The sequence below is a fragment of the Mus caroli genome, unplaced genomic scaffold (genome assembly GCF_978045245.1).
Source record: "Mus caroli unplaced genomic scaffold, Mus_caroli_1 scaffold_3, whole genome shotgun sequence".
Taxonomy (NCBI): domain Eukaryota; kingdom Metazoa; phylum Chordata; class Mammalia; order Rodentia; family Muridae; genus Mus; species Mus caroli.
In genome coordinates, this window is record NW_028227258.1 from 134,047,367 (window position 1) to 134,314,893 (window position 267,527).

The 267,527-nt window shown below is 43.1% G+C and overlaps 2 protein-coding genes across 4 annotated transcripts; one reads left to right on the forward strand and one right to left on the reverse strand.

Annotated features, from left to right (window-relative positions):
- Nucleotides 1-29,328: 29,328 nt before the first annotated feature.
- Pld1 (phospholipase D1) lies at nt 29,329-221,277 on the reverse strand. 3 transcript variants are annotated; one of them, XM_029475235.2, is made up of 28 exons: nt 221,182-221,277; nt 207,565-207,714; nt 130,859-131,049; nt 129,900-130,027; nt 126,568-126,713; nt 126,020-126,125; nt 123,783-123,848; nt 115,181-115,239; nt 113,744-113,836; nt 109,730-109,882; nt 107,155-107,304; nt 106,031-106,114; nt 98,716-98,797; nt 91,078-91,188; nt 85,753-85,953; nt 83,976-84,189; nt 83,094-83,207; nt 76,201-76,329; nt 74,832-74,950; nt 73,353-73,466; nt 66,148-66,258; nt 62,346-62,434; nt 51,905-52,018; nt 49,500-49,549; nt 44,221-44,355; nt 38,374-38,527; nt 32,569-32,686; nt 29,329-31,094 (listed from the first exon to the last, which is right to left on the reverse strand). In XM_029475235.2, exons 3-28 carry the CDS (start codon nt 131,016-131,018, stop codon nt 30,870-30,872), a joined length of 3,225 nt encoding a protein of 1,074 aa, XP_029331095.1. In that variant the 5' UTR covers nt 131,019-131,049; nt 207,565-207,714; nt 221,182-221,277; the 3' UTR covers nt 29,329-30,869. The 3 variants fall into 3 exon arrangements, with proteins under 3 accessions (XP_029331095.1, XP_021013134.1, XP_029331096.1); XM_021157475.3 differs by lacking the exons at nt 207,565-207,714; nt 221,182-221,277 and adding an exon at nt 169,196-169,354; XM_029475236.2 differs by lacking the exons at nt 83,094-83,207; nt 207,565-207,714; nt 221,182-221,277 and adding an exon at nt 169,196-169,354.
- Nucleotides 191,035-191,721, forward strand: LOC110290758 (fatty acid-binding protein 5). The gene has a single exon (XM_085835352.1). It carries the CDS (start codon nt 191,099-191,101, stop codon nt 191,504-191,506), a length of 408 nt encoding a protein of 135 aa, XP_085691478.1. The 5' UTR covers nt 191,035-191,098; the 3' UTR covers nt 191,507-191,721.
- Nucleotides 221,278-267,527: the final 46,250 nt, after the last annotated feature.

A 267,527-nucleotide genomic window follows, 5' to 3' on the forward strand; every position in this document is an offset into this window, starting at 1 on the left:
CTATCTTGCCAAAAGCAATCTACAGATTCAATGGAATCCCCATCAAAATTCCAACTCAATTCTTCAAAGAATTAGAAAGGGCAATCTGCAAATTCATCTGGAACAACAAAAAATCTAGGATAGCAAAAACTCTTCTCAAGGTTAAAAGAACCTCTGGTGGAATCACCATGCCTGACCTAAAGCTTTACTACAGAGCAATTGTGATAAAAAAAAAAAAAAAACCAAAAACAAAAACTGCATGGTACTGGTATAGCGACAGACAAGTAGACCAATGGAATAGAATTGAAGACCCAGAAATGAACCCACACACCTATGGTCACTTGATCTTTGACAGGGAGCAAAAACCATCCAGTGGAAAAAAGACAGCATTTTCAACAAATGGTGCTGGCACAACTGGCGGTTAACATGCAGAAGAATGCTAATTGATCTATTCCTATCTCCTTGTACTAAGGTCAAATCTAAGTGGATCAAGGAACTCCATATAAAACCATAGACAGTGAAACTTATAGAGGAGAAAGTGGGGAAAAGCCTGGAAGATACGGGCACAGGGGAAAAATTCCTGAATAGAACAGCAATGGCTTGTGCTGTAAGATCAACAATTGACAAATGGGACCTCATAAAATTGCAAAGCTTCTGTAAGGCAAAAAAACACCGTCAATAAGACAAAAAGGCCACCAACAGATGGGGAAAGGATCTTTACCTATCCTAAATCAGATAGAGGACTAATATCCAATATATATAAAAAACTCAAGAAGGTGGACTCCAGAAAATCAAATAACCCCATTAAAAAATGGGGCTCAGAGCTAAACAAAGAATTCTCACCTGAGGAATACCGAGTGGCTGAAAAGCACCTGAAAAAATGTTCAACATCCTTAATCATCAGGGAAATGCAAATCAAACCAACCCTGAGATTCCACCTCACGCCAGTCAGAATGGTTAAGATCAAAAATTCAGGTGACAGCAGATGCTGGCGAGGATGTGGAGAAAGAGGAACACTCCTCCATTTTTGGTGGGATTGCAAGCTTGTACAACCACTCTGGAAATCAGTCTGGCGGTTCCTCAGAAAATTGGACATTATACTACCAGAAGGATCCCGCAATACCTCTCCTGGACATATATCCAGATGTCCCAACTGGTAAGAAAGATACATGCTCCACTATGTTTATAGCAGCCTTATTTATAATAGCTAGAAGCTGGAAAGAATCCAGATGTCCCTCAACAGAGGAATGGATACAGAAAATGTGCTACATTTACACAATGGAGTACTACACAGCTATTAAAAAGAATTAATTTATGAAATTCCTAGGCAAATGGATGGACCTGGAGGGCATCATCCTGAGTGAGGTAACCCAATCCCAAAAGAACTCAAATGATATGTACTCACTGATAAGTAGATATTAGCCCAGATACTTAGAATAGCCAAGATATAAGATACAATTTATGAAACTCAAGAAGAATGAAGACCAAAGTGTGGACACTGTGCCCCTTCTTAGAATTGGAAACAAAACACCCATGTAAGGAGTTATAGAGACAAAGTTTGGAGCTGAAATGAAAGGACGGACCATCTAGAGACTGCCATATCCGGGGATCCATCCCATAATCAGCCTCCAAACGCTGACACCATTGCATACACTAGCAAGATTTTGCTGAAAGGACCCTGATATAGCTGTCTCTTATGAGCCTATGCCGGGGCCTAGCAAACACAGAAGTGGATACTCACAGTCAGCTATTGGATGGATCACAGAGCCCCTAATGGAGGAGCTAGAGAAAGTACCCAAGGAGCTAAAGGGATCTGCAACACTATAGGTGGAACAACAATATGAACTAACCAGTACCCCCCGGAGCTCGTGTCTCTAGATGCATAAGTATCAGAAGATAGCCGAGTTGGCAATCAGTGGAAATTGAGGCCCATTGGTCATGCAAACTTTATATGCCTCAGTATAGGGAAAAGCCAGGGCCAAGAAGTGTGAGTGGGTGGGTAGGGGAGTGGGGTGGGAGGGTATGGGGGACTTTTGGGATAGCACTAGAAATGTAAATGAAGAAAATACCTAATTAAAAAATATTATAAAAAAAAGAGACAAAAAATGTAAGAACCAAAAAAAAGAGGAAAAAGAAAAGTAAAAACAGAGGGAAAACATATGCTTATTCAAAGAACTTGCAGGGGGATCTTCATGTCACTGTTTATAACCCTTAGTTAAAGGTGCTCCACTAAAATGGCCAGTGTCTTTCTTTCTTCATTTCTATTGCTCGAAATTCAACCAGTAACAACAGAACCAGCAAGAGATTTGTTGCAATAAATGAATGATATGCTGAAGATTTGTTTAAACAACTGTAGGGTTATTGTGGGAAAACATCTTATCTCACTTTTTATATTATATGTATGTATTGATTTGCACAAGGACAGGGTACACACATACCACAGCACCTTGTTGGTGTCAGAGGAACACATGTGGGACTACTTTAGCTCTTTTTTCCATGTGGGAATAAAGAACATGTCATCATGCTTGTTCACAAGCACCTTTAATCACTAAGCCCTTTTAAATTTTTATATAATTAATTAATTTGCAGAAAGTCTTGTGCAAGCCAGCCTCAAACTTGCTATGCACTCAAGCCTTGAACTTTTGATTCTCCTGCCTCTTCCTCCTAACTAGTAGGATTCCAGGCATGGCCAGTTTATATAGGACTGGTGATGAAACCAGGGTTCTATGCATATTGATGACTCTTATCCATTGGCAAGAATGCCTTTTCTCCAGGGAAGCTTCAGTTCTGAATTTGAAGGCTCTTGAGTGATTGAACTTGGCTCACTCAGATCTTCTGGGTTGTTCTTTCCTCCTGAAAATCAATTGAGGATGACCTTTCTTACATTTCCAAATATCTTCTTGGGGGCCCCAGAAGAGTGTTGATTGAAGGATGAAACTACCGCCTAGTTATGTAGACACTTCAACCTGACCATCCCAGCTCCCCTCTAATTCCCCTGAAGACACATCTTATGGACACCAAGATCATCTCTCTTCAAGTGACCAAGCCTCTCTGTGGCTTTCTTTTTTCCATCTGAAATGGGAAAGAGCCTTGCTGTGCCTGGTGGTGGATTGCTTGATAAAGCTTTCTTTCCTGTTTTATTTCTCCCTATGTTGTTCCCTGTTGCTTGGGACCATTTCCCAAACAAATTGCTTATACCAAGTCTATTATTCAGGATCTGATCTTGAGAACATGTCAACTATGATAACCCAGAGTCCTGGCCAACTCCATTCCAAGCCTTTTTGCACTCTACTAGCTACTGTGATTTTGTTTGATAATAATACTAACACCTACTCCATCTATGAGCTGCTGGACTGGAGGGGGATTCGGTGCTGCAAAACCAGATCTGGGAGCACGTCATCACTCATTACCACCAAAGATGAAAATCTGGAGCATGGCTGTGATCTGAGAAGACTTGGGGATGGTCATATATTTATGATTCTTCTGAGACCAGAGCCTTGAGACAGACCAGTGACTGTGGCAATGAGGGTTTTCATGTCGAGCTGCATGGGCAAAGTATCTAGGGAGTGGCGTGCTGCCATTTCCAATGCCACTGTGACAAATTAACTTATGTTGGAGGGGTAGGAAAGATGGAGGAAGAGAACAGGGTTATACAGTGTGGCGAGAGGCTGAACCACCTCAATGTCTGAGGCCCGAGCTACCACAGGAAGCCATGCCAATGGCCTATACTGCTGACTGAGATCATGTTGATGTCTGTGGCTCATGTTGCCACCAGGAGCCATGTCTCTGTTGGTGGTCCTGCTGTGGTCTGTGGCCCATGTGGCCTGTGTTACCACTGAAGGCCATGCAAATATCTGTACTGTTGGTGGTTGTAGTCCATACTGACACCTGAAATCATGCTGTGATCTGTGGCATGTGCAGACACAGGAAGCCAGATGGATGTCTGGGGTTTATACTGTTATGAGATACCATGTGAGACTGCAGCCTGAAAGGGACAAGGAAATTTCTTTTGAAGTGGAGTCAGTGACTGAAGATTCACTCCAGAAATAGAGACATAGAAGGCTTCTGTGATAACGCCTACCCCCACTCCACCCCTCAAAAGTAACAACTTTGAAGAAACCATTGAAGAGTATTCTTAAATATTGTGATAAGGATGCTGCAGCATAGCGCTCCACAATAGATGACTACTAGCTGGTGGGAGCGGGGAAGGACTCACATTTCTTTAAGAGGCTGGCCACTTGGAGTTTAACCATGCTCCAGTGACTATATGGACAACAGATTTTGTTTTGTTTTGATTTTGGCAGGGGCCAGCACAAGGATGGTGAGGCAGATTGTGCAGCCATCCAGCCACCCAGCCATCGATCCATCCATCTATCCAGCCATCCATCTACCCATTCATCCATACATACACTCAACTATCTATCTATCCATCCATCCATCTACTCAACCATCCACTCACCCACCCATTCATCTATCCACCCACCCAGTCATTTATCCACCCATCCATACACTCAACTTACCTTCCATCCATGCAACCATCCACCCATCCATCCATCCATCCATCCATCCATCCATCCATCCATCCATCCATCCATCATATCGCTTCTAGTTCTCTAGTGAACCCTGGCTAGTTCCTATAGTAAAATAAACCCCCAGCTTAGTGATTGCATAGCTTCTCAGAAAATGCCCAGCCACAAACTAACAGCACTGAGATTTTACTTCAGGATTCACTCTCTTGACTGTTAAACAATATGACATTGTCTAAAACTGTCTTGGCAAAACAATTTCTGTTTTTTCAAAATTACATTTATCTATGTATTTTGGGGGCAAGAGTAGAACACAAACCCATGATGGGAAGTTTGGGAGATGGAGAGGAGAAAGTCAGGAAAGAGCAGGGGAGCATTTAAATCTGGGCTGTAGCTCCTGCTATTTGAGTCTGCTAGCACAGGCTGTAGTAGCTCAGCTCTCTCCCTCAGTCTTGTAGGACCCAGGGTTTCCTCCATGGGCTCTAAGCTCTGCAAAGATTCAAAGATACTTTTCCAAGACCTGCTCATGTCACACCATGTAAGTTCTTTATTCTCTGCTCTATGAAATGTGGAGAAAAACACTACTTGGACCTATATGAGAGGCTATTCTGAAGCCAACTTGGAAGTGTTTGAAACTCTTTGGAGAAAAGTTGTTAATTGGATGGTATGACATCAGTCTACTGTAGGCTTGCTTGGCCAATGACTATGGTGTGTCCCTGAAAAGCTCCCAGGAATGAAGACCCTGCATAAGTGACTGAAAAGCACCCTTGTGTGTGGAGTACACACCCACTTTGCACCACCATCACCACATGCCATGTGAAGCCTGAACTTTCTTGGACCCAATTGTTTGCTGTTACACAGAGGAATAAATAAAAGGAATAAAAGGAAATTCAGGATGATTGTCACCTGAACTTGCACCATCTAAGACAGTAAGTCTGAGGTCTTTCTGAAACTGTTCTGACATTTGGCATAGGTTTTGTTATAGTTTAAATCTAGACTGTTCCTCAGTGGATCATGTGATAAATAAAAGCTTAATCTCCCATTGGCACAATTGAAACATCATAAAAAGTTTAGGATATTATTAGAGGCAAACTCTTGATAGGAATTAGATGACAATGGCCCCCTCTCTTCCTCTTGCTTTGCTTCCTGATTGCTGTGAAGCAAGCAGCTTGCTACACTATGTTTGTCTGCTGTGATTCATTGCCTCAAAAGTAATGGAGCCAATAGATCATGAATGGAAACGGCCACAACTGTGAGTCTAATTTTTGTTTTAGCTCAGATCTTTGTTGTGGTGACAAAAAAGCAGCTTACATTAACTCCTATAATTTTCCTAGCACTTTGACCACTTGATTGATCTATTCCTAACCAAGAGTCCTTGCCTCAGATCCTTCAACAATACAATCAGAAGCTTCATCTGTAATGAAAATCAGTCAGGTGTTTACTTTATTCATGTTTCCAAACCCAACTACAAATCAAGCAAAACACACACACACACACACACACACACACACACACACACACACACACACACTGTGTAGTACAGATTAAGGCTAACTGACTGTGGTGCTATTCATGGACAGTATAAACTGGTGGTCTCTGGGCTCCTGTCTCTCTGCTCACATCAAGTGCAGGTTAAGTAGTGTGGAGTACGCCTACCTGGAGGCGGGACTTCTTAGGGAGTCGCTAATGGTCTCTAGGTTGCTTATTTCAGCACAGGACTAAGCATCCTTTGAAGGCCTCAATGCACTGGGCATGCGGAAATAAGAGAACATGTGTAGCCAAGTTTAAAAAAAAAACAAAACTATGCTGCAATAATTGACTTCTGGACTAAAGGATTCATGTGGTCACTATATAAACTTAGCTGATAGTCTCAGTTCATTTGTCTCTGACTAACATCATGGAAGAAACACTTGATATTATGGGTGAATCTTACTTTCCCTCAGCCTCTGAATGTTGCATCATTTATTTCAAACTACTCAAATCCCTGTGGCCAGTGTCTGTGGGTGTGTGTTCCTTGTCACCCACTAAAATGCTCTGGATTCTCAAATGAAACACACACACACACACACACACACAGAGCCATATTTTTAATATGCCCCAAGCATATCAATGAATGAGTCACTGCCAAACTCTATGTTGCTAATGCCTCTTCTCTGATACTCCAGAATTATTACTTATTAAAATCTATATTCCATCTTTGCTACCCCAGACCCAACCAGGGGAAGGGGGTCCCTGGTGCTGCTTCTCCCAGTCTCTTACATGGCCATACACTTTCTCTCCTACAGCTCTCAAGCCTGATTTTCCTGCTTCCCCGGGATGGGGATTCTAAATCCCTTTTCTCCTCTGAGTTCCCCCTGCCTGGGATGTCTAAAATCCCACCTCTGTCTCATTGCCCACCTATTGGCTGCTGGCAACTGTATTTACCAATTAGAACAAACTGGGAGCAAGGACCCTTGGTGTCCTACACACAGATGTGTGAATTCTCTCATGCAATTTGGGAACTCAATTAACGTAATATAAGCAATATATCAGATCCATAACATCTAAATACTCACATGTGTCCCTGCTCTGGATGGTGATAGCCACATCTGTGCTGAATGGCAGTTTCACTTCAACAAATTAAAAAGTAACAGCCATAAATTCACGCACCTTATTTTTCCTAGTAGTAACGTCGATATTTAGCTCTCCATGACATCATTGCTATTTCTGACCAGCATTTTTCTGTGTACCCCAGTATCTCAAACTTTGAAAACTCCAGAAGCTTCAAATTAGCAGAAACAAAAAGAGCACATGATGTTTTAATGTTTCTGTACAATGCTGTGTCTATTTGTAGTAAAGCATTGCTTTCAATTGGCAAGTCTTCTCTGTGGCCTCCTTGACCTGTAAATGTCAAGACAGATGCTTCCTCCCACCAACCTCCACTCTCTTTTTTGATGTCTAACAAAAGGCCACATAGTTTATTAACATATATGCTATTCAAATGTGCTTAATTTTTTGAGACAGGTTCTTTCAATATTGCCCGAACTCACCTAGAATTCACTATACCTAGCAGGACCAGCTCGAACTTAGAGCCGTTTGACCATTCTTGTAAAAGAGCTCAGTGGGAGTATGAACACTCTCTAAGGCTGGAGAGTTTTTAAACATGGAAAAACAGTGCACACTGAGGAAGAGGAATACTCCCAAGAAATAATCAACTCATAAAGGCAACAGAAAAGACATGCACATACTTGAAAGGGCACGTGCTCTAGTGTGGAAGGGAGATCGCAGGGATGTAGGCAGCTACATTCGTTCAGATTCTCGCGCTGCCTCCTCCTCGTGCTCCCTCCTCCTGCAGTTCATACATTCTGCTATCTTGCTGACTAGTATAACATGCAAACTGCCATGCTCATAGTATTTTGTGACTTCCCAGACTAGATTAGGAAAGACATATGGCGTCTGCTTCTCACTCGCTATGGATCACTCATTCTTGCAGAGGCTGGCTACCATGTCATGAGATCACTCAAGCAGCCCCAGCCTATGAAGAGCTTCAGGAAGTATGTTTCTGATGGTGTGTAGTTGGAGGTAACCCGGGCGTCAAGTTTTGAGAAATTGCTGAGTAGAATTGCATGACACCAAACCCAGTGACTTAATGTGAAAGGATGAACTGCCTATCTGGAGGAGCTGAAACTTGGTACAGGTCTGTGTTGCAGATATAAGGTGATAAATGTGTTTGTGTAGACAAAGTGTACAAACTAGTATATATTTTGAAAGAACATATTAAAGTGAGAAGATAAACATAAAATACATTTCAATGCTCCTGTGGCAGGGGGGGAATACTGTGGTACCAAGCTAAAACAAAATCAAGTAAGAAACAGAATCTTAATAGACCCTGAGTGGTTAGACTATGATTAATTGAATCCTTTGCAGTGGGGATTTTTTTTATTACATATTTTCCTCAATTACATTTCCAATACTATCCCAAAAGTCCCCCATAGCGCCCCCCACTTCCCTACCCACCCATTCCCATTCTTTTGGCCCTGGCATTCTCCTATATTGGGGCATATAAAGTTTGCAAGTCCAATGGGCCTCTCTTTCCATTGATGGCCGACTAGGCCATCTTTCGATACATATGCAGCTAGAGACAAGAGCTCCAGGGTTCTGGTTAGTACATCATGTTGTTCCAACAATAGGGTTGCAGATCCCTTTAGCTCCTTGGGTACTTTCTCTAGCTTCTCCATTGGGAGCCCTGTGATACATCCAATAGCTGACTGTGAACATCCACTCCTGTGTTTGCTAGGCCCCGGCATCGTCTCACAAGAGACAGCTATATTTGGGTCCTTTCAGCAAAATCTTGCTAGTGTATGCAATGGTGTCAGCGTTTAGAAGCTGATTATGGGACGGATCCCTGGATACAGCAGTCTCTAAATGGTCCATCCTTTCATCACAGCTACGAACTTTGTCTCTGTAACTCCTTCCCTGGGTGTTTTGTTCCCAATTCTAAGAAGGTGCACAGTGTCCACACTTTGGTCTTCATTCTTCTTGAGTTTCATGCGTTTATCAAATTGTATCTTATATCTTGGGTATCCTAAGTTTTGGGCTAATATCCACTTATCAATGAATACATATTGTGTGAGTTCTTTTGTGATTGTGTTACTTCACTCAAGATGATGCCCTCCAGGTCCATCCATTTGGCTAGGAATTTCATAAATTCATTCTTTTTAATAGCTGAGTAGTACTCCATTGTGTAAATGTACCATAATTTCTGTATCCATTCCTCTGTTGAGGGACATCTGGGTTCTTTCCAGCTTCTGGCTATTATAAATAGGGCTGCTATGAACATAGTGGAGCATGTGTCCTTTTTACCGGTTGGGACATCTTCTGGATATATGCCCAGGAGAGGTATTGCTGGATCCTCCGGTAGTACTATGTCCAATTTTCTGAGGAACCGCCAGACTGATTTCCAGAGTGGTTGTACAAGCTTGCAATCCGACCAACAATGGAGGAGTGTTCCTCTTTCTCCACATCCTCGCCAGCATCTGCTGTCACCTGAATTTTTGATCTTAGCCATTCTGACTGGTGTGAGGTGGAATCTCAGAGTTGTTTTGATTTGCATTTCCCTGATGATTAAGGATGTTGAACATTTTTTCAGGTGCTTCTCTGCCATTCGGTATTCCTCAGGTGAGAATTCTTTGTTCAGTTCTGAGCCCCATTTTTTAATGGGGTTATTTGACTTTCTGGAGTCCACCTTCTTGAGTTCTTTATATATATTGGATATTAGTCCCTTATCTGATTTAGGATAGGTGAAGATCCTTTCCCAATCTGTTGGTGGTTTTTTTGTCTTATTGATGGTGTCTTTAGCCTTGCAGAAGCTTTGTAGTTTCATGAGGTCCCACTTGTCAATTCTCGATCTTACAGCACAAGCCATTACTGTTCTATTCAGGAATTTTTCCCCTGTGCCCATATCTTCAAGGCTTTTCTCCACTTTCTCCTCTATAAGTTTCAGTGTCTCTGGTTTTATGTGAAGTTCCTTGATCCACTTAGACTTGACCTTAGTACAAGGAGATAGGAATGGATCGATTCGCATTCTTCTACATGTTAACAACCAGTTGTGCCAGCACCATTTGTTGAAAATGCTGTCTTTCTTCCACTGGATGTTTTTAGCTCCCTTGTCGAAGATCAAGTGACCATAGGTGTGTGGGTTCATTTCTGGGTCTTCAATTCTATTCCATTGGTCTATTTGTCTGTCACTATACCAGTACCATGCAGTTTTTATCACAATTGCTCTGTAATAGAGCTTTAGGTCCGGCATGGTGATTCCACCAGAGGTTCTTTTATCCTTGAGAAGAGTTTTTGCTATCCTAGGTTTTTTGTTATTCCAGATGAATTTGCAGATTGCACTTTCTAATTCGTTGAAGAATTGATTTGGAATTTTGATGGGGATTGCATTGAATCTGTAGATTGCTTTTGGCAAGATAGCCATTTTTACAATGTTGATCCTGCCAATCCATGAGCATGGGAGATCTTTCCATCTTCTGAGATCTTCTATAATTTCTTTCTTCAGAGACTTGAAGTTTTTATTATACAGATCTTTCACTTCCTTAGTTAGAGACACGCCAAGATATTTTATATTATTTGTGACTATTGAGAAGGGTGTTGTTTCCCTAATTTCTTTCTCAGCCTGTTTATTCTTTGTGTAGAGAAAGGCCATTGATTTGTTTGAGTTAATTTTATATCCAGCTACTTCACCGAAGCTGTTTATCAGGCTTAGGAGTTCTCTGGTGGAATTTTTAGGGTCACTTATATATACTATCATATCATCTGCAAAGAGTGATATTTTGACTTCATCTTTTCCAATTTGTATCCCTTTGATCTCCTTTTGTTGTCGAGTTGCTCTGGCTAGGACTTCAAGTACAATGTTGAATAGGTATGGAGAAAGTGGACAGCCTTGTCTAGTCCCTGATTTTAGAGGGATTGCTTCAAGCTTCTCACCATTTACTTTGATGTTGGCTACTGGTTTGCTGTAGATTGCTTTTATCATGTTTAGGTATGGGCCTTGAATTCCTGATCTTTCCAAGACTTTTATCATGAATGGGTGTTGGATCTTGTCAAATGCTTTTTCCGCATCTAACGAGATGACCATGTGGTTTTTGTCTTTGAGTTTGTTTATATACTGGATTACGTTGATGGATTTCCGTATATTGAACCATCCCTGCATCCCTGGGATGAAACCTACTTGGTCAGGATGGATGATTGTTTTGATGTGTTCTTGGATTCGGTTAGCAAGAACTTTATTGAGGATTTTTGCATCAATATTCATAAGGGATATTGGTCTGAAGTTTTCTATCTTTGTTGGGTCTTTTTGTGGTTTAGGTATCAGAGTAATTGTGGCTTCATAGAATGAGCTGGGTAGAGTACCTTCTGTTTCTATTTTGTGGAATAGTTTGTGAAGAACTGGGATTAGATCTTCTTTGAAGGTCTGATAGAACTCTGCACTAAACCCATCTGGTCCTGGGCTTTTTTTAGTTGGGAGACTATTAATGACTGCTTCTATTTCTTTGGGGGATATAGGGCTGTTTAGATCATTAACCTGATCTTGATTCAACTTTGGTACCTGGTATCTGTCTAGGAACTTCTCCATTTCATCCAGGTTCTCCAGTTTTGTTGAGTATAGCCTTTGGTAGAAGGATCTGATGGTGTTTTGGATGTCTTCAGGATCTGTTGTTATGTCTCCTTTTTCATTTCTGATTTTGTTAATTAGGATGCTTTCCCTGTGCCCTCTAGTGAGTCTGGCTAAGGGTTTATCTATCTTGTTGATTTTCTCAAAGAACCAGCTCCTTGATTGGTTGATTCTTTGAATAGTTTTTCTTGTTTCCAGTTGGTTGATTTCACCCCTGAGTTTGATTATTTCCTGCCGTCTACTCCTCTTGGGTGAATTTGCTTCCTTTTGTTCTAGTGCTTTTAGGTGTGTTGTCAAGCTGCTAATGTGTGCTCTCTCTAGTTTCCTTTTGGAGGCACTCAGAGCTATGAGTTTTCCTCTTAGAAATGCTTTCATTGCGTCCCATAAGTTTGGGTATGTTGTGGCTTCATTTTCATTGAACTCTAAAAAGTCCTTAATTTCTTTCTTTATTCCTTCCTTGACCAAGGTATCATTGAGAAGAGTGTTGTTCAGTTTCCACGTGAAGGTTGGCTTTCTATTATTTATTTTGTTATTGAAGATCAGCCTTAGTCCATGGTGATCTGATAGGATGCATGGGACAATTTCAATATTTTTATATCTGTTGAGGCCTGCTTTGTGGTCAATTTTGGAGAAGGTACCATGAGGTGCTGAGAAGAAGGTATATCCTTTTGTTTTAGGATAGAATGTTCTGTAGATATCTGCCAGATCCATTTGATTCATAATTTCTCTTAGTATCACTGTGTCCCTGTTTAGTTTCTGTTTCCATGATCTGTCCATTGGTGAAAGTGGTGTGTTGAAGTCTCCCACTATTATTGTATGAGGTGCAATGTGTGCTTTGAGCTTTACTAAAGTTTCTTTAATGAATGTGGCTGCCTTTGTATTTGGAGCATAGATATTCAGGATTGATAGTTCCTCTTGGAGGATTTTACCTTTGATGAGTATGAAGTGTCCCTCCCTGTCTTTTTTAATGACTTTGGGTTGGAAGTCAATCTTATCAGATATTAGAATGGCTACTCCAGCTTGTTTCTTCATGCCATTTGCTTGGAAAATTGTTTTCCAGCCTTTCATTCTGAGGTAGTGTCTATCCTTTTCTCTGAGATGAGTTTCCTGTAAGCAGCAAAATGTTGGGTCTTGTTTGTGTAGCCAGTTTGTTAGTCTATGTCTTTTTATTGGGGAGTTGAGTCCATTGATATTAAGAGATATTAAGGAAAAGTAATTGTTGTTTCCTGTTATTTTTGTTGTTAAAGTTGGCATTTTGTTCTTGTGGCTGTCTTCTTTTAGGTTTGTTGAGGGATTACCTTCTTGTTGTTTCTAGGGCGTGGTTCCTGTCCTTGTATTGGTTTTTTTCTGTTATTATCCTTTGAAGGGCTGGATTCATGGAGAGATAATGTGTGAATTTGGTTTTGTCGTGGAATACTTTGGTTTCTCCATCTATGTTAATTGAGAGTTTGGCTGGGTATAGTAGCCTGGGCTGGAATTTGTGTTCTTTTAGTGTCTGTATAACATCCGTCCAGGATCTTCTGGCTTTCATAGTCTCTGGTGAAAAATCTGGTGTAATTCTGATAGGCTTGCCTTTATATGTTACTTGGCCTTTTTCTCTTACTGCTTTTAGTATTCTATCTTTATTTAGAGCATTTGTTGCTCTGATTATTATGTGTCGGGAGGTATTTCTTTTCTGGTCCAGTCTATTTGGAGTTCTGTAGGCTTCTTGTATGTTCATGGGCATCTCTTTCTTTAGATTTGGGAAGTTTTCTTCTATAATTTTGTTGAAGATGTTTGCTGGTCCTTTGAGTTGAAAATCTTCATTCTCATCCACTCCTATTATCCGTAGGTTTGGTCTTCTCATTGCGTCCTGTATTTCTTGGATGTTTTGAGTTAGGATATTTTTGCATTTTACATTTTCCTTGATTGTTGTGCCGATGTTCTCTATGGAATCTTCTGCACCTGAGATTCTCTCTTCCATCTCTTGTATTCTGTTGCTGATGCTCGTATCTATGGTTCCAGATTTCTTTCCTAGGGTTTCTATCTCCAGTGTTGCCTCATTTTGGGTTTTCTTTATTGTGTCTACTTCCCTTTTTAGGTCTAGTATGGTTTTGTTCATTTCCATCATCTGTTTGGATGTGTTTTCCTGTTTTTCTGTAAGGACTTCTACCTGTTTGATTATGTTATCGTGTTTTTCTTTAAGGATTTGTAACTCTTTAGCAGTGTTCTCCTGCAATTCTTTAAGGGATTTTTGTGCTTTCTCTTTATTGTCTTCTGCCTGTTTAGCAGTGTTCTCCTGCATTTCTTTAAGTGTGTTATTAAAGTCCTTCTTGAAGTTCTCTATCATCATCAGGAGATATGCTTTTAAATCCGTGTCTAGCTTTTCCGGTGTGTTGGGGTGCCCTGGACTGGGCGAAGTGGGGGTGCTATGTTCTGATGATGGTGAGTGGTCTTGGTTTCTGTTAGTAAGATTATTACGTTTACCTTTCGCCATCTGGTAATCTCTGGGGTTAGTTGTTATCGTTGTCACTGTTTAAAGATTGGAGCAGAAGCTGTGTTCCATTCACCAGCAGTCTCTAAATCCTGCGGCGGGGGTCGTGGGTAGCTGATGGTACCCCGGTGCTGGTCCAGCCGGAAGAGGCCTGTGGTCCTACACAGGCCGTTTTTCTGCTTCCCTAACTAATGCAGTCTCTGGTCCTGCGTGCAATTGGATTGGAGCAGAAGCTGTGTTCCACTCTCCAGAAGTCTTAAGATCCTGTGGTGGGTGTTGTGGGTAGCTGGTGAGTGTCAGCCGACCCTGCGCCCCAGCTGCCCTGGTGCTTTTCTGACCGGAAGAGGGTTGTGGCCCTATGTAGGCCGGATTTCTCTCTCCCCAACCAGAGCAGTCTCAGGTCCCGCGTGATTGGACTGGAACTGAAGCTGTGTTCCACTCACCAGCAGTCCCAAAATCCTGTGGCGGGGGTCGTGGGTAGCTGGCGGGTGTCAGCTCCCGCTACCCCCGGCGCTGATCCGGCCGGATGAGGCCTGTGGCCCTACTCAGGCCGGTTTCTGCTTCCCTAAGTAATGCAGTCTCAGGTCCCGTGCAATTGGATTCGCAGTGGGGATTTTACCTCACTGTGAGAAGCTTACCCAAAGATAAAGAAAGAAGGCTGGAAAATAACTTTAGATATTGAAAATCCAGGCACATGAAAATGATAGAAGATAAGAACATCACTAAGTAACATCCCAGACCAATCCAAAAACAGAGAGAGGCCTGTGTACAGAGCTGGGCCTTTGTTCTGAGCAGAACAGTGGGTAATTAGAGAAGGAGAGAGACAAAGATCCAAGGTGCCTCATTTGGGCTTGCATGGTGGGTCTCTGAAAACCTGCCTTGAGAACTCAATGATAACTTTCTTGTGAATGAGAAAACATTTTCCAAAGAGAGGCTCAGGAAATAACAAGTCTGGATTTGCAAGGACTTCTTCTGTTGCTTCTCCTAAGTCACCAATCATTTGCCTGACAGTTTTCTAGAGCAAATCTAAGTCAGCCTTTCTGCCTGTTGTCTGGAAAGTGGATAGCCAAATACCATGGGGAAACTGTCTCATTTTAATTTTTCATAATCTTTTAAATGAGATTTTTGACCTGACATTTAATTCCATTATCATAATGTTAACAACATTTTACATTTTAAAAATAACAACTGAGGCTTTTTAAATACCAAAGAAAGATTTAGAAAATCCACTTCTTATTGCATTACTCTATTATAAAAATAGCTCCTATTCCTTTTGATTCTGCTCCAAGCTTTATGGATGGGTCTAATGAGCCCCACATATCATTAGCTCAGGGAAGAGAGGGAAAAGATGGTAACCTTTCAGTACAGTTTATACATCCTCAGAACAACAGGCACAGCATTCTAGTACATTGAAAATCAGTAGGAAAAGGAAGATAGCACCTACAGGGAAACAAGCCACTTCTAGATGGAAAAGAATTACTACATTATAACATCCTCCCCCAGCAGACTTCTTAGGAAAGGTGACAAACAAAAGCTGTGTATATTGGGGCTGGAGAGATGGCTCAGTAGTTAAGCCCCCTTGATGTTCATGCAGAGTATTGGTTCCCAGCGCTCATATGGTGGTTCCAGGGGACCTGACACCTTCATCTGGCCTCTGTAGGCACCAGGCACTGGAGTCCTGGAGAGTGGCTGATCTTCAATCTACATTGAAATCCTGAATAAGTCGTAACTTAATATTGACAGTAGCAACAGGATAGATAAACTTGCCAAAAAGAGTGAGGGCAGTCAGGCAAAAAGCAGAAGACTCCTTCTTCTATGGCCTTTTAGCTGGAAAAGGCCTCTGGAAAGTGCTGCCCAGATTTGGGGTAGGTTTTCTGCTTTAAGTAATCCATGTAAGAAAATCCCTTAGAGGAGTGTCCAGCAGCTTGGGTTTTAGTTAATTGCAGAGGCAGTTGAGTTGACAGTCAAGACCATTGTAGACACTTAGGTCGGTTCCGTATGCTAGCATTCCTGATTCCATATCCTACCCTTCGTGAACAGCACTGAGGTAAACTCAAACACGGACACCGCTTGCGTGAGCTGCCTTAGTTACGTTCTTATCGCTGTGATAAAATATCTTGACAAGCACCACAGAGGAGGACACTGTGAATTTTGGCTATTGTTCCAGAGGGACAAAGTCTGTAAAGACTGGGAAAGGCCCGGCACAGGAGTGGGAAGTTGAATAGTCACATTTTCCTGCACACACAGGAAGCCAAGACAGAGAACAGGAAATGGAACAAAGGTATCATCTGTCTGATACTGCCTTCTGTGGTATACTTCCTCCAGCAAGACTCTGCCTTCTAAAGGTTCCATAGCCTCCCCCAAGCAGCCTCACCAACTGGGAACCAAGTGTTCAAATACGTGAGTCTATGGAGAAGATTTCTCATTTAAACCACAATCCAGACTGTTCTCACTTTCTTTAGATAAACAGTGTCTCAAAAGAATGGGATTTCTGGGTTGTAGGCAGTTTTATGCTTAATTCTTTGATGAAGCCATGCATTGCTCATAATGGCTATATTAACTATCACGAGAAGGTAGATAGATTTACATCCTACCTGATGCTATTGATGCCAGACTGCATAAGCCCTCAGCCCACCTCTGGTTGCTTGAAGCCATGCAGGGCAGATATTCTCATGTTGAAAGCATCACCCCCTGGCAAGTGTCTTCCTCCTCCTCCTCCACACCTCTCTCTGACTCATGGCAGCTGGCTGAGCTTGAGTGAGGGGACGTTCCAAAGGAACAGTGTTTGACTTTTTCTAAGTTATCTACCTCTATCTCCTCAAGGTAGAAAAGCAATGACAGCTCAAAGAAAAAGCTTCACCCATGTCTTACTTGTGAACGAACAAGTTTAATTGGGATTGTTTAGAGGGGCCAGTTATCACCACCTTGACATTTGGTCTCACCTCCCACAGAATGGCCATCAAGGATCTCTGAGTGCAAGGAGTGGATCTGACAGGTGAGGTGGTTGTGAATTCGGGCAAGCAAAAAGCACTTGCTTTCCTTGTTTTATTTTTCTTCCTTCTTTCTTCCTCCATGTTTCTTTTCTCCTTCCTTTTTCATTTTCTTCCTTCCTTCCTGTCTCATTCTCTTTATTTTTTCTTACATCCTCTCTTATTTTGGATTCTAATAATGTATGTTCGTTAAATTTGTGAAAATCCATCAAGTTGTACGTTTATGATATATTCATTTGTTATAAGTATGTTATACAAGAACAAAAAGTTTAAAAATTATGTGGGTTAGTCCAGGAAATGGGACTGGAAGCTGAATAACATGAGGTCACAGAGAAATTAAAATGTGCAAAAGGAAAAACAGAATGCTCTAATGAAATTTGTCTCTATCCATGACCTACTGTGGTGTCACAAACTACTAAGGCAATGCCAATTTTACTTGTTCCTAGTTCTATGACTCAGTTTGGGCTGGGTTTCACTAAGAAATCCTTTGGCTGGATTCCTAGGCAGTTTGGCAGATCTGTATGACCTCGCATGGCCTCCTCACTGCATCTGGCAATGGATGCTGGCTGTCATCCCAATCTCACTCTCTACGTGGCCTCTTGCTCTCACAGTGACATTGCCCTAAGACACTAGGATAGGATGCTGTGGTTCTCTGGGAGTCTGGGTAGAAATGTATGGACCATCTCAGCACCAATTTACATCTGCCAAAGGCAGTCCCAAGCCTAGCACCCAAAGGGTGATGGGAAGCACTCTGGTGACCTGGACAGTACATAGCCACGTAAAAGCAAGAACTCTGCATCTCTTGTGGGAATCAAGACTTTGGTAACTAATTCTCAATATTATACAACATTGCATGATTTAGTTAAACATGTCTATGACCTAGGTGTAGTCTGTGAATCTTGCTTACAATTTTTTACTAGGTAACATAATGTAAAATAATAGGAATCCCTGTTCTCAGAATAAATGTATAAAGGTGGTCTGGCAATGTACCTCATAGCAATGAACTTGCTTGCATCTGTGAGTCCCTAGGCTCCATCCCCAGACACTTAAAAAAAGTAGAGAAGAATTTCAGAAGTTCTCTCTGTCTCTCTCTGTCTCTCTGTCTCTCTGTCTCTCTGTCTCTCTCTCTGTCTCTCTCTCTGTCTGTCTGTCTCTCTCTCTGTCTCTCTCTCTCCTCTCTGTCTCTCTCTCTGTCTCTCTGTGTCTCTCTGTGTCTCTCTGTGTCTCTCCTCTCTCTCTCTCTCTCTCTCTCTCTCTCTCTCTCTCTCTCTCTCTCTCTCTCTCTCTCTCTCTGGTGAAACATCAGTTTGGACTTCTTTCCTACCATTACCAATGGCTGCAAAATAAACGTAGACAGAAATGTCTAGTATTTTCTTACCTCAATCACCTGTGTCTGCCTTCCTTCCAGTTTAGAGTCTCCACTTGGAGATGACTGACATTTGATTGATACCTTATTCTACTCTCTGCTAGCTAGAAACAGAGGGCAATTCATAAATAATACAAATCAATGCCCACAGTATTGGAGCTGAGGAGGTTCTGGAGCACATGTCAACATCTGGCCAGAGTGTGCTACCTTAGGACATGGCAGCTAGGCATGAGCTCAGTCAAGGCAGAATATGTTGACTTAATGACTCTGTTCTTGTTGGTGACCTGCTTTTTGGTAATGGCATCAATTCATTCATGTCAGAGTTCTGATGGCTTAACAACCTCTTCAGTAAGGTTCCATCTCTTCATGTTGGTTCAATGTAAGCTTGGAGGGAACCTTCTTGTACCTCTATGTATAAGGGAGCTGAAAGGGGAGCAAAGGGTAGATTACAAGGACTGTAGCACAGTTGAATGAATAACCGTGTGACATGCTGAGATGAGGCTATAGCCCAGAAAGCCCCTAATGTGCATTGACACCACTGGAGTGGTGATTGTGTCTTTGCCTGGTATCCTCAGAGAATCTCACTCCTCACAGTCCAATCTTGGATATTCTCTCCATATGCATGCAGTTGCCTCTTATTCTGGGCACTGTTATTGAGAATGGAAATTATTTCACACTTATTTGCTAAGCTAAGCACAGGGAAGTGGATACCCTGGTCTGGCTCATTCACTGGAGTACCCACAGCACCATGATGGCATATTGATCAATGTCTTCATTCAACGTCATATTCATCTGTGGTGGTTTGAATATGCTTGGCCCAAGGAGTGGCACTATTAGGAGGTGTGACCTTGTTGGGCTAGGTATGGCCTTGTTGGAGTAGGTGTGGCCTTGTTGGAGAAAGTGTGTCACTGTGGGGGTGGGCTTTGAGACTTTTCTCCTAGCAGCCTATAAGGCAGTCTTCTCCTGACTTCCTTCACATCAAGATGTAGAACTCTCAGCTCCTCCAGCACCATGTCTTCCTGGACACTGCCCTGCTTCCTGCCATGATGATAATGGACTGAACCTTTAACCTGTGAGTCAGCCTTAATTAAATGTTGTCCTTTATAAGACTTGCCTTGGTCATGGTGCCTCTTCACAGCAATGGAAACCTTAACTAAGACATCATCTTTAAAGATTTATTTTAAAAGGGTTAGGATTAGGGTTAGTTAATATGTCATGGTACAACCCACGGAAGAAGCCTGTAGTTATTGAGAATGCTGCGATTCTGAGCTTGGCTTTTCCTTGGGGGTCTTAACTCAACAGTATAGGAGGAAGTCAGAGTTACACACTCCCATCTCTATCTCAAACCTATTGACTCTTGTTCTAGAAACCCCTAAACAGAATGAGGGATAAGTTATAAACAGACATTGCTGACATCACAATTTTAATTGTATAATAAATGCATATTTGCATACTAAAACAAACCAACCAACCTAGCCAAGGTACCATGTACAGAAAGCACTGGTCCAGAGCAATGCCATAAACAAGTGTCATCTGCAGACAGACAGCATGCTCAGGGACACAGACATGCTCATGGACACAGACGTCCCTGATTTCGGTTCTCAGAAGACAAGCTCAAGTCATGCAATGCTCCAGCTGCACACATGCCCAGCCACAACTTACAAGAGCTCAGCTGGAGAAGCATCCTTCAGCCAAGTGCATCTCCTTCCAGATCCCAAACCATGTGAGTCTTGTTCCCACAAGGATGTGGCTACATTCCTAAGACAAACACATTGTAAAATTCTGGGCCCTGGAACAGGGAGGCTGAACAATTGGAATGATGGAGAAAATGAAAAATCCACTGAATCTGTTGGTCAAGGTGGTCAGTTTGCATCTTTTGTAGAAGGACCAGAAAGCCTTTCTCTAGAAACAAAACATTTATTGTTTATGGTATGTCATGGAGGCACTAAAGCTCTGTGTGGGGTATTCTTCAAATAAAAATTAATTATCAAAATGAGGAGATCAGTCTTGATTGACAAACCTTCAAGCAGAGGCCTAGCAACCACTTGGAATTTGCTGTTGTTATTGTGGCATGTGCATTCCAGCTGCAGGACATCAGCATTACATTTAAAACACTGGTAGGTTAGTGTCTGGGGCCCATTCCATTTCACGTGACTAATTTAGATCGAATAGTCAGGAGGAGAACATGATGTTCAGCTTCCCCGAACCCAGTTGGACTAGGACAATACACAGAGAAGTTAATTTATCTAGAATTAAGTGAAAATGGCTGTTGCTTAGAGACAGAGGGCAATCAAATCCATGGTTGCGTTGGACTGCAATCCAACCTCACTTTAAAACTTGAAATTTAAAATGACTGCTGCAACAAATTTCCCTTTATACAGTACTTGATTGCTTTTCTAATTAATAGTCATAAATGGTAAAAAGGAAAGATAAAATAAATCTAAATTAATCCATGAATATTTGATGCTTTTAGGCTTTTGTTGTTCTATTGGCATCCATGCCTGCAACTCAGCATGTTAGTGTTTCAACTGTTGTCACTGTGAGTGACAGAGAATCTGTCATGTGTCCTCAGCCCCCTCTACCGTCTCTTCCATGAAATGAGGGGGAGGGGGGAAAAGGACCTGATCCTAGGTAGCCCTGGCTGGCCTTGACCTCACTATATAGTAGGATGACCCTTCTATATCCACCTGCCAAGTGTTGGAGTTACAGGCACTTTGCCTGGTTATAGTGAATTCTTCCAATCTCAAGTGAAAAGCAGGAATAGTTCATATATGAATTAAATTATCATCACATTGTGGATTCTTGCCCTTCTCACTCAAATCAAGGCTAAGAAGATGGCTCAGTAGGTAGAGTGCTTACTTGGAGGAAACTTGGAGGGCCTGCGCGCAGATGCCCAGAACCCATCTAAAAGCTAGGTGTCGGTGCACAAGCAGAGACAGGTGGATCTTTGGGGTTTGCTAACCAGTCGTTCTAGTCAAAATGGCAAGCTCCAGTTTCAGAGAGACCCTGCCTAAAAACAAACAAATAAATGAAAAACAGTGGAAGGTAATAGAAGAAGACATCCGACATGCTTACACATGGGTTAGTGAGTACACCTGAACACACATGCACACACTGATTTTATCGAGTTTTATTCCATAACAGACCTCCTGAGCACCTTTCCAGATTTGAGTTTCTAAAGCTGAGGCCTGGGTCAGCTCACTCCAAATATAAAACCTTTCAAGAGTAACTGACCTCAGAGAGACTTTCAAGGAAATTAATGTATACTCATGAACTCACTTAAAATCCCCTTCCCTTCATTTCATGGAAGAGAGCATGGGGGCCCAAGGAGACATGGCAGAGCCTTTCCACCCATCACTCAGAGTGACAGTAATTCAACACTAGCATGCCAAGTCTGAGGCAGGGATGACAACAGAACAATGGTGGGGTTAAAATAGAGATTGTCAAGGACTTGTAAGTTTAACAGGACTGATTTCAGAACTTTGTTCGACACTTACTGCTTGTACCCCAGAACCATTTGCTGAACCCCCAACCTCCATTGTGCCCAGAGATGGGACTCAAGAGTGTCATTAGAAGTCATGAGGGTGTATCCCTTGGGATGGGATTGTGCTTGACAAGAAGCAGCAGTGTCCCCCTCCCTCCTCCCCTCCTCTCTTTCCTTCCATCTCTCCTGACTACAGTCCCTTACTTAACAAGAAGAGACCACATATTGACAAGGTGTCCTTTGGCAGGCCTGGAAGTTAGCACTGACTAGAACCTGACTGTGCTAGAACTCTGATCTTAGACTTCTGACATCTAAGCCAAGTAGATAAACTCCAGCCTGATTTCTGTTTTCCCCCAAACTTTCTTGTCATCTAAAATGTTTTTAATGTAGGAAAGAAGCAGCTCACACTCACCTGTAACTTCTACTCCTGAGGACCCAATGCCTCCTTCTGGCCTCCACAGGTGTACACACATGACACATGTTAAAAGACACATACATATAAGTAAAACAAATTTTTTTTTAAAAAGATGAGGCATGGCTATATGGAAAACTTCAGAATTTTAAGGGAAGAAATAGAGGGCAATAAAATGCTGGGAAGGGAGAGAAAAAGGGCAGTGGGCGAGGGGAACAAATAAGAACTAAGAATAATAACACCTATGTATAAAAATGTTATTATAAAATCTATAGCTCTGTATACTGACCTAAAAATAACTTAAAAGCAAAGTAGATTTTGTGTACGTGCACAAGAATATGTTTGTATGTGTGTAATGAGTATATGTATGTATGTGTAAACACACATGTGTACATCTGGAATTGCAGAAGTTAACACTGAAGTATCTTTCTTTCTTTTTGTTCTCCTGTAGAAGTTAGTCCCAGTTCTTCCTCTCAAGCCCATGCTCCCAGAAATAAAATGGGTTATCTTTAGTTATGATCTAGTCAGAGAAGAGCCTAGCTATATGGCCAAAGTATTTGTAAATATATTTTAAATCTGAGTCTTGAAATATTTTAGGTACCATGCCACAGTCTCATTATATCTTCCTGGCAAGTTTCTCTGCATCTGGCTCTATCTCAGAATCCTTTCTGCCTCCTGGATGTACACATCTATTTCCTGCCTAAGCCATAGGCCATAGGCCTTTCAATTTACTGGTGATGCATCCACACAATACTCAAGATATTCTCTATACAATTCCCCCCTTTTAGTTCAACAAAAGGTTCTTTTTCTTTAAAATATAAATTGAACATAATTATAATAAAATGTCCAGTCCATAGTACTTGGCAACTTTAGAAAATATCTTATTTTCTATCCTATTTTGGTATGTTTAAAGTTTTGTACTTAACTCCATCTCTATCTTAATTTGTGTTACCATCCTAAAAGCATCTTCTTAGACCAAGAACATCTTCTTAAATCCTAAAAACTTCTGGGCGGTGGTGGTGCACACCTTTAATCCCAGCATTTGGGAGGCTGAGGCAGGCAGATTTCTGAGTTCGAGGCCAGCCTGGTCTACAAAGTGAATTCCAGGACAGTCAGGGCTACACAGAGAAACCCTGTCTCGAAAAACAAAAAACAAACAAACAAAAAATCCTCAAAACTAAGCTTAGTTGTGAGACCATAACGATTTAGTCTTCAATACCATCAGAGACCTAAAAAGGAATAAATATGAACTGAATATGCAGAAAGTAGAAGGATGCAGCTTCTAAAATATAAGAAATGAGAAAGATAAGCTGCTTGTCTGGATAGTCCTCAATATGGCCTTTATAATGTTGGAGCTGCTCTCTTCAGCCTTTAGGCCCAGAATATCAGACAGCCTTTTTGTGAAGCAGGACTAATGCAGGACGTGCTTACCTAGTCTTGGCAGAGCATGGTAGTTGACTTTTCTGTATCTGTTTGTCCTTTCTCGACAGCATTTTGTCTGCAGATGAAATGAGGGTGTTTTCTCTGCCCAGTGGCTAGCACATCACATATGGAGGTTATTGATGTGAATGGGGCTACTTTCAGGAGAAAACTTGTCTAATAGTCAAAAGATCATTTAATAATGAAATAATTTTAAATGACATTCTGTGGATCTCTGAGGTTTTTGAAAATCAGCTATCTGCAGTATATATACATTGTCAAACCTTGTTTATTCTTAGGTATTTACTATCTTTTTTTTTTTTTTTTTTTTTTGGTTTTTTTCGAGACAGGGTTTCTCTATGTAGCCCTGGCTGTCCTGGCGCTCACTCTGTAGACCAGGCTGGCCTCGAACTCAGAAATCCACCTGCCTCTGCCTCCCGAGTGCTGGGATTAAAGGCGTGCGCCACCAACGCCCAGCGGTATTTACTATCTTAATAACCTTGAAAACATTTTATTGTAATTAACTAGAGTAGTATCTAATATGACCATGAGTTTGACTATATGACTATTAACTTGTATTACTTAATTATTTTTAAACAGTTTGTAATAGTAGCTACTGAAAGGACTGGGACTAAACCTCATATTAGTAAATGACTTGCATAGGCATAATACCTATACAAGTGTTGAAACATACCTCTATTGTGTTGTAACAAAATTAATCTTAAATTTTGTATCTATATATAAAAATTTATACCAATGAACATGTTAAACCTGTATCAATTTACAAAATTTCCTATGAATGTAAGAAAATATAACCTCAATTCTACATCAAAATGTAAGGATCTTGATCAATGTAAGATTATGGTTATAATTTTTTTTGTTTAAGAGAAGATTCTATAATCTACACCTATTTATTTTTCAAATGTCCTATAATATTGCTGTTTTTCTTTTTAACCCCCTACTCTTCATCTAAGAAAGAAAGGATAGAAAAGAAGAAAGATAGAAATCCCTAAGTATAAGCTTTTTATTTCATTTCCTCCCTGTCCAATAAAATCATTATCCATAATTACCTCCTAAAATGATAACATATCTATAAGTCATAAAATGACCAAACCATCAACCCATATTAAGGGGCTAGGACAGCAGTCTTCTCAAAACTGCTTTTTAATGAAGTGGGGTGAGGAATTCTGTTGGGGGAGGGGCACAAGGAAATTGGAAAAAATTGTTTTGTCAAAAGAAGGCTAGCTGGCATCATTTGTTGTCTATTCTCTATGTAGTAAGTAAGTTCAGGGCTTAGCTGAAGTCTTGACTGTAACAGTATGAAAGGCTAGATGTGCAAGCAGGCAGTTCTAAAAATGCCCTGGAAACAAGTCTTTAGAGGAAACAGCTATGGTGTAGTTGAGGTAGAATCAAGCAAGGAGCTGGAACAGCAAGTCCCAGCAACTCACCATCCCCAGTGATGAATCTTGTCAGGGCTACATTCTTGGTTGTTTTCTCTGCAAACAAAGTGTTTACAGGTAATATGTATCTCTATACTAACATAATGGATGGAATGTGAAAATGTGTACAAATTACTTAAAGATGATTTCCTGCTCTTTGTTTGAGCAGGTAAAAGATAACTTTCTTCAGAAGTTGGTCTGATCATAATCAAATTGCAACATAAATTTCCATTCATGTCACATGTGATGATGGTACGTAACAATACATATGAGAAATTTGGAGCCAACAAGATTTACTGGCCAGGTAAGCTGAAGTTCTGGCTGGACACACACACACACACACACACACACACACACACACACACACACACCCCAGTCAGTTTCAGAGCTGTTTCAATAGAGGGTTTAGCAATATGCATTACCAGTACATTTGGTCATCTTGACTTTCTTCTGTCTGCAGCTGAGATCTTCAGGGGGACTCCCTCTATCAATTCTGATCTTTATTACTTTGATTACTTTGGAAGGAGTCCAAAGCCTTTTCTTCTTTCCTGTTAACACAAATCTAGACCCTCTCTCTTCTTTCTACAAAGTGCTTAACACAAATATAGAGCTTCTCTTCCAACATGACATGGCCTTGGTCCAGCAGTTTGAAGTTATTAAAAGTATAGACTGATTCAATTTAGCAGTCCCTGTCTTATTTAGATCTGCTCTAGTTTGACCTCTCTCATGGAGGATTTGTAATGCCATCACAACCATAGAATTTATGGCCATCTTCATTTTGGTAATTTAAAACTATTATTGTTGTTATTTATTGGCATAGGGTTCTTCTGTGTAGCCCATGCTGAATTGGATGTGCTCTGTAGATTAGGCTGGCCTCGAACTCACCAGAAACTCACCAGAACTCACCAGAAAGTCCCTGCCTTTGTCTCCAAAGTACTGAGATCAAAGGCCTGGATTTATTTATTTATTATCTATGTACCCTTGAAAACATTCATATCAATTCCCATTTCTTTTTCCCTTCTTTGAAGGTTAATATTTATTAATAGGTGGATAAATATACCTATATTCACCTTTGTCTTTATATAAATTTAAGACTGATGTGTATTTATTTTTTTAATTACTAAGAACGCTCCTAATTATTATTCATTTAAAAACCTATATAGTACATTTAAGGAAAAAAGTATGTCATTTTGTATTTTAGACTGTTGTTTGCAAGTGGCTTTATCTTATTAGCTGAGGCTGCCACCTGACTTTAAGACCAGGCTGGTCTAGAATTCACAGAGATCTGCCTGTCTCTGTCTATGTCTGTTATTTCTTAGTTCAGATGCTATATTGTGCCCGGCCATGCCCCTGTCCCTTTATTTACAGGGAAAGTCATTCAGACCTTCATCCTACCTCTGGCCGCAGCAGCCAACTTAGGGCTTCATTTCTTTCTTTCTTTCTTTTTTTTTTTTTTGGTGGTTTTTCGAGACAGGGTTTCTCTGTGTAGCTCTGGCTGTCCTGGAACTCACTTTGTAGACCAGGCTGGCCTCGAACTCAGAAATCCGCCTGCCTCTGCCTCCCGAGTGCTGGGATTAAAGGCGTGCGCCACCACGCCCGGCTAGGGCTTCATTTCTGAATGCCATGAGGTAGAGCATTAATTCCTATAAGGACAGGATTGGGTCGACCTGCCGTGCCAAGTTTGGGAGAACCGGAAGTGGCTTATCCCACAGCTGTGGTCTCCAGAAAGTCTTCATGGATTCTGCCTGCCATCCACTCCCTGTGTGTAACTCAGAACTGGTTTCTTGCCCTAGGCCGCAGCTGTGTTCTGCCCTTGGAAGAAGCCCCAACTTCTATGTTTTTTAAAAACTTACTAGGGAGTTTTTCTAAAAGCCACCTTCCATACTATCTCTATAGGTTCCTCAGCTGGGAATTTTTCCCAGCCATCCATCTAGTGCGGTTCTGGGAAGTTTTGGCTTTGGTCTGATTGTTTGTTTGCTTGTTTGTCTGATTGTTTGTTTGCTTGTTTGTACGAGGCCCCTTGTCCAGCTATCCTAACTTTTCCCACTTTTTTCTTAGGCCTTGCTAGGCTGTAATCTTGGGTTCTAATTGCCATACATTGAGCGCCATTTTGTAGAAGTTAGGTCCAGATTCTTCCTCCCAGATACATGCTCCCAGAAATAAGACTCAGACTCAAAATATACTTAAAATACCTTAGCCCTATAGCTAGGCTCTTCTTTAACTAGACCATAGCTAAAGATAACTCCTTTATTTTAACCTACATTCTGCCATGTGGTTGGTTTCCTGTGCTCAGGTACCATGCCTCTGTCTCCTTCCCAGCAAATCTCTCTGCACCTGGCTCTATCCCAGAATCCTTTCTGCCTCCTGGATGCTCCACCTCTATTTCCTGCCTAAGCCATAGGTCATAGACTTCTTAATTGATAGGTGATGCATCCATATAATACACAAGATATTCCCTCTATAGTCTACATCTTGTTTGAAACAGGGTCTCCCACTGAATCCAGAGCTTATGGAATGACTAGACTGGCTGGCCAACAATGCTGGACTTCCCTTGTCTCCTCCCCATTAATGTTACGATCACAGATGCAGGCCACCCTGCCCACCGTTTTACACAGGTTCCAGGAGTCTGTAAGCAAGGCCTCATCTGTATACAGCAGGTACTTTACCAACCACCCCAAACACACACACACACACATATTGATGAGAAAATCAATTTTCCAACTCAGCCTGGAAAATGACTTCCCAGCTTCTTGTGTTAATTTATGATATATTAATTTGTACAAGTTCTTATATAAATTAACTGTCCATAATTTGACTACCTACAAACTCATCTTTGAAAAGCACCTTAAAAACAGGTATTTTCATTTTGCAATAAAGTCACACAATCAGTCCCCTAAGCTACTCTGTGCTACTGTAGCTCAGGGTTAAGAGCATCTCACTTCAGAGACCTGGGATTTGGAGGGGATTGTTGCATGGTGCTTGCCACCACAAGCACTGAGCTGGCCATGTCCACAGCATCCCCCTCGGGCCATGGCCCTTTTCTACTCTTCACATCTTGTAACAATAGGTTTTTTTTTTTTTTGCTTTATGAAAACAAAGATTGTTACTGAGCTTGGCGGAACATCAGGTAAGTATTGATGGCCATTTCAGAAGACTGCTCAATCTGAAATGCTATACAGATCTGAAGTAGCTTTTCAGGGCATAAAGTTCCCATTTTAAAGTCTTTATCAGATATGGTGATGTAATTTCTAGAAGGCAGTAGTGGTGTCAATGAATGGCAGGCAATCAGCACGTGGTACAGCTCATGCTCATGTCCCATGCAGCTTGGTAGACTGTTAAATTCCGTAAACAGTTACCACAGGTATTCATTGTTGAATTTTCCACAAGACCCCTCCGAGTAAATATCTTAGCACTGTACATTTGAGAAGATGCAGAGGGAAAACTTGGCGCAGAAACCAGCAGTGGGACTCGTGTCCTAAAACTTAGTGTGGCAGCTCATCAGCTCCCTCTCCTATATAGTATTTTCACTCCACAAACATTTACCCACATGTCCTTTGTACTAGGCACTGTTTCAGAGTCTGAAGACAAACTAAACAACCTATGAAGTCTCTGCCACGTTCAGGTACCATTCTAGTAGTGGAGACAAAGAAACACTGACTACAGGATTTGAAAGAGCAGAAGACGCCCTGTATGAAACCTCCATGTCCTTGATCTGGGGTAATGATGAAGTGAGGAGAGACTAACACTGGGTGCAGCAGTCTGTTGCACATCTGATGGGCAGGCCTACGTCATTACTTCCTCCAATGTATGTCTGTTTCCTCTGCTGTAACATGGGGAGGGTTAGAGTAAATGATTATCGGTCTGTGCCAGACCTTTATGGTCTAATGAGAACATTTTGCACAAAATCAAGAACCAATTTTTTTTTTTTTACTGCTTTAAGGTTTTCTTTTTTTTTAAATTTAAATAAAACACAGTAAGCCTTCAGGTACTCCACATACACTGAATATTTTAAATATAATCAGATCTTTATCTGCATAAAGTGTCTTATTCACTAAAACTACAAAATGAAATGATTTTACCACCCTTGGCCATATAAGAAATAAGTTATTTATTCATAAAAACATGTTAATTTCCATTGTTGATTACAAATCCTACCTCATTTGTACAATGTTCCTTAGGGATGACACATCTTCCCTTGGATATAACTGTCACTTTGTTACTAACCTATATCACTGGCTTTGTGGTCCTGTGTCATCACACCAGCATATTTATCCATGAAAGCATGGGTTGGGAGTTGCTTTGAAGAGCACCTCAAAGGAAATTTTACTCCAGCAATCCCTTTTGTTTACAATCACATAGGTACCTCACATGCACAAGTCCCAGGCTTCCAGGAACCCATAGACACTCCCAGGATGCAAGAGGAGCTCTGAAATTTGGTCTACAAAGGGCACAATACCAGCTGAGAGGGAAAGTGGATATCCACATTTCAGATCGGAACAATGTGAGTTATTATTTCAGCTTCTTTGGAAGCTATGTTGGAATGATACAATATAGTTAACAGTTCAAGCAAAGTAGAGATCTTGTATGATCAATTGCTTTTTCCCCTAAAGAAGGTATAGTGGAAAACTGAAGGTAAATAAGGTTAGACTCATGCTTCTTAGGTGAAGGACATTACAAAGCCTTTGATTCATTTGAAAGACAAATTACATTCACTGGCCTTACAATGGAGAAAATCAACATTTTTTTCCTATCAATCCAGTGGTCAAGGAGGACAGGGATTCTTCAGACAGTCAGGAATCTTGTCCTTTTTCTGAACTGGATTCCCACTGACATCTTGGAGGTCCCATCTGTGCGTATCTGGTTACAATGTTTTGACATATGCTGCACATATTGACAAATGTTATCAGATGACAAGGACACAGCTGGACAGTATCTTGGGAACAGAGAGAAATCCTTCTTCGGTATTAGGATTTAATGCCTTCCTGTTACTAAGATACAGTAACGATGTCCTCAGAAGTGCCTAGTGTATGGAGTTAGGTAGGCAAAGCCTGTTCTGTCTCTACAGTGACTGAAAAAGAACAGAGAACAATGTCTTGGCTTGGTAGATATGCTCACATCAGGATCAGGTTGGGTACAGGCACCATATAGATCCTTGAGGACCATCAAAGCAGCTCTCCAACATCTTTCATTAATAAGCAATCTCTTAAACAATGTTGTATGGATAACAAGGTAGGCCCCAGCTGCATAAATGAACATAAGAACAAGAGCGTTCAGGCAACTTTTGGCAACTTGTATGGATCACAGTCACAGGCAGAGTCTTATTAGCAAAGGAAATGTGTTTTAAAATACATGATGTAATTTGTGTCTGTGTTTGGTATTATTTGAGCATATGCTAACAATAAGAACATAGCTGCTTTTCTCAAGGACAAGTAGGGGGAATGATGAAGATCTGCTTATGTCCAGCGTCCTTACATCAGGGTGACCACTGTCACACCCAGCCACTCTGAAAGAGTCCAGTGGGTTGGTGACAGGAGGCATCAGGCCCAACTCTGGCTGTGAAGTCCTTAGAAGTGAACATATATGAGCTGTGGTCTTCCTGTTGGAAGACCCTCAGTTGCAAACGGTTTAAGTCCAAACCTCCATAGGCACAATGGCTTCTTTGGTTCCAACGGAAGGCAGCAGGTTTTCCTCTGATAAGAAATAGAGAGGGAACTGCACCAAGAACCCTCGGATCTTCCTCAGTTCTTCCTCGGCTCGAAGGCGATCTTCTTTTGCTAATATGGGCTTGTTTATAAAGTCCCGCAACTGGATTAAATTGTGTACTTCATCATTGGGAAGGCACCGGAAGACCTGTTAAGATACAAATTGGAAGCTGAGCCACTTGCTTAAGAGCAAGCCCAGGTTCTTTATAGAAGATAATCATTCCAACAGGCAAAATCTTTGTTTTGTGAAACAGTCATTTTATGTCAAAGCACAAGCCGAATGGGTTACTGTTTACAGCTGGGTGAAGTGACACATGCCTGTAATCCTGCACATGGGAGCTGAAGCAGGAGAATTACAAGTGTAAGACGAGCTTGAGCTATGTAGTAAGTCCTGGTTTCAACCAACCCAACCAACCTTAGTTGGACATTTTCTTTGCTAAAACACTGTTCATCTGTTTCCATTTTAAAAGGCCACGCCCACATTCTTATCCCAGTGCTATTATCCACAGAATAAAGTCAAGATAGCAGTAAGGAACACTTGCTTAAAAGGAAATTTTAAAACAATAGCCCTACTCAAATTTCACTGGAGATTCTTGTCAAAGGGGAAAACTGCAAGTTCTGTTTTCTCTAACTTTTCACTTTGAAAGACACATATGGCAACTCGTTTAGTGTTTGTATGTATAACCCTTTGCTAGCTGACATATGGTTCAGACATCAGAGCACTTAACCCTTGGGAATCTCAGTAGGTGTTGCATCAAAACAGGGACAGGTACCTACAGAATCAACATCATCCCTGTGTCTAAGACACAAAATTCCACAGTGTCATGGCCAGCTTGATCCCATTATGACCAAAATGTTTTCAGTTTCTCTCCAATTTCAGGGGCTGAACAGGGTGTATATTTGTAATTCGCTGTTGGCACATGACCTGCTTGACCATAACCTAAAGGAGACTCCTACAGGAGTCTACAGGATGAATATAAAGAAATGTGTATAACTGTCCTGTCTTACCAAGGAGACCACACATCTGTACAGAAAGAGGGCTCTGGGAGACACAAAGGAGGACACGTTCTTCCACAGATGGCCAACAAACCTAGCTTATTCCTGAGGTAACCTATTCCACCATCAAATACTTAACTCTTTAATAACCACAGGATGAAGGGAAGGCTCAGACAGCCACAGCACACTGGTATACCACTGATCACCAACTCAGATGGGTTGGGCACAGGTGTGCTTTCTTTGGATCCGGTCTATTTTGTAAATGCCTTCTCAGACTGGTTGGTCATATGCCCCTGATGTGTTTGATGAGAGCTCTGCATCCTATAGAGGACAGGGTATCACTAATGCCTCTTCTAAATGATAAGCCTTATAAAACTTTTGGTCTTTTATTTGGGGGCGGGGGGTCAGTGCTGGGGACTGAACCCAGGGCCTTGCGCATGCTAGGCACATGCCCGGCCACTGAGCTATGTCCCTAGCCCTTTGTTCTTTGTTTTTCAATGTCTACAGAGAGATGGTTTTACAACACAGAGATATATTGATTCTTTTATACTAATAATATTCTATCTGTATCAATAAAACTATCATGAGCATAAAGAAAGGCAGGAGGAGGGGTAAGAATGTCTCACCTTATCATATATGGTAGCGTTTCGAGCTGCTGTTGAAACCCAAATCTCCTTAAAGAATTTGTCACTCACAGGATCCTGAAGGTCCTCACTTGGGTCAGAAAGATAACCCAGGACAAGTCTGAAACACAAGAACCCTCGAACTGAATGATTGAGGTCAGAATTTTCCAGCAGTAACAGCAAGGCAGCTCAATAACAAGGACAGAGATCTTTTGCAAAGGAAGAAAGGGAAGCCATTAAACCCATTAAAACTTCAGGATTTTTTTTCTAAAAGCATCCTTGTAGTATGGCCTATGATGGCCAGACCCTTGACCATGAAGGTTACACCCAAACACTGGCCTGAGAACGAGTTCACTAAAGGTACAGAACTCTATGGAAAGGCAATTGTAATTATGCCCATTTCACAGATAAAGGAATTTAAGTGGGAGAGATTATAAAAATCTGTTCCAGTTCATACAGTCGGTAAGAGATAACACTGGTACTCCAACCATGCCCTAGGGACTCCAGGGGACTTCTGGAGTGTCCTTTCTTTTCCCTCTCTGCTTAATCTCTCCCCAAGCTCCCCACCTCCTTCTGATCTTACTCTTCCCTTTCATCTTCCTTCCCATCTCGTGGGGCAAGCCCCATGCTCAACTCTTGGATACAGAAACGAGTAAGAAAACCATGGCAATCCTTCAATGTTGGAAAGACTGAAAATGAAGAGATGGTCAGCCCTAGCAGAAGAATGAGTTATGGTTGTCACAAACAGAGCATGTGTTGGGAGGGAGAGATGGCTATGGCCAGGGAGCTTTTCCCTTCTATCCCTTGGTTACCAACTCCAGATGTGACTTTAAAAAGTTGGTATTATTCATTTTATTGGAAATAGATTGTTTTCTCATACAATATATTCTGACTATAGTTTCCCTCCTTCTACTCTTCCCAGTCCCGCCCCTCCTCCCCTCCCCTCTGGATCCAGTCCTTTTCTGACTCTCATTAGACAAGAACAGGGTTCTAAGAGAGAACAACCAAACATGACAAAATAAAATACAATAAGATAAAGTAAGCACTATTACATGGAAGCTGGACAAGGCAGCTGCAATGCTTTATGATTCAGAACAAGATCAAACTTTTCATAGTTCCCGTCTCTGATCCTGCAGGTGAGCCTGGGCAGCCTAGGACTGTCTCACTCCTGCAGGTGAGAGTGCAGGACCTAAGACTGTCCCACTACTGCAGGTGAGGCTGTAGAGCCTAGGACTGTCCCACCATTTCCCTCTGACCACTTGTACTCTGTTTTTATTGTGGCACCTGCAATAATTTTCATTTCAAAAGGTCCATTTGTTACTAAAGAAGGCAGATTATTTGAGAGAAAATTAACCAAAACACTGACCACTTGATTTAAAATGTTGACATCATTCAGTTGTCCTCTCTGTATTCAAGCAAATGTAGACTTACATCATTTTTAATGGTTGCTTAAATTCCCAGCATGTACAGTTTCTGTAACCAATTATTTTATGATGGCCATTTGTGTGGTGTCCCATTTCTTATGATGATGAGCAATAGCACAACGGATGTAATTTAGACATAATATGTAATAGTTGGTGATTTTTTTTAACTATCATTAGGAGGAATTCCAGAATGCAAATTCCTGAGTTAAAGAATATTTGGAATTATTCTGAGAGAGGCTGTGCTACACCACACACTCTCTATGTGCCTTCACCCACAACTTGCAAAAGTTCAGTCTATTTCAGGGGAATTAAAGGCAACTCGTTTCTATCTCAGGTTGCACTTGTTTTGCAACACAAAATCTCTTTAAAACAGGTGGAATGGCACCATAAATCCACAGCAATTCTTGAGAGCCATAATCTCAAATTCTATTGCTACTTCAAATAATGTTTCCTGTAGCTTACATGAGAAAAACTTTAAAAAGAGGACCCAAGCAAGGATGTTTGCATACCCCAGCAGGCTACTGAGAATTCAAGCAAAACTTTACTGTGCCAAATCTGAAGGGCAGAAAGCCTATGACAATGAATTAGTTAGAATTAATTACTGAGAATTAATAGTACCATTTGCTTAGGACACATATAAGGAGCTGGAGACTAAGTGTAGGTTATTTCCATGAGTTTATTCTTAAAATAAGAGGTGAAGCAATGTATCTAATAATTTATCAGTTAAGGGCTTGTTTGTAGGAAAACTAGTTAGAAAGTCTCTATCAGCACTAATTTGTTCTAGAATATTTCTCCTGTCAGTGTTGAACTGCATGAAAATGAATAACAAAAATATCTAAAAAAGTTTGGGTGACCTTTTGAGGACAAGATTTAAAGAAAATGACTTTGATTTCATGCCTCTGTATATCTAATATTTAGCCACAAAATGTAGGAGGGCAGAAACACTGCCCCCAAAAATGTTATTTCTGTTCTTTTTATTCCACACACCTAGCATCTTAGCTCTTTCTGAGCTCACGTGTGTAGCTGATGGCTTCTGGTAAGTGATGGTTGTATCTGTAAAGTTGGGATACTTAATGGACTGTTTGGCTCACAGTTGTGACAGTCAGTACAGAACCCTGATGGCTGATTCTGTCTCCAGAATTGATTTCACATTGAAATGTGTCTGTTAGTTTCTATTCAAAAATAGCCCAGATTGGACAATGGATTAAAGTTGCATGTTAAAGAGAGAAAATGACTGTGCTCTAGGCTTCAATATTATCTCTGGGAACACTTCTAATAAAGGGAAGAAAATTGACATGATTTTTTGTGGTGATTTTAAATATATTAATATATTATCTGTTTTTGCCATTGGAGTAAAGTTAAAATAATTGTTCAAGAACAACCGCCTTGATCCAAAGCTGCAGGATCTTGATGATATAGGGCAACAACAGAATATCCTAGAGGCATTCCAGTAAGGCCCCAGTATTGATGGTGTAGCCGAAGCCAGAGCCCTCGAGCCAGGCCAATAACTCATTGCAATGAACATTTCCAAGTAAAGATGTGTGGACAGAGGGATATACCACAGCTTCCATGGCGAGGTGGTTTTAATGTTGTTGTTTGTTTTAGTTTCTGTGGTGGGAGGGGGTTTGCAAGGGTGGAGGGTTGATATGAAGGGATGGGGGACTGAGTAGAATTGGGGTGCATGATGTGAAATTCATAGAGAATCAATAAAAAGTTGTTTTTTTTTTTAAAAAAAAGGACAGCTGCTTTTTAAGCCAGTGTGAAAATTGTCAGAAAAATAACAACACACCAAGGAGTTAACAGGAAAATGAAGTTTTACCAAAGATTAATCCTCCTGTTATGAAATCTTAAATTTTCAGTAAAGAATATGAGCTGGGCACAGGGAGATGGCTCAGCTGGTTACAGGCTTGCGTTGAAGCATGAGGACGTGAATTCAATCCCCCAAACCCACAGTGGTGTGTGCTGTTACTCCAGTGCTGGAAAGGAGGCGACAGGGAGATTGCAGGGGGCTAATATCCAATATATATAAAGAAGTCAAGAAGTTAGACTCCAGAAAACCAAACAACCCTATTAAAAATGGGGTACAGAGCTAAACAAAGAATTCTTAACTGAGGAATACCAAATGGCTGAGAAGCACCTAAAAAAATTGATGTTTTTATATATGCCAAATTTCTACAAGAGAAAATGAGCTGAGAAGAAGAATCATGTCCCTCTATATTTAGTATACACCTGAAGATGTATAAAGAAGTTCACTACTTTAAAAAGAATACTGAAATTTACCCACAACTGAAAGGACAGGACATATTTTCAGTTTACAAAGTGAAATATTTCCTTGTGTATGCTGTAATAGGAAGCCAGTGGGTTGAATAGCAGGGTACTAATTTTAAATTCTCCCTGCTAAACAAAACAAATTAACAACAATCTTCTGAAATATCAGTGGTTTGAAAGAATTCCCACTGCACTAAACAGTTAGTAATAAAGTAATATAGCGATAAAAGCTGTTGAAAGGTACTGGAATATTTTGAGGCACGGCTCAGTTCTTCGAGCTGAGAACAAAGAATGAATGTGTCTGAATATGAATGTAGCCAGGTCTGGCGAGCTCAGTCTGCTAATACTGAAGAAAGGTGGCTGACATGTAGTCAAAGAGAGCTGTACCTAGTACATTCCCTCTCTGTGTGAGCCAGAGTCCATGTGCACCATTAAAGCATGAAGGATCAAAACAGTGGTTTTACAGGACATCTCTCCTGCAAGCAGCATAAAACACAACCTTCAACTATGTCAAAAGCACTTGCTATGTCTTACCATAAGGCCACTATTGGGAACACAGAGGTTCTTGCCATAGATACACACTGAAGAAACCAGAAATGCTAGACAGGACCATTTTTTCAATAGATATATGACCTGCGTTTTCACCCAGAAGGTTGGGAATGGAGATGGTTAATAACCTGGTGATTTACTGTATCTGTAGGGCTAAGCCATACCAAACACCCACAGGCAAGATGTGAAGTGGCTAATAGTCTAGGTAACCTTTGTGTTATCTGTAAGGTCAGAGCTTAAGAGATCAACCTCCCACAACCAGGACCAGAGGTGGCTAATAGCCCAAATGACCTCTGTGCTATCTATATGATCAAGACCACACCAGACCCTCCTATAGGGCCTTAAGATAGATAATACATATAGCTTAGGTCTAGAATCAGTCTTCATGGAGGCAGTGACATGTCCTTTGAAAACAGTTGTGATGCAATTATGCCTCTTTGTGCACAGGGCATTATGTTATATCAGGAAACATTTTTTTTCCCAAATTGTGTTATATTTAAAGATGCTTACGATAAACTACTTAGGGTCGGAAAGCAGAAGTCTGAACCAATAATGGCTAACTAAATCATGTTGAATCAGACTTCCTTCTTGTCTCACTCTGCCAGTCCTGATGGTCACAGAGATCCCTCACAGGTCTCAAGTGAAATCACATCACAGCTGGAACAATTCTAGAATCATAAACTATAGACCTCCTGCCAAGGTCTACAGATGGGAGAGAGGTCAAGGTGTTGGCAGACCATGTAGGGTTAATGTATGTGAAAGGGTTTTACCTGTTCTTTGTTTAGTTCTGAGGGAAGGAGCCAGACAGCAGTGAGCAATGGAGGAACGAAGTACCATGACTGAACAGAGTGAAAGAAGAGCACGTGATAACAAACTGAAGGAGTTAGAACCTCACCAGGGCCAGCAACAGCTCTTAATCCCTTAGGGTCACACAGTCTCGCTTCATAGCAGTCAGTATTCTGTCTATCTTGTGGAAAACCAGAGAAGTCCTTTCAAACCAGGGAAGTGTACTGCTCACACTTAAATCTGAGACCAGCAACCACGGGAGTTCTTTGGGTAATACCTAATATATTCTTGTAATTCATCTGCAGATATTCATGTCACAGTGCCTGTGCAGGTCAGGAAACCTTGTGGGAGTCACTTCTCTCCTTCCACGTGTGACAGCCTGAAGATTCTCTCTCTCCACCTTGTGAGCTGAGGGGATTGACTAAGACCTTCAGACTTTCTGGGAGGAGTGTTTTCACAGGCTAGATCACCTTGTATATTCTGATTTTTTAAAAAGTGAAATTACTTTTAAAATCTTACACAAATCCTACCTATATAGTTTGACCTGGTCTGTAATAAACCAATTACATTTAAAAGGGGAATTCATGCTATTGTACAAAAAAAGATAATAGACTATTAAAATACATGTATGTATGTTTAAAGCCATATATATATCCTCCACTCTGAGGACATGTTGTAAATGAAAAAAGAACCTAGCATGGTAGAGGAGCCAAGGGTGAAGGTAACCCTGAGCCCCTGCTCTGTGGAACTAATAATATAGCCACGGCTCTGCAGGGCTGACCTGAAGCACTCCAGGCGAAGGTCTCGGGCAAAGCGACCAGCTTGATATTCTTTTCCATCCATCACCGATGGGACCGTCTCTGTGTCCTGCACTATGACAGCCATTTCGCTGTCTCGCTTCCCCAGCATGCTCCGGTCATTGATGTTGGCAGAACCTAAAAGGAGAATCCATAGACGAACTCAAGCTTCCTCTCGTGACAGCCACCGACCATACGTTCCCACTCCATGCTTTGTGGCTCACAAAACCCCAACTCTGCATAAGTCATCTAGGGAAGAGGCAGTTTAGGGATGTGGGGGCCTCCTCAGGATGAGCCCAAGTATGAACTATAATATTCTAGGCCAGCCATTGAAATGCCATCATCTTTGTCAGTGATTAGCTTAGGGGATGGCACCCGGCATGGTTCTGGACCAAGTGAGGACATGGAGGACCAAGGGAGAACATGGAAGAGCAAAAAATGCCATGGAAGAGAAAAGGGCTATGTGGAGGAGCAAGGTGATTGGCACCAGGACCAACTGAGAGAGTAAAGGAGCAAATGGCTGTGCAGCACACACCGCTGAGGGAACTCCTCAGAGGCAGCTTTACTGAAATACGGGTGGAGCAGGTAGCTCGCTTCGAGGGCAGCTGAAGGAGGTGCGCTGCCGGAACAAGGGGCTCTGTTCTACTTTCAGCTGAAGGACCTCTTCAGAAGTGACTTAAAGAAGATGGTTTGTGAACAAGTTAAAAATGTCAAATTTCCTTATCCTAACGAAGAGCCACGACCTGGTGCCTCGAAGGAGCCATGGACTTAAAGGTAAGTCCCTCTAACTGAAAAAGACTGCGTTCGATTGTGAGGGAGAGCTGCCTCTGCATGCCTGTGCATCTGCAGACAGCTCCCAGATGCGTGTCCAGCCTCGAACATGTCCCTGCTCTCAGTTCCCAGAATGCACTGGTGAACAAACTGAGGTTTCGGCATAAATGAGCTCTGCAAACAAACCATCAGAAACTGACCATGCTTTAACACAAATGACGGCGATTCGTGTGATAGCCAGAAAATAATAGTAACAAACCAGGGAGTAGCTACAGTTGAAGAGAAAGGACAGGCCTGTCAGAGCTGCAAATGGTAAATATATAAACAACAACAGCAAAAAGGGGAGCTAGAAATTATGTAATACATGTGAGCTGAGATATAAGAAACAAAACGCATTACTTTACTATTTCAGAGAAACAAATACCAAGAGTAAAATGCAACCACACCGCATGTCAGCAGGTAGAGACTCTAGAGCTACATAAAAGAATTCTAAGCTATTTCTTTTCTCTCTTTTTTTTAATAATGACTGTTTCAGACTTCTGTGCATGTATGCATTTTTCTGTATTTTTCTTTTATTGAGAATAGATTCTTCTCATACACATATTGTGATTATGGTTCCCCCCTGCACCTTCTTCCAGCCTCCACCCACTTCCCCTCTCATCCAAATCCACACCCTGTCTATCATTTGAAAATAGACAGGCATATAATACCTAATAATATAAAATAAGATAAAACAAAATCAAACAAACTAGAATAGAACAAAGACAAGAAACCAAAGAAACACATGATAGAGACAGACACAGAGTTTTCACACACAGCAATCCCTTAAAATCACAAAACCAAAAAATGTAATTTATATTCAAAGGACCTGAAAGGTTAAAAAAACAAAACAAAACAGTCCAGGCAAAGCATTATGAGACAAAGAACACCCTACCTCCACCACCAATGCTACTGAATTCAGTTTTTCTGTTGGCCACCTACTGGGCATAGGGCCCAGTGAAACTGTTGAAAGAAGCTAACCTTCCCTTTGTGAGCAGTTCTCAGTGGCAGAGAGTCTGGGTTAGGGATGGGGTCTAGTGTCCACTTCCCCCTCTCATCTGGCTTAGACCTATGTATGCCCATGGACACTGGCACAGTCTCTGTAAGGTTAGATGCGTCAGTCCTGTTGTCTAGTAATGTTGGTTTCCTTTGTGTCTTCCATCCCCACTGGCTCTTAACAATCATTCCACTTCCTTCTTCTGTGGGTTTCTCTGAGCCCTGAGGGAAAGGATTTGATGGGGACACCCCATTTAGGACTGAGTATTCTAAAGACTCCCACTCTCGGCTTATTGTCAAGTTGCAGGAGAAGCTTCTCTGATGATGGCTGAGCAAGGCATTGATCTAGGACTATAGCTGAATGTCATTAGGTGTCATTTTGTGCCAAGGTCCTTTATGAGAATAGTAATAGTTGCTCTCCCCTAGATACCTGGCCTACATAGTGTCAGGTTCTTGGCCACCCAAGCAGTGCTGGATATGGGTTCCATCTCATGGAATGGCCTTAACTCCAATCAGACATTGGTTTGTCACTCTCCCAAGCTCTGTACTACCTGTATCACAGGTGGGTCCTACCACTGTAGATAGAAGGATGTGTAGCTGGGTTGGTGTTGACCTGTCTCCTTTGGTAGCATGCAGGGTACCTTCCAGCACCATTAGGAAGGCACCACCTCAACTTCTCCATGTTCAATGAATTGTGCAGTTGTCATCAGTAACAGGGCCTACTCTCAGTTTTGTGGAGAACCAAGAGCCTTGGCAGTAACATGGGTTCCCATGTGGCTCTTTTGGCCAAAACCTCATTCCTGGATGATGAGAGCTACCCAGCTGGAGCTTCATAGTCCCCATTATTTGGCAATTTGATCCTCCCATTCTATCCCCCCCACACACACACCTTATTTGTCCATAATTATATTATTTCCCTTTCCTAGGGAGATGCATCCCTGCCCTCCAGCCCCTACTCTATCGCTAACTTCCATGGTTATATGGGTTGTAGCCTGATTATTGAAGACTTAACCGCTAACATCACATGGAAGTGAATACATTCCATATCTGTACTTCACTAAGGATGATTTTCCCCATAGCGCCATGCATTTACCTGTGAGTTTTATTATTTAACTTTTCAGCAGCTGAGTAACATTCCATTGTGTTAATGTAACAAAACATTTTCTTTAACTATTCATCCATTATGAATGAATTGATTTCCATTATCTAGACTGTTTCTGATTTCTGGCTACTATAAATGAATGGACATCATTGAGCGGGTGTCACTGTACTAGGACAAAATGTCCTTTGGGTGTATGCTCAAGATAGCTGAATCTTGAGGTGGACTGATTCCCAGCTTCCTGCAGAGCCACCACACTGATTTCCATAGTGGCTGTACAAGTCTTCACTCCCATCAGCAATGGAGGACTGGTCCCCTTGCTCGCATCCTTGCCAGCACGAGCTGACATTTATTGATTTTGGCCATCCTGATTGGTATACAATGAAATCTCAAACTAGTTTAAATTATTTGAATTTCCCTGATGACTAAGGATGTTAAACACTTCTTTAAGTGCTACGTGGCCATTTGTGTTTCCTCTTTTGAGAATTAAAACCTATTAAAATCTGTAGCCCATTTTAAAAATTGGGTTTTCTTGACATCCAGTTTTTTGAGTTCTTTTTATATTATAGATACCAACCCACTATCAGATGAATATTGCGAAAGCTTTTCTCCTATTCTGTAGCTCAGTGTGTTTGGAGGACATCGTCCTCTGCTGTACAGCAGCTTTTTGGTTTCATGAGGTCTCATTTACTAATTGTTCTTAGTACCTGTGCCGACGGTGTTCTGTTTAGAAAGTCTTTTCCTGTGCCAGTGAGTTCAAGGCTAGTCCTCATTTCTCTTCTTTCAGGTTCAGTGTACCTGGTTTTTTGTTGAGCTCTTTGATCCATTTGAAATTGACTTATCAACTATAGGTGGTAAGTCCCCATGGAGCAGTGGTTCTCAACTTTCTTAATGCTGTGAACCTTTAATACAGTTTCTTGTGTAGTTGTGAACTCCAACCATAGAATTATTTCTGTTACTCCTTCCTTGGTACTGTTATGGATGGTCTTAGACAACCCCATGTGATGGGGATGTTTGCGTCCCAAAGGTTCATGACGCACAGGTTCAGAAGCAACGAGTGCTTCTTAGAAACTACTCTGCATAAATAGTTGAAAGAATCTATCTCTCCAGTCTTTCTAATTATATATAAATGCATATATAGAGATATTCAAGCCATGTTTACAGAAATATACATACATGTACGCACCTATATACACTGAGATATGTACCTTTTCTTGGTTCAGAATTACATTTTTCCAAAATTAGATTCCAGATAAAACATTTCACTACTGTTAGATATGATAATTTTTTTCTTATCTCCGTGGAGGCTAGAGATGAAAAAGGCATAGAACTGCCAAAAACTGTCAAAACACTTCATGACATTTAGTTTCTTAAAGACTAGGGAATTGTCTTAATCTAGCCGAGAAGCTACATTTTATTTAAAACAGATGAGCAGGACTCACAGAAGTGCCATCCACTATTCTCTCAACAGCACACTTTCAGACAGGTAACATGCTGGCTAGTTTTATGACAAGCTTGAGTCATCTAAAAGAAGGAACCTCAATTGATAAAATGCCTCAATAAGACCTGAATGTAAGCCATTTTCTTAATTAGAGATTGGTGGGGAGGGGCCAGCCCATTGTGGGTTGGTTCTATGCCTGGGCTGATGGCCTCGGTTTCTATAAGAAAGCAGGCTGAGCAAGCCATAAAGAGCAAACCAGTAAGCAGCATCCCTCCATAGCCTCTGCATCACCTACTGCCTCCACATGCCTACCCTGTCTGGATATTTGTCCTGGCTTCCTTCAGTGATGGACTACGGTGTTGAAGTGTAAGCCAAACTTGCTTTTCGTTTCATTGCAGCAATTCAAACACTAAGTAGGAAAGGTTATTAATTTTCTGCATCCTATTCACCTTTCTAGTGTTCATTCATGTAACATAATATTAAATGAGAAATAATCCTGTAATGGGAACACAGGATGTCCAGTGTATATAAACCTAGAAGGAGGCTGAGTATACACCCTCTGACCCAGAAGATCCAATCCAGAATGTGCATGCCTCTCTCTGGAGCCAGAAAGAGGAACAGGAAGAGTGCTCTATAGACATACATCTTTATCCTTAATCAGAGAAGGATACTGATCTTATAATAGGGCTATGTCATTTCACTGAAACATCCTTCTCTCTCCAACTCCACAGATCTCAGCAAAGCTCATGGTTCAACATCTTGATTGAGGGTCTCCAAAACACAGGCATTAGAAAGAGTATTGGGAAGTACACAGACAACAATAATACTTTAACACTTTTCTGACCTTGACGGTTACCCAACTCTGGATCTGTAGGAAAGGTCAAATGGATGTGAAATCAACACAAGACACCCACAAGACTCTCTTGTTGGAAATACTTTCCTTGCTGATTTTCTCTCCCTCCAACCCCAGAAATCTACTTACATGGATTCAAAATAAAAGTAAGGAAATAATGAAAAATTAATAAGATCAGGTAGTGATATGGCTCAGCAGGTAAAGACACTTGCTGCCAAGCCAAGCCTGATGATTGGAGTTCAATTCCTAGGACCCTCCACACAAAAATGCACAGTACACACAAAATCAAATCAATCAATCAATCAATCAATCAAACAAACAAACAAACAAGCAAACGTTTTGAGAGTACCAATGAGATCAGGCATATGGATAAATGAATGGTTTAAGCCCCAGCTTGTAGTACTGTAATATGTCCAAAGTCCCTTTCATTGCTCTGATTTCTAATACTTTATAGATTAAAAACAAAAACACACAAAATGGTTTAGGAAGAATTCAACAGAAGAGAACTGTCTCTGAAACAGTCCAGTGTTATATGGCAGTGTCTCTGCTGCCGAGGAAGTATGGGGAAGCAAGGGCAACTGAGGCAGACGGCTGTCAGTGACAAAAAGCATAGCCACAGGCCACACACTTACCAATAATAACTGTGTTGTCATCAGCAATTAACAACTTGCTGTGGACGTAGATGAGCTCGGTGACTAGGTTTCCTTCCAGCTCTGCATGTGTTCTCAGACCACAAAACGATATGTAATTTATCCACTTATTACCAACTGGGAATCAAAAGAAAAATGCTAAAATCAATATCACCATGCCCAACTAAGGTACCTCAATTTTTTTGTTTTCCCAGATATATATGCCACTTAAGCAGGTTACTTAGAATACAGGTATACAATATGGTAATGTGTACACACACACACACACACACACACACACACACACACACACATTTCTTTTGCAAATTTTAACCAGGAAAGTACAAGAGAATTTATATTAATAACTTGGATGAGTATCTCAGCTTCATTCTGTTGCTGTAACAAAACTCTGTAGGCAAAAGCATCTTAGGAGAGGAAAGGCTTTGCCTTTTTCTTCCAGATCCCAGTCCATCACTGAGCGAAGTCAGGGCGGGAGCTCCAGGCAAGAGCATAAGCAGGATCCAGAAGAGCGATGCTTGCTACCTCACTCTCTGGCTTGTTCCCTGGCTCATGCTTAGCTCTTTTCTCATCCATCCCAAGACCACCTTCCAAGGGTTGGTGCAGTTCACAGTAGACAATCCCTTACAGATACGTCCACAGGCGAATCTGAGATAAGCAATCCCTCCTTTGAGATTCCCTTCTGAGATGACTCTATGCTATGTCATTAAAGCTAGTGAGGACAATGACTACATTTTTTTAAAAATCATACTGTAATGTCTTTTTTCTTTGGCTGATGCAATCTGGAAATATACCCCAATTTGAACTTTTTAACGAGTTCGTGGGTTAACTACTGAGGAGAGAAGTCAGAAAAGACAACACAAGATTTCAGTGATTCAAGAGGACAAGTTCATGTCAGAACCATAAAATATATGTAGCACATTCAGCGCCCAAAGCATTTTAGACTGTTTACTACGGCTACAGAGAAATGTTGCCAATTAAAGAATCTTCCCCTGGGAGAGGGAGGAGTGCTGTGAACTGCTGTCTTAAATGCATGGCCACCGTTCTTAGGAACTCACAGCAGCTCTGACTACCATTACAAGATGGGGACCCAGCAACATTACATCATGGGTGGGGGCGGGGCCTATGAGGTTCCAACCCTCCCTGAAGAGCTATTGGCACTTGGTGACTGGGGAAAGAGGGACCATTTTCTTCAGTGGTGTAGCTACGGAAAAGTTGTCTACACTTCTGAAGACAATGTTAATTACTCTCAGTGAGTCACTGGAAAACTAAACAATATGAAAGCAGGACTGGGATTGGTTGGGAAGGAGGAGATGAGAGAGGGCAGCAAGAGGTAAAAATGAAAACACATTGTAGGCATGTATGCAACTGTCAACGAATTCTCCCTTTTAAATCATTAATGATAGGTAAGAGGGAGATTTTGTTTAGAGTGAACAGTTCTAGGCTTGCACTGTGACTAGCAGCTCACTCAACTAACAGACTCACTCATCATGTGACAAGACTTGCAATTCACACCCGACTATAGTCACCACCACCGTTTGAGTGTTGTCTTAAGGTCTTATGGTTCCCTCCCTCAAGCTGTTGTTCTGCACAAAGTCCGAGCCCCAGAACAAATGAGAGGACCCAAGCCAAATCACATTCCGTATCATATCTTTTTCTTTAGGAGATTATGAACACAGTAATAGACCAAGTGGAAACTCATGGTCTGTTTGCTGTGCCTCCCATTTCTTATGCAGGCTTTCTACTTTGCCACGGATGCTATAGTAATTCAGGTATCTTGGAAAGAAACTCATTCTTAGGTTCACAAGGGGAGTCTGGCAGTGACAGATCATCCTTCATCTATGTGTGTGGACGATCTCAGAGCACGGACAAAAAGAGCTGATTTGATGTTGCTTCACATTATACCATTCTACATACAGGAAAACAAAAGTCCTACATACATGAAATATTCACAATCCCTCCATGTTAACACATGTTACATTAGAACAGCATTTAAGTTCCAGGTGCGTTTCAACTTCAGCAGCAGGTTAAATGAGATCTAGGACAGCCATGAGAAGGCCCACCACAAGCTAACAAAAACAAACCGGGCAACATCCTCACTTGAATAAAGCGGGTTTCTTTAGCTTCAGACCCTTCATCTGGCCTTTGCCAGGTTTGTTTTTGTTAACGTACAGGAGAGTCAGGGATCAAAGCAAGCTGCTGCTTAACTTTCTCAACCTGGCAACTCAATCTTTTGCTTCAGAAGAGGGCACTCTGTAATTAATCTTCTCTCTCCACGTTTAGAACACGAATCTTTCCCCCACAGAGAGGCCTTATTGTGACTTGTTCTCAGGGTGCTTAGAAACTTTCCCTCAAGCAGGCTTACCACTGAAATTGTTTCTTAAGTTAAAATCCAATTTCTTTCCCCTGAATGACAAAGGCGAGATGAAGGGTCTGGAGCTAAAGAAAACCGCTTTATTCAAGTGCAGGATGAGAAAGAAAAGCAGCCACTGGCTTTGATTCCTGACTCTCCTGTACCCTCACCGGCTCCTTACAAGCATTAGCAGTATGGGTGCCTTCCTACACTGTTATTTCAGTATGTCTTTTATATAAACTGATTCATCAACCCATAGAGACCAAGGTGACACTCTGGGACATCTGCTCTCTCCTGGGTACAGTTAGGCAATGTGCATAACTGTGTCTGAACACACCATAAGTAAAAATTTCCTAAACTTTCCAACACTGATAGACATGTGTGTGCATATATGATAGCGGAAATTCAAGTCTATTTATTTATTTACTCACTTACTTATTTTGAGGGACAGAGTCTCACTATGCCTGTCCTAGAACTCACTATGTAGACTGGGCTGGTCTTGAACTCACGGAGTTCTGCCTCTGCCTCTTCATTGCTGAGTGCTGAGAGTAAAGGCACACACTATCACACTCAGTGGGGTCCTATAGTTTTTAAAGCTAACAAATCCTCTAAAAACTTAAAAAAATTATAAATATTTCCTAAAGTTCCTTAGCATGAAATTTCCCACTTTTAGTTGTACAATTCAGGCCTGGGACTAAGGTTCAGTGGCAGAGTGCCCACTTTGTGTGTACAAGGCTTTCTATCCAATCTCAGAAGTGCAAATAAATAAAGACTATGGTTCAGTAGATGGATTTTTTTTGATGGTTTTGTTTATTTTGTTATTTTGGTTATTTGTTTGAGAAAAGGTCTCACTATGTAGACCAGGCTACCTTCCAATTCTATGAGATCCATCTCCCTCTGCCTCCCAAGTGCTGACTCAAAGTCAAGTACTGCCACATACCACAGATTTTTTTGTTTGTTTGTTTGAGGCAGATTTTTTTTGAGATTTATTTTTCATATATCCCAAGTTGTCCTTGCACATGCTGTATATCTAAGGATGACCTTGGATGACCTTGAGTGGGGATGACCTGTCTATCTAAGGATGACCTTGGATGACCTTGAGTGGGGGTGACCTGTCTAAGGATGACCTTCCTCCCCCTCTTCTGAATGCTTGGATTACAGATGTGCACCACTGTACTAGGTCTGTGTTCTGAATGTCTGGATTTTTAAGAAGTATATTCACAGCGCTATGTAGCCATCACCATGACCTAATTTTAAGACATTTCTTTTCTCTCCCCATGCCCACCTACTTGGCATCCAATTCTACCTACTCTCCTCAGACCTTAGCAATCACCATAAAACTTTCTTTCTGTTGCTATGGATTCACCGAGTAAAGATATTTCATAAAAATGCAACCGTATAACATGTGGCCTCTTGTGCCTGACTTCCTTCAGTTAGGCCAGTACCTACATGATTCATCCATATTGTAGCACATACTGTTTCATTGCTTTTTATAGTTTATCAGTACTAGCCCATCACTATGATTGACAGAGAATGGCAGACCAGGATATCTGATGTGCTTTTCTGGCCTTCATGTATGCACACACAAGCTCATATAATGATCATATAATTGATCAGTTATTGGACATTGTATGGTTTCTGGCTATTTTGACTATGACCACTCACTCATATGCAAATTTTGAATAGATGCAGTGTATATGTATGTATGTATATATATTAGAGAAAATTTCTGGCTTATTTGGAACTCTAGTTCTGAGGAACTACCGAACTGTTTTCAAATGACACTGTACCAATTTGAATTCCCAACAGCAATGTATGAGGATCCCACTGTTCATACGTCCTTGACAATACCTGATGTCATTTTAGCCATCCTAGAGGAGGTTAAGGCATCTCAAGGTGAGTTTCACTTGTTTTTTCCCAGTGGCAAGTGATATTAAACATCTTTCATGTATTTACTAATTATCTCTGCATCTCTTTGAAATTAAATGTCTATTTAGGTATTTTATTTATTTTAAAAATGAGCTAATTTTCTCTTTAACTATGAGTTATAAGATTTGTTTTACATGGTCTGGATACTGGTCCCATATATATATGTGTGTGTGTGTGTGTATGTATATATATATATATGTATATATATGTATGTATATGTATATATATATATGGAGCAAACATTTTTCTCTCATTCTTTCCTTCTTTTTTTTCTCATACCCACTTGAGTGTATGTGTAGGAAGAGCTGCAGCAGTGTTTCCTTCCTCATCTATAGTTGTCTCAAAGATCACAAAGATGGTTATGTCATGGGCTGTTTTCACTAAGTATAAGAAAGTGCTATGAGAATCCCTGGACTTCTGCATAAACAGATGCAATAGGCAACCACTGGCCTGCCTCATAGAAGTGTTTTGCTCATCCTTAAGACAGAGATGACCCATACAGGACTGTGCTGGAGGCAAGTGGAGAATGCACACAGACAGTCCTTGTGAGACTGCTCAGCAATTGTTGATATTATAAAAGTTAATCAATCAATAAAAGTTGCAGAGTATTTCTAGTGTTTCTTACTCACATACCTCATGCATGGGTGTTTTCCTTTGAACACTGTTTTGGGCAATTTAATGAGAAAAGATGGTTTACCTCTGTTGAGCATTTCGTGAGGTGGCTTACATGTAAAGACACTATGTGACATTCACATTTGCCAGGATAGTTTTTTGTTTATCCATTTGAGATGTGTGCATGACGGGCTTTCTAGATTGGTTAAGTAGGAAGGCCTACTCCTACTAGTGTGAGCACCATTCCATAAGCAGGTTCCAGATGGAACAAAAAGGACAAAGGGTATGTCAGCATCCTCTCCACCTCTAATCCTGCTAACTCCTGATGTTCCCTTGAAACAATTGCAGAAGAAAAAAAAGCACGACTTACGCTCTGGCTTTAACTGTTCAAGGATGGAGCTCTCCCCTCTGCACATGGTTCTGAAAACATGGAAAGAGACAGTTACAGACGTCCCCACATGTGTAAAAGCACAGTTGTGGAGGTTCCCCACACATGTAAAGGCACAGTTACAGAGGTCCCCACACCTGTAAAGGCACAGTTATGGAGATGCCCAATAACCAAGTCTGACATCAGTACCTGTGGACATGATCCTAACCCAAGCAGAAACAGGACATGCACTTTCATGAGAAAGTGCTATGCCCATTTTCAAAAGTTACAACTGTAACAGCATTTTTTGTTTTTTGTAATGTTACTGAAAAAAACCAAGGTAGTTATTTTGAGGTGAGCTGATGGAAGGGTTATAAGACTGATCCAGGTTTTAGGGAGAGAGATGGGCTCTGCATGAACTTTCCCTTAGAAAACCTTGTGACGGGAACGATAAGTTTGGGAGTCTTCCCAGATAAGAGCACTTATACAGTCATCCTGCTTTCGGGGGTGAAAAGGGCAAACTCTTGGCAGAGCACCAGGGACAGAGCAAACTATTTTACTGGGCTATTTCCATCGAGTCAGCAAAAACCTGGACATGAGAAAAATCAAGGTTTAAATAACTGGCTCTGCTGAGGAATTTTGGTCTCTCAAACTGTTAAATATTGATGACTCTAACAGACAAGCAAGGGGCACCAGCCATCCTGAGGTTCTATCATGTCACAGGGGGCATTTTCTTCAGTGGCATGCCACCAGGATGCTCACGCCACCACAAATCACCTCTCATGAATGCACCCGCAAACAACACTAAAGGAATTCACAGGTTCACAGAAGAAAGAGGAAGGGGAAAGCAAAGCAAAAAAGAGGTCGGGTGGCCTGAGTGACAGAGGACAAAAGTGGGGGGTAGATAAGATCAAATTATTAGATGCTTGTAAGAAAATGTTATAGCAAACACAGTATTATTTACAATTAGTATGTGCTCATAAACATTTTAAAATTAAAATTGAAAATACTTGATTTGGATGATAATAAAAATTATATAAAAAGGAAAGAAAACAAAAATTCTTCGTTCCATCTGCCTGTTGTATAAAAGTAATTAATACAGCATGCCTGGGAAGGCTGATAGCCTTCAAATAGATATGTTTTTCATAACGAAAGGTTATAGTTTGGGTTGCTGAACAGCAGCCAAGTGTGTATATCATTCAGCTGGTTCAAAAATATCAAGAAACAGTCATAGGAAATAATCACAGCGGACAATATTCCAAAAGGAATATTTGAATTGCCAAGAAAGCAGACAGAGTGCAGTTAAACATCACCAATGTGACAGGGCTATGCCCCACATCAGACAACAGCAGAGATGAACCCATCTTCAGCCCAAATGTGTAGACCAAAGGCTGTCATTGTAGCCAGGTGGATTCACCCCTGGGAACCAGCATCAGCACTAATCATTCACTTAAAATCCTGGCAGGTGAACAGGCACGAGGTGGCAGTCAGTGGGAGAACAAAACCAACTACTAGGCAGGAAGGAAGACCTGGGTCGTCCCCAGCACTGCAAACCAGGCACGGTGGCACACAGATATAATCCATCACACATGCATACTCACAGCACTTGGAAAGTAAATGCAAGAAGATCACAAGTTCAGAGTCAGCCTCAGCTACACAGGGAGTTTCAGGACATCCTGGGCCATCAAACACCACCACAATCCCACCCAAAGGCACCTCAAACTGTCAGAAGCAACTGGGGTCCTTTGAAGCCAAGCAAGGTGCATGTCACCTTCCACCCAAGTGTGCCCAAGGCTTTGAACCCGTCTCTGTTTGGTCCACTATAAAGTCTCATTCTTCCCCCTCATAACCCCTAAAAGGATGATTAGAAAAGTGTAAAACATAAAGAAAATATTCAGGTTGTCCTCTCTGCTCTAACTGAAGGTGCTCAAACTGTACCTGCATTGTGTTAGCACTTACTTCTCCTGTTTTATTTTTCTCTACTTCCTGGAAACAATAAAGGGATTAGTGCATAGATATTTTTCATTAATATGATGTATTCAAATGAATACAAAAGAGGCACTAGCTGGGCATTCTGGAGGCAGAGGCAGGAGTAGCTCTGAAATTCAAGGCCAGCCTGGTCTACATAGCAAGTTCCAGGCAGCACATAGTGAGATGGAGAGGGGGAAGGAAAGGAGAAGAGGGGAGGGGAGGGGACGGGAGGGAAGGAAAAGAGACAGAGACACAGACAGAGACAGAAAGAGACATACACAGAATGACTAGTATTTTGGTGCTGTTACACTTGACAGAGCCACCATGGATAACTGCGACATCTGAATTTCATTACCCTGTAAAGACTAAGGTTTAAAAGCGCATTACTGAGCAAATAAGTAGAAACACTGTAGCTCCCTCCTTGGCCTTCAGGGTACCTGTAGTTGAAGTGCATTATTGCCTGTAGAGCGTTCCCCCCGCCTGTGGAAATGTCTCCCTCGAATCCTGGCAGCAGCGGTATCACAATGTACACCCGATATCTCTGGCCTTCCCTGCAAAAGAAAAATAAAGAAATAAAACCAAGTAGCAGCTACATCACCATCCAAGCAGACCACAGGGCTTTAGGGACAAAGAAAATGCCTCCACACAGCCTTCTTCACTCAGCTTGGATGACTCTTGGATCCCAGCTATCACTATGGGATCTGAGTGCTATGCTGTATGATAAACTTAATTTGGGAGTAAAGGGGGAATTGTGTCAGATTCCTCTTCTACATTCATCATACTTTGCAGGACAGAAGGCAGTTTAAAATAAATCTTGCTGATCTCATGAAAGAGGGTGTAGGAAGTGACTTATACCAAAGTTTAGAAAAGGGTGTTACTATAATGAGACTATATAATTTTAAATCGGATTTTATTTAAATATGTGTATCCATATGTGCAGACATAGATACATAGACATATATAGAGATAATTACTATTAAGTTATGCAGTCCACAGCTTGGCAAATTGTGGGCATTTGATTCATAACTGTGGGGGTACCGGTGCCTATGTCTTAGAAGCAAATATACACATAGGATTCAGTGTGTTTTTCAAAACAGAGTCATCGGTATTTAGGAATGCTGAGGTTCCAGCCCCAGAATGTTACTGGGAATTCTTCAAGAATTCTGAGTGACTAGTTGTTATTTTTTATTTTATTTTTAAAACATTTATGCACAGGTGTGTGTGTGTGTGTGTGTGTGTGTGTGAGAGAGAGAGAGAGAGAGAGAGAGAGAGAGAGAGAGAGAGTGTATGAAAACAACTTGTGAGACTCACTTGTCTCTTTCTACCATGTGAATCCTGGAGATTGAATTCAGAGATTGGTCTGGGCAGCAAGCATCTTTACCGTTTGGGCTATCTCAATGGCCCATACTTTATTTAAAAAGGACTATTATTGTGTATATGGGGCATAGGCACACACGCTACAGCCCATGTGAGGAGTTCAGAGAACAACTTTATGGAGCTGGTTCTCGCCTCCCACTGTTCTTTCACATGGACTCTTGAGACCGAACTTAAGTCAGCAGACATGTGTGACAACCACCTTTACCCACTGAGCAAGTCCCAGCCAGTGTTCATTTTCAAATCCCCAGCTTATAGAACACAGTATCTTCAGGCCACCTTTTAAAGGAAACCGAAGCTTCTTAATGACAGCTAGAACAATAGAAGAAAATGCAGCTCTTTCTTTTGATGTGTATTCAGAAGCCCAGAACACTATGCTCTGATAGACATATCAAGCCTTTTGACACCAAGGCAGGACATTGTCATCGACTAAGGTTATGCTGGGGAATGGTAAAATGGAGTTAGTGAAAACCCTCTCATAATGGTTTGTGTGAGTTTAACATTTTGCATCAGGCTGACTTTATAGCTATCCTTGACCACAGGCTAGATAGTCCACTAGGCAACATGTACAGCGAGAGTCCCAAACTCTTAACGCTTCTGGCTTTGCTTATGAATACACAGGAAAAAGAGAAAGCTTGAGGGGGATGCTGGATACCTCACAGTGCACAAATACAGTTTGCTTGAGCACATTCTCTCTGCTGGCTAATTCTCAAGGGTCATCCTGCTTAAACTGTTTATTATACCTAATGGTCATAGCTCGTCTTCTTGTGAACAGAGGAAGAGACCCTTCTTGTGAGAATTTTCTCTGTTCTAATGGTCAGACCTAACAGCTGGGTCTAAATGTCCATATATTCATGACAACACAGGGCAGAAGTGACCATCAAAGGGACCATAGTATGAAAAGTCTGGCTGAGAAATGAGGCATTTGAGGGAAACTGCTGCAATGTCAGGGATTACTCACTAGATGGCAAACATAGTTTGAGTTGGCAAGAATACAGAGAAGATGTGAACAGCCCTGGTTACTGCCTTGGTTAGGCAAGAAGGCACAGTCTTTAAATGGTAAACAGGACACAGGAGAAGAACAGGAAGCCCTGAGCTACTTTCCCACAGTCCACATTTAAAAGACCGCATGAACCCAAGTGGACACTTAACAAAAGTATATTCCTGTGAGACGTCCCATAGTCATTCCAGTGATGTCCACAGTACCCCACCCACGTGCTAATAAAGCAAGTCAGCTTAGCTCCTAGCCAGGATGGAAGCACTTCTAGGTCACCTTGTTCATTGGAGCTGCCTGGCTCTGCAGTCAGAACCGGGTCACATCTGCCACTTCTTTCCCAGACCGTGGCCAGGAAGTGACCCATAAGCTCTGTGTCTTGCTCATTCATGACAAGCTCATGGCCTGTGCTGAGGGCTGACCTGTTCCAACACACAGGGTGGAGGTTCACATAGCTTTCTATTTGGGGCAGCCTTCAGTAGAGAACCCATGCTTTCAGTGTGCTCTGTTGGCTGGGAGGATGGGGGTGGAGTCAGATTCAAAGAACATTTCAGCAAAAAGTAGGTCAAACTATACTTGATATTTTTCTTAATTATATTTCATTTGAATTTTCATTATGGTAAATATATAAAATATAAAATTGGGCATTCTGTCCACTGTAAGAGTCTTCATCATTAATTGTGGCCCTAATTTTACATGATGCCTTCCCTATTCAAAGCTTTTCATCATCATCACAGATAGAAGTCCCTTCATTCCTACTCCCCAGCTTTCATCCCCCACCTCCCACCCCCTAGAGTCCCTGGCTATCTCTAGTTTACTCTACCTGGATTTTTGCATATATGAGGAATCACATGAGGCTTGTCCACTTTGGTCTAACTTGTTTTCCTTAATACACTACCCTCAAGGTTCACCCAAACTGTGGCATGCTTCAGAGCTCCTTCAGCTTTGTGGTTGAATATTCTTCTGTATTGTGTGTACACATTCATCTGCTAGTGGACTGTTGGGTTGCTTTGCCTTGTGGATGTTGGGAATAAAGCTGCTATCAGTATTGCATTATTAGCCCTCTGAGTTCGAGGCCAGCTTGGTCTACAGGGGGAGTTTCAGGATAACTTGGGCTACACAGATAAACCCTGTCTCAGAAAATAAACAAACACAGTTTTTTTTTTTTTAATTAAAAATAAAAAAATGAGTGAGCTAGTGAAAATTGTTTTTTCATTCTAAGCAGGATTCTACAGGAACTAGAACAAGCCCCAGCCCACTTCCTTTCTATTTATTTTATATGATTTCTAAAATATATTTATTTGTGTGTGTGTGTTAAGATTTTGTGCATGTGTGTGAACGCACATGTATGTGCCTACATATGTGTATGGAAGCCAGAGGCCAAGCTCATGTGTCCCCTTCAGCACCTGTCCACATGGTCTTTAAGACAGAGTCTCGGGCTGGTGAGATGGCTCAGTGGGTAAGAGCACCCGACTACTCTTCCGAAGGTCCAGAGTTCAAATCCCAGCAACCACATGGTGGCTCACAACCATCCGTAACGAGATCTGGCGCCCTCTTCTGGTGTGTCTGAAGACAGCTACAGTGTACTTACATATAATCAATAAATCTTAAATAATTAAAAAAAAAAAAAAAAAAGACAGAGTCTCATTGACTTTGAACTTCCCAGTTGGAGGAGGCCAGCCAATGATCCCAGGGATTCAGCTGTTCGAGGCCCCAGCACAGGGATCACAAGTTTATACTGCCATGGCCAGCCTTTATATATAGATTGTGGGGATTAAACTCAGTCTTCATGCTGGTCTAGCTCCAGCTTTATTGACTAACTTCTCTCCACCCTATGGATGTAGGCTTTTGGAAAAGAATACTTTAAGGCCTTTGGTTGTCCTAAAGCTGCACCTTTCAAAGAAGAGTAGCCGCTCCCTCCGGGTAGGTGAAGGCCTCTCCATCCCCTCCTGCCCTTCTTTAGGAAATCCTCTTCTTCTTTTTTTTTTTTTTTTTTTTTTTTGGTTTTTCGAGACAGGGTTTCTCTGTATAGCCCTGGCTGTCCTGGAACTCACTTTGTAGACCAGGCTGTCCTGGAACTCAGAAATCCTCCTGCCTCTGCCTCCCGAGTGCTGGGATTAAAGGCGTGCGCCACCACGCCCGGCGTAATCCTCTTCTTCTTAATGCCTCTTCCCTCATGCCCGAGCTCTCTGCTGCATGGAGGGCAGGCCGGAGAAATAGCATCAGCTCAAGGTTGGGTCTCAGGACCTGAAGGAACCCCAGAGAAGCTTCTGTAGCAATGAGCAGTCATTGCATCAATGAACAGTCAGGGTAGGAGGCTCAGCACCCTGAATGGGGAGGCACTGAGGAAACAGACAGGGCAGCAATGATGAATGCTGTCAGAAAGAGAGAAGTCGCATGTGGGACTCCTTGGCACATTTTAGACTGTGGTGGGATGGGTTCTGCTGGACTCAGATCTGAAGTCTCTCGGGACATACCCCTTTTCATTTTGTGTTTAGAGAATCTTCAAAGATGCAATGCATCTCTCTGCCCTGTCCTGTTCTTATGTATAGATGAGGGCCTTGGCTGAAATCTACTGGTATGCTAGAAATGTCCACTCAACTCAACCCTGATATTTACCTACTATACAAAAGGCCATGTGGGCTATGACAGACTGTGTTGTACCCAAACACATAGAAGTCTGTTCATTACTTGTCTTTTGAAAATGGCAGGCTTTGACATGTAAGAGGGTTGGGTTAGCCCAGCACATCTGACTTCAACCTTACCCCAGGCTTGATAACCTCTGCCAAGACATAACCCCAAATGAGACCCTATAAACCATTTATTAAGGCAACTGTTCTCTTCCAACCCCAGATAGGACACAAACTCAGGCTCAAAATGTTTGCTGGCCCCAGCCTTATGCTCCTTTTTATACCCAGAGGCTGAGAGGACCATTTATAAGATTGTTTTGGAATAAAATAAAAGCAATAAAATGATCTCAAACAAAGCCTCCCCTGCCAGGATTTGTAGTCATCTGTGTCCTGATGTAACCTCTTCTCCAAACCTTGTCTGAAGCTGGGAAGATGATAGCCCACAGGAAAAAGCAGAGCCTGAACTTGTCATACCAAACATGTGCTCCCTTCTTTGTCTGATAACTGCAGCTCGAACCCTTCAGCACACCGCTACACCAAGCCAGGCATGCCTTCCCACAGCACAAAATTATAGGATATGAAAATTACAGGATGGAGATCTCCTCCAACCAAAAGAAATTTTATCCACCAAGTAATTACTTTAAGAAACATAATATTTGTGTGTGTGTGTGTGTGTGTGTGTGTGTGTTTTAAATGAAGTACCTCTCTTAGCTTTTTTGAAAGCTTATCAAAAGTGTGTACTTCCTTAGACACAAGGGAAGCTTCGAACTCGGTGATGAAGAGCAGAGGCTAAAGTCCCAGTGACTTAGTTACGTTTCTTGTTGCTGGACCAAACACCTAAGAAAAGGCTTCTTAAGGGAATGACTTATTTTTGCTGACAGTAATGAGGGCCCATAGTCCATCATGAGTGGGGAGGGCATGGTGGCAGGAATCTAAGGCTGTTAGCCACATTGTCTCCTTTGTCAGAAAACAGAATGGGCAAGACACAAGGCCAGGCTATAAAACTCCATGGTCTGTGTTGGAGATTAGCTCACATGACAGAGTGCTTACCTAGTATGCACAAAGCCCTGGGTTCGATTCTCATCACTGCATAATTCAGCCCTGGAATCACATGACTGTAATCCCCAGGCTTGAGGGATGGCGAGAAGAGGATCAGAAATTCAAGATCATTCTTGGCTATAAGTGATATCAAGGTTAACCGTGACTACAAGAAACTCTGTCTCAAGCAAATAGCACCATCACATTAGCTCCTACAAGCAATGGCCCACTTCCTCCAGTGAGGTTCTGCTGCCTAAAGGACGTACAACCCCGAACAACACCAATGGTAGGGGGTCCACGTGTTCAGACCTATGAGCCTATGGGAGACATTTCACAGTACTCAGAGACAGGGTTTGAGACCTAGTTCCCCTATTAATGGTCTTGTGTGGCTCACTTAGTCTCAGCTGCATCCTCTCTAGGGTGAGAGGCTTTATGTCCAGCCCCACAAGGTTGAAGATTGAATGAAGTCATTCACAAAAATAAAAAAAAGACTCAAAAATGACTCTCTAGCATTTTAATTCAATTAAAATGAAATGTAAAGCTTTCTTATCACCCCAGAGTGACAGGGCAGACAGCAGCATAGCCCAGGACAAAGCAAACCTGAACTGACAGGGCAGTTTCATGATGCTTTGAGGTGTGTCATCTCAAGCAAGATGGTGCAGTGGATAAAGGTGATTGATAACCCACGTGGACCCTGAGAGCCACGTGGTGAAAAGAGAACCAACCCCAACAAGTTGTCCTCTGATCACTACTCATGTCCTGTGGCATGTGTGTGACTTCACACACATACACACATACACACATGCACACACACACATGCAATAAAACTGTTTTAAAAGGGAATATAAAAGTCCAGCAGAAAGAGGAATTCACTACAGTCCTAGCTGGTCACCCAGAGGCAGAGGAAGTCAGTTAGGAGCCAGTGCCTGGGAGCAAAAGGAAAGATTTTTTTTAATTAAAAAGATTTTTTTTTTGTTTTTTGGTTTTTTTTTTTTTTTTTTTTTTTTCGAGACAGGATTTCTCTGTGTAGCCCTGGCTGTCCTGGAACTCACTCTGTAGACCAGGCTGGCCTCGAACTCAGAAATCTGCCTGCCTCTGCCTCCCAAGTGCTGGGATTAAAGGCGGGCACCACCACACCCAGCTAATTTTCTTTTTTTAAAGCAAGTTTTATTCTACATTTTGTACCTAACAATTTAAAATACAGATCATTAAACTTTTTTTCTAGGAGTCTCTGTTTCTAGCACAAATAAGAATTTGATTTAGCAGTTATGACTCTATACTCTTGCCTTAGAGTGTGTAGTCTGTTTACAGATGATGGACGGCCCAGGAATTCTATAATAATGTCACATTAACTAGCGCTTTATCACCTAACTGCTATCATAGCCATCATTCTTATTTTTGTTTCTGAAGAAACAACACTAGGAAAACAAACTGACAGACTGGAGGCCTGTGTCTGTGGATAACAGGGCAGGAGAGTGCCCAAGGTCCCCAGGGACAGAACACAGTTAGCTTCTGTCCATAGCAGGCATTGACCGGAACCCCCGCCCCCAAGAGTTGTAAGAGCCATCATGAAAGGTTAAACAGCTTTTAAAGCTGCATGTTTTAAAGGTGGCTTAGTAGACTAGTTTTCAATGCAGTTCAGTATTAGCAGACACATGAAGTCAACTGCCCATTTTCACTGTATATCAAGTTTCTGGTAATAGTCATGTGAGAGGCACACTCCTCTCACCTGGCTTTCTTCCAAAGCAGGGATGTCAAAATAGGCGGAGACCTGAGATAGTCCCCAGATACCATTAATTTATGACCCACAGTGCTTTAAAATATTTCTTTTTCCACCAGAAGGGGATTATCCTATCCCTTGGGTTACTCAGCAAAGGTATAAAAGAGATAGCTTGAGTCAGAGGGTCATGATTTATTCTGCCTACCCTAGACACATTTGAATTGTCAAGGGCATGTTTCAAGTGGGTTGGGAGCTGGTTTCAATTCTGAGACTGGTTCATGGATTAGAGCAAGCATGTTCTCTGCAGCAACTCCCCAGGCTTCTCTTCCATCACAGTGGACTGAGTATAGGCTTGAGACTCAAGGTCATGGGTGACATCACAGAGACCTAGCAGGATCCCATTTCTGTGAAGAAGGATGACTACAGTAAAGGAGGTGAGTGGCTCTGAGGGACTGGGGTGAGGCTTCATTCCAATGCTGGAATAAAACTGAGGCCGCCTAGCAGAGGGGCAGCATGGGGACTCGGAACCACCAGAGGTGGGAAGGACCTGGCTGAGGGCCTATGGTCTTTGGTCAGACCTGGCAGTCTACTGACACTTCCCAGCTGCTTTGTGCTCTAGGCTAGCCCATGTCCAAACACTAAACCAGGGTAGTTGCTAAGGATGGGTCTTTGGCAAAGGAAATCTACAGAGAAAGACAAAGGCTCAGCCCTCATGCCTCTACCCCCTGCAGGAGCCTGAAAGACTCAAGTTCTGTCGTGGCCAGGCCCAAGAAAACCAGCCCACAGACTTCAAGTTATCTGGTGAACAGAAGGTATAATAGCCAGAGATGGCACTGCCCTTCCATGCTCTTATGACTCTCTTACCTTGAGACTCAGCTCACAGGACTACTGGGAAATGTGTAATCAGAACACACTGGAGTTCCTTCCTGCTCAAAAGTGCTAGAATTTTAGGAATATTTCAACATTTTAGATGCAAATTGAAATGGTAGAGAAAAATGTTCTAGGGCTGAGGTGACAGCTCAGTCAGCAAGGTACTTGTGCTGTAGGCATGATGGCCTGGCCTGAGTTCATCCCCAGAGGCCACATGCTTCAAAAACTATAGAATGTTCAGCCTGGTGCTGGGAGCACAGAAGCATCTGACTGGGCACACAGTGTAGATAGATAGATAGATAGATAGATAGATAGATAGATAGATAGATAGATAGAAGAAATCCTTGGGGTTTTTTTTTCTGTTTTTTTTGGGGGGGGGGTTGAGACAGGTCTCTTTGCATAGCCCTTGCTATCCTAGAACTCACTATGTAGACCAGGCTGGCCATGAACTCTGCTTACATGGTGGGATTAAGAGCGTTTACCACAATGCCTGGCTTATAATCATTTTATTTAAACATCAGTCTTGAATTTTTTTTAAGTTCAATCTTTCTCTTGGACATACCTTTTTTGACTGAGGAAGTCCTTTGCCTTCCTACTCTGTCTGACATACTAACAACATTCTAAAGCATGTCTGTCTCCCCAAGCATCTGTGGATTGTATTTACATGCTATCAGGAAATGGTTAGTTCATCAGAATTCCAGAGACGAGAGCTCAAAACCATTTGTTGCCTATTGCTGACAAGTAGCCTGGACAAGTGTGAGGGTTAATAGCGACTGAAATTTGATAAGGTCTAGAATCTCCTAAGAGTCTGATTGCTGGGGTCTCAGGGGGGAGAGTTACAAGATTAGCTCAATTAACATGAAGATACTGCTCTAAATGAAGGCAGCACCATCCCATGGCCCTGGGGCCCTGGGCTGAGTTAGAACAAGGGAAGCAAAGGAGCTGAACATTAGCATTCAGGCAGGCCTCCTGACTACAGATGTAACTCAGCCAACCAGCCAGCTCCCACCCTGCTGTGCTCTCCCCACTGTGATGGATGGTACCATCAAGCTCTGAGATACAGCAACCTCTCCTCCTCTGGTGCTTCTGTCAGGGATTCTGTCACAGCAACAAGGACAGGAAGTAATAGCATGCGATCTATTGATTATCTGCAGCTGTAAGACCCTTTCACAAGGAGTTATGAAGAAGAGATAGGATATTGATAGCTACCATTAAGATGTCATTCAGTATAAAATCCCCACATATGATATGAAAAAAGGAAAAATGGTTTCATCTCCAAATGTATATAAACATGATATTTTTCACTGCATGGATTCAAAGTCTTTAATGGTGAGGTGTGACTCTGTTCGCTTTGTGACATTTACATAGAGCTCAAATTAGCCACAAAAACAAAAAAAACAAAAAAAAAAAAAACAACAAAAAAAAAATTACTCCCAGAGGCCAAAACAATTCAGCTAGGGAAGGAAAGTCTCTTCACACCACACTGGATGCATTCACAGTGGTATGGCCACAGAGAAGTGAGTCCTCGTCAATCTATGGTGCTGGGGAAAATCTATAGTTACAACCACACCAGGAAGGTGGACTGCTAACTCACACAAATGCAGAAATAGCTCGAAGTGATTAAGAGACACAAATATTTAGAGATAAGACTAAAAGACAAAACCAAAACCAAACCAAACCAAAACAAAACCTCAAAACATTAGAACAGCAAGATAGCTTGGTAGGCATGTGTGTGCCTCTACACACACACAGAAACACAAACACACAAAATAATATTGTTATTATTAAAATAAACATAACAAAACAAGTCAAGTGATAGTTACTCTGTAAGTACATACACTAAGCTGTTGAACTGTTGGTTTTTTTGGGTGGGTTGCATACTCTATGGTTATGACCAAAATAAAACTGTCATAATTCCATGAGCCAAAGAGATATGGCACAGGGAAACAAGCATTTAAATATAACTATGGCAAATTTTTCTGTCTGCTTTGCTTTGTTTGTTCAGGCATAGTTCACTATCTGCCATTAAATAAATCAGACACGAACCTCGTGTGTGGGGAAAGGGCAGGCCAGGGAGCTGACTATCCTAGAAACTCCACATTCCCACCAAGATAGACTGGACATTTCTCAGACTGTCACAAGACACCCAGGACGAGGCCACTTTCCACACAAGCTTTCGGGAACCACATCTACAGGGAAGCCAGAGCAGCTACAGTCGTTTAGCTCAAACTCTGTTCAAAGGCCAACCTTACCTGTGGGCTTTCAGGATTCTCTGGGCGATAGCATCTCCCACCTTGTTGAACACAACTTTATCATCAGCACAGCTTATGAAAAATTGGTTCTGTGAAAAAAAGTAGGACACTTGTGTAAGGTCTTGGTTTCTCTGATAGATACCCTACAGCATATGGGGACAGGGGGGACAAACACTATAGTGAGTATTTAAAAATGGCTCACATGGGGATGTCCAGGCCACTGAACCTTTCAAAGAAACAAAATGGCTCAGAATATGGGAAGTGCCATCGGGCCCCAGGTCTCATGTGCATTATTACATCATCCAGTGCTTCTCACATCGTTCTCAAGTGGAGGGCTATGTGACTTTCCTAACGCAGATGTTGAAACTACATTCTTAGAAGGCTGAGGACATTTCCCAATTAGGTTTCCTTCTGACTTACACTGTGAACACGCGTATGATTAGAAGGTCTGCACTGGCAAGCGTCCTGTTTTGGGCTGTTATTTTTCCTTTTCTTTTTCTTTCTTTTTTTAAAAAAAGATTTATTTATTATTATATGTAAGTACACTATAGCTATCTTCAGACACCCCAGAAGAGGGCATCAGATCTCATTACGAATGGTTGTGAGCCACCATGTGATTGCTGGGATTTGAACTCGGGACCTGCGGAAGAGCAGTCAATGCTCTTAACCACTGAGCCATCTCTCCAGCCCCTGTTATTTTTTACTATGGGGCCTGGCCAGGGTCCTGTTCATTTTGTCCAGGTTCTCTGCAATGTTTCCTAGCACTTACTTTCACCTTGTCTCCTGTCTCTGAACTATTATTTTAAGCAGTTTCAAATCTCTTCCAAAGACTTTTTTCCCTGTGGGATATATGTCTATGTGTGGTCTATGCACAAGCATACATGGTATGGGTACATGCATTCGGGCTGGCGAGGGTGCCCATGCGTGCTTGGGGAGGTTCCAGGCTGAGCTCAGGAGTCTCCCTTCATCTCTCTCCATCTTATTAACTAAGGCAAGGGCTCCCAGCTGAGTCCAGAACTGCCCACGTGACGAGTCCAGCTAGCCAGTGTCTATAGGGATTTCCTGTTTCCACTTTCCAAGTGATAGCAGGCTTCTGTGTTCATCTAGCATATTGTGGCTGCTAGATCTGAACTCTCGTCCTTCAAGCTTATATGGGGAGGACTTCTCCCAGGGAGTCATGTCCCCAGCTCTCAAATCTCTTTTGAATATATATATATATAAGTAAACCAATTTGGTAGAAAGAAAAAAAGTTTTCATTTTAAGTACTTCTGTAATTCATAGATCTATAAGACATTCTTCAACACTATTGTTAGAAAATGGCCACACTATTATCCTAATGATACAAAAGGTCTTATTGCTGCATAAAGGAATGTTGAAAACAACAAATAAATATTATGCATACTGCCAATTGGAATAGAATCCAGATTGTTGCAATACAACTGTAATATCTAACAAAATCCTTCTTCAAGAAATAATATTTTCTAATCATCTCAAGTAATAACTTGAAGTTAATTTGCATCCTTTGACAGCCGTACCCTGTGTATGAGTGCACACGCTTTTATGTAGCAGGGCACAGAGAGGCACAATGCCTCCAGAAGACAAAATGGAAGAAGGCAAGTGCAGAGCCTCATTTGAGAATATGATGCAAACAAATGCTACAAAGAAGGCTAGCATGCATTGGTAGGTTAGCATGCATTGGCAGGTTAGCATGCACTGGCAGGTTAGCATGCACTGGCAGGTTAGCATGCATTGGCAGGGTAGCATGCATTGGCAGGGTAGCATGCATCAGCATCTGTAAGAACAGTCTGACAAACTGCCACAAGCCCTTCTTCACTCCCTCCCCTTCCCTCCCTTCCCTTCCCTTCCCTCCCCTTCCCTTCCCTTCCTTCCTCTCCTCCTTCCTTCCTTCTTTTCCTCCTGATTAAGGTAAATGATGACTGTTTACCCTGATGAATATCATCCAGAAAACGGTCAACAGCCATGTACGCCTACACAGCATTGCTGACCTTACTCAATCCTATGCTAGCCTGAGAAAGAAAAGCAGCTTGTAATAGGCATGATGGTGAACTTGATGGAATTTAGAATCACCAAGGAAACAAATCCATGGGCTTGTTTGTGAGTGTGCATCTAGACTAGGTTAACTGAAGTGGGAGGACCTACCCTAAATGTGTACAGCATCATTTTGTACACTGGGGTCCCAGACTGATGAAACAGAAGGAGAGTTGAGCACCTGTATCCATCACCCTGCTTCCCAGCTGTGTGCCGCTCCTGCTGCCTTGGTGCCCCGGCTATGATGGACTGTACCCTTCAGAACTGTAAGCCAAAGTAAACCCTTTCTACATTAATTGCTTTTGCCAGTTATTTTACCACAGCAGCAAGAAGCATAACTAATGTACTGGTGTTGGTGCTTTTTTGCAACCACAGTTTCATCCCTGCAGTTGATAACAAATGTCTTACTAAACTCCAGAGCAGACTGAACTGATGTTCCCACTCATGCCTTTTATCTGTCACGGCATCCCATGTGAGAGGCTGCACAGCAGCCTGCAATGTTTTTAATGAGCTTTGTCTTTCTCCAGGTCTGAGAAATAAGTAAAGCACGATTGTTTGCTGATGGGCCTTAATCAACTGCCACTCTCAGGAAGGGAAGAAGAGCAGGGCTCCAGGGGAGGGAAAACGGGGCTCAGATGTTTTTCCAACAATTAACTTTTGGCTAAACACTCTATTTTTATTCAGTGTGAAAAAGAAAACCAGGCTAAAGGAGGGAGCTTTGGGTTTGGTTTACGTGTCTCCCATTATTGGGAATTTTTCCATGTTCCAAGGGCTTTTTACTATTTCCGTATCTACTTTGAAGTTCAGTTAAAGTTCCCACACTAAACTTGATGTTCTCAGATTTTCTCATGGACTCTGAACAGTCTGGAGTCTGAAAACACTTGACCATGAGTAGCATCCCTCAGCTCTAACATCCTCCCGTTTCCCATTCCCATGTCATTCCCCTGCCTTCCCCCACTCCAAGATCCCACAGCAGGGGTGCCTGGTCTACTGCGTGATTATCTTTGTGTGCAAAGGTGCACTCTCCTGAAACAGCACATGCCTCATCATAGACACCCTAACCATAGCCAATGAAGACTCTCACATACAAGCTAGGGCTATACTGAAGAGTATAGGGTATACTTAAGCTGGCATATGTTAGTGCAAGGGTTTGTAAGGCTCCATTAGAGTCTTGAGTTAGGTCATACAAAGTGAATTCAGTCATGCTGGGAGATCACCTCAATTAGTACTTCTCTGGAACCCATCATAACTCAATTCATGCTTATTAGTACAGAATCCTGAACTGGGGCCCCTACAGTCTTATATAATACTTGGTATTCTGACTAGTGTTTTGACAACGTGACACAAACTAAAGTTATCTGGAAAGAGGAGCCCAGATTGAGAACTGCCTCCATTAGATTACCCATCAGCTAGCAAATCAATCCTTGGAACATTTTCTTGATTCATGATTGATATGGGAGGGCCCCGCCCATTAGGAGCATTGCCACATTGCATCCCTAGGTGGATAGTCCTGAGTGGTGTAAGAACGCACGCTGAGCCAGCCATGGGAAGTAAGCCAGTAAGCAGCGTTTCTCCATGGGCTCGACTTCATTTCCTGAATTCCCTCAATGAGAAACTGTGACATGGAAATGTAAGCCAAATAAAGTCTTCCCTTGCTCCAAATTACTTTGGGTTATGGTATTTATCATAACAGTAGGAACTACGGCACGTGAGAAGGCAGGTTCCTCTGTAATTGATCCACTGACATACTTACTTCAATATAAATGTAGTGCTTGCTGTTCTCTATTACATGGATGTAGGCAGCGTGGATAGATTCCTCATGGTGCTTTATACCAGCAGACCAATCAGCAGCAGATCGGAGCAACTACAAGACAGCGATCAGCAAGAAGCGTACATCAGACACAGAGATGATACTATCTGTACTGATGCAATGAAGTCACTCCTTCTAAACCAAGGACTGTAGAGGTTTGAGTCCCATGTGGTCCAAGGAAGAGTTAGAGCACATCCAGAAAGCACCCTAGTGATGGCTAACCTTGTCAGCTGTTCACATCTGGGAAGAATGAACTTCAATTGAAAACTACCTCCATCAGATTGCCCTGTTGAGCATTTTCATGATTTCTAATTGATGTACAAGGGCCCGCCTTAATGTAAGCAGTCTCATACCTAGGTCTCATACCTAGGCCAGTGGGCCTGAGCTGTATTAAAAAGGCATGAATGTGAGCCAGGAAGTAAGCAAGCAATGTTTTTCCATGGTTCCTGCTTCAGTTCTTGTTTAGGCTTCCCTGGATAATAAACAGATTCCCCCTTCCCCCACTTTTTTTGTAAGCCGCGTAATTTATCATAGTAACAGAAGAGCAAACAAAAACATCAGTCCTCCATCCAGCCTTGCTTTCATTCAAAATGTGAAGACTTACCTTGTGGTTCCTACAGTGGATATTTCGAAGACTTATTTAGGCCACTGCAATTAACATGACATTGTCCTCTTTTTCTATGAAGTCCTTCAACTGTATATGCATTCAGGTCAATGCCCTTGATACAGGGCAGAGACTAATGACTGTGAAATGTGTATCAACAAGCCTCAAGCCTAATAAACAGTATGTAATGTAACTGTTTACTAATGATGCCAGCATTAGAGGGTGCATTTGAGCCATGGCAGATCAAATCAGAGATGATGCAGAGCAGACTGTGGCTGTGTACAGCAGGGTTGGGACAGGGACAGTGGAGACATCTCGAAGCTTTCTCAACACTGAATGACCTTCGTTTGCCCTTCCTTCCAGTATTTTCAACTATGACATTTACATATAGTAAGCCCTTAGTGCATATACCTTGGTTCTTCATAAACAACTGCATATCCTCACAGAAGAATCGGGCAATCAACTCTCTTACAGGGATCCCATACTAGATATCCTATGTATCATATATTTACATTAAGATTCATAACAGTAGCAAAATTACAGTTATAACATAATAATGAAAATGATCTTATGGTGGTGGGGGGGGGTCACCACAACTTGAACTGTATCAAAGGGTCACAGCATGCACTCACCGCACTAGAGGAATTATCAAAGTGCAGACACTGGTGGAACACAGAGGAGCCTTTTCCAGTTGCCACAACTGGATTTGAACTCATTATGTGGAAAAGGCTGACTCTGAACTTCTGTTCCTTCTGCTTCTACTTCCCCAGTGCTAGGATTATTGCAGTGAACCACCAGGCTGTTTGCTTAATTGGTGGAGAATTTCCTATATGCAGATAATATGATTTGATCAAGTCCACCCCTCATTCCCTCCCTCCAGTCCCTCCCCTATCCTCACTTCCCTTCTAGTTTCATGTGGGTGTTTTTATTTTTGTTTGAGACCTACTATGTCCACTTAGTGCTGCTAGTCTATTTGTGAGTGAGAGCCATATGCTGGACTGTTGAGTGCTAGGTCCTAAACAGAACATCTGTGTCTTTCTCACACCAAAGAGCAGCTGCAGATATGAATTCACACTGTCTGTGATAACATGCACAAGACCAAGGCCAAACAACGTCCTACATGGTGGTGGTGGTGGTAGGGTATTACCACTCACAAAGCTGAGGTGATATTGGCAGATATCTCTCCTGGGAGAGAGGAAGTCGGTTTTCTTTAGGGATTATGTGGTTGTCTGGATAAAACCCAGACCTCAATGAGTGCTAGGTCAGCACTGTGTCCATGGAACTATACAGAGCCTCCTGGCCTTTTTAGTGCTTTGCATGAATTAGCGTCTCTACCCATCGCTGTCCATTACTGGCTCCGTGGAGTGGGTAGACAGTATTATTAGCTCTGATTTATAAAAGGAGAAAATGTGTGCAGAGAGGTGAAGCAGTTTCCTCAAGGTTGACAGCTAGTATGCAGCAGGGCTTGACCGGAGAACCGACCTCTTCGTAGTTGATATCATAATGCTTATTTACAAGTAAGAAGAGGCCTCTCTGCTATGTTATTAAATACACTGTGCTCTAAAACCTCACTTAAGAGTGCTGATACCATAACTCAGTCAGTAATGATTGCCTGCTGTGCAGAGCCCTGGGCTCTGTCCCCAGAACCACATAAACTGGTAGTAACAGCACACCCCTGAAATCTCAGCACTCTGGAGGTAGGGGATGGAGGGTCAGAAACTCAAAGTCATCTTGGCTTTCTATGGCAGAGGAGAGGGTGGGAGTTCTGAAAACATAACACTGAATTCTTTGAAGACAAACTAGTGAATACAACGGCCAGGCAGCTGCTGCTTTGTCCCCCTTTGGGTCCCCTGGAAAATGAGAGGTGATAGAGCTATTGTCTCCCATGTCCAAGGACCTCGGTTCAATCCCTAGTGTTTCGAGGAATGAGACAAGCAAATGGAAAAATCAGAACTGGCCTAGATCCCTGCTTTCAGCCTTTAAGCAATAAACAGCCACGGTTCTGGGAAAAGATTTAGAGATGAATGTTTATCGAAAATAAACAAGAGGTGAAGGGTGGAGTAACACGGGTGGGAACGGAAGGACAGAAATGAAGCAAAGGGAGATTTCTGAAGTGTCTGCTTATCTAGACTGTCTATTCTCCAGTACTACAGTTATGGAAGCTGAAAACCTGAACAACTCCAGATTTCTCAAGGCCTTGGGCTTTTTTAGTTAGGCAAAGAGCGCTAAAAGAAAAATAACACAAAAATTACAAAATGAAATATATGACTTTTTGAGAAAGGGTCTTGTATATCCCAGGCTAGCCTTTAGCTTCCTATGTAGCCAAGGATAACCTTACATTTCCTATCTTCCTGTCTCCCACACCTGACTTCGGAGATTACAGCTTGTCCTGACACGTTGGGTTTATGGGATGCTGAGAAGCAAACCCAGAGCTTCAGACACACTGGGCATAGCCCTAGATCTGGGCACAAGTGTTGAGAAAGGATGAGCAGTGAGTTGTCCTAACCCAAAGGCAGGGTCCAGAGCTGACACTGAATATAGGCTCTTTACACGAGATAGTTCATTCTCTCTCCTCATGGGATTAACTTCAGATAGCCAGGAAGTAATCCTCACTCCAGGGACTGAGAGGATGAAAAATTAACTATAAAAATACTAGGTTTGAGGATTAGAAGGTTAAAAGAAACTATTATCCTGGAGTTAAAGAGTTCGTGAATAATGCATTTTCTGCTTTGGTGTCCTTGTGACTCCAGTAGCTACTCTCTGACAGCTACCCATGCACCCAGCTGTACCTATAATGTTGACTCATTTTCATATTTTTATTTGCTCTCTGAGATCCACCAAAATGAGCTTAATTATCACGTCACGAATTCTAGCAATGGCTGCTATTTAGTAATCAGTATAACTACTTTAAAAGTCAGGGTTTGTAGGCCTTTGAGCTTTATGAGGGCTCTGAGCTACATCAGGTAGAGTTGAAAAAAAGATGATTAATATAATACTACACCCTTCATTTATTAAGGACGCTGAGTGAAAGATTCTCTTTAGGATCTGAAGGGAGCTAAGATCTGGTTCACATGCATCTTAAGGGTTTCCGGGAAGGAAAGAGGTCCCAGGGTAGCTGGGATGATCTGCTGAGCCTTCAACACTGTGGCTGATGCTTCACCACCCTGTGTTTTCCTGTCTGATGAGCTGGCCCTACTTGGCTGACAATTGCCCTGCGCTCAGAAAGTGCTGCTTAACAAACTTTTTCACCCCTTTATCACGGCCGCTCTCAGATACATTTTGTGTCACACAGAACAGACACACCAAGGAGCTGTGGAGCATTCCTCGGGGGTGACCTCAGCTCACAGACTGGCCTACCAAGCATGGCACACTCACACTCCTTTGTAGAGAGGACATCAATGATATTTAACTAATGATCTTTCATTTTAGTTGCCTGCCCCTCATTTCCAGTGAGCCTATGTCTTCCTTGATATTGTATATGTCTCTTCATTTCATTCCTAGCTCAACCCCAAAGTGGTATTAGTACTTTTGGAGACCTTCGTTGTCCTGGCTTTCACTAGAGAGCTCTTCATTTATCTGTGTGAGCCTCAAGCTCCAAAGCATCTATTCAGACAGAAACAGATGAGAATAAAGTGAGAAATCTTCTGTGGGATACACTTTGGAGATGCCCCCAAGGCAGGCAGGTCCTTCAGTGGCTCCAGAGCACGTTAGCATAAGAAAGGCACCTCTAGTCCATTTGAACTCCTTACCAGCATTCCACAGGGAAAAGCCCTTTTAGGACACACTGCTGTGGGTTAATCTTGGTAAAAGGCATATGCGCAGAGGTGATGGGCAAGTTCAAGGTTTCTGGGCTTCCAGGGCCTTCAGAACCGTCTGCTAGCCTCACACCAGCTACATTACCTGCTCTAAGGGCTGTGGTATGCAGCAGGTGGCCTCATTCCTCAGGGAAGAGACCCAGCTCTGCCCCTTCTTGTTAGCAAACTTTTAGTGCATCCCAGTGAGTTGCCAAGAGAATTTTCCAAACTCACTGCTTTCTCCTCCCAGCAAACTATGTCTCCAGAGACAGCAAAAGCTGTTTGTTTGTTTGTTGTTCATTTGTTTGTATTTTGTCCTCCTTTCTCAGGATGCAAATGTTGACTTACAGTGTAAACAGATGGTGTTTAAACATATGCTTATATAAATATATGGTCCTTAAACAGTTGTTTAGTCAGTGAATGAATGATTTGAATGAGCCTTGCTATAGACTAAAATACCTCAGCAGTATATAGATTTTTAAATTTTCATATATGTTTGTAGCGGCTTGTGTTCTCATGCTAATTATGTTACCCAAAAACCTGTTTGCAGTGTCCTAGACCTAGGACTAAAGGAACTGTCCCCAGTTGGTTGACTGGTCAACAAAGTTACTGGTGGCCAATGGACAGACAGGGAGATGGGACCTTTAGGATTCTTGGGAAGGGACCAAGGAGGAGGAAGAGGGTATTCCACCATGATGAGGGAGTAGGAGACAGACCGTGCTGGCAAAGTCCAGGAAGGTAAGACAGTCAGCATGTAGGTACAGGGGCAAGGTGGCCCCAGGAGGGCTGCCCAGCAGGGTCCAAGGGCAGCAAAGATAAAATAGATTTAATCTGTATGAACTCAGGACTATAAGAGAGGAATGTGTGTTAGCCATGTGGGGTTAGAGAGTGGCCCAACCACTGAGCTGTTTAAGGTATTTAAAATATAAAGCTCTGTGTGTGTGTGTGTGTGTGTGTGTGTGTGTGTGTGTGTGTGTGTGTGTCTTTCTTTCGGGAATCCAGAGCATTTGGGCAGGTGTAGAGGAGACACATCCACCCACTGGGAAGTGTAGAGCAGATTAATATATACCTCAACATATATTTACTTCTCTGTGTATATGTGTGGGCACACACTTGCCACAGGGAAGTGTGAAGGACAGAGGACAACCTGCAGGGCCCTTTTTCTACCATGTGAGTGCAGTATATCAAATTCAAAGTCATCAGACTTGGCAGCACGCCCTCCCCACCCCACCCCATCTCACCAGCCCATCAAGAGTACATGTCTGACCAATACTCAACAGAAGCTAGATTTGCTAAGATGACGGCCGCACCAATTCTAATGCAAGTCCAAATCTTAAATCTTGGGGCTTTCTTTCCTTAATGCCAATATCCTAATTCCATCTCCCAGAATGAGTAAATTCTCCTTATCCATGTATAACAAGTGAAATAGGCTCAAAACTATTCATCAACGTATATGCAAATGCATAGCTTGCTGTGCCTCCAAGTAAAGTATCTGTGTCTTTTTAAACTGGAATGACTACATAATCTACCACAGGCACTTTTCTCAAGTGGTTTGTCATTTTTCACTTTCTTCATGTGTTTGCCTGCATGTGGATGTTCAGGTGAATTGCCCTTGTGTGGGTGGGTACCCATGCACAGATGTTTGATTCCTGTGGAGGCCACAGAACAAGCCTGAGTATTTATTGTTGCTCTAGAGCCATCTACCTACAAGGATCTCTATTGCCCTGGAGCTCACCAGGTTGGCTGGCCAGTGAGTCCCCAGGATCCTTATGTCTCCATCTCCCCAGCGTAAGGATTATAAGCATGCACCACCATGCCTAAATCCTTTACATGGGTTCTAAGGCTCAAACTTGTATCCTCCTTATCCACCATTACCAAGTGAGCTATCTCCTCGACTGGCTTGTTCATTCTATCGTATTATTTTGTCTCTGGTGTAATATGTTATTTCTGCCAGGCCCACACCTGTGCTTGCACATAGTGCAAAGTTAACAGATTCAGACCCTTCATTTTAAAGGCATATTCACTAGAATCCCTGTTCGAATGAGGTCAGGCCACACTGATGATATGAACAGCAGACAGGATGATGGGTATCTGCCTTTAAAAGTGCTTTTGGTGGTACAGAGGCAATGACACAGGTGGTCCATCTGCATTCGGTCTGCATACCTTCAAGACATACAAGAAGCCACTGATAAAGAGAGGCAACAGAGTGCCATTTGCCAGAGCTTCAAACCACCCCGCAGTAATGGGTGGCCCTGGACAACCCTCAGAGTCCCACTGAGTACGGGTTTTCTTGTTTGTGATTTGAGATGGTTGAAATGGAGGCTGTAAAATGTTGTGACTCCATTAAACAACTGCCTATTCTTTTTAAAGAGCCTCTAAAAGGTACTTGGTTAATTAAGCACTAAAATTCAATTGAATGAGAACTCCCTTCCCAGACTCCAAGTTCTGCCTCATTCCTGGTGATTAAGCAGCCCCAGTCCATGGTTCGCTGTGTACACCTGGCTGGCGTCATCCCGCAAGGAATCACGGGAACAGCTATGCCCCGCACTGTGGCCTTTATGAGGACATACATTCGTTAGACACACACAGGGGTTCAGGAAAGATAGCGAACTGAACCCATTAAGAGTAAATGCAACACCGAACTTTCACAGATCCGTTAAGGCTACGGGAAAATGCTTTGGGGTAAACCTGAAGTGAAGGCTGCAGGAAGCTGGCCCAGTCACAGTGATGTCACCCAGCTTGTTGCTCACCTGCACTTTGGCGGGGACGGCCCCTGGCACCTGATACCTCAACTCGTGCGCTGTCGCTTGAGACTTTGGTAGCAGGAAGGGATAAGAAAGGGAGCGGTATTTTGGCTTCATAATCTGGAACAGAAAAGGCAAATTCAAGAATGACCAGAATGAGAAAAGAGGCCCATTAGTCCCAACTTTGAAGCGCGAACCAGAAAAACTGTTAATAGACATTTGTAAGTTAAAAGCTGAAAGTTGTTCTTGTTTTCTGTGTCCAAATTCCCTTCTTTTACCACTGTGCTCATAATGTAAAGGAGAATTCAGTGCAATCCACAGTTATGAAGACATATAATTGGGAAAATGAAATTCTTATTTTGTGGACATGTTGTAACTGTCTAGCCACTGTAATTAGGCATGGTTTCATTTTAAACAACTCCATAGTAAAATAGGATAAAGACTCATTCGATTTATATTACCCAGGAATTCAGGGGATCATCTGTCACCCTGAATCTGGCCCAGACTGACCTACACAGTAAGACCCTGTCTCAAAAACATTGTCTTTAGTACTATTAATTAGCATCTTAACTAATTCTTGCTGTACTTGAACAATTAGGAGTGATTCGGAAATACTTTCTCTGGGAAAAGATTTTATATCTAAAACTATTTTTGAGTGTTGTGTTCATTTATCCACTCAGGAGCAGAGCATGGGAGTAAAAAAACAAAAAAAAAAGCTGACTGTGAATATTAGCAGTGTTTTTGTTTTTGACAGTACAGTAGATTAAAAGCAATATTGCTTTGCTTACTCACTTATCTTCCTCCAAATTTGTATTTAAAAAACTCTACCAATTTTATTGTAACTTTCACATGAATGATAAGTAAATTGATAGACTAAGTTGTTCACAGAAATAACTCAACTAACTCTCTTTTCCAGATTATCAGAGGAGACAGACATCATTACTTCAGGTAACGCTGTGGTCCCTTAACAGCACCAATGACTTGACTGGATTTCTGCACGTTCCGGTCTTGCTGTTATAAGCAACGGCGGCTTGTAAGTGGGTTCCATGTAGAGAAAGGGGATAACTCTGCTTCATCCTGCTTGTCTTGCTCAGAGCCTGTTCCACACTCCTGTGCCCTCACAAGGCCAGGCAGCCCAGGACTGGAAGGGACTTTACAGTTGGAGCCCCTCATTTAAACAAACACCAATACCCTATAATAGATGTCTACTGGTCTGATCTCTACAAATAATTAACATGTATGTCTACCAGGTTCAAAGGCTTAAATTCTATCCCTCTGCATCCAAAGCTATCTATCATAATACCCCCAAACTGTTTTCCTTTTCTATGAAATTCTGAAGCCCAGCACTATAAGAATGACAGCCTCAACAATAGATGGTGTCAGAGACATGGCCACAGCGCCCTTTCCTGCCAACCCTCTGAGCTTCTCCTTGGCCAGGAGAAACCACACTTCTTCGTGTAGGCCAAGGCATAAAAACATCAGTACCTTAGTGAAGTTCCAGCGCTGGATGAAGTGTCGAGCCACATCCCGAGCTGCCTTTCCATGGACCACAGAGCCAATATCATGCCAAGGCATCCGGGGGGTAGAGTACCTGTCGATGAAATCTGCCCGGCAAGCACGCCAAGCAAAGACCCATCTTTAAGTTTGGTGACAGGGACAGAAACACTCTGATTTCAACTAGGAGATCATGGTATTCATGATCAAGTGAAAACAGATCTTCAATGATGCCTCTACCTCTCTACTGACCCTAATACATGCTTCCAATTTGCTCAATATTAATCTGGAGACAAGGCAAGATGTGAATTGGTACAAGCCTGCCTGCTTAATAGGATGTTCTTTTGGGTCTATGGAAATAACAGCAGGTTATCTATACTGTACTATACTATACTATACTGACCCCCTTTTAGACATCTGAGCACAATCATTATCGAAGATACATGTCTCTAGTGAAGGAAGATGAAGAGATTGAATACAAAAGAAAATGATCAAAAGACTACCCTCTCATGGAGAATGTTGGTTTATTACCCTAAAATATGCCTTTGGGAAATTTAGAGGTTAAAAATGTTTGGTTGTTTTTTTTTTTTTTTAATCAACACAATAAAAGACTCATATGGGTATGACAAAATCCGATCTCCAAAAAATTTTTTTAAGATTTATTTATTATTATATCTAAGTACACTGTAGCTGTCAGATGTACCAGAAGAGGGCATCAGATCTTATTATGGATGGTTGTGAGCCACCATGTGGTTGCTGCGATTTGAACTCAGGACCTTCGGAAGAGCAGTCGGTGCTTTTAACCACTGAGCCATCTCTCCTGCCCCAGATCTCCAAAATTTAACCAATATTTCAAAGACAAAAATAAAACAATAATGAGACTCCGAGACCCTTACTGAAGATCTGTAGGTAATCAATGACCAGGGAGGGAAAGACTCTGAGGCACTTATTGATAATCTTTAGGTAGTCAATGGCCAGGGAGGGAAAGTTATTTCTTCAGTGGTATAGACATTTGTAAGTCGCCTGTGTTCCTATGAGTAACTCCTTATCCATGCTCTTGTAAGCAAACCTAATTAAACTCACTTGACCATCAAAAGACAAAGTAGAAAGGTTTCTTGTTGGAAGAGAAAGGGAAAGGGGAAAGAGGGTAATAGATGGGGGTGGGTATAATCAAAGTACTTTATATACATGTATGAAAATATCATAATGGAGCATTACTGTATATAATAAATACATGCAAATAAAAATTTAAATAAACAAAACAGACAGCCTTTAGCTCATGCATATGCACACTTCTGAGATGCCCCAAAGTGAAAAATAGAATAGAAGCTGCAGCCACCACCACCACCCCTATACTCACCAGCAAAAGGTTTGTCCAGCTGAACCCAGTCCTTGAAGACAAAGTTGCAGTAATCCTTCCCATGCCAAAACCTAGTCTCCCCATGGAGTTCTCCCACTCCGGTCTGCACGCTGCGGATGGAGCCAGTGTCTGTGAACATGCAACATTGGCTCAGACACTGAGAGCTGCGTAGGTCCAGAGAGGGACCTTCTGATTCCTTATCAGACTCTTAAAACACACTCACTTTTCTTCCTGAACCCTCACTAGGACAGCCTGCGTCGGTTGTAGGGATTGTAGGCTGATGTTGTATGCCAACCCTCACAAGAGACATTGTAGGTAGCAATGACGGCCCTAACCAGAGTCATCATCATACCATGGAATTTAACATTCTTGGCAGCTGAGCAGCTTCCCCTCAAAGCCTACCAGGTCAGGGAAATGGCCCATAGAGTAAATTATAAAGAGAGAACTCCCCAGGTGGGGCTCCAGGAAAACACTACAGCCAGGTGAGGATGGACTACCCCAAACAGAGGCAACAGGACCCAGGCTCACTCTTCCCTTACCAATACAGTGGATGCCCCAGGCCTTCCCATCTCAAAAGCACGAGTCTAAGGTCTATAGGCAGCCCATGTTCCAGCCCCACAGTTAGCTAGGTACATGACACCAAGCTTCAACTTTTAGGGTCATAACGCCTTCTGTGAAGAGAATGGCTTGGCCTAGATGACGACTAAGAACTTGCAGTCTTTAGCATTCTATATCCCTAAAATCACACACATCATTCATAAAAATATAACAGTGGGCAAAAGCTTGCAGTCGAGGCACTAAAGCAGCAGTTTGCAGTAGCATTCCACAGAATACCGAATGGAATGCTCGACTTCAGAACATATCCCTCAAGTTAAACAGTTTGAAAGCTTCAGGGACGTGTCAGTCATGAAGACAACAAGGCAGGGAAGGAAGAGCAGAACTGAAATCACAGACAGTGCTTGGCACAGAGGTGTTAGCGACGCAGGTGTGTGCGGGGTGGGGGGCAAGAACGATTGTTAAAGGAACGATAGAACCACTTAAAGCAGCTAAGGGGAGGCTACCACATTATACCACTGCACATCACTGCCTAAATGCTAAGTTGTTTAAAAACCGCTCTAGAATCACCTACTGTCTAGGGTGGTTCCGTGCTGAGGAGAAGTTGCTTCCCAAGCTGACAGCCATTTGTCTTTTAATTCCTTGCTTTCCCTTTGCTTAGCCCCAGGCTTCCCATGCCTTATTTTTTCATTGCATTCTAACAGGCCGATCTGCCTTACCTCTATGCAGTTTGCACATTACCCATTCTGCATAGAATATTCTTCCCTCCCTTTGGCCTGATCTCTGAGTCATTCCTCATGAGCCATATCAGCCTGGCCTCAAAAGACAGAGCAGATCCTTGCAGGGAGTGGCTTCATTGGCACTAGCAGTGTCCCGTCCGAAAATGCCCACCTAAGGTCTCTGGCCCAGGACATGTAATTGCATAAAAGTGTGAATGGATATCCCTTCTCCAATAGCCGATAAAATCAAGAGGCGCTGTATCTCTTCAACCCCTGCTGGAGTTCCCAGCATGCAGGAAGTAATTAAAAGATGTTTGCAGAAGAAATATTATTGTGCAGTTACCACACACAACTAATACTCAATCTCAAAATTAATTAACTTTCCAAAGGTTGTTGGAATATTGGAAACAAATGCTTTAAATTGTAAATGTCAACAGAACCAACTAATGTTAGAAACAGACTTCTATTATCTTCACCCAGCCATTGGCTTTCCTGCTGTGTATGCCTAAAGGAAAAAGCACAGGTGACCTGTGGTGGCCCTGCAGGCTTTTCATAGTAAACATGATATATGTTGGGGAGGGGGTATTAGGAGAGGGGGGTTGGGAAGGAGGGGCAGAGAGAGAGTGAGAATATGAAATAAATGATAAGTCAACTCCAAATTTACAAAACATAGACACAGAGAGATGATTCAATCAGTAGATAAAGGTACGTGAGGCTATGAGTCAATCCAAGAGACTTACATGGTAAAAAGAAAGAACCGACTCTCCCAAAATGTTCTCTGATCTCCACAGGTCTCCTGTGCCCTGCACACACATGTGCACCCCTCCCAACACCCCCACATACTTAATAAAAAAATAAGAAACACAAACACATAATTATTAAGTTTGAGATATAATATTAGTTGTGTGTGGTGATTACAAATATGTACATATATAATTTATTTTCATCAATTTGAGAAATGAAACCAAGGTTTTAACATATACACGCATTGAAATATGACGGCCAGCTATCACTTGGAAAACAAAATGAGAGTAAATTTCTAGTCTGAGAAAACAGCCCTGGTAGTAACTGAATTCAGATGCCCACAATTCAGATATGCTTTTGTTACTCGGCAAGGCTCAGTCATTCCAAGCAGACCTCTGAAGAGCACATGGAGACAGCCAGGCATACACGGACCTCTATGAACTGGCCCTGCAGCACCATATCTGCCTCCCAAATGACATCATCACAATTGCATCTCTCCCGCCTGGATATCTCGTGCCAGTTTTCTGCACCCCTGTCTGTCAGCAGCTAATGTTTGCAGCAGGGCTATCTTCCCATTTTTTCCAGAACTCACCTGACCTTGCTGTCACACCTAAGAGAATAATTACCAGCATCCTCTAGCATTAATGGTCCCTCCTAGGATGACTCAGTTCTAGCCTCCGAAGTACCAGTGTTTCTCTCCTCTTCTCTGCCCCACTGTCTGCCTCATGATCTTCCCACCACCACTTCCCAAACCATAATGGCATTCTAATAATCTTTCTGGAAATTTCCATCTACTTCAGTCTTGAATACTTTGGCACAATCTATTGGATCCCTTTACATTTGAGTATATTCTTCATGCATGTTTACCTTTAACCAGTCCCCACCACGGTGTTCTCCAGCATTTTGGGGATTAGCCTATTTTAGCCTGTCCCTAAGGCTAGATAGAGTCTTCCAGCCCAGTTCACATAAATTAATCCTTAACCATAACCCCTAAGTTCCACACTCTATAAACTCAATGGGGTCTTCATAGAGCATGTGTCACCAGAAACTGAGCTGTTCTGACACTCCTGGCTCCACTGGTCCACTCACGCTATACCTACACAAAGAGCTCACTGACATTCCCTGTGTTGCTGAGGCCTGATGGAAATGCCACATGACACAGGGTCTATACACGGGGAGTAGACAGTATTTTACCTCCTAAACCCTAGCACATTCCAGTTTCTGAAGCACATCTAAGACCAGGGCTTCTCATAGAAGTCTGTGGGTTTGTCCCACTGAATGCTAAGGACTGAGAAGTGAAAATAAATACTTTTGGTATTTGCCAAATCTGTGCCCTGTGATAGATAAAACAGTATCCTGAAACCACTTCTCTCTCTTTTCTTAGTCTCTAACTTCCAAGTATTTTGTAGTGTTAGGGCTTGAACCCAGGGCCTCATGCATGTGAGGTAAGCATTTCTCTGAGCAACATCCCCAACACCTTACTTTTCAATCTATATTCATATTTAAGGGCGGTTCCAACCCACATCCTGAATGAGTTGTGTTTTAGAAACTATTCAGTCTTCAAACTTTGTAGGTTTGCAATGGTGTATGATGAGGGTTTGAGGCCTTACTGTGGATCTGGTAAGATGGTTTCACTTGTAGCAAGAGTGCTGAGCAATGGTGTTACCACTGTCCTAAGCGGTAAAGTATTTTAAACTATTTTCACTATCACCTAGCAGACAATACACCTTTTTTGTTCTTTAGGGTCATTGTTGTTGTCTTGTTTTGTTTTGACACAAGGGCCATTTGCCCTAGCAGGCTTTAAACTCACTATGTAAGAAAGACTGACCTTGAATTTGTTACAGTCCTCTGTCTCTGCCTCCCAAATGCTAAGATTGCAGATACATGCCATGATGTCTGCCATAGCTAAGCGTCTTAAGGGACCTCGAAGAGTCTTACACATCCTGTGCACTGCAGCCCAGACAAGAACCTTGAGAAGTCTTAGCTTACAGTCTATCCCCCTGATCAATGCAAAATCTGATACAAAGTAAAGAGCAGTGGACGCTTCCCAAACGGAAAAGGAATCAAAGTTTGTATTTAACATTTTGTCAAGCAAAGCAATATCAACCTGGAGTTCTTCTTACAACGTAAGTTGGAAAAGAATAAAAAATTCCTTGAGAAAAGCTGAGTGATTGCTGAATTAAAAGACATGTTACAAAACCTACGATAGTCACTGACCTCATAAAGAGGGATTAAATTTAGTGTAGTCTCTCTGATTAAACTCTGCAGTGGTCTCACCTGTATTCTGCATATTGGTCTCTGTATGGCAAGACATTCTGGGAAACCGTTCTATGTGGCTTCAATGTGTACACTGTTTAATACTATCTGCTGACTTCCCCAGAGCTGAAGTTCTTATAGTAGCCTACAAAGCTCCCACCCAGCCACCATCTTTCTTGTTTTTCTAAGACTCCCATCCTCACAGGAACATTTCTAGAATATCCAAATCCTCCCCCTGCCTTAGACTCTTTGAATTTGCTATTGATTCTGCTTGAGACAGTTTCATCTTCTCCTCCTCTTCCTCTTGATCTCCAGTTGAAACTCAACCCACAAGGGTTCTTTCATCAGGTTACATAAAACTGTTAATTCATCCCTCCGTTCTCACCCCACTGGTCTCCATAATAATTAGTTGCAACAATCTATCTGTGTATGTAGCCTTATTGCTCAGCTTGCTAAGTGCATTTCATCTGTTACAGTCATTTCATCCACAGTACTTAGGGCAGTGGTTGGCATGTCATAGGAGCTCAGCATGTATTTATTCAATTAAGTACATAAGGAAGCTGGAGAGATGGCTCAGCGGTTAGCAGTACATACCGTTATTTCAGGAGACCCACGTTTGGGTCTCCCCCCACCCCCCCACACACACACACTTCCTTATCATCCCCAGAGTCTGGAATCTTTGCTGTTTACTTCCTCCTTTTCTTTTAAACTTGTCTCCAGTCGATGAGTGGAGGAGACAGTGAATGCCTGCCTCTTTCCATCAGCACTGTGTCCTCAGAGCATCACGTGGGTCTCACGCCCTCAACCAGGGCTTGTCCTAATGTGCCAGATACCTTTCTGCCTCCGTCCCGCTTGCTCCTTGTGCACACCACCAATTGTCAAAGGAAAGACCCCCCCTCTTTCACACTTCTGCAACCTTATTCTTCCATCTCATTTTGAACCTCAATTGTAAACCATCAAACACGCACACCAGAAGAGACACTTTCCAGATCTGCTCTTAATTTTTCTTTACAGCTACAGGTATCCTGCCTTGGTTCCCTCGGTTTCCCAGAAGCTTCCAGCCCTCAGAACCTGGAGGCTCACACAGGTACAGACAGACATAGTGCAAGTTGTTCCTAAACTCATAAGTCAATCAAGAATTAGCCTTGTGTTAAATTGTTAAGCCATATAATATATTCCCATGTAATATTTTCCATTTTAAATTGTGTATCAATATTGTTAGATTTACAAAACTACCAGTTATACTGAGCTTCAGTTTATTACATATAGTTTATGCCCTTTAAATATCGCTAGGTCTGGGTCCACGTGACAGCTCAGTAGATAAACGTGCTCACCACCAAGCCTAGAGACCTAAGTTCAATCTCTTTGACTTTCATAGAAGAAAGAGAAAACAGCTCCTGCAAGATGTTCTCTGACCTCCACACAGACACCATGGTCTATGCATATACACATAAGCACAGGAAAATAAACACATTTAATTAAAAATAAGCTAATAACTGGGTTCCTGAAGAATGTTTGGACTACTTCAAGTTCCAGCCTCATTGGTCAGGTGCCTGCAGATTCATCCAGGCCTCTCAGCTGGACTCCAACTTCCTAATCTAGCAGAACAGAATTGTAGCCTTGGAGTGGAGCCAAAGGACAAGATGTTGTTGGTGTTTGCATTTCTGCCTAGTTAGACATGTGGATGCTAAGCATGAGGATGCTGAGAAACTGGACCACACTGGGCAAATCCCTTGCCATCCCAGTCAAGGGCTCTATGAAAAGGAGATGCTATCGCTACTATCTCTGTCAAGTATCCCAGGCATTCAAGGCAGTGCTAGGCCATCTGCACTCTTGCTGGTGACTTACTGTAGTGATTCCCCATCCTGAGATCGGGGAAGAGATTGCCAAAACCTTCCTCATTCTCTCCTCCATGGTTTAGGCCCTGATTAATTCACTCTTCAGGAATCTGATTCTTCCCATAGAAGGTATCAGATAACATTTTTTAACCATCCCCATGTAAAACATTCTAGTTCTAGTCAAAAACCCTCAACATTTTCCCAACAAATGAAGTTGCATTTTCCTTGCTTTGTCTGGGACTCTGCCTCAGTGCACCCTTTCAACACCAGTCACATGCCTTAGTTGTAAGGGTCATTTCCTAGTAACAGGTAAGAAGTTGGTCTTTTCCACCCACGTGCTTTGGCAGGGTTCATTTCCTTCACCTGTAACACCTTTCTGTTCTCACCTAACCTCTCCAGGTACTATCAGATCCAAGGACAGGCTCCCTCCTCAAAACATTTCCCTAGGTCAGCAAGAGGAAGTCCTTCTGCCTCACACAGAGGGGTGTGTGTGTGTGTGTGTGTGTGTGTGTGTGTGAGTGTCCACGCTATGACACTATTATAGACCTTGTGCTAGGGGACTGTTCTGTGTGTTGCTGTCTCTCTCTTCCCTGCTGGGGAATAGATCCTCAGGTGTACAGAGCTTGCACCTGTGCACTTGCATGGAACAGGTCTAACCTAGCATATGGGACGAGAAGACTGAGCAGAGAGACAACACGAACACACACTCACTGTGGTCGGGAAGCAAAGGAAGCAACAAAAGCTGAAGCCCATGGGGTTCTGACACTAGCCAGTCACTTACCAGTGCTGTGCCTAGTGAGCCCCTGCTCAGACTCACTGGAAGGGTGAAAGAGTTTCAAGTGGGGCTTTAACCCATGGATTAAATTCTGATGACTTCTACAGTGGCTAAAATAACCTGGAGAAAGTTGAGAGTTCTTTTTTGTTTTACAAAGAAATATATTTACATATCTATGTCTATGTATCAAATTTTATAAACTTAAAAGCACACTTAATCATTTTTAGAATAAGCAGGTCTATAAACTCAGCCAAAAGTTCTAGTGTGATAGAAAAACCACAGCACTTTAAGTAAAGGAACGTAAACTCATACAATATAGAATATCTAATGTCTGCTGATACAAGCTTGATATATTTCTGGATGAAAAAATAAATAAATGTATTCTATGAAGGTTTATAAAGGACACCTAATGCTCCTCTTCTCTTTATAACTTGTCATATTTTAGAAAGCTCTAGTCATTTTATAGCCATCAAAAGTATCAACAGTGGCTATGATTACATTGTATTAATAATAAATATGTTTTTTAAATGAGACAAAGGAGACAGGGCATGGAGCCCAATAGGTAGAGTGCTTGCTTATATGCACAGAACCTGTTTAAGTCCCAGAACCTTATAAAACAGGCATGGTGGTGCACGCCTGTGATCCCAACATGGGAGAGACAAGAGCCTATGATCAGTCTCTATCACACAGTGAGTTTGAAACCAGTCTGGGCTACATGAGACCCTGTCTCAAAACACAGTGTCCCAGTGCCATGATGTCACACAGGATGCATGGCAGTTGTTGCGCATTGTCCACTGAATGCCACCACGGAACTTTGTAAAGCAAATAGGCAAGGGCTACAAGGCCCACAGTGCAGCCAAGGAAAGTTCTAGCAAAGGCGGGACTCACTGGAGGTGCTGTCGATGCTGCTGATGCTGTCCGCGTTGTGCAGGTGGTGACGGTGCAGCTGGCGATAGAGACTAAATTTGGAGAATTTCCTGGACTTTCCTATCCCTTTCAGCTTCATGTCGGTCTCATCAACAATCTTTGAGATGGGCTCCTTTTTATGAAATTCATGTTTATCCTTGAGGCTTAAGGATTCCATAGACTCTACTGATGCTGCCTGAGAAAGTTATTAAAAAAAAAAAAAAGACCACGCATAAAGTATACTACAACAGGCTTTCAGTTAATTAGAGCTAAGTGGTAGTTTACAAATGGTAGGGACCCCAGAAGAAATTCTCCACAGAATCTCAGGGAAGCCACAGGGTGGTGGTGAGTTCTTCAGCCACATGAGCCCTGCTGTGGCTCCTTCTTCAGCAGGCCAAATTCTTTTGTTTGCTTCTTTTTGTTTTCATTGTTTGTTTGTTTTATGAGATAGTCTCTCTCTCTCTCTCTCTTTCTCTCTCTCTCTCTCTTTCTACCTGGCTTTCCTGGGACCTGTCATGTAAAACCAGTTGATCTCAAACTCGAGATCCATCGGCCTCTGCCCCTCAAATGCTGGGATTAAAAATACATGCCACAGTGCCTAAATAAAACTTGAATTTCATTTCATTAGCCCCTTTATCTCCTACTAATTACACTATTTAAATTCATTGTTAAACTACCCAACCTCTCTGACTTCCTCTGTCAATCATGTTCTTTGTCCCCCACAGTTGCGGTTTGAATGAGAAATGTCCCCCACAGGCTGTTCAAACACTTAGTCCCCAGCTGGTGGCACTGTTTTGAAAGGCATTGGGGGTGGAACCTTGCTGGGGGGAGGGGAATCACTGTGGGTGGGCTTTGAAGTTTGATTGCTTGTCTTCTCTGTACTTCCTAACTGCAGATGTAATGGGACAAGCAAGGGACAGGTTGCACCCCTTCCCCAGGGTACTGCGCTGTACCCCCTAACCTGTGGGCCAAAACTAATCCTACCTCCCTAGCTGATTCTTGTCAAGTACTTGGTGCCAGCAATGAGTAGAGGTAACGGATACACTAGTCAGTCCATTGCTCTGTCTTTCATCCCCAGAAAAGCCACCGATATACCCATCCATAAATAAGAAGAACCCATCAAATTTCTGAATAAATATATTGCATTTTGACACAAAGGTGCATATGCAAATGAAGAGATTTTGGTAGCTCTTGATTGGCAGGTATTTTCAGAAGTTCTTAGTGAGGTTCCTGCTCCAATTCCCTCTAAATGACCCCAGAAAAATCTACTGATTTTTGTGTCCATAGCTAGGAAAATGCTAAAAAGCACTCACCGTAGCAGAGCACACACTATAAGTGATCAAATGTCACTGCAGCAGTGACCTCTAATGGGCTTCTTATTCTGATTTAACCTAAGTAGCAATTGTCACACATTTTTGTTAACGAACATCTTTTTTTCTTAAATAAAAAATTAAATCCTTGGTTTGAATGGAAAACCAGGAAGCTGATTCAGATTACATACTCCACACCAAACTTGCTTTCCCTTCTTACAGAAGAGAAGCCGAAAGAGGCTGGGTTCTGGGTTAGACAGGTGGTGTAGGCTACTACAGAAAAGCAGGTACGTCCACCATGCCTCTCAGGAAAAGCCAGCTCTGCATCACTGGGTCAGCATTGCTACTTACATGACAAGTCTGTCAGTTTTCAGTTAAGCTACATACATTTATGGGTTTAGACAATCCTGCCGGTTTTGTGCTGTCCCACAAGGGGAACAGGTACTTACCGTGAGGGAGCCCAGAGACAGTCCTGAGGTGACCCGCTTGACACTGCCCACGTCTGTGAGTCTGTGCTCATTGTCATCCCACCTTCCGTAGGCCAGGTCAATCCCACCCACAAAAGCCACTGATTGGTCAATAATGACAAGCTTCTCATGGTGAGCCCACAGGTACACGCTGGAGGACACGTGGTCCGGGTGTCTCATCACCTGGAGACAGGAGAAACCCACAGAGAATGCACTTTATAACTAAGAAGGTAGGGCTGCTCTCTCCTTGAAAAAATGTTCTTAAAAGTAATTCAGGGACAAAAACATGTTTTATACATGCCAAAGAGTTTCTTAAACTTCAAATTTTAGTCTGAGTACTAGCAGAGAAAGATTTGCATCTATTATTTTTTCTTTTTAAGGATTACCCTGGCTGGTCTTGAGCTTGAGATCTCTTGTCTCTGCTTCCTAAATGCTGGGATTCCAGGCACAGGCCCTTACATGTGCCCTCTTATGGTTTAAGTTTTCAGCCAGATGAGATATTTTGAAGAAATTGTCATTTGACTTGAAAGACAACCATTAAAGCTATGTCAATTTAATAGCTATGGGTTCTCTTTCCACCCCCTCCAAGGGTAACCCTCGGTATAAAATAATAAATAAGTAAATAAATAAAGTACTCCGCCAACATGCATTTGTGGAGAGACATTTATATTTGTGCTGGGTGTAATGGTGCATGGTTTTTTTTTTTGTTGTTGTTGTTGGTTTTTTTTTTTTGGTTTTTCAAGACAGGGTTTCTCTGTATAGCCCTGGCTGTCCTGGAACTCACTTTGTAGACCAGGCTGGCCTCGAACTCAGAAATCCACCTGCCTCTGCCTCCCAAGTGCTGGGATTAAAAACGTGCACCACCACGCCCAGCTTGATGGTGCATGTTTTTAATCCCAGCACTTGAGAGGCAGAGGCAAGTAGATCTCTGTGAGGCCAGCCTGGTCTACAAAGCAAGTTCCAGGGCATCCAGGGTGGTTATACAGAGAAACCCTGTCTCAAAAAAAAAAAAACAAACAAACAAACAAACACAATAAACAAACAAAAACAACATAAAAGAAGAAATTATATTTGCATCCCGATGATTCAAGCACACAGATACCTGGAAGGCTCCTTATATGAAGGTACTTGGAAAAGCTGATAAAGCGCTTCAGGATGGTTCCCTATATGATCCTATAGTTTTGCAATTAGGATGGCCCCCAAAATATTGGCTAATGCTTTCATTTATTGCGGTAAAATACATAAAACATGAAGTTTACCACATTACTGGTATTGGAGTACATCACTCAGCTTTATCAGTCATCGGCTAGCCAGCCTTCCTTTATGGTCACTGAATATATTTGAGAAGGACTGTGATGTAGGCCTTCTTTAACTGTTGGGCAGAGCCCATCAGTGAAACCATCAATGGGACCTAGCGCTTTTCCCTGGGGAGAGATGTTTAACTATTGATCGATCTCCTGGCTGGCTAGGTCTATCCAGATCCCTCTTCCTGAGTTAGCCTGGGCAGGCTTTGTCCCATTCGCCCGGTTACTGGCTGTGCTTGTGTTCACTGAATCTCTGGAATCCTTCCCACTCCTGTGGTTTCTTCCATGTGGTCCCTCTTTCATGTCTTGCCTTCAGAAACTAGAGTCTTCTCCTTTCTCCTCCTCCTTCCACATAAAGGTTTTTTGAACTGGTCGATCCTTCTAAGAACCAACTCTTGCTTCCACTGTTTTTTTTCCCTGTTCTGCCTGTGGTGTGTCTGAGCACTATTTGTGAGTTCCTTCCTTCTGGTATCTTTAGGTTTGCTTTGGTCTCCTTTGTCTGAATCCTTAAGTTTTAAATATAAACTGACATTTTGAGACCTTATCTCTTTTCTAATGAAGGATTTATAGCTATAAACATCTCCCCTTTGTACTGTTTTTGCTAATTCTTATCAATTTTGATATGTTCTTTTATTTTGACTTTTCTCCTCCTCTTCCTCCAACAGGACCTCACTATGTAGCCCTGGTTAATCTGGAGCTCACTTTACAGACTAGTCTGTCCTCAAATAGAGACATCCTCCTGCCTCTGCCTCCTTAGTGGTGAGATTAAAGGTAGGAGCCATCATACCACCCTGAATTCTTCCTTTAAAAACACTTTAAATTTCATTTTAAGCGAGCATGCAGAATGATAGCTTTCATTATACATGACATCATCAGACTTCCTTCTCATTCTCTCTCCCTTCTCTTGCTGATCACCCTCCTGATGCCAAACAGAGACCAGGCTACTTTCACATAACATACATTTCTCTCTCTCTCTCTCTCTCTCTCTCTCTCTCTCTCTCTCTCTCTCTCTCACTCACACACACACACACACACACACACACACACACACATACACACACACCACAGGGTCCTCCTATGTAGCTGTGGCTGACCTAGAATTTACTTCCTAACCTTGTTGTGGATGGGCCTGGTGCTGTTTGTAGGTTGATGCTAATTCTGCTCTCCGGGGAGGGGCTGAGGACAAGGAGTGAATCATACTCAGGTGACTTCTTGTGAACCAATCCCCAGTTGGAGAGGGGACAAGAGGAAGCAGGAGAGAGTTAGGTCCTCTTTTGGATGAGGATAGCGTAAAGACAAAATGTAATTACTAGTGTCTCCCGTTTTCAGTGGTGGATCCATCAGGATTTACCATTGGAGATTTAGATTAATAAGGCCTACAAGATTAGGATTTTAGTTATTTTACCCAGCACAATTGACAATTGAGTTACCACTGTTTCTGAACTAAGTCTGTGTGGCATTTTCCTTCACGTGGTAGTTCGACTGGGGTCAAAAGAGAAAGGTATGGCAGCAAAGTGTGGGTTTGCTAGAGTGTACCACAAAGGTTGTGGGGGATTTGAAGCATGGTGCTGGCATGGAAGCAACCTGCCAGTGTGAACTTAGTGAGCTGGGTTGAGATGTTTTGGCCGGAGAGAGTCTCCACGAGATAAAAACAGGTCGGCCATTGCCCACTAGTGCATGGCTGGCCAAGCTGCTAGGGCAGAGGCACAAGCGCAGGAACGTGCTTGTTTGTTTTGTTTGTTTGTTTTGTTTTGTTTTGTTTTCAATATCTCCTGCAATACAACCTAGACTGGTCTTGTGCTTACGACAGTTCTCTTTCTGTCTCCCAAGTGCTGAGATCACAGGTGTAGGCTGCTGCACCCAATATACCAGCTTCTTTAGTGTAGTGTTTTAGAAGCTATTCCCTTCTTTTTTATATAAGTTTGTACACAGTTCTATGTTTTCAGTTCTTTTGGGTGTAGACCTATAGGTGGAATTGCTAAATTACATGGCAACTGTATCCTTAACTCCCTGAAGAACAAGCAGATTGCTTTTCAAAGTGGTTGTACTGTTATTTACCCATCAACATGTATGAGGGCTCTGTATTCTCAGCAACATGGACAAAGGTTCTATATTCTCTGAAATACAAGACACCACCATTGATTATAGCTCGCCTAGTAGGTGTAAGGTAGCGCCTCACTGGAGTCTTCGTTTTCCTGATTACCAATAATGTTTGATGTCATCTGGTGTGGCTTGGCTTTTGGAATCTTCTGAAGGGTCCTTTCAGAGCCTTGCTCATTAAAAATCTTTTAATGGTCAATTTGTTCAAGGACTCTATACAGACTGTAAATACAGCCCTTTTTGGGTCTAGGATTTGTGAATATCTCCTCCTCTTTTGTGGCTTGTCTTTTTACATCCTCACTGACATCCTTCCTGTACTCTTACATCTGATGAATGAGCACTGAGATGCTACAATGTGACTTATTCTCTGGGCTGATTTTCAACCAAGTGCATCATATAACTTACAACTTTAAGCCTGCTAGAGCGTTAGTTTTGTGTCTTGGTGGTTGGATGACATTTATCACTAGGTTTTAGGTCTAGTGGGATGTCAAAGTGGTTCTCCAACTGTTTGTTATTTCAGTTACTTTACCCATATCTCACCCTAGACACCGGTGATCTTAAAACCTACAGCATGTCACGTCCTAGAACAAGGCTCTTCATTGCTCTCAGCAATCAGAGACCTCTGTGGTGAACTTCTACCCAAAGGCTTCTGGGTTTATCTTAGTGGTGATGTGGACAGGAGACAGAGCTCCTGATTCTAGCAGTGCAAGAAACATAATCTTGGCTCCACTTTCATCCTTCGTTATCAAGGTCAGAGTTGAAAAATGTGAGATCAACTCACACCCATCAACAGAGGGAATATGAGGAAGTAGTTTAGCTGAACAGGTAAGTCTCGAAAGAAAGATATTTTAAAAAGCATTCAACATCCTTAGTTTTAAGATTCCAACTTGGCTGGTCAGAAGAGCTATCTTCAGGAAAACAAACAGTAGATGCTGGAGAGCATGTGGAGAAAGAGGAAGCTTTGTTTCATGTTGGTGGAATAAACTGGTACAGCCACTGCGGGAATCAGTATGCAGGTCTCTAGGAAACTAAGCCTGGATGGGTAGCACATCCTTTGCAGAACCTGGGAAGCAGGAGGGCAGAAGGAGCTCTGTGAGCTAAAGGCCAGCCTAGTCTACACGGCAAGTTCCAAGCCAACCAGGCTAACATAGTAAGATCATGTTCCCAAGGAAAAAAGAAAAGAAAAGAAAGAGAAGGAAACTGAAATTAAACTACGATAGGGCTCAGCTGTACTCTTGGCTAGGCAAAGAGCTCTGTTCCACCACACTGATCCTTGCACATCCGCATGCATTTCTGCTCTGTTTGCAAGGACAAGCACGTGGAACTGACCAGATGCCCATTGACAGATGAATATGTACATGTCTACAAAACAGAATTTTATTTAGTAATCATGAATGAAGTAATGACATTTGCAGGAAAATGGATGAAAAGGGAAATTATTATATTAAGTAAAGTAACCCAGACCTAGAAAGGCAAATACCATATGTTTTCTCTCATGTGTGCATCCTAGATTTAAACATGTATTTGTGTGTATACCTGTGGGGTATGAGTACAGAAACTGAAAAAGAGGATTATGGGAGAGGAAGAAGAGTCTTATGGGAATGGGGAATGAGAAAGAGGGCATGAAAATATACGGGCCACGGATGCAAAATAAAGGCTACTATGGCGAGGGGTGTAGGGGAGCAGGAGGCTGGGTGAAGGGGATGGGGAAGGGGTTCAATAGCAACACAGCATGTATGTGTGAAATACCCATGCCTTTGTATGCTAATTTTGGAAAGCAACACAAGAAAGTGCAATACTGTCTGCATTTCTGAAGATTTGATGCTGTTCGTTCAAAATGAGCATTAAGGGAATCTATACAGAAATGGCCCCTGTGGGATAGTAATCGTTGGTTCCAGGATACCTTTATGTTGGGGTGCAGCCGCATCAACGTCCGCTTGCTGTACTCGCTGTTGATCCCGAGGGCTAGCTCCACCTCTTTGTAAAGCATTATGAAGATCCGCACACCTTGTTGCTGTCATGAGAAAGCAGGAATGAGCTCTTAGACAATTATGACGTCCTTTCCTTCTCCTTTTCCCTGTGTTAGATGTCCTTTATTCTGGAAACTGGTATAAAAACAGTTAGCAAGCAGGCACAGAATGACACACATGATAGCAAGATGCAAATAGAAAACATAAAACTTAGGTATGGTGGCAAATACTGGTCATTGGAGCACTTGGGAGGTGGAGTCAGGAGAAACTGGAGTTCTAGGCTAAGCTCAGCTTCAGAGAGAGTTCAAGGCCAGCTTGGGCTATATATGATGTTATCTCAAAAGATAACTACTCCCTCCACCTTCATATATGTTCAAGCACAAAAGTGTTGGTAGTGTACTAATAATAAATCCAGAATGCAGAGACCAATGCCTGAAAGTGTACAGTAGCTATACCTTTTTGAACACTACCAAGCACTTGTCACCCAGGAAAACTGTGCCCTGAGTTTTCGAAGCAACATCTAGTGCCAAATGTGGCCTAAATGTCTCAGGGCAGAGTTCATATAGAATTTTTCTTTCCTGAAAAAAATATTAACATGGAGAAAACATTTCTAAATCCTCAAAGATGAATGTGCTAGCTCTTACCTCACACTTAGATACTGAATGACTGTGTCACTAGCAAAAGGAATTCTCTGTACCAGAAGCTAAGCGTAACATAGACACAAATTAACACAGATCTGTCCCTAGATGGTGGGCCAAAAGAACACAGCCGGAGCTGTTGGGACCCATTTCACTGTCCTAAACCAGAAAGTATCTGGTAAACTCCTACTGACCTGTGCATTCTGACCAACAAAAGCCATGTGTTTTCACAACACTACAACTTCAAACACCATGAGAGTCCATGCCTTTAGGTGGTAGGTAAAAGGAAGAAATATAGTTTCCCACTGTTATTCAGTCAACATGATATAGTACGTGAATTTTGTATAAGACTACATCATGTCGCTGGTTAGTTACAACTGAAATGAGTCTATGGTTTTGGAAGAACAGTAGATTTACAATCAGGAGTTCATTAGGTCTATTAGAAAATACACCCCCCTTTTTCTGGAAAGATAACAACAGCAAACAAAACCTCAAAGTAAAAATTAATCTATATGGCACACCCATTTGCACGTGCATGCATATACACATATGAAATTCTGCTTCTGTAGTTGGCACCTGGATTTGGGAACTTTTTTATTGCTCCCTGTATCTATTCAATTACTATTACAATCAATGAGAAAGTACAAGCTGACTTGGCAGATAAAGATGCCTGCCACCAGGCCTGATGAGCTCAGTTTGATCCCTAGAGCCCATGTGATACACACAAATACATGTCTACTTTAAAGAACAATGTGTTAGAGAGATCGCTCAGCAGTTAAGAGTATGTTGCACTGGAGGGAGAGAATTTCCCTCCCACAACCCTGACCAGACAGCTTACAACCTGAGTTGCAGGGAATCTGACACGCATCTCGGGCCTCCACAAGCACCATGTGCATGCACACATGTTCACACAAATAAGCATAATTAAAAATTAGAAATATCTTTCTATTGAATAAAGAAATAAGCACATAAAAATATAGGGAAGAAGGGAACAACTTGATTTCTGATGGTCTGGCCAGGCAGGGCTCTGTAATAAAACACTGGTTGAGGGGTCAAAAGGACAGTCAGATTGTATTATTTTTCTGTCAGCAGCCTGTCTCTCTTGAACATTTTCAACTTTAGCAGTGAACTATGGCCAGTGCTAAGAAGAGGACACTAGGGGGAAGTACACTTGAGTTTAGCTCTTGAGTAAGCAATGTATGGTTATACCTGATGTCATTCCTCATAGTTCATTTAGTTCAAGTGGATGAAATCCTGCTTTTGCTTTTAGGGAATGTTTCTCTAATTCTATTGTGTGTAGCGGTGCAGGTGGTATATGTGCAGCACTCGGGCATCCCCACGCACAGGAGACCCTCTGTGTGAACAACAGAGAAAGGCTCTGTGTGCCTTCCTCTATCCCTCTCTTCCTTATTCCTTTGAGGCAGGTCTCTCCCTAAAACTGGAACTCACTGTTTGGTGAGGCTGGCAAGCTCTGAAAGCCCAGCCATCTTCCTTTTTCTGCTCCACACCACGGGGGTGATGGAGACACACTAAACTGCACCCACCTAGTTCCGTGTGGACATGGATCTGAAATCAAGTCCTCACAAGGTTGCAGCAAACATTTTTAACCACTGAGACATCTCTCCAGGCCTCCAAATTCTGCTTCTTGAGTTTAAAACATAGCATTCAGGAAGGTCTATATTTGCAAATGAAATACTTGGCCTAAATCCTGCAGTTTCCTACTTACCTGAATAACTGATAGATTTTTACATAATGAAGATGTTAACTCTAATAGATTGCACTAATACCTTCCAATTATTACACCTGGCATTTTCTTTCATCCTATGTCTTTTCTCACTTGATTAAAGTGACTCTAAAGGAAATACAATACAAAGTCTGCCTGCTTTTATCTTAAATACCAATGACTAACAGGAAGTAATTACACAAATGTGATTTTTAGTGGGCTTATCTTACATCCTTATGCTTATACCTACAATAAATGGTTAATTCATGGCAGATTCCCATGATAATAAGGCAATGATTTCTTTTCTTTTACAAGCTGTATTACAACACAGTCACAAACTATAAATGGTGAAGGAAAATCATTCCTTTATGGTAAATGCATTTGCTTTGTTGTAATTGAGCAGGCTTATAAAACTATAGAGTGTATTTCAGTAAGCCAAAAGCCCAATCTACAAAACACAGATGCTAAGTCTGTAATTTAAAAAAGGAGTTTGAAGTAGCCTTCCTGTAGGCAAACAATGGATGTACTGAGACCATAAATCATTAAAACAAACCCATTCATAAAAGATTAAAAGAAAAGAATTACCTCAGAATAAACCTAACCATATAAATCAGTCTTTTACAATGAACACTAAGCAATTAATTACAGACAACACACTAAAGGTGTGGCTTAGTTGGTGGAGTGCTCGATTCCATTCCAGTGTGCATAAGCCAGGCGTGGTCGTGCTTGAAGCAGGGGGGATCGGAAGTTCAAGGTCAGTTGTATAATGAGTTAAGTATCAGCCTGGGATCTGTAAGACTGTGTGGACTATCAGAAGGAACTGAAAAGGTGGAAAGATCTCCTATGTTCCAGGATTGGCAGAATTAATTTTGTGAAAATGGCTGTGTTCCCCAAGATTGCCTACAGGTTCAGTATGATCACTACAGAAACTCTAAGGACATTCTTCACAAGATATTAAAAAAAAAAAAAAAAAAAAAAAAAAAAAAAAAAAACCACACACCTAAAATTCATAAAATTCACAGATGCCGAAAAGACCTCAATAAGCAGACAAGGCTGAACAAGAGACCAATGCTGAAGGTATCACCGTGCCTGACTTCAGGTTATACTACAGAGCCACCGAAGGAACAAAACCAGCATGGCACTGGCCCAAAATCAACACACAGATCAATGGACTAGAAGAATAGACCCAATGCTACATGGTATAGCTCCCTGCTGTTTGACAAAAGGTAAAAAGCAAAACAAACAACAACAACAACAAAAAACCCCAATGTATTAGAGAAAAGAGATCCACTTCAGCAAATGGCCTGGGGAGTGGGGTCTCAACATGTAGCGGAATGAAACTACACACTGACCTTCCTCATCCTGCACCAAGGTCACCTCCAGACCAGTCACGTGAGGCAAGCCTATAGTCCCAGCAGCTGGGAGGCACATGAAAATGGATCTCTGTGGGTTCAAGGCCAGCCTGGTCTACACCACAAGTTCCAGACTTTTCAAGACTATATAATAAGACCCTTTCTCAAACCACACATACATGTACCCACAGCCACAAACACATAAATACACACATATACACACAAGGGACCTTTGTGAAATAACATTTTTTTTTAATCTTTGATGAACTTAAAGCAAACAGAAAGTTCTAGAGAATAGCCTTCCTGAAAGGTGAGTTTTGGTAAATGTGTATTTGGGTCTCCTTCCTAATTAATTTTTCATCAGATACAGTGGCACAACATGACAAACACAGGATTTTTAGGGGCTTTGGATACACAAAATACACATGAAGACAATGAAAAGAAAAATAGAATGAAAATCCAAAAAGACCCCTCTCATAGCCACTATCTTCTCTGATTATTCAAAACAGCATGGCTCAAATATTTCCAAAGCACCACCAACTTGGCCCACTGTCTGCCATTACTTTATACAACCCCACCCTAGAGAAATAATTCATTGCCAAGAACTTCTGGGGGAAGGGGGTCCAATATGGTAGGAAAATGGAAAACTAACCATGAAAGAAAAAAAATTAAAGAAAAAAAAAGCAGAAATCATATCCTCATGATTTAAATATAAGGAACAGTGGACCACCACAGCACAAATGCCTATGTATTTTTAACCAGTTTTGTTTTGTCCTGGGAGTTATCCATACAACCCATCCCAGCCTTCAGCTTAGGATCCCACTGGTTCTCTGGGTAGAGGAGTAGGAATCTATCTCCCTTCCCTGGTGTGGACTTCTTTCCCATTGACAGCTGACTATAGCTCCAGGAGTCTTGTGTCTTATGGTGCAGAAGAAGAAAAAAAAAAAAGTCAAATTGATAACAAACTCAATGTGAAGGCAAAACCTTTATCTGATTGTTGTCAGCTTCTTGCTCTGAAAAATTCCTTTGATGTCAGTCTCATATTCCTAAGACTGGAACCTGCAGTGGCAACCACAGTAGCGACAGATTTGCTCTTTTAGGCAAGGACCTAAGAAAATTCATTTTAGGAAAGATTCCTGCTATTATTATGCTTTTCCTGTTATCATTAAACATATATATAATCTTTCCATCCTCCACAGGATCATTCGCAGGGCTTGATCCCTAGTGCAGAAATAAAGTGGAAGGGAGAGACAGAAAGAGGAAAGAAGGAAGAAAATCAGAGGAAAAAGGGGAAGGGGAATGAAAAAGGGGAGGAAGGAGAGAAGGATGAAGGGAGGAAAAAAGAGTTGAAGTTCCTAAATCCAAGTATCCAGCACCAATGCCACATCTGCAATGAGACTCCCACATCGAAGGCTCGGGGTCAATCATGGAGGAAGTGTTAGAAAGATTGTAGAAGCCAGAGGACCAGGATGTCTGCTGAGAGACTATGAGGAATCACAGCATTCATTTATCACATACTCCCTTATGATCAGCCATGCTCCTAAACATGGGGAGGTGTACTGGTTGGTTTTGGGTGTCAACTTGACACAGGCTGGAGTTATCACAGAGAAAGGAGCTTCAGTTGGGGAGATGCCTCCACGAGATCCAGCTGTAAGGCATTTTCTCAGTGCTCTGGGCTGGTTCTATAAGAGAGCAGGCTGAGCAAGCCAGTGGAAGCAAACCAGTAAAGAACATCCCTCCATGGCCTCTGCATCAGCTCCTGCTCCCTGACCTGCTTGAGTTCCAGTCCTGACTTCTTTCAGTGAACAGCAATGTGGAAATGTAAAACCCTTTCCTCCCCAACTGCTTCTTGGTCATGATGTTTGCGCAGGACCAGAAACCCTGACTAAGACAGGAGGCATTCAACAAACTCATGTGACTGAAACCTAAAATAAGTGAATTCCCAGACAAACACCTTAGGCAGGGTCTCCCAGTGTGAGTGAAGGTTCCTGGTCAAGCCCTGAAAACTTTGCAGACATAGGTTCTTAAGGGGGATTAGGAAAGGGGCTGCTTTATAGAGAAAAATTGGGAGAATTCCAAATCCTTTCATGAGTAGGAAGTTGGTTGGTAAGGCTAGGCATGAGCCTAGGATCCAACAGTAAGAGCTGGGATGGGCTGAAAAGACATCCACTGTAGGCTCTGTGGTGACTGTGCCTTACACAGATACACTGAGCAAGCTATTTAAGGACTATGTGAATAGAACTTCTCCGGCTCAGAGTTTCCTGTTTTATGAATGCAATAGATGATTCTGCCCACAAAGCCATGCTGGATGAATAGCTGGGTGAATAGCTGGGTGGGTAGAAGAAAAGTCCACCTTCCCTTAGTATCGGTGATGAGGTCTGTGTAGTGATGCCTGTGGAAACTTTTTTGGAAGGTATGGGGAAGGACAATGGAAAGAGGGAGGAAAAAATGGGGGGAACAGGAGGTAAAGAGTTAGTGAGAGAAAGGAGATAGGAAGGAGAAGGGTGTGCAGACCACTAAAAGGAGAAATGTGGGCCCGAGTGACTTAAGACATCTGCTAGAACATGCTTCAGAAAAGGGGAGAGGGGACAAAACAGATTCAAGGCAGAGGGAAAGGTTTAGCACTCTCTAATTAAAGGATTAATAATAAACCCAGGCTTATTCTAATTTAATCACATAAGCAGAATTCATTAGCAATATAAATGTAGCTACACTGCTTCAGCTGTTTACTTTATATAACAATCACAACACACTCAGCGTTCACTCAGAATCTATAGGCTAGTTTCACTGTAAACTGTCCTCAGACTGAAACCAAACCCCATACTTCTTAGCATCTTCCCTGATATTGTGTGTGTCTGTGTATATGTAATGGGGAGTGTGATATGTGTGTGTGGGGTGGGAGGACTGTTGATGTGTGTCAGTGTACATGTGTGTAGAGACTGGGGAAAGATAACCATGTCCCCTTTCTGTCACTTTCTACATTATTCCTCTGAGACAGGATCTCTTTTTTAACCCAGAGCCAGGCTGGCGGCCGACAAAAGCCAGCAATGTCCCATCTCTATTTCAGACAATGCTAAGGTTACGGGTGCACATGAGCATACCTGACTTTTTATAAGGTACTGGAGATTCAAACTCAGGTCTACACTGAGCAGCAGAAGCTCTTACATGCTGAGCCATCTTCCTACTCCACCCCCACTTTTACTCTATATTATTCTCTTTCAAATGAATGGGGAAAGAGGAAGTCCCCCGATCAAGTGTGAGCCGCGAATTCTGTTTGTGTGTGTGTGTGTGTGTGTGTGTTTGCACATGTGCATATGCTGGTGTTCAAGCTTTAAAGCAGTAGTTTTCAACCTGTGTGTCATGATCCCTTTGAACAACCTTTTCATAGGGATCACCTAAGGTCATCAGGAAAAAGAATTATGTATATATGTGTGTGTATATATATACATACACACATATATATTTACATTATAATCCATAACCCATAACAGTTGCAAAATTACTTATGAAGTAGCAATTAAATTAACTTTGTAGTTGGGGATCACCACAACACAAGGAACTGTATTAAAAGGTTGCAGAATTAGGAATGTTGATAACCACTAAAGTAAAAAGCTATCAGTACATTACCCAGGCTAGTCCTGACATTGCCTTACTGCCTAGGCTAGCCTAGGCTAATCCTCCCTCTACCTCCTAAGCATTGTCATTAGAGGTGTGTGCCACCACAGTTGGTTTTATGTGCCTTGGGATAAAACCCAGCCAGTGCCTCGTGTAAGCTAAGTGATCCACCAACTAAACCCCATCCCACGCCTCCATGATGGATGGTAAAACAACTGTGTGAGCCCATCTAGAAATACTCACTGCTTTCCGTTTGAGGATGCAGTCCAGCCTCCAGCGGTTGCCTTCCACCACTGGGCGCTTCAGGAAGATTTCTGGACTTAACCTGAAGTCACAAAACCAAAAGGAAAGGGATTGAAACAAAAGAAAAAGGTTCTCTGTCACAGAGACCAGTGTTAGTCATGGGCCACTAAGTCTACTGCGGGGGGGGTGGGGGGGGATGTCTCTAGGCTGCAAGGCTATGAGTAATTTCATAGAGGAAACTTTGTCCAATTAAATTCAAGAAACACACCCATAATCTCAGCGTTTGGGAGATGGAGGCAGGAGGGCCGCAAGCTGGACACTGCCCTTGGACTACGCAGAGAGCTTGAGACCTGTACCAAAATAAAATGTCATACACACACACTTACATATGCACACGCACATGCACACACATCAGAAAAAACGACCTGCCCATGCTTGCAGCTGTAAGATGGATGCTGTATAGGGATACTTACTAAATTCTAAGGGGATAACCAGAACCTTGAAATCTCTAGGCCACTTTCCTAATCTTAGGATTGCTCAACTCTGGGTATCTCATTAAAAGAGACAACCTTCTCTGTAAGTGGGTATTCAACTATAGCAAGCTGACACATTTGTGCACATACTGACTTCCAGTTACAAGGAATTTCTTGGTTCCATGGGGACCTGGAGCTTGCTGTGGACACTGATGCTACTAACTTCTGTAAAGGTCAAAGTTATCCCTTGGACACTTCTGCCATGGTAAGTCCAGCCACAAGGCAGCTAAGAATACCAACTGAGTCACACTCCCCACACTCCCCATTGCTAGGGTCTAAAGGCAACTCAAGTTCAGCCTACATTTGATGTAACTCCTCTGAAATGAGAAACAATAAGAAAAACATCTCCTCTCCCCAGAAATGGGAGGCCTGGTGGAGCAGGAGACTGCAGAGGATTAATCTCATGGAGTTCTGTATGGGAACATGGGCCTCCAAGAGGACCTCTGCTTAAGGAAAACCAGCAGGATTTGTGAGAGACAAAGACTAGAAGAAATCATTTGTATGCTCCATTTTATCCATTAAAAACAAAAACAAAACCAGCTTCAGGAGGCAGGAAGAGCCAGAAGAACTGGTGTGAAATGCTGTTTTCTGGACAGAATGGGACCACTACACTGATGAATTCACAGCAGTGGTATCTGTGGTGGTGGGTGGTGATTGACTGGGGGCAATCAAATCCCAGTAGGGGGTCAAGGTTGGGGGTATCAGGAACAAATGCTGACTACCAGCTGCCAGCTGCTATGTGGAGAGATTTTAGGGACGGCTTCTATTAGTTTGACAAGAATTTGACATTGGGCTAGGACAAGGAAGTAGGCTCAAGATGATTAGAGCTGAGTAATGTGTTCTTTGTATCTCCTTGAGTCTTGGTGAGACCCTGAATACAGTATCATGGGACCTTTGTTTATGCTTTGTTTGTTCCTTAACTACTTTGTCTTTGACCAGAACTGGCCCTATTCCTTGCATGTACCTAGAAAGGTATAAAAGCAGACTAAAGAAAAAAAAAAACAAAAAACCTACTTCAGCTTCAGAACTGGCTGGGGTCAGTCTTGTTCCAGTGTTGTCTAGTTGTCTTTTTCTTTTCAATCCTCACTCCCTCCCTGGAAACCCAGTTGACTGACTGAGCTGGCTTGGTCACTGCTGGCTGCTGGGGTGTGGTCCTTGGAAAGCTGGCAAAGCTCCAGAGGCTAGTCCTACATCCCACATCCACACATCCCACATCCATACACATTCTCACAGACAACAGCAACTGGACGCAGCGAGTTGAAAGCAAAGGACTTGAAGTTGGGAGGGGGACATGAGGACAGGTTGAGATGAATTGGAGTGGGAAATATAATAAAAATACATTGTCTACATGTATAAAATTCTCAAAAGAAAATATATGTTAGAAAATAAAACCTTCATATTTTATAAAAGAATAAAAAAACTTTCTACCTAAAAGTTAAAAGAAAGTTATTCCTAAAATTTGAAAAGCAAAGTACTTAATATTAATTGAAAAAAGGAGGAAAAAATAAAACTGGAACAAAACATGCAGAGAGCATTAACTGAATTCAATATTCACTCACAATCAAAATTCAATATCTACTCATAGTCAAAATTCAATATCTACTCACAATCAAAATTATTTTCTTATAATTTTTTTAATTTCACGTGCCTTGGTATGTTGTATATATGTATGTATGCATGTATGTATGTATGTATGTATGTCTGTGTAAGGGTGTCAGATCCTCTGGAAGAGGAGTTATAAGTATTGTGAGCTGCCATGTGGATTGAACCTGGGTCCCTTGCAAGTGCAATCATTGCTCTTAACCATTGAGCCATCTCTCCCCTCCACAATCAACATTCGTAACAAGGTACAAATAGAAATGAGCTACTGACTGGAGAGATGGCTTAGAGGTTGACACCACTTCCTGTTCTTGCAGAGGACCTGAGTTCAGATCCCAGCACCCACACTGGAGGGCTCATAACTGTCTGTTACTCCATCTCCAGGCCATGCAATACCTTTGTCTGGTCTCTGTGAACTCCTTCCTTATGGCATATATGTGCACATACACATAAATAACTGTTAATAAAAAATGAAATGAACTTGCTCAATAAAGAGCATGTGTTCAAAATGTACCCCAGTGTCATATTACTATGGGGGAAAAGAAAGACATGGAGAGCAATACTACCATGACAACTCATTTTATGATGGTTCTAGCCGATGCAATAAGGCAAGAGACTAAAATATAAAGCAAAGCAATTTGAGAGGCAGCAATTAAGTCATCTTCATTTATAAGTCATGTCATGGAAGGAGAAAAATCTTCAAGAATCAACAGAAAGGTTGCTAGCAGTGAGTGAACTTAGACCTGTCACAAGATATGAAGTGCATGCACAAAAGCCTACAGTTACAATAACATTAAACATTTGAAGTGCTTATTAATGCAATTATCAAATTGTACTTATAGGAGCCCTGTAGAGGTTGATGAGATGGCTCAGTGAGTAATAGCACTTGCTGCTAAGCCTCAAAACCCGAGTTCAATCCCAAGGACCATGCAAGTTGTCCCCTTTCCTCCATGCGGATGTCGGGCATATGCATGCCCAAAATGTTATTTTATAAAGAGCCCTATGCAGATCAACACAAAACTCCACTAAGAAAATTTAAATGAATTCCAAGTAATGAGAATCAGGCAATACTCATTAACTGAAAAGTTCAGTGAAGGGTACAAAAAACAATTTGAAGCAGTGTGGAATCAGTACTATGTTTATTGGTTATTTAGACTGGAAGGAAAACCTGGAAATGGGATTAGCACAAATTGCTCCAGAGAACTCTAGTTCCAGCTTGGGGAGGCTAGGGCAACAGGAGAGAGTATACCGGAGATTCCAGCTGGAGCAGAACTGATCCTGAGAACAAGATGTAAGTCCCCAATGGCTCAGCTCCTTACCTCACAAGGTTTCAGAGTCACATGTCAGAGGAGCGTGGGTGAAGACTCCCACTTCCAGCTAGGGTACTAAAAGGGGAAGCTGGAAGAAATTTGAAAACTGTTGGGTGACCATGAAGAGTGGCGGGGAGTGGGGCTCAGGAAAAGCTGCTTATGATCTGCTGGCTCATTCACAAGCTGTCCCTGTGGGGATTTGATCAGCAGCAAAGGAGTTTGAGGAACTGAACTTATAGAGCGCAGTCATACCCGAGAAAGACCATGCCACAGGTAGACCACCAGGTAGTGTAAATATATAAACCAGACAACAGCAGAGCTCTGGGAATACAACTGGCATTAAAATCCCACCCCTGGACAGATGGCTGTGAGCCACCTTGTAGTTGCTGGGAATTGAACTCAAGACCTCTGGAAGAGCAGCCAGTGCTCTTAACCACTGAGCCATTTCTCAGTGTACATATATACATAAAACAAACAAACAAACAAACAAATAAAACCCACCCCAAAAGTAAGTACGTAAATAAGTAAGTAAATAAGTAAATAAGAAAAGATCCTAGGGGTTGGCAAGAAGGCCTGCAGTTGAGCAGATTTGTTGCTCTAGCCGTGGACCCAGGTTCACTCCCAGGCAGTCAAACTCTAGTTCCAGATCTGACACCTCTGACCTCTGCCAGCACACGGTGCATATACATACAGGCAGGTCAGCACTCATATACACAAAAATGAAATAAATAAATCTAAAATGAATTTCTAAATACCCCAAAGGCTGCTTTGAACTTTTTACCAAATCCAAATGAGGCAAGCACATGCCAGGAAGCAGCCGCCACATATTGAAATAAGACTGAAAGTATTATATCATGTTAATTTTCTAGAATACATTTTAAAAACATACTTGTTTCCCAGCCAAAAAAAAAAAAAAATCAACTTGCAAGAAATAAATACCAGCAGGAATTGCAGATGCTGAGATTATCATTATTTACTTTATATGTATTTTAAAACTCTATCTACTGTCTGTCTGTCTGTCTGTCTACCTCTCTCTGTCTCTGTCTCTCTCTCTCTCTCTCTGTGTGTGTGTGTGTGTGTGTGTGTGTGTGTGTGTGTGTGTGTGTGTGTAAACACAGTGCACATTTGAGGACAGACGACAATTTGTAGGAGTCAGTTTTCTCCTTCCACCATTGTAGGTTCCAGGACTGACTCTTGGGTTATCAGGCATAGGGTAACAGTGCCTTTACCCACTGAGTTATCTCAATAAGTTTAATCCCTTATCCAATATGAAAAAAAGCATTATAATATATAAAGATGAATAGAAGGAGGGAAACCTCAAAGGAACCCACGATACCAAGAATCAGAAAGTTCTAAAATGAAAGACACAATCACCACAAAAACAGAAAAACAAAAGGTACCAAACCTCACTTCATAGGCTCAATACCAGAATGAAGGTTATGGAACAATGAATCAGTAAGTTTGAAGGTGACTAAAGCACAGGGGCAGGCAAGACGGCCCAATGGGTAGTGCTTGCCACCAAGCCTGCTGACATGAATTTGAGGCCTGGGACCCACATGGTAAAGGAAGAACTGGCTCCTGCAGGTTGTCCTCTGACCTCCACATGGAGCAGCTGTGGCAAATGCATGTACACACACAAACCTATATGTGCACACCAAACAATTAAATAAATGTAAACTTAGAGAAAAAAAAGAAACTATGCAATATAACAACCAAGGAGGAAAACATTTAAAGATATGAAGACAGCCTTGGATACTGTGAGACTGTGAGACAGCATGGAAAGGAGAAATCACTGAGTTATTGGAAGCTTCAAAGAGAAAAACCTCGCGCACACAGCACATGCACACATGCACACATACACACACACACACACATACACACACACACACACACATATTGAGAGGTCCAAAAACCTTGGGGAATAAAATTTCCAACTTCCCAGGGAGCATACTGGGCTCCTCAGAAGGAGCCACTAACAACGGGCCTTCAGTCAATGACAGCCCTGACTAAGGAAGGATAAGATGTCTGGTCCTGCCGGGTGTGGTGGCGCATGCCTTTAATCCCAGCACTTGGGAGGCAGAGGCAGGTGGATTTCTGAGTTCGAGGCCAGCCTGGTCTACAAAGTGAGTTCCAGGACAGCCAGGGCTACTCAGAGAAACCCTGTCTCAAAAAACAAACAAACAAACAAACAAACAAAGATGTCTGGTCCTGAGCAGCTCTATGGACACCTAGTCATGGGAGATAACAAAGCCAGAACTGAGCTGGCTTCCAAAACTCTTCAGGGTCTCACCAAATATAAGGGAACTAACTTAGCAACCAATCAAAACTGTACTGATGCCACTGCTTTGCCCCTACCAATCACATTAGAGGTTACCTAGCCCTTCTGGAAAATTCCCCTAGCGCTGTGTAACAGGGAGCCTATGAGCCTCTCTGGTGGCCACCAATTTATATTCTGAAGAAACAATAGTAAAATTTTCTCAATTTTGGCTAGATATATAGACAATAAATTCAAGAGCCTTGGAGTAGCACATAAGAGAAACCCACAAATCATAACCAAACTGCTGAAAATCGAATAGTCAGAAAATTTTGAAAGCACTTAAGACAAAAAAAAAAAAAAATAGTATATTGCTGAAATTTTTTTCTCAGAAGTGCTGGAGGCCGCCAGACTGAAAAGGATAGTTTACCTAGAATGAATAAAGATCCCAGGCAATGAACACAGATGAATTCAGAAGGAATTCTCCAGGGCTGTGGAAAAGAGAAAAGGACAATGGGAGAGGGGAAAGGGGAGAAGGGAAGGGAGAGAGGGGGGAGGGAAAAAGGAGGAAGGGGAGAGGGGAAAGGAAGGGGCTCTAAAATGGTCCACAAGTATCCTAAAAGCACCCAAGAACATGCTCACTGTTTAAAGGAACCACTGATTTAAAAAAACAAAGACAAAAAAAAAAAAAAACCCCACCCATAAGATGCTGCTACCAGCTCTCTGCAGTAGTGCCCAAACACTGAGGATTTTCTTTCTCAGAAAGGGAAGTTACTGTGGGGGTTTCATTTCAAAATGTGTATTGTCATAAGATGTGGGCCCAGGGCCTTTGTAGGAAACAACAGCACCTCATTCACTCTCCTGCTGAAAGTCGGGGAGAAATCACATAGGTTCCAGATCCTTAGGTGTTTCAACGGGAGTCTGAATTTTACTGTCCGCCTTCAAGAGAGACATTACTTTCTTCCACAAAAATATGGCTTCATCCAAACAAAACTCTCTTCATTCACTCATGTCCTTGCTAAAGTTGTAGGGATATTTTTATGAATATAGTGGGACATTGAACTTTGGACTTACTTTCATGAGCACTTAGAAAGTATTCAATATTTGGCAATGACTAAAGATGTCATATTGGGGGTCTGCTATCGGCAGCTGGTCGGTGAAAGCCACAAATATCACAGGACAGCCCTCCACAACAAAGAACATCTGTCCCCAGCTGTTGCTAACACCAAATAGGAAGGAGGCCCTAGAACTAACTTCAGGTTTCCTTATAACTGAAGTGAAGCAGAAGATGGGTTCACACCACTGTTGCTCTCCCCATCCCCCAATCTAGGACTAAAAGAAAAAAATTCAGGATGATATTCTCAAGCTTAATATATGAGTAGTATTTGGAAAGAAGAAAGCTATAAACCAAAGCAAAATTTCAGAGCCAGGCATGGTGGCTCAAGTTGGTAATCCTAGCATTTAGGATGCTGAGGCAGGAGGACTGCTGTGAGTTAAAGGCTATCCTGGACCACATAGTGAATTTCAGTCTACCAGGTTTACAAAGCAAAACTTTATCTTCAATAATACATTTCTAAGCGTAGCCGCATAAAGACAGCATTCTCACGACAAATACTAACCACCAGTCTGTGATAAAAATCTCTTCCGAAGCCTCTTCCATCGCATTTGCGATGTCTTCAAAGTAACCTTTGGCGTTCACATACCTGGAAGATAAAGAGTTGGTTCCTTTGTTGGTTTCTTTGTTTTGATTTTTTTTAAAATAAAACAAGTCAAAAACCAAAATAACAAAACAGAAAAAAAAAAAAAACCCAAAAGCAGACAAAACAGCAACAACAAAAACACACACCTAGATACAGAGGGCTCTGCCTGGTCTTCATTACCACCATACCTGGAAACAAGACTGAAAACACAATCTCTCCTCCCTCTATCACCTAGGAAGGGCAGTTAGGAGACAGACCAGCAGTCTGCTTACGTCAATCCATCTTACAGAACCTCCTTACCACATGGTGTTAAGGAGTGAGTCAAACAGACTAGCTCAAGTGCATGAGTAGCAAACACATAAATAATTTAATCAAACTTCCATTTGTACCTTTAAGAGATATGTGAAGCTACATTCTGCTTTTCTTTTTAGAACTGGGCCTCAGGTAGCTTAGACAGGCCTCTGGATGGAACCATGACCTTCACCTAAGCATCTGCCTGCCTCCACTTCCCATTGCTGGGATTACAGCTCTGTGCCACCATCGCTGGTTTTATAGGGCGCTGGGGATCCAGCCATGGATTCGTGCATGCTAGATGAACACCGTAAATGGGCTATGTACCTAGTTCTTAAGTTGATTTTTAAAATCCAAGCACAGTGGGGCAGGCTTGCAATCCCAGCGCTTGGGAGGTAAGGCAGGAAGATCTGGAGTTCGAGGTCATCTTTGTCTACATTGCAAGTTCACCGCCAGACTGTGTTTCAAAAGATCCTATCTCACAAAACAAATCAAAGTTCCAAACCTAAGGGCAGGTATGCTCCTCATACAAAAATAAAAATAAAAAATAAAAATAAATAAATAAATAAATAAAACCCTTCAAAAGCCAAAATTAAAAAAAAAACTAACCTGTGCTCCTACAACAGCCTAGAAAAGGGGAGACCTTGGGAGATCACTGAGTAATTTCTGGTTTAGTTTCCAAGCTGATCCCAGGTCAATTTAAACCATTAGAATATGAAATGAACACCAGAAGGCGACAGACAGTGCCTCACCACTTAGCTAACATGTTCTCATGAAGAGCAGCGTAGGACCCGAAGCGATGTTCTTTGAGGAAGTCAGCGCCATGCTTCTGGATAAACTCCTCGATGGCGCCTCCCCACCACCGGGCGTGTCTGTAGCTGTTACATTTTAAAATCAGTGTCCTTCAAAGAGAAGCAAAAGTGGGTGTTGGACGTTTGCTCCAAGTTCTATCTCTTAAAGGAGAGTTAAAGACTAAACATGCCACGGCAGACACAAATTGGAATTTCTAGTCAATGAGCATTTAAAAAGTGAGCTTCTAAAACATCTTAGTAGAATTCCTCAAAACGTTCACTGGGTGAAAGCTTACTCAGCAGGCTCCTCACTCGCTCGCTCATGCAGGCAGGCACACAGGAGGGTGTTTAGTGCAGACCTTGAACTGTGTGGGGAAACCAGGAGGGTTGTGGAAAAGATATAAAGGATATAAAGATATAAACGGACAAAAGCTAGTCCCACCCCATGAGAGTAGGTCTGAGGACACAGCAGCTATCTTGCCAGCAGAAGGGGACTCATCTGATGATATGGGAGATCACAGATGCCAAAGCTAAGCAAACTTAGGAAAATGTGTCTTCATGGCATAGTTTATCTTAAAACTACATCACCTGACATGGCTGATTAAGTTGCTCTGGAATCAGACAGTTTGCATTGGGATTTTTGATCACATAAACAAGCTACCTTAATTTCTTACAGGATTAAAACTATTGAGAATTCTGGCAGAATACAGAAAAAAAAATAATTGTCAGTTGTCAGAATGAATGACTAGGACCAAGAGATGGAAATAAGTTACCTAAAACTGAAGTTCAGAGGACAGCCAGGTCTGGCTTTAGCTGCTGTACACCATGCTGATCATATAGGACTGAGTTAGAAGGCAGAGCTTTGCTTCTGATTAATTATTGAGGGGGAGGGATGCAACAGTTCTCATAGAAAGCATGGAAAGGGCCATATGCACAGGCTCTACAATTAATTATTTATAAAACTCAGGGATGTCTAGACAGCTTCTCTCAATGCTTCACAGATGGATGCTGGCCTTAGAAAGCTACTGCCCAACAGAAGGGCTGATGCTGGTGAGGCATGGGGGGATGAAGGTGAGATGGCGGGGGGTGGGAGAGATGCTTCCTCAACAGGTGTAGCACTGGAGTCATGCAGGAGCAAGAGGGCTCAGAAGATGCCTGGGGTCCTCTTCCCTTTTGGTCAAACCTGTTCTGGGAAGATGGTTGCATGGAAGAGATGCGTAGCAGGCCTAGGGGTCCAGGGGAGGAAACTATTCTGAGCATAGAAATAGAATGAAGATGAGCCAGATGGCTCAGCAGACAAAAGGGTTGCAGGACAAGCCTGACAACCCAAATTCCATCCACGAAACCATCATAACGGACTTCATGGAGTTCTCCTGTGACTTCCACATGTGTGGTGTCACACACATACACTTCTCTCTCTCTCTCTCTCTCTCTCTCTCTCTCTCTCTCTCTCTCTCTCTCTCTCTCTCTCTCATACACACACGTTAAAAAAAAAAAAAGGAAAGAAAAGCCAGCGAGATAGCTCAGTGGATACAAGCTCAATGACCTGAGTTCAATCCCCCAGACCTGCATGGTGGGAGGAACGGACTGACTCACACATATACACAAATGAATGGATGAATAAATAAAAGAAGGAACAAGGGGAGGAGGCAAAAATAATAAATAATGTGAGCAGGGATTGTTAAGAGCACTGGCACAGAGCCAAAAGGCTGAGGCAGGGGCATTTAAAATAAGACAGAGAAAGGAGCCCTAAGTAAATGGAGATGCTGGGCTTGTTGGCTAAAATGACAGGGGACACTTGTGGTTGGAAGGAGACTGGAGAACCCTGGATTGAAACAGGTTCATTTGGTGTGGGGCGTGGAGGTAAGGAAGCTAAGAAAGAAGACATTTCGGTAATGTTCTGAATGTTCCCATTAGGACAGAAGCAGGAAACTCTGTGTTGTTTTACACCCAGTACCGCCCTACACACATGCACACATACAAGCATACATGAAGGCACACATGGCATGCACAAACACGTATTTGGAGGGATGTACATGTCTGTTGCAACCGTGCAAAAAGAAGTTATGAATATTCATATGCATGAGATTGATCTCACACATGCATATGCACACACACACACACATACATGCTCACCCACATATGTACACACACATACAAACACATGTACACACATGCTTTTTCAAGGTATGACTACAATCTGCCAGAAAGAAACCTACATCACCACATATGTACTCACTAATAAAATTTGCAAATTCCAAATAGATTCATTTGGCAACTTAGTAGATGGGGTAGCAAATTTTGTTCTCCCGCCCCCTGGGATCCAGTGTCCCCCTCTCGCCTCTGCAGGCATCTGTATTCGTCCACATGCACACACACCCCCATACTACACCACCATCCAAAATAAAATGAATCTTTAATTAAAAAACGCATACAACAGCAAAGGTAAGTTCTGTTACTTCTAATCAAAGATGAGCTGCAAGCAACAACTAAGAGACTTGGAAAAAAATACGTTTTAAACATTAACAAATTCTACCTTGAAAGATTATTGATCCGAAGTCCATATTTCGTTTCTGTCTCTTTCCTTCCCACTTTGATGCTGAATTCTTTATCTACAAGGAGGACGAAGGCAATAGCCCCGCTATCTGGTTTCATATACAGCAGGAAAGAGTCCTTCACTATCAACCACCTGGAAGGAGACAATAGGAGGCTTCAAAGCCAAGTAGCTAAGCACGAGGATCAGTTATTACTTGCATCTTGACGATACACTCTGGCCAACTATGGATACAATGTCATGCCTCACCTAGGGGATTTGTGCCTTTTAAAGATCACCATGAAACAAGAGCTAGGGAGGTAGCTCCTTGGCACAGGTCTCACCTAGCGTGCCTGAGGTACTCCTAGCAGGGAGAGTAATTACTACAAAACCAGCCTTTCTGCTGTCTGAGTGTGAAGTTTCACAGTACGGAAGTAGCTCTCAGAAGTACTCATTCCACTCAGTACTCAGGAGCTTCAGGATGGAGGAATGGAATAGCAAACCAGGAGTTACCGTAAAAGTAGCACAAAAATAAAGCAGACAAAGGTGTGTTCCCAAAGGTGTCTCTGGTGGGAGAAGCCAGGGTCCTTCCTGGATAAGTGTGCCGGCACTTGAAGGGAAGAGGACTAATGGATGCAGGAAGAGGGGGTCCTTGGTCCTAGCAGCAAAGAGCTGGTATGTGAGCAAGGATAGGAAGGATCTCAACCTGTGGAACAGGGTCAAGGCCATCCTGTTACAGTAGAGACAGCAATGAGAATGCAGTATAGGCACACTGCAAGTGCTGGGAGAGTGCGCATGCAGGGAAAGCCAGACATGAGCTGAGGTGACTGACAGTGAGGGTCTGAAGGCTGAAGAGCACACATTCCCCCTGAAAATAAGCAGATCAATGTAAAGTCATCTAGAACAACTCTTTACTTATTCTTCTAGCTGAGGTGCACTCCAATGTGCAGAGCCATAGTGTAGACAAATCTGCAGTGACTTCTTAGTCTTGTCGGCATTTGGGTATTCATATAGGCTGTCTCTTTTCTGGTTGGTAGAGGAGATGGGGCAGGTAGTGTACAGGAAAGGAAGTATGTGACCCAGCTACTTAAGTAGACATCATCAAGGTCACAGCAAGCCACACCTAACCACAAAGGTCAGTGCGCCTGGAGAGATGGCACACCAAAATGGAACTGGTCCGCCCGGGTTTTCTGGTGGGGAGGGAGGGAGGGAGGGAGGGAGGGAGGGAGGGAGGGAGAGAGAGAGAGAGAGAGAGAGAGAGAGAGAGAGAGAGAGAGAGAGAGAGAGAGAGAGAGAGAGAGAGAGAGAGAGAGAGAGAATATCTTGGCAGGGTATGGTACCTGGTATCTATAATCCCAACACTTGGGAGGCCAATGCAGGAGGATTGCTGTGAGTTCCAATCCAACCTGGGTTACAGAGGGAGACTTTGAAAAATAGGGGTGGGGGTTTTATCCCCACTTAAAACTTTTCTCTCTGTTTTGAGCTGTCCTTGAAACAAGGCCATCAGGAGACATGATTGGAGGTTCATCTTCCCCCATCTGCCCTATTTCAATTTGTCCATCCAGAACAAATACATGATTTAGAATGCTTCTGATAGTTTACAAAAATAAAATTTAATTTAAAAAATGGCAGGGTCTCATATAGATCAGGCTCACCTCAAATTCAGAGATCCACCTTTCTCTGCTTTTTTTTTTTTTTTTTTTTTTTTTTGGTTTTTCAAGACAGGGTTTCTCTTTATAGCTCTGGCTGTTCTGGAGCTCACTTTGTAGACCAGCTAGCCTAGAACTCAGAAATCCGCCTGCCTCTGCCTCCCGAGTGCTGGGATTAAAGGCGTGCGCCACCACGCCCTGCTCTTTCTCTGCCTTTTTGAGTGTTAGAATTAAAGGCAAAAATTGAAAAGTACACATTATGAGTGAATGTCACCATTAGAAGTAACTCCCATTATTACTACTAGATAGCAGTCATCAGCCTGTATGGAAACCTTCATCACTGACACTGCCCTCTGAACTCCATCATCTATCAGTGATGTCTGCTATTTTAATTCCTCAGATGTGACTCGGGACATGCAAACGTGGAGATGAGGCTGTAGTCTGCACCCAAATATTTGCCAAATTTAAAACAACAAAATTTCCTTCCAGGAAGAATCATAGTGTTTTGTAACTGAAACATAATTCCTTCCAAAGTTTGTATCAATAACAAAATCTTCTCCTGCTGTCTGTTGTTGGCCCTCTGAGGGCGTCAGAGCTCAGAACTGGTCTTTGAGGACCTTTGACTGGGCTCCTAGGGCCATGCCCAATGCTGCACCCCCGACTCCCGAACCCCTTGTCATCACAGCACCTGGGGCTTCCCATAAGACTTCTCATGACAATTCAGACGGCCAGCACTTCCGCTGTTCCTCAGCTCTCACGTGACCTCATTCTCCTCAGAGCTCCGTGAACCCAACCAAGGGCTCACTTCCACAGTGGCCAGCAGCTTCAGTAAGGATTCATTCGTGGGCTTATCTTACATGTTGAATTCCCCTTCTATGTATACCTATTATTTGTGTGCAGTGTGTGGGGTTGGAATCACCTAGAGTGATTTTACTGTGGTAGGTGACAGCACTGTCACATGGCTCAGTCGTTGACTGATTCATTCAATAAATAATCATTGGCATGTCTGAATCATATAATGAGGTGGTGCTGGCCAGAGTCAGGAGCCACTGTGCGTTGACCAGAGGTGCTAGCCAAAGTCAGGGGTCCCCACCAGCTCCAATGAGTAACCCAGTCTGGTCTGGTAGCCGAGAGTCTCTGGGGAGGAAAAAGTATTCACTGGGTTTGTAAAGCTTGGGTGTAGAAAGTTGTGACTGACTCTTAGCAAATGTCCTGGGCAAAAAGATAGGAATGAACATCAGGACCACATGGATCTGGAACAACCACCTCCAGGGGATGCCACAGTTGGAGATGCCAAGGCCTGTAACTCCATCCTCTTCCTGCATGCATGGTGAGTTTGTGTTACTCATGACCCTCTGGGGATCCCATCTCTGTCCTTTCTAGCTATCTTCCCCAGCTAATGCTTCCTGAGAACTTCTCTGTAACTAGCTCCCTCATAACCTGATATCCTTAGGTCAGCCTCTCCCCAAGGTTTTGTACAATTTAGGGTAAGAAGAAAGCTCAAGTGTGAGTCTCTAGCTTTCGTATACCACTGCTTATGTTCTAAGCAGATGCAGCAAGATCGAGTGTGATGTTGGGGGTTGGTCTTTTTCTCTGTATTCAGATGCTGATTTCTGTGCCTGAGATCTAGTTATAGTCTGGACACACGCACTGTAAAAAACATTGAAGAATCTGCTGTATCAGTGTGGTGTGAAGAATGCTCCCCAGTTATCTCTGATTCGTTAGTAAAAGGCTGAACAGCCAATGACTGGGCAGAGGAGATAGAAGAGCTGGACTTCCAATCCCAGCCAGGTGCCTGAGAAAGAGGCAGGGAGAAAGAGTCAGCCACAGGGCAAGTGAAGGTCCAGTAAAGAAGTGCCATGAGATGGAGCAAGAGGAAGAAGGTTAACATGAGGTTGGGCATGTGGAGGAACCACCAAGGGAGTTTGTCCCACTCACGGGACACACATGGAACAGAACAAGCCAGGGCAATTCAAACTGCAAAAAACTTGGGGCATATGGATGGGAAAGTAGCTAGATAGTATAGAGTATTAGGATAGCTGCTCAGTTAGTGTGCTTAAAGCTTATTAAAGAAGTCAAAAGGTCTTGTCTCAATCATTTGGGAGCTAGCCGAGTTAGAAAAAAACTGTCACTTTAAAATTTCATCCTAGAGTCTGGGAACTGCGCATGGTGGTGAACATCTGCTATGCCTCGCTTGGCAAGCAGAGAAAGGAGCACCAGGAAGTTCAAGGTTCATCTAGAACACATAATGGCTGAGTCCAGACTGGGCTACATCTCAAAACAATTGGTCAAGGCTAGGATTCAAACCCCCAAATACTCCGTTTATTCAACCAGACACACAAAACCAACCCCCAAGTTCCAGTCCTACCTCTTTGACCACCGGTAGCAGGCTCGTCCATGGCCACAGCAATTCACACCTGGTATCCTGTGTCCCCCAGACCTTTTCATGATCATGCCTTCCCTGAAGGAGACATCACAGTGGGCCGTCATGCTCACACTTACAGTTCACACTTGGCTCAATCAGCCTCACAGCCTGTGACCATATACACCATCCATGGACTCTCACATAACTTCCTCTCTCCCCTCCTGATCTGCACTGCTCTTTGTCAGCCTGGGCACGCCAGCAGAGGCTCTTACAGGCCCTCTGTCAAATGTAGCCCTTTCTGCATTTGTGGACCAGGGATTTGTCAATACAGTAGGAGGTTTGCACCCTGGTTCCTGACCTTAATGCTATGTCCTGCCTGCGGCCCCTGTGACTGCAGCAGAGAACTAGAGTGGGCCCCACCCCCACCCTGAGTCCAGCACATTTTCACATGGCTTCACGCACATCTCTATCAACCAAACCACATGAAGAAAGCAGACCAGAGCTAAGGGCTATGGAAGTGGTGACAATTTTAGCTTGGCATGGTAGCATATGCCTAGCATCCCAGAATTTGGGTGGTAGAGATAGGAAAATCAATTATTTAAGGTTGATCTCAGCTACATAAAAGAATTCCAGGCAAACCTGGGCTACATGAGACCCTATCTCAAAACAACGCCTAGTATCTTGATTTCAAAAGATGTACAATAACAATAATTTAAGAAAAGAAAAGTAATTTTAAAACAACCACTAGCATTACTCTTAGCTAAAATTAAAAGTGTGAGTAAGCTCTGGGGCTGGAGCAACAGCTCAGAGGGTAAGAAAACTTTTGCACTGGGAGAAAAGCCACATTGGTCAGCTCACAGCATCTATGAGTCCAACTCCAGGGATCAGACAGACACCCTCTTCTGACCTCTGCAGAGGCACCTGCATGCATACGGTATGCATGCACAAACATGCATATATACATAGTTAATATTAATTTTTAAAATCATTAAAAAGGCAAGCTCCTTATATGAGCAAGCCCTATTATTGTGAAGGAAAAATAGCCACTGAGTACATTTCCTGTGTATTTATTTATACATTTCACAAGGTATTATTTTTAAGTAACTATCAAGAAGAAATGCAAACAGATTGAAGAAGTGATTGGGAGAAGGCGTCTTGTGTACTTGACCCCTCACTTCTGCGAGGATACTGACTGTGTATATTGAACATTACCCCTGGTTGGTTACAATGGGTCAGCACACCAGAAAAAAGGGCTAGCTGCAGCCACTGTTTCCTGCAGGGGGCGCTCTGTTTCACACGAGCACCTCACTGTAGTTGTTTGAAGTCTGGTGGGAGAACCCCAGGAAGGCCTGGCTCCCACTCGAGTCACCAGCTGCTGCATCAGGCATTCAAACCCACAAGCTCCTTTACACTTGCTTGTAACCCAGTCCTGGAACTTACAGGCCCTTTGGTCCCAGATCATGGATGAAAGACAGCTGGCTTACATCAAGGAACTCTGTCTAAACAAAACAAAACAAAAGAACAAAAACACTTTAAAAAACAAAATAGACCAGAAGGAAAGAAAGGGATCACAGAGGGAAGAAAAAGAAGACATTCATGGGTTACAAAAGCCATGTATTAAATGCCACCAGGCATAAATGTGTTTGTTCCCTCCACAGACTAGGTAGGTCTTTAGCAGTAGCATTGCACAGAGGAAGTGCTAAGTACAAGCATAGGGCCCAGCCTGGTACTGTGTACCTGACATACAGCACCTGGGAGATGGACAGAGGATGATCAGGTTGAGCTTATTACACAGTGACCTGAGTTCAAGGTCAGCCTGCGCTACATGAGACTTTGTTTCTGATTTAAAAAAAAAAAAAAAAAAAAGGAGGAGGAGGAGGAAGAAGAGGAGGATGTGTATAATTAAAACACAATCGAGAAAGTGTTGTGTATCCTGGGATGGAGAGAACATTCTGGAGGCTGTGGAGGGGGACTTTATTCACAACCCTTTTCATTTGTTATTAGAGGAAAGGGTTTCATGGCACAATGTATACAAAACAAAGCCTGCAAGGAGGATGGGGTGGGGGGGCGTCTAGAAGATGAGCTATGCAAAAGTGAAGGGGGTGGAAAAGATAGCTGCAGAGAGAAGGAGCAAGGGGTGTTGCTTTTCAACAAAATCTCAACCATTTTTTCCCAAGACGACTTGGGACCCAGATGCTGGGGTGAAAGCCTGCTAGCTCAGAGAGGCAGAGGAAGCACCCAGCTGACCTTCTTCCTCATCTGATGTCCCAGAAGCAATCCCTTCTCTCATGCCTTCTCCAAACCCTCCTTCAAACTGAATGCCCCTCCCTTCTACTTCCTGTGTGTCTCTATCTGTCCTCCAGACTCTCTCTCACTCTCTAAGGTTTTTTTCTTAATAATACTATGTTCACTTCCGGTCAACTGGTTGCTTGCTCTGCCTCTTGACCTATGGTTGACTTTTTCTAATCCTGAAATAATCAAGAAAGTTCTTGAATTAAAGGGCTGAGCCACACCACAACTAACAGGTTATTCCAGTAAACAACACAATCTTGGGGTTCACAGTGTGACCAACTATTCCACAACAAAAGGGAGGATGAAAATCACATGGCCTACAAGACTGCAGAGACTCAGGAGGATCGGGTGCAGCAGAATTTTCCCCGGCACCAGAGCTTGAATCTACATCTCCACACACACACACCAGGCAGGGTCTCTACCGCTGTGTCCTCAAGCCTCTTCCCTTTGAGACAGGGTTTCACTTGCTTGTCTATGGGGCATGTATAACTATCAGAGGAACTGACTGGAACTGGCAAGGTGCAGCATGTTCAAACCTTGGAAATCTCAAAATTTGAGATTTAAATCTCATCCCAGGACCTGCAGGAGTGGAACTAACTCCTTTCCCATTTCCGCGCCTGCCTCACAGCACAAAACCTGGTGACCACCAACAGAGCCTAGTACCTGGAATTCTTCCCCATGCAAATTAGAGCATTGTGCCCTTCCCCCAGCCTGGAGTAGGCTAAATAGACCTAAGTGCTTGCCACAGTTGGAACTTAATGACCCAGGTGGAGTCTTCCCCTTGCTGCACCTGCAGTTTCCTACAGGAGTAGACTGCAGGCTGACCTTGCTTTGCAACATTATCCAGCTGAAACAAAGGATGGGTCTGTGGGCTCTCCCTATGTAAACACAGTGCTGAATGTTAAACTTTGAGCCATGATCACAATCTTTGCCTTGGCTTATCCTTTTCTCACACCCATCCTTTTCCATTTCCAGCTGCCCTTTCTGGTAACCCAGTTCATCCTTTGCCTCTGGACAGCTACAGAGAGAGCATCCCCCTCATCTTAACCACACAGCCAATAGAATGCATTTATCCCCCAAATCCCATCCCACTCCCAAAGGTTCATATAGTACCTGTCCACATGGAGTAAAGAACTCAAGCTATTTATGAAGGGCTGTTTTCACTGACTTGTAACACTTAGGGGAAGGCTCTCCACACCAAAGCATCCATCATTGGATCTTTGGACCCACCTGCCTGGCAAGGCTCCCATGACTTACAACAGAGGCTCACATGAGAGCTCAGGGCCCCAACATTGCCACCTCTACTGCAAATGGCTCGAGACCAGGACAGAAACATCTGAGCCCCTGCCAGCAGCCTAAACCTCTTGACTCCTCTTCCAAGAGCTGTGACACTATTCCATCATTCATGGACAGACGGTTCTGCCCACTCGATTCCATCTGGACTCCAGGCCTGGAGGGAGAAGCAGATCAGAGACCCCACCCATTCCTCCGGACTTTGTCCAGACACCCCCAGAGGAGAGGTAGAACTCTGAAGCATATACTTGTCCAGGCTGGACTTGGAGTCACTCTATAGCCCAGGCCTCCACCTTCCCTTCCTCGGCTTCTGGAGTAGCTGAGATCACAGGTCTGAGCGCCCAGCCTCACTGGGAGAATCACTTTCAATGAATTGCGAAGAAGGAGGAGGACGACTCTCACGGAAACCATTTACTAAGGCTTTTTTTTTTTTTTTACATGCTCACACATCATTAAGTGGCTCCTCGGGTATCATCTTAAATGCCACTTGATAGTACGATTTCCCCAACACAAAAGGAGCCAGAGCTTCTTTATAACAAAACCAGACACAACTAGAGAAATCTCAGAGGGAGAGGCACCTGGCTTCTAAGGAGGATTAACAAAGAGAAACTGCAGTTTTCCTTAAAATGTTTACATGGGTTTTAAAAATATCTAATATAAGTCTTGAAAGAAAAACAAATCTGTCCAGACTTTTGAGGTCCAAGTCTTGTGTGCCTTGAAGAAAATAGACTTTTCAAATTTAAAAGGATTTAAGCAACTTAAAATTTCCCCACTGACTATATCTACACACAGCACTTTTAAAAAGAAAGGTTCTAAGAGTCCAGGTCTCTGGCTTGCATTTCTCATTTAAAACATGATGACTCCGCTCTACACATTTTTCTATCTGATTTGTGAAAAAAAAATTCAACTGGAAAATGTAGTTACTTAGAAATAACAAATTATCAGTGTGAGACCTAGGGAATCGTAAACCGCAGCTTCTCAGTTTATCTCCAAGGAGCAGACAGATAGATACGCTCTATGCTGGTTTGCCTCTGAACACACAGTTACAAAGGCACAGCTAGTAAGAGCACTAGGGGGCAGAAGAAAAAGAAGTGGGAGCACTGATCCAGGAAAGCAAGATCAGCATGGGGTACACACATCTGTAACCCCAACATTCAGGAAGCTACAGGTCAGTCTGGACTTCACAGCAAGCCCTTATCCAAGCCCAGAAACAACAAAAATAAAGAAACAACAGTGTGCAGGAGTGGTACTGCATGCCTCCAGTTCCAGACTTTAATCTCAGCCAAATTCATCCAATATTTCATAACAAGCATGGGGGTAGCCTGGGCTACATGAGATACTGTCTCAAACAAACAATCAGAAAATCAAGGGAACCACATGGCCACCAATACATGGATATTTTCTTTTTACTAGTTACTTTTGTTTATTTGAGAGATGTGTGTGTGTGTGTGTGTGTGTGTGTGTGTGTGTGTGTGAGTGTGAGTGTGTGTGTGTGTCTATCCTCGATTGCCATGGTCCCTAAAGTGTTGTCTAGATTTCAACTTTTTCCTTCTACTGTGCATGAGTCTTGAAGCTGAGGCTTGGTAGCAAGTACTCTTGACCCGCTGAGCATTTGCATGTTAATTTAAAATTTAGAATTTTCTTCAGGAAACTGAGGTAAGAGGATTGCTACAAGTTTATGGTCAACTTGGTTAATACAGTAAACTCCAGAGGAGCCAAGGCTACACAGTGAGACCCTATTTTGAAAAGCCCACTCAAGGGCTAGCAGGGTGGCTCAATGGGTGAAGGTACCTGCTGCACTGGTCCTGAGTTTAACCCCCACGCCCCCACCCACAGCAGAAGGAAAGAACAGACACCTGACCTCCATGGATGTGTGGTGGGACACATGTGCCCAAACTTACACATACACACCTAAAAATTAAATAAATAAAAAGCTGCATACCAAGAAGAAAAAATAAGAATGTTCTTAATAGCTTTCAAGCGTTTTGAGAAAAGAGATCTCAAGGAAGAGCCAGCAAGGAAGAGAAGGAAGAGGAATATCTCCTGTCATAAGCATTCTAATATAGATTTATCATATTGAAAGCACATGTGGCAAGGTTAAATGGGAGACGAAACTAATTAGCAAAGCATAAACTATTTTTAATAGGTTACCTTGTTCAACCTTCTTAGTGTTTGTTTCTTCAGTGCTAAGAATTCGACCCTCTACTGAGACAGGTGCCTCTCACAACTAAGCCTTAAAAACAATGTATCCGAACAGAACAGTATTCCCCAGGGCAATCTTACTCCCTAACGCACCAATCAATACTTCCTTGGTTTCTTGTTAGAAGAGGCAGTTGCAAATCAATGCAAGTAAAAATGTTCTTGGCATTGGGTAGAAAATGGTCTCTGGCACAAAATGCCAGATATCAGATACTTAAAAAGCTAGACTACAAGGTTTCCATGCCAACCAGCAAGCAACAACCCCTCAGGGTAACAGCCTGACCCCTGTGGAGGTTATTTGTCCATCGAGTGCACATTGTCTTTTTTGGCCATTCTGGTGTTAAAAAGGAGAGCTCCCTTTCATGCCTCAAGTAGAAATACTGAAAGAATGGCCAACCAGGAAGCTCTAAGACACAACAAGGACGATCAGAGCTTCCTGCAGGACGACATGCAGGTAGAGACAGGGAGAGGCAGGCCCAGGTATTCCAAGTGTAAACCAGCCTACACAGCTACAGGCGACTAAGGCATCCAATCTATGCAGAGAAGAAAGAGGCTGGACAATGGCTTATGGTCCCTCCAGGATCTAAGGTTCAATCATGAAAAACAGCACACACCCACCACTTCATTAGAAAATGCAGCCTTTCAAGTTGGCCCAGCTTCTCTCTGTTGCCATGGAAACTGTGCCTCTGTATTCCTTACCTATTCCCCTCCTTGAGTTAATTTTACTTGCCCTACAATGGGAGGGAGAGGTGAACTCAGAATTATTGATCTCAGGGCGGGGAGGGAGTTATGGTGTTTTATCTAAGATTTCCAGCTAATCTCCACCCTGGAGAGAAGGCATCTCAGTAGAGAGGGGATGACCAACACTGAGGGCCACCTGCCATGGGCTCCCATCACTTCATGGCCTTTTCTTAGAAACTGGGTATTCAAAAAAAAAAAAAAAAAAGCTTGGTGTGGTGGCGCACGCCTTTAATCCCAGCACTTGGGAGGCAGAGGCAGGCAGATTTCTGAGTTCAAGGCCAGCCTGGTCTACAAAGTGAGTTCCAAGACAGCCAGGGCTACACAGAGAAACCCTGTCTCCAACTCCCCCCCACCCCCACCCCCAAAAAAAAAGAAACTGGGCATTGTGTTCTATGTCCAGATTTTAATCTTAAGGGGAAAAAAACACATTTACTGTTACTTATCTGGCTTCCTCTAATTCCCTGGGAGAAAAACATTTTCCAGTCAGCACCTAAAATGCCCAAATTATGTCAAGGGAAATGAAACCCACTGTGATAGTTCTCAAAAGGAGGATGGAAAGAGGGGGAAGCTGCCCTTGCATTAAGGATTCTGCAAGGTAGAGTAACTAATTATGGAGAGATACAGTATTGCAGACCAGGACCAAATTTTCTTGGACAGTTTAGTGTACCTTTGTCATCGCTGCGCCTGACCTAACTTCCTTGTGACTATCAAAACTTTAATGTGCAATCTTTGCAACCCACAGGTCCAAAGGTTAAGAAACTCATCAAACATTACCTAAACCTATATCAGACTTGTCTCTGCTTTGTGGCCACCAGCCTACATGCCGTCCCCACCAATGTATCTGATAAACCTCTCCTTCCCTCTGAGGAGAACTGAAGGAGGCAGTCTCCTGGGGAAGCCTAGGAGTCCCTTTAAATGCTAGGCTACTCGGTCAGAGCTGCAAGGAAGAAATAAATACAAAGCAATCTTCCTGATCCTGGATGAAACTATAGTTCTCCGCACATGAAAAGTCAACAAAGGGCCGTTCAAAAGGAAGAGGAAAGACCAGACATGGTTGGCTTCCAAAGCCTTTGAGCCAACTAAAGCCCAGTGCATTGAAGCCCTGCCTAGCTCCCTCTGGCTTAGTCCTCTCTCACCAATACTATCACAGCACATCTTTCCTGGTTCTTTCAAGTCCTTTATCTGTGCCAAAGTGTGCCATAGCATGGTAATTTACGTGCCAAATCCTCCTGATGAGAATCATCCAAACTTCTGGGAAAAAAAAAACCCAAAAAACAAAAAAACAGGCTCTGGAGACAGTATGCTTTTTGTTTGTTTCTTGACGTGGAGTCTCATCTTTGTGAAGTCAGCCCATGCTGACCTCAAACCATGTAGTTGGCTTATGATTTCCTTGTTCCCTTCTATCTCTGGAGTACTGGGATTATAGGCACACACCACTGTAGCTGGTTTGTGCAGTTCTTGGGACTCCAGAAGAGGTTCAGGGCTGAGGAGAAGGCTCAGTGGGTAAAGTACTGACCATGTAAACTGGAGAACCTGGCCCCAGCATCTATAGAAAATGCTGGCTATGGCAGCCAAGGCCTTTGATCCCAGACCTGGGAGAAGGGAGCTCAATGGATGCCCAGCCTTGCTAATGGATGATATGCGGGTTTAGGGGGAGATATTGTCTCAAAAGCTCAGGCAGAGATGGATGGAGGAAGCCCTAGGATGTTAACGCCTGGCTTCTATACATGTACATATGTGACCCCTACAAATACATGCATATACCATGCAAAAAAGAAAAAGACTTGAGTTAACTTCAAACAGGCTTGCTTTATAAAGTATAAGCATGCTATATCTGTAAAATAAATAAATAAATAGAAAATGCCCTTTGTAGTTGGGACTTACTTAATATTTCTCAGTTATTACAGGAAATACATAGATAGTAACCTAATTTTTCAAAATGACATATGGCCTATGTATCTAGTCTTGAGACTGGGTGAAATTTACCATGAAGGAAAATATCAGTGAATCATGGCAGATTCAAATTTGAAGGGCGTATCTGGCCAACCATCAGATACAAGCAGGAAGGAAACATTCATCAGGTTGTAAGATGGTTTTTCTCCTCCCAAAGCAGTGCTTATAAGGTGCCCTGGGGTTTATAAACATAATGTGGCTTCAAATTAAGATTTTTATGGCTGAAAAAGAAATTAAATATAAATATACCCAATTCCTTGTTCAATATCAACAATCTAAAATGTAATAAGGCAGCCAGAATGAGAGAAGACTGAACTCAACACGTGCTGCTCTTAAGTCCAGAGAAATGGTGTAGGTCAAGCCATGGGCAGAAAAACAAGGGAGAGAAGGTGCTGCGTATGGGAGTTAGGTCAACTTTGCAAGACTCTGCATCAAGAGGAAAACATATCCGAGCTCAGAGAGCACAGCTAAGTGCTGCATTTCTCCTAAAATCAGCATGGGGTTAGCCATTACGTGATTTTGCCACCACAAGGGGATAAGACCCCTCTCATCAGCCTCCTCTTGAGAGTCTCAGGTGAGACTCAAATGGCTAAGATTCCTTAGTCTCCGGGCTTACAAAGCCTTGAAAGGCTTCTCAAGTCCATGGGCAACGAACTGCAGGCCACCGCTCTGTGTGTGTGTGTGTGTGTGTGTGTGTGTGTGTGCAGGGAGACCTGCAGACAGCAGTAGGGAAGCTCCCGCACAGGAAACAGCAGAGACAGGCACTCTCACTTCCTCTCCCTTCCTCAGTTCATGTCCACCACTCTCTAAGCTGGAGGCCAAGTAGCACCTGTGTGAATTTCATACATGTTACGTGCAACACTTCGGTGTGGACAACCTCACAGCAACTGTCTGTGCTGCCAGAGAGAAATATTAAAATCCAGATAGTCACCGTTGTTCAGACCTCAGCAGAACTGAAAGCTAATCTTTGAAAAACACCCCACTCCCCATTCAAGGGCCTCTTCAAACGCAAAGCTCTCTGTTTGCTGACACTGCAAAGCCTGCTTCCTCCTGCTGGCTGGCTGCAGCCCTCCCAGACTCAGTCTTTGTGGCTCCAAAGCCTACCAACCTTCTCTCTGTTCTTTCTGCAAGAGGTCTTTCTCTCCCTGGTTTCCCACGATTCTCACTGTCAGAAGAATACATGAGCCAATCGGGTGGCAATCAAATTACGCTGTCTAATCTGGGGTACGCAACTCTGCTTGACAGTCTGCACGGAAATGCTTTTTGGTTTCATTCTAAAAACCTGTAGAGAGAAAAGGGCTGATTGCTAGATTTCTAGCCCACAGTAGCATTTCAACTTCATTTGAATCTGTTACTATAGACATTATCAAGATCTACTCAGTATTTTAAAAATATCAAGGTCATCATTATAAATTGGATCTAGACTCTCAAAGCAATTTTGTATTCATTAATTCAGTGTAACTCAGGAACTCAAAGCATTTATGATCATGGAATTACCCAAAAGTGAGCTACCCTTTAGGGTCTTCTAGGTCCCGGCAAGACCACTCCACCAAAGGCTACTTACCGTGGCGTGATAATTTCTGTACATGGGCATTTTTAGTATTTTTGTCAAGTAATCTTCCAGTTGCTTCTACAATAAAAAATAGTTTGGATACGGTTGAACATAATCATGTCTGTAGAAATTATCAGCAGTGACAATGATGACATCAGGTCTCACTTTAACATATGTTAGTCGTTTTATTATGCTCTATCGTTAAGTAGTATGCACACTACCCACTGTTCTCTTGGAGTGCTAGCTAAACGTCTTCTTGCTCTTAATATTTAACTTTCACTATGCTTAGGTCTTTGTAGTTGTTTTTGTCATTGTTGTGACACAATACCTGATGAGAACGAGTCTATTCTGACCTCTAGTTTGAAGAGACGCAGTCCACCGTGGCGCAAGCATGGGAGCTGCCTGGTCACACTGCACTCACAGTCTAGAGGCAGCATGGTGGATGCTGGCATTCAGCTCACTCATTTTATTCAGTCCAGAACCCTAGCCTACAAATGGGGGCTGGCCATGGTTAAGGTGGTTCTTCCCCCCTCAATGGACCTAATCTAGCAAACTCCTCTCAGGCATGGGCCTAGGCTTGTTCCCTAGGCCAAGGTGGCAGGTTAATCTTAGTGCTGACAAGACCAGAGCTGAGGTTTTTTTTTGTTTGTTTGTTTTTTCGAGACAGGGTTTCTCTGTATAACCCTGGCTGTCCTGGAACTCACTTTGTAGACCAGGCTGGCCTCCAGCTCAGAAATCCGCCTGCCTCTGCCTCCCGAGTGCTGGGATTAAAGGCGTGCGCCACCACGCCCGGCCAGAGCTGAGTTTTTAATCCTCCATACTTATCAGAACACGATTATTCCTAATAAGTAAGTTTTGTTTCTTTGTTTAAAACAATGTTCCATATAGACAAGGCTGACTTCAACTTTGTTATGTAGCCAAGGATAGTCTTATACTTCTAACCTTCCAGAGCTGGGATTACAGGCATGTCAAATAACCTGGCTTATGTGAGACTCGGAACTGAACACAGGACTTGGGTGTTCTAGGCAAGCCCTCTACCAACTGAGCCACACACAGCCTTAGCAACTCCAGAATTGGTTACTTTACATCTTTTCTTTTTAACCCAAACCTGTATTTTGTTTTTAATTTTGCATTTAATTAATTCAAAGATATACTACAACTTAAATTTTTTTTCAAGAAAAGGAAGGAAGATTTGTTAAAAGAAAATGAAAAAGACTTCTTAGTAAAATGTATCCTGTCTGGTTCAAACATGTCAAGATGTGTATGTGTGTATGAGATGTGGGCTACAGGCTTAGGGTAATGAGGCAACACATGCCAATCAACACATGTCAATCACACTCTTACATTAAATCACGAGACTCAAATACATGCATACAGTCACACCAAACTGAACAGTATCATTTTATGCCAACCCATCTCAAAAAGCATTTAGTACACAACTCTATAAAGATTTCAAACAAGATGACAATTCTAAATGAAAAGTCAGACATTCTCTGCACATTTCAGACTCTAAGACAAAACTGATAAAAAATGAAAAAAATTACTAATAAGCTAATATAAATCTAGCACTAATATGCTAATATAAATATTATTAGCAGCAGTCATTGAAGCAGTGTGGGCAGAAATGCCCCTTGACCTGTCTCCTGTGTTTGTGCTTCATTTTACTGATTTCAAACCATAATTGTGCCTTCTAAGAAGCAGGAATATGATTTTATATATATTTAAAATGAGCTATTAGAAATCAAAACGAATAGGTGGAGATGTGTGCTTTTCAAGAGAGAGTCTCAGAACCTCCCAGAATATTCAGGTTAGAGTCTTCCTTTCCCCTCAAGCCCAGGGAAGTTCTACTTGGGAAGATGGCTGTCTCCGCAGGTAGCCACAAACAAACACTCTGCCACTTCCTTGGCTTTGTAGCCCAGAAGATATCTAACTGCAGAGCCACCAGGGCAGCCACCAATCAGTGGAGGAAAGAAGAGGCAAACAATAGAGCCAGAGAGAGGGCTCAGCAGGTAAAAGTGCTTCCCACACAAGCCTGAAAACTTGGGTTTGATCTTGGGAAGCTATAAAAATATGGAAGGAAAAACCTGATTCCACAAAGTTGTCTTCTGATCACTACGCGTGCACATACACACATACACACACACACACACACACACACACACACACACACACACACACGCACACGCACGCACGCGCACAGAGGAATAAGTGCAGTTAAACTTTCACAAAGCAGCAGAATAAAGACTCACCCTCCTGCCAAAGAACTGCTCCTCCTGGATTGCGTTTTCTGATGAACGGGGCAGACTGGGCATCTCTCGGGGTTCTTCTTTGACATTTTGTCTTCTAAATGTATGTCTAAAATACACACACACACACACAATACAAAAAGTGATTAGACTATTCTTAAAGTATTTTGTATTATCTTTCATGCCATGGCTTAGTATTGATATTTTAGTATTAATTATTTTATTTTTACATTATTCAGTATTATTTCAGTATTATAATTGATATTAGTAGTATATCCTATCAATGTTTAAAATATTCTCATGTAGCCCAGGCTAGCCTCCAGCTCAATATAGTCAAGACTAGCCTTGAACTCCTGATTCTCTTGTCACCTTCTCTCAAGCGCTGGGGAATCACAGTTTGCTGTACACAGCAGCTGAGGTGGCTTACTTTGAAAAGAGCTATGCAATTGAAAATAGCTACCAAAAATGGAATTGGTAGCCTGTGAAACAAATAAAACGTGTCGTCCGTCCACGTCACCAAGGTTAAGTTTATGTCAGTTCTGCCGTGTCACCTTTTGGTGGGGATGGGGATCCGGATGAAGGCTTTGTACTTGAGCAGCTCTCTGTGAAACTCTTGGAAGTGCTTGAATTTCCTCTTAACTTGCCACGTGAATTCCCCGTGCGTTAACTCGATCGTGTACAGGTTGATACTTGGCACCTACGGTGACAGATGTTTAAAAAGAAAAGGTTTTATCTCAGATGGGGGAAGTTCTGAAATTTCCCCATAGCAAACATCAGCTAATTAATTGCTAAGTAACATTCGAGTACTATCAGTCTATTTATTTTGTGTTGGTGTATGGCATTTTAAAGATACGCTATCTTTATTCATTTGCTTAGAACTTCACTGTGTTGTGATCAGATTCATCCTTGCCCCTCCCCCTCATTCCTCTTAAAACCAATTCCTACCCCACACCTCCCCTCTTCTCCCTTACTCATTTTTAAAAATAACCTACCCAGTCCAATTTGTGCTACCCATATACTCAAGTGACAGGGCACCCACAGGAGCATGGTGGATAGACCAGGGGCTACCCACTCAAAGGACGTTAGCTCTCTCTATCCCAGTACCCATTCACTGAAAGAAGCGTCTCTGCTAGGGAGCTGGCACTTGTGAACCATTGTAGGTAACACTTTTTTTTTTTAAAGCAACCAAATATAGAGGTATTGCCTTAAATGTTCACATAATAAATTACATGGAATAAACTTTGTATCATACAAACAAACTCCTGTAAATCCTTTTTCTCTATGCATATACATGCCCACACGCAGTTGCACACTAGAAATGAAGGAAGCAGTTAGTAAGACCCTGACAAGCACTGAGAGCCCTGGTCACACATGGACAGCAAAGTTACATTGCAGATGGAGAGGAGGCAGGAACAAGGGCCTATGGGACCACCTTCTTAGCCCTTTTTACCTAAACAAATGGCACAGAGCATGATATCATCCCTTCTTTAAAAAAAAAAAAGGAAGAAAAGAAAATCCAAGGTCTAGCCTTGTCTACACAAGCCCCTGCATGAGGCACCTGCCAGTGCCCGGTTGAGTATAGGGTGTATAACAGGATCGTGATCTTGTCAGTACTAATGCAAAGCACTCTTAGACCCAGTGTTTGAGGGTACAGAAACCAAGAGGTTCAGTTACCTGTTCAAGATTTCAAAGCAAGGACACAAACTCAGCCCTGCAGTTCAGCTCCAGAGTCTGTGCATTTAAGCCCTATGTAGGATACCTTGCCCTCTAAAAGATGCCAGGCAGAATAAGGGGCAAAGGGACATCTTAGAGACGTGGCTCATCACAGAAGTGTGAGCCTAACACTGTAGGGAAAGCCTACAGCTGAGCTCAAGCAACCGAAAGCTCTGCAGTGAATAAACCCCATGTGGAGACATGGGTTTATAATCTCAGCACTCCTGAGGTGGAGTTCAAGGTCAGCCTCAGCTACATAGCAATAATATGTCCAAAATGTAAGGGCTAACTGGGGCTACATGAGACCATCTCTGAAAAGGGGAAGGGCAGGGGAGACAGAGACAGGGTGGGGATGGAAAGAAAAGAGTCCGGAGCACAGGCAGACAGGCAGACACCAGTGTGGACACCAGGGTTGTGTAAACTAGGCACAGCAAAATCGAAACCACAGCTGCCCGGCAGCCTCCAAGATACTGGGGGTGGGGGATGGGAGGCGGGGGGGGGGTGACCAAAGGTTATGATTCTGGGTGTGTGTGGAGGCAGAGGCCAATGGTAGCCTACTCAGTCCTGACTAGTTCTTAACCTGAAGGACAAAGGTCACCATTCTCCAACTACTAGACCTGACTTGTATGAAATCCAAGCAGCAATAAGCAAACAACTACCCAGGCTGTTTTCTGATCCAATGTGTTTCTGGGGGACCAGCTTCGCTCTGCAGAGATCGTTTATGCTAATTCTTTTTTTCTCTTTTTTTCTTTTCTTTTTTTTTCTTACTATTCAAAAAGAACAGATAGGGTGAAGTCTCAGAGGCCGGGGTGGAACTTCAGGGACTGAAGGTAACACCCAGAGGACTGAAGATAGGCTGCAGGGGGCTGGAGAGTGGGGTCTCAAGAACAAATCAGAGATAAAATTTGCCAGCAGAATTTTCTCTCAGCAGTGCACCTGAATATAGATCGCACGTACTTATAAATCACAATGTTGGGACATTTGTTTCCTTTTAAGTGATAAGTACTATTCATATTTTCTTGCTGAAGATGCCTTAGGAAAAGTATGGCTTCTCTTGACTTATACATGGCCTTCAGTTAGAATGGATGTGGAATGAAAAACAAATAAGCAAAAGAAATAAAAAGGAAGGGCATGACCACTCCTTGGTATGGTGAAGGGAAGGCTTGTTGTAGACATGGGGGAGAGCAGAGTCAAAGGCAGGAGCCTCTGGGAGAGCACAGAGTGAAGCTGATCTTCATGTGGGCCATGTGAAGAGAAGAGGAGGTCAGGAGAGCCAGGAGAGTAAAGGGGAGGGTAACCAAATGGCTGGATTATATAGGGAAGGGCTCTAGAGAAAGGAAGCAGAGCCTTGGGCTGGAGACGCTAGGATGGGGGTGAGAGGGATGGGCAGTATGCCAATCATACCCTATAACAGGTAGGGACTGAGGGATGCTGGGAGACCCTGGCAGCCAGGTCCACCTTGATGTGTTAAATCGGCACCTCAGCCATTTGTCCTGGGTTTGAGACCTAACAGACAGATGCAAGTCAAAAGCCCAAGTGAAAGGGCTACGGGAGAGTTATAAATTAATAGATTGCCTCGAATGATCTTTCTTGTGTGTTTCTTTCCATGTATTGACCTATTTTGTGCCTGTGTGTCTATGGGCACGTGTCACAGCACTCAGGTGGAGCTCAGAGGAAAGTTGTCAGGAGTCAGTTCTCCCCCCCATCCCCCAGACCTGGCTTCAGAGATCAAACTAAGGTTCTCAGCCCTGGCAGCACCTACCGAACCACCTCACCAGCCCTTGAATGCTGTCCAACATAAAACTAAAGAAGCATCGCAGCAGCGTAGCTGCTCACACCTATTTCCTCAACCCTGGGGAGGCAGAGGAAGGAGGGTCAAGAGCTGAAGGCCAGGCTTGGCTATGGAGACCTCATCTCACAGCAATAAGGGGCACAGTTCTCACAAGTGGCGGGTCTGGGAGTGGGGGCGGGGATGAATAGAGTGTGTGAGAAGAAAGCAAATTCCTGAGGTGTGAAGAGAACTTGGAAGTGGTAACCAATGCCCAACCACAGCATCACAGCTGAGAGAACGGAGCCTGGTCAGGGGGTCAGGGGGTCAGCAGGTCAGCATGGTTTGTTGACACTTCGTGGAAAAAAAATGGAAACAAAAATGAACCCAAATGGCCCTGACCCTTGAGGTCGATGTGAAGCGCTCCACTTCCAGTACTTGTGCTTTTACAGGACAGCCAGAGAGGTAGGTCTGGATGTTGGGCTCTTTAAATCCTTGAGTGTTGTAAATAGAAGAGAATGGGATGCACTCTGAAAAAGACAAAGGCAAAAGTGAGAGAGAGGAGCAGCATCGCACCGTGTAGAGTCATAGCTGTTAAGATGGGGCTGATGGGGCCCAGTGATGATGATGATTTCACCCAGGAGACTCACATAACTGTTTTAGGAAAGGAGTTGACATAAAACTGCTCAGCCCCAGGAATGAGCTTTCTTAGGAGAGAGGGTCTCTGGACCAAGGGAGCCATGACTGAACCTTGAGGTAGGACAGTGTTAAGGGACACTGAATTATGTCAGAGACAACACGATGGGGCCTTAAAGAGAGAAGAGAGGCTTCCTTTTAAAGTCTGAAAAGGCACTGTACCAAGAGGTCTCCCATAAAGGAAGAAGAGTGGGGGACATCTGATGGGGTGACAGGAAGCCCAGAGAAGGGCATGCAGAGAAATCCCCCAGACAGAGGAAAATAAAGGATGTCTGTATCCTTTCTAGGGACTGGGGGACGTTTTAAACCTTGTGATTCAGTCTGGGATAGCCTACACAACAAGAAAATAGAGGAGCCAGGTACTGGGCAGAACCATAAATTAGGGGCTTGAAGCTATCAGAGAACATGGCCTAACTATGTCCCAGAGCTGCAGAGGGACATGGGATCTGGTCGTTACTCAGAGTGGCCATTCTCTTAATGAGACAGAGCCATGATCTATTAGAACAATAAAAACAAAAATAAATCATAAATTAAGTAAGTTTTGGGAAGCCTTCACTTCGCAAACACTGAATCTCCAAGGAAGGAGGTCGCTCTCTGATTATTTATCACTGTGTTCTGCCAGCCAGCCCTGAGGAAGTCTTGACCTCTCCATGGTCTGTCCTTACCTTCCTGAGCCTTGGGGTCTCCTGGAGATGTGTCATATTCCACCTCCTCTCCCTCAAAATGAAGCTCCCGGGTGTCGAGATTTTCTATGAGGTTGCTCATATCTGTGGCGATTTTCTGCAGTGTAGACGTGTTCACCCTGGTCTTGCTTTTCAGTGACATGCTAACTTCTGACGGGGTGAAAAGAGAGGGGCTGGGAAAGAAGACAAGGTGTCACTCAGATACATTGAGATGTGGAAATCCCCAGCTCAGGATTTGAAATCAGGTGAAGATGAAACAAATGCAAGCAAACAAAGCAACTCTAGGTGAAGCGTGGATACGACAAAAAAATCATCCTGTTGATCTTCCTGCATTGCATCCAAACAATTCCCCCCGTGTAGGCTGACATGGAACAAAACCACTGTAGAGAATAAAATAATACAAGACTTCACGGAACAACATGCCAGCATTTCTCTCATTGTATTTTATGCACATGACTAAATGAGGAGAGACTAGAGAGACTGGGAATGCTTTAGCAGAGAAGATGTCCTTCCTTGTTTAATAAATAAGCTCAAATTCAGAATACAAAATACCCTGGCATGGCATGGTAGCCCATCACAGCTCCTTAGAGACTGAGGCAGGCACATCTCTTTGAGTTCAAGGCCAGCCTAGTCTACATAGTGAGTTCCAGGCTAGTCAAGACTACATTAGGAAAATCCTGTCTAAAACAGAAAGAAAGAAAAGTAGAAAGAGCGAGAGAGGGAGAGAGAAAGAGAGAGCGAGAGCGAGAGCGAGAGAGAGAGAGAGAAAGAGAGGGGGGGGAAAGCAAAATGGAAGAAGTAAGGAAAGAGAAAACGGAGGGTGAGAGAAAGGAAAGAAAAGAATAATGCAATCAATCAATCAATCAATCAATAAAAGTATAATATATGAAAAGTAAGTAACACTTTCTTAAAGAAAATCAAGGGAATTTCCCACATTCAAATAAATAGACTTAAACGTCATTGCTTATGCTTGATGAGACACCTGCCTCACAACCTGAGTTAGATCCTAGAACCCACGCTGCAAAGACAAGCCCTGACAGCCAGAAGGCCTCTGTGCCGCGTGCAAATGCAATAACGAAAAGGACAAAGTGTCTAGGGCGACACAACCTTTCTACACAGTGTCTGGGGCTGATTCCCTGGCAAGGTGCATGACCACTTAGAGATGTGAGGCTTTGGCCATGACCTTGCCTGAGTGGTGGAGTATGTGTCTCGAAAGGAAACAGATTCATATACCTGATCCTAAGGACACCAGAGGTGTTAGGATTGTCATTTCTCTCCCTCTTTTTAAGAAAGCTGGCTCTATTTCATCCTGACACCTAATAACATGAGTCATTGCACATCAGTGCTCAGGGAGAAGGCTTCAGATGGATTTTAGTTTTCGTTTAAAATATGGAGGGTTAAGCAGTGAGCACTGTCGTTAGAGCTGGATGAAAAATCCGTATTGCCCAAATCAGAAATCATCTCTGATCCAGTCAGGCCTAAGCTGAGAGTCTCACATGGCTAACTTTTCTGTGCATGCCCATTTCCTACTGTAGCTCACCAACCTTTAACTAGCACTCACTGTGTGTAAGAGAGAAGCAATAGCTAAAACTGTGAAGCCTGGCAGGCTGAGTTCAGCCTCTGGATCCATGATGGAAAGAGAGAACCAAGTCCCAGAAGCCATTCTCGGACCTCCACATGTGCCAGTGGCAAATGCACCCGTGCTCACATAGACACCTGCACACATAGACACTTGCACACGTACACATGTGCACATACACACAAACATACTCATGTGCACATACACATAGAAAATGTGGAGATAAGTTAAAGAACGCCTGCTGTGTGGCTTGGGGAAACAGCTACACATAATCCCTCGTTCATTCCAGGCTCCTCCAAGGGCTTGAACTTTCTGAGAAAAGGATACCGTGAGAGGAAGATTCCTGGCTGGGTTCTCTCCTACAGGTTCTGTGGAGAGGCTGGGTGAGCCATGAGGGGCCAACTTAGTCAGCTCTTGTAATAACAAGTCTCCAAAACCTAGACACTGCTGTGTCTGGTGGAGACCTTGTTTAGAAATGCAGAAGCAGGGTGGAGGAGGGAAGTTCGGGCTTGCCCTGTGTCTATGACTATACATCAGTGTTCCCTGTGAACTGGCTAACCTGTCTCTCAGCTTTCTTTCTCTCCATTGACTGTAAGGACATTTAAATCTGTTTTTACACCTTATCACTGTCAAATTACTGGGCTCTTGTTACCTGTATCTCTTCCTTTTAATTCTCTCTCTCCCACTCCCCCTCTCATTTCCAAATTATCTTTCTAAGTTTTGGAGATATGCAAATTTCCTTGCAAGTGGGAGTATTCCAATGTACCCGGAGGTGAGCCTTTGTAAAGGTTGACTATAAAGGCATGAACAGGAAATAACATTTTCCTACAATTCAGTGTCCACAGGACAAAGCCATTTCAGTAGCTTCCTCCTCTACAAATCTCATTCCCAAGGTTCTTTAACCATAAAACCTTAACTCTATATAAGAGATACCATGAAGCTGGTTAGCCTCCAAGATAATTTCACTAATTTAAGCATCTTCCTGTCTCCAGGAATTACTCCAAGTCATTTTGCATTTAAATAAGAGAGTGGGTGGTGGACCTCTTTTCAGCCTGCCTTACCTAATGAATGTTTGTTCAGCTTTCACTGGGGAGGTGCTGCCTTTGGGCCACAGCTAAAATATTTGTTTCCTCTTCTCCTAATCCAACAAAGAGTCACTTGTTAGATGCTAACCATGAGCCAAGTTTCCCATTATTTAAAAGGAAAGGTAATGAGAAGAGGAAAGGAGATAAGGAAAACCAAGTCGGAAATTACATCATAGTGTTATTTGTTAATTTTTAAATATTTTAGAGATTTTTATTGATCAAATGGACTTACAATTAACTTTCTCAGCATAGCCTCTCTCTTTTGGCAAAGTCCTAGAATATTTTTTTAATGTAATTATCATACAGAAACTAATCTAGATGTTGGGGTAAGTAGAAGAAAGGCATTGACTTGAGCCAAAATAAATATCTCCTTTCTGGCTGAGAGAAAAGAAACATGCTAACACATGGAAACTGAAGGAAAAATAAGGAAAGAGACCAAGAATCAAAGAAGAGAAGATTATTCAGTATAAAGCATCTATTGTATTGTGAGCATAATTTTAGCGTAATTTTGTTGATTTTCTTTAATTTTATGTGTCATTTACTTCAGAGGTATGATTATGCTACGAAACTGAGGTATTTGTCCAAGGTCACACAACTTGTGTCAAGGTCACCTTTTACATATTTTTTAAAGATTTATCTTTTGTTACTTATGTGTATGTATGCCCATATGTGAGTAATTAATTGCATGTGAGTGTTTAAAGAGTCTAGAAAGCGTCAAATCCCCTGGAGCTAGAATACCAGCCATTGTGAGGTAACCCATGTGGCTGCTGGGCACTGAACTCAGGTCTTATGCCAGAGTTGTACATGCTCTGTCTTGGTCAGTGTTCTATTGCTGTGAAGAGGTGCCATGACCATGGCAACTCTTGTAAAGAAGGCATTACAGCCTCAGAGGTTTAGTTCATTGTCATCATGGCAGGGAACATGGAGGCAGGCAAGAAGACATGGTGCTGGAGAAGTAGCTGAGAGTTCTACACTCAGATCCACAAGCAGCAGGAGAAGAGAGACACTGGATCTGGCTTGGGCTTTTGAAAGCTCTTTCAACAAATTCCAGAGACACACTTCCTCCAAGACCACCTCTCCCTGTCCCTCAGGTAGTGGTGCCGCTCCCTGATGACTAAGCATTCTGAGCCTATGGAAGCCATTCTTATTCAAATCACCACAAGCTCCTAACCAATGAATGACCTCTTCTGTGAAGGACTGACTTTTAAAAGCAGATGTGACTGGTTCTAATGTATTACAAACTTGGTTACTGAGGTTCACAAGCATTGGTTTTATTTTATGGATTGAATGACTGGATATTTAATCTTTTCTATGAAGGCTGTCTGCTCTGACAATAGGACATGTCCTCTAGTTTAAATACAACACCTTGAGGATCATCTGAACCCTCAGTCACTACAGTAATGGAAACATGTCAGGACAGCTTCCTTGATTCATAATATAAGACAATAAGAAATTTAGGGGACCTAAAGGGACTACCGATTTGCATATTAGATCATGAAGGTTTTTCCACCAACCGTAGGAAATCGAAGGCATGGTTTGAGCATCACTGTCTTTATTGGGTTCTTCATATTATGTCATGAATTACCCTACAATTCTACCATTGCTATTAGCTTTCAAAACCAAACAGTGAGCTCATGTTTATTCCTATGCTGTCAATTTTTCACTTATTAGTCAATGTGTTGTTTTAATTAAAGCAATTTATCTTGGAGGAGAGCAGCTGCCATGGTTACAGCCTGAGTTACCCAGCACTGGAACATGCCTGACCTTCAGTGTTCACATTTGAGATACATAATTCATTATCTTATCTCTATATAAGTCTAAACTGTGGCTGGCTGGCACGCGCTCTCTCTCTCTATCTCTATCTCTCTCTCTCTAGAAGAAGAGAGATGATGCCAGCAAACAGATGAGAGCAGCTAGGCTATGATTCTGTTATCGGGAGGTAAACAGGGTTCTTTTCCTTTTTTTTTTTTTTTTCTCATCATTCAGTGAAGGAAGCAGAGGAATAGGATTTTCTTTTAATCTTTCAACAGGATTGAGAACAAGAACAGGGATTTTTTTTTCCTTCTCACATAATAAATACATACTAGCTAAAATAACAGTAATACTGCCAGCTGTAGTCATTGATGTTAAGGTAAACATTAGTGTTAGTTAACATCTGCTAAGTATGTGCTACATGTCAGGCATTGTACATAGGTATCAATCCCATAACTATCTTGGGAGCTGGGTCCCACGAGCACCCATACCAGCTTAGAAAAGAGAGGCCACCTGCAGAAGGTCCCATGAACGCGTAGTGAGGAAGTCAAACTCTAACTCCAAAGTTCAACCAGCAAGTAAACTATCCATGGCTAGAGGTAGGAGAGGGAAGACCACCAAGAAACCCTCATAATATGACTGAAGTATATCAAACACATCATATAAAAAGTTAATAAACTAATACAAATATAATTTTAAAAGGAACAACAACAAAACCTCTAGCACTGCATTCTTTGAAAACAATTATATCGTGATTTCTGCTTCCTTTCTAAGTAATCATGCTGTCGCCATGTTTTCCTTGTGATATTTGTGCTTAGCAAGAGAAATAACCATAACAGATTTCAAAGCCAAAAAAAAAAAAACCCAAGTCATAACTATGTATGTGAATTATAGTCAAACCATTGAAGCGAACGTTAATGAATGGCTTCCCATAATTCATGATGACAGAACCATCCTCATCCCAGAGCTCTCTCTGATAACCCAGAAGTTACTATTATGGGATAGACTTGATGTTCCCTAAAGCATAGAAACTGACTTAAGTCTCTGGTAATGCTGTAAGACTTGAATAACTATTTTTTTGAGTTTAACTGACTTTAATTCAAGTATTGGGATATTTTACCTTCTAAACTATATATTGTGAGAAATTAAAACTTGGTGGGTTTTTTTCTTAAGCTTTTAATGTTTTCTTTGATCTTTGGTTTTTAAAAATATCACATCCACAAAGATCAATGGGAAACCTGTTATGTCTCTTCATCAAAAAATTTAAATGTCAGAGCCTGGAGAGATGGCTCAGTGGTTGCTCTTTTGAAGAACCTGGGAACAAATCCCAGTACCCACTTAGCAGCTCACAACCATCTATAACTCCGGTTCCAGTGGATCAGCCACCCTCTTCTGGCCTCCATAGGCATGTCAAGCATATGGTTCATATACGTACATTCAGGCAAAATGCCCACAAACAGGAAATAACAAAATAAAAACTTTAAATATTGAATTAAATGTCAGCAGTACAGGGTAAGATGAGATGACCATGAAGGTTCTGTCCTTGCTATCAGAGAGTGGCCAATTGTCAACTCCAGAGTGTCAGTGTCACCTCTGTGAGCCGCACTGCCACCCTTAGCTGAGGAAGCCATCGCAGGGAGGTGCACCTACAGGCAAAGGTGACGCTGGTTGCCAGTGTACCCTCTAGCTCAGTGAAAAGATCTGTAGAGGGAAGCTTGCTTAGTAGTGGAAGTCTTCAAGGCTGCCTTGCTAGGATGTGACCTGCCTTCTACCTCTTAGTTTCTCAAAGTAACAGGCCATCTTGCTTCTGTCCTTCTGGCTGGACCAGTCAGAGAATGGGATCTATTAGCCAAGTCTTCTGACTTTTGGAAGATAGCACACAAATGGTAAAGAAACCACTTAGATTTCCACTGTAAAACACAACTGTCGATGGAATTATACAGGAAGGCACCACCCATCATCCTCCCGGGCTCTCCTCACTACTCATTAAATTCTTCCTTGGTCCTGAAATGGAACTGCCTGTGTGTTTTCCATAACAGTGGCTCTTACTTGTTCCCTTGACAAGATCTAGAATTATCTGGGAGACAAGCCTCTGGACACTTGCTTGATAGGATTAACTGGAGTCTGAAGACCCACCCTAAATGTAAGTGGCAGTGTGGTGGTTTGAATGGAAATGGTCTGCATAGGCTCATAGGTAGTATGGGCTAAGCAGGGTGGAACTATTAGGAGGTGTGGCCTTGTTGGAATGGGTGTGGCCTTATTGAAGTAGGTGTGGCCTTATTGGGGGAAGTATATCACCGGGGAGCAGCTTTGAGGTTTCAGATGATCAAGCCAGGCCCAGTGACACTCTCTCTTCCTGCTGCCTATAGAACCAGATATAGAACTCTTAGCTACTACTCTAGCAACATGTCTGCCTGTGCACCACCATACTTCCCACTTGGATGATAATGGACTAAACCTCTGAACTGTACACAAGCCCCAATCAAATGTTTTCCTTAGGTGGTTCATTTTCTATTTTCTTTCCTTTGCGGTTTTAATTTTTATTTCATGTGTCAGTGTTTGCCTGAATGTATGTCTGTGGATTGTAAGTACACAGTGACCAGAGAGGCCAGAAAGGACTATCAGAGCCCTTGTGCCTGGAGTTACAGACGGTTGTGAACCACCGTGTGGGGGCTGGGAATTGAAATTGATCCCTCTTGAAGAGCAGCCAGTGCTCTTACCCAATGAGCCATCTCTCCAGTTCCTTGGTTAATTTCCCATTAGCAAATATCAAATAGTACTGTATCTCATTTACATACTAATGCTAATGATCCCTGACAACCATTGTCAACACTGACCCCAAGCAACCAGGGCAGCTTTACGACACAAAAGCAGCAATCAGTTCCCACACATACCATCGAACCCTAAAGGCAGGAAAAAACGATGCTTCTTGATTCATCCCCAAATTTCCCTAAATTCGTGGACCTCCCTGGGTGGTCTTCTGACCACCCATCTTGCCTGGCAAGAGCTTCCCTGTGCATTTCATCTGGGGCACTCTTGGCTCAGTATTTCCCTCCTTGTAGGAACTAGAAACTTCTAGTATGTCTCAGTTCTTTGCTTCCAGAGGTACGTCCAATTGTCATGGGAAAATGATATCTACATTCACTGAGGTCCTATTCTGTGCCAACCACGGAGATGTGAGCAACACGCATCAAACACATTCTTTATACTTTCAATGTCAGTCAAAAGTGGAAGGACGGACGGGAGCCTCAGCAATACACCAGAGCTTCACACTTGTGCATGAGTGGCCTCTGATGTCCTGTTTGCCTTCCGAACATCTGTTCATACAGACCCTGGTAGTTGGCCTTACGTTGTTATAAGTTCTCAGGTATCTTTAGCTGCCCCGTTGATGGAGGTTGGGCTTCCGTACTGTCTCCAAATACTCAACACAAGAGTTCTGCTGACCTACACAGACTCTCTGCAGTCCCTAGTTCTCAATTCCAGAGAATGACTACCTGGGAAGCATGGAGTCTTGTTTACTCTTCTTGTCTCTTGTCTCTTTTCCTTTTGTTTTGGCTGCTCTGGAGTTCCCATAAAACCCACTGTGCAACCTCCCCTCAGGCAGAAGGTATATGCCAGCTATGCCAGGGGAGAACCAGAATGTCCTTGCCCAATGGTTTCCCACTGAACCAACCTGACCCACACAGAAGCCCTTATGACCCACACAGACTCTCTGCAGTCCCTAGTTCTCAATTCCAGAGAATGACTACCTTATGACAGTGATAGGAAGAGGAGACTTTGCATCTGGCTGGTGCTGCCGCTAGCAGGGTCCCAGCACTCTGCAGGCCCGAGCTCAGTCTTCCCTGACAGTACACCTGACTCTGTTCCAAGACAAGGAAACTGGGGGGCAGAGACAAGGTAAGTGTCTCACTTGAGGTCACCACCACCTGAATCAATTGCCTAATTGGTTCTTCTTTGTGCCTTGACTAGTCTGGGCAAAGAGTTAGTGTTCAGCTTCCTTATCTGAAAACTGAAACAGTTGCCAACTATGGTGGTACAAGCCTGTGATCCAAGTACTAGGAAGGCTAAGGCAGGAGGATCACTGTGAGTTCAAAGTCAGTCTGGGCAACACCGTCAGACTCTGACTCTCTCTCTCTCTCTCTCTCTCTCTCTCTCTTTCTCTTCCTCTATCTTACACACACACACACACACACACACACACACACACACACACTGTCATATTGTAAGAAAAATTATGTTTCATACTTTGACACAGATGTGTGTGTAAAACTTTACAGAGGTATGTCTTAGCATCATTAAATGTTGGGGCCACAAACAGCACATTGGACAGCCCCATCCACAAGACACACACACACAGAGCACAAACACCAGGGCAATTTGGATAAGAATTCTAAGGCAACACCTTAAGGAGATTTACACCTACCCTCACTAACAACAATGCATACATGTAAACACTGTGTTTGGAGAGGCATGACCAGCCTTTCCTAATTTTAAAGCTTCTTAGTTAACTTTCTGTGTGGATGACACATTCTGTACTACAACCACAGGAATCCCAAAGAAAAGCCAAATATAATGGCATACTCCAAAAATCCTAGCACTCAGGAGGCTGAGGCAGGAAGATCAGGGACTCAGGGACGCCCTGGACTACATGGAAAGTTCGAGGTCAACCTGGGTTACATGTAGAAAGTATGATTCAAAGTGTGTGTGTGTGTGTGTGTGTGCATGTGAAAGCAATTGACAACAGAAAAACTACGTTCAAGCTTTAGAACACCAGGCCTCTCAACTCTAAATTGTCTTAGGTACTTTTTAGTTGCTATAACACCATGACCAAGGCAATTCATAAAAGAAAGTGTTTCATTTGGGGCTCATGCTTCCAGAGGGTGAGAGTCCATGATTATCATGATGGGGAGCTTGGTGGGAGCATGGCAGCAGGCAGGCCGGCATGACCCTGAAGCCATGGCTAAGACATGTGAATCTGAGACACAAACACAAGAAAACTAACTGGCTTGGGCTTGGGCTTTGGAAACATTGAAACCCACCCTCAGTGACACACATTCTCCAACAAGGCCACACCCACAAATCCTTCCCAAGCAGTTCTACCACCTGGGAACCAAGCATCCAAACATATGAGCATATGGTGGTCACTGTCACTCAGATGACCCAATAAATAAATACTCAACTTGTTATGGCTAAGAATCGAAGATTCACACCATGTGTTTCCAGAAAAGGTTGGTAACTGCACGTGAATTTATGGGGGAAAAAACCCACTTATTCTTGTGTAAAAAGTATACTAAGCAAGGTGATATGAACATGTCAACAAGGTAAACTGAGCTCACCAATGTTTTAAAATAAATACATACCCCAAGACACAAATAGCATTCACCAGTATTGAGATGACATGAAGAAATATTTCCTTTTAGTGATTCAGAAAACCCAAGAAAAGTGTTTTCATGACCATGGGGTTTCCTTTAGTAAAGCACACATGAGGAAGGATACAGCAAGGACAAGGATGGTGGTGACAATGGTCAAAGCAGCCAAAGTAGCTCTTGCCCCCTGCTATCACCCTGCTATCATCGCCCTGCTATCATCACCCTGCTATCATCACCCTGCCATCATCACCCTGCTATCATCACCCTGCCATCATCACCCTGCTATCATCACCCTGCCATCAGCCTGCTATCACCCTGCTATCACCCTGTCTCATCCTTGGCATTCAGGGTCTGGTTTATATCATGGAGAAAGCTGTACAGATCTGAAGGATACTCCCCTGTGTAACCCAACACCACATGTCTGACCAAGAAAAAACAGTTCTGGACAACTTCAATACCAGTAGCCACTGAGCTCTGGCAGAACCCAGGGGGCCAGGCTCCTGAACCTCCCTCTGCTAGACTGAGCAGAGTGAGAAAATTTTATTTTCTTACTCCTTATGAAGCTTATCCTGTTGAGGAAAGTTAAATGAGATTTTTTTTTTTTTTTTTTTTTTTTTTGAGACAGGGTCTCAGGTAACCCAGGCTGCCCTTGAACTCCTGATCCTTCTGACTCCACCCCACCAGTTCTGGGATTACAGATCTGGTAGCTTTGAACTATTTCCACTAAGGTTGCTTTCTTTCTTCAAGTGCTTAGCTAGAAGAACTTGATTCTCTTGCATAGACTATCAACAACAAATTTTCCCAGGTATCTAAAATCTGTCTTCACACACGTGAACGGACAAACAATTCACATTGTAACAAGTGTAGGCCACACACAGAGCACTTTCTGTGACCCTGCAGGCTCACATCCAGCCCAAAGGAAGCTGGCAAATGCACACGTGCAATCTCTCCCTGCATTCTCAGCGGAATTAGCTTCCCCAGGGGTGGAAACCACAGAATCGCATCTATTTAAGCTTCTGGAGGCAACATAAAAGCCATCCAGGATGCTTTGTATGGTTGTTTAATACAATTTAAGAACAACAACAAGAAGAGACAAGTGGAGAGCATCAGAAATGACAGTCCAGATGCTTAAACACTGGTGTCATGGGTACTTGCTTCTCAGTGTTAATTTACTCCTTCAAACTCTATGTTGTATCCACAGAACTTGATAATACTAAAACCCAGATAAAATAGAAATAAACAGATAAGACTTGTCTTCTAAAATACATATCAAGAATTGCTATAAGCCCAGAGGAAGGTAAGACATATTAGAACAACTGAGAACCAAATACAGATCCCAAAGTCAGGTGTGTGAATACGAGTTTCTCGTTTATGACAATGACGAGGAGATCAGTGAGATCAGATTCTTCAGTCAGTGATGCTAAAGGTGACCGTTCATAAGGACATATTAATCAAAATCAGACCTTTCTCTCAGGTTTCCCATAAAAATCCTTCCAGATTATAGTCCTTTGTATGGACAACATGTATTTAGTATTAAAAGTCTAAATGTGCACAACAAAATTCTAAAACTTTGAAGTAAAATATAAAAGAACTGCTATTGGGACCTTAGGAGAAGGGATAGCAATATAACACAAAAAATAGAAACCAAAGCCAGAAGAGGAGACTCATGCCTTAAATCCCAGCACTCAGGCGAAAGAGGCAGAAGAATTGTTGCAAATTTGAGCATAGCCTGGGCTACATAACACAACCCTGTCTGCAAAAAAAATTAACCAAGCAAACAAATCAATAGAAAAATCACCACAGAAATGCTGAGAATTTCAACCATGCAGAAGTTTAAAACTTTAATAGAGAAGAGCCAAAACTCTATACATTGAATAAAGTGGATCCCAGATTGAGAGAAAATATATACAAATAATTTCTACAAATATGAAAGAAAAAATTCAGAGACAACAGAAGTATGTTTGGGTACACATCAGCATTGAAAGTAAATTTAGAATGATAGCCCTTTAGTCACCCTGTCTTTCTGGCATCTCAGTGTTGTCAATGGAATAAAAGAGGCCACTTCACCCCAGTGGACTGCTAAGCTTTTTGCAAGGCCACAGCTACTACTGCATGCTGCAGAGGAAATGAAACTCTCATCCACTGCTGGTCCGAACAGGAGCGAAACAACCTTACTGAAGCAATGTGGTGGCTGCCGGTGAACCTAAAGATGGCGCAACCTACCGTCCCACAAGTCTTCCCCCAACCACAGTCATAACTTCCCATCCATGAGGGCGTGAAAGAACATATACAAATGGGCTTTGAGGCAACTCAAAACAAAGGAATCTGGGTAAATAAAACATACAGCCTTGAGAGTAGACAAACTACTTCAGGGCCAAGTATGGGTATAATCCTGGTACCCAAGCAGTTTGAGAGCAGAGAGCAGAAGTTCAAGGTCATCCTAAGCTATACAAAACACTGGAGTCCATCCCAGACCACAGGATACTCTGTCTTTAAAAATAGAATGAAGGTGTGTATAGGAAGCAGAAGCAGGGAAAACTCTGTGACTTCAGGGCCAGCTTTTGTCTACATAGTACAATCCAAGACAGCCTGAGCTGTAAAATAGAGACTTGCAGTGTATGGAAGTATATATATTTTACAAAAACAAACAAATAAACAAACAAAAAAAAACTATGCCACACAGGAAAAAAAGACATCAAAATTATGTTTAAGCAAGGTGTGGTGGCACACACAAAATTATGTTTAAGCACCCAGATGGCTGAGACAGGAGGATAACCTACAAGATAGTTTGTCACAACAAATGTATCTTTAGACATCAATAGGGAAACAATAAAGACAAAGTGAGACCTCCAGCTTGAAAGAGACTAGTGGGCAGTGTGTGCTCCCGGAGCATCTCAGAACACATCACAGTGGTGTTAGTGGGCAGTGTGTGCTCCCGGAGCATCTCAGAACACATCACAGTGGTGTTAGTGAGCGGTGTGTGCTCCTGGGGCATCTGAGAACACATCACAGTGGTGTTAGTGAGCGGTGTGTGCTCCTGGGGCATCTGAGAACACATCACAGTGGTGTTGGTGAGTGGTGTGTGCTCCCAGAGCATCGAGCACAGTTATTTCCTGGTCTTAGTAAAGACTACCAGGGTGAGTGATGCACCAGCCACCATTCCTCACATTGTCCCAGGGGGCTGATCACCCCATCACCCTCTTACTTCCTATCACATACTACCTCTTCTTTCTTGTCTGAAGGTGTCTCATGACACCTTCTAAGCTCCCCTTAAAGCTTGCTGCTTTTCCCTCATCCATTCTGCAGAAGCAAGAGGCCATGTGTCCATCTATTACACTCCATGGCAGATGGAACTCTACTTCTTTGGGGGCACCTTCATGTACAAGGCATGTGAAATATGCCTTGCCTTTATTGTGATCTCTGGGGGCCCTGGCAGCTGGATCATCCCCCAAAGATGTTCATGGTAAGCAGTTTTTTCCAAATAAAATATACTAGTCGATTGAAAGGAAAGACATCTGAATCTACAGTTTACCCTCTCCTCAGCCTCGCATCCATCCTTACACTACAGCAATGTACAGAACACATGCTCACCTGGCTCCTGGTGTTGATGCTGTCATGTATTGGGTATCTCCTAGGCCTCGAACTCCGTAAGTATGGAAGGACAGCCTTCAACATCTGATCCGCCTGCTCCTACCTCCTGATTGTTTTGATTACAGGCGTAGCCATATCAGGATTATGTAACACTAGAGATAGGCCCCTGAGCCTTCCACATTCTAGACTAGCATCCTACTAACCAGGCTGATTTATCAGTGGCAGAACTGTAACCTTTTAAATCACTTAGAATATATTGTATTAATTTTTATATTACTTCACTTATAGTATACTGTATTAAGTTTTATATTATAGAATACTTATAGAATACCATATTACCTTTTATGTCATATTTTATGTTGTGTGTCTTAATCTCACTGAATTTGGGGGTTTGGTTTTTTTTTTCTATCTTATAATTTTACCTCATAGGATGGAGGAGTGTGCATATGAAATACTTCACCCTGTTCCTGACACAAAGTGTGATGTCACACAGGTCAATGTTACTAACAGTTAGCAATGACTGTCACCAAAGCATGTCAATCATTGAGCACCAACAGTTCAGTCAAATGAAAAATTAAAAACAGCTAACAGACCTGCTTACTCGGTGCCAAACAGAACAGTAACCCAGCACAGCTTGCCTGCCTGCCTTCCATATCCAACAAGTAAATCCAAGTCTTCTCCTTACTGAATGGAGGTTAGTGACTCATGATTCCTTTGCGTCCTAGATGAGATTCTGCCCAGAATCACTGGTCAAATACTTACGGTAGATGTCTCTATAGGACTGTAGCCCATTTTCTTCTTTGACCCCAACACTACTCTTTCTTTAGTCTTTGCATTCAAACTTTAGAAACAGATCAGCTCTAGGCTTATGATAGCACATGCTTGCAATCCCAGTGATTGGGGGATCTAGATAAGCAGAGCACTGGGGGGTTTCTGGCCAACCAGCCTAGTCAGCAAGTTCTAGGCACCAGGGAGACCTCTTCACAAATAAAACAAGGTGGATATCTCCTTGGATGCTACCTCCCCCCACCCCTGCCCCAAGAACAAATTCTGTCTGTTGTACCTCATGTCTTTGGTATCTGTTGAGAAGAACAGAATTAAGCAAATTCCACACTCAGTAGACATGGTATGTGTGCATTTATAATGAAGGATAGGAAGTTAATATAATATAAATCAATAAGTTCCTATGATTCATGCATTTGGTGGCAAGCACTATTGAAATCTGAGGGAGGGGCTGGAGAGATGGCCCAGAGGTTAAGAGTACTGGTTATTCTTCCCAAAAACCTGGGCTCAATTCTGGCATACATCTGACAGCTCAAAACTGTCTGTGGCTCCAGTTTCAGGGGATCTAACACCCTCAATCAGACATATGTGCAGACAAAACACCAATGCACATAAAGTTAAAAAAAAAAAAAGTAAAGGTATGAGAGAAACTTCAGAGTGTCTATGTCACCTCAGTAAGCAACCCTTGTATTCACTGAAGCCAGCATGTGATGGCCTGCCTGGGAGTTCATTTAACCCAGCTTCCTTCAGTGTCCTGTGAAGACAGAGGCTGAGACTCACTCAGAAGAAACGTAAGAGACTAGAAGTTGGCCTCTCCATGGATTGCCTGCCCAAACATGTTTCAGGAGTGGATTCTTTCCAAAGAATGAAGCTTGAGCCACCTCTGCAAATATGTCAGCAAGCCAACTAGACAGGCAGGATACACCGATTTAATCTGCTCAGTTTACAGACTCCGCCCTCAGGGTGTAGACTGGCTGCTTACTAAAAAGAACCAGTTCTGTCCTCACTCTAGAAGCTTTGCTGTCTTGCACCATGCTAAGATCCAGAGCTATCCTGAGAACAACTACCATCACAGACACCCTGCCCCAGGAACAGGCAGACTCAGGCTGCACCCCTGAAACAAATAAAATGTGCTGCAATACATGATGATTCAAGCCCAGAATCCCAGCATTTAGGGGCTATGACAGAAAGATTGCTGTGAGTCAAAGGCTAGCCTGGGCTATGTTGTGAGTTCAGGTCAGTGTAGGCTAAAGAGTAAGGCTCTCTATACAGAGTGAGAAAGAGGGAGGAAGGGAGGGAGACAGCAGGCTGCCAAACTAATAAAATGGGGTTGAAATTCATCAGCCGCACCATCTTGCTTTCTGGCCAGGACACTTTAAGGACAGGTCAAGCATCTTTCCGTTATGGCGCTCATCCTCTCAAACTCAGCGTATTGTTGAGCACCACACTATGGATGGATGTAAATGGCGGTGCCTTTTACTTCTCAGTGGAAAGGGGGGCTTTGGGAGGAACTTCTCACTCTCCACCTTACTTGGGCAATGGACTCCTTCCTTCCCAAGTCTCTGGAGGAGCCTCCCCACTGCCCTCTACTGTCAGTCACCAGAACTTATTTCCAACCCTCCTTCCTCTGCTCATTCATCATGAGTTCCCTGGTCAATGTCTGGCTTTCCCTCATCCCTTAAGGCTTAAGCACTCGTTACATGGAAGGTAATCCCACTCTAACATTTCTCTCTTACTGTGAGTCCCTGTTCAAACTTCTGAAAAGCGTCTGTTCCCTTGCCCAGATAGATGGGACTAGGCATGTTTTACTCTAGTTCTGAGCCTCCTCATGCACTGCCCCTTTCCCATGGTTTTGCCTTCATTAGAGCCCCATCTTTTTAGATACATGCATGTTTATGCATGTATTTATGTGTTCCCGTGTACATGTATGTTTATGCATGTAAAAGCCTGGGTTCAATCTTTGGTATCATTCCTCAGGAACCATCCTTTTTAATTAATTAATTAATTAATTCATTCATTATAAACAAGGTCTGTCAATGGCCTGGAATCTATCAAATAGGTTAGGCATAGATGTCCAGCAATTCCTAGAAATCGATTGGATTCCACCTCCCCAGCAGTGGGATTACATGACGGCACCATCAAGCCTAGCTATTTTTTTTTTTAATATGAGCTTTGGGAATGGATCTCAGGCCATTAAACTCTATACCAACTGATCTTCCTTCACATTCCTCAGTCTTCTTTGCCTGATAGACTCAGTCATCCAGGTGAACCTCCCTGATGTTTCCTCCTCCAGGAGGCCTCCTGTGTCCTAGCTGGCAGGTTTGGATGCCTAGTGCTTCTGTAGCAATGCACTGAATGGTTTGAGTATGCAAGCATGCCTTTCTGCTTGGCTCTATCTCCTCGCGAAGAGTGAGTTCCTTTAAGTGAAAGGCTGTGCCTCAGTCCCAAGTTCCTAGTTTCTCTTGGCTCCCCATCCCCATTTGGACGTAGCAATCAGTCTCCCTGCCCTGTGCCTAACCAAACTACTCATGAGAATGAAATCATGAACATATTAGATAGATGATAGATAGATAGATAGATAGATAGATAGATAGATAGATAGATAGATGGATGGATGGATGTAACATGCACACTCACATACCACTTCAAAGCAGTAAATCACAATCCTATATGGTAATACAATTATGCAGGTCACTTTTATCCAACGATGCCCTTGATACCCAGCAGCATGGAGTATCCAACAAGCTATGAACTCTCCATCAGCCCCTTCTCTACCTTGCGCTCTTATTTATTTATAGAATCTAATGCATCATTCTCCCTTGTCCCAAATCTCTACTTGCATGCCCCTTTGTCCTGTCCAATCCCAACCCAATGCAACCATCTGCCTTCTTGGTCCCTGTCCAAGTCTTCTCAGTGTGGCTGGAGACAAAGCCTTGAGCTTTATAAATTGTCATCTATGGACCTTCCATCATGTTTCTCTCAATCCTCCCTCAAGGCAGACTTCTTAAGAAAGTGTGTGCTGGGTCCTTCTGCTTCATCTCTCTCCACTTCCACCCTTCACCAAACATCTTGCATCAAAGGTCAAGACCACCTGGACTTGCAAAATCTGTAGGCTACAGTCCCATGCTTATCTCATGGAGCCTTCCTATTATACCAGCCTTGTCTTCACCTGTTCAAGTCCCTTCCTTAGCTGGGTTTCCACAATGTTCTAGTTTTCTTCCTCCCTCTCCAACAACTGTAGGGGTCCTCCTGGTGCTGTCCTCTGTGTACAACATTTGCCTGCTAAGAGTCTTCAGGACAATGGAATCATTATCATCGTATACACTTTCTCCAGATGATGTATTCCACTTTAATGGTGGTAATCCATGCCAGTGTTTCCTTTCATGGGTGCCTCAGTGGTCCCAATGAGATTACCACTGAATACATTTCTTCCCACTTGCTGTGTCCCCACCAGACTCCTGGGTATAGAAACCATCTCTGTACTGAGCTACCAGTGGCCACTGGACTCTTGGAAAATGTCCCATTATGTTCTTTTTCCTGAGACTCAACTCTAACATCTACCTGCTTTGTGAACTTCCCTGGTGGCCAACCCCATAAAATAACCTCTATTCAATGTGCTCAAGATTGATTTCATTGCTTTATATTTTGCTTTATTTTGGGACAGAATTAAATGAATCCAAATACAATCTTGAATTTGTGATCTTCCTACATCTACCTGCCAAGGGCTTGGATAACAGGCTTGAGCCACACATCCAGTTTATGTGGTGCTGGGGACAGAAGCCAAGGTCTCAATCATGGAAGGCAAGCTCTCTACCAAATCACATCCCCGGCCTCAAAACAGATTTCTTCATCTTCTAACGACAAAACATTTCCTCTTCTTTTGCTTGCTTCCTGAATAAATTAGAAGCATAATCTGCCCAGCTGTGTAGAGCTGGAATCTTGGAACCCGTTCTGAGCAACCCCTTTACCTCATTCTCTGTATCAGTTGATTAGTAAGTCCTGCCAAGTTCTAAATATCTCTTCTATATGGCCAAAATATTTTATTTGTCAGCATGACAGGTTTGAAGACATAAGAGAAGGTATTTAGTGGCGGGTCATTCGGTAGGGGTAGGTAGTATTAGGGCCTTATAGTCAATGGCCTTCTCTGCAGGGTAGTTTTGGTCTTTAGGACCTACAGTTAAACGGTTTTCACTAAGGAAGTTTCAGCTGCTCAGAGTGGGATTTTATAGGATAGGAACCATCACTTTCACTTGGCTTTTTTTTATTACCCTTCTAAACAATGATGCTCACTCACAAATAGAAAACCATGCTCTGCTTAAGTAGAAAAGCAGCCCCTTCCTCCATCCAGGGAAGAATGGATTCCAGATGAGCCTTAGCTGTGCAAAGCAATGCCTTTCATGAGGGTCAGAAGAGCTCAGTTCTAGGCCTGTGGTGGTAGACTCGGGGTACCTCACTCAGTTGCTAAAGTGCTTGCCTTGCAAACGTGAGGGCTTCTGTTTGATCCCTGGACCTCACGTTGCAAATAGAAGAAGCCAAGCATGATGGCATGCCCTTGTAATCCCAGGACTGGGAGGTTGGCTAATGGTACTTGCAGTTTCAATTCAATGAGAGTCCCTCCCCTCCCCAAAAAAGGTGTATGGCGCCTAAGGAATGAGTGACATCTGAGGGTAGCTTCTATAGGTTACATCCATGTGCACACACATGGATCATGAGAAGAAAGGATAGAAGGCATGAGAAAAGACACGCCAGGCTTAATAACCTGGAGATACAGTTGCCAAACTACTGATTCATTCATTAAAATGGCACTGATATAAAGTTAATAAAAAGTCACAAAATAACAAGAAAATGACATAAGTTAATAAAGTCTAAAAGGCATTGTAATCTGCACAACTATTTAAGAGGAACAAATACTGAAAAACAACATGAGGTGGGCATGGTGGCACTCAATTATAATCTCAGTACTTGGGAGATAGAAGCCAGGCGATCCAGGGTTCAAGGCTATCCTTGGGACTCTGTTTCTAAAAGCAAAGCAACAAACTGTAATATGGAGAGGCTTAGACACTCACAGAAAGCAGAGAAGAGAAAAAGTGTGTTTGCAGAGACCATTCTGGCTATACACTAAATATCACCAACTTCAAGTGGGTAAATTTTACAGGTAGCAAGCTATATGCCAATAAAAAAATGTTTAAAAGAATAAGCAATTATAAAAGGACAATCAGTATGCACCAGAATTTAAAGGAAAAACAGGTGTTTTTTTTTTTTCTTTGAGCCTGTGGTGGTTTGAACAGTTATGTGTTTGCATGCTTGGCCATGGAGAGCAGCATTGCTAGGGGGTGTGGCCTTGTTAGAGTAGGTGTGACTTTGTTGAAGGAAGTGAGGCACTGCTGGGAAAAACTTTGCATTGCAGTGGTCATGGTGCCTCTTCACAGCAATGAAACTCTAAGGCAGAGTCCAAGGAAGGAAAATCAGCAGCAGAAATCATTTCTACGATTCTTACAAAACAAAACAAAACAAAACAAAACAAAACATAGCACTTAAACCTTGAAGATGGGAGGGGAAGGGAGACTGTCAAAGGCTGCAGAGAGCACCCTCAACACCGCATGAGTACCAACTGAAATTCCAGTGGCTGAAGTCTCAGCTTAGAGATAATTTATTCTCTCAAAGTCATGAGTGAGTGCTTTCTCATAAACTAGTATCTTTTACAATTTGCCTTCTTAGCATCAACACACACACACACACACACAGAGGAACTCCAGCACCATTTTAAATCCTGACACATTTATAAGTACTTACACACAGTCTTAAACTTCAGTTTACTATGGATTTAAATGAGATATCGTTCAATAGAGTTCATGGTTCTCTTTTTGAATGGTATGTGATCTCCAGAAAGAAAATTCTGCTTCAAAGTGAAGGGCAGCCACCTCTCCCTCAGCAGATGAGTCAGAAGCTGAGGGAACACCAACCTCAACTGGCTGAGCACTGCTTTCCTGTCTCAGCAGAGTTACCAAACTGTGAGTGCTCTACAGTAACGGGAGCCTTGCAGGAAGATGTTCTATTGCCTCTTCCTTTATTCCTATTTCAATTTATAAAAACCTTTTTATTTTATTTATTCCAGCACCACCTAAAACCAGGAGTGGTAGCACATGCCTGTAATTCCAGCCCTTGGGAGATCAGAAGTTCAGGGTCATCCTTAGCTATACAGCAAGTTTGAGGCCTGCCTGACCTACATGAGACTCTGCCTTAAGAATAAAATAAATAATGAACTGCATTTATGTATTGGTTATAAGGATATTTCTTAGAGCTAAGAAAAAGCATAATGTATAGGAAAAATCTCTCTCTCTTCTCTGTTCGTCTCTGCCTCTCTCTCTCTCTCTCTCTCTCTCTCTCTCTCTCTCTCTCTCTCTCTCTCTCTCTCTCTCTCTCTCTCTGCCTTATTTCCCTGAGATGGAGTCTCTTACTAAACCTGGAGCTAGGCTGGCAGCCAGCAAGTCCACATGGATCCATCTCTCTCTGTTCCCAGTGGCACTAGAATTACAGCTCTAACTGCCATCTCTGATTTTTTAGGTAGGTACTGGGGTTTGAACTCGGGACTTCATGCTTGCACAGCAAACACTCTCACTGTCTGAGCCATCTACCCAGCCCTTGAATTCTCCATACTCTTAACCTGTCAAGAGTCACTCTTTGGCTTCCGGGATTATCTGTGAACCGAATCACAGTAAAAGAAGCTGCTGACCACACTTGAAGATGAAGGGCCAGCAGGAAACTAAGCAAAGCTTAGGGGCAGCATAGCCACAAGGAATCTCACTTAATGCCAAGTCCTGAGGCTACTGTAACCCTGATTCATATTAACCACTGAAGGAGACCCTGATCTGACAAACTCACAGGTCAGAGAGATGTCAGGAGTAAATCATATCTGTGGGTCTCTGTAGCAGCCCCACATTCTGAGTCCAAATGAGGGTGCAGGACTTGCAAGATGGCTTAGTAGATGAAGGCACTAACCTCCAAACCAAATGACATGAATTAACTCCCTGGACACACACACATTCACACACATACATGCACACACGTGCACACACTTATATTTATAACTATAAAAATGGCACATATGAATTGCTTTTCAGAGTTGATGCACACTAAGGATGAATTAGAATGAAGGCATCATCCATGAAGAACAGCCAGGAAACCCAGCCTGCAATTCAGTCTGTACTTGGAACATAGCATCCATAGGAACAGCAAGGAGGGGAAAGCACAGATTATCTGAGGACAGCCCTGAGATTGAAGCTGCATCTGAAAGCTGCAATATTACGAGGTGTGATTGACAGAGTCTGTGGCTATTCAGCTGAAATAAATTGAGAGGCCTTTCAAATAGTCCAAACTAGGATAGTAAGACACTGCCTCTGTGGCTCCAAAATATATAATGGAGAAAAAGTCACTTACTATTGCTTTCAAGGGACACTATAACCAAGGCAACCCTTATGAAGGAAACATGTAACTGGGGGCTTGCTTACAGTTTCAGGGGTTTAGTCCATCGCCATCATGGCAGAGGTATGGTGGCATGCATAGCACTGGAGCAGCAGCTGAGTGCTATCTTCTGATCGACAGGCAGAGAAAGCTCCTCTGGACTTGTCATGGGATTTTGGAACCACAGTTCCTCCAACAGGGCCACATCTCCTAATCTGTCTCACGTAGTGTCACTCTCTTATGACTAAGCATGCAAATCTATGAGCCTATGGGGCCATCCTTATTCAAACTGCCACAGGTTGGATATGGGGGGTGAGGGGATCCATGTCATTTCAGAGTCACCCAGAGAGTCATTAAAGCATGAACAGGGATCAGGAAATGCAACGTCTCTGGAAATCTGGGTGCTCAGTGCCCACTTCACCCCTGAGAGCACTCTCTAGAGGAGCCTCCTATTGGATTCAGAAAGTGCATCTGCTTTAGCTTCAGAATGAACACTACAGCTACCAGCTTGTCTATACCTGGGCCAGTCTTTTGGGGACCACTCAGAGCAAAGGTAGCTTACTAATCTGCCAGCATAGAGGGAAAGAGGAGAAGATGAATTTGCTGGGGTCTAGTGTTGTGACAAGAGTTTTAAGAAGGCCAACACTACAGTTGCATCAAGGATGCTGGACAAATGAAACTCAGCATAAGACACTGGGCTGTGGGGGATCTCAGGGCTCACTGTGCAGTTTGCAGGTTCACAAAGGAAGAGTATGTGAGGTTCAGCACTCAGAGTAGGAGTTCTGCACTCACCACTACTAGCATGGTGCTTACTCCATGGCAATGATCCGGTTGGTCCCTTAATTAATCCATTTTTTAAAGAGTTACTCCATCATGTGTAGTGTGTGTGTAGTGCCTGAAGAGGCCAGAAGAGGTCATCAGATCCCCTAGGCTGTAGTTGCATAAGCATGTTAGTCACTTTGTGGGTGCTGGGGATCAAAACAAGATGAACTGGAAGAGCACTCGGGGGTTCATAATTGAAGGACCATCTCTTCAGCCCATCTAATTAATCTGTTTAAGATATGAACAAAAGATCTTCTAGTCTACTTCTCTACCTGTAATCCGGGATCTGCACTCCACTCCCCAGGCCAGAGCCCTGCCTACCTACATGATGGCCTGCTGCCAAGCAGAACAACTGGAACTTGATCCAAACACAATCAACAAAAGCCAGGGCAATATGACACATCCAGAGCACAGCTACCCCACCTCAGCAAGGCATAGATATCCTAGCACAACCAAGGCACAACAAAATGTCCTTAAATCCAATCTTAGAGAGATGATAGACACCTTTAAAGAGGAAATGAATAAAAGCTACAGAAAAATACAATCAAACAGGTGAAGGAAATGAGTAAAGCTGTGCAGGACCTGAAAGTGGAGATAGAAGCCATAAAGGAAACACAAAATCCTGGAGATGGAAAGCCTAGGGAAAAGAACAGGAACAACAAATGAAAGCATAACTAACAGAATACAGAAGATGGAAGAAAGAATCACAGGCATAGAAGATCTAATAGAAGAAATTGATCAGTCAAAGAAAATGTTAAATCTAAAATATTCCTAAAGCAAAACATCCAAGAAATCTGGGATATTATGAAAAGACCTAACCTAAGAGTAATAGGACAAGGTAAAGAGTCCAGCTCCAAGGGCCAGAAAATATTTTCAACAAAATCATAGAAGAAAACTTTCCCAATCTAAAGAAAGAGATATTTATAAACATACAAGAAGCTTATAGAACACCAATCAGACTGAACCAGAAAAGAAAATCCTCCAGCCACATAATAATCAAAACACAAGATCTACAGAAAAAAGAAAGAATATTAAATGTAGCAAGGGGGAAAAGAACAAGTAACATATAAAGGCAGACTATGAGAATTTCACCTGATTTCTCATCTGAGACTCTAAAAACTAGAAGGGCCTAAACAGATATCTCAACAACCTCTGAAAAAACCTGCAGATGCCAACCTAATCTACTATACCCAGCAAAACTTTCAATCATCATAGATGGAGAAAAGAAGATATTTCAAGATAAATCCAAATGTGAACAATATCTATCCACAAATCCAGTCTTCAAAAAAAAAAAAATACTAGAAGGAAAACTCCAGCCCAAGGAAGACTATATCCAAGAAAACACAAGAAATAAGTAACTCCATTCCAGCAAAAACAAGGAAAACACACACACACACCCCAAAATAACAGGAAAGAACAAACACTGGTCATTAATATCTCTCAATATCAATGGACTCAATTCCCCAATCAAAAAGACACAGGTTAGCAGAATGAATTCCAGAACAGGATCCATCATTCTTCTCTTACAAGAAACACTCTTCAGCAATAAAGATAGATACTACCTCAGGGTAAAGGGTTAAGGAAATGGAGTAGCCATTCTAATATCTAATAAGATAAACTTTCAACCAAAAGTAATCAAAAGAGATGGGGAAGGACACTTCATACTCATTAAAGGAAAAATCCACCAAAATGACACCCTAATTCTGAACATCTATGCCCCAAATGCAAGAGCATCCACACTTGTAAGAGAAAAATTACCGAAGCTTAAATTGCACATTGAACCCTACACTTTAATAGTGTGGACTTCAACACCCTACTCTCACTAATGGATAGGTCATCTAGGGAGAAACTAGACAGAAAAATAATGATGTTATGAATCAAACAGACCTAACTATTGTCTACAGAATAATCCACCCAAATGCAAAAGAATATACTTTCTTCTCAGCTCCTCATGGAAACTTCTCCAAAACTGACCATATACTCCAGCATAAAGCAAGCTTCCACAGATAGAAGAAGACTGAAATAACCCCTTGCATCTCATCAAATCGCCATGGATTAAAGCTGGACTTCAACAACATAAACAACCACAAGCCTACAAACTCATGGAAATGGAACAACTTCTACTCAATGATCTCTGGAACAAAGGAGAAATAAAGAATTCAACGAAAATGAAGGCATAACATATCCAAATTTATGGAACACGATGAAAGCAGCGTTAAGGAAAGTTCATTGACTAAGTGCCTTCATGAAGAAATTGGAGAGATCTCATAAGAACAACTTAACAGCACACCTAAAAGAGCTAGAAAAAAAAAAGAAGCAACCACTCCCAAGAGGAGTAGAAGGCAGGAAATAATCAAACTCAGAGCTGAAATCCGTGAATTAGAAACAAAGAATCAAGGAAACTAAGAGCTGGTACTTTGAGTAAACAAGATAGAGAAACCCTTAGTCAAACTAACTAAAAGGTAAAGAGACAGTATGCAAATCAGCAACATCAGAAATGAAAGAGGAGACATAATAACAGAAACTGAGGAAAATTTTTTAAAAATCACTAGGTTCAAAAAGTTGTTCTCCACAAAATTGGAAAATGTAAATGAAGTGGATAATTTTCTAGATAGATACCAATTTCCAAAGTTAAATCAAGATGAGGTAAACTATTTAAATAGTCCTATAGCCCCTAAGGAAATAGAAGCAGTCATTAAAAGTCCCCCAACCAAAAAAGGCCCAGAACCAGGTAATCTTAGCAAAGAATTCTACCAGACTTTCATAAAAGATCTTAAACCAATATTCCTCAAACTATTTCACAAAATAGAAACAAAAAGAACATTGCCAAACTCATTCTATAAGGCCACAGTTACCCAGATACCTAAACCACGCAAAACCTCAACAGAGAAAGAGAACTGCAGGCCAATTTCTCTTATGAACATTGATGCAAACATACTCAATAAAATATCTGAAAACTGAATCCAAGAACATATCAAGAATATCATTCACCATGATCAAGTAGGCTTCATCCCAGGGATGCAGCTGTGGTTCAATATAAGAAAATCCATTCGTGTAATCTACCATATAAACAAACTCAAAGAGGAAAAAAAAATCACATGATGATCTCATTAGATGCTGAGAAAGCCTTTGACAAAATCCAACATCCTTTCATGTTAAAAGTCTTGGAGGGATCAGGGATACAGGGGACATACCTAGACACAATAAGGGCAATATACAGCAAGCCAATGCCCAACATCAAATTACATGGAGTAAAACTTAAAGGAGTTCCACTAAAGTCAGAGACAAGGCAAGGCTGCCCACTCTCTTCAATACAGTACTCAAAGTTCTAGCTAGTACAATAAGATAACTAAAGGAGATCAAGGAAATACAAATTGGAAAGGAAGAAGTAAACATATCACCATTTTCATATGACATCATATGATATGACATATGATATGACATATGATATGACATATGATAGTATACATAAGTGACCCCAAACACTCTACCAAAAACCTCTGTACTGGCTAGTTTTGTGTCAACTTGACACAGCTGGAGTTATCACAGAGAAAGGAGCTTCAGTGGAGGAAATGCCTCCAGGAGATCCAGCTGTAAGGCATTTTCTCAATTAGTGATCAAGGGAGGAGGTCCCCTTGTGGGTGAGACCATCTCTGGGCTGGTAGTCTTGGGTTCTATAGAAAGCAAGCTGAGCAAGCCAGTGGAAGCAAGCCAGTAAAGAACATCCCTCCATGGCCTCTGCATCAGCTCCTGCTTCCTGACCTGCTTGAGTTCCAGTTCTGACTTTCTTTGGTGATGAACAGCAGTATGGAAGTGTAAGCTGAATAAACCCTTTCCTCCCCAACTTGCCTCTTGGTCATGATGTTTGTGCAGGAATAGAAACCCTGACTAAGACAACCTCCTACAGCTGATAAATACCTTCAGCAAAGTGGCTAGATACAAAATTAACTGAAAAAAATTCAATAGCCCACCTTTATACAAATGATAAACAGGCTGAGAAGAAATCAGGGAAACAACACCCTTCCCAAAAGTCATAAATAATATAAAATATCTTGTGTAACTCAATATCAGAAGATGGAAGGATCTTCCATGTTCATAGATGTGTAGGATTAACATAGAAAAACTGGCCATTTTACAAAAAGCAATCTACAGATTCAGTGCAATTCTCATCAAAATTCCAACATAATTCTTTACAGACATTGAAACAACAACCCTTCAACTTCATATGGAAAAACAGGATAGCTAAAACAACCCTGTAGAATAAAAGAACTTCTGGAGGTATCACTGCCCCTAATTTCAAACTGTACAACAGCAGGCCAGGAGAATGAATGGAAATCAGCATCTGGAGAGGGTAGGGGTGGGTGGGGGCATCTATAGGATGTGCCAGAGACCTGGGATGGGGAAAGCTTCCAAGAGACTGTTGGGAGGACTTTAGCTGAGACTCCTAGCCGTGGGTCTGCTAGGATATGAAATCTATAGTGGCCACTTCCTGCAACCAAGCAGACCCTCTAGTAGAGGAATAAGGGCCCCAACCCACCCACAAAACATTCAACCAAAAATTTCTCCTGTCTACAAGAAATGCAGGGACAGGAGATGGAGCAAAGACTGAGGGAATAGCCCACCAATAACTATCCTAACTCCATACCTATCCCATGGGCAAGCACCAATCCCTGTTACTATTAATGATACTCTTTTACACTTGCAGACAGGAGCCTAGCATAACTATCCTCTGAGAGGTTCCACCCTGCAGATGACTGAAACAGATGCAGAGACCCACAGCCAAACATTAGATGGTGCTTGGGCAGTCTTGTGGAAGGTTTGGACTGAGGGAACCAGAGAGTATAGGAACTACACAGGACCAACAGAGTCAACTAACCTGGACCATTGGGAGCTCTCAGAAACTAAATCACCAACCAAAGAGCATACATGGGCTGGGCCTAGGCCCTCCACACATATGTAGCAGATGTGCAACTCAATCTTCATTTGGGTCCCCCAACAACTAGAGCAGGGGCCATCCCAAAATCTGTTGCCTGACTGTGGATCCCATTCCCCTAGCTGGACTGCCTTTTCTGGCCTCCATTGGAGAAGATGTGCCTGGTCCTGCAGTGGCTTGATGTGCCCTGGACATCTCTACTCTCTCAGAGGAGAAAGGGATGGGGAATGGGGGTGGGGGGAGGGGCTATTTGAGGGGAACCAGGAGGGGGGCAGTGATCAGGATGTAAACTGAATAAATTAATTAATTAATGGAGAACGTCTCCTGTCCTTCCTTAGAATACCTTGTTTTCAGATGTGGTCTCATATCACCCTAGAACTTTCAGATATGTTGTCTAGCCAGGGCGTCACAGGGATACACCTGAATTTGCCTCTTCATTGCTGGGATGATAATCGTGCCTGACCATGCTAACCTAACGCCCCGCCCCACCCCACCCCCATGTGTGTGTGTGTGTGTGTGTGTGTGTGTGTGTTTGTGTGTGTGTGTGTGTGTGTATCTGTGTTTTCTGGGGATCAGGCTCAGCAACTTGTGCTAGGCCAGCTCCCTGCCCAGCTCTGATAAGAATAAAATCACAGCAAACAGTTAGTGAGACCCACTGTTGTTCATATAGAGACCGCCTCCTTTGTTGCCTCAGTAACAGAGTTGTGAGTTGTTCTCAAAGGACTGAACCCTCCATCCATGTACAGAGGAACAAGCTCCGTCCATATTCAGTAAGCTGCTGCTCAAGGCTCAGAGTTAAGCAGACACGTAACTTTGGACTACAGCTTATCAGCATGGATCCAAACACTGGGAGTTAACTCTATCATAAACTTTGTTATCTGGCCACATTATCAAATGTCTAACTAATTTTAACTAAATCTCTCTGAGCAAAGGTGGTAGGTTGGGCTCAGCCTTACGCAACAGAAAAGCTTCCTTCCTTCCAGATGTCAGCCTACATACGCATCAAGGGGAAGGGTGCCACAACTCAATGCAAGGCCCTGGCAGTCTCAATCCCCACACGTTCTACACCCAAGACTATGTCTCATCAACCATGTATAGTAAGGAACTCATAGGTACTCAGGTCAATAGCCTCCCTTCTACACGCTTGAATAGTTGTCATGTGTCGGGTGCTAAGATAGGGTTTAAGGAGACAATGACAATCAAAAGTGTCCCTCTGGAGCATAGTCAGAGGAGGTGACAGTGAATTCTGAGCATGAACATAAGTAGGAAGTCGGAGCAGGAAGTGCTCAATCCAAGCCCTTTGGAAGTCTGCCCAAGGATTCTTGAAGCCACACACGAGGTGACTGAGCATACGAGAACAGAAAGCCCAATCCAGGAAGCAGAAGGTACATGTGGGTTGTAATTCATAACCCAAAAAAAACAATAGGCAAGACTGTGACTGTTTGAACAAGGGCAGAGGTGGTAAGGGGACTGTGTGTTTGGTTGGGTCTTGGTGTTTCTATGCAGAGAGAATTATGAGAACCGAGGAACAGGGCTACCAATAAGAGTGTGCACTTTAGTCTAACGTGTGTGAGCACAGTCTGCTCACCCGAACTACTATCAAGGAAACTGGTTGTTTTGACTAAGCATTGTTAACTTAATGGTGTGGTTTTGAAGACAGTTTGGGTTCTGATTCTAGTTACTCATCAGTGCTCACACCACACACACACACACACACACACACACACATATATACTCACACACACTCATACACACACACACTCACAAACACACACATACATACACACTCACACACACTCATACACACACACTCACATACACACACACACACACTCACATACACACATACTCACAAGCTCATGCACCCATATAGACAGCCAGGTACACTATGCTGTATAGTGAGATGCTGAACTCATTCCTACTGAGAACTCATCTCCCACAGGTATGAGAACAGACTAAGCATGAGCAAAGATTCCTCCAACCAGGGCTGTCATTTGATCATATCTGCCCACTATTCTCACATCTCAAAAGAAAGACATTCAAAGAAGGGTTTCTTATAAGCTTGCTGTATCTAGGCATGGTGGCATATGCCTATAACCCCAGCACTTGGGAAACAGAGGCAAGTGGATCTCTCAAGGCCAGCCAAGTGGTCTACACCAAAAGTTCCAAGCCTGTCTCAACCCTATCTCAACAACAATTACCAAATGAGTTAGGTAATTAATTGATTAAAACAAGACAAAGAATAGGCCTCAGGGTAAGAGATAAGGCTGTAACTGCCTAGCATGTGCAAAACTCTGGAGTCTACTGTCAGTATTCCAGGAAAGATAGAACAGAAAGGAAAGAGAGGGAACAATAATATGAACTAACCAGTACCCCTGCAGAGCTCATGTCTCTAGCTGCATATGTAGCAGAAGATGGCCTAGTCGGTCATCATTGGAAGGAGAGGCCCTTGGTATTGCGAAGATCATATGCCCCATATGTACGCCCTTGATAATGTCTTTCTGACAGCACTATTTGCTGTGGTTGCTTGTTTGCATATTTCCTTTCTTTGTATGTATTTACTAGTATGTAAATTTTCTTACACACTAATGCAAATCCTTAGCCGAATATAAGCAAACTCCTAACAAATGACATAAAATAGCACCTACCAGTTTATTTCAGTGAAGAATAACTAATACTTGCTTAATAGGCCTAATGCATCAACAGTGTGATGGGCATTTTATATACACGTTTTACATCTTAAAAAGCCTCCAAAGTAATTCTGATATTATTATTTCTATTTCAGAGCTATGGTAATTAAACTTTCCAGGGGCTTGGGTCATTCATTCATGGTGACAACTGATACTAGTGATCTAACAATTTTGCAATATAACTACAGCTATCTCATATTAATGTTACCTATTCCTATTAACTTTCTAAAAACTGAGTAGAGAAAGAATTTGGAGCTCTTAAAGACAAAATAACTTAGTGTAGTGAACTAGACGATGACCCTGTGTCAGTTTGTCTTTCTTTCACACTGCCAGACACCAGGGAAGAGAGGGGCCCCATACAGTAAACAGGGTGTGTCCCTGATGCACCTTTGGGCATGAAACTAAAATGTCCAGGAGTCTCACCTACTGACTCCATCAGAGAAGATGTTCAGAATGGGCAGACTCAGCCAATCAGAGGGAGAACAAGGGATGCCTACAGAAATGAAGGTGAGGTCTCAGAGAGTGATGAAAATATTTTAAAAGTGGGTTATTGTGATGTCCACATAACTTTTTGCTGAACACCACGGAACTACGGATCTAAAGGGGTCAGCTTCGTCACATATCAATTATATAATATCAAGATGGATGTTCAGTCACAATCTCCAGGGTCAGGGAGGTAGATGGCTCAGCAGGTTTTAAGGTGCTTGCTGCTAAGTCTTAGAGCCAGAGTTCAGTCCCTAAGAAGCTCCTACAACTTGCTCTCTGACCTCTATACACATGTGTGTCACATGTCTAATGACATGTGAATGCCATGTCATGTGGCATTCACAGTCACACACACACACACACATACACACATGAAACATACATATACATACAAATAAATAAAAATAATAATTTACAAACTAGGCATGCTGGTGTACACCTGTGAGACCAGCCCTTGGGAAGGAAGGGGAGGCAAGAAGACCAGGAGCTTAAGGCCAGGCTCCATGAAACCCTCTCTCAAGAAAATTAAAACAACAACAATAAAATAACATCCAAGATTCAGGATCAAATATCCTTTAGTCACCCCCATGTGACTGCACTCTTCCAGAATAAACATGGGAACCAGATGTGTGGTACCAAGAACAAAATGTTCAAACAACTATCACGAGAACCACGGCAAGGCTTGGAGGCCGTTTGGTTTTCCTTGCAAGTAGTGGCCAGCCTTTAATACCATTCAGTAAAAGTTGGGTAATTTACTTGATTTTCCCAACCTAGGACAAATGGAAATACTGCTTCATGCATTACATTATATGTCGCAGGAATGTGCTAAATTGGACAGAGGGGATATAGCAAAAATAGAAGCAATAGGAAACTTGCAGAAACTCTACAAGCTCCCATGGGGTCTCCTGAACCTGTGGACTTGAGAGCTTACAGCTCCCAACCTTCGGTGACATATTAAGTGTATTAAATGAGAACATGGAAAAAGAAAGCTGTTCATTCCCAGGTTTCTCCCATCTTTATCATCTCATCTTCTCTGAGGATGCCTCAGGATGTTGGCATGTTCTTTCTGCACATCATCAAAGCTGTCAGACTAAACAACTGTCACCAAAGCACTGCATATGTGAAGAACATATCCAAAGGCCTCTCCTATGCTGATGTTTCCATTATTAAGTGATGTCACCAAGTATACAAAGTCATCTTGCCTTAATTCTCACCCCTTAACCTTGATCAGTATTGATTTGTATGATAAAAATAATAAGTTCTTGGGCTGGGAAGATGACTGAGTGGATAGTGCTAACTGGGCGAGCATGAAGACCCAAGTCTGGATTCCCAGTACCTGTGTGACAGTCCAATATAGTGGCACAAACCTTTACCTCTACACCTCCCCCCGCCGTCATATGATGGCATGAACCTTTACCTCACACCCCCCCCAACACACACAGGGCAGAGATACTGGCTCTTAGGGGGCTCATAGTTCAACCTACAGTAGTGAGCTCATGGTTCAGTGAGGCTAGACTCACACTGAGGAAAACCTAGGATTCAGAAGCAATTGAAGAAGACATCCCTATGACAGACAGGGACTCTCTGGACCCCACACATGCCACACAGACAGCTGCACTGAACACACACAAATACTACTCCTAAGAATAATAATAAATCCCTATTAAAGAAAAACGTACCCAGGCATGATGGCATATGCCTCTAATCCTAGTGGTTGTGAGGCCAAAGAAGGTGGATCTCTGTGAGTTCGAGGCTAGCCAGCTCTACACAGAAGTCTCAGGATAGATGAGGTTACCCAGAGAGATCCTATCACAAAGAAATAAAAATAAAGAGGAAGGAAGAAAAACTTTAGATTAAAAATTTGAGATTACTTAAATCATTCCTATGGCTGAGAATGGGCACTCAGCTGGTAGAGAGCTTGGTTAATCCATACAAAGCCCTGTGTTCAGACTCAGCACTGTATAAATTAGGTGCGGTGGCACAAATCTGAACTTGTAGCACTTAGGACATAGAGGTAAGGGGGTCACAAGTTCAAGACCATCAAAGGCTACATATTGAGTTTGAAGCCAATCTGAGATACATGAGACCTGGTTACACACACACACACACACACACACACACACACCACATACATGGGAGTGGAGACGGGTAAGGGGGGGTGATACACAAGCAAAACTAGCTCCTACTCTACATGAGCTATACTGCTATATATCAATCAACCTTCTAAATGTTTTTGCCAACTTTGATGTTTTTGCTAAATTGAGCATAATTTGTTCATGTTCCATTTTTTAAATGAGTATTTACATTTTTAAGTAAACTTCAGGATGCATAGCTTCAGAAAGCCCTGAGGATTGACAGAATAACCCAAGCTTTGTTCATCAACAGGAAGTCATGCTGGGCAGGAATGAAGAGGGCCGAAAGCTAAACAATAACAAGTTCCCTAGCTTAGAGGTTTGATAATTTTAGACTTGGAAAGTCTAGAAAATCCCAAGACTAGCTTTAAGACAGTGTGCAGTTCGCTAAGCTTACTATCCATGCACACAAACTGGCCACCTCCAGGCTTCCGTAGGGAGTGTTGGGGAGGGTGGTGTGAGGTATGGATGCATGCACACCTGTGAGCGCAAGCTTATGGAGACCAGAGGTTGAAGTCAGGGGTCCCCCTCCATCACTCTCCATTTTATTTTGTATACAGGATCTTTCTCAACTGATTCAGCTATGCTGGCTGGCCAGCAAGCCCAAGGAATCCTCTTGTGTCTGCTACCCCAGTGCTGGGATCACAGGTGAGTATGGTTGTATCTAGCTTTTTTTTATTATTTCTTTCTCTACATGACTGCTAAGACCTTCGTATTTGTGAACAACTGGTTCACTAACTGAGCCATCTCCCCAGCCCATCACTGGTCTTACTGACTAGCCACAGACAACCTCTCTACTCTGGTTGGAAAGCAGAGCACATGCTCACACACGTCTAGGTGGAGGAAGGACAGGAAGGGCACACCTTCCTGAATGACAGGGATTAACCAACAGGCACACCTTTGACGGGAATATCAGCACAGATGTCAGCATTAACATGATTTCTTGTCACTAGTATAATGAACACCAGGGACATTTCCTAAGAAAGCAATCATACCCGTCTTCCCCAGCACTGAACTCCCTCTAAGTCACCACCCGGTGGCTGATGTGGCCTTATTGGACTCTCTAGGGAAGTTGCCAGCTGTAAAACAGGTATAATTAACACAGCCAAGCTTTTAGGGGCAACTAAGAGGATGGAATAAAAGACTCAGAAGAGTAGCCACACCAGGAAATGCCTGTTGAGTGGCAGTTATTACTGCTATGACCAGGACATCACTGCTCCTATTGTGACCAGTCCCCCGTACCACTCCAGGACACATCAGCTCAAACTTCCTTTGGGTTCTTCATAACCAATAAAGGTGTGTGGTTTGTTAAACTGTGGGAGAATACTATCTCAATTTCTGCATTCCTGCGAAGTTCGTTCTTAGTGCCATTCTGAAAACAGTGAATTCCCAGGATGGATGAGATTATCCTGTCCCTTGTTGTTTGATATATGAGCACAAGACCTACACATGCCAGTGTCTTGAGTAAGCAAGGTTAAGGTCAAAAACCATGAGGTTTAAGGATGGTAAAGACACAGAATACAGAACTTACTAATGACCCCTAAATAAAGTCTGACAGGATCACACACTGTGGCTCAAGAGCCTCCCAGACTTTGTACAGCAAAGACTATGGGGTGGAGAGTGATCTGATCTGAGGTATGAATGGAATTCACTGATTAACTGGAGATGTGCTGGCAGACGTGCACCTCTAACAGCACAGCTGCTCTCGGCTGTTCATGCCCTCCCCCTCAGTCCTGTCCTTCTGGACAATTTGGTTCTAGATGTGGGCCATGGCCAGGTGTTCCATTTGCCCAAGGGCTGTCCCTAACTTTGTCTCAGATTCACTCTAAGAGAAAAATTGGCATGGCATGCTTCCGGGTCCTCAGCTGGGGCATAAACTGCTTGATGGGCATGGGATATCTCCAGTGCCTTGAATGAAAAGCCAATGTGGGATAAAAAGTTAACCAGCTCAGAGCTCAATTTGAGATATGGTGGCATAGAGCCAGCCAAGTGCTGCTAGCTGCTTAACGTGAGCCAAAGGAGTCGTAATGCAGGGTGTGCTCGACCAGTCTGTCAGGACGATGAGAAAGAACTGCCTGACTGTCGTAAGGTAGAAGTCTAGATGGCTCACATAGTCCAGCCCTGGGTTTTAGAAATCAAGCACCCTTCTTCATAGCCTCCATACACCTTGTGATTAGGGAAAATATATTTCTTGTGTGTATGTGCTCTTGGAAAGCCCCTATATCTCTGGCTTGGAGATGGTTTCCCACTTATAACACTCTTTGTCATTTTATTTATTTCTATTTCAACCAGAGATATGTTGTCACTGTGTGTCATTGCCAGGTGGAAAAATAAAAATCTCCAGGCACATTAGAACAAGATGATTTGGCCAGGACACATAAACTCTGTGACTTTGTACAGATTTTATCCATACTCACTCAGCACAGATAAGCAACCAGTGAGTGAAATAGATTTTATATTTTTCTTTAAAACCACCAGCTATCAATGATCCCCTTTAAGATTTAAATTAATATGGGCACACAGGGGAAATTTTCCTGAACAGAACAGCAATGGCTTGTGCTTTAAGATCAAGAATCGACAAATGGGACCTCATAAAATTGCAAAGCTTCTGTAAGGCAAAAGACACTGTCAATAAGACAAAAAAGGCCACCAACAGATTGGGAAAGGATGTTTACCAATCCTAAATCTGATAGAGGACTAATATCCAACATATACAAAGGTCTCAAGAAGCTGAACTCCAGAAATTCAAATAACCCCATTAAAAATGGGGTACAGAGCTAAACAAAGAATTCTTAACTGAGGAATACTGAAGGGCTGAGAAGCACCTGAAAAAATGTTCAACATCCTTAATCATCAGGGAAATGCAAATCAAAACAACCCTGAGATTCTACCTCACACCAGTCAGAATGGCTAAGATCAAAAATTCAGGTGACAGCAGATGCTGGCAAGGATGTGGAGAAAGAGGAACACTCCTCCATTGCTGGTGGGATTGCAAGTTTGTACAACCACTCTGGAAATCAGTCTGGTGGTTCCTCAGAAAATTGGACATAGTACTACTGGAACATCTAGCAATACCTCTCCTGGGCATATACCCAGAAGATGTTTCAACTTGTAATAAGGACACATACTCCACGATGTTCATAGCAGCTTTATTTATAATAGCCAGAAGCTGGAAAGAACCCAGATGTCCCTCAACAGAGGAATGGATACAGAAAATGTGGTACATTTACACAATGGAGTACTACTCAGCTATTAAAAACAATGAATTTATGAAATTCTTCATACAAATGGATGTATCTGGAAGATATCACCCTTAGTGAGGTAACCCAATCACAAAAGAAGTCACTTGATATGCACCCACTAATAAGTGGATATTAGAAGAAACTTAGAATACCCAAGATACAATTTGCAAAACACAAGAAAATCAAGAAGAAGGAAGACCAACGTGTGGATACTTCATTCCTCCTTAGAATAGGGAAATAACTATGGAAGGAATTATAGAGACAAAGTTTGGAGCTAAGACGAAAGGATGGACCATCCAGAGACTACTCCACCTGGGGATCCTTCCCATAATCAGCCACCAAACCCAGACACTATTGCACATGCCAGCAAGATTTTGCTGAAAGGACCCTGATATAGCTCTCTCTTGTGAGGCCAGGCTTGTGCCTGGCAAATACAGAAGTGGATGCTCACAGTCATCTATTGGATGGAACACAGGAGCTAGAGAAAGTATCCAAGGAGCTGAAGGTGTCTATAACCCTATAGGTGGAACAACAATATGAACTAACCAGTAACCCCAGAGCTCATGTCTCTAGCTGCATATGTAGCAGAAGATGGCCTAGTCGGCCATCATTGGGAAGAGAGTCCCCTTGGTCTTGCAAATTTTATATGCCCCAGTACAGGTGAAGACCAGGCCCAAGAAGTGGGAGTGGGTGGGTAGGGGAGTAGGGCGTGGGGATGGTATAAGGGACTTTCGGGATAGCATTTGAAATGTAAATGAAGAAAATATCTAATAAAAAATTGGAAAAAATTAAATTAATAGCATTTGGGTGAACATGGTGCCACAGACCTCCACTCCTAGCACTCAGGAGGCAGAGGCAGGAGGACCTGAATTTAAAGTCACCTTGGTCTACATAGTGAATTCCAGGATAGCCAGGACTATACAGAGAGACCCTCTCTCGAGCCTCCCAAAAGCATTTAATAATTAATAATTAGGCAACAGCACAGCCATCTGCAGTGGGAGTGTACACATGGTATACACTTAAAGTACAGCAAAGCTGGATTGATCTCTGTCTTTTTTTAAGAAGGTAAAGTTGCCTGGCAGATTTGAGGTTAAAGGACATATCTGGGGAGGCGGGGGCGGTAATGTAACTGTACTACCAATCTTAGGGGTATAAAGTCCATGCTTATAATCTGTAATGGCTTACAGCCTTTACTTTATAGCTTCAGATTCAGCGGAGACAGGAAATAACAAGGTCCTTAAAATTTAGCACCTTAAAGATTATATGCTTGCACATGCACGCACACACACACATACACAAACACATGAACACACGAATACTTCTGTCTCCCTTTTCCCTCCATCTTTAAAAATACGTAAGTGAAAAAGATGATAAAAACAGACGCTGATGCACTGACTGTTCCATTGGGTCAAAACCAGAAGAGAATAGCCATTAGTAGACACATAATAGCATATATTAGCATATTTTAAAACATTCGTTTATCCATTTGAACTGATGTATCTTACCTATACAAGGCAAAGAGAAGCCAGTTCCCAAGAAGTACACACTTTGAAACAGTGTCAAATGGAGCCTGTCTTGCAGAGTGGTCTCCTGCCAGATGCCTCCGGGGCAAATGAACAGAGCTCTTTAACTCTGGGAAACTGAGGGAGCTATTCTCTTAATTTTATTGACTTCATTTCTTTATTATTATTATTAACACTACTATTAACTAACATATGTCTTGCACATCACACTCCAATTTTATGGGCATATGTATTTTAGGGTGACCTCATATTCTAGGGAGCTACTTGAATAAAAACAGCAACAAGCTCAGGTTGACCCGGGTCCCCTCTGAGCCCACCTGGACACTCCACCCATATCAGTCATTCTGTAGGTATTTCACAGGACAGTCTATAAAGTAAAAATGACATGACATCTGATCAGCTGGAACTCCGAGGAGCAGGCCCCAGGGAAAACCATATCCAACAAGTGGAGTGTGAGATGGGGCTTGCTAGAATACAACACGCCTCTTAGCTCAAAAACTAAAATAAAATCATCATGCATAAAACCAGAGTTCTGCCTAGCCATACTGGGAGGACACAGAGGAAGTCATTACCGGAAAAAAAAAAAAAAAAAGGAAGCAAAAAATGCTTACAAACAATTACAACCCTTTAAACCACGACTCCAACACGAGTACGCTCTTTCCTCTTGGCTCCATTTGGATTGACAGAAAAATATCTTAGTCAGAAAAATGTAACCACCCCCTCCCTCCCCAGCCCCGCAGGATCAACAGAATCAAAAGTATTCTTTTCTAACGCAGCAATAGCACAAGCCTTCTCCTATCTGACACTCCAACTCCCCGATGGCACAGAAAGAAAATCTGACACAAAACAGAAAGTTCAAAGCGTTACTAACCTGGGGCCCCTGGCAAAAAGCGGTGCTCCATTTTACTCTAAAGAATGAATTCTTCCTATGAAGCTAATGTCCAAAGCAGTTGAAAGTCGAGATGGGGGGGAAGTTGGCTACCCTACAAATCCACATAAACAGGGGAAGCCGTCCTGTTCCCAAGCTCAGCTTTGGCAGGCTCCCTAAAGGCAATTCAAGCCGGTCAAGCCCACAGAGCACTTTAGCCTATAAGCTTCAATAATGAACTTGAAACCACGCCCCATATGCTAAGTAGACACTCTGCCGTGAGAAAAGAAAAGCCACACAGAATAGAGCTAAGGCTTCAGTTTTGCACTGGTTGCCTAAGAAAGCCAGAGCACACACTTAAACAAAGAGAACTGTCATTCACTTGTGCCCCCTAGACATTGCACTAAAAGGCTGATTCACGTTAAACAAGGGCAGTACAGTCTCCCCTCCGTTGGGGCCATGAAATGACTTTTATAAGTGTTGCCTAAATTGGGTGCTGATCCTGAAACATACAGCACTGTAACTTCAGACGGTATAATAAGATATACAGAATTATTGTTTCTGAGAGTCAGACTCATACTGTCGCTAGCTTTCCATTTTTACATAATACAGAACAAGCTGAAAACTTCATTACAAATGCTCAAATATTAATATGGGTCACAAGAAATAGCTGTCAAAGAGCCTCCTAATGTCAGGTCTGATTTGTCTATAAATCTGTAAGTCAGCTTTCTTTATCTCAGTTTGTCACTTAAGATATATTTGTAGGATAAAAAGATCCTTCCCACAAGGAGCCAGGATGATGGCTAAGCAAGAAAGGGTGCTTGCTGCCAAGACTGATGGCCTGAGTTCAAGTCCCAGGTCCCACAGGGTGAAGGAGAGGACCAGCTCCCAGGTGGCATCCTCTGGCCTCCACATGAACACATACATTCAGACACATGTGTACTCGCAAACAAACAAACAAACAAACAAACAAACAAACAGAGTTTCTCTGTGTTATCAGCCTTGGCTGTCCTGGAACTCACTCTGTAGACTAGGCTAGCCTTAAATTTACAGAGATCTACCAGCCTCTGCCTCCTGAGTGCTGAGATTAAAGTCCTATACCACCACATCTCCTTAAAAAGATATTTTCAAATGCATCATTATTGTCTTTTAATATCATATACCTTGGTTTCAAAGTAAACAAACTAAATTTAGTTTTTATTCTACATAAAAGTACTTGATAATTTTTTTCAAGTGACTAAACCCTAAACAGTTCACTCAGCCTTTTAACATAACCTACTCACAATAAATACAATTGTTACCTACTTTTCAACCCCAGGAATAATGTTTCAAAGACTTGCTATTTTTATATAAAGTTCTAATTTATTTAAATCGGATCTACCTTAACATAATAAGCGAAATTTCCTCTATAGTGTAACACAGACTCAAACAAGGCCAGGAAAACCTGATTCATTTGCTGCCAAGCAGAACTTAGATGATAAAGCTAAGTTACTCAACACCTATGACACATAAGGGATTTGTTAGTGCCACAGTGTCAGGCAGGCAAACCCAGAGACAGCACAGATCTAACATCCACCTCTTCATCTCCCTAATCCAGGCCCTGGTCTAACAGTTTCTCCTGGAGATAAAAATCAGGGAAGACAGGAGAATCCCAGCACTGAGAGAAGAAAACCAGGCTGGAGCAAGTAAGCAGTGGATTTAAAAGTGCCAGTACCCCACCTGCTGGCAGAAACAGGAGACGCCTGGAATGTTCTAAGAGACCTCAGGGGAAGGAGAGGGCTTGACAGTGGAAGAACAGGAAGAGCCAGTCCCTTCAACACTGATGTGCAGTTAGGATTCATGAAAACGTCCTCACCTACAAAAGCAGAAGATTTCTGGGAAATATCGATGCCAGAAAGCAATTAAACCTAAAGTCATCTCCCTCATGTGGCTGGAGTTTGCCAACATAAAACATAAAAACAGGTGATTCGGATTCCCAAGGAAGAAGTCTCAGATAGACCCCCAACTCAGCTAGGTGGGCTAGTGACACAACTTCATTCTGTAAAGCTTCTTCTCCCTGGATGTGGGGACACATGCCTCTAATTCCAGAAGCATTCCATGGGGTGAGGCAGGGGACCCTGAGTTTGAGGTCAGTCCTGGTTTCACAGTAAAACCCTACAGCAATAAATAAATAAATAAATAAATAAATAAATAAGCTATCTTTAGGACTTATCTTTTCCATCAAAATGTATTTCCCTTTAAGCTTCGGGATATAGCATGCTTGACTGGTAACTACAAAACTCTGGGGTTGATCTAAAGGACCAGTGGGCATGGTAGCTCGTCTGTAATCCCAGTACTTGGACAGGGCTGGCAGGAGGAGAAGGGACCATAAACTCAAGGCCATTCTCAGCTGTAAAGTATGATGTCAGCCTGGTCTACTTGAGATGTTGTCTTAAAAGCTGAAACAAATTCAGGCTGCAAAGACAGCCTAGTAAAACACTTGCTGTGTAAGGACAGAACATGGGTTCAAATCCCAAGATCCCAGAGACAGCTGGACATAGCAGCTTGTGTGTATAATCTCAGCCCTCCAATAGAGTCGTGGGAGGTGGAAAACAAAGAATCCCAGATAGTTCAGGAGCCAAACAGCCCGGCACACAGCAGTGTATAATTGTGTGGGGTAGGGGGACAGACAGAGACTTTTCCTCAAGCTATGTGGTGCGAGAAGATAAGACCCCACACCCGAGGTTATCCTCTGACCTCCACAGGTGCGTCCAGGAGTGTGCTAGACTGTACTCACACAAAAGACATCCTTTTGTGTCGTATAAGTTAATATTTCTAAAATCAAAGCCTGAAGTCAACTTCACTAAGGGTGGCAAATATTTAAACCCCAGCAAAATGAAATTACATTGGGATGCGGCTTTTAAAGAGGCCTAAGTGTTTAACTTAACAGTGCAGGAACTATTGAAGCTTCTGCTATGAGTCGGGTCTGGATGCAAGGAGCACTACCAGTATTAATTCACTCAAGCTTCATGTTCCCTTCACTGTACCTGGCTAACACATGACAGGAGAGCCATCCAAGTGTATTGGGAGCGTATTGACTGTCCACAGCCACAGAGCCGGGTCTAAACTAAAGTAAGTCCCTATTCCTAACCATGAGCTCTGACCCTTCACATCTATCCCAACCTCAGATGGGGTAAAAGTTGAGGGAAAACCATGTCCAAACATGTCTGGACCTTTCTTATCATTGTCCCCTATGCAGCTGCAGCACAATTGCTGTCATGCTGTAAAACAGTCAAACTACAATGTAGCAACTCTCTAAATAGCATATGTATTATACCATGTGCCATAAGGAATCTTGCTGAGGCCAGTTAAAGCCTATGGAAGACATGTAAGTTTCAGACATATCATGTCATTTTATATAAAGGATGCATGTAATCTAAATCCATATGTATCCAAGGTTGGTTGTGCGATGTTTTCCACTGGCCACAGAGGGACACTGTACTGAACTGGCACGTGCTCTGCCAGACTCTGGAGAAGGTAAGCAGACCAGGACTGCCTGAGGCAGGCCTCAGTAGACTCCAGAGAAGCAATACAGGACAGAGCCGGAAATGACAGGGGAGGGGAGGTGTGCCCAGGCAGAGGACATGATAGGATGATGCTCATAGCAGTGAGCATCCTTTGAGGAAGCATATTCAGCCTGAGATGCTGGCAGAATGTGCATGCCATGGGGAAGGCAGGAGCCCTCTGATTTCACCCGCTGAAGCCTTGAGTGTGACGGGGAAGCATGGCAGAGACTCGAGGAGGAAGGACAAGGCAAAGAAGAGAAGACATCACGGACAGACAGGAGCATGTTAGTGTTTTTAAATGTTCAAGTTCGGGGCCCAGATAAAATCCAGTTGATAAAGCGCTTGCCTAGAAGTGCACATAACCCTGGGTTCAGTCCCTAGCTCAGCATAAATCACGTGCAGTAGGACTAACCTGTACTCCCAGCACCTCGGATGTAGAAACAGGAGGATCAAAAGTTCACGGTCATCTTCAGCTACTTAGGCCAGCCTGGGCTAGAGACCCTGTCTCAAAACAAAAACAAGTAAATATGGGTGCTTCCAGGCAAGATGGCTCATTAAATAAATATACTTCCCACCAAGCCTGATGCTGGATTTGAACCCTGGGACTCACATGGTAGAAGAAGAGAACCAAACAAGCTCTGCAGCCTGTCCTCTACCCTCTATACATACGGTAGCAGACACACACATACATACAATATTGGATGAATGAATGTAAACGTAAATAAAGGTAATCACTCACCACACAAGCATGAAGATGGAAGTTAGCATCCCCAGAACTCCAGATGCAGTAGTGCACATCTGCAATCCCAATGCTTTCGGGGAGGGGCATGGGAAGACAGGTATAGTCAGGAAAATCCCTAGACATCTGGGCCACCTAGCCAGCCTGGCATACACAGAGGTGAAAGACAAGAAACTGCCATCTCAAACAAGGTGGAAGGTGAGGATAACAACCAAGATTCTCCCCCTGGTGTCCACGCAGGTGAATGTCTACGCTCACACACATGCACATTTGCATGCACATCCAGCTCATACCACATACAGTCCTACAGATAGAAAAAGATAAAATAATATGCAAATTAAAGTTTAAGGTCATCCTTAGCTAAATACTAAGTTCAAAGAGGCTAGCCCGAGTTACATGAGACTCTGCATTAAAAATAAAAAATGAATGTTAAAAAAAGAAAGAGGAAGTCGTAAGATGATTCTTAGGAAGGGCATTCAGAAAAGGAGAGCCAGGGAGACATAGTGATTCATTGTGTAAAGGTGCTTGGCTGGAAGCCTGGTGGTCTGAGCTCAATCCTCAGGACCCATGAAAAGATGGATGGACAGAACTAACACCACACAGTTGTCCTCAGACCTCCATATGTACGTCATGGTGTGGTTTCCCCACAATAATAAACTAGAAAGCAAATATGGTTTTCACTATGCTATGACTTGGATTTGGTTGCAGAGTTCAAAACCAGATTCATTCCTCCACTGATACAAACAATGTCCTTCCTCGTGTACCTGATCCTCAGTGACTCAGACTTGAAGGCAGGCAACTCAGCCTGCTTGGACCTCAGCAGAAGCTGCCCTGGAAGACAGTATCTTCTCTCACCCCCACGCTGAGCCAGACCCTGTTGGCTTGAGGTAACTGTTAACCACACAGTGGATCCTCAGCCATGAGTCCAGGAGTGTCCACCCTCGTCACCACTCCAGTCACAGCCCAGTGAGGGTAGAGCCTAGTGACCACCCCACCCTCCCCGTAGGCTCCATTCACAGTCACAGCCCTTCTGGTTGTCAACGTGTGAATTATGAGGTTTACAGTATACACCTGTTTAATTTTCCATCACTCATAACCCAAACAGAAGCCTCTGCTAAAGCAATTAGTTTGGAATTAGAGGGACGAGCTAACATGGGGCTTTGTCCTCTGCCCTCCATGCCTGCCAACTGGCATTGGTTATTTGATCTGTGACTCGGGTTGCCAGGATGACCGGAAAGGACAATGGTACTCATTGTTGCTATGTCTACTCCCGGTCTACAGCAGCTGTCAGGGTTCCTCCTGTGTGGTGACTTTATTTTGCTTCTCTTACTTTTATAGGCTTATTTCCTTAACTTCTGCAAATTACTTTGAAATCTAGTCTAACCCCTGAAAATGTAACCTCATTTTGAGAATTTATACCACACAATTGAAAGTACATGTGTCTAAAACTCTCTAAAGTATACATTCAGTGTTTTAAAAACTATGTTGTATTTTTAATCTATGTGTATGTGCACATGTTTGAATGTGCTTGTGTGTGCCAATGGCAGAGGAGGCCCAGAAGAGCCTGTCAGATCCTCTGAAACTGGAGTTACAAGTGGCTGTGAGCTGCCATGTGGGTGTTGGGAACCCAGCTCTGGTTCTCTGAGAGAACAGCAAGTGTTCTCTCTCCAGCCTGTTTAAGATCTCTATATAATTGTGGTTTTACACAAAACAGTATAAATTCCAAGCAAATTCTGTCTCAAGTTTGACTGCCTAACAAGTCATTCAGTTCACAGGCTGCTCACCTTCAATTATGTGTCCTTTTTTTTCAATCATGCTAATTTAGCTCTAATTATAGAGAAATCTATGAGTTAAAAAAAAAAGTTGAAGAAGCTTAGGGATGTAGCTCATCCTTACAAACCTTGCACAAAGCACCAGCCTTGATCACCATGTCTCAAAAACTCATCTTGGAAAAGCACCGGGGCAGCTAGGGCGCAGGGTCAGCTGACACTCGCCAGCTACCCACAACACCCGCCACAGGATCTTAAGACTTCTGGTGAGTGGAACACAGCTTCTGCTCCAATCCAATTGCGAACGGGACCTGAGACTGCATTAGTTAGGGAAGCAGAAACCAGCCTGAGTAGGGCCACAGGCCTCATCCAGCCGGATCAGCACAGGGGTAGCTTGAGCGCAGGGTCGCCTGACACCCGCCAGCTACCCACGACCCCCGCCACAGGATTTTGAGACTGCTGGTGAGTGGAACACAGCTTCTGCTCCAGTCCAATCATGCGGGACCTGAGACTGCTTTGGTTGGGGAGGCAGAAATCCGGCCTACGTAGGGCCACAAGCCTCTTCCGGTCAGAGAAGCACCGGGGCAGCTAGGGCGCAGGGTCGGCTGACACTCGCCAGCTACCCACAACACCCGCCACAGGATCTTAAGACTTCTGGTGAGTGGAACACAGCTTCTGCTCCAATCCAATTGCGAACGGGACCTGAGACTGCATTAATTAGGGAAGCAGAAACCGGCCTGAGTAGGGCCAAAGGCCTCATCCGGCCGGATAAGCGCCGGGGTAGCTAGAGCGCAGGGTTGCCTGACACCCGCCAGCTACCCACGACCCCCGCCACAGGATTTTGGGACTGCTGGTGAGTGGAACACAGCTTCTGCTCCAGTCCAATCACGCGGGACCTGAGACTGCTCTGGTTGGGGAGAGAGAAATCCGGCCTACATAGGGCCACAAGCCTCTTCCGGTCAGAAAAGCACCGGGGCAGCTAGGGCGCAGGGTCGACTGACACTCGCCAGCTACCCACAACACCCGCCACAGGATCTTAAGACTTCTGGTGAGTGGAACACAGCTTCTGCTCCAATCCAATTGTGAACGGGACCTGAGACTGCATTAGTTAGGGAAGCAGAAACCGGCCTGAGTAGGGCCACAGGCCTCATCCGGCCGGATCAGCACAGGGGTAGCTTGAGCGCAGGGTCGCCTGACACCCGCCAGCTACCCACGACCCCCGCCACAGGATTTTGAGTCTGCTGGTGAGGGGAACACAGCTTCTGCTCCAGTCCAATCACGCGGGACCTGAGACTGCTTTGGTTGGGGAGGCAGAAATCCGGCCTACGTAGGGCCACAAGCCTCTTCCGGTCAGAAAAGCACCGGGGTAGCTAGGGCGCAGGGTCGGCTGACACTCGCCAGCTACCCACAACACCCGGCACAGGATCTTAAGACTTCTGGTGAGTGGAACACAGCTTCTGCTCCAATCCAATTGCGCGCGGGACCAGAGACTGCATTAGTTAGGGAAGCAGAAAACCGGCGTGAGTAGGACCACAGGCCTCTTCAGGCTGGACCAGCACCAGGGTACCGCCAGCTACCCACGACCCCTGCCACAGGATTTTGAGACTGCTGGTGAGTGGAACACAGCTTCTGCTCCAATCTTTAAACAGTGACAACGATAACAACTAAACCCAGAGATTACCAGATGGCGAAAGGTAAACGTAATAATCTTACTAACAGAAACCAAGACCACTCACCATCATCAGAACCTAGCACCCCCACTTCGCCCAGTCCAGGGCACCCCAACACACCAGAAAAGCTAGACACGGATCTAAAAGCATATCTCATGATGATGGTAGAGGACATCAAGAAGGACTTTAATAACTCACTTAAAGAATTACAGGAGAACATGGCTAAAGAGTTACAAGTCCTTAAAGAAAAACAGGATAACACAATCAAACAGGTAGAAGTCCTTAAAGAAAAACAGGATAACACAATCAAACAGGTAGAAGTCCTTAAAGAAAAACAGGAAAACACATCCAAACAGATGATGGAAATGAACAAAACCATACTAGACCTAAAAAGGGAAGTAGACACAATAAAGAAAACCCAAAATGAGGCAACACTGGAGATAGAAACCCTAGGAAAGAAATCTGGAACCATAGATACAAGCATCAGCAACAGAATACAAGAGATGGAAGAGAGAATCTCAGGTGCAGAAGATTCCATAGAGAACATCGGCACAACAATCAAGGAAAATGTAAAATGCAAAAAGATCCTAACTCAAAACATCCAAGAAATACAGGACGCAATGAGAAGACCAAACCTACGGATAATAGGAGTGGATGAGAATGAAGATTTTCAACTCAAAGGACCAGCAAACATCTTCAACAAAATTATAGAAGAAAACTTCCCAAATCTAAAGAAAGAGATGCCCATGAACATACAAGAAGCCTACAGAACTCCAAATAGACTGGACCAGAAAAGAAATACCTCCCGACACATAATAATCAGAACAACAAATGCTCTAAATAAAGATAGAATACTAAAAGCAGTAAGAGAAAAAGGTCAAGTAACATATAAAGGCAAGCCTATCAGAATTACACCAGATTTTTCACCAGAGACTATGAAAGCCAGAAGATCCTGGACGGATGTTATACAGACACTAAAAGAACACAAATTCCAGCCCAGGCTACTATACCCAGCCAAACTCTCAATTAACATAGATGGAGAAACCAAAGTATTCCACGACAAAACCAAATTCACACATTATCTCTCCACGAATCCAGCCCTTCAAAGGATAATAACAGAAAAAAACCAATACAAGGACAGGAACCACGCCCTAGAAACAACAAGAAGGTAATCCCTCAACAAACCTAAAAGAAGACAGCCACAAGAACAGAATGCCAACTTTAACAACAAAAATAACAGGAAACAACAATTACTTTTCCTTAATATCTCTTAATATCAATGGACTCAACTCCCCGATAAAAAGACATAGACTAACAAACTGGCTACACAAACAAGACCCAACATTTTGCTGCTTACAGGAAACTCATCTCAGAGAAAAAGATAGACACTACCTCAGAATGAAAGGCTGGAAAACAATTTTCCAAGCAAATGGTATGAAGAAACAAGCTGGAGTAGCCATTCTAATATCTGATAAGATTGACTTCCAACCCAAAGTCATTAAAAAAGACAGGGAGGGACACTTCATACTCATCAGAGGTAAAATCCTCCAAGAGGTACTATCAATCCTGAATATCTATGCTCCAAATACAAAGGCAGCCACATTCATTAAAGAAACTTTAGTAAATCTCAAAGCACACATTGCACCTCATACAATAATAGTGGGAGACTTCAACACACCACTTTCACCAATGGACAGATCATGGAAACAGAAACTAAACAGGGACACAGAGAAACTAAGAGAAATTATGAATCAAATGGATCTGGCAGATATCTACAGAACATTCTATCCTAAAAAAAAAGGATATACCTTATTCTCAGCACCTCATGGCACCTTCTCCAAAATTGACCACATAATTGGTCACAAAACAGGCCTCAACAGATACAAAAATATTGAAATTGTCCCATGCTTCCTATCAGATCACCAATGGACTAAAGCTGATCTTCAATAACAAAATAAATAATAGAAAGCCAACCTTCACGTGGAAACTGAACAACACTCTTCTCAATGATACCTTGGTCAAGGAAGGAATAAAGAAAGAAATTAAGGACTTTTAAGAGTTCAATGAAAATGAAGCCACAACATACCCAAACTTATGGAACGCAATGAAAGCATTTCTAAGAGGAAAACTCATAGCTCTGAGTGCCTCCAAAAGGAAACTAGAGAGAGCACACATTAGCAGCTTGACAACACACCTAAAAGCACTAGAACAAAAGGAAGCAAATTCACCCAAGAGGAGTAGACGGCAGGAAATAATCAAACTCAGGGGTGAAATCAACCAAGTGGAAACAAGAAAAACTATTCAAAGAATCAACCAATCAAGGAGCTGGTTCTTTGAGAAAATCAACAAGATAGATAAACCCTTAGCCAGACTCACTAGAGGGCACAGGGAAAGCATCCTAATTAACAAAATCAGAAATGAAAAAGGAGACATAACAACAGATCCTGAAGACATCCAAACCACCATCAGATCCTTCTACCAAAGGCTATACTCAACAAAACTGGAGAACCTGGATGAAATGGAGAAGTTCCTAGACAGATACCAGGTACCAGAGTTGAATCAAGATCAGGTAAATGATCTAAACAGCCCTATATCCCCCAAAGAAATAGAAGCAGTCATTAATAGTCTCCCAATAAAAAAAAGCCCAGGACCAGATGGGTTTAGTGCAGAGTTCTATCAGACCTTCAAAGAAGATCTAATCCCAGTTCTTCACAAACTATTCCACAAAATAGAAACAGAAGGTACTCTACCCAACTCATTCTATGAAGCCACAATTACTCTGATACCTAAACCACAAAAAGACCCAACAAAGATAGAAAACTTCAGACCAATATCCCTTATGAATATTGATGCAAAAATCCTCAATAAAGTTCTTGCTAACCGAATCCAAGAACACATCAAAACAATCATCCATCCTGACCAAGTAGGTTTCATCCCAGGGATGCAGGGATGGTTCAATATACGGAAATCCATCAACGTAATCCAGTATATAAACAAACTCAAAGACAAAAACCACATGGTCATCTCCTTAGATGCGGAAAAAGCATTTGACAAGATCCAACACCCATTCATGATAAAAGTCTTGGAAAGATCAGGAATTCAAGGCCCATACCTAAACATGATAAAAGCAATCTACAGCAAACCAGTAGCCAACATCAAAGTAAATGGTGAGAAGCTTGAAGCAATCCCTCTAAAATCAGGGACTAGACAAGGCTGTCCACTTTCTCCATACCTATTCAACATTGTACTTGAAGTCCTAGCCAGAGCAATTCGACAACAAAAGGAGATCAAAGGGATACAAATTGGAAAAGATGAAGTCAAAATATCACTTTTTGCAGATGATATGATAGTATATATAAGTGACCCTAAAAATTCCACCAGAGAACTCCTAAGCCTGATAAACAGCTTCGGTGAAGTAGCTGGATATAAAATTAACTCAAACAAATCAATGGCCTTTCTCTACACAAAGAATAAACAGGCTGAGAAAGAAATTAGGGAAACAACACCCTTCTCAATAGTCACAAATAATATAAAATATCTTGGCGTGACTCTAACTAAGGAAGTGAAAGATCTGTATGATAAAAACTTCAAGTCTCTGAAGAAAGAAATTATAGAAGATCTCAGAAGATGGAAAGATCTCCCATGCTCATGGATTGGCAGGATCAACATTGTAAAAATGGCTATCTTGCCAAAAGCAATCTACAGATTCAATGCAATCCCCATCAAAATTCCAAATCAATTCTTCAACGAATTAGAAAGTGCAATTTGCAAATTCATCTGGAATAACAAAAAACCTAGGATAGCAAAAACTCTTCTCAAGGATAAAAGAACCTCTGGTGGAATCACCATGCCGGACCTAAAGCTCTACTACAGAGCAATTGTAATAAAAACTGCATGGTACTGGTATAGTGACAGACAAATAGACCAATGGAATAGAATTGAAGACCCAGAAATGAACCCACACACCTACGGTCACTTCATCTTCGACAAGGGAGCTAAAAACATCCAGTGGAAGAAAGACAGCATTTTCAACAAATGGTGCTGGCACAACTGGTTGTTAACATGTAGAAGAATGCGAATCGATCCATTCCTATCTCCTTGTACTAAGGTCAAGTCTAAGTGGATCAAGGAACTTCACATAAAACCAGAGACACTGAAACTTATAGAGGAGAAAGTGGGGAAAAGCCTTGAAGATATGGGCACAGGGGAAAAATTCCTGAATAGAACAGTAATGGCTTGTGCTGTAAGATCGAGAATTGACAAGTGGGACCTCATGAAACTACAAAGCTTCTGCAAGGCTAAAGACACCATCAATAAGACAAAAAACCACCAGCAGATTGGGAAAGGATCTTCACCTATCCTAAATCAGATAAGGGACTAATATCCAATATATATAAAGAACTCAAGAAGGTGGACTCCAGAAAGTCAAATAACCCCATTAAAAAATGGGGCTCAGAGCTGAACAAAGAATTCTCACCTGAGGAATACCGAATGGCAGAGAAACACCTGAAAAAATGTTCAACATCCTTAATCATCAGGGAAATGCAAATCAAAACAACCCTGAGATTCCACCTCACACCAGTCAGAATGGCTAAGATCAAAAATTCAGGTGGCAGCAGATGCTGGCGAGGATGTGGAGAAAGAGGAACACTCCTCCATTGTTGGTGGGATTGCAAGCTTGTACAACCACTCTGGAAATCAGTCTGGCGGTTCCTCAGAAAATTGGACATAGTACTACCGGAGGATCCAGCAATACCTCTCCTGGGCATATATCCAGAAGATGTCCCAACCGGTAAAAAGGACACATGCTCCACTATGTTCATAGCAGCCCTATTTATAATAGCCAGAAGCTGGAAAGAACCCAGATGTCCCTCAACAGAGGAATGGATACAGAAATTATGGTACATTTACACAATGGAGTACTACTCAGCTATTAAAAAGAATGAATTTATGAAATTCCTAGCCAAATGGATGGATTGGAGGGCATCATCTTGAGTGAAGTAACACAATCACAAAAGAACTCACACAATATGTATTCACTGATAAGTGGATATTAGCCCAAAACTTAGGATACCCAAGATATAAGATACAATTTGCTAAACGCATGAAACTGAAGAAGAATGAAGACCAAAGTGTGGACACTGTGCACCTTCTTAGAATTGGGAACAAAACACCCAGGGAAGGAGGTTCAGAGACAAAGTTCGTAGCTGTGATGAAAGGATGGACCATTTAGAGTCTGCCGTATCCAGGGATCCATTCCATAATCAGCTTCTAAACGCTGACACCATTGCATACACTAGCAAGATTTTGCTGAAAGGACCCAAATATAGCTGTCTCTTGTGAGACGATGCCGGGGCCTAGCAAACACAGGAGTGGATGTTCACAGTCAGCTATTGGATGTATCACAGGGCTCCCAATGGAGAAGCTAGGGAAAGTACCCAAGGAGCTAAAGGGATCTGCAACCCTATTGTTGGAACAACATGATGTACTAACCAGAACCCCGGAGCTCTTGTCTCTAGCTGCATATATATCGAAAGATGGCCTAGTCGGCCATCAATGGAAAGAGAGGCCCATTGGACTTGCAAACTTTATTTGCCCCAATATAGGGGAATGCCAGGGCCAAAAGAATGGGAATGGGTGGGTAGGGAAGTGGGGGGCGCTATGGGGGACTTTTGGGATAGCATTGGAAATGTAATTGAGGAAAATATGTAATAAAAATATTAAAAATCAAAAAAAAACAAAAAAAAAACAAAAAAATTCATCTTGGTGGAACGTATCTCTCATCCTAGCACTTTGGAGGTGGAGGGAGGAGGATAAGAGATTCAAGGTCACGCTCAGCTGCATCCCTGGACTTCTGGACCAGAAGAGTTTTACTCTCCTGCTGCTGACCTGAATGCTGCAGGCAACCCCCTCTCCCCCCCCCCCCCCGCCCATCCACCCCCCTCCCTGTGGCTATACAGGAAGGAAGAAAGTGTAACTCCCAGGTCCTGCCTCTCTGGAAGAAGGAACTCAATGGGCAACAAGCCCAGAATAATTTCCCTTCTCCCGTAGAAAATTTCCTTCCTTCCCTACAGGATTTAAGTATGGGATTCCCATTGTCCCTCAGTGCTTCCTTTGCTGTAATTAGACATCATTACCAAGGCAACTTAGAGAAGAAAGAGGTTCTTAGGGGCATGCAGTTCCAGGAGGTCAGGCAGCATGACAGCAGACAGGCAGGCATGGTGTTGGAGCAGTTTACATCTTGATCTACAAGCATAAGGCAGAGAGATGGCTATGGCTGGGAAGGACACGGATTCTTGAACTCTTAAAGCTCACTCCAGTGACCTCCTCCACCAAGGCCATGCCTCCCAATCCTTCCCTAACAGTTCCACCAACCGGAGACCTAGTTTCAAACACATGAGCCTATGGGAGTCATTCGCAATTAACCCTCCGCACCAAGTAACAGATAACCCACAATTTGTCATGATCTTGCCTTCTAACAAATCCAAGGTGAAATTGAAAATGATGAGAGTCAAAGCACATTTAGTGTCCCCAAACTAGGGCTTAGGAAACTGCCTAGTTAGTAGACGGCTTGACTACCATGAGCAAAGTCTCATGTTTGGTCTCCAGCACCACTCAAATGAAGCATGGTGGTATATACATGAAATCCCAACATAGGAGTATCAGAACTTCAAGGGCATACTGGCTACCCAGAGAGTTTGTGGCCAGCCTGAACTATATAAGGTGTGTCTCAAAAAAGAATGGCAGTCAGGAGATCTGCCTCAAAAGAAAGATACAGAAACAGCATCATAACTTAAAAACTATTCATTCATAATTTAAAGTATAATATATTCTGTCACAAAATGGGAAATGTGATAGTAGCAATATGATAACATACATATCATATTATACACAATATATATAATGAGTAAGATACTCAGTATCTTATTTTGCATTCATATGTAGCCAACATGATAGAGACTGTTATTATGTCCATTTTTCAGGTGAAGAAAACTAAGGCTGAAATGTTGACCTGGCCAAGGTCAATCATTCAATACTTGTTTATTTAACACACACTATGACGTGAGCCACATTATCAGAATTAATAATACAGTGCAAAAGCCCATGCCTTCAGGGAGATGATACTCTATTAGGGAAATCAGACTGCCAAAAATTAAAAGCTACAGCTGAGGATATAGCTCAGTGGTAGTGTTTGCCGAGCAAGCTCATGAACCTGGGTTTGATTCACAGTACTGAAAAGATAACAAACAACAAAAAGACATAAATGTAAAAGCAGTCGATGTTACATGCTGTGAAAACCAGAGCAGGGGAATCAGGAAAATCAGGACGATGGAGGGGAGGGGTGACCTAAGGAGCAATGACACACTTGAGTGCTCAGGAGAGGCCTCTCTGGGAACTGCCACTCCAAAGAAACCTTAAGGAAGAAGGGTAAAAAGCTATGTGTCTTGGGTTGCTTTTTATCACTGTGATAAAAAACACTGACCAAAAACTATTTTGGGGTTGAGAAGTTTATTTTGACTTATAGGTACAATCCATTATCAAGGAAGCCAAGGCATGAACCCAGACACAATGGAGCAAAACACCAATGGAGGGGTCCTGTCTGTAGTCTGCAAATGCTCACCTGAAGACTCTGCCAACTCCAGAAGTCTGAAAGGTTTATAATAAGACATTGGGGAGGACATGCAGGAACTAGAAGCAGTATAGACAGATTAGCTTACTCATAGGGCTCTGCTCTGAAGAACAGAGAGATGGATGGGACTGTGGCTCAGCTGGCAGAGAGCTTGCCTCGCATACATGAAGCCCTGAGCTCAATCTCAGCACCATAGAAACTACCTACCAGATTTAGTGCCACACACAGCTGTATACAGGAGGGTTTGACCATGAGAAGATAGTCTCATTCTTTCTGACTACCTGTAGGCTCTCCTTGACATATAAGATCTTTAGCTGAGAGAAGCAGGAGGAAATGTAGATTTGAGGGAAGAAACAGAGATATGCAGGAAGACAAGACAAGGGACTCACTGGGGACTATGCTATGGCTGCCAGCTCACTGAGAGGAGGCAAAGCCAGTGGAGGGGGTGATGACCAACGATGTGCACATAGGCAGAGCTGTGTATGAGTGTTCTCCATGTATACTCACTCAGCTACTGGGGGAGAGTGCTGAGCTGTGCCATCATGATTTTAACATGGTTGGGGTTTGCTGACAGCTTGATAGGAGGAGAGGCAGGGAGAGGAATCACAAGTGTGATGGTTAATCTAATCTTTTAAACATATTCTCTCCCCCCCCATCCCTATCACTCTGTTTTTCTCTGTCTCTTGCTGTCTCTCTCTGTCTCTGTCTTTTTGCATCTCTGTCTGTGTGTGTGTGTCCATGTCCGATAGAGGACAGTGTGTAGGAGTTGCCTCTCCTTCGACCATGTGGGTCTCAGTGTCAAACACAGGTCATCAGGCTTAGCAGCAAGCTCCTGTATGCCTTGAGCCATCTCAGCAGCCCTTAACTTTAAACAAATACATGGTTCATTCGTGCCTGGCTGAATTAATACAAGCAAATTTGTAAACCCACAATACTAAAGAAAAGACCCAGTCCTGGCCAGTCTTCCTGAAGCAAGAAGGAGCCACACGAGGAAACAGGACTCGGACCCTACATTATAGAGTCCTATCTGCTAAGTAACTAAATAACACAGAAGGTCAGAGAACACTGAAGCTCAAAGTTTTAATGTATGACTAGATATAAAAATGTATGACTAGATATTATTTAAGGATTCTATATTGTTACTTACCCCCCAAAATAGAGAGCAGGTCTTTTATGCATGTATATATGCATACGTATATAATAGATTCCAGAAAACATCAATCTGATGAAGTTTCCGCTGAAAAAGAAATATGGGAACATTCCTGCTGACTCGGATGCAAACACAGCAGCCAGTCACTCACAGACAGTCCTCCATTTACATGGTTCAAGCCACGTTTTCTAAGCTTCAGTATGACTTCAGAGCTAAATGCCTTTAATAGTTTTGAGTTTGGATCCTCTCCTAGATTAGTGACAAATGATCTCTAGTGACTCTGGACAGTGGCAGTGCTCCTCAGTTCTTGTCAGCCATATGATGCACATGCTCTACAGCATCCTGTCAGCCATATGATGTGCGTGCCCTACAGCGTCCTGTGTGTTTTGGTAGAGTGGCTATATTTGTGCATTTTAGAGGTGTGTGTGTGTGTGTGTGTGTGTGTGTGTGTGTACAGGTGCAGAGATCAATTTTGGGTTATTGTTCCTTAGAGGATGCCCACCATCTTGTTTTGTTGTTGGTTGTTGGTTATTTGTTTGTTTGTTATTGTCTTTTATCTTTTGTTTTTTGTTTGTTTTTGTTTTTGTTTTTTTGAGACTAGGTTTCTCTGTTTAGCCCTGGCTGTCCTGGAATTCGATATGTAAACCAGGCTGGTCTTGAACTCAGAGATTTGCCTGTCTCTGCCTTCCAAGTCCTGGGGCTACATGTGCCTCCATGCCTCCATGTCCTGCTGGAAGAGATACTCTTAATCAAGGTATTGCTTCCATCAGATTAGCCAGTGGGTGTACCTCCTGCGTATTACAAGTGCACATGGTTGTATGCACACACAGAGGCCACTGGAAAACAGTCAGTGTCCTCCTCTATCCCTCTCTATCTCACTGGAAGTTGAGGAGCATCTGTAAATCTTCAGTACATGCAATGGCTCACGCTAGTGGCTTCCATTGATAGGTTATCACCATTTTCACTCTTCCAGTCTCTGTTGTCTGTGCCTCCACCTTGCATCCAGCCCAGGTCCGAAGTAGATGTGGGTCCTACCCTGGGAAAGCTGGCCAATCCTGAGCATTCTGCTCTCCTACCTCTGGCTTCCTCTGGGGCTTTCAAACTGCCTGGTATGCAGAAGTTTCTGTGAATAGTCACTTGGCCTGTCAGCTGGGTCAGGCTTCATTTAGGTTCCTCAACACAGACGTCTGGGTTCCTACGCTTGAACATCCTTCTACACTGACTTATCTCCTTTCCTCCTTTGCCCTTGTGAAATAAATGCCTGGGTGCCCCAAAGTGGCCAATACTTCTACTCTTACTTCAAGAGCCAACGATACACAAAACAAAGACAAAGCAAAACCATCCTCTTGATCTTGCATCGTGTTTACCTAAGAGGAACTATGATGAATTGTACACCTGGAGGTTTCACATGCTGTGATTCATGTAGATGTCACTATAAAATGGCAACATTCCCTTGCTAACATTTATGGTACAACTATGCCTGCTGGGTGGGAATGGACAGAATATCAGAGAGAAGGCTGGTACAAAATGAGGGACAACATAGCAAGCTGGCACAATAGCTCAATGGGTAAGAGCACTGGCCACCAAGAGTGACAATATGACTTTGTAAATCTTGTGACTGGACCCCACTTGCTGAGTAGTTGTGTTCCCCAGTCCTTCTCCTTCTCCCCCCTCCCCACACACACATACACATACATACACACACACACACACTCACACACACACACACACACACACACACCACATACACACACAGAAATGCAAAAAGAGGAAGGAGGATAATAGTAATAATAATCGTATTCCTGGATTATCATTTGGATTATCATTTATCATATAAACACACGAATATATTTCCATGATATGTTAGTAAAATTTAGATACAAGAATTAATTTGGCTTTTAAAAACAGAAAACATCAATTTTCTTTCCTTTGAGAAGAGGTCCCAAATTGCCCAGTGTGGCTTCATTTTACTCTGAAGCCAAAGGTAACCTTGATCTGCTCTTTCTGCCTATACCTCTTGAGTCCGAGATTAGGCAGGTACTGCTGCTGCCTGATTTATGAAGTACTGGGTATTAAACCCAAGGCACATACATGCACATTAGGCAACCACTCTACCCACTGGGTTTTATCCCAACTCTGACAATGACTTTTGAAAAGAAACTATTATAACTATAAACTTTAAGAACAAAATTAGCCTTAGAGCTTAGAGTGCAGCTGCCTTCTCTTTCTGAAAAGAGTGACAGGAGAGTCTGTGGTCACTATAGCAACAAGGAGGACGACTGACAAACACAACATTTAGGTTCCCAGTTACTGAGAAAATGAGACCAGGTTCACCAGCGACCAACACCCTGAAGTGTAGGGGTGAGATGATCCTACAGGCATAGGATTCCAAGGCCCCTTGACCAACTGAATGCATTCAATTGGGATCTCAGTAGACCAGGAGGGTTGATGCTGGTTCCCTGATAACCCATTTGTCCACTTCTAGATACAAATCAGAACCAATAGACAAAGCCCGGATTCTGGTACAGCTCAAGGACAGTCCGGCTCCAGGAGACCCTGTCTCAAGCAAACAAGGAACAAACAAATGGAGGCAAAAATAAAGCCCAATAGGAAATCCACAAAAACTAAAGTAACACAGCTGTGGTTGTAAACAACAACAACAACAACAAAACAAACAAACAAAACAAAACCAAAAACAAACCACAACTCTTTATGCCTCTTAAAAACTGACAGGAAAATACTTCAGGGATCCTGAAAGAGCAAAGGTCTCTGGCAGCTGCCAACAGCAGCCTGTCAAGCCTGGCTTAAGAAGACAAAGAAGACCATTTATGAAAGTTTCATCTAGCTGCTTTGACTGTTTCTGATTTGTTTGAGCTTAATTTTTGGCTGCTAACTAAGAGTGTGGCATAGTCCTGTCATCTTAGTGCTTTCAAGGCTGAGACAGGAAGATTGGGAGTTCAAGGCCAGCCTAGGGTACAAATTGAGACCTGTCTAAATCAACCACTAATAGTTATAATAATAGATAAAAAATGTTTGTTAGCAGAAGGATTAATTTGTATCTTTGTTTACTGTTTTGTTTTTGAGACAAGCTCTTACCCTATAGCTAAGCCTAGCCTAGAACTTACTATGTAGCCCCAGCTGGCTTCCAACTCATGGAAACTCTCCTACCTTAGTCTCTTGAATGTTGAGGTAACAGGCATGAGCTACCATGCCTGCCTCTGAGTCTGTTAATAGAACCTTTATTCTAATACCTGATGAATATCTACTATGTGCTAGGGATTCAGTAGACACTAAAGGTTCAAGGTCCAATAATAAATGGACCTCACAAAGCTAGAGGGTACATAGAGGAGGTGGTCTCCATGGTCTAACAAACAAAACTGTGCTGAGAATAGAACTCCAGGAGCAGTTCCGGAAGAGGATTACTCAGCACGTAGGGAAGTATGCATCAGGTAGACTCTACGGAGGTATGAGATGCTTATCGATCAGAGAGGAAGGAAGTGCATCCTACTGCAAGAGCCCCAGAGCAGGAGAGCACAGGGCAAGTTCTAACACCAAAAATCCCAAGAGAGGAAGAAAAAGAAAGGGGAAGGGGGCGGGGGGGGGGGGGAAGGCAGATTGGAATCTAATGAGGAGCATAGAAAGTTTTACTCTAATCTGAGTTTCAGACAGACCACCTACCCTGTAAATCTGGAGACAGAGACGAAACAGTGCTGTATGAGGTGGGAGCTCACGGGCCAACAGCTGCAGTGAGCAATCAGTACGGAGGAAAGGCTTAGTGGGATAGAAAGGGCAGGGAGTCAGGAAGGTCTCACTGAGGCAAGGAGCTGGCCAGAGGCAGGAAATCACAGTGTGCGTGGTGCTTGCAGGAAGTGACCAGTGAATCAGCAGGCCCAAGCAGGCTAGCCAGTGGAAATGAATGCACACAGACTGTAGAGACCTGGGGAAGAGAGAGCACTGAGGGAAGGCTGTACGTCAGAGCTTCCCTTACATGGGCTAGCCCAATCAGGAGGGCAAAATGTCATAGGAAATCTGACCCAAGAGATGGTCTGTACATTGGGAAGAGACTTGTAATAAAGCTCACAGGGAAGACGGAATCCCCGTGAAAGGGTTCAGAGCTGTCGTGGTTTGAACGAGAAACGTCCTCCAAAGGCTTGTGTGTTTGAACTCTTGGTCTGTGGCTGCTGGAACTTTTGGAAGGTTGTGGAACTTTCATGAGGTGGAGTTTCACTGGAGGAAGTGTACTACTAGGAGCTGGCCTTGGGTGTTTTATAGCCCAGCCTGAAATCCTGTCCATTCTCTGCTTCCTGGCTGCAGAAGCAATGGGACCACACATTATGATCTGCTGCCACGCCTCCCTGCCACGATGGTCTGTATCCCTTCAAACTAAACCGAAAGAAATCCTTTCTCCTTTAGGTAACTTTTTGTCAGATGGCTTGCCACAACAAAGTGGGGCATCACACAGGAAGTCCAACGAAAGGAACGCATGCAGAGAAGGACTTCCAAGCCACGAGTGAGGCAGGGCTTCCTTCTGGAGTGTTTTCTTAGAAAGCAAGGGACAGGGCCTGTGGTAGGGAAGAGGAACAGAGGCTGACCATTGCTTCCTATGGGCCGGGTCCTGGTCTAAGCTCTGGGAATAGGAAACTGAGCAGATAACTCCCCTGCTTCTCTGAAGCTTATGGAGATCAGGAGGAGTTCAAGGGCAGCCTCCATCACACAACCTGGGCTAGATGAGACTCCGAGGAAGTTGAACAGATGCGCTAACTCAGGCTAACCAAGCCATGAGGAGCAAGTGAGTAGGCAGGCAGCACCCCTCCATGGCCTCTGCTCCGGTTCCCACTTGAGTTCCTGCCCTGACTTCCCTCAGTAACAGAGTGGCCTAAGAACTAAAAGTCAAAATACCACCCCTCAAATAAAGTAGTAACGCTTAATATTCAACAGAAAAAATAAAATTTAAAAACGAGACAGAGACGCCCTTCAGTGGGTAAAGACACTTTCTGTGCAAGTCTAGTGACACAAATCCAATGACCGGAAGCCATGTACATGTGGAAGGAGTGGTCCAGCTCCCACGAGTTGGCCACCACAACCACACTGTGGTATACCATACACACAGAGACATTTTTTTATTTCATGTGTTTTAAAATACTTGTTTGCTTACTTATTTATTCATTACTGTGTCTGAAGTCGCTCCTGTGAGCAAAGCCCACCCCACCCCCACTATCTTCAGCTTCATGCAGAGATTTAGGGGCCGAGAGGTCAAAGGGCTCCAATGCTGCCTATTCTGTGATGAGAGATCAGGCTTACCCCAGATCCCACACACAGAAATACACCAGCGTACTTATTAAGAAAACACATTAGGCGCCCTCGCCACCGCGTCTCTGCTGCTTTTGTGCTCTCCCTCCCGCCATGGCCAGCCTTAAGGATCTCGAAGGGAAGTGGCGCCTGATGGAAAGCCACGGCTTTGAGGAGTACATGAAAGAGCTAGGAGTAGGTCTGGCTCTTAGGAAGATGGCTGCCATGGCCAAGCCAGACTGTATCATTACTTGTGATGGCAACAACATCACCGTCAAAACCGAGAGCACAGTGAAGACGACCGTGTTCTCTTGTACCCTGGGAGAGAAGTTTGATGAAACTACGGCTGATGGCAGAAAAACTGAGACGGTCTGCACCTTCCAAGACGGTGCCCTGGTCCAGCACCAGCAATGGGAAGGGAAGGAGAGCACGATAACAAGAAAACTGAAGGATGGGAAGATGATCGTGGAGTGTGTCATGAACAATGCCATCTGCACTCGGGTCTATGAGAAGGTGCAATGAGGGCTTCCTCGTCATCCTGGACAGGACTTAGCTGCCAGAGTGAATATGCTCAATTCAGTGAGCGGTCATAAGCAACAAACAGCTTCACTTCTTTGGTTTTGTTTTTCATGACTGTTGAGTTCTCTTTATCACAAACACTTTACATGGAATTTCATGTCAAACTTGGTTTACCCAGGATCATTCCTTTGGTTAGTAAATAAACGTGTGAGTGCTAACTTAAAAAAAAATTAAAAAAAAAAAAAAAGAAAAAAAAGAAAACACATTATTGCTTGCCTAAGGGAGCCGCATAAACTAGATTCTACAGAGTTGTATCTCGATTTAGCGCCTTCCTGCGTGCACTCTTATTTGTAGCCTGACTTACTGCCTTCTAGACCCAGGACTGCAGAGGATACAGAAAACAAAACAAAGCTGGCTTCTCACACGGGACTCCCAGCCGTGGGACAAACAAGGCAGCCAGAGCTGCAGCAGTGCCTGCATGCAACAGCAGCAACCATACACAGAACAGTGCAGGGATCTGCTTCAGATGCAGGGTTGGGAAGGCATCCCTGATGATCACTGCTGATGTGGAATCTAAAGCGAGTGTGGGTGTGAGCACGGGACAGTGGGCCTCCTGCAGCTGTATGTCACTGCTTACTGCAGCATTCCTGGCTCTCCTCAGAGACCACATCCACCTCCTGGAAGAGCTTAGCAACGGTATGGGATGTCTGCTATAAAACCATCCCCAAAACATTCTCAAAATCTTTGTTATGGCTTCTTCCCACTTTCCTCCTGCAGATCATAGATATGGCATCCTGCCCCCATGGCACGGCTGAGCTTGGTGGGTTCATATCCCCTAAAAATAGCCAAGATGCTATCCGTCATTGACAGGCTGGGAAAATGGGTCAGTGGGTGATGCGCTGGCTTTGCAAGCAAGAGAACCTAAGTTTGGATTTCTAGCACCTACATTAAAATGGGCTTGAAGATATATCTGTACTGTAACTCCAGTGCTAGACCTGGAAAGGACATGCAAGATACTGTAATGATGTAGTATGGGTCAGTACCTATAACCCCAGCACTTAGGGGTGGAGGTGGAAGGATCAGGCATTCAAGGCCAGCTCAAGCCACTTGAAACCCTGCATGCCTTTAACCCCAGCACTCAGGAGTTTGAGGCAGGTGAATCTCTGTGAGTTTGAAGCCAACATGGTCTACATAGAGTGTTGTGCAACAGCCAGAGCTACAAGTGAGACCTTATCTCAAACAATACAAAATAAAACAAAACAAACCAATTCTCACAAATACCAGAGGACCTCCTTTCAGCCTCTCCACCACTGGACCACAAAGTTTCTGAGAAAGTCTGACTTGGACCAAGAGTGTCTGTCACTAAGCTTGCACTAAGCACAGGACAAGAGCTATTTGCTGCAGAGATAAAGGAATCCCCCCTCTGAGAATGGCATGGAAAGGAAGAATTGATGCCACTGTGGCAGGAAAATCTCACAAGAAAGGAACATCTCTGTTTGAAACAAACATGGTAACTAGTTATTTATTTCTGTTTTCCAGAATTTAAATCTGGGGGTGAGATGGCTCAGCAGGTACAGGCACCTGAAGCCCAGTGCCACGCCTGGGGAGCTGAGTTCCATCCTGCAGACCCATGTGTTAGAGAAGATTTTACAGACCCTGCAAATTGTTTTCTCCACCCTCAGGGTATTGTGGCACATGTGCATCACTGCAGACCACATGGAAGAAGAGTAGAGAGTGGCCTCCTGCTGGCTGTCTACCACTCCATGTATGCTGTGGCACGCATGTGCATCACAAAATAACTAACTAACTAAATAAATAAATATGCAGTGTAAAAAGCAAGGTTACAGGGCTGGGCACTGTGGCACACACTGTTAATCCCAGATTTTGGGAAGCAGTGGCAGGTGGATCTCTGTGAGTTCATGGCCAGCTTGTTTTACCTAGTGAGTTCTAGAACAGCCAGGGCTATATAGAGAGACCCTGGCTCAGAGACAAAACAAAAGGAACTTCAATCTGATAGAACAGGACTCTCACTTTTTATAAGCAAAACAAAAAACAAACAAACAAACAAACAAACAAAACCAACTGGGCCCTAAAGCTCCCAGATGTTGACTCAGTGCCAGGTTCCATTACCTACGTGGCATGGGGTTATTTTAAATGATAACATTGAAGACCGCTGTGGAGGATTCCTTTGCTTTCAACTTTGTACGGAAAAAACAACACAAAACTGACTGTTTAAAATAGTTTGCTGATAGAAAATGCCTGGTGACATTTGTCACATACAGTGTTTTAATTACTTATCATGTTAGTCTTTAATTGTATTTAGTGAAGTGCATCGAAGTGGGCTTTCCCATTGTAAATATATAGCTTTATCATGATCAAGTCACAGAGTGGCTGGTGAGATGGCTCAGTGGGTAAGGCATTTGCTAACAAGCCTGGTGACCTGAGATCTATCTCTGGGACCCTTGTAGTAGAAGGAAAGAGCTGAATCTAAAAAACTGTCCTCTCACCTTCACATAAGCACGGTGGCATTTGCAAGTGTGCGTGCACACATACACACGCGCGTGTGTGTGCACACACACACATGCACACACACACACACACACCACACACACATGCACACACACACACGCCACACACACACACATACATACATGCAATGAAGAAGGAAAAGATCTGTTAGCATGTGTATACAGAAGATCAAAATAGGCAGCCAGGCAGTGGTGGCACACTCCTTTAATCCCAGCACTTGGGAGGCAGAGGCAGGCAGATTTCTGAGTTCATGGCCAGCCTGATCTACAGAGTGAGTTCCAGGACAGCCAGGGTGGTAGAGAGAAACCCTGTCTCGGAAAAAAACAAACAACCCAAAATAGGCACAGATAAGGAAAAGCATTTGAGCCGTTAAAAACATAGACGTATTTCCATTGGTTATCACGACAGTGTTAAATGCTGCTGCATTTGGGTATGTTCACAATGGCAAATCAATCTCAAAATCCTTCACACAATGTAAAAAATATGAAGTCTTAACTATTTATGATACATGGAAAATAAGACCAAATAGCGAAAATAAGAACCTGCACCCTAGCTCAGGATTGCCATCTGAGTTTATAATTACAGCAGCATCCTTTTGTCGGGTACCAGAAATGAGGAAATACTGACTGACTTGATTCCACCCTGTATCTGTGACTACTTGGCAATTAAACACTAACATGTGACATGTTGACTTCACTGAGATGAACCACAGTCCCAAAGTGCCCTTTCTTATGTGTGTCTCTAGTTGGGGTCAGCTGTTGTGACACTATCTCATCAGTGCTGAAGCACAGAAGGAAGCAGCAACCATTTTATGGCCTGTGCATGCACACATGTACACACACACATGCACTGTGTGTGCCCTTGCTAGCTACCAACTTTGATGCTGAGACAGGATTTGTAGATTCCGTTGAGGGTGATTGGTCAACAGGATGCTTCCCCTGGACAGGATTGCAGTTATCCATTGAAAGTGCTTAGGAACTCCACACTTCAGAAACTCCATACCTCTGCCCCTGCCCCTGCCCCTGCCCCTGCCCCTGCCCCTGCCCCTGCCCCTGCCCCTGCCCCTGCCCCTGCCCCTGCCCCTGCCCCTGCCCCTGCCCCTGCTCATGGTGGTTCTGTTTGTACTACCTGTTTCTGATGAATGAGCCATAGCCCTGAAGTAAGCTCCTAAATCCGTGTAATTTACTAACTCCACATATCTGGCAAACTTGACTAGTTTCTGAGGCAAGGATTTTACTGGTAAGAGGATACAGAGGAAGGATTTCACGATGTGGATTCATTCAGAGAGTCATCAAAGGTTCCCTTTTAGAAGGCATTTTCCTGAGGATGTAGCTATAATGGCCAACTTTTGAAAACAAGGTTCATTAGAGCTAAGAGATTCAGAGTGTGGCTAGGTGCGGTGGCTGAGGTGACGAGGCTCCAGCTACTGAGTTGTGCCTGAGAGGGTTTGAATAACGAGGCCGGTCCTTCTCAGGGAGACAAAACCTTCTCTCCCCTTTCCTTCATTCTTTGCACACAATGTGAATAGGACATGCCATGCATTTTCTCTGACAGAGACCACGTCTTGGAGATGTCACATTGGAGAGCTGCAGAGAGGCAGAGGTCACTTTGGTACTCAGCACGTCAACTCTCATGGACATGCATCTAACCCACTTTTGCAAAGCGCTGCCTTGGGATCTGTGATCCTCCGCAAAGCACAGCTTCTGAGTGCCTTTCTCTCACTTTCCCCTCTTCTTAGTAGCAGCCTTCCCCATTTAAGTTGCTGTCTTATCAGGAACAGCAATGTTAACCTTCACTGCTATGCACAGAGGACATGCTAAATGTTTAAGGGTATAAGAGTAGACACAGAGCCCCAGCAAAAGCCCATCTTTAGTTTTCCATGCTTCTAGGCTTTGGCAAGAGAATATGAGAAAAGTTTTTACCGTCTGCAATAAATGCCTTTAAAAAGCCACAAACTTTAATTCCCATGGAATGGAATTTCATACGCAAGCCTGTGGTTATATCCAAACTCACTCATTGAACAGATCTGTGCTGTAGAAAATGTACTCTGCTCTATCTCCAGATAAGGTTCTGCCTTTTTCATGTTACATTAATGGTCATCTTATTTCCTAGACCAGCAATTTCCCATATGTCCGAGGCATGCTATTAAATGCATTTAGTTATTCTATGTGTGCGTGTGTGTGTGTGTGTGTCTGTGTGTCTGTGTGTGTGATAGAATTACCATGGAGACCAGAAAACAACTCATGAGAGTCAGTTCTCCCCTTCTACCACGTAGGTTCCAAGAACTAAACTCAAGTCATCAGGTTCGGTGGCATACACCTTTGTCGTCCGAGTCTCATGTCTCTCCGGCGTGCTTCTTGCTGAGTGCCAACCCAACCATGTAGCCATGGAGAAACCTATCAGTCGGCTCAGCAATCTCTTTAGATCCCTGGTAACATAACCACCAAGAGTGATGGACACACATTCTGGGCCAGCATGAGATCTAGCATCTCACTAAATTACTGTGAACCTGCCTGAGCATCAGGCAGGACACAGGCGAGAGGGAAAGCATCAGGCAGTGACTGAGGGGGAAACGCATGCATGACTCATACGGAGGAGACCTGAAGAGACATCACACAGGAGAGCAGGGACACGTCTCAGGCCTGCAGTTCACATTGACACATCTGTTCCTGGGGCTGACTACAAAAGGCCGGATCAAAGTATTGACAAGGTACAGAGGTGTCAAATGTCTTCTTGTCCACAGGCCGTTCCCCATATCGCAGTGAATCTGATCCCTCTTCAGAGGCAAGAGGGAGGGGTTCATAGATTGTGATCCCAGCTCTGAATAGATGAACTTGGGAAACTGCTCTGGAGCACAATGGCTCTGCCTGTTCCCAGCCTGGGTCACAATGCTGGGCCCAGGCTCTTTGTTTGTGTTGCTTCCTTCCTTTCACAGCTCCCCTCAGCGGGGGTCCAGGCTGGTGAGTTCTGGGCTTCTTTGCCAACACCCTCCCGTAAACTCTGATGTTGCTTAGGGTTCTTCTATCTCCTTTAGGTCTCTTGTCATTCCCACAGCAAGGGGAGTCTAGGAGACATTTGTAAACTTACACAAAGCTTCCCTCTTCCAAACCCCATCATGCCTCTGTTCTCTCTCCTAGATACTCGGACCCTCTGAATTCCCACAGGCATCTATTCCATCAAGTTCAAGTCAAATACTGTCTTGAATCTCAAAGTAGTCCTCTCTATTCGGCCTATGCCTCAGCCTGAGTTGTGTTCTGATTTTAGCTGCTGGCCCCACCATGCAACCAGGGGCTATGCCCCTCATTTTTAGCTCCTCTTCTCTATTTCATCTATGAAGTATAGTAATGTTCGGACAACCCAAACAAACTTATAGGAGCAAGAATGGATCTGGGACTCTGGTCAGCAGTCTGCCCACGGAGAGGAGACTCAAACCCAGAGCCTCCACAAATCTATAGGAGGATGAGAGGCTTTGTGCTTCTAAGTACAGACTACAGCAGCCACAGCAGCAAAAGGACAGAGGAAGAATTAGGAATGGCTGCCTCTCCCCAGGCTGGTGTGAGTCACAGACAAACAAACCCAACACCTCCAGGCTTCTGTCAACATAGGGAACGAAGAACGTGCTGCAGAGTGCATACAGAACGCCAGCATCATTCTAGAGTCTGCTCACCTATAGGCTCACACCTGAGACCACAAGTGCTGACATCTGACCAGCTACAGGTCATGCTGGTCACCAACCACAGAACAAAGCAAAAGACTGTGAATGGGGTGGTGCTCTAAAACCGTCTAAGATGGACAGAACCAAGGCATCACCAAGGATACACAGAGGAGAGGGTTATTAAAGGCTCCATGTGGGCAACATTCTGGTGCAAGTCACAGCTACTTGGGAAGCTAAGGCAGGAGCATAACAAACTTGAGATCAGAGCGGGCTATGCAATGAGACCTATCTCAATGACAAATTAAAGTTCAAGAGGAATATAGAGGCATTTGCCTGAAATCCTAGAGGCTAGAGGCAGGAAGATCAAGTTCAAGTAACTTACATTAAGCAATAGAATAATCAAAAATTGTCTGGGATTTATGATTTTACACCTCAAGTCCTCTGCTCACCAGGGCACTTTCATCTGCTTGTCAGTGTGGAGATGCTATGTGCTGTGCTGCTGCGTCTCCTCACGGTCCCATCAGCTGAACTTATCCACATGGGAAAACACTGTACATCACAGCTGATTTTTGCTGTAAGTCCTGACAAAGTGATGGGTAGAAATGTTGACTGGATGGATATGTGGTACTCGCCATTGTCACACTGTGAATGAACAACCAAGAGGGGTATCCTTCTAGCAAACTATCTGATTCAAAACCAGGATGCTTAATGGAGAAGTGGGTTCAGAGCTGTGCCTGCCTTCACATTTGTTTCATCCTTATGCTAAGAAGGAATCAGGACCAATTGTTAACATCACACTGACTATGGATACAGGAGTTCAGTAAAACCCAAACGGAGGTGACCTTGAGCTCCTGCCTGTGTCTCCCAAGCCCATGGGCCCATTCCAGCCAGAATGCCTGGCTGGAGATACCTGAAGTGTCATTAGCTAAGGGGAGCTGGGTCCCTGTGGGCCTTCTGAGTATGAGACAGCTCCACTCTGTTGGATCTGGCTGAAAGAACTTCGCCATGGTATTGAAATGGAAGCTGTAGGAATCAGGGGGTCGTTTCCTTCATATGTTCATTTGTTCTTCTCATTCTGCACACTGCAAATGTGAGCACTGTTTAGCAAGTGGGCCAGGCTATTTTCCACATAATTAGGGTGACTATTTCATAATCTCTTTCTGCTCTCACATCCCAATCATATAATGTATGGTATATACATGCATAGACTATTTGCTCTTTCCACTGAGATATGATTTTGGTGGCAGTGGTAGTCCTGAGTTTGAACCCAGCTCTACCACTGAATTAAAGCCCCAGTACCTACAAACTCTTTCTGAATAAGAAACAGCTCTTTCTCAATTTGTTCTCCACTGCACTAGTCAAAAATACTTATGAAATCTTGTCAGTGAGCACTCAAAAGGTAAAGGCTGAAGGATCTCTGAGTTCAAGGCCAGACTGGTCTACAGTGAGTTCCAAAGTAGACAGAGTTGCACAGAGAAACCCTGGTCTCAAAAAAAAAAAAAAAAAAAAAAAAAAAAGCTGGGTGTGGCAGCACATGCCTTTATTTCCAGCACTCAGGAAGCAAAGACAGGATGGGATGATCTCTGTGAATTTTGAGACTAGCCTGGTCTACATAGGGAGATCTAGGACTCCATAGAGAGTGAGAGCCAGCCTCAAAACAAAATCAACAAACAATGTGTAGTGTCAGCAATGTTTGGAGAATCAGATTCAATTGTTGAGTAAAAGTGAGGTCTTACCTCGTCTTCAGAGAGCAACAAAGCATCTCTGGCAACAAGGAGCCACAGTGGAAATGGCTGCTGCTCATCTTGGAGGTACAAGGAAGAATCATTTAGTTCCATAGAGTCTCAAGACCAGAGTGGAGAGATTTGTCGACACATCACCGGAGCCAGAAGCAGACGCTCATAGAAAGGGCACTCAGCTCTGCCTTAAGTCAGTGTTGAAAACCTTGGGCCAGGCCTTTCCACTTTGAACTGCAACTTCCTCTTTTGTAATACAGAGGTTGTAGAAAATGACAGAATCCTATAATTTCCCAAACACTCTAAAGAACTGGAATTCTTGAAAGCAGGGCTGGAGAGACAGCTTAATGGTTACAGTATGTCCTGCTCTTAGAGTCTGGTTCCCAGTGTCAGCCAGCTCACAACTGCCTGTAAATCCAGTTCTAGGAGATCCAACGCCTTCTTCTGTCCTTTGTGGGCAAGTGGTACACATATATACATGCACTAAACACTTGTACATATAAAATAAAAATGAATTGATAATAATAGCAATAATAGAATATTAAAAGACTCCCAAGCTGAAGGGCTAGCATTTGCAAACTGTCATTGATAGCAGGTATAATATAATAAGTAAGGCGGGGGCAGGTAGAAGCTTTATTCAGAAGGCAGCTTCTGCTCTTATAATGGCCTTGTCCCCACCTGTGTCAGAGAGTTATGACAGGTGCCTTATAAAGAATACTACCAAGAAACAGAGTGAAGGACCAAGGGGAATGATCAAGGATGGAGGCCCAGTCCACAGAAGGAAGATGGCTGAGGCTGGAGGCAGCTGCTGGAACCCTGGAGACCTCTGGGAAGCTCTCTAGAACAGCTCCCCTAGAGAAGGAAAGGGAGCAGCTATGTTGTCCCATTGATTAAAGGTGGCCCCATTTCTATGGAGGGGAGTCCCTCAGTGATACATCAGAAGCACTGTATGTGACTACTAGGACTTTTCATAGAACTGGCTACTAGCAAGGGTGAGGATCAAGGGGAAATTTAAGAAGATTTGAAGGCACACATAAAGGAAAGTTACTTTGATGGAGTTTGGGAGGTTTGGTGTGGGGGGGTTGTTTGTTTTGTTTTTTTGAGGCAGTGTCTCATGTAGCCCAGGTTGGCCTTGAACTTACCATATAGCCCAAGCTGGTACCTTTAACATCTGATTCTCTTGCGACTACTTCCCAAATGCTAGGGTTTCAGGAGTGTGCCACTGCACCTGTTTTACACAGTGCTAGGGACAGACTACATGGCTCTTCTGAAATCTCTTTCTTGCCAAGCCAACGGGTATGATGCTGGAGCTGGTCATAAGCACAGCTATGCCTATGCTTGCTCACAGACTCCAAAACCCAGAACACCTTAGCATAAAATTCCAGCTGTCAGGACTGGAGTGACAGCTGAGCAGTTCAGAGCATCTGCTGTTCTTCCAGAGGACTGGAATTCAGTCCAGCAACTCACAATAACCTGTAACTACAGCTCCAGGTGATCTGATATCTTCTTCTGGCCTCTGTAGGTACCTGAACACATGAGATGTGCACATGTATACACACACACACACACACACACACACACACTTGATTTTTTTAAATCCCTGTTCCTCCATTCTCAACTTCATCTGCCTAGTGGCTCCATCAATAGAAGCAAACCTGCACCCCAATTTTGTATACTCTCCCCCTTCCATGGGTATTCCTCACCCTCCTTTCTGAAAGAGCTGTCATCCCCTAAAAATGCTTGCCTTTGAGGCCTACTTGACAGCTCTCTTCCGTCAAAGCTGCTATCTATGCAATATCTGCTTATCTTTGAGCCCACTTCCCCATACCCTGCTCCCCTGCAGGTCTTCAGAACTTAACTCAGAGCATTTACTCTTTGGATCATGGTTAGTGTTATATCAACTTAGCCATCTTATCAGTGACTCTCACATTGTAGTCCCCAGAAATGCAGGTTCTCTGCCCAGATACTCTAGAACCATGGGTAATTCATCCCAGAGGCAAGGGTGAATCACAACAGCACTAGCTGAATTTCCAGATTAGCTGGGGTCATACTAATTTAGCTGCAAACCTAAAGCTAGAAATCCAATTATCCCAGCTACAAACCAGCATTATCTTGCCCACAGTTTTGTTTGTTTGATTGGTTGTTTTAGACAGGGTCTCACTATGTATCTCTGACTGTCCTGGAACTCCATACGTAGACAAGGCTGAACTGAAACTCTAAGAGCTCTGCCAGCATCTGCCTCCTGAGTGCAAAAACAAAAACTGTACACCACCATACCAGGCTGTAATTTCTAAAACTGATTTTGGATGAACTGAATATATGAATAGACTGAACTAGAGAGTGACAGATTGTACAATTACTAAAGATGGTCATTGTCCACTAGTGACTTCCAAAGAATGAACTACCTGATTTGGCCAGTAGCCTTATGAGAGATGCCCTTCTTGTCTGAATGGAGACACTGCAAGAATTGAAGAATAATCAGCCACTGATTATTCTTGATCTTCAGACTTCTCAAAGCATTCACTATAAAAAAATTTTTTTAGCCGGGCGTGGTGGCGCACGCCTTTAATCCCAGCACTTGGGAGGCAGAGGCAGATGGATTTCTGAGTTCAAGGCCAGCCTGGTCTACAAAGTGAGTTCCAGGACAGCCAGAGCTATACAGAGAAACCCTGTCTCGAAAACAACAACAAACAACAAACAAACAAACAAAAAGAATAAATAAATAAATATAATTTTTTTAAAAAAGTAAATAGTGTTCCTAGAAGAATTTTAGAGATAAACTCAGGTTGTCTTTTTGTTTTTATATATTATTATTGTAATTGTTGTTGTTGTGTAATTGTTGTTGTTGTTGTATATAAGCAGGGGATGGAGTGGGAAGAGAGAGAGAATAATACCATGGTGGTGGTTTGGGGGAGGATCAACGCACAACCCCCACCGCCTATCCCTGAGAGCTGTTTACCTCCTACTACCGTCAGATCCAAGGATTGAACTCAAGTCATCAAGCTTGTAAAAAGCAAGCACCGTTACCCACAAAGTCATCTACTGGCCCTATACCTGATTTCTTGAGATAGGATATTATGCTTCAAAGTAGTAATTGAGGTTGGCCTTGAACTTGAAATACCCCAGCCTCTTCCTCCGGAGTGCTGCTGTCACAGGAATTGACTACCTTAACTGAACCAGGCTACCAAGGCTAGTAAGGTGACTCTACAGTTAAGAGCACTTGCTGCTCTCTCCAAAAGATGCCAGTTCAAGTCCCATTACCCATACAGAGGCTCACAACTGTCTGTAATTACATTTCCAAGGGATCCAATACCCTGTTCTGACCTCCACAGGCACCAGGCTTGGTATACAGGCACACGGTACACAGATGTACATGCAGGCAAAACACCAATTCACATAATTTCTTAAAATTAAGTACATACAATATGGATATCTTTTTAAAATGTTTTTAAGTTGCATTTAATTATCTAGCTAGCTCCTATGTGGGAACCATGGCATGTATGTGGAGGTCAACATACAGTTTTCAGAAGTCAGTTTTATTCTTCCACAGTTTTATTCTTCCACCATGCGGGGCCTAGGGACCAACGTGAGGTGACCAGACTTGGTGGCAGGTGCCTTTGCCTGATGCGTCATCTCCATGATCCTATATCTTTCACTTGAATGTGTATTTTTTTGACCAAAGTGAGGGTTAATATTGATGATCAATTTGACAGGATCTCTAAAATCAGGCAGGACAAACACCTCTAGGCATGCTTGGATTTTGTTAATCCCTAGGAAAGCCCCACCCCCACCCCCAATATGGGTGGCTCCTGTCCATTGGCTGGAGTCCCAAACTACATGAAAAAAGGAGAAAGTAAGATGAGCCCTAATGTCTCTCATGCTGTGCCTCCTGGCTGTGGACACAATAAACCCAGCTGCCACAGTGACCCCCCCCCCCAAATGACAGCCTCAAACTAAATGGTACCCTCAAACTAAACTAAACTCCTCCTTCCTTAAGTTCCTTTGTCAGACATTCTGTCCCACCAACAGGAAAGGCAACAGTGCATGCCAGTGTCTTACTACTGGGAAAGGGGTTACCATGCATCACCGTGAATAAGGTTTTTAAACTTCTCGTTTATTCTGGGTCCCTTATGTAAAGTGTACTGAAGCCGGCTAAATTTATTCGTCTTCCTTCCATTGTTAGACTATTTGAGAAACTTATTGCTTCTTAATTGCCATCCTTCCTCAAATGTGTCAGAAGGCCGTCATTTTCCATGACTCATTTGTCAGACAACAGATAAATATAAACATCATTGATTCCTGAAAGAGACTTTAAAACTAAGGAAGACACTCTCGGGCCATGAAATCCAGATAACACAAGCAACACTGGCCCCTCACATCATCAGAATGCTAGGAAATGGAGCTGGACAGAAACAAAGTAAACAGATCCAAATGCTGTAGAAGATGATATGGAGATAAATAAGGATCCAGTGCCCAGGTATCAAAGTCAAGTAAACATCTCCACCCAGACCTGTGCCATTAGGCAATGGGCTGACATTTTACCATCAGCATCTATCTGGGGAACAACTCCAGGCCTATCCTCTGAGAGGAAGAAGATCCAGGGTGTCTGAGGAGCTCAAGAGCCAGGTCAGGGCCTGAAGAGCTGGGTCAGCTACAGACCTTACTGGAGCTTTGATGCCATCTTGCTCCCTATCCACTCTGAGGGCTGTAGCCACAGGGACCATAGACCAGATGAAGCCCAGGCATTTAAATACAACTTTTGACCTCCTCCTGGACCAATTTAGTTTATGTGCTATGACAAAGAAATAAGATAACATTCATTACTTCTAGAAGATGGGATGAAGTTCAGTTGGTAGAGTGCTTGCCAAGAGTACACAAAGCTTTGAGTTCAATCTCCGATCCACACAAGCCAGGTATGAAGAGAATACCCATGTAGTGCTAGCACTGTGGGGCGTAAAGCGGGAAGATCAGAAGTTCAAGGTCATTACTCATGACATAACAAGTTCAAGGTCATCCAGAGTCTCATAAGACCATAATAATTAATGATACTGGAAATAACAAAAGTAATCACAGCTAAAGTATTCCTACTCACCAAACACATGGCCATCTTGTTTACAGAAGACTCAGACACTCCCTGAGTCCTTGGGCCTAGGAAGAAGTCATCAATGATATTAGGAAATAACTTGGGAGCTGGAGAGATGACTCAGCAGTTAAAAACATTGACTGCTCTTCCAGAGGTCCTGAGTTCAATTCCCAACAACCGTGGCTCATAACCATCTGTAATGAGATCTGATGTCCCCTTCTGATGTGTCTGAAGATAGCATATAAATGAAATAAATAAAATAAATCTTTTTTTGAAAGAAAGAAAGAAAGAAAGAAAGAAAGAAAGAAAGAAAGAAAGAAAGGAAGGAAGGAAGAAAGGAAGAAGGAAAGAAAGAATATTTTAACAGGAGTAAGTGATATTGCTTAGTGGTAGAAATCTTGCCTCCCTGAATTTCACCCCAACACACACACACACACACACACACACACACACACAAGAATTCAAATAAAATGGTTTAACAGTATGAGATAACTAAGTAAGATAATCCTAGATAGTATCCCAGAGCATAAGATAAATGACATTAGTTCATATCCTTTAAATAATTGAATAAATAAATAAGTGACTTCAAGAGACAAATCTCTTATGCACAAAAATTCTAAACTCCAGTAGCTACTCACCTAAGAAGCCTCTAATAACTCCTTGCCCCAAATAGGACTGCTCTCACAAGCTGTGTAGACTTGACATGAAAACAAGAGCTCCGCAATAGAAATAGCTACAGACCCTTCTTCAGGCAGGCAATCAAGGCAATAGCACTCATAAGTCAGTCTGACCATGTGCCTCTTGTTATGAAGTCAAAGGAATGGCATTTCACCTCTGTGGTTTCCTTCCCCAAACCTGTAATCCCAGTCTGTTCATAAGAAATCATCAAGAAACCCAAATGATGGACATTCAGCCAGACACCTCGTCTAAGACTCTTCAAAACTGCCAAGGTCATCAGGACCAAGGAAGTCTGAGACAAGAGAGCCCCAGGCACAAAAGAAGGTTATAGTTATACTACATCGCAAATTGTGAGGTGGCGTCGTACATAAGATACAAGCATTGGAAAATCCAATTAGGAGCAAATAATGAACGGTGAATAAAGCTTTAGTTACTAATAAGATACAAATGTACCTGTTGTGGATGGGCCTGGTGCTGTTTGTATTTTGATGCTAATTCCTCTCTCCTGGGAGGGGCTATAGACAAGGAGTGAGTCACTGTTCTCAGGTGACTTCTAATACCCCAATGAATAAAGAAGCCAATCACTGGGCGAGTAAGAGGAACTTTGGGGTTGGATGGAGAAGAGAGGAAGCAGGAGAGAGTTAGGTCCTTTTGGATGGAGATAGCATGAGGACAAGATGTAGCTATGAGTGTCTCCTGGTTTCAAAGGTGGACCCGTTAGGATTTGCCACCAGAGGTTTTAGATTTAATAAAGTTTACAAGATTAGGATTTTAGTTGCTGAGCCCAGTGATTGAGTTACTATCGTTTCTGAACTAAGTGTGTATATTATTTTCCTTCACACAGAGGCTTGACCTGGTTCAAGAGAGAAAGGTATGGCGCAAAGCTTGGGTTTGCCTGAGGTGCACCACAAAGGCCATCGGGAATTTGAAGCAGAGGGTTGGCGTGGTAGTAACTGCCTGTAGGAACTTAGTGAGCTTGGTGGAGAGATTTTGGAGCACTGAGTCAGAGTCTCCATGAGATAAAACAAGTTGGCCATTTCCCACCAATGTGTGGCTGGCCAACCCTCTGGGTCAGAGAGTAGCAGGGCATAATGCGTGAAGGTTCCTTTTTTATTGTTGTTTGTTTGTTTTTTGAGACAGGGTTTCTCTGTATAGCCCTGGCTGTCCTGGAACTCACTTTGTAGACCAGGCTGGCCTTGAACTCAAAAATCCACCTGCCTCTGCCTCCCAAGTGCTGGGATTAAAGGCGTGTCCCACCATGCCCGGCTGAAGGTTCCTTTTTTAATATTTTCTGCAACATGCACTATGTACCAAAGTACAGCTTTAGTAACAGAGGGGCTATGCAATGTGTGGCCAATACAATTCTTCAACCATGTATCCAGAAAAGCCAAAAGGTTCACACCTCCTGGTGTTCTTTTGGAGGGACATTCCACCTCTATAACTTGTCTGTAAATCTAAAGCAAACACAATTTTAATGTATATAAATTGTATTTAAAAATAATTTACATAGTATTATTGTGTGCATGAGGTCTCACTTTCCTGTAACCTGGAATAGGCGATAATCCCACTCACGAGGAGAGCCATCACCTCCCAAAGATACCACTAGTTCATGCCACCATAGCCCTGAGGATGGGGATGTCAACACATCAGTTTTAGGGAAAAATAAATATTGACACAATAATATTGTTTGAAAGCAACAAAATCACTATCAGGTCAAACAAAATGGCAGCCCACTTCAGAGGATCTACACAGTCAGTCAGTCCTTCTTCCAATGGATGCATGCAGGTGTGTCCAGCCTTCCGCTGTCACAGCACTGTCACAGTGTCAACAGCTACAAACTCCCCTACTGAGAACTGCCCCAACCAGTTAGAAAAACCATTCCTGTTTCCAGTAATTTCACATTATTTGTGTTGGACTGAATGCATAGCCATTCTCAGCCACATGTAGCCCAACACAAGACATACATGCAAGTTCTAGACTGTCTTAGACTTGGTAGCATCTAATCTTGGCACCAAACACTGTGCTTGGCAGAGTCCCCAATGCCAGCATGAGCAGGGACCGCCATGAATACAGGATAAAGGCTTTCACTGTAACCTATTAACCTTGCTAGCAATAGATCTGCAGAAATGGCCTCGTTATTAGACAACCCTATCTTATTTCTTTCATTGAGGGTGAGTCAGGACACACACCCCAACACATATTTCTAGGCTCCTGATAGTTCATAAAGTGAGAGATGCCCTCCTAGTCCGAAGCATCGCAGCAGCAGCAACAACAACAATAACAACTGCTAGAATACAAAAAAAGAAAAGGTTTCCTAATCTGTCACATTTACTTCACACTGCTTTCATTTGCTCAAACCATTCCATCACAGATGACTCACCCACGGGACAAATAGATGCGACTGAATCAAATCCTTATGAGCCTTCAGTCAATGAAAAGTGACATTCACAGAGAAAGTTCCAGGTTTCCTTTCTTGTTTATTGACAGTAGTACTTGTTCTAAATTGCAGCGGTATCTCAGCACTGAGCATCTAAGAAGGTAGAGAAGATGAGAGAAACAGATGAGTGGCTTGGAAAGCCAGGGTTAAGACCGACATTGGACACATTTAATAACATGCAGGCAGGTTCATCTAACAAGTACCAAATGAACACCTACTAAGCAGCAGGCACACACCTGCTCTCATGGAGCCCAAGTTCTTGTGTAGAAATGGCTGGCATTGAAATGTCCCAAAGCAAAAGGCTAAAATCAGGGGAGGCCATGGACAGATTAATGTGGATAAGACAGGAGGCAGCTTTCAGTGTCCAGGGACACAACATTTCACCATTTTGTCATTGACTTAGAAGATGAAAAGGCAAGCCATGAAGACAACTGGGGGAGAGATGCCCCAGTCAGCACAAGGTACAAGCTGACAAACACTCCTGGCCATCCCAGTGGAATGGCAGAAGGTTATACTACATCGCAGGTTGTAATGTGCCATCCTAGATAGGATACATAGCTGCATTGCTACAAAGTCAAAATCAGCTTCTGTCCAGCACAGGCAGAAGGGACTGTAAACCCTGCACTCCTGCCTCCCCAGCTAATCCTCACTTATTTATGGCACAGAACTGGAACCTTAGGGAGGCAGGTATGCTCCAAAGAAGAACGTGTGAGGGGCAAGGCCTGGCATTAGTAATGAGGCAATACATAAAACAATAGCTTCTTGTTAGTTTCTCATGACCAGGATTTATGTCTAAGCATTAAAACCCAAGGTTATCAAGCAAGGTGACCAGGGCCCAGCAGCCAAGTTAGCTGAAAACTTACAAAGTAAGAGTCTCACCCACCACACCCACTCCACCCCCAAGAATCTCATTTCATAGGTACACAATAGAACTTTGAGGAATCTCAATGACTTCTTTACCAAGACTTAGAAATGCTGTGTTGGAGAAGAGCTCCTCTCAGAGAGGGGACAGGTTAGAAGCATCCTATCTCTACAAAAAAATAGAAATGACAGAATAGAGGGGTAAGCTGGAGGGGAAGAAAGGAGGCCTAGTTGTAGTGCTTGCCAGTTTCCATGCTATACATATTTCCACCATAGCTATTCTCAAGGTACCCATATGAAATCACTACAGAACATGCAGCTTGCAAAGACATATGTAGTATATATGTAGCATTTCTACCACACAAAAACAACATATGTAATTTCAAATGAATAGAGAGCAATAAATGTAATAACCAATAAAAGAGGGGTTTTAAAAAAATATCAGCCCTTGTTGTCCAAATTAATTTAGAAAATTTAAATCTCAGAAACTTTGTTTTTTTTTTAAATGTGTGTGGTGTTTGCCTGCATGTATCTCCATGCACCATGTGCATGCAGTGCCCACGGAGGCCAGAAGAGAGTTCTGGGTACTTTTGAACTGGAGTTATAAGTAGTTGAGAGCTGTGGCACTGGTGGCTAAAAGAGAAGCCAGTGTTCTTAACCTCTGAGCCATCTGTTAATCAGAAAAATCAAAAATCTGGATTTTTCTTTTAGATAATGGCACACTTTCACAATTAGCTCACCAAACACCTAAGAATGTAAAAGCCAGCTCTCAGGATGAACCAATTCTATCAGTTACAAAACTCTCACTATAAATTGGATGTGGTGACACATGTCTGTAGTCTTGGCTCTTGGGAGGAGTATGCGAGAGACTCAGGAGTTTACAGTTACTCTCAGCTGCAGTGAATTCAAGGCCCCTATGAGACCATAAGAAATCATTATTGTAGGATACTATAATAAGCATGTTCTCCTATACATTTTTACTTTCTTTGAATTATTTCCATTTATATTCCCTGAATCAAAACCCTTGCCTGTGCTATATTGCCAAGTTACTTTATGAAATGATCATATGGATTCTATTCTGGCACAAAATATAAGAATAGTTTCTGTTTTCATTTAGATTTGTTGACCTAAGGAAGAAATCATATTTAAAAGTCATCTTAAATGTAAATAAATAATATTAGTTCTATCAAAACCATTGAAAACCAAAGGCAGTGGGCTTCTTGCCATCTTTGTGTCTTGGTCTTCTTGTCTGGACTGTAACAGGGAGAGGCCAAACCCTTGCATCTGCCCTGGCCTCTGCTCCTGGGGAAGGATGGCAGGAGTGGGATGGGGAGCAGGAGTGAAGGAGGCTCTGTAATGAGCATAGTAAAGCATGCCTTTAGACATGTGAAAGTCACTTAGTCAAGATCAACACCATAGCCAAGGCTGCACCTGATAACCAGAACTCAGTCACACCCTCATTCAAGATAACCAGTGTCTCAGTTAGGATTGCCACTGCTGTGACTGCAATGAAACACCAGGACGAAAAGCTAGGTTGGGGAGTAAGGGGTTGATTTGTCTTACACTTTCATCCTTGGAGGAACCCAAACATGCTGGGACATGGAGGCAGGAGCAGATGCAGAGGCCTAGGAGGAGTGCTGCTTTCCGGTTTGCTCTTTAGGGCTTGCTCAGCCTGCTTTCTTATAGAACCCAGGACCTCCAGCCCAATAGGCTGGGCCCTCCCCCATCAATCACTAATTGAAAAACTGCCTCACAGCTGTATCTCATGGAGGTGTTTTCCTCAACTGAGGTTCCTTCTTCTGTGATGACTCTAGCCTGGGTCAAGCTGGCATACAAAACCAACCAGTACAACCACAGACAGTCCATGCTGCCCACGGGACACTATATAAGCAGAGACCAAGGGCAATGCTCTGCTCTGCTCTGCTCATCTGGAGAGACACTGCCTTGACCTGCACTGGGAGTCTTCCCCCAGGAACCTGACCTTTGAATCAGAGACTTACTTAGAGACTGGGCCTGACCTTCGCACAGGTGAGCAGCCTTGGGAATTTAGGTTTAGGGCTGTAGTTAGGGATTTAGAGTGTGAACATTGGGTGATGACTCTCAGCATAATAAAATACAACGTTTGTTTTACCAACCTCCTGTATCTACCTTCTTGCCTGGGATAGGTGACCTCACCCATTCAGGAGACAGCACAGGTACTTTGTTGCCTTGTGGAGCTTGCTTCCCATTTATAAAGCCCTAGGCTCCATCTCCAGTACTGCCTTCCTCCCCCCAAACCAAACCAAACCAAACCAGACCCAGCTGGTACTGCGTTGCCTTATGTATCAGATTTCATAGAAGAGATCGCTTGCTACAGGCACGCTTAGGTGATGCTAAGAGCATTTATTGTGGATTGTTGGAAACAAGACTAGTCAGGGTCTTTTTCTTTTTTTCAGCTACAACATTTCTCCCTAAAACCCTTCCATATACTTCTTCTTGCTCCCCTTCAAACCCATTAATTGCTATTGCATGTAAATGTGTGTGTGTGTGTGTGTGTATATATATATATATATTCCTAAATATAGCCTGCTGGGTCTGTGTGATGTTACTTGTAAGTATGTTTTCAGGTCTGATCCTTGACACTGTACACCATTTGCTGTCCTCTCTCCTGAAGAAGGCCACACCTCCCACTTCAGCTTCCTTCAATTACCTGAAGTTCTTTGAGGCCTCGTGGGCTCCCCCTACACATACTTTTTCCTGTCTTTAGCTGTTCAGTTCATGTTTAGGCAGTGATGTTGGTGAAATGTTTATGGGTGGAGCTTCTGACTTTGCTAGGAAACATAATCTCGCTGAAAATTTCCTGGTCTTGTAATCTTTCTGTCCACTCTTATACAGTGTTCCCTGAGTCTTAGGTACAGGAGTTGTTTTGTAGATGTATCTTTTGGGATTGTGCTCCACAACTCTGCGTTCTGATTGGTTGTGGTTTTCTGTGGTGACCCCTGTCTATTGCGAAGAGAAATTGTCTTGATGAGGTCTGAAGACTACGCCTATCTGTGGGTAAGTCGATAGGTTCTTAGGGATTATGCTGGTTTGGTGAAATTGTGGTTTGTGGGTTCTCCTCCACTATCCATGACTTCATCGGCACTGGGTAGTTAGCTGGGTTTCCAGTGCCAGGCATGGTTTCCCTCTTAAGTCCAGTGAGAGAGCTGTTGGTTTTGGCCCAGGTCTTTACAGTCTACACTTCCATCCAAAATCTGTGTATATTGTCCACAAGCCTCTAAAGTTGATATTGCCAGTATAGAGCTTGCCTAACACAAATGAAGGCCTGAGGACCATCCCTAGCATCCCTAGCATCCTTAGCAGCCCTAGCAGCCCTAGCAGCCCTAGCAGCCCTAGCAGCCCTAGCAGCCCTAGCAGCCCTAGCAGCCCTAGCAGCCCTAGCAGCCCTAGCAGCCCTAGCAGCCCTAGCAGCCCTAGCAGCCCTAGCAGCCCTAGCAGCCCTAGCAGCCCTAGCAGCCCTAGCAAACCAGGATGTGCAGGCACAGGAATCAAAAGATCATGGTCATCCTCTGCTATACAGAGTTCAAGCATGAGGACCTGAGGTGAAACCCCTAGCACCCATGATAAAGAAGTCAGGATGAGGCCCAGAGAGAGGGATCAGTGGTTGAGGACATTTTACTGCCCAATCAGAACTGGCGTTCAGATTCCATACAATAAGCCAGGCGCACTGCACATTCCTGCAACACCAACCACAGGGATGGGGGGTAGGGTGTGAGCTGCTGGAGTTTCCCCAGAGCTTACTGACTTCCAGCCTGGGTGAGGAACTATGGGTTCCAGTTTCAGGGAGAGGCCCCGCTTCAAAGGAACAGGGAGACGGTGGATAAGAAGGACATCAGCTCCCCCTCAGAGGTGCGCACGCGCACACACACACGTACACACAGAGGCATAAACTTATACACACACATTACCACACACATTAATAAACACATCTTTAAACACTCCTGCCTGTAAAGCCAATTCTGGAGGAGAAAACCAGGGAGATCTTAGAAGCTCCCTGGCCAGCCAGCCTAACCAGACTGGTGGGCTTCAGGCTCAGTGAGAGACCTTGTCTCACAGCAAGGCAGAGAGTGATAGGATACCCAACATTCTTCTCCAGGGTACACACAGATACATAAACCACACACAAAGAATATACTTCTAAAATGTTTAAAGAGTGTAAAAGGTTTCAATTGCCCAGGGACTCTTCTCATGTTTAAGATGACACTAAAGAATGTGAAGAGAGGTTTTTTTTTTTTTTTTCAACATACCATGAGCTAGCTCACTCTTAAATCAACAGTACACCTTACTGTTTGTTTTTTCCTCAAAACACTTGAAAAAATACAAGTCTGGGAAAAAATACACTGGGAAACAGCAGTGAATTATGATCCTTCAATTAAATGCTATGATATCTTAATGGACTGAGAAAAAAATAAGTGGGGCTTGGTGGCACACACACACAGAAAATCCCAGCTCTTGAGTGGCAGAAGTAAGAGGGGAGCTGCATATTTGAAGACAGCCTGGGCAACATCGTGACAGTCTCTCTCAAAAAATAAAAATAAAAGCCCCAAATTATCAGGCTAAGCTCAGCACACATACTCTAAAATTGCAGTGGTCAACGGCACATGGTTCTTTCTCTTCTGTGTGGCCAGCTCTGCTGACAGAACCTTCTTCCTGACTCCTACCATGAGCATTTCATAGAATCCCACTCTCGCCAAGAACTTCCCAGCACGCAGCTAATGTCAGATGAGTCCATACATCGTAGGGCCACAGTCCACTCTAGCACGAACTCCACTGTGATGGTTGGTTTTTTCCATGACTTTTCTTCTGTCAGATGACTGTGTGTAACACAGGAGAAACTAACATTCACGATGTCATTTCTATGTTCTAGGCTCTAAACACTGCCCACACACTGTTTCCTACACTTCCTGAGAAGATTGTCAAATAGCTACAATTTTAACTTCACTAAAAGATGGGGAAACTGAGGCACATGTGAACTGACTTTAGAAAGAAAGTCCCCAAGATCTAACTCCATACCCACTGGCTTTTAGAGGCTTATAGCCATTGCTTCTTCTAGCGAGGATGCCGAGGGCCCAGTGGTACCTACAAGTCACCCAGATATGCCCTACATGCCAGCTTTCCCAGCTGTGCTGGCAGATCTAGATGTGACATTGGCTACATGTGCCTACAGTATGATATTTACCATCTTTGGGCTGGCAAGATGGTCAGTGGACTGGCATAGCTCTGAACTTCTGAAGCAGTGCTTTGATTCACCTACTATCCTTCTACCCAAAGAAGGAGATAACCAACTCCCCAAAGCTGCATGACTTCCACATGCACATGCAGGGAAACACACATGCATGCACACACTAATGAATACAATTATAACACATTTACCATCAGCAACACCTTAACAGGCAGTTTTTCCTGCTCAGGATAATAGTATTTGGCTGGATTTCCAACACATCCTTCTCTCTTCTAAAAAAAAAAAAATATATATATATATATATATATATATGTATAAAATTATAAATATATATGCCTATAATATTAGGATCAAAAATTTTTTCCTATTTTATTCCCAAATTCTGTATCCTTACCTTGCCTGCCTTAGTTAGGGTTTTACTGCTGTCAACAGACATGATGACCAAGGCAACTCATAGACAACATTTAATTGGGGCTGGCTCAGAGGTTCAGAGGTTCAGTCCATTATCATCAAGGCGGGACTATGGCAGCATCCAGGCAGGAATAGTGCAAGAGGAGCTGAGAGTTCTACATCTTCATCTGAAGGCTGCTAGTGGAAGACTGCTTCTAGACAGCTAGGGTGAGGTTGTTAAGATCACGCCCACAGTGACACACCTACTCCAACAAGTCCACACCTCCCAATAGTGCCACTCCCTAGGCTAAACATACACATTACCTTAGCTTACAGTTTTATTATAAAAGTGAAGATAATTATGAAACTAAACACACACACACACACACACACAGTATAAGAACCCATTTCCTATATCCCAGCCCTTGGGAGGTGGAAGCAGGAATATCACAAATTCAAGGTCAGCCTCAGCCAAAGACAGTTCAAGGTGGACCAGTGCTATCTGATACCCTGTCTCAAAACCGAAACAATTAGAACAGAACTAGAACAAAGTAGTTAAAAGTCAATGTGAAGGGCATGTAGATAAGACACCAACCATAAAACTCTTCTTTCCCTGGAGTGCCTATGGAGTTTTAGTGATTAGCTGGCTCTCTCCACCTGCTCACTGACCTTCTCATTCGGCTCCCATTGGGTGCAAACTGCTGTATATACTTAGGGAGCCATCTGTGGCCACCAGGGCCGTGCCTTCTTCCAGAATTTAGACAGCAAGAAAATTTGATGCAGATGCAGGGATTGCAACACCCCCTGCTGTTCACAACTCCACCTGGACAACGATGGCATAAACCAGAGGTTCCTGAAGACAGTTCCACTGTAGCTTATGGCCCTTCACTCCTTCCTCTCCTCTCCTCTCCTCTCCTCTCCTCTCCTCTCCTCTCCTCTCCTCTCCTCTTCTTTCTCTTTCTTTCTTTCTTTCTTTCTTTCTTTCTTTCTTTCTTTCTTTCTTTCTTTCTTTTGTGACTAGCATACTGGACAGGTTTCCGTTGTTATATTTGACACAAACTGAGTCATCTGGAAAGAGGATGTGATGGATTATATACAACAGATTATGCTTGGCCCAGGGAGTGTCACTATTAGAAGGCGGGGTCTTGTTGGAGTAGGTGTGTCACTGTGGGCATGGGCTTAAGACTCTCACCCTAGCTACCCTAGAAGTCAGTATTCTGCTAGCAGCCTTCAGATAAAGATGTAGAACTCTCAGCTTGCTACACTTGTTTAAAATGCTCTTCACACGACTTAACCAGAGAACAAAGTCTATGATGGGTGTTTCTGAGACTTCCTATGTCAATGCGATTAATCTGAGTCTCTTCACCTTAGTCTCAGGCAGACTCGTCAGACAAGGGCAAAAGGCAGCCATGTTCTTCACCAAAATACCACAAAAAACAGCCTCTAGACCACATACTGAAGTTCTTCTCCACTGAAACCTCTTGGGCCAGGTCTGCACAGTTCAAATCATTCATAGCAACAAAGGCTTCCTTATTCCTACTAGGATAGCCCATTAAGCCCAACTTAAAGCATTCCACTGCTTTCTAAAGCCCCCCAAATCCACATTACTCCAAACAAAAGCATTGTCAAGCCTACCACAGCAATACCCCAGTCGCTGGTACTAACTTCTGTCTTAGTTAGGGTTTAACTGCTGTGAACAGACACCATGACCAAGGCAAGTCTTATAAGGACAGTATTTAATTTGGGCTGCCTTACAGGTTCAGTTCAGGCCAGTATCATCAAGGCAGGAACATGGCAGTGTCCAGGCAGGCATGGTGCAAGTTAATTAAGATTAAGATTAAGATTAATAATTAAGGTTAAGGCCCATCAGATGGACCTATGAGGCATTTTCTTAATTAATGGTAGATGTGAGAGGACTCAGCCCACTGTGGGCAATACTGTCCTGGGGCAGGTGGTCCTGGATACTGCAAGAGAGCAGACAGAGCAAGCCAGTAAGCAGCACTGTCTGTGGCCTCTCTTGTCTTCAATTCCTGCCCTGACTTCCCTCAGTGACGGACTCACTAAGAGGTATAAGTAGAATTAAACCCTTTCCTGCTATTACAGAACTAGAAAGCAAACTAGGATAATTAGCAACAGTTAAGACATTAAGATCACATGACAAAAGCCAACACCTTTGATTTTCCCAAGCCTGTCCTGTCCTAGGAGTCTCCAGACTTTTTACGGAGCCCTGCCAAAGGTTCTATTCCACTGCCTCCACCTATGCACCTTTAGCTCCTAGGCTGCTCCTCAGGCCCCCTCTCCAAAAGTGCTGTCTGTAAAAGTCTCCGTGGAAAAGAACCACTTTGAATAGAAACATTCTCTGTTTTTAATATACAGTTTGTAAGTTTTTTGCTTCAGAACTAACTCTCGTTCACCTCTAAAGAACTAACGCAGGCTATTTTTGTTCCCTGCTGCTCTTGGCTGAGTTTCCTCTGTGCGTCAGAGGTTTTCAAAAGGTTTCCAAGTCTAGATCCCAAATGCTCAAAAATGATTAAGTACAAAATAAGATGTTCTCCTCATCCAAAGGCCAGCCTTGGGTCGTAAAATAAGATGTTCCCTTCAACAAGAAGAGAGTTCAGTGTCGCCACTTGGTAAAGGAGATTGGAAATCCAGGGCAAGACCACAAAGACCCGAGTCAGTGTAAGAGTCCACTCTGGCCCCTCATAGGACCAGGGCTGTTACCAAGAAACTTGGCTCCAATATAGTCTACTTGGCTCCAAAATATTGGAGCGCGGCATGGGTGTAGCTCAATTGGCAGAATGCCTTCTTAGCATGCTTGGAGCCCATAGTTCAGTTCTCAACATGGTATATAACTCTGATGGTGTGGTGAGAAAGGCTTGTGATCCCCAGCACTTGGGAGTTGGTGACAAGAGGACCAAAAGTCATCCTTAACTATATTGCTATGTAGATAGCAAGTTCAAGGCCAGCCTAGCCTACATGAGACCCAGTCTCCAAAAATAATTGTGTGTATGTGTGTGTTAAGAAGAAAGAAAGAAAGAAAGAAAGAAAGAAAGAAAGAAAGAAAGAAAGAAAGAGAGAGAGAGAGAGAGAGAGAGAAGGAGGAGGAGGAGGAGGAGGAGGAGGAAGAAGAAGAAGAAGAAGAAGAAGAAGAAGAAGAAGAAGAAGAAGAAGAAGAAGAAGAAGAAGAAGGAAGGAAGGAGAGAGAGAGAGAAAGGAAGGAGAGAGAGAAAGAAACAAAGAGAGAGAGAGAAGAGAGAGAGAGAAAGAAAGAGAGGAAGAAAGAAAGATCATAGGTTAATAGATACATAGATTATAGAGAGATGATAGATAGACAGACAGACAGAGAGATTACATTAGATAATTACTCTTCATAGCCAAGAGTTAGAAAATCCTGGCTCAGTCATAGACACAGTCTCCCACTAGCAACATGACCACAATCCACTTTGCCTCCCTCTTCAAAAAAAAATGAAGGAGTTGAACTAACTGTGTAAGCTTCATAATGCTTGCAATTTTGACACATCATTTATGCCTTAGAACAAGGGCAAAATAAGAACAAAGATGTAGAAAGGTGGCTGGTTAGGGAAGTAGAGTCCAAGACTATTTTCTTAGAGAGCCAGAAATACAAAAGCTCTAGGGTCAGGTTGCATGGGCTGGAGGCCCAGCTCTGCCTCATGCTGTGACCTCCCATGCCTCTCACAGCCTCATTTACATAAAGGAGGTTTTTCACATCTGTAGAATGCTCTGAATGGTATCCAAAGCCAAGTGGACACCAAGTAAGTGCTCATTAAGTAAACAATTTATCATCTTATTTTGTCATTATAATGCTTATTCAATAAATCTAAAACCTGATAAAATTTCACAATAGAAAAGAAGATTGTGGTTCTATGGAACAGTTACATAACATATGCTGTTGTTAACTAACCCACCGCTAGAACATCTGGGATCCAGATTTGATACTGCACTGTGAGTTCAGGGAAAACACAGCATCAGAGCACATTCCCACTGAACCATATGATGCAATCTGTATGGTTGCCTTTCTAATCAGAAAAGTCCCAGGCTTACAGGAAGCTGAGGCTGTTTCTCATCTGAACCCTGGAACATCTTTTCACCACGCCCTAGCAAATACATTCTATTTGTGCTTTTGGGACTTAAAGGACTGTAAGCATAAAACCCAGCCTCCCATATGCCAGCCTTTCTCCTGTACACAATAACTCAATCTAACTACAGGTTTAAAGACCCATATCTCATGTGTTCAGTCCATTGATCTTTAGCATATGGCTAGGGAGGAGAAGAAATTGCTAAACCCAGAAACTTGTTTGATCAGAAAGGTCATTGGGTACTGGAAACATGTCTTTAACTGGGCTCACTCATGGTGTTGACTGGTACTATTGTATGGCTAAAGGGGACAGTGTTGAGATTATTTGTGTTTGTTTGTTTGTTTGTTACATATCCAGAGGAGGGAACACTAAGAATAACCCCCTTCTCTGTTTGTACCTCTAGACAGCTAAACTCACAAAGTGTTTCCACTACAACTCCCAATCAGCTTACCAACTGACCCTCACATAAGCTTCCTCAACCCATGGAGGTAAAATTTACCAGATGCCCTCTATCTGGCTATGCCTTCTATGTCTGCTCTTTAAAAGTGCATTTCTTGCTGACAATGTAGCTCAGTTAGTCAAGTGCACCCCTAACATGTACAACACAAAACCAGGTATGGTGGTATGTGCATGGGGTCCCAACACTTAGGTCAGGGTGCAGGCAGGATGTTCAAAAGCACAAGTCACCTTCTGCAACCCAGCAAGTTTAAGAGAGGCTAGCCTAAGCTATATGAAAAAAGAAAGTGTCTTTCTTGAGCTGGGAATGATAATGCAGCCCTAGAATTGCAGCATTTGGGAGGTAGAAGCAAAGGCAGAAAGATGGATAATTCCTAGGAATCGCCACCAGCAGAGTGAGTTCCATCCAGGGTCATACAAGAGACTATATAAAATTTCTTTAAAGCTATGTGAAAAGAATTCAACCTTACTCAGTGAGAAAACTGAAGCTTGCAATGCAATCTTTATTACTAAAGTGTTATTAAACCTTGTAAGGAAGTCCAGCAGTCCTTTGGGAATGGACTGGGGGAGACGGTAGCACACTGGCAGAGCTGTAAGATCAAACGTATATTTTTAAATTGTCAAGATGGCAAAGTCACGTGTTTATTTTGATAAAATAAAAATAAAACCTAAAATTATATATATATATATATATATATATATATATATATATATATATATATAAAGGTTAGAAATGGGACTGAAGTGATGGCCCAGCCATTAGGGGCACATCCTGCCTTTCCTTAGCATCTGAGTCCTGTTCACAGCTCTCAGTTTGAGCAACAGCCTCTTCTGGCCTTCTTAGGCACCATATGCACATAACACACACCCAGGCCAGCATATTCACATCATTAAAACTAAAATAAATCTTTAAAACATGTTGCAATTAGAGATAGGTGAATTGTCAGTGTAATGCTTTTCTCATACAGAGTTGCATAAGAGCATTCATACTACATACTAAGACCATACACAGATGCATTCTCAGTAAAGGTCTGATGAGCAGGCTGTCCATTACCTAGACAGTACTCATCTAGTTATCAGTAAATCAATCAACCTAAACGAGCCTGTAGAGAACTTAACACCAGTGTGTGTAAAACACTGATGCCAGAAACAACACAGCAAGGACACCATCTCCTCAAAACCTTCTCCACTCGCACTATTTATTTGAAAAGCTAATTGTACTGGCTCATAAAAATTCAGATACCCGCTTACATAACCATTTAAAAGGTCCCCACACACCATTTAAAGGCTGCTTACAAATTCAAGCTAAACAGTTGAGTACAAACTCTCTCGTGGGCCACAAAGCACGTACTATGGAAAGAGATTCTTGCATAAGTAGGCATAACAGACTAGTTCAAACTAGACTCTCTGCACCCATCAGGCTTCCTTGACAGCACCTCTGACATACCTCTCTGAATTTCCTGGGTAGCTAGTCTCCAGAGGCCCTGGGAAGGTATAAGGAGTTGGCTAAGCTAAAGAAGGTGGGCCTGGCTGTCTAAGAGCTCTCTTCGTCCCGTGGAAAGATCTAGAAATGGTCGAATGCAGAAGCTCCTGTGGTCCTTAAGATTATGTTTTGAGCTTCATGAAAGAAGGCGGCTGGCAGTGATCTGAGATTGGGAGGCGGGGGTGGGGGGTGGGGGTGGGGGGTGAGGAAGGCAAACGTAGGCGTGGCAGGTAGCCCTAGGGTATGGAGGAAAGGGCTGGCCAAATTCTAAGAAGTCCTGACCTGTACTTAAGAGATGGAAGCAGGAGGACCAGGAATGTCATCCTTGGCTACACAGCCTTTGAGTGCATCCTGGGCTACAGAAGACTGTTTCAAACAAACCGTCCCACGGCTTAGAGAACTCCTAAGGTCCCTCCCTGACCCGGAACAGTCAGTCCCAAACATCTTGAGTCGGAGCTAAAATAACAACTGCCTAACACAGGCCTTGCTTTTAATTGCTACCCCTTGTCCCTCCTCCACTTCAGCACAGCACATCTTTGGCCCCGAGGCAGCAGCTGTGTGGCTCGGCGCCCGGCACTGTGCTTCAGCTGGACTCTAAGCCACTGGAATGCAGCACTTCCTGGTTGGTCCGGGATGTTGGTGCCGTCGCCATCCCGGTCAGCCCACAGTGCTAAGGAGCTCAGGGAGCGCGGGACGATCTAGCGGGAGCGTACAGATCTACTGAGCCCGGGACCTGAGGAGGTGGGATGGGGTGCATCCTACAGAGGACGCCCCGGATCTGCAGGGACTTGAGAATGGAGTGGGGCTAGGGCATCAGCAGCTGACCCGGCTCTGCTCTCGGGGAAGTTGTCCTCGCCTGCGGTCAGTGTGCGCGCCGCTCTTGCCAGCGCAGACACTGCAGGAATTAAGACTATGGGAGGGACTCCAGGGTTCCCAAGGGAACTTCAGGGACCTGGCTGGTGAGAGGGGCAAGAGAGGCGGGATGAAGCACGAGGACCGCGAACGTCCTGCAAGCTCAGAAGTCCCGCAAGCCTGGCCCCGGCAGCTCCTACCTGCGGGCCTGGGGCGCGGGCACACACTCTGCGGCGGCGGCGACTTCGGGGGTCTCCGCGCAGCTGGCGCAGCTGGGGCCGCGGAAGAAGGGCGGGCGCTGGGACTCGCCGCCCGGAACTCGGCCGGTCTTCAGGGTGGGGCGGGGCGGCGCCGGCCAGCCTGGGTGACAGCCTCTGCCTCCGGCCTTCCTCCATGCCTCGGTTCTAACACTTTCTTCTGTCCAAGTGTCCTAACTCAGCCACAGTTATCCGCGGGGCGCAGGGGCGCACGCAGGCGTTGTTCTTATCAAGTTCACTTCCCTGGTCTCTGAGTCCAATCCTTGTCCAAGACTGGCCCGCAAGTTACAAGCCAACAGCGAGCCAACTGGTGAAATATTCCTGCCCTGAAGTGACTTGCTTAATTAGGGGCTTTGTAGAGGTCAACTGTGGCCTTCCTGCAAATCCCACGGGTAGGTCTTGGGTAGGTGTTATTGCCTGTTTACAAGGAAACTGAGGCTGACAAGAAAAGAACCAGCCTGACCCTAAGCTTGCTGTAGCCAGGAATCTCTTCAGTCCCCAAAACTGCCTGTGCTTGTCCCCAGACATTAACTCAAACTAACTCTCTCTCTCTCTCTCTCTCTCTCTCTCTCTGTGTGTGTGTGTGTGTGTGTGTGTCGTGGCGGGTGTGTTCTGTTGGTTAGTTTGAAGTTAGGTCTCTGCTGTATACCTGGTTGGCCATGAAGAACAGGTAGAGCTCAAACTAGATGATCCTCCTGTCTCAGTCACACATCGCCCTCACACTTCTCCCACTTGCCATCAGTACTGGGTCTAATTCAGAAATGTTAGAGGGAAAAATAAAAATAAAATGGGAGGAGAACGAGAAAGTCCCATTACCCCGATGGAACTGTCCGCACAGTAACTTTTCTGTTTTAATCCACTTAAGGGAGTCATCATCAAGGGAAACCCAGTGGCTGGGTGATGAGAATAGCAATCCTTTGGGAATATAATTTTGAACACAAGTCAGTTCCAAAACTGGTTGCACAACACTGCTTCCAGCCAAAGCCCAAAGATGCAACAGTTAGTTCCCTGTACATCAAATTGCTGATGCCGTTGGTCTTTTGAAATTGTTTATTGAGTATTATACAGTGAGACAGACCCAGTTACATAATGTCTTACCATGCCCATGGCACTGCATGAAATGAAAAATATAATATTTCTGTCCAGACAGAGGAGGAGTGAAATTACAGCGCGGGGCTCAGTTTTCAAGTAACCTGGAGCTGCCCAGCCCCCCCTAACCGCATTCTTCTCTTTTGAGCACATCTTTCCTAATGATCGCAGAGTCAGGCAGCCGTCACTCTTTCCTTGTTGACAGAAATAATTGATGCCTTTTGAATCCTATGATTCTGACAGATTTTTGCAATTATATGCACAGCCTTCTGAGCAAACAGGGTCTTGCCTAAGAGGGGTTTGGCAAGACTATATAACAAGGAAGTAACTGAAAAGCTGCATACGTCTCCTCCCTCCCTTCCTCCGGTTTATTAGTTTCAGATGATTTGATAAGTGTGTGCCTAGGAGTGACTGCACTCTTACAAGCTTGTCTTTAGATGGTGTGAGACATTTGGTGGAGAAGCACCAGGCTGTACAAATTACATCCTGATTTCTTAAAAGTCATCATTGAAACACATGGCATCAACACATAACAATAGGTCTTTCTGTTACTATTGTAATTATAAATAAGACAACTATTGTACAATGACCGGAATTCTGCCCCCAAAAGGTAGGAAAGTGAAAAGATTACCACAGGTCACCACCCCACAGGGAAGTGAAGCCTAAGCAAACATGCATCTTAGACGTACTAGAATCCTGTTGATCATGATACACTCCTCAGAGAGTTTGTGATAGCTATTTCTTTTCAGGGGTGTCAAGAAAAACAAATGACCAAGAAGAGGGTTTCCTCCTGTTTGAGCCAGCCTGACCTACAGAGGTAGACACTGGAGTTGGGGCGGGTCAGACTAAGAAACCCTGTCTCACTCTCAAGTAGTGTGTGTTTAATCTTCATTATCAGCCGGATTAGGTTTAGACTCACCATGAAAAACCTCCTTTGGGTGGGTGTCCATGAGGACATTTCTAGGAGGGTCTTACTGAGCTGGTCGCCCTGCCATGAATGGGGGTGGCAGTATTCCACGGGCTGCCATCCTGGGCTGAAGAGGAAATGCGAAGCAATCCCCTCTCAGCTTCCCGATTTCAGGCCATTGTGACTGGCTGCCCCAGTCTTATGGCACAGGTCTTTCCTGCCAGGATGGACTGCACACCTCACACTGTGGCCCCAATGAACTCTGCCTCTCTTCAGCTGCTCCTCAGCTAGTGATAGCGATGAGAAAAATAGTTAATATAGAAATACATCTCAAATGTGCAGTTTGATCACACAAGATTTTTTTCTAAACGTGTTCAATACTTCATCTTCTCTTCTGAACATAGGTTTACTTTATAATGTTTGCACCTTTATTTTTGCAAAAATACAAAGTTTTATAGTCCCTTAGAGGAACAATTTTAATGAAAAAATACTTTTTTTTTAATGTACAAAAAGGCTTATTTACAAACTGAGCATATTACCTCAACTCATAGCATGGAGAAAAAGCTAAATTGTTTGTTAATATAAAGTTGGGTGGATGACTTACTTACAGTGTACTGGGGACAACACTGCATAAAATAGATGCAGATGGAGAACGGGAAGCCTAGGGTCTATCTCAAGGCAATGAGCCCTGTCTTAGCAGAGGTTTATTGCTGTGAAAAGACACCAAGACTGTAGCGGCTTCTATGAAGAAAAACATTAAATTGGGGCTGCCTTACTGTTTAGAGGTTTAGTGCACTATCCTCACATGGGAAGCATGGCAGCCTGCAGGCAGAGCTGATGCTAGAGAAGGAGCTGAGAGTTTCACATCCAGATCCAAAGTCAGCAGGGAGAGAGAAAGAGCTTCTGGAACCTCAATGCCCAACTCCCAGTGACACACTTCCTCTAACAAGGCTACAAGTTCCAATCATTTAAACAGTGCCACACCCTATGAGTCTGTGGGGGACCATTCAAATTCAAATCACTCAAGCTCAAAGAATGGAGACCCATCAATTGCCTGCCCCACAGCTCTCATCCTGTTTGGAATTGGCCTTGCCTCTGAATTATAAACAGAGGAGTGTGATAAGCAGAGACTCAAATTCTGGGTTCAAATTCTGTTAACAAGTTCAGAGCCAGAAATGGTGATCCACACGTTTGATCTCAGAACTTGGGAGGCAGAGGCAGGAGTGTGTCTTTCCTTCAAGATCAGCCTGGTTGACATAGTGAGTTCCAGGACAGCAAGGCCTGTACAGAGAGACTCATCTCAAATAAATAAAAGGAGAGGAGGAGGAGGAGGAGAGAGAGGAGGAGGACGTTTTTCTACAGCCATAGTCATGGCAAACTTCCCTTTGGCAGCATTTCTTTTTTCTTTTTTTTTTTTTTAATTAGGTATTTTCCTCATTTACATTTCCAATGCTATCCCAAAAGCCCTCCATACCCTCCACCCCCCCCCCAACTCCCCTACCCACCCATTCCCACTTTTTGGCCCTGGCATTCCCCTGTACTGGGGCATATAAAGTTTGCCTGTCCAATGGGCCTCTCTTTCCAGTGATGGCCGACTAGGCCATCTTTTGATACATAGGCAGCTAGAGACACAAGCTCTGGGGCACTGGTTAGTTCATAATGTTGTTGCACCTACAGGGTTGCAGATCTCTTTAGCTCCTTGGGTACTTTCTCTAGCTCCTCCATTGGGGGCCCTGTGATCCATCCAATAGCTGACTGTGGGCATCCACTTCTGTGTTTGCTAGGCCCCGGCATAGTCTCACAAGTGACACCTATATCTAGGTCCTTTCAGCAAATGATTGCTAGTGTATGCAATGGTGTCAGCATTTGGAGGCTGATTATGGGATGGATCCCTGGATATGGCAGTCTCTAGATGGTCCATCCTTTGGTCTCAACTCCAAACTTTGTAACTCCTTCCATGGGTGTTTTGTTCCCAATACTAAGAAGGGGCAAAGTGTCCACACTTTGGTCTTCGTTCTTCTTCAGTTTCATGTGTTTCGTAAATTGTATCTTATATCTAGGGTATCCTAAGTTTCTGGGCTAATATCCACTTATCAGTGAGTACATATCATTTGAGTTCTTTTGTGATTGGGTTACCTCACTCCGGATGATGCCCTCCAGGTCAATCCATTTGCCTAGGAATTTCATAAATTCATTCTTTTTAATAGCTGAGTAGTACTCCATTGTGTATATGTACCACATTTTTTGTATCCATTCTTCTGTTGAGGGGCATCTGGGTTCTTTCCAACTTCTGGCTATTATAAATAAGGCTGCTATGAACATAGTGGAGCATGTGTCTTTCTTACTAGTTGGAGCATCTTCTGGATATATGCCCAGGAGAGGTATTGCTAGATCCTCTGGTAGTACTATGTCCAATTTTCTGAGGAACCGCCAGACTGATTTCCAGAGTGGTTGTACAGGCTTGCAATCCCACCAGCAATGGAGGAGTGTTCCTCTTTCTCCACATCCTTGCCAGCATCTGCTGTCACCTGAATTTTTGATCTTAGCCATTCTGACTGGTGTGAGGTGAAATCTCAGGGTTGTTTTGATTTGCATTTCCCTGATGATTAAGGATGTTGAACATTTTTTAAGGTGCTTCTCAGCCCTTCAGTATTCCTCAGGTGAGAATTCTTTGTTCAGTTCTGAGCCCCATTTTTTAATGGGGTTATTTGCTTTTCTGGAGTCCACCTTCTTGAGTTCTTTATATATATTGGATATTAGTCCCCTATCCGATTTGGGATAGGTAAAGATCCTTTCCCAATCTGTTGGTGTTTTTTTTCTCTTATTGACCATGTCTTTTGCCTTGCAGAAGCTTTGCAGTTTCATGAGGTCCCATTTGTCAATTCTCATCTTACAGCACAAGCCATTGCTGTTCTATTCAAGAATTTTTCCCCTGTGCCCATATCTTCGAGGCTTTTCCCCACTTTCTCCTCTATAAGTTTCAGTGTCTCTGGTTTTATGTGGAGTTCCTTGATCCACTTAGATTTGACCTTAGTACAAGGAGATAGGAATGGATCGATTCGCATTCTTCTACATGATAACCACAAGTTGCGCCAGCACCATTTGTTGAAAATGCTATCTTTTTTCCACTGGATGATTTTAGCTCCCTTGTCAAAGATCAAGTGACCATAGGTGTGTGGGTTCATTTCTGGGTCTTCCATTGATCTACCTGTCTGTTTCTGTACCAGTACCATGCAGTTTTTATCACAATTGCTCTGTAGTAGAGCTTTAGGTCAGGCATGGTTATTCCTCCAGAGGTTCTTTTATCCTTGAGAAGAGTTTTTGCTATCCTAGGTTTTTTGTTATTCCAGATGAATTTGCAGATTGCTCTTTCTAATTCATTGAAGAATTGAGTTGGAATTTTGATGGGGATTGCATCGAATCTGTAGATTGCTTTTGGCAAGATAGCCATTTTTACAATGTTGATCCTGCCAATCCATGAGCATGGAAGATCTTTCCATCTTCTGAGATCTTCTGTAATTTCTTTCTTCAGAGACTTGAAGTTCTTATCATACAGATCTTTCACTTCCTTAGTTAGAGTCATGGCTTTGGCAGCATTTCTACAAATTCAAAGAGGAAAGGTCAGAGGCAGGAGACTGATTTTTTTATTTTTATTTTTTATATTTGTGGAGTTAATTTCCAAATATAATTTCTTAATCGAGGCCTGGCCACAGTGAATAAGAAAACTCAACTAACAGTTCCTCAGAGTACAAAACAACAACAACAACAACAGCAAAAACCAAACCAAAAAAACAAAACAACAGCAACAAAACCCTTATCTTTCCAATAGACCCCAACAGCGAGCATGCCATCCATCCATGTCAAAGAACCAGGGGAAAGGGGATGAGGGCAGGAGATCAGAAGACACCAGAATGGTTTAAAGTAGATTTCAGGCTGCACAGCATAGTCTAAAGGAACACTTTCCCACTGGACCACTGGAGGGTAGCCTGATCGGTCACTGGAGAAAGAGGGCCTGGTAGACACGTCACTTCGTCTTCCGAATGGAAGGCCTCCTTCACCTTCAGGCCTGGCCCATCTGAACCTCAAGGCAGCTCCAAAGTCTTTCACAGGAAGTTTTCATTGTCCATGCAAGAACATCAGTGTACACACAGTAAACAAGTCAGGGAGCTCTGCCAGGCAGTCCTGGGCCTGTCTCCGGTGCACACAGTTTATTTCCTTTTGACACACATTTTATTCATTCTTTTCCACTCACACAATCTCTGGTCTCATTCTGCATAAGAAAATAGAGATGGTGGGCTCAAGAGATGGCTTAGTGCTTAAGAGCACTGACTGCTCTTCCAGATGTCCTGAGTTCAATTCCCAGCAACCACATGATGGCTCACAAAAATCTGTAATGGGGGGGCTGGTGAGATGGCTCAGTGGGTAAGAGCACCCGACTGCTCTACAGAAGGTCCGAAGTTCAAATCCCAGCAACCACATGGTGGCTCACAACCACCCGTAATGAGATCTGATGCCCTCTTCTGGTGTGCCTGAAGACAGCTACAGTGTACTTACATATAATAAATAAATAAATCTTTAAAAAAAAAAAAAATCTGTAATGGGATCTGATGCCCTCTTCTGGTGTATCTGAAGAGAGCAACAGTGTACTCACATACATAAAATAAGTAAATCTTTCAGAATAGAAAAGAAAAGAAAGGGAAAGAAAAGAGATGAAAAGAAAAGAAGAGAAGAAAAAAGAAGAGAAAAGAAAATAGAGCCTTCAATCAGGACTGAAATCCCTGGTATTCCCAGGAATAAACTGTTCTCTTCTGTGGCAAGTGACCTTGGAGACTTTCATGGAAGAACTCAGGGAAGGCAGTAATCCTCCAAGAAAAACTTATTAAAATCAAAAATCTATAATCCCTGCTATATCATTATTAGCATTTGGGGACCTTTTCTCTACGTTTCTTTTCTATGAGTAAGTATCACAAGCTTAGCACAATGCTATATAGTTTTGAATCATTTTTACCTCACTATTTATAAATTAAGTTTTCTAACTGTCATTATACTTAGTTAAAATATAGTTTTAATGATTGAAGAGTATACTACCTACTTAAGATTTTGAGACTATTTTCAGAATTTTTTTGCAGTTTATATATGACGCTGGGCAAACACTAGATTTATCACCTGTGTTAAGATCTCTTAACTCCTCAGGTAGATTGTTAAAAGAAAGATCAACACAGGCAAACATTTGAAAGACTTCACAATACTACAAAATACTCTCCTGAGCCAGGCCTACTGGTGCATGACTGTGATCCTAGCACTTGGGAGCTGGAGGCAGGAGTATCAGGAGTTCAGGGCCATCCTCAGCTAGACAGTGAGTTAAACTAGCATGGGCTACATGAGACCCTGTCTCAAAATAACAATAAATCAAGCAAGTGAGATGGCTCAACAGGTGGACGCATCTACTACCAAAACAGATGAACTGACTTCAACCCTGGGACCCTGACATGTGCAACTGTTCCATACTGCAACATGACACAATCTCTCTCTGTCTCTCTGTCTCTCTCCTCTGTCTGTCTCTGTCTGTCTATCTCTCTTTATATATATATGTGTGTGTGTCAGAAAATTATAAAGCACAGTCAATCAATACATGTGTTAATAAGTTGAGCATCATGATGCACATCTGGGATTCAGCACAAGAGAAGTGGGGGTGGGAGTGGGGTATTGTAACATATTTGAGACCACTGTGTTCTATATAGTGAGTTCCAGGCCAGCCAGAAGTTCATAATAGGATCTTCTCTCAAAGCAAACAAAGGAATGAGAGAAAGAAAGAGAAAGGAAAGGCCAGGTAAATGAGCATGAACACATCATTCTGAATAAATGATAAATGACCAATAAATAAGAAAAGCAGTGATTGGCTTTCTGCTTATCAGTAAAATGCAGATGAAACTGACAAGTGAGGAAGATGCATCACATTTTCTCAATAGAAGTTGTGGGGAGCTTTTTGTTTGCTTTGTTCGAACGAGACAGGATCTCTTGTAACCCCCAATCTGGCCTGGAACACACTATGCAGCCAAGACTATAATGCTGAGATTCCCAACTTTATTTCGACTCCTTGAAACCTCTCTGATATTGCCATTCACCTGCCACACCCTGATTCTGAGTCCCTGGTATCTTTTCCTTCAGACACAAGGAATCCATTGCTTGTCCCCTATACTCTGGCATAATCTTGCTAATTCTCAAAAGTCATTCACTCCACCAAACAACAACCATCCATTGACCTTCCTTCCTTCTTTCCTCCCTTCCTTCCTCCCTTCCTTCCTCCCTCCCTCCCTCCCTCCCTCCCTCCCTCCCTTCCTTCCTTCCTTCCTTCCTTCCTTCCTTCCTTCCTTCCTTCCTGCTCTCTTGTCTTAGTTACTGTTCTATTGTTATGAAGAGATACTATAACTGTCTTTGCTAGGGCTTTACTGCTGCGAACAGACACCATGACCAAGGCAACTCTTATAAGGAAAATATCTAATTGGGGCTGGCTTACAGGTTCAGAAGTTCAGTCCATTGTCATCAAGGCGGGAGCAAGGCAGCATCCAGCCAGGCATGGGGCAGGAGGAGCTGAGAGTTCTACATCTTCATCTGAAGGCTGCTAACAGAATACTGGGTTCAAGGCAGCTAGGATGAGGGTCTTAAAGCCCACACTCACAGTGACACACCTACTCCAACAGGGCCACACCTTCTAATAGTACTACTCCCTGGACTGAGCATATACAAACCATCACAATAACCAAAGCAACTTGTAGAAGGAAGCATTTAAGTCAGGGCTTGCTTACAGTTTTTGGTCCATGCTCATTATGGTGGGGAGCCTGGCATCAGGAAAGCAGGCATGCATGATCCTGAAGAAGTATCTGAGAGCTTGTATCTGACCCTCAAGTAGCAGACAGGAAAAGAGAGAGTAAGCCTGACATGGGCATTTGAAACCTTAAAACTACCCCCAGTGACATACCTACTCTAAACACGGCCACATCCACTCTAGCAAGCCCTCATCTCTTAATCCTTCCCAAACAGTTCCACTAATGGGAGAGGGCGGGGCACTCTCATTCAAATCAGTACACCTATTTTCACCCTTCATTCCCTCACAAACGTTTCCTTACTAACAGTAATTAAGGGCTGTCAGTGTGGTTCGGTGACAGAGTACTTGCCTAGCACACATGAAGTCCCAGCACTGTATAAGCCAGACACAGTGGCTCACACCTGGAACCCAGTATCTGGGAAACAGAAACAGGAGAACCCAAAGTTCAGGGGTATCTTTGGCTACATAGCAAGTTTGAGGCTAGCCTGGATTACAGGATAGCCTGTATATAAAAACAATGCTAATTAATTAGGCAGTACATGCATGCTTACCTAGAGACACAGGATGTAGAGCAAGATATTCTATCCTCGGCCACCTGTTCATATGAGTCACTCTAGCCACAAGAATACATAGAACGAGCCAGAATCACATGCTTAGAACTGGAAAAGAAGCAGCCAGAAGAAAGATCAAAATGGCCAGAAAGACTGAGACAGAGCAGTTATTGCTCCGGTGCTGGGAGGCTTCCAGACTCTGGAACCTCATTTCAGCTTCCTACTGAGCATGTGTATGCTTCCTAATTTCTCATAGTAACAGACAGTGTGTGGGCTGCCAGTCATGTGACACCCGGCTTCCAAAAGTCTCAAGTGCAACACAGTGGGCAGTCTTTTAGTCACCCACAGCCAAGCCCTATGGAGGTTTTATAACCAACAGACCCAAAGAGACCAGACGTCCCCTATCCAACCTGTAACAGTTGTCTCAAGCTGGACGTGGTAACATGGGTGGGCCTGTCACGCAGCACTTGGGAGGTGGAGGCAGGAGGATAGGGAGTTTAAGCTCATCCTAGCCTCAAGGAGTTGTACTTAGCCTGGACTTCTTGATATCTTATCTCAAAACAGGTAAATATGGAACTCATTTCCAAATCCTTGCTGTTGGTGTACTTTTTGAATTATGTTTCTAAGGCTTCGCACATTTATACAAACTAACATAATTATTAAATAAGAAGGTATGCATGAAGGTATTTAAAAAGTGAATAAGCTTTTTAGAGCAATATAGTTGTATGCCAATATCTTGTGGCAATGGTACTTATGAAAACTCTACTTAAATAACTGTACCTAAATTACTGCGAAAGTGATTGTGATCGGCTCCCAAAAACCTCCACAAAGTGAACGGGGGGGGGGGGGGAGAAAGAGCTGAAACAGTAGTATCTCTGGGAATCCAAAACAAACACACACACAAACAAAAGAAAAACAAAAACAAAAAATCCAAACAACAACAAAACATAAACACTTGGAAGACTGAGGTAGCTACTGTCTCAACCTGACAGGTCCCAAATAATGAATGATGATACAGAGACTTATTAATATTTATAAAAGCTTAGGCTACTTCCCAACTAGCTCATATAACTAGTTAATAATATATTAATGAATTAATATCTAACTATATATTATATATAAATTATTATATAGTAAATTAACTCCTCCCCACCTTCTTTTAGTCCATGTTTGACATGTGGCCTGTTATCTCTCACTAAGTCCCAGTACATCTGACATCTTCCAGGTCTGACTAGTGAATCCCCTGCCTCAGATTCTTCTCCCAGAGTCCCTGTCTCTATCCTGGAAGTCCCTCCTTCCCTTTCATGCCTAGCTATAGACTGTCAGCTCTTTATTAAAGCCAATCAGAGAATGCCTTAGGTGGGTGAAGAAAGACAGGGTGCACACAAATATTATCCCAGTGCTGAGGCAGGAGGATTACTACAGGTTTGAGGCCAGTGTGGACTGCTACACACTGAGATACAGAAGAACCCGAACTTAGTGTGAGAGTCTGTCTACCAAAATCAATAATAGGAGTCAGAGAGATGGCTTGGGGGTTTAGAGCAGAATACTTGAGTTTGATTTCCAGCACCCAAACTGGAAAAGGAGCAAGGCCTTCGGATGTCTCTGAAAAGAGCATCCATGCTAAAGAACTAACAGGTGTGAGAGCCATGAAGCAAGAATGTGTGGGTCACAAGACAAATAAAGAGACAAAGGTTTGAATAGTAAGGCAATCAAGAAAGAAAATGACTGGGATAGAGTCAGAGGCCAGAGTAAGGGCTGGGCACTTTCTTAGAGGTAAGGAATATCAGCTAGCATAGATTGACACAGAAAGCTCTGTTCAGCCTTTTGTTCTAGAAGGACCATACAGCTAGGCATGCCTACCACAGTAACACCTAGAAACCTGAGGCTGAAAGAGCACCACAATTTTAAAGCCTGTGTGGGTCATATTATGAGTTCCAGGCTGGTCTGGAATACAAAGGGAGACTATCTCGATGATAGATAGATAGATAGATAGATAGATAGATAGATAGATAGATAGATAGATAGATTTTTGAGAAAAAAGAAGACTGTTATACAGAAAATTTGTGTGAGTGCAAAGTGAACCCTGAAATCAGAAGAAGCAGTGGGGTCCAAGCAAAGGTGAACTCTAGCCTCTGAAGAGTTAGGAGTGTTCAGGTCTAGCATGTGTTTTAGTAAACATATCCATGGAGCACCAGATGAGCCTTCTTCATCAGGAGTGTTAGTTAGCGCTTAACCAAACTGACAGGAAGAAAGATGAGAAGAGACATCAGTGGATCTCAATAGTTTTGTTACTGTTCTTGTTTCTTTTTCGGTTTTGCTTTGAGACAGTTTCTCTTGTACCCCAGATTGACTTTAAATTAACTGTGTAGGTTGGTCCTTCTGCCTACACTTCTCAAGCATGGGACCACAGGTCTGTGACATCATGAATGTGTTTTTGTGGTGCTGGGGACTGAACCCAGGGCTCCATGCAAGGTAGACACAGATTCTGCCGACTAAGCTAGTTCCCAGCCCCTGGATTTGTAAACTCAAGCTAAACAGTGCTCTGTTTGTCTCTGACCTATAAATCTCGGCTTCTTAGTCCTGTCACCATTGAACAAACAAGAGAGTCAAATTATATTCCCATGTCAAAGTTCAAGTCAAATTTTTCTTTTAAAACTTGTATTTTCTCTCTGCATATTGGATTACTTACTGGAGTGTGTGTGTGTGTGTGTGTGTGTGTGTGTGTGTGTGCAATACTCACATGCCACAGTCTGGATGTGTGAAGGTCGTCTCTCTGGAGTTGCTTCTTGCTACCTCAGATCTAGTGATGGAATTCAGGCCAAGAAGCCTGCACACAAAAGCCTCTACCAGTGATTGTTTGATAGCCTCTGTGGTGGCTTCAATATAAATGTCTCCCATAGGCCCATAGGGAGTTGTACTATTAGGAGGTATGGCTTTGTTGAAGTAGGTGTGGTCTTGTTGGAGGGAGTCACTGGGGACAAACTTTAAGGTTTCAGGTGCTCAAGCCAGGCTGATTTGATCTCACTCTGTTCCTACTGCCTGCTGATCCAGATGTAGAACTCTCAGCTCCTTCTCCAGCACCGTGTCTGCCTGTTGTGAAGATAATGGACTAAACTCTGAACTGTAAGCCAGTCTCAAGGAAATGTTTTCCTTTTTAAGAGTGTCTTTGGTCACAGTGTCTCTTCATAGCAATAGAAACCACAACTAAGACAAGGCCTAAAGACAAATTTCCTTTCCCATCAATGCTTCAACCGTTACCTGGATACACATAGAATCTGTTTAGATGTTTTAATTGAAGGCTATCATGCTGGTTGGAATCCGATATTACACCTTCAGGTCTCAAAGTCATCCACTCTAAGATGGTTATGCATTAGCACTCTATAGGTCCTCAGCAACGTGTTTCTGCAAGCATTCCCTTGTTCTCACTCTCTACAGATTTAGTAGGTCTTTTTGGCGCTATCAGCAAATGTTTTTAATAAAAGCAGAGACTAGAAATGGTTCCACTTGTCATAAAGTTTCCCTTATCAGGGTTAACCGGCATCCCTGCCTGTGTGTCTTCTCATCTTCTTAGACCTCCCAGGAAGGGTTTCCTTGGCAAACACTTGCTAACAACCAAGGTGAACAGAGAACATTTTCATCTGTGGGCACACACAACTGTAAATGGCACCGACTTTCGCCCCCGTGTTTTCAGATCCACACCTTGAGCTTGTAGGGTAGACTAGGCAGCTTTCCTCCACAACCCAGTGGAACAGCAGCACCTCTCTCAGTCACTCCTCTGCTCAGGTGAACTCATGGGACTCCAGAGAATCATGACTTCCTGGGAAGTACTGAACTATAGACCTCACCCATAGAAGCAAGAGGATCAGTAGAATATGTAGAGATTATATAAAATACAGAGTTAGGAGCCCATGAGATGACTCAAGGGTACTTGCTTCCAAGTCCAACAACCTGAGTCCAATACCAGGATCCCAAATGGTGGAAGGAAAGTTGTACACACACACACACAGACACACACACACACCACCATCACCACCACCATTATCATCATCATCATTAATCATCACCACCACCACCACCACCACCACCATCATCATCAGTATAGATTTAGTAGGAGGAAGTGGCTTATACAGTTAGAAAGGGTTAGAAGTTCCACACTGTGCTATTCCCAAGCCAAAGGCTGGAAAGCTGACTGAGCAGCTCCAAGCAATGGTAAATTCCCAATACAAGTCTGACACTGAGAACAACACATGCAAGGACCCAAGGGTAGAAGATGGAGAACTAACAGGTCATAACAGTGCCATTTTGTTCTCTCTGCTTCAGTGGGTTGGATGATAACAGCAAACTGGTGCGTTACTTTTAGGCAGTCATTGGATTCCTATGCAAACCTCTCCCAGAAATAACCCTCATCAACATGCCTAGAAATTGTGTCTCTCTGGCTGTCTTGGAAAGCTTCAGCTTTCCCCTTGTCCTTCATATTCTGTTAGTGACATCAGACAGCACTTTCTAGACTCCTCGCTCTAGCATCTTTGCTGCAAGAGTTTCCTGTGTTGAGTTAATGCATTGGGAATGGTTTTGAGGAGCTATTTACAAAATCCCAGAATCCAAATTTTTCTTCAGCCAAAGCTGCATCCAGTCATCAGTTGTGTTTGGCACAGGTTTTGCCTATGCCTGTCTGTGCATAGCACTGTCTTTGTTCCAGAAATCTGTGCACAGGTAATGCCTCCTCTTCTTAGTGTATCTCCCCTTAATTCTGCCCCTCAACTCTACAGAGCAGTGTGTCTGCTAATGGAACTATCTCCTCTATTATCTGTAAATTAGTTCATCATTTCAAAAATGTGCAGAAAACGCTAATAATAAAGGAGAAATAACAGGAAGGGAATTGAAATAAAACAGAGTATCTGCCAATCTGCGAAATTATCTGCCAACCACACTCCACAGCAAGGGAGCCAGATGTTTGCACTACCTCTAATGAATACGGATTGACGTGAGAGGGATAATAATTCTCATCTAATTATTGTTTACCTCTTAAATTTTTATGTGCCTGTAAGTCACTGGTGGATCGTGTTACAGTTTGGCTTCTGGGAGCAGATGATGCAGACCAGTTGGTAGAGAGTTTAGCATGTGTGAAGCCCTGGGTTGCATCCTTATCGTCCCACAGAGTAGGGGTGGTAGAACATACCCATATTCCTACAACTTGGGAGTGGAGGCAAGAAGATAAAAATCCCAAAGTCATCCTCTGCTATATATTGAGTTTATGACCAGCCTAGGCTGTAAGAGACCCTTTCTCAGAAAACAAGAAACTATACATTAATTAATAAACAAAATGTGGGCTCAAAGTAATTACTTACTTAATGAATTAATTGTGGATTCTGGTTCATGAGTCTGAGATGGGCCTCTTCTCATAAGCTAATGAGTGATTTCTGGATGTTAGCCTAGGGTCCAAATTTTTTTATTATTTATTTATTTATTGTTTGTTTGTTTGTTTGCTTGCTTGCTTGTTTGTTTGTTTTGAGACAAGGTCTCCTTATGCAGCCCAATCTGGCTTAAAACCCTGAGTGATCCTTCTGCCTCAGCCTCCTAAGAACTGGAATTGCAGGCACAAACCACTACACCTGGCTCAATTTATTTATTTGTATTTATTTTGCATATGGAGGAACCAAGCACACAGCCATGTCCATGCTACGTAAGTAGAAAAGTGCTATGGATTTTAAAAATAATGTCAAATCAATGTAGGCATTGTTAAGCTGCTAAGGGGATTATGAACAGTTGTAACTTCTGACTAAGTAAGGCGTGGTGGCGAGCAACTCTCAATCAGGAAAGAAATGTGATTCTTATAAACATGTACAAACAATATTTAGAGTTTATATAAAAAGCAAAATTAGATTCTGGATTCAAAACTCAGGTTTTTTTGTTTGTTCCTTGAAGGAGATGAGCATCGGCTCTTCCTTGTGCAAGGCCATGCCATATCTAGATGCAGCCCCATCTCTAAGTGAATACCTGTAGTACCCATCTCTAACTACTACACTGATCCAAAGTGCCTTCCTGTCAGGCTGGGCTGGCACACCTATAATCCCAGCACTCAGGAGACAGAGGCAGGCAAGTGAAGTCTGCAGAGTGAATTCCAGGACAGCCAGGACTACACAGAGAAACATTGTGTTGAAAAAAACAGCAACAACAAAATTTCCTTCCATTCAGTGGTTGCTCTGACCTCTTGGTAGCACCCCTATTGATCATGTGTGCTTAATCAAATAACAGGCATTACAGTGCTTGTATCTAATTAAGGAGATTCCAGCATAAGCCTGACCCATGTGTTTTTTTTTCCCCACTGCACCATCTAGCAGGTGTCTTGCAATGCGTGCTTTGTTCTAACACGAGTTTCTTCCAAACTTCTTTGCTCACATTTGTTTCCTATAACGTTTTCCTTACTTACACTACTATTCTCGGTTTCACTTCAGCTAAATGTCTCCACGGGGCTGACCAGGTTGCTCACCACGGAAAGGTGCTTGTTCAAAGAAAGCACTGATGCACATGGGACCCCTGCCCACATGACCCAGGGAGAGAACTGACCTACACTAGTTTTCCACAGACTTCTACACACGTGCTATGGCTTGTACACACCTGTTGACACAGACAGCTAACTAGTTTTTGTCAACTTGACACAAACCTTGACATGCATGAGAAAAAGAACTCTGATTTTTTTTTTTCCATACAGGGCTTCTCTGACTGTCATGGAGCTCAGTCTGTAAGCCAGGCTGGCCTTGAACTCAGAGATTTAACTGCCACTGCCTCTGTAGTGCTGGGGTTAAAGGTGTGTTGCACCACGCCCTGCTGGAAGAGGTACTCTTAACTGAGGTACTGCCTCTATTAGATTGGCCAGTAGGTGTACCTTCCAGGTATTTTCTTGATTGCTGGTTAATGTAGGAGTATCAGCCCACTGTGGGAGGCGTCATCCCTAGGTAGGTTGGCCTGGCCTGTAAAAGAAAGGTATCTGAGTGTCTTAGGGTTTTCATTGTTGTGAAGAGACACCATGACCAAAGCAACTCACACAACATTTAATTGAGGCTGGCTTATAGTTTCAGTTCCAGAGGTTGAGTCCATTATCATCATAGCAGGAAGTATGGCAGCATCCAGGCAGACAGGGTGCTGGAAGAGCCGAGAGTTCTACATCTTGACCCGAAGCCAGTCAGGAGTAGACTAGCTTCTGCACAAAGCCAGCAGGAGGCGCTTCCCTACTGGGCTCTTCAGTACTTGAGCACTAGGAACCCTCAAAGCTCACTGACACAGTGACACACTTCCTCCATCCAACAAGGTCACACCTACTCCAACAAGGCCACACCTCCTAATAGTGTCTCTTCCCATGGGCCAAACATAAGCAAACCACCACATTGAGCAAACCAAAGAGCAAGCCAGTAAGCAGCATTCTCCCATAGTCTCTCTGCTTCAGTTTCTTCCTCCGTGTTCCAGCACTGTGCTTCTGCCCTGGCTTCCTTTGAAGATGGACTGTATAACGTGTAAACCAAATAAACCTTTCCCTCCTCAGCGTCAAGGTATTTAATCACAACATAAAAGCAAAATAGGACAACGCGCTCACATACACACACACACACACACAGTGAAAATGTCTTTTGACATCTCAGTGGATAATGTTTTCATCAGCCAAAATATATGATTGATACGTAATCTCTTGTTGAGCAGGGCATGAAACATTTGCGGTTCCAACACGCTGAAGCTGAGGGAGGATGCTGAGTTCAAGGTTCGCCTGCACCATGGAGTGAGACCCTGTTTTACAGTCCAAAGCAGAACAAAATCAAACAAAGCAGAGGTGGTTTTTGTGGAGACTGTTGCACGGGAAGATGCGCATTTTTGTGAAAATAAAGCTCCACACCAGAAACAAAGAAGCAAAGCCAATAGTTCAGTTTTTATGCTTTTTAAACAATTTAGTATTTTCTCCCCACCTGGCAGGGGATTATGAAGTCATCTCTTTCACTTGACTTGCACCACTTCACATTTACGTTTAGGAGCTCTAATTTCATGTGTAACATAAATGCATCTTTTAAAAACAACTTGATTTGTGTTTTTGTAGATGTGTGGAATGTGCTTCTGTGTGAATGCACAGCATAGCCCAGAGTGCCTCTGTCCTTCGTCCCACCTTGCCCTCTGGCTTGCCCGGCATGGGTGCTCATACCTGCCCTTTTAGTTGGGTTCTCTGGGGATTTAAATTCAGACCCTCAACCCTATCATACTCTTTTGGCTACTAAGTAAAATAATTTTTATAGCTTTACAACCTATAAGTATGAATCAAAAGGCAATAAAAATCAAAAACCATAAAATTGGACCAGCAGGATAGCTCAGCAGGTAAGGGGTCTAATGACCTGAGTCGGATCCCTAGGACGGTGGCAGAAAGAGGTGGAGAGTTCTCCACACTCATTCCCCCACCCCATGAGGCACACACATGAATACAAATTTATAAATTTACTTAAAGATCTGTAACTTAAAAAACAAGCTAGTATTTAAGAGAGGTGGATTTTTGTAATGTCTGTTGAAGCACAATTTAGATTCACCAGTTGCAAATAAGAAATGATTTGTTTTTTTCTTTTTCCTTTTGGATTTTGTCTCTATGCAGTTCAGTTGGCTGCACACCAGTGAAAGCATACGGATAATAGCTATGTAAATTTGAAGTTTTGCAGTAATCACTTACATGTTAACAAAATGTTGCACGTTACTATTGAAGACAAAAAAGTGGTGTCTCCTCAAAGAGCAGCAGAGAGGCTGCGTCGTGAACTGTCTAAGTTAGGAAAACTTTTACTTATAGTGGGGAAGACAGCAGAGGAGACACATAGGAAACCATGGGCTGGGATCCATGTAGCTCATTTGGGGGATGTTGTATCACCCATGAGGTCCTGTGCCGGAACACCTGGCCTGTCTGATGTGGTGGAACAGGCTTATAACTCCCAGCATTCAGTAGGTCAGAGCAGGGGACCAGGACTGCAAAGTCTCCCTTGGTGAGTTAGCGACTAGTCTGGGATATATGAGGTCCTCTGTTCAATAACTAACTACATAAACAACAAAGTAAGAAGCAGCAACAGAAAAAGTAAACACTGTTTTACAAGAATGTCTGCCGATTCCTGGGCAGCGGGAGGCTGCGGTTGGTGTCTACACAGTGGCCCACAAGAAAGCAGGATTGACGACATCCCTTGCAAGTCCCATTCTGGCAAAAAAAAGACAAATCCAAACAACTCTCATTTTTCTCAATGGTGACTTCCCTGCACTGAAGGCCTTCGATGTAAAGGATTCGTTTGATATAGGAAGAACTGGTGGGGCTGGAGAGATGGCTCAAGGGTTAAGAACACTGACTGCTCTTCTAGAGGTCCTGAGTTCAAAACTCAGCAACCACGTGGTGGCTCACAACCATCACAGTGTACTCATATACGTAAATAAATAAATAGATCTTTTTTTTAAAAAGTCTTTATAAAAAAGTAAAAAAAAAAAAAAATAAAAACAAACAAACAAACAAACAAAACAAAAGAACTGGCTGTGTTCATGCCCTGTCCCCAAGTCCATGTCTATATGTTGTCCCCAGCCCCTGGCCCAGCGTTTGCAGCAGTCATAAATCATAAGATAAACTAAGGAGCATATGAGAGCGTGAGGGCATGGTATGTGAGGGAGTGCTGCTTGAGAGCATGGTGCACGCATGCGCATTTGGGGAACTGGCAGCCATTACCCGGATGCTTGATGAGGCAAGCGCCATTGAAATCAAACGTTAACGGGTCTCTGCTGTGCACACGCTTCTGTGGGATGGCAAACTGTTGCTAGTGACCACAGTGGCCAATGGATGCCAACAGGCTGTGGTACTCTTTGTTGAATGCGCCAGACATTGAAGCAAATAGAGCTGGTGTGCGTTCACTGGCCAGCGTCTTCCTGCCTCCCCCTCTCCTTCTTTCATCTAAACTAGGGAGAGTGAGGAGAAGGAACTAGGCAGAAGAGGAAAAGAAAAGGTGGACAGCACTCCATCTCAAAGGCTGAGCTGCTCTGCACATGACGGACTGAGACAGAGAGGAAGACAGGAGGAGAGAGTCTCTGTCGGGAAAATAACAGAGTACCAGCCCCGGGGATGGGTGCCTCCCTTCTGCACAGCTTGAGTTGCAAGGGCTAGCTAGGAATTACGTCATACCTACAGTAGTTATTGATTAGAAATTTGGGGTTTGCACAGCCAGCCTAGTAAGACTTGTTGCAGAAGGGAAAGTTGCCTGGAGTTAGTTAGAAATGTAAACAGGAAGTGTCCTGATCATGGGATCTGAGTTAAGGTTAAACATACATTCAGGGGAGTGAGGTGATCTTTGTTCTTGTTGACCTAAAGCTGTTAGCTGTTGAAATGTCCCCACCCCTCATCCCTTCTGTTCTCTGGCCCTTGAAATTAAATTGAGGCTACCTTATAAGTTCTATTGTATCTTAAATAGAAAAGAAGATCTGTGAAAATGAACTTGGTCCCAGTGCTTAACATGCTGAGGCAGGAGAATCATCACAAATTTGAGGCAAGCCTGACTGCAAAGTGAGTCTGAGGACAGCCTGGGCTCAAGAACAAGGTTCTGTCTCAAAAAACAAAAACAAACAAATGACTGGCATGGGGACACTGGGGTTGTCCTTCCGAGTGTTGTGTGCTTGCTTAGTGTCAGTCAAATGCTGCACAGCACGAAGTAACATGGTGATGCTCTCCTGTAACACTGGCACTGGTGTGTGTTCGAGGGCACGCTTGTGCAGAGGTGTGTTAATGGGGGACTATGCATGTGTGTGCCCGAGTGTGTGTGCAGGTCTGGGTATGCTTGTTCATGTATGTGTCAAAAGTTCATGATGAAATAAAACACAAAACCATCCCTAACAGCAAAAGCAGAACGAGACAAGTCTCAGGATAGATGCCTGTCCATCCGCATCTATTGTTACACTATTCACAGAAGCCCATGTAGGGAGCCCATGCCCATAGGCAGAAGAATGGTTACAGAGAATGTGCTATGTGCACAATAAAGTCTTATTTGAACATGATGAAGAAGAAAATTCTACCATTGCTAGAGCATGCATGGCAATGAAGATCACTATGTTAAGTAGAACAGACCTCCAACAAGGGAGGCTCAGCCACTCATCCCAATATACCAGCTAAAGAAACAGACAGGATGCCAGGCATTGTGGCACATGCCTGTAACTCTAGCACTTGGCAGGCATTAGCAAAAGGATCAGCAAAGGTTCTAGGACAGCCTGTTCTGTATAGCAAGTTCTAGGCTAGCTGGGGATATATCAAAGTCCCTGTCTCAAATCAACAAATGACAAACAAGTGGTGGACAAAGCAGAGAGGACGTTGACATAACTCTCTGGGAAGATGTAAATATAGAGACAGTCATTCTGGGTTTTTCCTGAGATGCTGGTAGGAGCTTTGGGTTAAACAGAGCAAGAAGGGGTGGGGGCAAAAGTTGTACAGAACTGAGCAGTCCTTATCAGGGGTAGTTGTGCCCATTGTTGTCTCAGTGTGGTCCTGCAAGGTAGAGGGGTTTGTTCCTTTGTTTTGATGCAAGGTTTCATTTTATTGTCTGTCTTCTGTCTTAGTTAGAGTTCTATGACTGCGAAGAGACAGCATGACCACTGCACTTCTAGAAAGGAAAGTATTTAATTGGGGTTGGCTTATAATTCGGAAGTTTAGTTCACTGTAGGAAGCATGGTGGCACACAGGCAGACACAGTGCTGGAAAGAAGAGCTGAGAGCTCTACATCTGGATCGGCAGGCAGCAGGAAGAGAGAGACTCACTGGGCCTGGCTTGAGTTTGAAACCTCAAAACCCATCCTCACTGACACACTTCCTCCAACAAGGCCACACCTCCTAATATTGTCACTCCCTATGGGCCTATGGGGACCATTTTCGAACAACACCACATAGCCAAAGCTGTTATAGAGCTTACAGCAATCTTCTCACACTTCCCACTAAGTGTTGGGATGACAGGCATCAGCTGGGACCCAGCTTAATAAATTGCTAACTGCTGATCATTGCCATCATGAAGGGAAGCAGTCTGGTTCCTCCCAGTTGATGTGCTCAGGGTGCAGCCTCTGGCTCACAAATGATTTGTTCTTACCTGGCCAGTGTCTGTCTCACTGATTGTGCAGATCCTGGAAGCTGAGGGGACTGTTCTGCAAGCCAACAGGAAGCAGGTTCAGGATAATGGCATCTTTGTTTCACTAGCTCTGAAGGGGAATGAGATCTGTTAGTATGTTAGCTAGTCAGACATGCCCTCGTGTAATATGCCTTTGTATCAGGGTGAGGAGACTGACACACACTTTAGGAGACAAATGCCACATGCTGGCAGAGATGCCAAGTTTTGCCTGCTTTCAGACCTGTTGAGACCAAGTAAGGACTCAGTGCTTTAACAAAAGCAATTGCTAAGCCCTTGTGTTGCATGACTTCTCTCCTATGTAGAAAATTGATTTTAGTTTTTAAAATCGGGGCAGAGGAGCAACAAGAGAGACAGCTCAGAGGGTCAGAGTTCTTGATGCTCAGAAGGAACACTGGTCACCCTGGAGCTGGAGTTACCAGCAATTGTAAACCACCTAAGCTAGGTGCTGGGAACCAAACTCTGGGCCTCTGAAAGAACATCAAGAACTCTTGGCCTCCGAGCCATCTCTCTTGCCCACCTCACCCCACCCCCATTAAAAAATAAAATAAAATCCAGTTTCTACATATGAGAAAAATCATGCAATTCAAGAGATCCTGTCCCTATAAAATGAGAAAGAAAGGGAGAGAAAAAGAGAGAGAAAGAGAGAGAGGGAGGAAAGCAGGGAGGGGAGAGGAGGGAAAGGAAGGAAAAGAGAATATTAACTACACTATCATAAAAGGAGAAATCACATAATTTTAAAATTATGTTTACATAAGTTATGATTCAACTAAGCAATAAAATACTAACTGTGAAGTTAACTAAGATGTTTTCTAAGTGATAAAATGTGAAAAAGAATGTAATTCAAATTTGAGCTTGACCCAGGCATGGTGGCTTAAGCCTTTAATTCCAACAGGAGGAATTAAGAGCATCCTTGGCTACAGACAATTTTGAAGCCCACATGGGCTACTTGAGACTCTGACTCAAGCAACCAGGACACCAATGTAAACTTAAAAATCAAAACCGGGTTTTGGCCTGGGGCTGAGAATTGTTATGCAAAAATCAAAAAATGTGTTCCTTCAGTAATCTGAGTCTATAAATTAACTGGGCAAAAGGTAACCTTATAAAGAAAAGTATCTCAACTAGATGTGGTTCACAGCTGAAGTCAAGCATCCCCATCACATCTGGCAGGCTTGGTAGGGGAGAAAAGGAATGAGACAGGAAAGCGCTTTCAGGCCAGGCTTCTGGGACCCCTAAAGGAGAATATACAATGCAGTAAGTAAGCGGTGAAGGTTTTAGGGATAGCTGGAGCCCACCTCACAAAGAAGAATGGCATGGACATCCCGAGCATGAGAGGAGGCTGAAGGGTATCATTAGTAGATTCTGTTTTGCCTATTTGTGTCTGTGTACACCAAAGTGTGTGTGCAGGCATGCCAACTTTTTACACACTCAGAGACCTCAAGAAAGTGCCAAATTCACACATTATCTCTCCACGAATCCAGCCCTTCAAAGGATAATAACAGAAAAAAACCAATACAAGGACAGGAACCACGCCCTAGAAACAACAAGAAGGTAATCCCTCAACAAACCTAAAAGAAGACATCCACAAGAACAGAATGCCAACTTTAACAACAAAAATAACAGGAAACAACAATTACTTTTCCTTAATATCTCTTAATATCAATGGACTCAACTCCCCAATAAAAAGACATAGACTAACAAACTGGCTACACAAACAAGACCCAACATTTTGCTGCTTACAAGAAACTCATCTCAGAGTAAAAGATAGACACTACCTCAGAATGAAAGGCTGGAAAACAATTTTCCAAGCAAATGGTCTGAAGAAACAAGCTGGAGTAGCCATTCTAATATCAGATAAGATTGACTTCCAACCCAAAGTCATCAAAAAAGACAGGGAGGGGCACTTCATACTCATCAAAGGTAAAATCCTCCAAGAGGAACTATCAATCCTGAATATCTATGCTCCAAATACAAAGGCAGCCTCATTCATTAAAGAAACTTTAGTAAATCTCAAAGCACACATTGCACCTCATACAATAATAGTGGGAGACTTCAACACACCACTTTCACCAATGGACAGATCATGGAAACAGAAACTAAACAGGGACACAGTGAAACTAACAGAAGTTATGGATCAAATGGATCTGGCAGATATCTACAGAACATTTTACCCTAAAACAAAAGGATACACCTTCTTCTCAGCACCTCATGGTACCTTCTCCAAAATTGACCACGTAATTGGGCACAAAACAGGACTCAACAGATACAAAAACATTGAAATTGTCCCATGCATCCTATCAGATCACCATGGACTAAGGCTGATCATCAATAACAAAATAAATAATAGAAAACCAACATTCACGTGGAAACTGAACAACACTCTTCTCAATGATACCTTGGTCAAGGAAGGAATAAAGAAAGAAATCAAGGACTTTTTAGAGTTCAATGAAAATGAAGCCACAACATACCCAAACTTATGGGACGCAATGAAAGCATTTCTAAGAGGAAAACTCATAGCTCTGAGTGCCTCCAAAAAGAAACTAGAAAGAGCACACATTAGCAGCTTGACAACACACCTAAAAGCACTAGAACAAAAGGAAGCAAATTCACCCAAGAGGAGTAGACGGCAGGAAATAATCAAACTCAGGGGCGAAATCAATCAAGTGGAAACAAGAAGAACTATTCAAAGAATCAACCAATCAAGGAGCTGGTTCTTTGAGAAAATCAACAAGATAGATAAACCCTTAGCCAGACTAACTAGAGGGCACAGGGAAAGTATTCTAATTAACAAAATCAGAAATGAAAAAGGAGACATAACAACAGATCCTGAAGACATCCAAAACACCATCAGATCCTTCTACCAAAGGCTATACTCAACAAAACTGGAGAACCTGGATGAAATGGAGAAGTTCCTAGACAGATACCAGGTACCAAAGTTGAACCAAGATCAGGTTAATGATCTAAACAACCCTATATCCCCCAAAGAAATAGAAGCAGTCATTAATAGTCTCCCAACCAAAAAAAGCCCAGGACCAGATGGGTTTAGTGCAGAGTTCTATCAGACCTTCAAAGAAGATCTAATCCCAGTTCTTCACAAACTATTCCACAAAATAGAAACAGAAGGTACTCTACCCAACTCATTCTATGAAGCCACAATTACTCTGATACCTAAACCACAAAAAGACCCAACAAAGATAGAAAACTTCAGACCAATATCCCCTATGAATATTGATGCAAAAATACTCAATAAAGTTCTTGCTAACCGAATCCAAGAACACATCAAAACAATCATCCATCCTGACCAAGTAGGTTTCATCCCAGGGATGCAGGGATGGTTCAATATACGGAAATCCATCAACGTAATCCAGTATATAAATAAACTCAAAGACAAAAACCACATGGTCATCTCGTTAGATGCAGAAAAAGCATTTGACAAGATCCAACACCCATTCATGATAAAAGTCTTGGAAAGATCAGGAATTCAAGGCCCATACCTAAACATGATAAAAGCAATATACAGCAAACCAGTAGCCAACATCAAAGTAAATGGTGAGAAGCTTGAAGCAATCCCTCTAAAATCAGGGATTAGACAAGGCTGTCCACTTTCTCCATACCTATTCAACATAGTAACTGAAGTCCTAGCCAGAGCAATTCGACAACAAAAGGAGATCAAAGGGATACAAATTGGAAAAGATGAAGTCAAAATATCACTTTTTGCAGATGATATGATAGTATATATAAGTGACCCTAAAAATTCCACCAGAGAACTCCTAAACCTGATAAACAGCTTCGGTGAAGTAGCTGGATATAAAATTAACTCAAACAAATCAATGGCCTTTCTCTACACAAAGAATAAACAGGCTGAGAAAGAAATTAGGGAAACAACACCCTTCTCAATAGTCACAAATAATATAAAATATCTTGGCGTGACTCTAACTAAGGAAGTGAAAGATCTGTATAATAAGAACTTCAAGTCTCTGAAGAAAGAAATTATAGAAGATCTCAGAAGATGGAAAGATCTTCCATGCTCATGGATTGGCAGGATCAACATTGTAAAAATGGCTATCTTGCCAAAAGCAATCTACAGATTCAATGCAATCCCCATCAAAATTCCAACTCAATTCTTCAACGAATTAGAAAGTGCAATCTGCAAATTCATCTGGAATAACAAAAAACCTAGGATAGCAAAAACTCTTCTCAAGGATAAAAGAACCTCTGGTGGAATCACCATGCCAGACCTAAAGCTTTACTACAGAGCAATTGTGATAAAAACTGCATGGTACTGGTATAGTGACAGACAAATAGACCAATGGAATAGAATTGAAGACCCAGAAATGAACCCACACACCTACGGTCACTTGATCTTCGACAAGGGAGCTAAAAACATCCAGTGGAAGAAAGACAGCATTTTCAACAAATGGTGCTGGCACAACTGGTTGTTATCATGTAGAAGAATGCGAATCGATCCATTCCTATCTTATTGTACTAAGGTCAAGTCTAAGTGGATCAAGGAACTTCACATAAAACCAGAGACACTGAAACTTATAGAGGAGAAAGTGGGGAAAAGCCTTGAAGATATGGGCACAGGGGAAAAATTCTTAATAGAACAGCAATGGCTTGTGCTGTAAGATCGAGAATTGACAAGTGGGACCTCATGAAACTGCAAAGCTTCTGCAAGGCAAAAGACACCATCAATAAGACAAAAAAACCACCAACAGATTGGGAAAGGATCTTTACCTATCCTAAATCAGATAAGGGTCTAATATCCAATATATATAAGGAACTCAAGAAGGTGGACTCCAGAAAGTCAAATAACCCCATTAAAAAATGGGGCTCAGAATTGAACAAAGAATTCTCACCTGAAGAATACGAAATGGCAGAGAAGCACCTGAAAAAATGTTCAACATCCTTAATCATCAGGGAAATGCAAATCAAAACAACCCTGAGATTCAACCTCACACCAGTCAGAATGGCTAAGATCAAAAATTCAGGTGACAGCAGATGCTGGCGGGGATGTGGAGAAAGAGGAACACTCCTCCATTGTTGGTGGGATTGCAAGCTTGTACAACCACTCTGGAAATCAGTCTGGCGGTTCCTCAGAAAATTGGACATAGTACTACCGGAGGATCCAGCAATACCTCTTCTGGGCATATATCCAGAAGATGTCCCAACCGGTAAGAAGGACACATGCTCCACTATGTTCATAGCAGCCCTATTTATAATAGCCAGAAGCTGGAAAGAACCCAGATGTCCCTCAACAGAGGAATGGATACAGAAATTATGGTACATTTACACAATGGAGTACTACTCAGCTATTAAAAAGAATGAATTTATGAAATTCCTAGCCAAATGGATGGACCTGGAGGGCATCATCTTGAGTGAGGTAACACAATCACAAAGGAACTCACACAATATGTATTCACTGATAAGTGGATATTAGCCCAAAACTTAGGATACCCAAGATATAAGATACAATTTGCTAAACGCATGAAACTCAAGAAGAATGAAGACCAAAATGTGGACACTGTGCCCCTTCTTAGAATTGGGAACAAAACACCCAGGGAAGGAGTTACAGAGACAAAGTTCGGAGCTGTGATGAAAGGATGGACCATCTAGAGACTGCCGTATCCAGGGATCCATCCCATAAGCAGCTTCTAAACGCTGACACCATTGCATACACTAGCAAGATTTTGCTGAAAGGACCCAAAGATAGCTGTCTCTTGTGAGACTATGCAGGGGCCTATCAAACACAGGAGTGGATGCTCACAGTCAGCTATTGGATGGATCACAGGGCTCCCAATGGAGAAGCTAGAGAAAGTACCCAAGGAGCTAAAGGGATCTGCAACCCTATAGTTGGAACAACATGATGAACTAACCAGAACCCTGGAGCTCTTGTCTCTAGCTGCATATGTATCGAAAGATGGCCTAGTCGGCCATCACTGGAAAGAGAGGCCCATTGGACTTGCAAACTTTATATGCCCCAATATAGGGGAATGCCAGGGCCAAAAGAATGGGAATGGGAGGGTAGGGAAGTGGGGGGCGGTATGGGGGACTTTTGGGATAGCATTGGAAATGTAACTGAGGAAAATATGTAATAAAAAAAAAACAGTGAAAAAAATATTTTTATAAAAAAAAAAAAAAAAAAGTGCCAGACAACCAGAGAGCATACATGGGCTGGACCTACGCCTCTGCACACTTATAACAGCTGTGCAGCTCTGTCTTCATGCGGGATTCCCAACAACTGGAGTAGGGGCTGCCCCTGACTGTTGCCTGCCTTGTGGACCTGTTCCCCTAACTGGACTGCCTTGTCTGGCCTCAGTGGGAGGGGATGCACCTAGTCCTGCAGTGACTGGATGTGCTAGCATGGGTTGGTACCCAGGGGGGCTTCTCTCTTCTCAGAGAAGGGGAGAGAGTATGGGGGAAGGGCTGTGAGGGAGGGAGAAGGAGGAGGGGGGCTTCAATCTGGATGTAAAGTGAATATCATTCTCTCCTTTGAGGAAGGATCTCACCCTAAACCTGGAGCTCAGGTTTTTCTCAGACTTGTTGGAAGCTGGCGAATTCCAGCAACCCTCCTGCCTCTGTACCCCTCAGAGCTGGGGTTACAGGTGTGTGCAAGATGACCAGCTTATGTGGATGCTGGGATCCAAATACTGGTCCTTGAGATTGCAGAGGAAGCCACCTTAACTGTTCTCAATCCCCACTGCCCCCCCGCCCCCACTTCATGTATCCCAGGCTGGCCTCACCTCCCCGCTCCCCCACTTCATGTACCCCAGGCTGGCCTCAGACCTCCAGATTCTTCTGCCTCTAACTTCCCAGTGATGGAATCACACCATAACTAGATCACATTAGATTTGTCTAATGTAAATCCAGCACTCAGTGTCCCCCCAGCCCCCATACTTACCCTCCATTGCACTCTGACACCAAATGGCCTCCAGGCCACAGAAATCTCATTCAAGAAACTACTGAGGGACTGCAGAGCAGCCTCAGCCGTCCACAGTGCTTACTGCTCTTCTAGAGGACTAGCGCTTGGTTCTCAGCATCTGCATCACTCGGCTCACAACCACATGTGACTCCATCTCCAAGGGATCCAATGCCCCTGTTCTGGCCTCTGTAGGGATCCACATGCACACTTACATATAGGGCATACATGAAAACAAAAATAAAATCCATCTTTCCCAGAAACGTTGGAGGGGTTGGGAATTTAGCTCAGCGGTAGAGCGCTTGCCTAGTGAGCACAATGCCCTGGGTTTGGTCCTCAGCTCTGCGATGCAATCTGGGGGGAGGCAAAGTAACAAGAAACATTTGAGATGAACATTTCCATGTACCCTACAAATACCAGCACTTGGAATACTGAAGCAAGACTGAGCATTCAACAGCCACCTGGGCCACACGCTTGAGTCCCTGTTCAAAGAAGCATGGATAATGTACCAGTGGCTATAGCACTAAAGAAAATGGCCCTGCTGCCCAACTGCCCATGAGTCCCTTTCTCCTTTCCTCTCTCCTCCTCCTCTCCTTCCTCCTCCTCCTCCCCCTCCTCTCTCTCCCACTCTCCCTCTCCCCACACTGATCTCCATCCATCTGACTGTCTCAGTAGTCACTCTCTAGACCAGGAAGTCACGATCCTCCTGCCCCCACATTATAACTGAGATGGTTGTCATGTGCTACTCTGCCCAACTTTTCCTTCTTTTACTGTACCCACATCCCCTCAGTGTTTTGGCTTGGAGGAGACAGTGAACACCCAGGGAACAGTCTTAGTGAACTACCATCTAATAAGTTGGATGGGGATTTTAAATAATTGTGTTCACTAAATTTGCAGATTGAAACTCTATGAAAATGGCATATTGCCAGGCAGTGGTGGCGCACGCCTTTAATCCCAGCACTCGGGAGGCAGAGGCAGGCGTATTTCTGAGTTCAAGGCCAGCCTGGTCAACAAAGTGAGTGCCAGGACAGCCAGGGCTGTTTTCAGCCTGTCTTGAAAACAAACAAACAAACAAACAAAAAGAAAATGGCATATTAAATATTTACAATGGTTTCAATAAAGCAGAAAGCTAGGTAAACATGCCCAAGAAGTTAAACTATAGTAAGTATAGAGTTTGAGAAATCATCTCCACATCATTAAATGAGAAATTTGACTTAACAAGATCCAGTATAGGTTGAAAATATAGCTCGGATAGGTAGAAGGCTTGCCTACTGTGGTGGCTAGAATGTTTGGCCCAGGGAATGACACTATTAAGAGGTGTGGCCTTCTTGGAGGAACTGTGTCACTGTGGAGTTGGGCTTTGAGACACCCCTCCTAGCTGCCTGATGGTCTTTTCCTGGCTGCAGTCGGACCAAAATGCAAAACTCTCAGCTCCTTCTCCAGCACCATGTCTGCCTGGATGCTGCCAGGCTTCCTGCCATGATGACAATGGACTAAACCTCTGAAGCAGTAAGCCAGCCCCAATTAAATGTTGTCCTTATAAGAATTGCCTTGGTCATGGTGTCTCTTCACAGCAATGGAAACCCTAACTAAGACCAAAGTTGGTACCAGAGACTGGGGTATTGCTGTGATAGGCCTGACCATGCTTTTGTTTGGAAGAATGTGGACTTTGGGACTCTGTGAAGCAGTGGAATGCTGTAAAAGGGCTTAGTGGGCCATTCTAGTAGAAGCATAGAATAGCATTCCTAAGGGTGTTTTGAACTGTGGGGATCCAGCTCAAGATGTTTCAGAGGAAATTTTTAGTATGTGGCCTAGGGACTGTTCTTATATTTTGGTAAAGAATGTGGCTGCTTTTGTCCCTTTTTTGAAGAGTCTACTTGAGGTTAAGTTAAAGAGATTTTAATTAGTTGCCCTGACAAAGGACGTCAGAGAAGCCCAGCATAGACTTTGTCCTCTGTTTTACTCTCATGAAGAGTGTTTTGATCAAGCACAGCAAGCTTTAAATGGAAAAAGACAAAGTGTATGATTCAAGAAATAAAAGAGCGAGAAATACAGTGGAGCTAACTCCTGAGTTGGAAGAGATAAACAGATTAAGGGTGTGGTGACTTTGGGTCAAGATCCCTCCCAGTTAACCTTATTGTTATATATTGAACAAAGAATAGTTATATCATGTTAGGTGTTAGTATTACTTGGTTATTGTTTCCATTTGAACTTTTAATCTGGAATTAACTATAATCCAGAAATGGAGGACTCAGGTTTTTTTATCTGGTTCTTGAGGAACAATGGCCATGAAAAGCTTAGATCTAGACATGGTAGTACACACCTTTAATTCCAAGAGACAGTGGCTAGCAGATCTCAGGGTTCAAGTCCAGCCTGGTACAGAGCAAGTTCCAAGGCTTAGGTCCAGACTTGGTGATACATGCCTTTAATCCTTGCATTCAGGAGCCAGAGCCCTGAAGATCTCTTAAATTCAAGGTTAGTCTACAGAGCAAGTTCTAGGATAGCCCAGCTTAGGTAATGGAGGCACTGGAAAACAGAAAGCTGGTGATAATGTAATAGAACAAGGGGACCATGTTAAAGCTCTGGTAAGCAGCAGAGCTTGGCAGCTTTGGCAATGTGGCTCTGGTTTTAGAGTCAAGAACAGAAAAGACTACTGGAAAAATTGATGCTGGTTATCTGGAACTAGGAAATTAGCAGTGATTAAGAAGAGACCAGCATCACTGAGTTAACATCTCTGGGAAGTATTTTATGAGAGCACAAAGAGGTTGTGTTTCAAAGATAACCAAAATTGTACTTCATTGCTGCAACTATACTTGGTAATGTATAAGAATTTAAAAAGTGGTCCTGGTTTTGAAGGAATGAAGGGGTCATGGAGAACAGCTGAGACTTGGCACTGTGAGAGACCAGAGAAGGCCATTGGTAAAGGTGCAGGTTAAGTTGCAGTTGATGGCCCAGGACTAAAGGGGTCATGCAAAGAAGTTGAGGTTTGGCACTATGAAGAGAGCCTACAGGAGGCTATTAGTGAAGCCTAGTTGTAACCAATGACTCCTGCTAATTGGAGATGCCAGTACCATAGGTTGATTCCCAAGAACAGCAGCAGTAGTGGAGTGCAGTCAACCAGAGTCTAGTGTGGTACAGAGGGCAGAGCTGGAGAAGTGACCCAAGCTCTTTGGAGGAGCCCAGAAGATTGTGTATGTATCCCAGAAGATATAAAGTTGAAGTTGCCCTGGATACCCCAAGATGCTAGAGATATCAGAGCCTTGAGATACCTGCCAAGGAAAGCTGCTAACAGGGAGTGAAACCAGCCTAAGAGAAAGAAGTTTGTTGCAGTCAGTAAAGATGAAAAGAGCTGGAGATATGAAGAGTGCTTTAATATTAGACATGGAGATTCAGAGTTTGGAGATTGCCCAGCTAGTTTTTGGTCTTACTTTGGTCCAATATTTCCTCACTATGACATTTTAGAATGGTAATGTATACCCTGTGATGTTGGAGATATGTGATCTGCTTTATAATTTTGATTTTATAGGACATTACACTTAAGTGATTTGATGAATCTTAAAAGAGACTTCGAACTTTAGATTTTTAACATTGCTGATACTATTTTAGACTATGGAACTTTTGAAGGTGGACTAAATGTATATTGCATTTTGCTATGGCTAGATATAGTCCCTATAGACTCATGTTTGAACAAGCCTATGGAGGCCAGGGAATGGAAGGTGGTGATTTGAATATACTTGGCCCAGGGAGTGGCACTATTAAGAGATGTGACATTGTTGGAATCGGTGTGGCCTTGTTGGAAGAATTGTGTCACTGTGGAGTTGGGCTTTGAGACCCCCATCCTAGCTGCCTGAGGGTCTTCTCCTGGCTACAGCTGGATCAAGATGCAGAACTCTCAGCTTCTTCTCCAGCACCTTGTCTGCCTGGACGCTGCTATGTTCCTGCCATGGTGATAATTGATTGAACCTCTGAACCAGTAAGCCAGCCCCAATTCAATGTTGTCTTTATAAGAGTTTCCTTGGTCATGGTGTCTCTTCACAGCAATGAAAACCCTAACTAAGATACCTACTATGCTGAAGTCCTTGGTTTCATCAAAACAGCTCAGAAGCACTCCTGGTAGTAAGTGCCTATAGTTGCTAAACTCAGTAGGTTGAAGGAAGAGGATCAACCCAGCTACCCTGAGACTTCAAGGCTTGCCTGATCCTGTTTCTTTTGTTTTTTGAGATATGATCTCTCATGTGTGTACTAGAACTCATGATGTAGATGAGTCTGGCCTCAAACTCAGCCTCCCAAGTTCTGGGATTTAATGTGTATACTACTATCCTGCCCGAGACCCTGTCTCAAACAAAAGTACTGTGATAATTCATCATTTTATGTAACTTGTTTCTTTATATATACATATCTTTAAATATTTTACTTACTTGGTGAGGAATGAGACGTGAGTATACCATGGCTCTAGTGTGGAGCTCAAAGGACAGCTTTCAGAAGTCACTTCTCTCCTTCTACCATGTGGGTCTCAGAGACCCCATTGAGGTTGTCAGGATTGGCAGCAGGCACCTTTACTGCCCGAGGATCTGAACCACAGCACTGCAGTAATAGCTGTGGTGATATAGTTAGTTCTCACTGCTAAATTTTATGAGTTATAGATTTCATGTTTACCTGACACCAAGCAATCCCTCTGCCTGAACTCAAACCAGCTCTGCTGTTAGTATTAAAATCTTTGGTTAGTCCAGAGTAGATAGGGGGTAGCTGGCTCAGTGGCAGAGTCTTTTTCTAGCATGCAGGAGGCTCTGGATTCAGTCCTTAGAATGTAAAACACACAAAAGGTCCATGGTTTAGCACTGGCCCCAAATGAATGTAACTGGATTTTGTAGGGTTTTCTTTCTGTATCAAGGAAGTGAGAAAAACTATATGTGGCCTAAAATGAATGTCTTCTGGGGATTGCAACTGGGGTTAGCATGTGTACAATCTTGCCTCTGCAGCACAGAACACGTTTCTTTTTTAATATTTATAAAAATGCATTATTCAGAAGCAGAATAATAAAAAACATGAGATGAGGCAAGTGGGTTGGAATTTGGCTTTCATTTCACTGTTAGTAGAGACATTTTATCTTAATTTTGGAATGAAATTGAAAAACAGTTGTCAAACCACGCTGGAACTAATTTTTAATGGAGAAAAACTTAAAAGTACTTCCTGGAATTTTGTAAATAAACCCTGCTAGTGGGTAAAAAGGGACAAAGAGATTAACATGTAACATTTTTGAAAAGCCCATGCACTGGGGCTTTTTATAACTTTAATCAATTTAGCAGAAAGAAAACCCCTAAGTAAATATTTGGTAATTTGTGGGTGTATCTATGTGTGTGACTGAGTATTTACACTGGAATTTTTTAGTTTGTGTGTAATATGTAGATGTCCATAGATGTGTTCACAGGTTTGTGTGTGTGTGTGTGTGTGTGTGTGTGTGTGTGTGTAAACAGAGGTCAGTGTCAGGTGTTTGCTTCTAATGCTATCCATCTAATTTTTGAGACAGGGTCTCTTACCAATTCTGTTAAACTGGCTTGCCAAGGATCAACCTTGGCCTAAAGAGGGGTTCTGAGAGAAGGGGTGCCCAGCAGTGTCAAAACAAACAGCCAGAAGTCAAATCATGGGTCCAAGCTGACAGCCTATGTCCTGCTCCAGATGGCTTCCTAAACAGCAACTCGTAGATAGTTCTTGGCTCTGTGGTCTACTCAAGATAGCTCTTGCTCGAGACAACTCTCTCTACTAGTAAAAATTCTAGAAGGTCCCTGGATAGCTCATGGGTTTTCTGACCAGAGTCAGAAAAGCTGCTAAAAAAAAAAAAAAAAAACCAAAAAACAAAAAAAACTTGGATTTTCTAGACAAAAATCTAAAAGAGCTGTGTTAGCTCTCTAAATAATTCTTGGAATTTCTGGCCAAGGTCAAAAATCCTGTTAGAAAATATTCTAAAAGACCTCTGTTCACTTTCCAGAGATATCCAGACAGCTCAGCTTTTGCTAGGAAAAAACTTAAAAAAAAAAAAAAAAAAAAAAAAAAAGACTGCTACCGCTCACTGCTAGCTCATTTCATGCAGACCAAAAGCCCAGTCGCTTATTCACACATAGATTCAACCATTTACTTACTCCAGGTTCCCTTTTCTACAAATCAGCATATCATGACCCCTTGACTATTAGAAAGACAGAAAGTACATTTTTGGTAACATGGCAAATGAATTCAGTGATCTGTCCGCCTTTGTTAAACACAGACAATAAAATAGATGGGTGGGACCCCCGTCCTGAGATGACCATTCTGACCAAGCCTGGACCTAAATTAGCTCTGTCCCAGGCTGACCTTTAACTCAGGAATCTGCCTGCCTTTATATCTGTCTGACTTTTTTTTCTTTCAGACAAGCTGGGTTATAGTCCTGTTGCCTCTGATTTTTTTGATCTGTGAAGCACCTATACAATTCATATTCCATCCATATATTTGCATAATTGATAAATTATATAGTTTTAAACTCATGTTTTTAGAGTTCTTTCCCACAGCCTTAAAGGTTTACCATTTTGCTGAGACATAGACACACCCTCAACTCCTGGATTCATGCTGTCTCTGGTTATCAAGGTAATCTCTAATCTTGGCAGAGAGGGTATTCCTAGAATGAGGATCATGTAGATATATATATTATTATACAAACAAGCCTTACACCCATAGCAACCATCAAGATTCATGGAGGCTCATCCCCAGCTGGTTCTGTTCCAGAGGTGGGAACCATGTTTAGCAGTCCCTATCATGGCCATGCAGGATTAGGCACTGGCTCACCAGAGACCACCAGAGATCATCCCGTCTCTGCCTTTCCCGTACTGGGTTACAAATACAAGCCTCTGTACCTGGGTGCTAGGGTTCCCATGGTTTGCTATCTCGCATCCCTGTTTTCATGGGTTTTCCTGTTTCTTGCCCCTATGAGCATGCCCCCAGTTTTAGCTATGCGGAAGTTTCATTATCCAGAAGAGTCAGCCTACTCATTTTGCTTTCTTTTCTTTCTCTCATTAATGTACCATTTATCTCCAAAATGAATTCTTTCAAAACTTCTTTCTCCATTGTTAACAAGAAATGGATAATTTGCTTGATGTATAAATATCTCTTCCTGGAGTCTAGAGAGAACAGGGGTCAGGATTGTGACTTCTGGCCATTCTTGCCTACCTTTGATATTTACATAGTGAAAGACAAGTCTACCACTTCACAATATCTGCATCACTCCTCTGTGTACGTGTATGCCTGGGCTGAGGGGAGCAGGGACAGGAAGACCTTGACCAAGAGGGCATGGAGACAAAGCACCACACTCCTAGTCACTTTTTGAACCTCCTGAGTGAGCATCACAAAGTACCACAGCACTCAGTACTGTTTTATCCTCAAGAGATAGAAATGAATAGAATGTTCAGGGAAAAAAAGAATGGGGGTGGGGGCTGTGGCTGTGTTTGTGGCAGCAAGAGAACTGGGAAGAACATTTGGTAAAAGAGTCAGCTTTTAGCCAAGTATTTTTTTCCATCAGCCCTTAAGCCAGCACTATAAACATGAGAAGAAACCCTCTCTTTAGGACTGGAGGGTTTGGGCTGTGATCCTAGCAGCTACCTCTCCAGCTTCCTTCCACTGTCCTCAAAGCTCTGTAATAACATCAAGATTTCTCCCTCCCTCCCTTCCTCCCTCTCTCCCTCCCTCCCTCCGTCCCTGTGCCCCACCCCACATCTCTGAGACATTATCTCATCCCTATCCCATGCTGGCCTGTGAACATGCCTCCCTGTGTGCTTGAAGATGATGTTCAACTTCTGACAGCCCTGCCCCTACTTTCTGAGTGCTGACAGAACAGGTGTGAACCACCAGGCTAGTTTTCTGCAGTGATGAGGAGGCAACCAGGAGCTTCCTGCGTGCTAGGCACTCAGTCTATTGGTTGAGCAACATTCCAGGCCTCTTCATACCACCTCACCCTGTGTGTGTGTGTGTGTGTGTGTGTGTGTGTGTGTGTGTGTGTGTGTGTGTGTGTGTGTGTGTGCGTGTGTGTACACGTGTGTGGAGGCAAGGGCTTGACATTAGGAGTCTTCCTCAGTCACTCTCTAGCTTTTGAGACTGAATCACTGGACCTGGAGCTCACAGATTTACTTACACTGGCTGGCCAGCTAGCCCCAAGGATCCTCCTGCCTATGCCGTCCCAGTGCTTCTATTGATGGGGAGTAAAGAAAAGACACACTGGCCTTTTTAAAACATGGTAGGTCCTCCAGCTTACATGGCAAGCATTTTACCACCTGCACCATCTCCTTAGCCACCAGCCACTCCCCCACCCCACCCCCGCACACACAGACACACACATACACATCTTTTTTATCAGCAAGAAAGCTAGGGATAGGGGTGTACTACAACAGAAGACTGTGTGGTTAGCATGCATAAGGCCCTGCCTAAGGCTTCAATATCCAATACCACTAACAAAACAATACAATGAACAAAAAGCCAAACTCTAGGAGTGCTATGAGCATGTTGCCTACTTAACATTATCAGAAAAACAGTAACTGGTATATAATGAAAATAGGAACAAATAACATGGAGAGCAGCTATAAGCTGTGTGAGGTTTTGTTCCGTACATCCAGGAAGGTTTTCACTTATCATGTAGTTACACACAAGCAACTTGTAGGCCTCGAGCCTCCGCACTGTGCCAAGCCAGCCTGAGTTCATCCAAGCTCACAGAACCAGGTAACCAGGCTGAGGACTCACACGGAAGAGTTGAATCCATTTGTCTGCCTCCTTCTTTGAGACACTGTAGCCCAGGATTCATGGCAACTCTCCCACCTCGGCCACCACAACTATCTGGATCTTTAAAGCTTAAAGGTAAATTGAAACTCTGCTTTCGTCCTAGACTTTCTATGACAGTTACTATTGTCACCTTGGGAGCACCTGGAGTTCCTAGCAGACAATTATCTGAGGAAAACTGGGAGTTTCTATACTGAATTAAGTAACATCCTAAATGTGGGTGATGCCATTGCGTAGGGTTAGGGGTCCCACGATTTAATTAAGAGGTGACAGTCAGCTAAAGAGCAGCATCCGTCACCCTACTTCTTGGCTGTAAATACAGCGTGACAAGACACCTCCCCTCCCTGTCACCATATGTGCCCTGCTGTGATGTTCTGTATCCCCTTAAACTGGCAGGCAAGATCCACCCTTCTTTGCTAATGATAGTTCTTGTCAAGTATCAGGGCACAGCAATGGGGAAGGCGACTGATACACTGTCTCAGGATGGTGGCTCTCCGTCACTAGATGGGGTGAAAGCGTCTCTGCCTTTGTCAGTAGAGGAAAAGTTGTAGGGTGTCTTCCTCCCTCCCTCCCTCTCCAGTGTGTGTGGGAGCACAAACCCGCAACTAGGACAGTGTTATTCCTATTTCATATTTTGTTTTTCTATAAACAAACTTTATCTGTGGCCTTGTGGCAGTCAGTCAGTTCCAGGAAATGCACAGCTGACAATGTCATTCCCCTTGAACTGCACATAATATAAAAACAGACTTTAAGTAAATATTTGAAATAGGACAATTACAAAAATTTAACTTTGGGCCAGCCTTTCCGAGCACGTATCGATCACTCCTTCCCAGGGCTGCTGTTTCAATGGGCACGGTGAGTCACACCTGCTCCATTCAGAGGAAGCAGAACGTGACAATGGCTGTGCTGGCAGAGGATGGTTGAGAGAGACTGTAATGGAGAGGTTAGGTTCCTGCCACCTGTCTATAAATAGCAGCAGAGCGGCACCTCGTGCTAAACAAGGAGAGAGCAGAGAGGCACTAGCAGCTGGCCCTGGAAGGCCAGGTTAGGTGGCCATTGGATGCTTTTTCTTGGGAGTTTAACAATGGATTCAGTTCATGAAACGACAGGCTAAGCATGGCTAGTTCTTAATGTCCGCCTGTGACTCTCCAGTTGGCTTACCCCTTCGTGCTTTCCACTGTTAGTAACACACCCGTTTCCGTGAGCTCTCTTGTTAGATAAGGTGGCCTTGCTTGGCCCCAGCTTTGTCAGTTTGTTTTGTATAGACAGTGAGAAAAAAAATGTGAATGCTTTGTCATATAGAAGTTGCTCAAATGCTCTTTTGTTGTGGTTTTGGTTTTTCTGTTGTGGAAATAAACAGCAAGGATGGAAATCTGGGTGGGTTGAAAAGTGAACACTACTAGCCTTTCTATACAGTGCTAATACCATAGATATGCCACCAAAGCATGATGTTTGTAATGAGACCTAGCTCCTAATAACCTAAGCGCTATGTTCATATTACCAATTTCTTCATCTCAGAAAATATTATGATAATTATGATATCATCTGTATGGAGATACAGTAGGACAAAGAGTTTGCACAGTTCAATTCCCTTGCTTGTCTTCTCTCTCTTCCTTTCTCTGTCTCCCTTTCTTGTCTTTCCTCCCTCCCTCCCTCCCTCCCTCCCTCCCTCCCTCCCTCCCTCCTTTCTTCCTTCCTTCCTTCCTTCCTTCCTTCCTTCCTTCCTTCCTTCCTTCCTTCTTTCCTGTCAGGATCGTAGGCACCAGAGGATGGCTTTGAACTCTATGTGAAAGATGACTGAACTAATTCTCCTGCCTCTAGGACGTACATACCACCACATGAGGTTTGTTCAGTGCAGGGGATGGAACTCAAGGCTTCATACATGCTAGGCAAACAACTGACTCTGTCCCCTACCCTGTTTGATTACCATGAGCAGGGGCTAGATTCCAGATCAGCATCACTAGTAGATTAAAGAACTGCCCATCAGAGATCTTACTCAGAGGTGACAGTCCTTGCTGGACTCTTGAGAGGCTAGTCTGTGACTTGTGCTTTCTTCTGTTCACCACCAAGTTATGTGATTTTATGCTGGTGCCCATACAGCAGGGTTAAGGCAGTCCCAGCACTCTTTACTTCAATGTGCCTTTCCCTTATCCCTGTATCTGATGCAGAAAAGATGTATTCCCAGTGCAGTTTCCCAACTGGCTTAGCTCTCCCTGAAGACAACGCTTGTGCCTCCATGTGGGTTTTCAGAGAGGAGAAGCTGGAGTGTTTCAAGGGAGCAGGAATCATGTGTCTCTCTAAGAAGAACTGCAGAGCTGGCTTCTATAGCAGATAGCTTAAGTGCACTAGCAACTGTGAGAGACACAGCCTCACTCATTTAATGTTTCTCTTTCAGCCGACCCATCTACCCTAATCATGTACTCCAGGCTGGAGAGTGTTCTTGTTTCTGGTATGCAGTAACTAAAACAAAGGCTTTGCATTCACAGAGCTCCACTCTAGTGGGGAAGACACAATTAGCACGTAAGCCAAGAGCTATGAGAAGAAAATCAGCTACGATAAAGTCATGCCATCATATGAAGTAAACCCCACAGACTCATGTAATCTAAATACTTGGTCTCCAGCTGGTGGTACTGTTTGGATTCCGTGTGGAACCTTTAGAAAATGGAGCCTCGCTGGAGGAAGGGAGTCAATGGGACAGGTCTTGAGATTTTATAGTCTTGTCCTTGTCTCTGTCCCCTCTCTGTTGACCGTCTGCTTCCTGACTGCTACTGCAGTGGGATCAGCTACCTCCACTGTAGTCACCATAGTAGGCCATGTCACCTTCAGGGGTGAGCCCAGACAGGTCGGCCCTCCCCCAAGTTTTCTTCCTGTCAGAAATTTGTTCACAAAAAAGGTAATAGAGCCCCAAGAATAGTGGGGGTGGAGATGGAACACTGAGTGAGACCATCACTGTGAGGGAGCTTTGAGCAGGGAAGCTGGTGGCTGAAGGCATGAGATGAATTATTTTAACACCTGCCTGCACCTCACCTGGTTTCCTTTATAACACCTGCACCTCACCTGGCTTCCTTTATAACACCTGCACCTCACCTGATTTCCTTTATAACACTCTAACTCGCCTGGCTTTCCCACCTGGAAAGTACAGAAAAAGGACTTTGTTTCCACACTGATCACAAATTTCTAGGGGTCCAAAAGACATTTATACAATCCTGTTTGAGGCTCAGAGAACACTGAAGAAGAGGAGTCAGATAAAAAGGGGAAAGGTGGAAAATAGGGAGAAGGGCTACAAAATGGCAACGGAGGAGACAGCGCCATGGCAATATGAACTGGCAGCAGCTGCCTGCACTGGGTGAGTACAAGAGTGGGCCATTCAGCTGTCAGGTATGGACGGAGGAGGGCTGTGGCATTCTGCCCTCGCTGCTGAACCACTTACTACTAATACAATTAGAGAGATGGACAATCGTTGTGCATTTCTGTGTACCCACCCATACATAACCCTATCAGACCCCATTGCTACATCTAATTCAGTCACAGAGCTGGTTAACTAAATAGGTCACAGGACTAAACTGAAAGTCATGAGCCTGGGAGAGGGACTCGTTGTGGTATGTTATATGGTAGGGGTGAAAGAGAAGGGAGGGAAATAATGTGGGGGTGGGGTGGGGGTGGGCAAGAGAGTAATCAGATTACATTACATGCTTGTATGAGATTGTCACACAACAAAGTTAGTCAGTAAAGACTGATCATGGCTTTTTGTAGATGTCTGTTCTACCCTTTGGGCTCTTCTCAGGAAGCTGGGGAAAGCACCCACATGGAAGCTCACCACCATCTGTAACTGCAGTCCCAAGGGATCTGATACCCCCTTCTGGCCTCTGTGGGTAGTGCACACATGTGGTGCACAGATGTACATGCAAGCAAAACCTTCAATACATAGAAAATAAAAAGAAAAGAAAAAATGTTTAAAGAAGATCTATGTCTGCTGTCTGCTCGTGTGTTTTGATTTCTTTATAGCACAGACAGCCATTAGTTCAACCATTAGCTGATGGCTGAGGTTAACATATACTTTAACTATGACCGTATGTTTTGTTATGGGTCGGGGTTTGTGCCATGTGGAGGTAAGAGGATAACTGTGGAATTTGTTCTCTCTTTCTCCTTTTACTTAGATTCTGGGATAACTTGGGATGCCAGGCATCAACAGCAATATTTCCCTCAGAGAGTCTCTTACCAGGTCCTGGATGTTTTATATGGTGTACAGAAGCAATGCTTTGGTGTCAGCTCTGTCCTTTAAGATAAAAAGAATCAAGAGAATGGCGAGAGTGGTGGGGAATACAGCAAGGAGTCTCTCATTCCTTTCTTTTTTTTTTTATAAAAAAAACTGTGGTGTAAAATCCTTATCTGATGGTCTAGCACTTCCTTGATGTGTCTGCCTCTTTGCCGCTCCCTCTCAAGTGTGCTTAGACAGAGCACGGCTCTTTATGCTTAGCAAAACATTCACATGTACACACACAAAGCTGAAGAGGGTTGGAGGGAAGGAGGGAGGGAGGGAGGAGGGAGGGAAAGAGGAGAGGAAAAGAGGGAGGGACTGAGGGAGGAGGCAGGGAAAGAGGGAGGGAGGGAAACAGATAGAGAAAAACACCTGTATTCTAACCTAGTTTTGATCTTCAGAGTCAACCAAGCACAACTCAGAATACAGTGACTACACAAAGGTGTCAGCCATGGGCCTCCATTCATCCTGCCTGCCTTGGCCTTTGTCCTGGCCTTCACTGGATCAAAAAGCACATCAAGTATCACACCGAAAAACTTGGTTTCTCCTCCTCCTCCTCCTTCTCCTTCTTCTTCTTCTCCTTCTCCTCCTTCTCCTTCCTCCTCCTCTTCCTCCTCCTCCTTCTCAAACATTTTAAAACAAGGAATTAAGCGATCATACATTTCCTATTTAAAAGGACCAAGAACTACAGGGACAACATTGGAGAAGAGCCTGAGGGAAAGGAGGCCAAGTAACAGGCCCAAAGTGGGATCCACCTCAAGACTCCAAAGCCTGGCACTGTTACTGATGCTATGGTGTGCTTACAGACAAGAGCCTACATGGCTGTCTTCCAAGAGGCCCAACAAGCAGCTGGCTCAGACAGAGGCAGATACTTACACCCAATCAGTGGCCTGAAGTCGGGGACCCCTGTGGTTAAATTAGGGAAAGGTTGGAAGAAGCTGAGGAGGAGGGCGACCCCGTAGGAAGATCAGCAGTCTCAACTAACCTGGACCCCCGAGATCTCTCAGACACTGAGCCACCAACCAGACATCATACACCAGCTGATATGAGACCCCACCACACACACATATACAGTAGAGGACTGCTGCGTTTGGCCTTAGAGAGAGAAGATGCACCTAACTCTAGAGACTTGAGGCCCCAGGGAGTGAGGAGGCCTGGCAGGGGGTGAGGGTGGGGAAAGTCTCATCGTGAAGGGAGGATGAGGAACTGTGGGAGGGTGGACAGGGATGGGGTAATGACTGGATTGTATAAAAATAATAATAAGAAGAAGAAAAGAATAATAATAATAAAAAAAGGACCAAGCCTAAGGTGGTGGAGCACAGGGGTAATCCTAGAACTTGGGAGGCAGAGGCACATTCAAAGCTAGACTGGTCTCTGTGTCAAGTTCCAGCGTGCTCAGGGCTATATAGTGAAATACATATGCATACGTACATACATAGGAGTGTGCAACGGGTACATGAATGCAGACATGAGGCAAAGCTGCTCCCTTAAAGCAGTCTGTAAAACAAACAGCGTCTGGGGATTTTTCAGGCACTCAGTTTCTCTCCCCATGTTCTCCCCACTTTTGGTCCCCTTTCTCCGAATCTCTCCGTTTCCTCCACTCTGCAAACATGTCTCGACCTGTTTTTGAGAAGCTCGCAGCTTCCTGGGTTCCTGTGTCCCCAAACAACTCTGCTTTAAAGTCCATGAGACCTTAGGTTTGTGGAGAACACAGAAAGCTAGGTATGGCCCTAGGAGTCTTTTCCTCTTGATTCCATCGTGCCTCCATCCCTTCCCTTCCGGTCCATCTTCCCCACACCCCTCTCCTCAGATACCCTTACTATGCCTCCTTTCCTGTCGTCTAAGCTCCTTATCCCTCCTTGGAGGCCAGAGAGCCAAGCCATCACATCCGTGTTCCATCTGTGAGTTCTCTATTTCCGTGGGAAAACAAGACAGGAGTGACCATTGCAGAAGACAATGCCCGTGGTGGCCTGTGGGAGGCTGCTGGCACGGACCTGAGCACAAGTCACAGATGTTCACTGCAGCTGAAAAGACAGGTTGACAAACAGATGACTAGTCGCTCGAGCTTGCTGGCAGCACAGACAAGTCGTTTTGCCAGGCAAAGCTAGGGAAAAGTCTGATAGCTTCCAGATGATTTCAAAACACACTTGAGGGGGAGACATACAATTGGAATTTGGTGGGTGCAACACTCTCTCTGTAGTATCTTGTAAATTGGAGGGTTTACAATAGAAATTTGACAGTTTCCAGTTAGGGATGATAAACATTGAACTTTGTTCTCCATCAGCCCCGGGTCATTGTGAAGAAAGAGTTCACTCAGAGTTGAAACTGAACAACCAGGAAAAGCAGAAAGGATACACACTGCCTATGAACACTGGAGAGGCTTAAGTGGGTTGAAAATGGACTCTTTGGAAAGGAACAAAAATCTGTGGAAAGGTATGACAAAGCATGAGGTGTTCCTCCATACCTGGCATGCCTCCTCAGTCTCCTGAAGGAAGAAAACAGGCTTTAGCAGGCTGCTAAAGGAGACAGGGGAACATGTCCCCTGCACTGTCAGCCCATCAATATCATCAAATGTTCTGAGCCAGCACTCTAGCAGGCCGGACATTCACTTGAGCCTTTCAATTTATGCAGTTTATAACTCTACCTAGCTGGGCTTGCAGGCATAGGCCTGCGATCCTGGCTCCTCAGGAGGAGTTCCCCCATGGAGGTAGCCGCTGGTGCTTAGGGACAGTGCCATGGCAGAAAGAAGCTGGGGACAGGCACACATCCATTTCTGTTCTCACTGAAAGATGTCTTTGCTTCAACACAGTTAACAAGAATCCAGCATCTCTGCAATCTGGTTGGAGATGTCTCTGGATCTACCTCACTCTCATTAGGTCATATTTAGCCATGACACCCTTTAATCACTAATAAAGTTATAGTGACATCTGTGTTAACCCATAATGTTACAGGCACGTAAAGTCTCCCCAAATTAAAACAAAACATTCTTTCTTTGTTTTCCTTTCCACTGTGTTCTGTTGAAGACTGGGGATTTCAACAGTCTTTGTTTTCCAAACGTGCTAACAGAAGAGAGTGAGCTGACCCACAGTGTGCTAACACACCACAGAGCTGCAACCTTGAGATAAGAAGTAAAGGAAAAAGTCAAAATAGCACAGCTGAAGTTGAGTACTACAGACAAATCAGTCTTTCCTTCAGACCCTTTCCCCGGGCCTGAGGGAACACACTGGCCTGGGCATTCGCTCTGATGAACTTGAACTCACATATATCCACCCCCCTCCCCCGTGTGGCCCAAATGCAGACGGGACAGGCTATCGGCTTCATGAATTGACCCATTGAGTATTTACTAGTGTGTATCTGCTTGGTCCAAATGCCATCTGAAGTTGTCAGAGAGGTCATAGATATTTACAAGGTATGGAAGACTCACAAGTTCTGTGCCTTCCAGAAACTTCTCTAGTTTATATGAAAAGAAAATAATCTGAGAATCTAGCCCACAGAATTGAGAGGAAACACAGAAGAGTGGCCGTGTCAGACAAACCAGAGCAGCTTTCCCCAGATTCTGAGTATCTGGGCAGAGACTGCATTGAAATCTGGGTCAACTTGAGTGGGATGGCTAACATAGATCAAAAGACAGAACGGGGAAAGAGATGCAGAGAACAGGTGGGAAGCTTCTCTGGGGGGGGGAGGGCCCTCGGGGAATCTGTATCAAACTGATCAAGGAGTCAAGCCTAGCGTTCTGAGGTGATAGACAAAAGAATTAATACTGTCTGAGCCAGCCGCAAGAACTCTGAGGTGAGGTGATTTCAGGACATTTTCTCAGTACGGAGCTTGCTCCACGCTAAGCATCTACACACAGGAGTTCAGCTGATGCCCTCACCCAAGCGCCTGGTGAGAGAAACATTCCTCTTACCTGTTTCTCTTATGAAGAAACAGACCCAGAAAACACAAGTAGCTCGCTCTTCCTCTAGGACAAACACGTAGAAGGGGTGAAGCCGGAGTCAGATTCCTGCTCTGCCGGACTTAAAACCCATGTTCTGGCCTGGCGACAAAGCACTTGCCTCTAACCCCAATCACCTAAGTTCTACCCCTGGGACCAACATGGAGGAAAAAAGAGAACTGATTCCTGCAAGTTGCCATGCTATGGCATGAACATCCTGCTTCAACGCCATACAGACACACAAGACACACACACACACACACTCTCTCTCTCAATGTAATTATTTTTAAAATGTACTTAATGCGTCTGGTTATTTTGCCGGCATGTATGAGTGTGCACCTTATGCACCCTGATGCCCAAGGATGCCAGAAGAGGTGTCTGACCCCCTAGGCCTGTAGTACAACTACAGCTGTGAGCCATCAAATGGATGCTAGGAATCTAACCCAGGTCCCCTGGAAGAGCAGCAGTCAGTGCTCTTAGCCAATAAGACATCTCTCTAGCCCCAATAAATTTAGTTTAGTTTTTTTTTTTTTAATTAAGAGCAGCTGAGCTTGATGGCTATATTCTTAGCCCTTGGGAGATGGAGGCAGGAAGATCACTGTAAACCAAGCCCAACCTGCTCTCCGTAGCAAGGTCCCAGACCTTCTCTAAAAGAATAATCATAAACAGTTGTATGGAATTAAACTTTGAAAGGAAAGACTCATTTGCTTTAAACCATTTACATTAAATATAACGATCAGTGGACCGCGATCTGCATGTGTGATTCTTGCTTTGTTTTGTGGGAACTTTTGCTGGGAATGCGGCTCTATTGTGCTCAGAGGATGTTGGCTTTCTGCTGTAACCACGAGGCAGGTTGAGTTCAGA

Excerpts from the sequence above, each read along its gene's own strand:
- Pld1 (XM_029475235.2), bottom strand. The coding sequence starts at position 131,018 with ATGTCACTGAAAAGCAAGACCAGGGTGAACACGTCTACACTGCAGAAA. Across the intron at positions 123,849-126,019 it reads AGCAGTTCTTTGGCAGGAGG|AAGCAACTGGAAGATTACTT; the intron begins GTGAGTCTTTAT and ends TTTTTATTGTAG. Across the intron at positions 115,240-123,782 it reads ACAGAAATTATCACGCCACG|ACAGAGTTCCTTGATGTAAG; the intron begins GTAAGTAGCCTT and ends TGTTTTGTTTAG.
- LOC110290758 (XM_085835352.1), top strand. The coding sequence starts at position 191,099 with ATGGCCAGCCTTAAGGATCTCGAAGGGAAGTGGCGCCTGATGGAAAGC.